The sequence below is a fragment of the Hippichthys cyanospilos genome, chromosome 21 (genome assembly GCF_059441005.1).
Source record: "Hippichthys cyanospilos isolate Australia breed blue-spotted pipefish chromosome 21, RoL_Hcya_1.0, whole genome shotgun sequence".
In the NCBI taxonomy this organism is placed as follows: Eukaryota; Metazoa; Chordata; class Actinopteri; order Syngnathiformes; family Syngnathidae; genus Hippichthys; species Hippichthys cyanospilos.
In genome coordinates this window covers 3160493-3379939 of record NC_142389.1, presented here as the reverse complement: position 1 = coordinate 3379939, position 219447 = coordinate 3160493, and the positions used below count along the sequence as shown (strand labels likewise).

At 40.7% G+C, this 219447-nt stretch overlaps 21 protein-coding genes across 34 annotated transcripts; 10 read left to right on the top strand and 11 right to left on the bottom strand.

The window, feature by feature from the left end:
* Positions 1-22368: 22368 nt before the first annotated feature.
* tmem200b (transmembrane protein 200B) lies at positions 22369-27365 on the bottom strand. Its single transcript, XM_088405629.1, has 2 exons — positions 27000-27365; positions 22369-25875 (listed from the first exon to the last, which is right to left on the bottom strand). The coding sequence occupies exon 2, from the start codon at positions 25824-25826 to the stop codon at positions 24612-24614; it is 1215 nt and encodes a 404-aa protein (XP_088261755.1). The 5' UTR covers positions 25827-25875; positions 27000-27365; the 3' UTR covers positions 22369-24611.
* A 388-nt stretch (positions 27366-27753) lies between these two features.
* lrrc71 (leucine rich repeat containing 71) lies at positions 27754-34302 on the bottom strand. 3 transcript variants are annotated; one of them, XM_088405626.1, is made up of 17 exons: positions 34207-34302; positions 33947-33985; positions 33724-33846; positions 33295-33402; positions 32984-33059; positions 32827-32901; positions 32663-32728; positions 32401-32560; positions 32252-32335; positions 32096-32170; positions 31808-31933; positions 31643-31703; positions 30841-30923; positions 30508-30619; positions 30277-30368; positions 29561-29666; positions 27754-29168 (listed from the first exon to the last, which is right to left on the bottom strand). In XM_088405626.1, exons 1-17 carry the CDS (start codon positions 34274-34276, stop codon positions 29131-29133), a joined length of 1494 nt encoding a protein of 497 aa, XP_088261752.1. In that variant the 5' UTR covers positions 34277-34302; the 3' UTR covers positions 27754-29130. The 3 variants fall into 3 exon arrangements, with proteins under 3 accessions (XP_088261752.1, XP_088261753.1, XP_088261754.1); XM_088405627.1 differs by lacking the exon at positions 30841-30923 and adding an exon at positions 30736-30782; XM_088405628.1 differs by lacking the exons at positions 27754-29168; positions 30841-30923 and adding an exon at positions 30736-30782 and having other exon boundaries at positions 29532-29666.
* A 562-nt stretch (positions 34303-34864) lies between these two features.
* On the bottom strand, positions 34865-55005 carry ash1l (ASH1 like histone lysine methyltransferase). 2 transcript variants are annotated; one of them, XM_088404915.1, is made up of 25 exons: positions 54347-55005; positions 49456-53797; positions 46191-46836; positions 45646-45819; positions 45469-45563; positions 44837-44910; positions 44703-44748; positions 44438-44546; positions 44107-44313; positions 43854-44000; positions 42531-42639; positions 42115-42264; positions 41834-41901; positions 41560-41726; positions 41311-41463; positions 41068-41122; positions 40805-40937; positions 40150-40416; positions 39930-40016; positions 39730-39820; positions 39449-39587; positions 39000-39172; positions 38760-38926; positions 37714-38158; positions 34865-37432 (listed from the first exon to the last, which is right to left on the bottom strand). In XM_088404915.1, the coding sequence occupies exons 1-25, from the start codon at positions 54932-54934 to the stop codon at positions 37383-37385; spliced, it is 8682 nt and encodes a 2893-aa protein (XP_088261041.1). In that variant the 5' UTR covers positions 54935-55005; the 3' UTR covers positions 34865-37382. The 2 variants fall into 2 exon arrangements, with proteins under 2 accessions (XP_088261041.1, XP_088261040.1); XM_088404914.1 differs by having other exon boundaries at positions 34865-37114; positions 54347-55002.
* A 4558-nt stretch (positions 55006-59563) lies between these two features.
* rnf115b (ring finger protein 115b) lies at positions 59564-65532 on the bottom strand. The gene is made up of 9 exons (XM_088405128.1): positions 65296-65532; positions 62913-62971; positions 62787-62844; positions 62490-62701; positions 61565-61633; positions 61410-61488; positions 60891-60984; positions 60620-60735; positions 59564-59933 (listed from the first exon to the last, which is right to left on the bottom strand). The coding sequence occupies exons 1-9, from the start codon at positions 65374-65376 to the stop codon at positions 59808-59810; spliced, it is 894 nt and encodes a 297-aa protein (XP_088261254.1). The 5' UTR covers positions 65377-65532; the 3' UTR covers positions 59564-59807.
* A 576-nt stretch (positions 65533-66108) lies between these two features.
* scamp3 (secretory carrier membrane protein 3) lies at positions 66109-70774 on the bottom strand. 2 transcript variants are annotated; one of them, XM_088405598.1, is made up of 10 exons: positions 70643-70774; positions 70422-70458; positions 70065-70145; positions 68890-69012; positions 68689-68809; positions 68416-68544; positions 67857-68016; positions 67386-67487; positions 67149-67266; positions 66109-66852 (listed from the first exon to the last, which is right to left on the bottom strand). In XM_088405598.1, the coding sequence occupies exons 2-10, from the start codon at positions 70443-70445 to the stop codon at positions 66703-66705; spliced, it is 1008 nt and encodes a 335-aa protein (XP_088261724.1). In that variant the 5' UTR covers positions 70446-70458; positions 70643-70774; the 3' UTR covers positions 66109-66702. The 2 variants fall into 2 exon arrangements, with proteins under 2 accessions (XP_088261724.1, XP_088261723.1); XM_088405597.1 differs by having other exon boundaries at positions 70422-70753.
* Positions 70775-73579: 2805 nt separating this feature from the next.
* crabp2b (cellular retinoic acid binding protein 2, b) lies at positions 73580-75957 on the bottom strand. Its single transcript, XM_088404802.1, has 4 exons — positions 75764-75957; positions 74399-74577; positions 73853-73969; positions 73580-73766 (listed from the first exon to the last, which is right to left on the bottom strand). Exons 1-4 carry the CDS (start codon positions 75864-75866, stop codon positions 73716-73718), a joined length of 450 nt encoding a protein of 149 aa, XP_088260928.1. The 5' UTR covers positions 75867-75957; the 3' UTR covers positions 73580-73715.
* Positions 75958-76992: 1035 nt separating this feature from the next.
* Positions 76993-78099, top strand: mrps21 (mitochondrial ribosomal protein S21). The gene is made up of 2 exons (XM_088405075.1): positions 76993-77099; positions 77595-78099. The coding sequence occupies exons 1-2, from the start codon at positions 77017-77019 to the stop codon at positions 77773-77775; spliced, it is 264 nt and encodes an 87-aa protein (XP_088261201.1). The 5' UTR covers positions 76993-77016; the 3' UTR covers positions 77776-78099.
* Positions 78100-78759: 660 nt separating this feature from the next.
* ciarta (circadian associated repressor of transcription a) lies at positions 78760-83550 on the top strand. Its single transcript, XM_088404300.1, has 6 exons — positions 78760-78909; positions 80053-80375; positions 80452-80527; positions 81063-81141; positions 81228-81381; positions 81828-83550. Exons 2-6 carry the CDS (start codon positions 80055-80057, stop codon positions 82209-82211), a joined length of 1014 nt encoding a protein of 337 aa, XP_088260426.1. The 5' UTR covers positions 78760-78909; positions 80053-80054; the 3' UTR covers positions 82212-83550.
* Positions 83551-84039: 489 nt separating this feature from the next.
* Positions 84040-93016, top strand: rprd2a (regulation of nuclear pre-mRNA domain containing 2a). Its single transcript, XM_088404598.1, has 10 exons — positions 84040-84509; positions 86989-87118; positions 87382-87533; positions 87691-87743; positions 87862-87988; positions 88083-88258; positions 88475-88820; positions 89754-89957; positions 90371-90538; positions 90622-93016. The coding sequence occupies exons 1-10, from the start codon at positions 84335-84337 to the stop codon at positions 92253-92255; spliced, it is 3165 nt and encodes a 1054-aa protein (XP_088260724.1). The 5' UTR covers positions 84040-84334; the 3' UTR covers positions 92256-93016.
* Positions 92406-123515, top strand: celf3a (cugbp, Elav-like family member 3a). Of its 4 annotated transcripts, none has more exons than XM_088404601.1 (15): positions 92406-92483; positions 94788-94857; positions 98560-98711; positions 101465-101547; positions 113814-113862; positions 115152-115280; positions 115812-115891; positions 116288-116431; positions 117627-117771; positions 118113-118262; positions 118460-118519; positions 119214-119318; positions 119627-119770; positions 120037-120169; positions 122596-123515. In XM_088404601.1, exons 3-14 carry the CDS (start codon positions 98567-98569, stop codon positions 120162-120164), a joined length of 1362 nt encoding a protein of 453 aa, XP_088260727.1. In that variant the 5' UTR covers positions 92406-92483; positions 94788-94857; positions 98560-98566; the 3' UTR covers positions 120165-120169; positions 122596-123515. The 4 variants fall into 4 exon arrangements, 3 of the variants coding, with proteins under 3 accessions (XP_088260727.1, XP_088260728.1, XP_088260725.1); XR_015863951.1 differs by lacking the exons at positions 92406-92483; positions 94788-94857 and adding exons at positions 97302-97804; positions 120552-120649; XM_088404602.1 differs by lacking the exons at positions 92406-92483; positions 94788-94857 and adding an exon at positions 97346-97804 and having other exon boundaries at positions 115155-115280.
* Positions 123516-124641: 1126 nt separating this feature from the next.
* LOC148406175 (ceramide synthase 2-like) lies at positions 124642-135164 on the top strand. 3 transcript variants are annotated; one of them, XM_088405468.1, is made up of 11 exons: positions 124642-125059; positions 128209-128379; positions 128441-128558; positions 128662-128780; positions 129457-129514; positions 129670-129720; positions 130067-130159; positions 132124-132252; positions 132823-132929; positions 133453-133606; positions 133829-135164. In XM_088405468.1, exons 2-11 carry the CDS (start codon positions 128210-128212, stop codon positions 133979-133981), a joined length of 1152 nt encoding a protein of 383 aa, XP_088261594.1. In that variant the 5' UTR covers positions 124642-125059; position 128209; the 3' UTR covers positions 133982-135164. The 3 variants fall into 3 exon arrangements, with proteins under 3 accessions (XP_088261594.1, XP_088261593.1, XP_088261595.1); XM_088405467.1 differs by having other exon boundaries at positions 124645-125059; positions 128206-128379; XM_088405469.1 differs by lacking the exon at positions 124642-125059 and adding an exon at positions 126881-126901.
* Positions 135165-137266: 2102 nt separating this feature from the next.
* Positions 137267-137681, top strand: ctxnd1 (cortexin domain containing 1). The gene has a single exon (XM_088405562.1). It carries the CDS (start codon positions 137320-137322, stop codon positions 137500-137502), a length of 183 nt encoding a protein of 60 aa, XP_088261688.1. The 5' UTR covers positions 137267-137319; the 3' UTR covers positions 137503-137681.
* Positions 137682-138735: 1054 nt separating this feature from the next.
* Positions 138736-143599, top strand: LOC148406173 (histone-lysine N-methyltransferase SETDB1-B-like). The gene is made up of 8 exons (XM_088404905.1): positions 138736-138927; positions 139636-139722; positions 139875-140165; positions 140324-140491; positions 140792-140993; positions 141538-141611; positions 142337-142527; positions 142621-143599. Exons 1-8 carry the CDS (start codon positions 138864-138866, stop codon positions 142723-142725), a joined length of 1182 nt encoding a protein of 393 aa, XP_088261031.1. The 5' UTR covers positions 138736-138863; the 3' UTR covers positions 142726-143599.
* Positions 143600-143724: 125 nt separating this feature from the next.
* LOC148406172 (uncharacterized) lies at positions 143725-148224 on the top strand. The gene is made up of 9 exons (XM_088404904.1): positions 143725-143897; positions 144424-144598; positions 145427-145533; positions 145627-146229; positions 146315-146482; positions 146895-147093; positions 147166-147239; positions 147666-147856; positions 147935-148224. The coding sequence occupies exons 2-9, from the start codon at positions 144426-144428 to the stop codon at positions 148025-148027; spliced, it is 1608 nt and encodes a 535-aa protein (XP_088261030.1). The 5' UTR covers positions 143725-143897; positions 144424-144425; the 3' UTR covers positions 148028-148224.
* Positions 148225-148625: 401 nt separating this feature from the next.
* On the bottom strand, positions 148626-160640 carry mcm3ap (minichromosome maintenance complex component 3 associated protein). The gene is made up of 29 exons (XM_088404903.1): positions 160572-160640; positions 158868-160419; positions 158359-158606; positions 158120-158201; positions 157796-157925; positions 157179-157357; positions 156960-157099; positions 156313-156510; positions 155928-156196; positions 155687-155849; positions 155438-155595; positions 154997-155217; positions 154627-154877; positions 154431-154531; positions 154212-154343; positions 153623-153736; positions 153376-153528; positions 153112-153309; positions 152973-153041; positions 152744-152878; positions 152473-152626; positions 152083-152338; positions 151907-152004; positions 150764-151154; positions 149862-150152; positions 149662-149791; positions 149396-149572; positions 149169-149322; positions 148626-148951 (listed from the first exon to the last, which is right to left on the bottom strand). The coding sequence occupies exons 2-29, from the start codon at positions 160354-160356 to the stop codon at positions 148784-148786; spliced, it is 6249 nt and encodes a 2082-aa protein (XP_088261029.1). The 5' UTR covers positions 160357-160419; positions 160572-160640; the 3' UTR covers positions 148626-148783.
* Positions 160641-161884: 1244 nt separating this feature from the next.
* Positions 161885-169371, top strand: clk2a (CDC-like kinase 2a). Its single transcript, XM_088404569.1, has 13 exons — positions 161885-162053; positions 162790-162995; positions 163365-163674; positions 164668-164758; positions 165481-165547; positions 165724-165840; positions 166108-166274; positions 166467-166561; positions 166782-166911; positions 167089-167171; positions 167671-167750; positions 167847-167937; positions 168026-169371. The coding sequence occupies exons 2-13, from the start codon at positions 162790-162792 to the stop codon at positions 168212-168214; spliced, it is 1626 nt and encodes a 541-aa protein (XP_088260695.1). The 5' UTR covers positions 161885-162053; the 3' UTR covers positions 168215-169371.
* A 153-nt stretch (positions 169372-169524) lies between these two features.
* Positions 169525-173319, top strand: LOC148406169 (uncharacterized). 2 transcript variants are annotated; one of them, XM_088404572.1, is made up of 5 exons: positions 169525-169713; positions 170087-170179; positions 170955-171208; positions 172061-172148; positions 172607-173319. In XM_088404572.1, the coding sequence occupies exons 3-5, from the start codon at positions 170994-170996 to the stop codon at positions 172754-172756; spliced, it is 453 nt and encodes a 150-aa protein (XP_088260698.1). In that variant the 5' UTR covers positions 169525-169713; positions 170087-170179; positions 170955-170993; the 3' UTR covers positions 172757-173319. The 2 variants fall into 2 exon arrangements, with proteins under 2 accessions (XP_088260698.1, XP_088260697.1); XM_088404571.1 differs by lacking the exons at positions 169525-169713; positions 170087-170179 and adding an exon at positions 170700-170858.
* dnajc8 (DnaJ (Hsp40) homolog, subfamily C, member 8) lies at positions 172801-175604 on the bottom strand. Its single transcript, XM_088404570.1, has 9 exons — positions 175512-175604; positions 175006-175107; positions 174878-174934; positions 174700-174766; positions 174468-174562; positions 174247-174318; positions 174071-174162; positions 173616-173691; positions 172801-173265 (listed from the first exon to the last, which is right to left on the bottom strand). Exons 1-9 carry the CDS (start codon positions 175578-175580, stop codon positions 173146-173148), a joined length of 750 nt encoding a protein of 249 aa, XP_088260696.1. The 5' UTR covers positions 175581-175604; the 3' UTR covers positions 172801-173145.
* Positions 175605-176189: 585 nt separating this feature from the next.
* On the bottom strand, positions 176190-183647 carry hnrnpr (heterogeneous nuclear ribonucleoprotein R). 3 transcript variants are annotated; one of them, XR_015863994.1, is made up of 16 exons: positions 183500-183647; positions 182679-182901; positions 182495-182613; positions 182324-182431; positions 182118-182231; positions 181867-182043; positions 181515-181650; positions 181223-181428; positions 180954-181103; positions 180766-180887; positions 180150-180691; positions 177992-178054; positions 176955-177068; positions 176749-176804; positions 176514-176570; positions 176190-176432 (listed from the first exon to the last, which is right to left on the bottom strand). XR_015863994.1 is itself a non-coding variant. In XM_088405014.1 (12 exons), the coding sequence occupies exons 2-12, from the start codon at positions 182833-182835 to the stop codon at positions 178408-178410; spliced, it is 2094 nt and encodes a 697-aa protein (XP_088261140.1). In that variant the 5' UTR covers positions 182836-182901; positions 183500-183647; the 3' UTR covers positions 178074-178407. The 3 variants fall into 3 exon arrangements, 2 of the variants coding, with proteins under 2 accessions (XP_088261140.1, XP_088261141.1); XM_088405014.1 differs by lacking the exons at positions 176190-176432; positions 176514-176570; positions 176749-176804; positions 176955-177068; positions 177992-178054 and adding an exon at positions 178074-178670; XM_088405015.1 differs by lacking the exons at positions 176190-176432; positions 176514-176570; positions 176749-176804; positions 176955-177068; positions 177992-178054 and having other exon boundaries at positions 179113-180691.
* A 591-nt stretch (positions 183648-184238) lies between these two features.
* On the bottom strand, positions 184239-186536 carry atp5if1a (ATP synthase inhibitory factor subunit 1a). Its single transcript, XM_088404965.1, has 3 exons — positions 186339-186536; positions 184560-184672; positions 184239-184483 (listed from the first exon to the last, which is right to left on the bottom strand). The coding sequence occupies exons 1-3, from the start codon at positions 186408-186410 to the stop codon at positions 184342-184344; spliced, it is 327 nt and encodes a 108-aa protein (XP_088261091.1). The 5' UTR covers positions 186411-186536; the 3' UTR covers positions 184239-184341.
* A 3581-nt stretch (positions 186537-190117) lies between these two features.
* Positions 190118-206495, bottom strand: adgrb1b (adhesion G protein-coupled receptor B1b). 2 transcript variants are annotated; one of them, XM_088404975.1, is made up of 31 exons: positions 205699-206494; positions 204835-204984; positions 204633-204731; positions 204399-204563; positions 204132-204296; positions 203523-203687; positions 203273-203437; positions 203087-203188; positions 202902-203008; positions 202627-202821; positions 202452-202520; positions 201227-201335; positions 200711-200854; positions 200569-200638; positions 200253-200355; positions 199875-199918; positions 198406-198532; positions 195945-196048; positions 195748-195850; positions 195513-195663; positions 195317-195386; positions 194819-194885; positions 194635-194720; positions 194152-194323; positions 193964-194059; positions 193835-193874; positions 193110-193726; positions 192719-192754; positions 192529-192633; positions 192246-192296; positions 190118-192017 (listed from the first exon to the last, which is right to left on the bottom strand). In XM_088404975.1, exons 1-31 carry the CDS (start codon positions 206438-206440, stop codon positions 191817-191819), a joined length of 4620 nt encoding a protein of 1539 aa, XP_088261101.1. In that variant the 5' UTR covers positions 206441-206494; the 3' UTR covers positions 190118-191816. The 2 variants fall into 2 exon arrangements, with proteins under 2 accessions (XP_088261101.1, XP_088261102.1); XM_088404976.1 differs by lacking the exon at positions 192246-192296 and having other exon boundaries at positions 205699-206495.
* Positions 206496-219447: the final 12952 nt, after the last annotated feature.

Genomic DNA, 219447 nt, shown 5'->3' with positions numbered 1-219447 from the left:
AATTCTATTCTCATTTGTTACGCTACAATATTACTTTTGTGTATGTGTGTACTATGTTACACAACCTCGTTACGACCATATTTGAGGCACAACCAGGGTGACAAATCATCTCAGTCAATACAACCAAAGCCAGGAAAGCCATATTACTCAGTAGATTGATTTGGAGATAAAACCCACAAATCAGACATATTTACTCCTTCAGACGGTCCATAAAAAAATACATTCAGTATTGGAGTGTGAGTATAGGCCCTGCAGTTATTTCCCTCTGTGGCATTTTTGTGGTTGAGTAGGGAAAAACCTGGTCTCATTCAAATTCAGGGTGTTTTCTTCAATAAACTAGATCATCTCACATCAACAATAAATCAATTTATTGAGTAAAATATCTACTCTCTATTAACAGTAAACCAGTAACTTGTCAGATAATGTTCATGATTAATCAGTCATATTTTGTAATTGTATATTAATTGTATTTGTTTTTAATTGCAATAACACAGATTAATACACAGGTAGAATTAATTGCACACCTCATATATATGAGCATATATATGTCTATGAAAATCATATCATTTAATAACGCCATTTAAAATGGTCCTCAGACGTCGAACTAGAGCGGAGCCTGTAGCTGATCAAACATTATAACAAGCAGAGTTTACGATTGAAATTCCAATTGAGTCAACAGTCTTAAGGCCACCTGATAGGGAGTGAGAGGAAAGATTGTTGTTAGATTTGTTAAGGTCTCTAAAAATATAATGCTGTCATTTTGGATTGCCCACTGGTTTGACGATGATTTAGCTTCATGATTTTTACCATAAAAGAAGAAAAGGCTTCATATAAAACTGTTTGTCTTTTGTATAAACAAGAGCCGATTTCATGACGTTTAAATTGACATAAAAAAAACTACCCTGAACATAATGCAGGATGGCATCAAGTCAGTTCCAGATTATGGAAATTTGCAGCGTATATGTTGGCGTGTAGGTGTTTCAGATTCCAGGGTGAAGATGATGCATCATGTTGACAAAATACGTACACGAATGATCACTAAGAAAAAAAATGTCATGGCTCTTTTTCTACCCACCCTTGGGCTATAGTACATTTTCTGTTTCTTTGAGACTTTTCCAAAGAATTTATTGACTGAATCGGCCTGGTACTTTAAAAAGCAGAGGGAAAGCGTGAGCAACTTGATATATTTTTACCAAACAAGACAGCCAGGTGATTCATCTTTTCAACGAGTGGAGGCGTAATTCAAGCGAAGTCATTTGAGTAACAAAACACGCCGTCCAGATGGTTTTCCTGCAAGGCGTAAGACACAGTGTTCCGTGCCAGCCTTTGTCCGATCAAGCTGATCACAGTATTCTGAAAATATGTTCTTCATTATGAAGCACGTGGTTTACTTATGGGGCTGAAGAAAAGGCTTTACAGGCCAATTAAGTGGAACCAAATTGAGGAGATGCATGAATCAGCATATCGTAGATTTAGTTATGCAACCATGCCAGCTGACAAGAGGGAAGACGTATATTGCTCTAACTAGAAATTCATAGTTGTCAAAAAGGCTAACATAACTGAACAATGACACTGACCCGAAGACAGTCCTCGCCTGTGGAAGCCCAATAACGATCCTGATTATTTCAACCAGGTGTGTCAAAAGTGACACACATCCAAAACAAAAGGGCTTAGCATACATCCCTGGGGCACTCCGGTATATATGTTACGGGGATGCGGTCGAGCCCGCATATGCGATGGGTATTGAGCTCAATTCTGGATCATGACCTAGGTGTTTCTGTAGCTCTTTGGTGTATGAAAATACAGGTCAATGCATTTTTTTGTTTCATGTCAACAAAGTATTTGCATTGCAACATACAATTGTTGGTAATTAATTTGTTTCAATGCACAATTTTTTTTTCCCGCAGTGTAGTCTGTGTGCCCTCCAGCACAGGCAAGTGTATAATTGTGAGCATGCTGTTCATACTTCCTTTACTGGTGCCCTGTCAGCTCTGCTTACATCATAAGCAAAGGCAATCTGCTGCAACTGATAAAGATATTTCCAACAAATGCTGTGTTATCAAAGTGGGGGTGCAAAGCCGACAATCTGTTCCACTGCACTGCCAATGACGTGAGAGGAAATAAAACTGCAGTGCAGAGTAGACATTCATGCATGCCTGCGCACACACATTTTCCTCAGACACTCCACCCACTCAGGGTTTAAAAAGACACGCAATAATGAAATTAAATTACCGGTAGCTAGTTTTGGATGAATATATAACCATATATATCCATTGTTTCACCTGTGTTGTCCCTGTTTTTCCATACAGATCTCCGCTGTACCAACTCTGCCAATTAGCCACTAATAGTTAGCCAATATTTACAGTGACACTATGTGCAAGGTAAATGAAGTGTGGACGCACTCATATTTGGTGCTGCGTCGGTCACAAGACGCTTTACTTGGTTATGACCCAGTCGTCATTCGTGCCCTTTTTGACCTGGGCCAGATTGTCTAACCCTAACCCTAACCCTAACCCAGACCAGCATCTCCGTCATGTGACAGCAACAGAGAATAAGTGCAATTACCTAAAAACGCCAGTAGATGGAGAGAAAACAACACAAATACAGCCAACCCCCTAGGGTCATGACAGTTTGTTGCAAAGCAGGGAGAATACCGTAAAGAGGCAACGAAAAAATTCAGTATTCCAGATCGCAACATGAAAAAAACGTAAGACAGCGACGCTGTAACCCGGGGGTCCACTGTACTTCCATTTTCGCTGTACAACATTGACATCCTTCAGAGTAGTACCAGCTCAAAGATATGATAATCTAATGTGCGCATGGTCACGCCTACTCCCTATCTCCCACTGCTTGCCGTTACCCAAAATGAGCTTCTGCCAATTGGAAACGTTTGACTGTAGTTGAAGTGGTGATTAGCATTGATGTCATTATAGATGTCTGCAAACATGGCGCTATCTCAGATTGGATTCCATCTCTCTTATCCTCTGTTCCCTGAAATGCAACCTACTTCCTGTATTGCTGGCAAAGCAATTCCAGTCTGCACCTGTCTGCTCAGTGGGTGATTCCAAATTTTTCCAAAGGTTAGAAAATGACCAATGGAGTTGAGTGGCACACTAATTTATGTTTTTCTACTGCTTGTCATTATTTAGAAATAGCGTGATATTACCCCATAGATGACCTGGTAGACTGACAAGTAGGTAGTGTCATGGTTGAATTGACAATTAAACTGCAAAGAATTAAAAAATAGAAGTTATGATTAAGCTTCAAAAAGCTTTGAACGATGGACAAACAAGTTGAATGGAAAACTTCAGAGCTTTATTAAAACCCGGAGGAAATTTTGACCCAACTCGGGCTATTAGAGTTTTTTTGCGTGATATCAAAGAAAAATCATGAAAAAAAAATACTAGGAGGCAAAAATATTGCATAGATTGTCAAAACATTTCAACTTTCAAAATGTCCTCCTGCCGTCCTTTCTAAATGATTGCAAATGGGAAGTCGAGAGGTACACACTGTAGATGTCAAAATTAGCCCATGTCGGGCTCATTGAAATTGGAAATATTGTCATTCCCGGACACTGATGTTTTATCGTGCATTTCTCCCGATATTTGCATTAGGAATTTTTGTGTTGAGAGCTCAAAACCACCGGGGGGCGCTAGCAGAAAACTTTTGCAAGCCTTTCAATGACTTCACTGAGTGGCTTAGCCTGACAAAAGGATTTGATCCAAGAACTAAATGTTGCAGGAAAGCTTTTATTTTGCTGCAGGGAAGCATTTTATTTCATGCAAACCATTTGCATACTCCCATCTACACTTTGTTTTTACTCACAAAATGAAAATTCTTCGAAACCAAACAGCTTTGGAATATATAAGTATGTGATTTGTCACTATCAGTGTCAATTAATGCATTAATAAGGGAACAAAGCAATTGTGGACATCGTGCGACAATGCATGCATATTGTTGGCATTTGTACACTCTAAAACATGTCACATAATGTACCCAGTCATGTGCTGCGGTTGCTATTTTCGGCACTACCCCGCAGTGCAGTTCTTAAAGCAGAGGGAACAGCTCCATCCTTCAATGAGGATTAGGCCAGAGCGAAATAAAGTTTATTGTGCACGTGACAACAAGACTTGGAGGCCATATCAAACTCCAAACTCACTTTCATGAGTTTGTGGCAAAGTGTGATATCATGACGGGGTGTAATGCGGCACCAGAGAGATGAAGTCGTGACAATGAAAGCTTTCATTTGTTTGAGGCCGGTGTTGTGACAGTCATTGCAGGCTGCACAAAATACATTCCGTGATCCCTATAACTCTTAAAGGAATATATCAAAGGGAATGCGGAATTAAGTAGCTTGATTTACAGTATTTCCCAATGTGACAATGTAGAAGATAACAAGACAAAGCAACAAGAGAAAATGTATTTGGCATGAACTGCTAACCTGCAATCTGTCTGGATAATCAACAGCCGGAAGCAGAACATCTTATGAGTGCTTCTGATCCATCGCTGTAAGCAAATACAACATTTGCATAATAGTCTTAAGTAGCAGTAATCCACAAACACAATGTCACACGATTACGCTCTATCATCTATTATTATTACTGGGTTGACCCATGACCAGTGGTTACCATTTTTGTCACACAGACCAAGACTGGGTTCATTATTTTTGATTCAGTGAAGATTGGTTTGATTGTTTTAATGAAATGGTGTATTTTTGCCCAAACTTCCGCCACCACTAGAGGGCGAAATTTGACTTTTCGGGTCAGTCTTTCTGCAGATCTACTTCTATCTGCGGTCCAGCTATTTCTTTTTTCTGTTTTTGTACTTACACTTAAAGTTAACACCTTGTCTGTGGTTCTACAGTTACTCTGCAATTGAAACATATCACAGTAAGTGTAACACGGAAAACAAAGCTAGCGAAGGGGTTGACACTCAATTGGTGGATGCCGGTTCTCATTTATAACTGCCTGCCCTACAACCATAGAAGACGGTTTCATTAACATTTGTCTAAATTTCATGTCACATACACGACAAGTAAAACAAAGTATTGCTTGTGTCGAATTTACGAGAAAAATGAATTACAAAACTTCTATCTAAAAAAAATTCTACTTTGGGTTGAATCCTCAACAAAATGCTGTGATGAGGATGATGAGGGTCATAATGATAACAATATCATGTTGTGCACAATATTTTTCTTGCCCTCTGTCCACCCTTTAGCACTCTATTGCTACCCAACCAGTCAGGTCTTATCAAGGTTTAATTTCTGAAAGGCATTTTCCTCCCTTGCCTCTGTCACGCTTGCTCATGAGGCCTTCATTCCATTTATTAATGCGCTAGGAGCATGAGTCAAGGCCTTCATTAAAAATGGATAACTTCTGCTGTGACTTTGCGCTACATCGATAAAATTGTCGTGATTTCACAATGCAGATGACTGACTCATTAAGAGGTGTTACATAATGCCTACCGTAATAAATAGAAACACGTTTGAATGGAACGGTCCATCAGGGCTGCAGCGTGCAGGCCAAAGCCTATGCACTTTAAGACCTCTTTAATATTTATGAACAAGCGCAGATGTTAGAGCCTCAGTAAATCGTGGGTAGAAAAATCACCTGGGAACTACTGTATGTAGTCTCAATAAATTCCGTTCAGCCAATACCTTTGTTAGTCATTAAATAATTTCAAAGAAAGCTGGCGACACTCATTAACTTGTTTGTACCCTGATGAAGGTGACAGTAAAATGCAGGAACGTGTTTAAGATTGTTGCACCTTCTTATATTGGACCGATGACTACAATTTTCAGCGTGAAAATAATGTTGATGAAGAATGTTGGACCTGCACGAAAGGTCATAAATAATGAAATTAATTTATGTGTAGTAACGTCCGTTGATTTTGTAACTGCTGAAGATGTGACATGGAGTTATGATTTAATTCAATCCTTATTTTAGTAGTAACTTTATCAATGCTTGGAACAAATTTGGGTGGGGAAACTGTTTTGATTTATATCCTAAATGTTATGACGAGTCATTCTACCTGCTAAATCTTAAAAGGGGGTCTTGCCATGGTGTGTAAAGTCTGAAATTTGCTTGTTTGATGGCTTGCTCCTCCAGTGCCCTTGATGCTAAACCTGTAATCTCTGCTGATGCTGCGTCATCACTGTGTGTGTGAAATGTGCTGTATCCAGACCACTTTTTCTCTCACTCTTATTGTTTTTTTTTAGGTTTGTTTTGTTTTTACAGATGATTTTTTAAATTATGTTAAAGGGTCCAGTTGACTTGAGGCATCCGGTGAGTCATCGGAGGATCTATTGCAGAAAAGTTAACAGCTATGATACATCTACACATCAGTTCGGGATACGCTTGATGAGTCAGCAGCGATCGCATTTAAAATCGGATCATGGAGAGGAGTGACGCGTCGTTTGCGGAAGATACATTCGTTGAATCGGTGAAGCCTGCAGAGTTGGAGCAAACGCAATTTTGTGGCTCCGGTTTATGAGGGAAACGTAAGCCTAACTGGGTGACCTTCGACAAAAAATGTCAATCGTCACAGCAAATGTTTGATTATTACAACTTCGTCAGTTCCAAGTTATTTAGTAGGGAAGAAAATTATATAGAGTGCTGTGGTAAAAATGGCCAATCACTCCGGGGAGAACGTCAGTCCTAATCACAAAGCGCAGGACAACAGTAGCCACTGGGAAGGAGGAGGACAAAACAGGCTGCTTTGTAGCGAGACTGCAAGCTTGCTCCATGTACCTTTCCCCTCACTGTCGCTCATAATCTATGCATCTGACTGCAGCACCTCACTGCAGAAGGATCCTCTGCGAATTTAATGAAATTGCTGAATGTTAAATGTTGGAGCACAAATGAACCAATCCATCCCGAAATAGACATTCATTCTCATCCCTGCTTATTTACATTCCTTATAATTTCGTGGTTTTGAAAATGTGGTGGTTCATTCGTGGAATAAGATCTACTTTCTTACAACCAACTGCAGAATATATTGCATATTTTCCGGACTATAAGGCGCACAGGTATAGAAGCCGCAGCAGCAAAATGTCAGCAAAAATTTTGTCACGGATAAGCCGCAGGTAATAACATCAGATCTTTATGCAAAAAGATGGTATATGAAGTTTATAATTTTTTTTTGTAATCAACATCCTCTCTTTTAACAGCCCTTGTGATACCCACCGATTGTTATTATGTTTGTTAGTATTATGTTGTGTTGTTTAATTGGACATTTAACATCAAAGTCCATACCTGTCTCATCTTTCATTGACGTTTCTGTTGCAGCAATTATATTAGAAGGCTGTGTGATCTGGCTTAGATAATATTTTATGTTATGAAAGTTAGCAAACGCGTAGGCTTCTGCTATTAAAATGAATAATTAACAATTCTTGCGCCAAGTTGATGATATTATTCCACTGCTTTTCTGTGTAATCTTGCACCCATCATTAAAGTTATGGAAAAAGTGATTCATCTGAACAATGACATTTTCCCGGTCCTGTGGCCGTTGTTCTTTGTATGAAGGGTATTTAGTTCCGGTTCATTATTTTCGGCAATTCTTTGAGCTGATTGGCTATCACTGGTCCGAGAATGTAGTTCATTTGTTGCCATTATATAAAGATCCCTGTCATTAGATGTTTAACTTGTAGAATATTTTTGTCCAGTATTTTAATCTCTGTAGCTTTACAACCGACCTTAGTTTGTCCCCTACTGAAAGCCACTATAGTTAGTACATTAAATCGACTTAAACTTCACTGAAGACGGTGACCCACCTCAGCTTTTCACTCCTGAATCCAATTCTCAACCCAATACCCTTGGTGAAAATATTTATCTCAGCCTTGGGATAAAGTGGATTGGAAAAACACCCTGCATTTTTTTTCTACTATGCACACTTAGAAAAGGATTAACGAGCGCCAACTGGACAGCAGCACTCTGCTGCCCGACACAATCCAATTCATGACATTCTTTGGGAAAAGTTTGCTTGCCCGCCTGATTGCGCCATTGTCACAGCTCACTGGTGGTCTGCTGCCACGGAAAACTGAGTGCCCTGCAACGCAAGATTACTGGGCAAGTTGCCGAGGACGTTTATGAATAGAATAGAAAAAGCCTTGCACTTCCACGGTTGTCCTTATAGATGTATCACTTGTCATCATCTGTTGGGTGGTGTTTATGTGCACTATATATTTATTAGCTCGAGCATATTATGGATGTTGCTGCAAGATTCCAAAACAGCGAATGCATAAAATGCATGGATTGTGTTCAAAAGCCCATGGGAAAAAGCACAATCAGCCATGTGCAGTATATGTTCTTGGGAATTAATAAATCACAAGAGGAGCATGCGCTACAGAAGATTTCACCAATAGCATGTTTTGCCTTCAACTTCAAAGCTTTATTGATTGAATTCCCAATGGAAAATCTGAGGGTAGACGAAGCTAACCGCTGTAAAAAGCATTACTGTGGATCGTCACATGACATTTGGTGAATGTTTTTCATTTCTTCTTGCCTCTTAGAGGTTGTTTCATCTGGATATCAACAGGAAAACAAACACCATGTACGGAATTAATTTCATAGCGCTTTGAGCTGAGATCTGTTGGAGGTTTGCCGACATATCATTTTGAGTTTGATTTTAAGTTGAAGGCAAATTTTGGTTTGGTTCCAGAAGCAGCAGGGGTACAATTGTCATTGAAAGGACAAGGTGCTTGAGACTTGACTTTTACTACTTGGGAACATACTTGGGACTTACTGACCACGGAGAAGGTGATACAGTACAAATTCAATAATATTGTAATGGAACAAATTTATTTGAAATGACGGTAATAAGTCATAAAAAATGCATTCCAGCTTTGAAGTTAATTACCCAACACGGCGAACGAATAGGAAATGTAACTGCATGCCTGTAATGTTTATTCATTATTATTAACTATGCCAAGGTGGCAGAGATGAGGTTTCACCTTTTTAGTAATGACTGCTATAATTTGAAGTACAAATTGTTTTGCGCTAACGACACAGCAGTCAATTGCCGTGTTACGCAATTGTGTGAAACCAACAGAAGTGTCATATTTTCATGGACTGAGTTTCAAGGCCACACATTAACCTCCTGTGAATTTCCCATCATTGATTTGCATTTCAAAAGCAAAGAGTGTTTCCATCTCCTGTGTCCACTCGCTGATTCCGAATGTCAATTGCATATGTCAAAGGACGAGTCTTAATCTCAGCCCTTATAGCTTCCAATGCAACTTCTACCCCTGGAGTTCCTTCAGGTACCCCCATTTGAGAACCACAGGTCTACACAGATTTGGTGTCATATCCATCAATTCTTCGTTGACGTATACTGATTGATAATTTAACGCCGACTGTGCAGAGTGTAGCAAAGTTGTGCAATAAACCCCGACTCCGGTCCTACAAATCAAAAGTGTCCATGAATCACCTCCCTCGGTGAAAGCACTTAGTCGTAAAGATTAATGCACAGCTACTCCACCTGACACACTTATCCAATGGAATGCAATGAATCAGTGATGGGAGCTTGTCAGACGTGTGCCGTGGATTTGGTTACAGTTTATAGATTTGCCTTAAGATGCAAGAGTTGGATTCTTTAGTATGGGATCGGCGGAAGAGCTTTCCGGCTTCCTCTGCGGACGCCTGACCTTCACTTTTTGGACAGTCAGATTGCCTGTGAAACTTTGTCACGCATACTGAGCCACCGAGCAAGTAAAACACAAGAACAAAGCTCGCTGACACTGAACTGATTTATTTGACTTTGTTGGTTGCCTGCAGGGCAGCGCAGTCAAGGTCTGATGCAATTGTACTATTCTTTAGTGCCGCAGACAAAGTTAATTAAATGGATGATTCACTCAATTTGTCAAGTGCAATTCCATCTCATCGTACACGGTGTTTTATGGTCTATATTTAGCTCTACCTTTGATTCCCAGCTGGTGTATTTTAATGTTTGTGATGTTTGGTGTATATAAACCGTTCCGTTTAATTTTTTTGTGAACCACTGCACACGGAATCTGTGATGATGTCACTCAGCCTTAAGAGCTGCGCGAAACCTGCACATGTCAACAGTGCGTGCAAGAGTAAAAATTGAGAGTAGATGGATGCCCTGCGTGATTAAAACATGAAACTCACCTTTTTTTCTCTCTGGGGGTTTGGTAACTGAGGCTTGTCAGTTGTCAGTGGGGCTCAAACTGACGGATGAATCAGTGGGCTCGGAAACCTCAAGGATGACAAGTGACCTGCTCTGTCAAGACCAAGGTCATTATAGGTAACAAAAATCAACAAAATAACTACAACTAAATTGCAAAAGTCGTCATTTACCCTTACCCTTTTTTTTAATTAACTTCTATTATTATAACTATTGTTATTTGACTTTCTCCTCCTGCGTCATCTACCTTAACGGGTAGCCACAAATGTAGCTCTCATTGTGTGTCATACATAAGTCCTCCTCTGCAGCAACAGTTCATTTTCTTTTTTTCTCGGCGACGGCGAACTACCGCAGGTAAAGTGCATCCATTTTCTTAAGCAGTTGAAGAACATTTTAGGTGACGATTTGAACAAAATTGACATTTGAACACATCTTCTGTGTCACATACTCAACTCAAAGACTCGGGGAAGATGGTGGCAGCAAAGCAGCATGACATTAGACGATAACTTGACAACTAAAAGAACTCAACTAGAAATGAAATACACACACTGAATTAGGAGAACGCGAAACAGCTGGACGACACAAGAGGCAGGGAATCTGACTAGAGGACACGCGGCCGGCAGGTGGACGAAATCAAACTAACGAGAACACAGACAATAAAAGCAGATGCGAGTGGAATACAAACAAGAACTAGGAACATGAACAAACTCCCACAAAACCAAAACATTAACAAACATGACAATAGTTAGGATGTGTTGCGCAAAACTCTTCATTTATCCAGGAGTGGCTCTCATTGCACTCCAAAAAAATACCTTTGTGCTTCCAAGGTCATTTGCACTTGGTTAATTGAAGCAAAAAGAAAATCTTCTGTTGAATCAACTGGTCATGACATGCATGCCTACACTGAAAAAGAAAACCCTAAAAATTATGAATGTAATCCATCACAGCCCATTAAATTTTCTTCCTCAAATTCTTCCAATCTCTAATATCGGCTGGAACTGACTATGTTTTTCAATATTTTGAAGTTTAGCTCATGCTTTCTTTATTCATTTTGCCGACTCAGATTTTAGTCTTGCAGAGTAAGGATTACCGCGAAAGGTTACTATGATGACACACGAGAGCAGGGGGCTTCTTTAGCCCCAAGGTAGCAATTCTGGGTATCATTGTCTCGGTCAAGGGCACCACCGCCGACACCCCCGGGGGATGTTGTAGTTGGACGGTCCGTTGCCCATTCTGCCATTGCTGCTGGAAGGCGGGGACCCAGCCAAAACCCCCACAATGGCAGGCGCCCATCTGTCTTTTTGCCCCAATCACATCCATTAAAGTCGGTCAGCTTCATTTGTACAAATCGGAACTGTGGTTGTTATGCATAGCGCGGCATTTTTATGACCTCGATGAATAATCAAGTTGTTTTGTAAGAAGCTTAGGAGTGGATTCATGCGCCGCTCCTTGCGGTGGGCTGAGGCTTTCAGCTGTGCTCCACTACGTGCACTGACTGCTGATCCCGCCCAGAGTCAGACACTTGCAGGCGACATCCCAGCGGGTGAGCACATAAGCTCCCACTCACTTTTCAAAACATTGCGTTTACCTGATAAATCACTTGTAATAGCTTTTTGGCATTCTGCATGTGGGTGAGGGGAAAACTGATGACAACATAAGCAGATTTGGAATTTGCTGTTGATTTTCAGTCTTAAGGCCCATTGGTTTATTCGAATTAGCTAGCTCATTTTTTTTGGGAGCATAAATTGCAGGCATATTTGAAATCAGACTTTGGAATTTAAATGTTCTGCTTTTAAGTTAGCTAGCACAAGAAAGTTAGCCATAATACCCTCGCATATCAAAGCTTGTGATTTGATTTTAAGCAAGATTTGAGACCCAATTACACTTTGTATCCCGATCATCACCTGGTGTGGGACAGTGAGAGGAACGTCTGAAATTTAGGAAGTTAAAAAAATGAAAAGAAATCATCGGCGGTGTTTTTAATATGCTAGGCAGCGCAGCATGAATGCGTGGTTCAAAGTGAACATGACGCAGGAGAGAAGATTAAACTTCACAAAGAATGCAAGAGTGCAGAGATCTAAGATGAGAGAAACGTTGGAACGTACATTTCACTCTGCTCTGTAATCTGGTAACACGGGAGAAATGGTCAGGTCATTAGAGGTTTAGCTAATGCCGGTCAATAGGACTTGCTTGATTATTGTGGAATCAGGTTTCGTCTGTCGAGTCAGCAATTCCGTCTGTCAACAGTCTTTGTCGGTTCTATGAAGAAAGGGGACTGACGCAGCAAAACAGGAATCTTAAGGTGTCGATCAATAGACGGTGTTTAGAAAAGAACACTCGACAAACAGTTGGGTCAGCTTGTGTTGGCTGAGGTTGTCACGGTTACGCCGTTGTTTTCAATAAAAGAACTGAGCAGACTGAACCAACGTCCGAGTCCTTCCTTGTGCATACGCAGACATATTACGGTAGCTTTCAAGAAGAATGTGATTCTTGTAGCAGATTGCAAAGGCTGCTGAATAGTTTGAGCTAATAACCCTCGCAGGTCCACCTAGAGTGGAGCCTCGAGTACACCAAACAGGATCCACAAGCGTCCACAATTATTTCATTAGTTATTTATTCCCTGAAACTTTCTGGAATGTTTACTTTTGCATTATGGGAGTCCAGGCTAAGCCAATCATCAAAGTCATTGAAAGGCTTGCAAATGTCATAAATTGGCCACTAGTGCCACTGTGATTTTGGAGTGTCAGCACAAAAAATTCTATTGCACCCTGTTTGCAATTTGCCATTAAAAGGATTCATGCAAAAATCGTGGGAAATGCATAATAAAACATTGAGTTTTCAATGTGTCCAAAATTGTCAATATTTCCAATTTTCAATGGCAGTAAATGAGCTCGACATGGGTTAAATTCGATACCTATAATGCGCAATAATCTATGCAATAATATGTGGAAAATAGAGTCTTTCTGGAAGATGTTCTTTATGTCCACAAGTAACAAAATGCATATCACTGTTGCAAACTAAGGGCCCCCTCTGAATGCGGAAAAGGACAATCGTTAAATGCAAAACCACAGTATTTGCATAGTTCTCCTTTGCAACGGAAAATAGCATATTTCATCCTTATCGTACATTGCGTATTTTATAGTACTTGGACTACAGTAAAAGTTATAAGAAACTTGAGATTGTTTAGCACGCATAGTCGTCTGCGTAGACATTGTATCGGTCACTAGCAAGGGAGCTGTTCATTTCTATAATAGGGTACAAAAAGAATAAACACTTTTACGACTATTACTCTTTGGTTTCCACAGTAAACAGAAAACGGAGGAGATGACAATAACAAAATCATCCCACATAATTGATTTGATGTTCTCTCATCGTGTAGAACATTCCACGAGTGCCTCTGCCAGGCTCGCATTGCACTCTGGCAATGACCAGCACGATGAAAAGAACGTTGCAGATACAGTGACACAACCAGACGCCAGAATCTGACATGGTATCTGCTTTGACTTTAACCACTTACTTTTATTAGGTGCAATAAAGTAGCAGAGCACAGAAACTCTGATGTTAAATTTCAATGTTTGTCTTTGATGTTTTTTTGAAGTTTTCTTATTACGACAATTACCAAGAAGATGAGCGCTCTCGCGATAAGGGAACTGAAATGTGACATCCTCCCGAGAGTCAGGATTCGTATGTTGATCCTCCGTTTTACTCAACCGTTGAAAGGATTAGAAAAGTGAAAAATTCACTTCATCTCCCCAGCTGCCTGTCGTATCACTTTCTCTTCGCGGAAACAGGCAGAACAAAGAAGACGACATACCTGCGACAGCCTGACTTTGTATGCCCTTAGGCTGGACTGCTTCGTTCACCGAGAATCAACCCAGAGCATAACTGTGTTTTATAAATAGCCGTTGGGTATTGCAAAATTTTAGCATTCGGTTTACCATCAACTCTACACTGCTGAGGAGCACTTTTTGCAAGCTTTAAAAAGAGCAATCCATCTCCTATTGGGGGGGGGTCTTATGAAGGAAAATCTATTCCCAAGTGGGCCGGACCAATACAATCATGGTGTATATATTAAATTTTCATATCAAATTTATGAGCATTTTTTATTACTGTCCAAAACAGGTTTTTTTGTGCTCATTTTTTATATTGAACATAAACATCTCATGGGCCGAATTAAGCCCATTTGCGGGCCAGAACCGGCCCGCGGCCCTTATGTTGGACACCACTGGTTTAGACAAATCTTTAAACTGTATAATCCTTTAAAAAAGTTGTTAAGTTGTTTTATGTTGCTTTTTCTTTCTTTCAATGTTAAAAAGGATACAGTTTTATGTATACGTATACATACATGAAATGTTTTCTCTTTCCTGGGGGGGGTCTAGCTGGATAAATATTTAACAGAGAAGTTCAAATTGTGCTCCATTTGTCTACTTGTCATTACACAAAATTGGTGTTAATGGATAAATATTTTAAGGGAAAATATGTGTCAGGATATAATCTCATTTTCTCCCTTGTTTAGAAGTGTTATTCTTACACTAGGTCTATAGTCTGTAGTTTGTGTTTAGTCTAGACAATTCAACTAACCACTCGTCCATTATACATTTGTAAGAAAAGGCATTTTAAGTGTTTTAAACAGGACTTGTGTTTAAAAATCAATTTCCTGTAGTCCAAACAACTCGACGCGTCATAGGCCGTTGCTTAAAAGTAGGCCAAATTCATACACACATCAGTAGAAAGAACATTTGCAACATTATTTTGTTATTAAATAAAAATAAATGTTTTTCTAATGTAATTTCCATGTAAGTTTTTTTTACGTCAACAAGCTACAAATTTCAAAAGAAAAATGTACATTTGCATATTTTATTGCCTGTATGGCCAACAACCATGAATGCAACTTTAGCAATCTGTGGGGAATATTTCACAGGGCAACCTTAATAATGCCCTGCGTATATTTGGGCTCTCAGAAAAATATTGACTTTTATGGAACGCAACCAATATGTTATTAACCAATTTGTGAAGTGCATTATAATTGTCAGGGCCATGTAAAAGTACATTTTCATGGAAAAATCTCTCTAATGTGTGATCCTACATCATATACATAATTTATTGTTCTCTATGCAACATAAATGAGCCCGGTCAGACTGAAATCCTGCAGTGATTTATTTATTTTTTTACATCTCTGCATGTGCTCATCAGCATGTCAATGTGTTTTTCAAAGGACATTCAATCATATAGAAAAGACTCAGAGTGAAATTCGCCAGTTAGTGGTCCAACTTGACAAAAATCCCCCTTAGTCACGGGTAGGCAACTCCGCTATTCTGCATGTATGCATGGTTTTTTATGGAAGTGTGAATCTGGATTTTCACATTGATGGCAATAAACTAGTGTGAGACAGAAGCGTCTGTCATCTCGACTGACTCATCTCAGCCAGAAAGGAGATGAGCTTCACGGCATCGCATGCTGCTTAGCACAGACGCAAGCCACCTTGGAACAAATACTGTGCGCTCCAAATTGCTTGACACCGGGATTATGGCGCCGTTACACTTTTTGACAGAGGAAATACCAACATGTCACATCAAAGCCACGCTGTCAGCTCTGCAAGTGTTGCTTTATTATGAATGGCTTACTGTCACTTAGCCTAAAGTCTATAGGTGGCCACTGGACCCCAGAAGCTGAATAATAAAATGACAATTTCATTTGAATATAATACGGATGCCCGTTTTGAAAATCCTAATAAATATATATATATATATATATATATATATATATATATATATATGCTTGCATATCCACAAAGGGTATAATCTCTCTCAAAGCGTTCCGAGTGAGGCCGGGATATTCTTACCAGGCATTGCAACACAACTGACAACGCAATGTGACACGAGTGGATGTATTATCATCTCCACGCACCGGGTTCAGCCCCATCCTTCCGCAGTCATCTCTGTGCGACTGCATTCGCTTAGAGTTCAGTGCCAGATCAGCTTGCTATCACTAGTCTGCAGTCATGCAATGGTAAATGATGTAAAGCCACAAAACTAGGTCCCCTAATCCACTTAGTGTTGAGCTGTAGTCTCAGTAGTGGATGCTGGGGAGGAAAATGCTACTAAAAGGTCAAAAGGCCAACGGCTAGCATGTAAAATAAAGCACGGCAGTTCGTATGATCTCATTTGAAACTGAGCAGACTCCCAGGTTGTATTTTTAGCAGCTACGAGTGTGGATGGCGACGTAACAACGAGGTTTCAAGACTATCTCGCATCCTTGTCTGTGTCTCCTCCACTTTACGCTAAGCCGCCTATATATAGTCTTAGATAAGGGGGAAAAAATACTGTCTCTGATTGCACGCTCAAAATGTAAAAGAATTGCATGATTTGGGGAAACAAAGCTCAGTTTTATAGAATAAACCCAGAAATTGTTTAGAAATCAACAAATCAATATATTTTGAAGTTTAACATTTAATTAAATCATAATTATATTCTTTTAAACCTTTGATTCGTCTTAGCAATGATCTAAATAGTCTTTTAATGTAATCAAGCGATCCCACTCTTCAGATCGCACAAAAATAAAACAGCTGTTTATTCATTTTGGAGGTGAAAACAGTTGTGAGAACTTAACATCTAGTACTAAAGTTTGACTAATTTAGCAGATTGTTTTGCTGACTTTTCCTTAAGTGCAGCTCCATCTAGTGGATGCACAGTGCAACCCCAGCCACTACTGTAGCTTCTATTCTATGCGCCTTATAATGCAATGTGCCCTATATGTGAAGCAGTTTAAAATAGGCTATTCATTGAATGTGTACCTTATATTGTGGAAAATATGGTGTTTTGCCAAAACATGCATGTTGTTTGAAAGTTGAAGAAAGTATTTGCAGAAGCTTTGGGGGACATTCAAACTACCCAAACATACCAACCGAGAGTACCACCATGCTACACAATATGTTATTCCATTTAATTACAGGTACACGTACTACCAGTACTTTTAGAGGTTCTAATATTTAAAAATGTTCAGAATTTTGGTCCTAAGGTGGCACTTGAAGCCGCAAACCTTCTTCCCATATCTATACCCATTGAGTTCCTTCCAATTAAAAAGAAAGTTTCTTTACCAGGAGTTTTGTGTGGGAAGAAAACCAGAACAAAAAAACAAAAAAAAATGTAGACTTCGGACTAGTTTTCCCAGCGTGAAGCATATCAGAATCAATCCAAGGAGCATTGTTTCACATGTAATTGAGCCGGGCATTGCTGTGGCAGGCCTTAGACCTGATGAAAGTAATTGAATGACTTTGCAATGCTGCGAGCAGTTTCCCTGTGGGGCATGGATCAGAAGAAGACTGCTGTGGTTATTGTTCTCGCTCCCCTCCCTATCAGTCCAATGTTTCTGTGCACGGCTGCGGTGAGACAGTGCTGCCCTTGCATTATTCATGCCGCAACTTAAAGCATAGTCAAATGTAAATCTGCGCCCTTCAGTTTGGAGTATTTTCTCTCTACTATGCACATACTGCAAATACATAATTCTTCATGAGCTTTCCAGGGCTACTCAAATACAAATCATAAAAAGGCCACAAAGATGTTTTTCTTCGCAGTCAAAGCGTTATTTATTGGTCAGTTTGATCACATGTGATAAAACCTTAATGGCCAAAACAACAAAAATAGGACCTAAATAAAATATACGGCGTTCCCTCGTTTTTTGCGGTTAATGGGGACCAAAAGTAGGGAAAGTATTTATACTTTACACGAGAGAAATATTACTCTACTACCTAAATTTTTCATTATTAAACCTTATACAGTAACTGTACTGTTATCTCTTCCCTTTTCCCCACATCTCCTTCTTGAAAGCGTTTAAGTGTCCTGCAAGACACCGGATAGGCTCCCAGTGTGACCATCGACCAATGGGACAGCAAGAAAGTGGCTTCACAGGGGTGTTCAATCTCTCACCTTGTTTTCTTTTGCAATAAATTAGAATATCAAGTGTAAACCATGATTGTTATTACGTTTGGTCATCTACAGGCTTCACTTCATTAGATTTGCAGGCGTCGTTAATATAACCGTGGCTCTCCGTGAGACTACAGTCAAATGGATAGTGATAACAGTACAGCTACTGTATAAGGTATACTGTATAATCATTTAAGATTTAAGTGAATACATGAATTGCAGTGCATTAACTCTAGGTTATATTGACATGAAGACTCAATTCTCCAACCAGGCCAATCAATCCCATGACTGACTGCTGCTTATTGAAGTAACAAGCTAATTGATTTTCATAATCTAAGAAGGGTTCCCCAGGCGCGGTGCATGAGGAAGATGAGACTTGCTCGTTGAAGGGAAACAAACACAGGGCTGCCACAAATCCATTCCATTTGAATTTGTTTCTTTTTTTTGTACATTTGTCCATCAAAATGACGAAATGAAACTCGTACGTGTCACAAAACGTTTGCAACATCACATATGCTTTACTCACCTCTTGTTATTCATGGACCTCCAAAAATGCATTCAGTGAAAAGCACAGACACAGATTAAATTATTGCTAATGTTTGTTTTTGTTTTTGTTTTTTACCAAAAAAAAAAGACATACTCTGTCAAAAAGGACAATTACACAAAATCCCGTACGGTTTTTACATTTCAGGAGTCTTTTATCTTTTACACAAACCTGCCAACAGATCAAGACCTGGAAAATAAGATAATAAGCTTGAAATGTATCTAAATTTTATTCATCCATTTTAACCCATTCTTCAAGTACAGCTGCAAAATGATAAAGGCCAACTTGGCTGTTTCAAAAGTTTTTGTGTGCGTTCAGGGACACGAGGGCCCCCGAGCTGTAGTCCACTTCTCTGTCTGGCAGGTTTCGTATTTAAGACGACAGGGCTCAGCACCTCTCACGCATCTTCACTGCTGAACTGGGAAAAAAGTTTAAAGTGACAGCAGGTCCAAAATAACATTCGAAATAGCAGCAACTTTGTCCGTTGTCATGCGTAACTCTCTTTACAGATGGCTTCTCTTCAAAATGTCACAAATTAGCATGTGCTAATGGAGAAGATGATGTAAAGAAAAAAGGCTTCCTGGGTACCTCCATTTTGTCTTTTTTTCCATCCAAAATTAATAGCCATATGCAAGAAATTTAAATTCATGACTTGGAGGCTAAACTGAAGAGAGATCCAACTTCATTATTCTGTTTGAATAAAAGGAAAAGTGACCGCCATCCCCACCCTCTTCTTACTCCCCGCGATCCCTTTTTCTGTCTTGGCAGCTTCTGCGCTTATACGTGACTGCAACCCTGAGATGAGAGCGTAAAAGTCAGGGAATCTGTGAAGCTCCTCACAGAATTTTCACGCCATGCTGAACACTCACACACACACACAAGCTGCGCCCGACAAATGGAGAGATCCATTTGGTATGCATAAATTCGGCTCGGAATTCTATTCTTTCCTTTCTATGATGATTTCAGCGTTAAATGAGTGCGAAAAGTCAATAAGAGGCAAGTTTTTATTCGATAATTTGTGTACGGAATATCTCTTCCTCTCTCGCAGACAGTTAACCAATCACAAGATGTTTGGATCTTCGATATTTTACAGTAAATTATAAATATCTTAATGGTATCAACATGAATATTTAGAAGCTAAGATTTCTCAGCCTTGCCTTTTTCCTTTTTTAGCTATATTTTTAATTATGTACAAAAATGGCAAAAAAATTGAAATCGTATTCAGTTATCTATAACTCCCATATATATTCGCCAAAACAGTGGTTCTCAAAGTGGGGAAGTTCAAAGGAAGGAGCAAAGTGTCAAAATCTGATAAGTCGTAGTATTTAAACCTCTTGACCTAAACCTTTAGCTTTAGCGTCATATCATCACTATGTCAAGTAGATTTCGGTAGTTTGCTCTCACGCTGTACAATCTCTGAAGAATGTTCAATGTCATCAAGGTAAACAGAAATTAATTTGGATCGCTGCCAAAGTGTTGGTGAGCTCCGGAGGTGTTACTGCTACCATACCTATTTGTTCGCACCCCTATGGATTGAACCAGATGGCAAAAAGCTTAATTGTGTGTTATCTTGCCTCTTGGGCTGCCCCTTCTGATAGCAAGTTTAATTTTATATTTGATACTATTGTAAACACAAAGCAATATTGGTAAACATGCCTATCTCTCTCTCTCTCTCATATATAGCAACCTGTACTTTAGTTAACAATCAACAGCTTGGACAAGACTGTCAAGGCAATCAGTCAATCCGCTCACGGGCACTCCTACAAGACACGTGTTTGGCTCCTGATGCGACTTCGAACAATGAGGTGCTGGAGTTGTAATCCGCTAGTCGACATCCGAGGAGTGCCTTTAGCTTGTACGTCTACAGTCGACTCATTTCTTTGGCATACAGGAATTCTTCAAAGCGCATCTCTCGGCAATACAGGTTTTCTTTTTTTCCTATAACTGGATTTGTTTTGACTGATGGTGTGACAGGGGCTGGTTGGACAAAAGATTCCAGTACAGTATCAGCTAACTGAAATCATTTTTGATTGTCAACATATGGGGCTGCCTTTTGTTTGTAGCATCACTCAAGCAAGTATCTAATGATAAAAACAGTTAGTCAGTAAAACAGTTCAAACAAGAATCCATTTATTTACATTTGATTCTATGTGTTTTAGAGCGGGCCACTTTTTTTCAATTGGTAAACAGCAAGAGTCCGTTCGGCTTGTCAAACTAAATTGAGTTTTGTTACGTTGGTGTGAAACATAATGCGTGTCGTGTAAGGTTACGAGTTCCATCCGTCCACCTTCTGCTGCTTATTGGATTGTGGCCCGCAAGCTCACTCAGATTCCCTCGGCTTGATTACGGAATTCCTCAAGCGTTTTCGCCCTAACTCTTAAGGTGTCCGTCCTACCTACCTGTTGCAGAAAACTCCAACAAACGGGTTCTTATCTTAAAAGCTGATTATGTAGGCCCAAAACAGATGATTCATTACAAACACAAAGTCATATGGTTTAAACGGCATACTTTTGATTTCAAATGAATTGACACCGTATTCTTTGTTCTTATTAGTCACTCGATTACATTCGTTTTTACTGTTATATCTATTGATATTTTATTGCTGTGATATTTGCCGGAAGCCTACGAAGCCGGAAATGCACTTTATTATTACCATCCTAATTGTATTATGATTATTCGTGAAATATAGTAATTTTTTCAGTATTTTTAATGTGATTAAAAACTTGCTATTATTCACCAGAAAATGTAGAACCCTTTGTAGAACCAAAGCCGACAGACTTAGCAAGACAATTAGCGCTAAATCGCTTAATTTACCGTGGCAGAACAATCTGCTTCTGTGTTCTCAAGAGCTTCCAAAATTATCTGCAAAATTTCCACATTTCCATTTAGTCTGATCCACGGGAAAGGAGCCAAAGCGTTCAAGCCAGATAATGTGGAAACAAGGACAGGCATCCTGCCGTTCATGCGCGTGACTCTTTAAGATCTCATTGAGTCTTGATCTTATTGAGTAACCTTTTGCCGGCGTCGCTTTTGTATCAAATGCAATAAAATCCTTCACAATGGAAACAGCTTTACACACCATGAGTATAAATCAAGGGAAAAAGATGCTAAATGTAAGCCTGTATAGTGAAAGAATTCAGAGCTCATACTGCTGACTTTTGTACATTTTTAGTTTCTACAAACCGGGTGCCCTACCAGCACCTCGGTAATCGTAAAGCGTACTAGGCTTTGGTTCCGCGGTGCAGTCTGTTCTGCCTGCTGGCTTTATGAGCTGCTAGAAACCCAGGAGCCATTTTCTAAACGACCAATTAAATTAAACGAGATCACCGGGGAATTCATTCCTGCCCGGATAGAAACATAAAACACCATAAGAAGGCAAAAAATTTGGAGGCTCTGCTGAGGATAATTGCAGCCAGGGAATTCCCCCTCTGCTTTACTACGGCGCTTTTCTACGAACACCTTTGGAGGAAGCTGAAAAACAAATAACAAGAACTTCTGCCATTGTAATTCGCCAAATGATGAAGTGCGCTTGTGGCTTACTCATCCCCATCCCTGATGGATATTTGCTGCCTGAGAAAATAGAAGCAAACCCGAGGGCTCCTTTAGAGTGAAGAATGGGCTTGTCAATAGGCGGCCTCAAGAGTTGATTACCTGCTGCATACATCAACAACCGGGTGCCGCCGAATTTACTGCTCGAATGAAAGAGATAACAGCGCTGGTTTTTTGTTTTTTGCTCAGCCTCGTATTTACGAGAGGCGTGGCAACGGTTTTTAATGCAGTGTTTTGACAAAGGGCAAGACATAGCAATTGATTGTTTCTGTCAGACCGCTAATATTGCTCGGTATACATTTAGAACACACAACAGGCATCACACACAGGAAGAACTACAGAGACATGGAGAGGTCACCTCTACACATGGATTTAAGGTTGAGAGGGAGTCTGAGGCTACGCCGACAGTGATTCATACTCTCCTCCCTCCTTCGCAATCATGACCTCACTAGTAAATCTGGCCCGGGCTGTTTTGCCTCGTCCGCACAATCCAATCTATTGGATCAGAAAGGGGTACGCATATTTGCGCGCGCGTGTGTACGTTTAGGAGTGGGAGCACCCCCCCCTCATAAATACTAACAGACAATCGGCATGAAACGGGCGGGATGCAATTTCCTTGCTTTCGCGACAAGCTAATTTTGCTTTAGCAACCGACAGACAAACATCGGAGGGGGGATTTTACTTTATTACAACTTTGGTCTCTTATCTACAAATCTTACCGTCGAGCAGATCAATCCGGTTCTTAATCGTCCCAAAACATGCATCCTGGACTTATGTGAGGGCGCGGTACTCGAGTGCAGACTGGATATCGGTTCAATGTAAAGTATGAAGAGAAACGGAAGGTCTGTGAATATGATTGCGAGTGTATACGCGTCACCTCTTTGTACTGTATTTTTTGGACAATAAGTCAAAGTCTTTTAGATTTCTCACAAATCGAAATCTGGTTCAACTTATGAATGGATTTCGAATGTAAGCGTGTCCCTAAAGTGCAGTAATGAGCTTTATAATCTGCTGCATTTTATCATCCAAAAATTTACGATAAATCTACGGTAATTATATATACGGTAATTACGGTAAATCTACTGTTATAAATATAGCACATATAGTTTTTTTTTTATAACGAATTCCCTTTTCAAACATTAGTCGACAGCACAATATTGTTTAACTGCGGTTACATTTGAAAAATAAATAAAACAAGGATTTCAAGGTCCTTCATCTTGCATTATAGTCGACAGGAAACAACAGCTGTCGTTTTATAAATCTTTGGACTTGATTATTGATCAATATTGCAGGATTATAACATTAGTTAGTTTGGGGGGAAAAGGGTATAGGTCACCCTGTTTATGGAGTATTTTTTAGCTTTTTTTAACACTATCAACACAGCTCACGATGGAAACGTAGGCATTATTATTAGTAGTAGTATTTACCCTTGGAAATCTTTCTGTAGTGAAGAAAACTGAAGTGGACTGCTTGGTGGTAAGCTAAAATGTTTTACATTGTAGTGAATAAAAAAAAACATTTTAGTCGATTGAAATTCACAAATGAAATTTAAATTACTGGAAGCAAAAAGATTCAGTGAAACTTTCAAGACTGGGATTGTCCTTCAAAATAATGATTCGGGAACAGACGTCCTTAGCAGTGTCTTTGGGAGTTCTATGAATCACTTCTGGTTCAAAGACCATTGACACGATTAAGCTAACGAAGAGATTGTGTTCTTGTGGAAGTTATGTGTGCCCCATTTGCAAAAAAGTGTCCAAATCTTTGACCAATATCTAAATTCTTATTCTTTGGTTTATTTCTTTACAAATCTCTTTATTTATCTAAAATCAATGGACGAAAACCAGTTTTAATCTTGTTGACTTCGCAATGGACTATATTTGGTTAGGTAAACAATGAGTGTGTAAAATAGTAATAGTGTAATTTTTTCCGTTTTGGTGTAATATTTTTTAGGCGCATTCATGCCCATTAAAGACCAAAGTTGTATTCAATCGGGATCGCTCCTTAACTAGCGTGAACCTGTTATACATAAAACCAACATGGACGCTTCTCTTCATACGTTTTAAGATGTAACTTGCTCTACAGTACAAAATGGACATGCATTTGTAGAATGGGATCTCCACTGACAACTTTGTCCCATTTCTAGACATACATAGTTGTGACAATTTATGGGTCCAGGAAAACAGGTAGTTTGGTTCAGAATAGCACTGCACAGTGAAACAACCTTCAGTCCTCAATCTCCTGTGAACCTGATCTTTTTCAAAAAATGTTCTTAGCTCCCGGATGACCGAAAGTAAAGGGTCTGTTCCACGCATCAGGTGTGCACTGATTTTTCGCTAAAAATTGCGAACGGGCTCAAGTTTCAGACACCCCGGAGGGAAACCCCGGAGCTCCAAACGGTGCAAAATCATTACTCCCTGGTTGGTTTGGTATCTGTAAGTATCCCAAGGTATTCATCACTGGAAAGGTCCCGAACCAAAACTCTTATCCCACTGAGAACACTGCTGCTGTAACTGGTCCAGTAGTTTGTCCACAGAGTCCTCTTTGTTCTCCAGCTTCAGGTACCGTCTACCAATACCCAGGTCAAGCCGGGGCCAGCTTTGGCGGGTGTGCTCTTCCGTGGCCTCTACAACTTGCCCGGGAATGTTAATGCAAACTTGTGAAACAGGGTCTCTTCTCGTTCCTCGTTGATTGGCGCCACCTTCCTCTCGGTGAAGTTTTTGCTGCTTGGACAAAGGGCCTTGAGCTATGTAAGGTTTAGTCCTGTAGCTCATACTGTGGCAGCGTCGAGGCTGGGTTGCAGGAACCTCCACGTCGTCCACCCCCAGGGTGGACATGGAGCTGGCAGACATTAGGCAGTTATTGAGCTTCACAAGCGGGGAGTTGGGTTGAGTATTAAAGCTCAGGTCAGTTTCAAACTGTGTGTTGAAATCCTCCTGGCTGGAGTTACAGGAGGAGGAACTGGTTGAAGGTGGAGGCACGGATTCCTGATGGTGAAGAGCCTGTGTCTGCAGGACAACTTGCTGGTAGGCGCCTTCCACGCCGTCCCCCTGGTTGTTGCCAGGTCTGGTCCGCAACAAGGGTTCGGATCTTGCCAGCTGCTGCCGACAGAAGCTGTTGAGTTGCGCGGCCGGCAAACTGCTCACCCAGTGATGTTTAGACATGGAGTTGGCTACCGCCATTTCTTTCAGGTCCGCCGAGGGCACGGCGGCAGACACGGAGCAGATCACGCTGCGCATCTGAGCCAGCAGCATCTGAGTCTCCCTGTCACGGTTCTCGTACAAGACCGTGTTGGCGCAGATGAGGATGAAGAGTCCCACCCCCATGATGACTGGACCCAGGAGCTTCATCCGTTCGCAGTGGGTCATGCTGACTGACGACAGGAAGCCCTTAGCTCCCAGACTCCAATTCCCCCGCGGTTCCGAAACATGATTGCCCTCCGCCGCTCCCAGAATGGACAAACGTGACATTCGGTACCCCGCCACGGCCAAAGCGGTGCCCACCATGACGACGACGACCCCGAGCACCAAGAAGGCCCCAGCTATGGAGCGCAGGCGAAGCTTGCCTCGAATCACGCCGTCCTTCTTCTTCCTGCCCCGTAAGGTAAAGCGAGGCTTTCGTCGACGGGAGGGAGATGATGATGTAACACCTCTGGTGTTTTGAGTCTTCATGGTGTGGGTCACTCCAGAGCTTTGCTCCAGGTGATACCCAGTCAAATCCCTTTGGAAGCACAAAGCAAATCAACGCTTAGAATAACACAAATAACAAAACACAACCATGGACATGCTAAGTTGTCCTTAGGTGTGATTGGCTGTGTGAATGTTTCTTCGTCTCTGTGTGCTTTTTAAAGAGTGTCTATAAGATGGGTGGAAGTGGCAATTCTGCCGTCGCTCGCTGTAAATTCGTTTTTCCAAGGAATTTACTTTGTTTTGAATTTGTCACGTAGTCTGCAAGGGGACAGCGCTCATCTGTTTGCAGTGAGAATCACAAATGAGACATTCAAATCTTGACTCATGGAGGCAGCAATCTGGAATATTATTCAAATTAAATTATTCTGATACTTTGCTCTATGACAGACCTTTCAAAGAACTTTGCGTGCCTTGAATAAAATCTGAGTTCGGACTAACTAAAACAATAAGGGTCAAACACCCCTACTCAGCAAAACCAGAATTGGCTGGAAAAACATGAACGTACCAAATAAACATACACACCACGGGTACGTCATAATTTCATATGTCGCGTGGGAAATTTGTCAATTTTCACAATATTCAATTATGGTTTATGTTTTAAATACGCTGATACAGATGCGGCAAACATGGCCTGGTTATTCTGGTGGTGGGTTGGGCTTACTATATATATATATATATATATATATATATATATATATATATACACAGTGTGTTGTTTTAATGCCTTCAAAATTTAAATGGCCTTTTTTAACGCCTTACCGTCTTTTAACATTTTAACATCTTTAAATACTATGCATGCCCCCCACCCCCCATGCACGCCACCCGTTTGATATACAAACGTCTCATTGGTCGGATCTTTCCTGCGGAACCACCAGTTGAAGATTGGTGTTGGGGAAAAACGCAAAGCATACCCGGGGGAGGTTTGGAGAATGCAAGTTGCGTGCTAAAATGCGCCAAATCACGGCCGCCTTTTCAAACTAAACGACATGCAGTATGTTTACTGGCGCGGCGGCGTGCGCTGCTGTAGTCCTCAACACATACTGACATCAATTAAACATTGTCGTAAAGAAAAGGCGGCTGCAGCAGCAGCATGGAGCCCGATTCACGCAACGTCTCCCGAGTGTCACATTCAACAGTCGACTTGAGCAAACTTGCCTGTATTCCCGGGTTCCCGCTGCAGCCCGCTCATACTTTGAACACGCAAAAGAGCGAAGGTGCAAAATCCAATTCCCGAAGATCCGCCACCCAGAAGATCCCGGCCATCAAGAACGAAGGTGTAAAATCCGATTGGCGCCTTCAGACGGGGAAGGACGCGGAGTTCGCTCCTGCATCTCCTCCGCAATGCGCGACACTGAATTCTTCTCATCCCGACCAATCTGACGTTTAGGGGAGGGAGCCACTCTCAAGTCTGTCTGCTTTGCAGCCCTGCTTCCATCAAGCGAGCTGAAACTAATGGGGCCCTTCACAATAAAAACTAGCCTTTCATAATATGGATGCAAACAGAACGATGGGAATCAATCCACCAAAGGAGTTTCAAAAGGACTTGTTGATGGACTTAAGATGTTATGCATTGCAGCCTCTGATTGGGTGGAGAATTCGATACGGTCGGCATTCTCCACTTGGTCAGTGCTTCTCAAATGGTAACGGTTTGCGATAGTAGATACGGTCACACTGGGGGAACTCCAGGGGGTACTCCAGATTTTAAATCAAACAAACATGCAAAAATCCTTTCAAAATAAATATTGAGTCAATAAAAATGTCTTTTTTCAAAACAGGTCTGACACTTGTTTTTTAATAATGGAGTTATTTGTTTTTGATAACAGATCCCTTCTTGATCCAAAAGACATTTTATGTTATTTTTTTGTGGACCAATATCGATGAAGTTTTAAGGGTTGTAGAGTTTAATAAATTAAACACTGATCTGGGCTCGGTTTACATTCCACTCGTCTGCTACTTTTACTTTGGTATTATGCCCATCTTAAGTGGTTCTGCGTTTTTAGATGAGGCTGTTTCACAATGTCTTAAAGCAGGGGTGTCAACCCCACAACAATAAATAAAAAAAAAAAGACAGCTCATATTTACTTTACAAAATCATCTTGCGGCCGGGACTAAACCCCGTTTGTGGGTCAGAACTGACCCGCGGGCCATATGTTTAACACCCTTGGTTTATGAGCTAGTATGTACCCTTGGTTTTTGCTACAAGGTGGCGACCAAGACCCGAGTTTTACTTTCTTTGCGGGAACCTCTTCCTCGTTGTGGGGACAATTTTAGTGGCCCCTAAAAACTCACACTTTGGTATTTTCATCAGAATCCTAGTGACAATTAGCATTTTGCAAGCCACAATAAACGATGTAGGGGGCCAGATTTGGCCCCTGGGCCTTGAGTTTGACACATGTGTCTTAAGGACATCTCAAGAACGACCTTGAAGACATCTGGAACATCTCTCCCGTGACGCTAAAGAAGATAAGTGCTATGATATGATCAGCAAAAGATCCAGCGCTCTGAGACCTTGAACATGATAAACGGTAAAGAAAGTGGACGGATGGACTTTTGTCCATCATGTATGAGGTGTAAACCCCAAGAGGTCAGGAAAGTGGAAAAAACGTTTGGTCAGAGCTTATTTTCAAATAATAGTCCATTTGAGTCCATCTCATATTCATGAAATTAAAACTAAATGTATTCACTGCACTGAACCAGAATGCAGTTGTAAATTACAGTCGTGTATTCTAAAGGTTTATGATGGGATGGCGTGATTTAGTCATTGCAAATGTTGTACTGATTGACGTAACCTTGAAACGTTGGAAGTCGAGTGTGCAGTACCGTAACCTGTTTCCGGCTCCGTTTTTAAAGAGAATAATCTGTCGCCCTCTAGTGGCTGTAAAAGATAAATTACACTGGTCCGACAAAGTGTCAATGTTCGCCTTCATAATTCACATTTGAATAACACAAGTTAACACAAAATATTGGAATTACGGTTGTTTTATAATTATTATCATTATTATTATTATTAAGAGAGAAATGTAAAAAAATAAAATAAAAAAAGATTGCCCTTAAAACTAATAACTGTTAAGGCCACTCTTAGCAGCAGTAACCAAAGTCAAGTGTTTTCTTAAATTGGCAATGAATCTTCCACATCTCTGAGGAGATATTCGGGCTCACTCTTCCTTGCAGATTTGCCTTAATTCGGCATTTAAACAATTTTTTTCAAAGCAATCCAGAGGTGAATTTGCTGATATGTTTTCCATTGTTGTCGTGATGCAGGAATCAATAGCTCTTATGCGTGAGGTCACACAGTGGCGGCTGAACTTTCTGCCTCAGGATTTTCTGGTAAAGAGCAGAATCCTTGGTTAGATTAGCAGTAAATTATCCGGGTCATGAGTACTAAGCAACTGTGATGTCGTTTTCAATAAACGGACTAAAATATGATGGCCTTAAGTATCAGAATATACCAATACTTGACACATTTAAAAATCCTTATAATGAGTGCAAGAAGCCTTTCTTAATACATAAAAGTGGAAGAAAAGCAGCATCAAGCTTTGTTTGTAACTCAGATGAAAATAAACGATAGAAAACACCCATTTCAATAGAATAATTGATTGAAATTCAAAATCAGAGAGCATTGAGATTCATTTTACTGCATTATTTACAAAAGCTAAAAGCTAGCATGCTTATCTTTTGTCTTTAAGTTTAGCTTTCAAAACATTGCAAACCCTCACCCTCTTCTTCAGGCTGCTCCTCAGTTTTTTTGTTCAGAGGGTCTCTGAGTGCCATCACTTCTTTTATCTTCATGTAGGCCTCACAATCTGTAGCAAAATTGTTTCTCTAAGTGTGATAGAGAGCAGAAATTCTTATTTATCCACCCAGAAAGATTTAGACATTACTGCTTAACTGGAATTCAACACATATGATGACTTGATCATCTGTAAGGTTCACTAAAAGTCAACTTTCATCATAGACTAAAAATGATGCAAAGCAGAAAAAACAGCTGAATGGAACTGCAACCAAACGCCAAACAGAAGCTTTCAATAGCTGATCAGACTTCAATCTTAAAAAATAATGTATGCATATTTTTAGTCATGCTTAAATGACACTTTTGTGGGTCATTTGTGGCCATTTAGGGCAATTTATTGGAAAATGGCGTCATTTTGGGATGCTTCTGTAATACCTCTAGTGACCTCTGCTGGTAGAAACAAACACTGCAGTTGATTTAGAAAAACTAGATCTCAGGTGAAGCTGAAAAACGAGCCTGGCTCTTCGTTCAGATTTACATTTGCACACAACTAAAAAAGAAATAATTTTAAAAATGATTAGATATGACAAATTTTGCAAAAATCACGTCTCATCTCTTGGGGGCTCAATTTTATGAGACAACTCGTCTCGTGGGCTTTGCCTCGTCCCATATCTAATAACAAATAATACATTGAAATCCCACCTGCAAACAGAGACGCAGAAGACCTTTGCCTCCATCTTGCATCTGCAAGGATGTCAGGAATTGAGGTAGTGACAGCTCTGTTATCCTGTTTCCTACGTGAAAATGCACAACACTCACTTGGATAAAGAACATCCCAAGTAAGATGATCAGCAAATCATCTCTGAGGACCAAACTTGAGTTGGGTTGTTCTTTCATTAAGAGGGGTGCCAACAACTGCGTCCATCTACTAACCTGCCAGGCTGAGGGAGGTGAGAGTTGTGTTTCCGGGCAGAACGAGTTCTCCGTCCCTCTGCTGCACGCATTCGCTCAGGAGGGGGCTCACCATCTCCACAGTTTTTTTATGCTAGAGCGTAAGGAAGGTACAGAAATGTGTATTTAATATCATTATTTCAAACAACCTCAGTTTGGATGACTACTCATGGAATGTACTAAATTGTCAAACTACTGTATGATGTTCACCTCCTGATCATAAACATGGATTTTTTCCTCCATGTCTTGACCTTCAGCTGCAACACATTAAAGGAAACATTGTTGGGAATCAATGAAGAAATAATTCAAACGTGCCCTGCAATCAGCTGCCGACCACTTCGTGGCGTACCCCGCCTCTCGCGAAGTCAGCTGGGATAGGCTCCAGCGTACCCGCGAGCCTAGTGAGGATAAGAAGTACAGTACATTCTTTTTGCATGTATGTGCGTTGCTCGTCAACAGACGCAACAGTTGCTTGTTTACTTTCAAGCTTGGCTCGTTGTGACCGTGACGTCACGCACGCTATAATCTTGACATCTCTGAGGCGCTGATGAAAACAGTTGCTCACAGTGGTGTCAAACATACGGCCCGTGGGCCGATTTTGGCCCAAAATGAGGTTGAATCTGACCCGAATAATAATATTGTGTAGCATTAAAAACAATGAATGGGGATCGAACCTTTTAGTCCGCTGTATGTAATAAACAGGCAAAAATTCTATGCAATGCAGAGATAAACATGGAAATTGAGAACCTTGCCACACTTATACGTACAAAATAGAAGAGGTGGCCAACTTATTTTTTACTGATCCGACATTGGTCAGAGCACCGCCCACTTCCTGTCATACTGGCCGTCTAAAGGTTTCCTTTTCCAATAGCGTTTGGCACTGAAAGAGTTAATTGGGAAATTCAAAAACTTCTATCTTGCATTTCCTGGCCAAGAGCCATTTTCCACCTTGATTCATGTCCGTTATGCTTTTTTTTAATGTTAAACACTCTGTAAAGTGCTTTGTTACAGCTGTAGCTTTTGTGACAACGCTAAATATATAAAGTGTATCGTATTGTACAAATACAATTGGATGGATAAATAAAACGGAAGTAGGTGAGTAAATAGAAGTTATTACATTTCTTTAAAGACTTTTGTTCTTTGGTTGGAGGTCGTTTCCCATCTGGTTTCGATGATTCCTGTAATAAATGATGTCATCGTTGTTGTCAAACATACAAACATGACAAACGATAGCAGTGCATTCATACAGTTTGTAATTTTTCTTCTTTTTTTTTAATCCTACCCGTTTTTTGGTAGTATTCTTGTTCTCCCCTTTATTGGAGTTAATCGAAGCGCTACTGGATAAAGATGGATGTTGGTCACTGGACATCTTGGCAACGCAGGACTGGTCATCAACTGCAGCTAACGACTGGAAAGTAATGTCAATAATCGTTTAGAATGCGCCAAAGTAGCAATATTATCCCCAAATTACCCCTTCATCGCTAACCTTCAATCTTTAGGGATAAACTTATGGGGGCACAAAGAATATATGACCCCTGAGGTTCTACTGTATTCAAAATAAAAGACTTACAGGATGTCTTTTTTCCAAAAGTAGTTTTCTCCTCAGCACAACTTCTTCATGAGTAAGGACAACCTCACCAAAAATCTGTTAAGTTCAGACAGTCGTTTGAGTACAAACAACTTGCGTAAATACTGTTTGAACACGTGATGTCATGTCCGTCACTACCGTGGCCAATTGTGTAGCTCCAGAGTCTCCAATGTAATTGTTGGACAGTGAGAGGAACAGCAAAGTACGATTGAAACGAAGGCCCTGAGATGACAAAATGGGATGAGAAAACACCTTCGGTTTTATCGAGGAGGATTCTGGCTCATTACTTTTGCGATATGCCCAGCACCGACATCACCGATATGGTTGAAGGAGAGGTTGAGTGAGATAAGGTTCCAATTTGCAGATGTGCTGGTTGAGAGACACGCCCCAAAAAGACGTGCGCCCTCATCATCGATTCTGTTGTTTCGCAGGTTCAAATGAGTGAGCCTTAAAACAAAGGAATACACCAAAACGTATGCTTAATCTATTATAGTATTTTTGGCATCTGTGTGTTAAATGTAGGGCTATTTTTAACGAGTATGTACTCACGAACTTCCTTCGACAAAAAGGTGGTGGTTGCTATCTACCAGAGGATTGCCCTCGAATGTAATAACTCTAAAAAAGAAAAGGTTGAATCAATGATGTCAGAGTATTAATTACTAACTTGCAAAGCAGGGAAGGGTAAAAACTGAAAATGAGTAATCTTCACGCACCTGAGGCTAATGCACATACATACTGCATTTACAAGGGTGATAACCATTGCATCCGTCAACCCGGCCTGCCAAAAACTGCATAACCATAGACCATTTAGCACAGATGTTGGCTGGAAGTATGACACTATGATTCTGTGACTAGACTCGAATGACTTACTAAATGCTCTGAAGTGTAGACGAGCAAGAAATCATCTTGCTCAGTACTCGGAGGAGTGGTTCTTCTACTGTCCATCCTGTGAACAACCATGCCGAGAAAAAAGAGTTTTTTTAGCTTCTCTTCTCTCACGCCTATCTCACTTTTTCTTCTTTTACATTGTGTCATTACAAACTTGGGAAATGGGTACATCCCAAGTAAGATGATAAGCAAATTATCTTCGAAGACGTCCATTTCAAACAAATTGGACGGGTCCCTAGATGGTTACCGAAGGAGGAAGTTGTTGAGTGTGCGTGATGAGCATCATTCCTTACCAAAGATCTTTATGCTTGATGTAGAGAAAGGGTCTCCATTCTCCAGCTCCACTTGAAGTTGTGGCTTGAAGGCATCGTGCACAGGTTTTTTGTGGGATTGCCTGCCACCTGTGAATCAGATACAGTTTTTGAACCGCGTACAGGCAGTAACAGACTGGCTGAAACATTTGACGAAGCTGTAGTACTGAGGTACGGTACGAGGGCACTTTACCTTCTTTTTGCAATTTCACATTGGGATACGTTTCTTCAATTGTTTGCAGATAAATTAATCGTTAATATTTTTGCTAAAGTGTTAATGGTGTTAATTGTTCATTTTGGGTGCCTAGGCATAGATGTGCCATTTGAAATGTACAGTACATGTAAATAAAATACATAGTGGCTCTTCTGTATTTACCACGCTCATCTTTATAATGTGATACTTGTGCTTACCTGTGGTGTGTTCTTGGGTGGCCGTGCTGGATTTGGTCTTGAGAATTGGGATATTCTTCATATCCAAAAGGGCACAGAGGCCAGAAAAGTCAGTCATCACATTGCCAGAACACTCATAGTCATCTGAGAGACATGGTAGTATTATTATTATTAAAGCATACTTTCAGACCCTTTGACACAAAAGTACTCATGGAGAGAATGAGTTTCTCTGAATCGTACTTACCAAAGGTTCGAGTGGCTGGTGTTTCAACTGAAGTTGCTCCTGTGACACAACAGACCAGAGATTTCGTTTGGAATAAAATTGATAACATTGTATTCAAATAATAATTAATAGTATTTAAATAATTATCTATCTATCTATCTATCTATCTATCTATCTATCTATCTATCTATCTATCTATCTATCTATCTATCTATCTATCTATCTATCCTATTCTATTCTATTCTATTCTATTCTATTCTATTCTATTCTAAATGCTCGACCTGCTTGTATTGGCGCAGACTCTTCAGCTTCCTTTTCAGATTTGTCTTTAGCCGGTTTCTTTCTCGCCATGTTTGTCCCCTGTTGTTATGGAAACCTTAGCAACGTAACAATGACAACAGTCAAGTCGAAGCATCGCGAGACTTTCTTGTCATACTGTAGTGCGAAGGAACAGGGGAGCGGAGAGTTTGGTTCTCAATTTGCGCATATAAAAAAGTATTTACGACAATTTCGTCAAAACAATTACTATTGCGAGATTTATTTATTATACTGTGTAATTTTCCACTGCTGCAAACCACATTCCCCAAAATAAATTTTTCTCTGCTCAATGTGTTTTGTTTGTTCTTGAATGTTTCCTTCAAAAAGAATGCATGCAATATTTTTTCATCATTAATTTAGACTGCAATATAACACTGCACCACAGAATATTTAACGGAAGAATTTAATATTTAGTATTAGAAAATGCGACTGAATTTTGTTTGTCTAGTCATTGATGACTATTGATTCCATCTTACGGAATGATTATGAATGAAGAAATATTGGGGCTATTTACCTCTGAATATCCTCAGTAAACGCAACTTTAACTACATAAGCAACTTGTACGAATGCTCACAACTTCTTTCAGCAAAATACACAAAAAATACTACAGCATACAGAGTATTCACAATAATGTAGTGCTTTTTTATTAAAAAAAAAACAAAAACAAAATAAACAAATATAAAACAAAAAGTAAAAACCAACAGCATATTTTTCATGACTTAAGAATCATAATTACAAACTTTTAACGAGTGGGAGAGGTTTTTGACAAACTGTACACGTCACAAAATGTCAGCCAATCAGCCATTTACAATGCTTGCATCTTATATTGTGATTGTCTAAAAACAACTAAAGAAATCACAGAAAACACACAAATACAAGTACAAGCATCATACAATGACCGCTATCACAAAACGGAACCGTTTCCTATTTGGAAAGAAAAAACAAAGTCTAAAATAGCAGGAACATGATAATGGTTTTACACGATCATTTTTTTGTTTTTAATCACTGCTCAAAAATATTATAACATTTTTATGTTGGCTAGCTTTTTTAGTGTTCAACACTTTGCAACAAAAAAAACACAAATAAGGTGTACACCCCTCATTTATAAAAGCAATATTATTAACAATATTCAGTGGCAAGGGTGTTGCTATGTCACTGCTGCGCCCCAATGCCTTCTTATGCTCGATTTGACATTCTTCTCGCCCATGCACAAAATTTACATGAACTTGATTCCGAGGCAACAAAAAGTAACGTATGCTTCTGTTGTCAGGGAGGTTATGGTAAGATAAAGGACAATAAAAAAAAAAAAAGTTTTTTTGAAGTTTAAGTGTCTTTAGAACAGCAATACAAAGAAATTAAAATATTAGCATTATCATAATAACCGCGATACATTTAGGGCTGAGTCCTGTACATTACAATAAACAAAACAAATTTTCAAGATATTGCTTTAGGAGAAACCTTAATGTAAAGCATGTATATTTACATAATTTGGCACTGTACAGCAAAACCGTTAGCATTCTCCATCCTCAGTATCATTTTAATGGATTCTTTGTCAGTTTACAACATTGGGACACCTTAGCTTGTCCCTTTTTCGCAGATAGGCATTTGAGGGGGGAAATATCATCAAATATCACTAATTCTTTTCAAACATTCTCCATGGCAACAAGGAACAAAAAGACGAAAGTTCATTCCTCTCCCAATGTACAGTATACACTTGTCTCACAGAATATAAGAAAATATGACCATCACGATACATTTCATGTTAAGCATTGTTTTCCATAGTTTTCTTAAAACTGTTAATTGCCATTAAGCCCTTGTTTTTTTTCTAGTTTTTTTTTTCTTAAAAAAAAAAAGAGGAAATTGTGAGGAAATTGTGTTGACTATAGGTACACAAAAGTATGTGCGAGCACACACTCAAAAACAGGCAGTCAGAGAGAACAGCTGAGTAAGGCGTTACAGTTCCAGCCAGTGTCCCTCCCACCTGATTTAGGTAAGCTGGTGAATCCATCATGTGAAAAGCTGACTGTCAGGAAGGGGGGAAAACTGAAAAATCAAAACCTCAACAATACACTGTGACCAAAAAAAAAAAAAGCGCTCACGCAGTCTTCTCTCCCTCCCTTTAAAAACAAGCAGGCCTAGTCTGTGTCTACTGTACATGAGTAGGCTGACTACAGTATAACAGTTAAAAGATAATAGACTCGCTTTTTTTTCCCCCACACTGCATCATCAAGTACTCTTTTAGTGTGTTTTCAATACGGATACATTACACAGAGAAGGAACTATATCCATGGTACCAAAAGTGCAATCTACCCACCCTTTTTTTTTCTTCTTACGAGCAGCATCTTGCACCTCTACTAGTTAACTACCACTCCAAAAATTCTAGCACATACCCGCCCTCATTTGAAGCACTGACGACGGACGCAGCGTGGTCCCACAAGGGAGAGCGGTGGTCCAGCATTCTCATCTGCACTGAGTGAGGAACAGTCTTCTTTTAGTCAGTGTGCTACTCAGTACCCAAGCGTGTCATCTCAGTTGACGTGTGGCCTTTTCGTCCATCTTAAAACCACTCCTTGAAAAGATACTGACATCAAGTCGGTGCTTCCAAACCCCCTCCACCATCTCGAGAGTTGAGATGCTAAAGTCCCGGAAGAGGTAACGTAGAAGATCCATTACGGTCTGGAAGGGTTTTGGATAGCTAACTAGACTGGTTTTCTTTCTGATCGTCTCCCGTGGTTTTAGAAGGTGAAAGGCAAGTCGGTTTTCCCGGCATGCTGAAACGTTACTTTCTGCCAACAAAATCACCGAATCCAAGTGTCCGTCGCCGTAGGCGCCGCCCTGCACCCTCGTCCAGGAGATAAGTGACATCTACGGCTGTTGGAAGAACACAAAAAGGGGACGCTTAGGAACGTTGAAAGAAATAGCTGAAAGGTGAGGTCAAATTGCTCTAGAACGTTAGTCCGCAAAGTGCTCACTGCCGCACGTTTGCCGAGGGGAATGTTCCGGAAAATATTATGACTTTTGGAGACGGGTGGGATTCGGGTATCATTTTGGGAAGGGTGGTTAGTCTTTGCAAAATGAAGGCTCCCTGCTAAACTGTGTTGTTCCTTATAACTGAATGCAAATTAAACACGTTAGCTCCTCAATCCGATTTGGGCCATGCTTTGTCAGCAAAGTCTTCTTCAGTGGTTCCTGCAGACAAATCACATTGAACAAAGTGTTGTGTTTTGGGAATCAATGCAAAAGTTTCATTAATGTAGGTATTAAAAAAGCACACACACAAACAAATGATTACATTGCTTTCTGATGTTATCAATTATTAAAAATCACAATGGAAAGCACGTGGTTGTGTGTCACTCTAAACATAATTCTGTTTGTTGAAAATGAAAATGTTTAGTAGTTTCCGGAGATCAGACCCATAATCCAATTTCTGCTACTTAGGGTTAGTTAATACCATGCTTCTGGTCCCTCACCATTCTTGCTGGGTGTTCTATGCAGCAGATCCAAAAGAATCTTGTTGAGCCGCTCTCTTTGGGCCTCCCTCCTGCCCACTGCGGCGTGGTGAAGCGGCGAGCAGGCCGACGAGGACGGCTGCTCAAGCAACTCGCCGATCCTCTCCGTGGATCCCTCCTCCTGCTCCTTTTGCTCCTCTGCCTCAGGCGCTTCCGCTTCACACCCCGCTTCCTCTACATCATCTGTCGTTTCTACTCTTGGAGGCTTGCCTGGTAAAAGTTCAGGACCGCCTATAGTCGCATCCAGGTCCTCCTCCGATCTCCTGTCTTCAACCTCAGGTGGGAAGTCGTCGGCTCGTTCGCACGATGAGCCGTCGTCCTCGCAGCCTTCGGATCCTTTAGAACGCTCACTTTTCCATGCTGAGCGGCCCCCGTTCCTCTTGTAGTTGTCAGGTACGTAGTGAGGCTACAAACATACAAACACTTTACATGAGATTTGACGTTGTTTTTCCCGTCCTTAGAAAAACTTCGGTTGTGTGTAAAAGCCATTCATCCGAACATCATTTTGTATACTGCACTGCATGGTTTAGACATTTGTAATTAACATTTAATGCATTGATGGAATTTGTTTTTTTTTGCTTCCATGCATGTGACCTTTATGCTTCGGGAGGGTTCTCACCACCTCCCTTTGACATGCAGCCCTCACATTTCTTGTGCAAAATGATCCATTGCACCACTTATTTCTATGCATGTACTTTTAGGAATTGCATCTTAATAGGTATCTCTTAGCAAAAAACTGTGACTAGACGGTATTGACCATTGTCGGGACTATTGATACCTTGAAACGACGCCTGAGACAATACCTTGTATTGGTACGCGGCCAATTAGTAAATAGTACTACATCAATAATGCAAACATAATCGTACTTGTCCTCATTAGGGCTACGGTTACAAACAAAACTGTGAAGGAACCAATGCTAACCTCACAAGCCTGCCAACAAATTTTGCTCCTGATTTTTTTTCTATATATAGTTTATCTGTATCAGCATTGAAGGCCATCCTTCTTACCGAGAAGTCTCTCTTAGGTGTCAGCCGCTTGGGGAAATGGTTGAAGGCGTATGGCTTGGTACACACTGGATAGCGGTTACGATGGATCTTGTAGAAAAGATGAGCTGACTTGTCCAAGCGGTAGTCGCAGATGTACACATCTGGCTCTTTTACCCCTTTCGGTCGTCCTTTTGGAAGACAATCAAGTGTATCAGTCAAGACATGTTCACTACTTTCAGAAACAACAAAGCATTTTCTCACCTTTGCAGTAGGTGTAGAGATCGAGAACACAGCAGGGTCCCACCACTGCTTCAAGAGGGATGATCTCATAGAGTGGCATGCGAAATAACTCGTTCTGGTAGAACCGGCGTGATGGTGAATGGTGCGTCTCGTGAGGACGGAAGTAGTGGTGGCCAAAAGCAAACCGCTCACCCCTTCAAGGTTGCGAGAGAGTCACAATGTTACACAAATGCGACATGAATGGTTAAGAACTTTCATAATAATAACGATGACCCTCATGGTAGACAAATTACACATTTCCGTGTCCTCTAACTGAAGCACTCGGCTGCATACCTTCCCACACTTAATTCAATCAGCCGAAAATAATGCTGTAACAACCTCAGCTAACACAAGCAGCTGTTAGTAGCAACAGACCCAAATTCTGCATTTCCCCCACTGCAAGCATAAGGAAGGTGATTTAACGGATTTACTTTTCATTCTTCCAGAGTTTCTCGATCCGAAAGATGTCAAGTTTGTCTCGGTTGATGTGAGTCAGGAGGCGGTAAGACTGTCTGATGGGCTGGCCCTCAGATGTGCGTCTGCTGTCTCTCATCAGGTACACACAGTCTCCTGTAAACACATGTTCAACAACGTTGCAGTAAACTGTATAATTTCCGAAAAAGTATTACGTCTGTAAAGTATTTCAGAGCATTAAGGAAAGCAGCTTCTGACCACAGATACTTCCTGACTATAAGGTTGCTGTTATCAATACCTTGGTGTAGAAGCAGCTCATCTCTTAGGAGGCAGATGTAGTAGACAGAGCCAGTCTGGGCGTAGCTAGGTTGAGGTATCATGGGAACTTCCTTTTAACATAAAACAACAAATACAACATACGTTTTAAAGTCCAAGTCAAGAAATGTGACGCAGACTCTGGATGATGCTTTGAAATCCATTCAAACGAAGCAGACATACCGTGTCTATTGGCCTCGGCTCACACTGCTCACACAGGTAGTGTTCCACTTCAGCCTCCAGTCGCATGCAGTCAAAGTGCTGCCACACCTTGAACAAAAACAAATGTGTTCCCATGACACGAAGGAGAAACACGGTGGAACATCGGTTCACAAAAAAGGCGCGGTAACAAAGAAAATCAACTTAAGTAATAAGGATTTTTCTTGTATTCCCAGCTCCTTACCATGCACTTCTCACACTGGATCATCAAGCCTTCATCCTTGTACATCCCACAGATGCAACGGATAACATCATCATCCTTGTCATGGGATCCGGCCGCTCCATGAAGGTGGCCCCGGTCACGCTCCAGGGAGTCAGAGCTGTCAGCCTCGCTAGCGGTCTCGCCCATTATCTCATCGATCTGCACGGCAGCCTCGTTTCGCGCACTGTAGTAAGCTTTCCGCAGCCGGCACACATCCCTGCCGATTGATGACTTCCTACCGTAATATTTCTGTAAACAAGGCATTCATGGGGAAAATATGTTGTGATAAGCCACAAAATCTCACAATTCTAGTACAGCGTAACAAGTAAAGCAACAGGCACCCAAAACCTTTAGTGAAGCAAACAGAATTGCACAAAACATCTATGTATCCGTTTTTTTTCTCTAATTTATTGTTGCCTAGTTGGAAATGTCTTCTCTAAGCTCTACCTGCAGTTGTAGAGTTCTGACAGTCCCCAAACTAGTTTGAGGTTACGGAAAGGTCATACCTAACAGCAACATATTTCCTTCTAATGTTCATCCACAACTTTATAGCACGAGGCCACTGTCACGTACTCTGTTCATATTTTTCATTGCTAAGGATACATTCATTGGGGCACATAATGGGACACCTGCTTACCTCAGCATTGCGGAACACTTTGAGCATGTCAGTGTCGAATGCTTCAACGGTCTTGTAATGGCCCGTGAGGATTTGTTTCTCAATAGTGCTCAAATCCAGAGGGTCCGCCACCTTCTCATAATAATGGCTGTTTCTAATCATGCAATAACAGACCAAAAATAAGAAATTAGCACGTCTTTTCAAAGTTGTTGACAAAAATAAAAATTCACACTGTAATGGATTTATTTCTTTTATTTTTAACAAATGGGTTCACATTTTCTTACCTTTTCCGTGACGGGAGGTTCAACAGCGGAGCAGCAAGTGTCTGGCTGGACGAATCTGAGGTAGTAGAAGCAGATAAGAAATCTTTATAAAATGCTGAATTTGTGACGGACAAATTCTGATGCAAACTGTTGTCTACATGCTCAAAAAGCTTTGTGGAACCTTTCTTTGCTTCACAATACATACGCAAGTTAGGCTATTAACAACAAAAAAAGATATTAAAAAAAAGTCAAATTGTTACCAACCTTTGTAGCTGGTAATCATGTCACAAATCTCCTTGAAAATATGTGCAAGGCGAGCTGTGCGTGTAACTTCTGTATTTTCTTCAGCAGCAGCAAGCCTCCGCGTACGCACTGAGCGCGACGTCTGCAGGGCTGAAAACTGTGTGAGGAAAACATCTAAAGGGGAGAAAAAGGCTCACGTATTAGCTTTACATTCTACCTAATACGACTGTACAAAACATTGTCAAAGTATTTAAAATTAAACACACTCGCCTGACTTGATGTTGCCATCATCACGGATGACTCCTCCCCAGCGGGTATACATGGAGAGGTTAGCGGGGTCTCTCTCTCGTTCACCTTCTCGTTTGAGCAACTCCTGTTTCTCCCTCATTTTTTCCCAGTTCCTCAGGAGGAACACTCGATGCTTGAGCACAAAATTCCTAATGGTTGAGGAGAGGGCAGAAGACAGAAACCTGTAGTGAGATCCACTGCAAGTTGCCCTCACTTGATCGGCGGTAGTTTTACAAGGACAAAGTGTGTGTTGTACCTTTCTCTGTTTGACATGGGTTTCATGAGGTGAGGGTAAAACTTGTTGCTGTCACTTGATTCTTCCTCCTGAAAATAAAGACAATTGTCATTTCTCAATGATCATGTCATTGTTGTTCCTCTGATCATTTCCATAAATGACTGTGTATATAAAAAATTAACAAGCTAATTAATTTTGCCTGACTTTTTCATCAAAAAAAAAAAAAAATCAGGCAACTAAGAAATTTTACTGAATGTATATTTTCTGAAATCAGATAACAGATAATACAAACGATCACTCACTCGTTTTTTGAGCTGGTGTTTGGATTTCCGTTTCTCCTTGAGTCGACCCAGTCGACGGCTACCAGCTGCCTTGCCAGGCAATCCATTGATACGCTGGCTTTTCCCGCCAATGATACCTCGGCAACTCTCTGAGCCACACTTACACACTTGCTGTGAGAAGGAAAAAAAAACAATAGAAATATGAAATAAACTGCACAGATATGAGGCATGTCAAAGATTTTTGTCATATCCATAGTAATACAACACAGTGAAATTCTTATTTTGTTCACTTCCCCGAGCAGACTACATTCCATAATTGAGCAAAAAATAAGGTGGGCAATAAAAAAACGTTTTGTTTTATCTGTGTCAGTGTCACATTAAACAATTGAACATGAACATGTGTTTATTAGAGTTTCTTATGGTGAGTTATCAGTCACCTGCTCCTCCGTGTTAAAGGAATGGAAGTTGTAGTCATAGGTGAGTTCAGTGCCGCTGCTGATGTCCTTGAGAGCAAAGAGACCAATTCTGTACACCCCATTGACTGACCTGCAAGTCATAAGGACTGAGTGAGCGCGCCCTCCTCATAAATAGCCACATAATTACACACTGTAACATACCATAAAGCTCAAGGACATTTTAGAAATTAGCTACAGCAAATATGGTATGAAGTTAAACCAAGCGGTCCATGACCATTTACTGAACCATCTGAAAAAATATTCAATTGAGAGATATGTTGACACTGGGTTTAGTGGAAAGCTCCATTTTGTTGACGCAAAGGCTTCTTTTTGAGTTTCAAACGTGTCTACATTGAATGACAATTCAAACTGGGCAATAGTGTAGGAAAAGAGAACTCTCTGGACAACACAGTAGTAACTTAGGCACAGCTGCGAGCAAACTCCCCTCTATGATAATATTGATGGTTCTTGAGAACTTAAAAGTCCTGCGTCATCCAGATTTTTAGTCAAGTGACACTTTATTACACACACATGCACACCACATGCAACCACTCGCTCCCCAGACACTAAGATAGTCCAAGTGGGAGGAGGAGATTCAAACTTCAGTCAACTTTTCAATGTTGTAAAATGCACACTACTTAACAAAAAAATCTCTACTTGAATGTATTAAAGATATAAACATTATTTTTTGAGTTGATCAGGGAAAAATCACTTCAATATATGTATATGTCTTGACTTAAGGCTTGCTTGAAAATGGTGTTCCCTGTTTTCAAGGTTAATGGGGATTGGAATGTCCACAATAAGTGAAGTCGGAAAAGTAGGATTTGCCCCCAATGGACATTGTGAATATATAAGTGTTTTGCATCTTTAGCACTACTGCATAGCTGAATACTGTATTCTTTTTCCTATTCATCTACATTCTTGCAAATTTAGTCGACTGTTGGTCCCCTGCAGTTAAACGGTTCCCATGATGACAATTGAAGTTTATTACTTCAGCACTCATTTTCTCATTTGCAACTTTACATTTAAGCCAGCTTTAATGGTTATCAAGGCTTCTTTGTCCTCTCGTACTCTCCCTTGCTCAGTGTCTAGTTACTCCTAAACCTCCTTAAGCGATAATGATACTTGTGGCAAGTGAAGACTGGCCCAGCACAGTGACAGAAAAGGCTTAAGCTTCAGTAACTGGCCAGTAATACCTATTAAAAATAAATAAATGATAGTTGATGATAAAATGATAGTTAAAACTTTACATCGTAACAGCAGCCATTTTCTCTGTAAATTATTTCATTCCTCAACGACACTTACCATTTCTGCATCTCACAGTTGGGCTCACAGCTGTGGTTGATAAAGCGTGCCTCATTGCCCATTCTGTAGCTGTCAATTACCATGCCACTATCTAGGTTCAGACAGTAGTGGCCACTGTGAGCAAAGTACTGCTGCATCATTCGACTCCTGCAACATAATGATGTAGAAGCAAAAGAGATCAACATGTAGGAGTTCTTTTACACTTGACCACCAGCAAAAATGTATTTGCCAGAAGACGGCCATGGCAGTTCACCTGAACTCGTGTTCGCTGACCACTTCTCCCAGGTACTCAATAATGAACTGCCCTGAGCGGAGACTCTCCTTGGTGCGGATGCCCCAGCCCTTGCCCTCCGCGCGGAATCGCTCCAGACACTGAACCCATTCATGCCTCTGGATATGCTGGTTGTCACAATACTCGTGGCATGGACAAGTGCTAGGAGAGCACTCCGCAAAGCTCATCCTGAGAAATGAGCCGTTGTGCAAACACAGGTCAATGCCTAATTGTTTTACTAAATGCAGCATTATCATGATAGATCCTTGACATGAAAAATGACTTTGGCATCATTGTCAAAATTTCACTTTACCTGTTGAGGCAATCATCCAGGCAACCTTTTTCGGTGCGATTCTCAGGAATTTTACAGTTGCATGTAGTTGTTTCATACCCAGAGAAAGGCTTTACATCAACATACACATCTGTAACATAAGAAAGATTGCTTTTTACATTGGCAGGTAAAGACGTTATATAAGGCCAGTCAACATCGGAGACAGTATCAATTGAATCAATACAACAGTAAATGTTAAAATGAAATTCTAGTCAGAACAGTAGAACAAGCAATGTTGGACACCTACTTGATCTGATCTTTTTGTAAAGAGGGACATCAGGCCTTTTGTACAGCTGAAACAAAAAACACACGATAGAGCAAATGAAACGCTACAAGTCAAACTGAAATGAAATACTTAGTGTGATGCTCATGATTAATCACCTGATCGTGTTTCCACAGCCATAGTATGTCGTAAGGCAATTGGAAATCAATGCGCTTCTGTCTCAGGTATTTTCCTGAAATATCACATAAGTAAAATACGGCTTTAAGAAATATTAAAAGGTAGTTTGTCATTTGTTGTCTTAAGGGCTTACAAATGTACAAGAGAGCAGGTAATGGAAACCATACATTCACCAAAATGGAAACCATACATTCACCAAACAAGGCAGCAATGTGTGATTTAATTACAAAAACTGCGATGTTGAACACTAACATGCGCTTTATATTCACAGTCAACCAACTAACCTCGTGTGTTGACAAGAACTATACATCACTCAAGTTCGAGTTAGCTTTGTTAGCTGGCTTAGTTAAAAGTAAAGGGGTTCACCAATATGAGCTCCACTTCAAAAACAAACATGCATTTCTTATCAATGCAATAAATATTTTTGCCTGTGCTATCATGTGTGATCTATGCCGTTCATAGGAAAGTTGATATACAACTTCCTTGCTTATTACAGCAGAAAAAGGGACAATGGCTCCAGAAAAAGACATACAAAAGTGACGTTGCTAAAATTGGATACACTTATCAAGCCTATTACATGACATGAGAAAATATAAATAGCATAGTGACTCACCAACATGAATTGGAGCTGGAAACAATCCATAATCATGTTCTCCAGGTATATACTCAAGCTTCTCTTTCTTGAGTTGCAGAAGCTGACTGCGGGGGCTACAAGCAATAGCATAAAAATTGTCTCTGTTTATGATGTTCAATTAAAAGATTTTCACGAGCAACAGACAAAATATCTTACTCCTCAGTCTTGAAGACATCAGAGTAAAGGCCAGCCTTCTGGAACTTTTTCTTTGGAGGTCTGGCTGGTCTCTTTTCCCGTGGGCTGGTTATGGGAATGGCTGATGTTTGCTCCCTTAGGACAGTGTCTTGGCGTTGTGGAGACTGGTGGCCATCGGGCGTACTTTCCACCGAGCTAAAAAAGAACCATAATTTGGTTGATTATGAAAAAAAAATTACACGTTCCAACATACAGAAGCAATACATTCCATGACACTTGGATTTTCACCATAAGTGGATATAAAAACTATTAACTGCTCTTCAAATTTCAGTTTTTTTTCTGTGATCCAAAAATGAGACTAATATTTGTCATTTCAAAACTTTTTCCACCTTTAATGTGACTGATAACCTGTGCAACTGAAGAGAAAATACATGAACGTAATCGTCAAGATCAGCAATTTCGTTGTTCTGAAATGATTTATTGGTCTTTTTTTTTTTTTTTTTAAAGCCCCACATTTGACCATGGGTGTAGAGACCTTTCATATTCTGTGTTTATAATATACTCACCCAGGAAATAGACTGATCTCATCCTGAGCAAGCCAGCACCTTCCAGATCCTGGTCTGGACCTTGCCACCAGGTTGCCCACATTTTCTCTCTCCGGCAATTCCTCTACAGTGTCCTCTACCTCCCCTTCCTCTTCGTCCTCCCCTTCCTCTCTCTCCCAGTGTTTCCTTTTCTGTCCTCTACTACGCTGGTCTTTCACAACCGCCTCAATGGTATCTTTGACTGTATCACCATCCCAAATTCTGCCTCCTGTTGCCCGGTCTCCCATTCTGTGCCTGGTTTGATTTAATTCAACAGCAGGGGGTGGGGAGGGCGACGGTGAAGGTAATGGGTGCTTGCGAGGACGCCCAGGGCCCCTCTTTTTCACCATATTGTTTCCTGTACGGGCTTGCCTCTGCAGCTTCTTAGCACGCAAGATTTTGTTGACATGGTGAAGGCTGTGCTTGGATTGCTGTGATCGATGGGACTGATGGGGCAGGGAGACATCAAGGAAACAGTCCTGGGAGGGCGACAGGCAGGAAGAAGATGCTGAGCCATGGGAGTAAAACATGGGAGACTGGTGATGGAGCTGTTTTCGGTGGTGCAGGGATATTTCAGGCCCATTTGAAGTTGAGAGGAGGCCACCTCTTGTCTGGATACTTGCAGGCCCTTGTTAAGAAACATACAAAAATAAATGGTCTGAATATACTGTACATGTAATGTAATGTACATGTAATGTGTTTGCTGTGATTCTGTGTTTCTCATGCGAAGCTTTTAAAGAGTGTATTTATTCAAAACCCATAGTGGGTTCAACTACAGTTTTTTTTAACGCTCTGACGCCTGACCTTGATTTTTTTTTTTTTAGCTTCTTTCAATTAATGTGTTATTCAGGCTTGTCTTGGATCCCATTCTTGCCTGGGACACCTGACCTAAATTGAGGTACATTTCTATCTACCATATTCCTGGGGGGTCTAATGAAGAAACGAATATGGGCGCAATTTTTTGAGACCTTGGAACGCCATTTATTACTATAACTAGTCTTGTTTTTTTCATTAAAAAAAACAAACAAAAAACAAAAACAATCAGACACCACTTGTGTTAAATGGACAATGTACACATTATTTGCCTTGTTAGTTCCCACCCTTTGAGCCCTCATTTACCAAGAGTCCATTCCCTGACCACCAAATGACCCCAAATCCTGATTCTAATCCAGGATTACCCTGTCTTGGTTTGAAGTTAGAACAGGGTCATTTTCACTTCGAGGCCCCTTATTTCCACATCTCAATTGCAATTGCATTCAAGGACACGTAAACACATACAAGGCATACATACAACTCCCAAATAAAAATAAAGTTCTTTACTTTTTACTGCCAGTATGATCAAGTTAACCCATTACTGAGGCCCTGTTTTTATCACTACAACAATAGCTAAACTCTGGTGATGATAGGTATGCAAAACAAATGGACGAGGTCTCATATTATGGTCCTTCAACATAAATGTAAGATAAAAATAGCTTGTAAAGAAAATACTCCACCCCTTCAGTCAGATGGGTCTTGGCAGAAATGCTACATCAACAGCGGTCATCCACATTTTCGGTGCAGTCATTATGCGCAGCATTTTCGCCAAGCCCATAACCACTACTAAGCACTACCAAATGTCAGAGAGTGTGTGCAAAGATTATGTTACAGTCTTTCAAAAACACGTCTCTCCAGGAACAACGTTTTGAGGCCAGAAATGCTTCTGGGGCCGCCGCACATACGGCAACGAGGCTGAAGGGGGCCATTGTGAAAAAAATTACAGTTGGGGACTCTAAGCCACACACCAAGCAAGAGCTCAGGCATCTATCAAATAGTGGCAATGGAAAGACTGCAATTTTATTAGCTTTTGAGGCGGGCTACACATAGGCACAATATACTGAACTGTCTATCTTTCATTGAACCACAAAACCATGGTGCGATTGTCAAGGGAGATGTGTATGGTCACAAAGAAAAGGAAGTGGGCAAGAATTAGAAGAGTGTGGCTGTTTTAAGAGGCTGTTGGCAATGGTCGATTGCCCTTCACTTAAGCGTTTCGCTAGCAGAGAGTGTCTGCTTTTCTGCCTTGCCACTGGTACATATTTTTGACATTGAATTTTGTTATAAAGTTTCTTTTCACTGAGCGAGTTTACCACTGATAATCTCATTAGACTGAAAACATAGATTTTGTAAGTTTTCCTACCGCGATTTGTGTTACTGCTGTTAAAGCAAAATCTTTCATTCAACGGCTTTTACGATCATTGAAGTTATTCATTTAAGTGACTGAAAAAAGATGTTAAGACAAAACACCGATCTTTATTTTGTCCGTATTCAGGTCTTGAAAACCGAATTCAGATTTTATAAGTAAGCTGTTGCTGATTGTTTGAATCAGATGTCTTGCAGCCAGGAGACAAACAAAACATGCAGGAGACCTGCCGTGGAGTACCAGGATTGAAGACCTCTGGTGTAAATACACCAAGCAGATATGATTTGACCTTGTTTTGCAGTCAAACAAGGTCTAAAACAAATCCCCATGTATCATTGCTATTTAAACCAATTGCAATGCAAGATATACTCCAAGTGTGATAACCTATAAAGCTCACCAGCTGCAATATTCTCATGCTGGCATCAAAGCTATTTTGGGCTAATTAACATTTAACAATGTCAAATAGAATTTGGGTCACAGAATTCGCTGGTGCGATTACATCAAAATTAGGAATGTAAAGCATCTTCACTTTTACACTAGACATCAAGGACTTGTATAGGTTGATGGTCACCCAAGAGTTTGCCAGCATTATAGATAATATTCAAAAAAGAAATATTTCCAGACATCATTGGTGTTTACATATGTAAACATGCAACCTGCATTTGCCAACAAATATTGTTTGAACACAGCATGTTAAACTAGGACAGGTTTTCTTAAAGTCTCAGTTGAACAAATTTCCAATTTGACACCTCCATTTAACAAGAATATTGCGTGCGTGAGCAGATGTGAGTAAATAAACAACGCTCTTTTCAAAAGACTGATTTTAAAAATGATCACGCTTGCCATATCCTATATTATATGCAGACAATTGTGTTGAACACATTCAGACTCAAAAATTAATTGTTTAAATTGCCAAATTTGCATGTCTGGATGATTATAATCTAAATGGATTAATTTTGTCTTGGAAAACAGCTTTTCAGTTGGTGATTTGTGTTCACATATTAGCTAAGGAAGGTTTAATTCAATAAGTCATTGATTCATTCGTCAAACTATCACAATTTGACTTACCTAAATCTCTTCTCTCGGCTGATATTGAGCGTTCTTTCCTTATTGTCCGGTCCATACGGGTGAAGCCTGTATTCTCTGGCTTTGTCTCATTCTTTCTGTTTCTGCACCCTCTCAAGTTAGTACGAGTGAGGGCAGAGGCAAAGAGATTTGTAAGGTTTGGAGTATCATGTCCTCTTGTCTCCAAATCTTCGGTGGGTGTAAGAGGTCCCTCTTCCTCACTGTCAGAACAGCCAGGTGGTTCTACTGACCGTCCATCTAAGAAGGGCCCCCGACCAGGTAACACATGACGACGAGAAAGCTTAGAGTAGTCAGCGTCAGGGGTGCTCATCCTGAACCAGGACTCCGTTGGGTGCTGGCTTTTGGAGCTGCTCCCCAGAGCTAGCCTGGAGGGTCCGAGACAGGATAAGGAGTTTTCTTTACGCTTGTACCTGTCCGCAGAAGAGGATGACGAAGAAGAAGGTGAATTGGCTATAGAGACGCCTTGCTTGCCAGCACTGTTGCTGGGCGTACTCCGGCCAAAGCGGCATCGCTGCAAAGACTCTGCCATTCTCAAGCCACCAACTCCACTGTCAGGCAGCCCTGGCCCACAACGATTCACAGATGCATCCACTGCTTCTTCTTCTTCTCGGCCCTCGTCAGCACATCGCTCTCTGTGTTTGTGTCTATGTTTGTGTTTGTGGTGCCAGTTGAAAGACAGCTCAGAGGACATGGGTGGGTAAAGAACAGGAGACCGTCCCCCTAGGTACTCCTGCCTGAGCAGCTTGTGTTTTTTTTTGTGGAATTTCGAAGGGTTCAACAGGAGATGCGAGGGGTGGTGATGATGCATGTACGATGTGGGGGGAGGAGGGGGAAAACTTGGTGAATGATGAGAGTGGTGAGACGAGGCAGTGTGGGGAGACTGGTGGTGGGGATGAGGATACAGAGCACTAGCTGGAGGATAGCCCCTATAGTATCCCAAGCCCAGCGGTCCTGAGGAATAAGGAACACTGTAGGATGGATGGTAGAAGCCTCCGCCGGAGAGAGGGAATCCAAGCCCTGGCACAAAAGGAACTTCTGACATGGACTCCCTGAGTTTTGGTGGTCGTCCCCGTTTCTTTTTCATGTCTGGTTTACGAACATAGTGCAATGGATCACAAGAATAAGCAGGGTGGGAATAGAAGCTGCCAAAATTAACCCTGAAAATTGTGGGTAAGAGATCTCTGTGAATGTAATGATGAGGAGGAGGCCCGCTGCTACCACCTATGCCGCTGGCACGGTTGGCCACTCCTGGCATTCTATTTGCCCCTGCTCCTATGCTTACACCACCACCAAGACGGTGTCCAGTGGTACGATGCGCAATGCGAATTTCACTCATCCTTATGACAATCTCATCCAGTTCAGCAAGAAAGTTGGGATCGATCCGCCGAGAGCGGAGCTGCAGGTATTTCTTCTTGCGTTTTCTTTTCTGTCTCTTCAGCTTTTCATAGCCTGGGCACCCATGGCTGCGGCGTTTACACTTATGTTTATGTTTTTCCTTGTGACCCATTATGGAGGTAGAAGGAGCTTCTGGGTGAGTTCTCCGTGGATCAGGCGATAACCTTGCCATATGTGGTGAGGGAGAAGGTGAGGGATGGTCCACAAGTACAGCCGGATGGCGTCGCTTGCCTCTAGAGTTAAGTCCCATTCCTGGACTCATAGATGAACCAATGACGCCAGGCATTAATAATCCACTACTTAGTCCGGCTGACATGCCCATTCCAACCAAAGCCCCAGCTCCTGCAGCTTTCTCACCACGGTCAGAGGTGCTGTTGTTGTCTGTGCCTATACCACTGTCGCTGGGTACCGTCTCCTCACTGTGGGACTCACTTACTGGAGATGGAGTGGCTTCTTTCAGCTCACTGAGTGGGGCGGGAGAGGTGGGATGGAGTGGCCGAGGAGGGGAAAGTTTGTGATAGTGGTAGTGCTGCCTATAGTGAGGGTGGTGGTACCCACGGAACGACGACTTTTTCTGAGAGGTTGATGTGGCCATAGTTAAAGAAGAGCCAAGGACTGGACTGCGAAGATTTGGAGCTGAAAATGTCGGGGGAGGGAACGCAAATGTGTTATGACTATGGTTTGAATAGTGAGGGTGACCAGAAAAGTGCACTGAGCCTGGCTCAACGAAGCTGGCATCACTGATGGGACTATGCCCCCCACTAGAGTGCGAAAGAGAGGGTGAAGGAAACACTTCTGCGGAAGAATGCTGGTGCTGTTGCTGAGAGTGGTGGTGATGCGGAGAAGTAGTGCTGGGGGACAAGAAAGGTTCTGGTGGTGCTGTTGAAGCAGTGACTATTGTTTTTGGTTTACGCCCTCTCCGCTTTCCCATATATATTGTGCCTTTTTTGCTAACATTAATTTGTGGTCCAAGTTTACCCCCAAGAGAAGCAGCAAGGGAGGACAAAGAATGAGTTGCAGGTTCCCCAGGTCCAACCACAGAACTTGGAGGAACTTTGGGGGGGTCTTCTTTTCTTGGTCCTAAAAGAATTTGACTGAGAATACGCTTACGTTTCACACTTTTCATCTTATTGATCTTGCCAATGATTGTTTTCATAATGAGCTGACCATTTCCTTTGCTGTGATATCGTTTTTCGCCAACGTCTCCTGCCTCAGGAGCCAAGGTGGGAGGCTGACTATCTTCAGGTAAGTGAGGTGGGAGACGCTTGGGGCGTCCACGTTTTCGAGGTGTAGGTTTAGGAGGGTTTAAGTCAACCTCTGGATGAAGCACTGGAGGGTCTTGCTCTTCTTTGGATTTCAAAAAAGTCGAATAAACCTTAGATGTAACCAATTTGCTATGGGTGCGCCCGCGGGATGGGACATCAAGCCTTGGCATCTTGGACTTTGGCCTTCCCCTCTTTTTTGTCTGGGTTGATGAGCTGAAGAGACGTGACACCGAACTTTGTGGCAAAGTATTTGGTTTCATTTTATCTGGATTGGGAGGTCTCCCCACAGGTCTCTTAACCGGATTTGCCGTTTCCAAAATGGAAGATAAAGGCAAGGCCATTTTGCTCTGGTCAAAGGGACTGTCGAGGCCAGCTGTTTGATGATGTAAACTGTTCATAGCACGGCCCCAGCGGGGCTTCCTTCCTCTACGTTTTTTAAGAGGTTTACTGTCCTGCTCTGTCGCAGAATCAATGGATGAATCCTGAGAATCATCCCTGAGGGGTGTCTGAGGACTGTCGTCACCGTCTGGCTCAGGGGAAGAAGATGGCCTCGGCCTTACAGGTTCTACAGGACTGCTGATCCGACCAACACGACTACTATCGCTATTGGGACTGAGCTTAGATGGACTTGAGCTTTTGTCACTCTCAACTCGCAATGATTGACAGCTAGCTCCCTTGTCTTTTCCTTCGGGTTTTGCTGTTCCTGTTGGAGGACCGCAATTGTTCAAATCTCTGGGGCCACTTTGTCTCGGACTTGCAGTGCCTTCCTCCGCAGAAACCTGGGTGTCTCCTATATGCTCTGCTTGTGAGGCAGCAGGTGAGCCCATGTGGCTCAAAGTTCTCTGCTCAGCTAAGCTGGTAGGAGAGGATGAAACAGGACAAGATGACAATCCTGGGCTGTGGGATGAGTAGTGAACCGGACGAGACTGAAGTTTAGGAACGCTACCGTTAATGTTTTCATTGTTACTGTCCTTTGAAAGGGACGGCAGTCTGTTATTGCCATATGTGAGTGCTGGACTGCTGCTGCGACTACTGCTGTTAGTGCTATTCATGGTAATACTGCTGCTACTAGGTTTTATAGACCCATCTGTGTCTTCTTTCCTTGTTGGTGTTGAGGTGGGTGAGTTTTCCACAGCAATGTCTTTATTCCTAGACCCGTAGGGCCGACCAGGTGGCCGCGACACTGGTAGTGGGGGAGAAAGGTGAACCATTCGTGAATAGGTATTTCTATTGGCCATAGCCCTGTCTCGCTGCTTAGCAGTAGGTGTCATAAAACCTGAGCTTGAGTGGGAAAGAGCAGGGTCAGTCTTAGCAGGTTTAACAGGCTTTGTGGTCTTTGATGGTGGGCAGGTGGCTATGAGTTGAGCAAGTTTTTCAGTGACTGTTGGTGCTCCCCAGCTTTGAACAGCCTTGTCTTTATCTTTCTGGCTTTCATTGCTGTATGTGTATTGTGGCGGTTTAACAACTTCAGAGCTAGGTTCTTTAGAAGCAGGCAATGGTGAAGATGGTGCTGATGTCCGAGGGTTTTGTTGTGTTGGTGTTTTCTTCCCAGAAGAATGAAGTTTGCTGTCCGGAAGAGAACGATGTAGATTCAGGGGCCGTTCAGAAGTGGCAGCAGCTGCTTTTGTGTCTGCGTCAGACAGACATTCCATCTTTGGTGGGCCCTTCAAAAGAATTAACATAAAAATTACTACATTTTGTTTGACAGTTTGATTTTAAATGAAGAAATAGAAATTTGCCACTGTTTTTGTGTAGTATAATAAAATCATTTTCATTGTTTTCTAAAAATGACAGACTAAAAAAAAACCTGTCAAACAACTTCAACTGACAGGCTAAGGGGACATGGAAAAGGTGCATCTAGTCACTAACACTTATTAGGGTCAGATTGGGGACAAAAAGGGTGTGCTGTGGAAAGAGGTCATCCTGTGAGAGAGGTCATTCCGCGGTGGGGGATGGGGGAACAAGAGTTGATGGCAACAAAGGCAAATTAGGTGACGTACCCATTAAATTACTTGCACCAAAGAAAGCCAAACTACTGAATAAACTCAATCGAAACCAGACTTTAAAAATGCATGCAAACTCTACAATTTCACATGTGCAACTTTTCCAAATTTGTAATAAAACTCTGTATACACAAACACTGTATATAAACATAGGACATATAAATGCACAGGCAGTATAGCAATCCAGCAGCCATTCCATATAACACTTACCCGTTTTACTGGCGGACTCCCATTTACTTGAGAAGGAGCCAAAGCAGATGTGCTGGTTGGTGGAAGTCCAGTCGGAGGAGGTGTAGGAACTTTAGAAGATGGGTTTGATGAGGATAATGACACTGGTCTGTTGACACTCGGACTCTGCTCCTTCTCCTTTTCCCTGACACGAGAAGGACTCTGGCTCTGGCTACCTGGCCCATCATTGGTATTCCCTGCTCGATTTCCCCGGGCGCCACCTCCTCCCCGTCCTGTATTCCTTATAGTAGCCCTGAAGGCTGGTCTGCATACATAATTCTCCAAGATCTTAGGAGGTTTTTTCATGCGCTTTGCTTGAAGACCAATCTTTAGCTTGACATTGCCCTCGGATAGGCTGCTCTCCTTGATGGAAAACTGTGACTGGTCCCCACCACCACCTTGAGTACCTGTTCCTGTGCCGTCAGACAGAGTAGAAGCTTCTTTCTCTTTGTCCCTCTTCTTTTCCTCCTCATCTTCTTTCTTTCCAACCCCTCCCTCTTTCTCCTGCTCCCCAGAGGGTAAACCTGAGGGAAGTGGAGATGGTGTTGTCCCGTGAGTCTTCTGATCCATTTTAACTTCAGGGCAGTCCAAGTTCAAACAGTAACAAATGTGCAACCTAAGAAGAATATAGGAAAGGGAGTGGGATAGGGAAGGAGGAGGGAAAGGGGAAGGGGGTAACAATGAGGTAGAAGCTGTCCTTTTTTCAGATGTTTTTTTTTTTTAATCCTTCCCCGTCAGTGTAGGCTTCTTCCTCTGTCCTTCAACTGCCGTTGCAGGAGTAGTGGGAAATTGTTTGGGAAAAAGAGAAAAGACAAAAACACATGTTCATTAATGTTAAAATAATAACGGCCATACAGACAGACAAACATATTTGAGTCGCTTTATGTTAAATTGTCCTTCATATTGCTCAAACTTTTTGAAGTAGGGAGTGGTGCTACCAAAGTTGCACAAAACATTAGCAGACATAGCCATTATGTAAAACAACCTCAGTTCAGCGAAGGTCAAGGGCTCATGTGTTTTGCCATTTGATTGGCATTTTTGTGAATACAAAAAAAAATGAAAGGTCAACATGGCCATAATGCATACCAATTAACATCCTGCATTGTTATTTTGCATGCTAAAAGGCTAGCTTTTATCGGTAATAATGTTATTTGTAGTCAGTAGTCAGCACTGGCTTAATCTAATCTTTTGGGGATAACTGCTTGCTGAACTGCCCAGAAATAACAGCACTGAAAACACCTTATGTTGTATCATTTCTAACAGCGACGTAGGCACCACTTTTCAACTACTGAATATACCATCCCCTCCTAGGAAGTTGTCCACAACTCTTTTAAATCCTCTAAATGATTTAGTGCAGAGCCACGCAAGGCAGGTGCTTTCTCTGGGTGAAGCCATTTGGAGGCAATTGAGAACTATGACCTCAGCACTTTGGGTCCCCAGGGACTGCAGAGGATCTCTATGTTTTCCTCTGCCTTCACGAGCAGTAAATGAAAGTGAATGATAGAGCGTCAACATGACGGCGGTTTCACTGGCCCCTGCAATAAAGGAGAACACTAGACGCATAAGCGAGCCTGCAGCAAAGCCACAAAAGTCATCACAATGCAGAAAGAAAGAAGAACGAAACAATAGCAATCTGCAACATTATTCTCTTGGTTCAAGTTTGTGTTGGATTGTGGTTAGTAGTAGAAAATTTTCAACCACACCATTAAGAGCCGTTTTTGGAGCATGGCCTACAGCTCACCCACACCCACTCAAGAGTTTACATCAATTACTCATTCCATTTAAGGTCATAACTACACACCCAGTATGCTATATACCGAACGCAAATAAGACCTTCATATATTTTTTGTTCTCCATCAATCCGTAAGTTCTTATGACAATTTTTAAGCTTCCTACTTTCACCAACTTGAAAAGCAGCAGTCAGAGCCCACAACTGAAGTACTTGTGGTCTCAATAATCAAAAACACATTTCACACATTACTCAGGCCAGCTTTGTTCCCTACTTCCTGCTCTCACAAACTGACAAATGTTCTACTACTCTATTACTACTAGATTTATGGTGATATTGGCTGCTTTAGCTCCCTCACAGAAGCGATGTGTAATACAAATGCAACACACAATACACAGTAATAGCTACAAATATTTAAAGATGGAACAATTTGTTGCCTTTTTTTTAGTTTGCTGTTTTTACCTGAGATTCTATACCCATTGGCTAACTCGCATAGGTTTGGATTGCTCGCCATAAGACAATTTCACTTTACGATCCCAACTCTGGAACGGATTAATTTCATTTGGCGGGGGTCCACTGTACAAGGCAACGATATTCAATTAAACAAGCTCAAACCATCCAAAAGACACACAAAAACAATGACCAACAGGGGAATACTGAACCGAAAAGCCTGTTGGTATGCAGTCATTGCGCAGCACTCCGAGATTATAGATAAGATAGAAGAAACACAAGGGATGAGGAGGGAAAAAAAACGAGTGCTATAGGAAAAGCCTGGGGAAAAAACTTGCATGAGCATAAACAAATACACATCACAAAATCTCAAGACATACATTTAAATAGGGAGGGAAGGTGTGTGTGTATATGTGTGTGTGTGTGCGTGTGGGGGCCACGCAAACCACGCTAAGTAGCAGCCAGATCCAGGACGCATCTGCAGCAGGTCATATATTTTTTGTTTGTTTTAACGCTCAAAATACTCCATGAAGATGCCTAAAAGGTATGCACGGCTATTTGATAAAATTAGTAAAAAAACAAAAAAAAAAAACAAAAAAAAAAACTTGGAAGCTCACGAGAGATTCGGCAAGGCAGGCCAAACTAGTAAACAGCTTCTCACATTCTCACATCCCCTCCCCTTTCTTTCTACCCAATTCCCGCCCATCTTAGTTTTGCACACATTGTTCATAACTGCGTTTTTCGTTCTGACTACATCAATGTGCAATGTAGCCCACCCCCCACATCATGCCCTCATAAGAGGGCTGAATAGTCTCTTTCCTGATTTTTCCTCCATGTGAATAGTAATAGTCTTCTTAAAAAAACAAGCATCATAGTACTTTTATAGAACTTTGAAAAGCAGCTTTGAATTGGATTGTTGGTGTAGATGCGTTTGCTGTAACCTTTCCCTGAACTCTACCTTTCCCCACAACCCCAGTCTTATCTCTCCTTGGCCTTACCACAATCCAACTTGATCCCTAACCCCGACAGAGTGAAGGGATAGGGGCTTTTCAGAAGGGAAAGCAACATGGATGACAGGTGTCACTTGAGCCAGCACATTTTAAACATCCTCTGAAAGTGGGAGCGACGTGAAGCTCATTCCACCGTGGTGACAGTGCATGCATGTGTGATAAAAACGGCTATACAACACAAACAATAACCTGGCTCTGTCTGCATGATCAACTCCGCAAATATTATTTTTTTAGTCATACTAATACCGGTCTCAACAGGATTTAAGTACTCACCTCTTCTAATTGTCCAGAAATGGTGTTCACATTATTTGGCTCCGTGTCCTTCCTCGTTGGTGGCAACGTGGTGACCACACATTACTCCCAAGTGCTGAATTGGCAAAATATGACACGAAATGTAAGCTGCAGGAAGGAGCTTGCAAAAATATGATCTCAATCAAAAGCATGGATCGTGAGCCACACTGCTAACGGTACTCATGTGTCGCGCCTTTGTTATTATGATTATAATATCTATTTATGTCGGGTGCAAGGGTGCTTATTATTCATCTAGCGAAGGCGCACAAAACAACGCTGATATAAAAATCTCAACAATATATCTGATATCCCCTCCAAATTAATAACAACAGGACCAGTTATAGAGAATGGCGTCGTCGCCGTATTGCTGAATATAGCGAAAAGCAACGCATTGTAAAATAATTGTAATAAACTAAGATCCGCAATATTCCAAAAAAATAAACATCACGTGGATGACCCTCAGCGAGCATCTCGTTATCTCCCAGATTTGACTGCTACTGTTTCAAAAACGACTCCGACTATTTTCATCCTGCCAATGTTCAATTTATAACGTTCGCGGGCTTGCGATGAGTCGCAAATTCCAACAGTTTAAGCGTCCCCCGTCGTAAAATACACACATAAACAGTCGTTCTGAATTAAGTATTTAACAACGGGATAATGACTATGACAGTGCGGGGCAAGTGATGTACAGAATCCGTCAACATTCTCACATGCACTCGTGTTACTACATCTCAGCTACGACGGCTAACGATGCACTAGCGAGCCCGCTAAACCACACGAAAAAAGAACTACGTAGCCGCGAATACAACCGTAGGATGAAAATCTCTTCGAATATATCGTAAAGTGTGTAGAGTAATATTCCCGTGGTGTAAGATAACAAATGCACTACCGTGTAGGTTAAAAAAAAAAACACTGTCAACAAAATGGCGGCTACGTTGAATCAACATAGACCCCCGAAATGGATCTCCCTCTTAATTCCTTCTTCTTTGGAGGTAAAATCCTTTTTCCTTACAGCGAGTGGTAGCCAATATTTCTTGCGAGGCGTCCGAAAAATCCACTCCGACGCTGTGTTAGCTGGGCCTGGATGTGTCAGCACGGGCCTCTCTCGTTGCTCGGGCCTCCATGTCTGCTCAGCCCGTGTCGCTACAGTGTCAGCCCAGCACGGGCATTCTCTGCCGCGGGGAGGGAGCGAAGGAGGGAGGGGACGACGGGCGGGGGCGAGTGGAGAGGAAAGAAGGGAGCAAATGTCACTTGCTCGCTTGCACACAGAACAAAGTCTACGTTTAATAATTCCTCGATTTTTTTTTTTTTTTGTAGTGCAATTCATGGCCTTGTCCACGCCAGTTTTATACACTCGATCCGTGTCAGCTGTCAAATGAAGTACCTGTCAACACAACGTCAAGTATCTCTTAGCCTAATCCATTAATAATTGTGCTGGAGATGGTCCATTCAAAGTAGAGCCCAGACCAGTCGATTAATGAAGTAGGCGTCTTTTTGAATAATTCATCAATCCAACTACAGTCTGAGAAAAACAATATCTTGTTTCAGGTTCTCCATTGCATCAGACTCCGTTCCATATTTTATACTACTTTGGTGGCACGTATTATTCAACTCAAAAATTGACCAAAAACCCCCTCAAAATGGCACATGTGTTCAACCATTAAAGGGGAAGTCAAGTCAATAATATTGTTTGAAGAATATTGCATGAAAAGATGAGCATCACAGTAATACGTTTTAATAATAAACACTGGAGTGTGATACTGATTCAGATCAAGTGGAGAAGTTGCCTTCATAACAGTCTGCACGTAAAAGTGTTGCTTCCTGGGAATTCTCTCAGCTGGCAACTCGGCGGTGACAAGTTCCGGACATTTAGTGGCCAAAACAATAATGAAGGCTAAAATGTGCAAATGAAGTGACAGTTCAAGCCGCAAGACGGTCGCCATAATGGAGAAGCTGCCATAACTCAGATGGCCTGCCTCCCTTCTCGGTCTGTCTTAATGGCGCGACCCTCTGGCGATTGAGACGGGCGCAGGAGGAGGCTGTTGTCAACGCCGTCGAGGCTTTTTCGGCACACTGGACACGTATCGTGCTGGACAAAGAAAAACAATCAGCATTGTGTGCTTGAACGACAATATTTTAAACCACGGTGCAAATATGAAGTAAAAAATGACATGTGGATGTAGAAAACACCCCAGAAAGCTAGTGTAAGTTTTCAGCTAGCTTTAATTGTGTATTTCCTAATGAAACTCAGCATCAAAGTAAACAGTCATTTTACATCTATCATGCAAGCCTACTTTTGTATGGAGGACTTGAGGGCTGCTAATTTATTTAGATGCAGTTGTAATATTTAATACTTAGGTATCTGGGATTATATTACATGGGGGGGTGGCACTTCTCCGGAGGCTGCCATGTTTGTTATGGCTAGGGATAATTGTAAATGCAGCACCTGCAGCACCTCCTGCTGTCTGTAATGAGAATCTGTCAAATCTTACGCAGTGTCCCTTTAAAAGTTTACAATTGGCTTGAGACAACTTTCCACTGAATGTATAAGCGTGATGAGTTACATTTAGAGCGGTAAATCATATTTCCAGTTATGTTGGTGAAAGTAATAAAAAAGTAATGCAATTGTAGTGAAATGCCTTACATTTCAAATACAGTAATATTGTAATGTAACTACTTTGAAATGACAGAAATAAGTCGTAAATAATGCATAACAGTTTTGAAGTAATTTGCCTAACACTGGTAAGGACTTCACACCTTCAAGACGATCCTTACCAGCTCCAGCCAAGGCACTATACATTCACTGTGGAAGTAATGGAGGCAGGGTAGCTTCCGGACAGATTCGCCCGATGAATACTCCTCCCGACAAATTGTACACTCAAGCCTGCAGTCTGTAAGAGAACAATAGAAAGTATGAGCCTACTGCGTAAATTGGTAAAAGAGGAGATGAGAAAGACAGGATTAAGCCGAATCAGTTCTTGTTGATCGTCATTAAGTAGATAAATTGAACCGAATAAAAATACAAGTTCCTTAATGCAATTCCCACCTGTTTGCTCTTGAGAAATGCAAACTGTTGGCAAGGATGAGATCATGTTCTTTTCGGCAGGAGGCGGACCCGTGTTCTCCAACTGTCCTAACAACTGCGATGACAACAGTAAATAGGGTTGTAATGACCAGATGATGTCGGGCAGCAAGATTTGGATCTTAACTTCATTTGCACGAACTCAGGGTTGCCATTTTGGTGGACATTGTCATTTCCTTAAAATATTGGCGAAGCAATCATTTAAAATGGTTTTAAGATTTATGGAATGCTATTTATTGGTTTAGTATCTTATTAAATCATTGATTGGATTTTCTGCACAAAATACTCCTAAAATGCTTTTACAAATGGAATTCCAAAGTTAAATAAATCAGACACAGGTTGTGCACCGCTGTCCAATATCCCATGACCTAATTAAAAGTGTTAAAAGCTTTAAAATATATTTCATCCATATTACAGAAGCTTGCTCTCAATGGTAATTAAGAGCTGCATTGCAAGTCCAAAGAAAAATTCATATAATCTGACCTCTGTGATGACCGTATCAAGGCCTCCTTGACCCCATGCATAATCTGCTGGGTTTGAGTGCAGTTGCAGCATGCTTGATCTGAGAAACAGAAAGTCAAAAGAACATTTGGTCAATTCTTGCAGGATGAAATCAGAGGATAAAAAAGGGGGATTACAATGCAGCTGGTGCAGCGCTGGGGTTTCCATTTGTTGTAAACAGGTCAGCCAAGAAGTGCTGTACAATCCTTGAGTAGGCAAAAACAGACAGTAAAAATGATTCCACCCATGTTTTTATGGATTTTTTTTTTTTTTTTGCGAGTGAACCAATTAAACGGCATGCAGCTGTTCAATACAGTGGCCCTGAAGTGCAAATCATAAAAGCAAATATTCAAAAAAGTAATTGCAACATAAAACACTCACAAAAACAGGCAAAAGAAAATTATAGCATCATCACATAAAATATCACCAAAAAAATAAAAACACAAAAGAAAATGACCTGCTAACAAAAAAGCTAAAGCAACAGACAACAAATGCAAATCAGGAATCACAAGTAAACACGAGTTTTTCATTTGCCATTACCTTTTTTGTTTGCTTAATTATTGGTTGTATTTGTTGTTGTGATTTACACTTCAGGGCTAGCATTATTCAAGCAAATAAATTCAACCAGAAAATGTACATATAGCAAAAACTTGTGAGCGATCATTGCAAATAATTCAATTAGCCCTTGTGCAGTATTTTGATTATTTTTGGGTCGTTTTCTTCCACATCAATCTCACAGTATTTTCGACAAGGGACTGCGTGCTCCTTGTTGTGCGATGATTGACATGCTGTCACCCTCAAGGTGAAATTTCAGCTCCTAAATGTCTTCCTTAAATATTTTCCCTTTGATATAAAAGTCAAAGCATTGGACAGAATACCGCACAAGGATGAAACTAATGTTGCCAAATTGCCCCACTTGTTATTCCCCTATTGCTGTTTTTATTGCCTAGTATTGTCTACTTTATTATTTACTCGATTGTGTGGAAGTCAGAATTTCAGGGTGTTTAGTAGCACCCGAATTAAGATGAGGTGGATTTTGTTATTTTGTAGCATCACACATACCCTTCCACTTGAGGCCTTTGTTCAGGTCGGGGTGACCTCTCCTCTCCAGGTTGGGGCAGAAATTGTAGCTCTCTGACTTCAGCATTGCCCGGTGTCAATAAAGGAAAATGACTTTGAGCGCTTAGCACCGTCTCGCTGTCATCCTGGTCTGACCCAGACAATGGCGGATGTGACAGCAGAGCGGAGCGCTCCATAAACAACAACTGCCATAACTTGAAGAGATACAGGAGAAAGAGTGTCAACGACATGGAATAATAGATCAATATTTGTATTGAAAGGCAATTAGCAAAGAATTACTTCTGAGAACAATGAGTTAGGGTCTTCACTGGTTTCTGATGTACTGTTCTCCAGAAGTCTGGATATAATAACAAAACAACTTCAGTAGAGAAGACTTCCAAAACCCAATCCCCAAAACTGCGATACCTGGAGTCATGTTCCACCTCCTCAATAAAGTCAGACTTGCACCTGGGGCAGACAAAATCCTTGAAAAGAAAAGAACATACAAAATTCCCCACAGGGATGTCAACATATCACCAAAATAGAAAAAAAAAACAAGTGGAGAACGACGCCACAGGCGCATACGTCACATTTTTTTAACAGTAGGAGAACAATATGACTGATTGTAGTTGGCAGTTGTGTAGAACAGTACTGCATCATGCATCAGACGTACTAGATGTATATACTTAATATTTTTGTCCACAATAGTTGTTCTTACGAGGTAAGAAAAAGGCAGAGATTTTGTGGCGATATTGAAACATAAACGGGGTAGCAACATACAAAATCATTGTGCCACACAAAGCTTGCTTACGATGATAAAGTGGAGGGTCAGGGAGGAGTTATACTGCCCTCTAACGGCCAAGTAACGCACATTCGAATCAAGTGAAATAGATTTCTTTACATTTAATTGTTATTGTTACACTAAATGGTTTTGTAAGTCCGAATACGATGGAGGGCTATTTTGGTTGATACTGTAAAAAGCACACTTTCTTCTGTTCATTCGGAGAGGAAGGGGCTGAACAGATATATGTATTTCAATTTTTAGAAGCGAAAGAACAAAATAATGTGCATTGTGTTTGACATGAGCGAGGTAGTACTTTTCTCCAGCCGCTTATCTTAACGTCACAAACATCATTTTCTGCAGGGACATTAATGCCCAGTACATTGAGCAAGCGATGATGCAGCAATGATGTCATGGCAATACCGGGAGATCATAACACTTTACTAAGTATCTAATCAAAGCGCGTTGATGTCATCTATCCGCCGTTAACAGCCCCCATGGGAGATATTCCATTTGCATGGCGTCTGGGGATTGCTGTGAATGCTAATAACTATAATTATAGTCCTCATTTCTCATATTAATGCAGCAGTTGGATTTGGCAGTAGCGTCAGTGTTCACTGGGTGAATTAGAAATTGTCTCAACACAAAACTAGACACTAAATGGGAACATTTCTTTTTCAATGACTTCTCCCTGACTACCTGCCCATGCAGCAAAAGATTTACGTTCGCAATAAAGTGCGCCAAACAGGGATTCTTGGGAGAAGATATACGGTCCAGCATGCAGTTTAGATGTAATGACCTTGTTTGTGTAGTTGTACTTGTAAGACTATGCTGTCCCATTGCGCAAGAAAGCAGGCTCAGTTAATGCTGCACTAATTCAAAACATTAGTGTAATGAGTGCAATGATTGATGAAATGTGATCAATTGTTGTGAAAATCTTTTATGTACGCCCAATAATGTATTTTTGTTCACATTGATGCCAGCAGCATTGTGTTAGTAGTAGTAGTTTCATCAATGAATTGGTTAAAAAAAAACGCTATTTAAAATTAAACATCTGCCCCTTTATTCAAATAACAGACTTTGTTTTGAATCGGCAGATCAGAATTTGCACAGAAAGGACTTCATTATGATGTTGTTATTGTATATAATAGTAAAGAACGATATTTATCATTTTTTGTCAATTAGCTGTCAATCTATTAATTGTTAGACCTACATTCTGCGTGTCTCTGCTCTGTGGGACTGAAATGAATAAATTCCAAAATTAGTCGATAATTACTGTATACTAATCGATTAATCAACAGTAGATCATTAGTTGCAGCCTTTTATCTGTCTATTTCCATCACCAAGCTACCCCGCAACAAATCAACACGACAATGTTACATATATTGCAGGACGACATAGTAATACTTTGATCATGGCCATTAAAAGAGCTAAAAGTTTCATAATAGTTTTTATTTCGGCTTTATATGTAATACATGTGACCATAATGTTAATGCAAGAGCGTCATGGTCTGTAAATATGCTATGAAGCGAGCGTCTATTGCGCAACAAATGCACCCCAACATACAAGTCTCCCCACTCCTTTTGCAGAAACCAAATCTTCAAACTTCTCAATCCGGCTTCAATCCAAATCCAGTTGTCGATTATTTTTTTTTACTTTATTTTCTTTTTGTCGGTTGCGACGTGTTTCAAATAGCATGTTGGTACCACACAAACAAGAACATTACTAGCCCCCTCCTCTGCAAACATGCAAGTAGAGACAACTGGACACCAGAGTCGCCCTCTAAATATGGACACACGTGTGAATCACCCGAGCAAGATTTTGATCTATTTACTCTTGTGCATGTGGGAAAAACAAGGCAAGCACGAAGTATAATCCTCAAATTGTAATACAGAGTGCTACATTCAAAGGTTAACTTTCCAAAGGAATAGTAACAGTACACTCCGATAAACATTAAGAGAAAGTGTGATGCATACCTTAAGTGTATTTGAATAAATGTTATTAGATCACCAATTCCGAATGACTTACCGGGAACCGTGGCTGCGTTTCACGCTTGCAGCAGTGACAGAAGAACCGTTGCTTGATTGTAGCTGCTGTCGCCTCGGCCATGTTCCCGTAGAGGCGCGCACACCCCCTGACGTGCAGATGTCCTTAAAAGTCACAAGTGCAAACAACGCAACGTACAACCATAACGTCACTTTATGTGTGACGTTGTCGTTTCCACATCAGACGTCTGCCCAGTGTCATTTCGGTTGACGCGTACAAATGATTTAAAATAAAAATGATCTTGTTTTGTCTTTATAGTTGACTGTGTGATGTTACATTTCAAAAGACAGAGAAAGAAACGGACAAAAATAAAAAAGTAAAAAGTTGGCAGAGGTCGTGGATGCAGTGCATCTAAAGTGCGACAGGTGGCGCCAAAGACATTTATACTACAGGAGCGTTGTTATTGTACCCGTCCATTTTCCCATGTACGTAGGTATAAACCTTGTTACGATCCAATTTCTCAAATAAAATAATGAGTGAATAAAACAGGTTTAATATCCATCCATATTATAGAACTTTTAGCAACTGTCTTGCATGACAACTGCTATTTCAGTGACTTCTACTTACACTTGATTTTGATGTATGTAAATACAGTATAGACCTGTACATTTGAGTGTTTGCTATATCTTATATTCTTTTATAGTTTTACTGGTAATTCTATTAAAAACAGTAAGTCAGAAATCCAGTGTCACACATTTCACCAACAAACTCCAAAATCGACCATGCGATTATAATATTTGATTAATTATATGTCCCATAACATCATTCAAAAACTGCAGTGGACTCAGATTTTTTTTGCATGTCACTAGATTTAATTTGGTATTAAAACAGACAAGTCATAACAAGATGCACCAACAGAACATACAACACAATTTCTTACAGTGTATGAGAATTTTTGGCAAAAATATAAATAGGCATTCTCTTATGGAATTGTTAGTTTTGTACAACAACTAGCATTTGTTTGAAATTTTTTAGCAGGAGTCATAAGCCACTTGACCTAAAATGATGGTTCCCGTGTTGTTAAAATGGGAAGCCATCCAGGATAGCGTCGCTAGATGGCAAATTTGGCACTCTTCGTCTTTAAAAGTTTCTTCCCTGTATTTTAACCTCCATATTAACATAGCGCCAACGGTGTGTACTAATCAACAATAATACTGTAGATGTCGACTTATCGAGCACTTCAAATCACCACTGATACGTACATTACATAACCCCGTAGTCTCATGCACTTGTTCGGCTTGCTCTGGGTAATTACAAAGACTCAGGTTCCCCATCCATTGAAATGTAATCACCAATGGGGAAAACGAACATCCGACTGAGCCTATATCAGACCCAAGGCGCCCTTCTTCTCTCAAACTTACCCACCCTCAACTATTGTGTCCCTCCTAATCATTGGGGTGCAGTGAAGGCCCCTTGAGCAGCGTTGGCAGCAGCGTTGGCAGCAGCTTGGCGAACAGCCTGATTGGACATGACTCCGGTGGCAAACTCAGCCTGGGCCTTCTGAAAACTGGCATCAGTCTGTCTGTAAAGACCATGGACCTGAACAAGGAAAGACTATGTTATCGCCTACATTTTCTTGGACATTAACAACCATTTCTTCATTTATTGCTCATTTTAAATTAGGTACCGTGCATAGTAGTCATGTACTTAACATTAGTCTTAACAGTAGTCTTAACATTGTGTGAAAAAGAATAGTAATGTAGAAAATAAAGCCAAAACGAAGTAAATTTGCAGTGGTGCCTTGATTTGGCAAAAAGGTGCATATAGCAAGTCATCAAAAAGTCGATCAAAATTGACATGTATATGTATACGTGTGTATATTCTTCAATGTTTACCTTCTTTAGCATGAACACCCCAATAGCAGCCTGGGCAGTGAAGAAGATGGCGTTGATCATCATGATCACACCAACGGCAACATTTTTTTTAAGAGCGGTCAAGCTCACGATCCATCCACTGAACGGTAACAAAAAAGATTTAGAGAAACGGTAAAAAAATGTCAGGAATAAACACTGAATATTTCACACGTTTTTTTAACTAAGAATATTCACCAACCATACTGCTTCAATCATTACCTGAAACCCCATCCAGGGATGCCAATGGTCATAATGACATACACAGCCACTTGGGCAAAGAAAACAAAGAAGAAAACAAAAAAGTTGAAGGAACTGTCACTCCTAGAGTAAACACAGAAAAAAAAAGTTTAATTTAGTTTTCTAATGTAAAGAGTGGAAAGACAACATTTGAACAATTCAGTAGCCGATGGATGGGTTGGTTGATGGATGGATAGATGGATGGATGGATAGATGGATGGATGGATGGATGGATGGATGGATGGATGTCTATTACTTGGGATGGGATAAGGCGCAAATTCTACGAGACAAGATGCCTCACGAGAATGTCCACGATTTGTTGCAAAAGTTGTGAAAAAACAAAACAAAACATGCCTTCAGAACAACGTAGTGTAGATTCACGACTCCTGGAGTTAAAGAGCCTATGAGTCAAGTACCCAAATGCAACGTTTCCCTTAAGATGGATGTAAGCACCTGAAGGCTTTGTATGCAGGCCGATACCAGCAGACAAAGGAGCATGGTGTGAAGAGAAGCGCCCACAAGATGGCAAGACCAAGACCCACACCGACTGAAGTGTCGATGCAGAACATGGCTAGTGAGGAGATCAAGTTGAAGAGCAACGTTCCGGTCCCAACTTTAGTTGACAACCACCAAAAAAAAAAAAAAGAAAGGCCAGACACAGAACAATATTGGTCAGTCAGTATATCGCACATTTTGCAACATTTTCGCTGCCATGTAAATTATCAAAAGGTAATGTGTTTAATGCTTTTCAATTCACCAGAGATTAGCAACAGTACGTGTCACTCTGCCGTCAAAAACAACCAAGTTGATTTTGAATTTGATGAAACTTAGTGTACTAAGATTAACCCGATAGTTCAAGAGATATAGAGAAAATGCTTCAAACATTTTTTGAACCGAGGTACTCAAATTACTTGCAGAACTCCTTTCAGCTCAATTTGAATTTTACATGACACATTACTGATTGCTACAAGAAACATGTAAACGAGTGGTATTAAAAAATATCATAACTCACACAACCAAAAGTAGTACATGGTCGTGACGATTCGCTGGAAGCGCTGGCTAATCTCCACATTGATGTCCTGGTAGAAGCAGGGACCAACGGGGCAAAACGAGGGTAAAGGAGGCCAATTATTCTGGCGGGCTGGAGGAGAGCACAAAGACGGACTGAACTTAGCTCCCAAATTCGAATTATTACTGCATTCTAGCCATAAAACATATATAAAAATTAAACAAATTAAGAATCAATAGGTGTATGAAACCTTCCTTGAACCCCTCCCTATCTTACTGGCTCCAGACCCCAAGCTGTGAGACTGCAGCTCACGCTCTCTCCTCTCCAGTTCCCGGGCTTTCCTTTCAAGCTCCTCTTGCTTTTTCATCAGCTCTGTAGTGGTGGCATTTACCGCAGTCTGGCAGAGAAAGGCCAACGGAAAAATATCGTCAAAGTATTTAAAGAGGTGCTTTAGGAAGAGGTGAGTGTCAATTCTACCTGGGAGCTGTGGGTGTTATAGGAGCCGTAGTTGCGGGGCTCAGTGGGTGTTGTCCGGCTGGGTGGGGTCTGTGCTGGCACAGATGGAGCAGAGGGAGAGCTGGCTTCATATGGAGGTGGAGGCTAAACATAGAAAAAAAATCCAAAAGGGTCATACTTTTGCTTATTTGAATTCAATCTCATAAGAAAGTTCACGTGGGGGATGCCTTGAAAAAAAATCAAAAGGTAAACTACAACAACTACAAACTCAGTATGCTGCTATAATAAGCTCTGCTTTTATTATGAATATTTTTGAACGCATACAGTTTAGTTATTTAACCTCTGCAAAACATGTCTGCCCATTTCCTGTCCGTTCCAGTGTTTGCTTATTCCAGCAGCTGACAGGAAGTAGGCACAGACCTACATGGTTTCTTAGCAACAACTGAATGCAAAAGTATCATATTATACATAATATTCTGAGAGACTAATGAACAGGTCTAATGACTTATGTTTGTACAGCTTTTCAGCAATGTGAAAGGACTGAACGATTATGAGGGCTGGATGTAAATCTTAATCACGCTAATGACACAATAACTACAGCTTCCAGTTACAGAAAAACAGATACCTAACTGTAGCCAATCCGCATTGCTTATCCAACAGATAAGACGGCTTCGTGGAGACTATGCCACAGATTTGGCGGTACAGTACTGTTCAATTGTTATATTTTACAGGAAAGTATTTGTATTAAAGCATCAAAGAAAACAGTTACATCAGTAAAATCAAGTATTTTTATTTTGTTCATTTACATTCATTCCAAGATTTTACTCAAGTGAATAACTGTTACAAGCTTCAGAGCAAATAGCTGTTGAAAAATGTGATTAATGCGATTGATTATGGAAAAAGTTGTGATCAATTTGATGTTAAATTTGAGGTGTGATTTTAGTTTGTTGTTAGGTGCTCTATCGTCATATTGAGCATTTATACATGTATGCAGCCTACATTGCTAAGTTTTATTTATACATTTGTATTTATAATATTTATTTTTATTCATCAATAAAGAAATCACTTGCAAACACTTAAAGAAAGCATCACTTTTTGAAATGAACAACCGAGATTAAAATTTCCATTTGTCAATATTAAACATCCATTTTTAGTCAGTTTGTAATCAAATAATTCATTAATCCTAATTGTCCTACCTCAACCGTGCCCTCAAATGGGTTGTAGAGATCCAAGGTGGCATAGCCGGTGTTGCTGCTGTGTTGGGTCACTGCTGGGTCCTGTCAAGCAAAAAAAAAAAAAAACAACAACAACAACAACATGCTTGATTTGTTTAGCAATAAACCAATCTGGCTAGCGTGCAGTCCTTGTGTGTTTATTGCTAATAGAAGCTACAAGTGGGCCTAAGCTTGAAGAGGAGTCACGAAAAGAAAGCACATGGTGTCACATGATGAGCATCAACACGCCAGTTATTACTTGCCACCCACTTTGGTGCCAAGTTTTTAAATCACAGAGTATAATGAATTAATTCGAGCTTTTTAATCAGCATCACTCACCTGGAATGGGTTGTGGTCGTCCATTGGCTCGGGAAAGCTGGTGTATTTCGACATTATGGCATAAAACAGAGAATAAACCTTACGTCAAGTGTCAACAACACTTGATGCTAATATGTCGGTACAGAAATGGAGTTAGCTTATTTCAAAGAAAATTATGCGGGCCATGCAGCTAGCTAGACTTTCATTAGCATCGCATTTTGAACGAAACGCCACACACGTACATAAACGGAGGATTTTCTTTCAGCCAGCCGAATGTATCCGCGAGTTTTTCCTACTGGAGTGCAGAATCGAGATAGAGCAGGAAGTGTGAGCCAAAGTCACGGTCATGTGATCACTGCGGCGCAAAAAAAAAAAAAAACTTGCAGGGGCGTGACCACGCTTCAAATTGAGAAGGTTCATTGGTGGATTTTATTGAGATTTAATTATTTGATGTGTGTTTGAATACGGTGTTGTTCATGCGTTTGTTATATGATATGGCTTTGTTTTTTTTCCTCTGTGGTTCTTAAAATGTTTCTTTTATATTTCAAATAGTAGCAAATATGCTTAAAGCATCCGCTATTCAAACAGTTTCAGCCAGTAAAAAATGTTGCTTTTTTTTTTATTCAAGTTAGTTTTTGTAATACACGTTCAAAATATAATAAAGGAAAATAATGAAAGAGAAAACAAAATAATACATAGCCAAAACAAAATAGAGTAAATAACAACAACAACAACAACAACAACAACAATAATAATAATAATAATAATAATAATAATAATAATAATAATAATAATAATAATAATAATAATAATAATAATAACAACAGGCCCGGGGTAACTAATTTGAGAACGTTCTCGTTTGGGCAAATATTGAAAACAAATACAGATCCAAGTACTGTACTGTACACGATTCGTCTCGAAGCGCTGTATTTGAAAATACATTCACCTTGACTATTTTTTTACAGTAGATGTCACTGTTGCGCCTTTTTGTGGATTAGAGAGCGCGAGAGGGGAGAGACAAAGAAATAACTAGACAAAAACAGACAAGAGCGACAGACAGAAACAGAGAAAACCGAAAACAGTGACAAACCAAGAAGCAGACAGACAGAAACAGAGAAAGACAAGAGCAAGACACAAACAGACAGACCGAGAGAGATAGACTGAAAGACAATGTGACCCTATATCAATCTCAAAAGGTGTCCAATTAAAAAAAATCAATAAATCAATAAATAAATCTCATTTTTAGTGAGCAACCATAACATTGGCCTTCATTAATGGGAAAAAGGTGTGTCTAATATTTGGAGAATTACGGTATTCCATCTTTAATTCCGTCTTTCATTTTAAAATGGCATAAAGGTGATTTATTTAGTTATTTCTATTATTTAGTTACATGGGATGGGTGAGGAACAAAAGCGCTCTTTGACAACTATACAGTTAAACGCTGAATTTCTGCAACAGCCTATTGATCTCATCAAATTAGATGTACCTGAAGGTAACTCGAATCCTTAACTTAACCAGTGGTTATTGCATAGTCATTGAAATCCATGCACTATTCCCCTACAAGTCACATGGTGTCACATGGGTAAGGGAAGTCATATGATTAGGGCATGTAGCTCATCCTGCAGTTACATCTCAAGCACAGATAATTGTAAATAATTATACTGTGTTTCAGTTTGCAACATTTTTGATTCCTCCGTATTTTTTTTATTTCTAATAGCTGTGCTTTCCATGGAAATACCAAACTGAAAGAAAAGATAGCTGGCGCCATGGACACACGATGAACGCTGACATTTTAAAAACACTTTTTCTCATTTAAATCTGTAATTAAGTATTGGTTTTCCAAGCAATCTGCAAATAATTTGGAGAAAAGACCCACCCTCGCATATTTAGGACGTGAAATCTAAGCAATCCAATACACTGGACTGCTTTACTTTTCGAAGGTTGCAAAACGTGAGCCAAGTAATCATTTTCCATGCCAGATTGTGCCAAATATGGTAACATGTACTGTAGCTCTTCGCTTTTGTGCTCTTGTTAAAACATGAAAAATATGAAAGCTCTGTGACATTTTCATCATTGCCACCAATGACACATTAGCTTTACATAGCTCTTCAAAAAGCAAATGACTTGTGTTTGAAAACATAAGTCTCAAAAGGGTTAGGGGTCAACTTAAATATGTTGTCACCCCTCACTAGCTTGTGACTTCAAAATTTTAAGTTTTGGCCCAGGATTAAGTTGGGTTTAGCACCTCTGCCGTATGGCTATACATGTGAGGACCGTTTTGTGTTTTCTACCGACCTTCAGCGTATAACTTGCCCATCCCCGATAGAGTGAATAAGCTCAAGCATGCACCTCTCTTTCAACATCAGTGACCTCACGAATGTTCTTCCGGATGAATGGACAAAAAAAAGACACAGTGAATGGCAGTCGCTGCTCACAGGGGCCAACCCCATCGTCTGACATTCATTTCCTGTATGAATAATGGCCTGGTGTTGAACTACCTTCGTCCAATTAGTGATCAATGTAGCCATTGAGTTTTTGAACGAGACCTTTTTTTGTCCGCTTTGGCCTACGTATCAGCTATATTTCAAGTACTTGTAGAGTCTTTTGTACTGGTATGGTTAGCCATTTGACTTGTGCAACTTTCATTTAATAGCCACGATTGTTTTAGCCCCAAATCGAAAGTCGGCCTCCGGTGTCTCGAGGCTTTAAAACCACAGCATTCCAAAGCTGATCGTGCTCCATGCAAGGCCCCATTACATCACTGTTAGAAGAATGAACTGGCACCGCAGTTTGTATGCGGAAAATGACTCGGTTAATAAGGAGGAACCGAATGGTTTCAAATTCTCCTCTGTGGAGCATAGCCAAGTCAAGGGGCGTTTTTTTTTTTTTTTTACACACATTCAATATGTGCCGTTCCAATTTTTTTTATTGAGCAAACTTTCCATACGCCCCGGAGCGCAATAAAAAAATATCCGTGTTTTTTCCTCACACAATGTGTGTGCTTCAGCAAGGCCGGTGAAAACCATTCTTTACACATACAAGTGATGAGAGAACTTGCATACATAGTCAGGATAAGGACTCACAAGTTCACAGGTTCTTTTTGAGGTCATTGAGTGTAAAGCATTTTAGCAGTGTGTATTAACTGGCGTAAAAAACAAAAACACACACACACACACACATTTGGTTAAAAAAAAAAGGCATTTTCTGCAAATGAAGCTTTATCTGACCAAAATTGGTCTCTCAGTGGACAAAGATAAGTATGAAGCATGTAGGAGGCACAAAAGGAACGTGTTGTATGACAGCCTTGCTATTTCCTTATTCCCTTTCATAAACTCTCGTGCAGACAACATCCCCTGCGGTCATTGTCTGGAAAAAGAAAAGAAAAGTTGTTTAACCGAGGAGCAAGCATATCTCTGGCTGAACAACCAGCATTTATTGCTGAAATGATTTACCAGTATTAGTTCTCCGTCATTAGTCAACTCTCGAGTCCAGGATGTTTTGGGTCCTTCGCCTTTCTGTAGAGTCTGCTCGCAGCTGATCTTACTCTCGGATTCCCATGTAGGGAAACTCTTCATCAAAGACAAAAATATAAAAGTGGTTTAGGTTTCCTTAAAATAAAAACTAGGGCTGAAGAATTTTTTGAAATGGGTCTAAAGTTTTATAAGCATGTTGTATTTATTTTTTCAATGCCAAACATGTTTTGCTCCGGTAAAGGGGTGCTTGGCTGAAAAAATATTTCACAGGGGGTGCATCATTGAAAAAAGGTTGGCATAGAACATTAGTGAAACTAAGCTTTTTGACTTTATGTTTCCTTTAATGTTTACCTAATAGCCTGTCAGAGGCTGGGTTGCTCACCACCCAGAATTAAATGAAGACCAGAGCCCTGCAAAGTCACACGTCCGCTAAAATGACTTCCATATGTTATTTTCTTCTTTGTGCAAGTGTTGGCCATTTCCCGCATTTCTCGCTACGATAAGAATTCATGCAACGTTAAATACCGTGCAAGGGCGTCCATCGACTGTGGTCTCATTGAACGATTGACCCACAGTGAAGGAGACATGGGTAGTGCGGACGCAAGTGGATGTGTTGATGGCCAAACTCTCGCCCTGCTGGGTGATTTCCACAGCAGGATTGGAGGCGGCCGCCACAGCAATTTTCCTCGTGAACACATTTACACCTGTGTGCAAAGCAATAGGCATCAGGTCAAATAGGCAGCTGTGTTTTGCATCACTCCAAATAATGTAGCTCGTCTGTTTTTTTTCTTCTTTGCATGGTTTTGGCTAACAAAGTGTTATATGACTATCAATGTTCACTGGAAGGCTGATCCAAAACTATTTAACTAGAGCAGGATAGTTGTTGTGATATAACCCTCCAAAGCAATGCATATTTGCACAGAAATGGTGCATCAACACATGTAGACATACAATATTACTAAGAGGCATATATTAGTTTATCCTCTATGAAAAACAACATTTTTTATTGTAATCTCTGAGATGCCTTTTGTTTGATAGCTTTTATGCCCAAATTTTAGGATGTGTCATATTGAGAAGCATCTGATAATAAAGCAGGATGACAAATTCATGAGCTGGAGCTGTGACGGGGATGTAAAACACAAGGGAGCTATACACACACACACAGAATGAGGCAAATACATTTTGTGATTTGAGGTTAAAACTTCAGTTATCAAAAAAAGGGTAATTAACAACATACTTTCAGTGATCCTTCCTGCTTGGAGCATTAGGGGAGGCATAGAAGCCACATGCCGCATTAGATTTGGGCCGGGGAGGCCCCGGGCCGTGCAGGGAAGTCTGTCTCATGGCTGCTGACTGGCTGCAGGGGCCCATGTTGAGGCTCAGTTCCGTTTACGCTGACTCTAATTACATCCGCATGAGGAGTACCCTGCTTCAGATGAATTTAACATTCCTCCACAGTTTGTTTGCCTTTTGATTTTTAATGGATGCCACTAGTTGGCCCCTTCCTGACCTCACTTGTGCAGCTCTACCAAACAAGCAATCTTGCCCTTCATTTGACAAAAAGTGCATTAACTTTGACATGGTCATGCAGGTAAATGTATACGTTTAATGCAGTGAATACTGCATCAATTTATACAAAAAGCAATCCAAAACTAATTTTATCTTGCTGTCTCAAGAAATTTCTTGAGCAAGAATTCTCATTGTCCAAAAGTGATAATGAAAGTTAAAAGTGGAGCGATTTTAGATAGATCGATGGCTGAATAGATCAACTGAACAAAGTAATACATCGCATGCATTTAATATAGTCAAATATGTACGATGGTCTGGTGTACGTTGTTTTCAGTGAGAGTCACTGAATTTTAAAGTGTGTCTAAAATGTCTGTAACTTACCAAGCGCTTTCAAAAGCTGCTCAAAATTTGCCGAAGACTTCATTTTCCATTTTCCGGAAAAGTCCGGGATTTTCCTCTCCTCATTAACGACCTGCGTGGACATCGTTTCTTTCTGCTCAAACTCTGCCTGTGCGTAGTTGTGTACGTGTTTGTCGCCTAACCAGGTCTGAAAAGAAAAGTCCACTCCTCTCTTTGCATCTGCGTCTCTTTTCTATTGGCTAATAGCCGGACTGGATGGGAAGAACCGCTAACCAATACGAAGAGCAACGCTGCCTCAGTGAGGTGAGACATTTGGATATGAGATGGAGAAAAAATACATGTTTCTGACGGCTGAGAAGAACGCAACCTGTTCTAATACCTTACAGAAAATTGACGACGTCTGATGTCGCTTAGTTGCCGTGTTACGTGCTAAAAAGTGAAATATGAGAATTCTAATTTTCTTATGAAGAATGCATTGTTGCGTTGTTTTTACTGCTTGTGTTTTTTTAAGAGACGCGATTAATGCCCACCGAGCCTTGATATAATATTAAACATATCCAATTAATTAATTAATTATCTTTCCACCAATGATGTTTGTTATTATGTCCTGTCACCTGTAAAACGAGGGGATATTCTAAATAATTGTTTTTAAAAGTAGTGCTTTGAACATTTTTTACCTTTCTTATTTATCCAAAGCTCCAAGACTGTTCAATAAATTAATCTCTTCAGGTGGAGAGCAAGACGTTGCTAAGTACTCAATTGGCTTTCCCTTGTGCCGATGGGGAAATCTGTTAACAGAGAGCAACAGTTTCTGACCCTTTTTGCAGGAGAAGGGTCACCCTGACGTTTACAAGGGCCTGAAGTGGAAAGGTTTCTTACGTGTATCCAACGAGCAGTACACAACATCATCAGCTTAACACAGCAAAATGAGTCTTAAATGTTTCATAAAGTCAAGAACAGTCCATCTGATTTATATATTCCCAGTTGTCAAAAGACGTTATTTGAAGAGACTATCCACATTGGGCGGTTTATGAACCAGCAAGAAATCCAAACAAAACGCCTGAATTGTTCGGTTAAGATAATGAAAATGCAAAAAAGATTTTAAAAAATCCCCAAAAGAAATATAACAATATTTAAGTCAACGATTCCTTAACATTTTTAAACAAAATGTCTTATAGCGCCACCTTGATGAAGGAAATATTTTGGCCGCGGAACCTTTTAAAAAATACTTCTGTTTCTACACGGCTGTCATTTTCGCTATCACCCACATTATCATGGCGAGACATCTTCGCTTCGTTGCTCGCACGGTAATGGTTCAAGATGGCAACGTGGATGCAGCGTACAAACATCTCAACAGGTAACAATATATCATATTAAAATATGTTTATACCCCAAAACTTCCTATCGAGCAAGAACACGCGTTTTACTTGGTGCTTTCGCGTTTACGTGAGCTATGATAACCCTTCCGCTCAATGTCACGACACTGCGCCTGCGCAAAATAGGACGCAACCACGCTTGAGCACCGAACACGTAAGCACATCCGACATATTGAATGTGTCAGATATGCCCTGTGAACGAATGCTCGTCAACTGGTTGATTTTTTTAACCGGATTTCTACACATTTCAATTCTCAAATTTACCCATTAACACATACATTGACACAACGGTGGAATAGCACAGATAGCCAAGAGCATTTGCATGAAATACTGAGTCAAGTTTAAAACAATTTTCCAAATAGTTGATAGTTTTTCTATCTTTGCAAATGCCTGTAGTTTTCTATTCGCAAATTATTTTGAGTTTCGTTTTCTACTATTTACGTATTTTTGTGACACTCATTGTGTATATGTTGCAGAGTCCTGACGAAGGATGGGATCATTGATGCAGCAAAGCGCAGGCGCTATTACGAGAAGCCCTGTAGAGAGCGTCAGCGGAAGAACTATGAGAATTGTAAGCGTATCTACGACATTGAAATGGCACGCAAAATTGCCTTCGTCTCCAGGGTGAACAGAACGGATCCCTGGCTTGGTTCTTAGGAAATGGCAACTGATAAGAGGACGTCTACAGTTGAAAGATTGAAATGGACTCTGCAAGGTGGAATAAGAAAACCCAGCCCAATATTTGTCACCAGTATGAAAAATGGAAAGAACGGGCTTCATTTTCTCACAAGGAAATATGTAGTCCCACCTGCTTTATCATGGCAAAAACCCATGGGGGAAAAAATTCTGTGCTTGTCCTTGGAAAACAGGTTATTGCAGATTTTGTGAATGTTGTCCAATCTATTGCATGAAATATTTGTTGCAGGAAAAAAATATATGTATGGATGTACATATTTTTCATTAAAAAAAAAAACTCAGAAAGCTTGTTCTTTTTTTATTGGCTCTCAAAAATATTGTCTGAAACAAAAGTATCAAACTCATTTTTGTTGCAAGCCACCTTGTAGTTGCCTTTACTCATGGGCTAAGCGGATGTTTAATCTGTCACAAATTACACACCAATTTGATGACTTGTTTTGTTTTGTAATCCGTTTTGAAACTGGTTTTGAAATTGGAAGTGAAGGGTACGATTGTATAACTTTTTCAAGTTACTGAAAGATGCAAAGATACAATTACACAATTCTAAAGTTTGAGTGATTTTATCAAGAGTCAGGGTTGTTGACATAAAATTATGTTTGAATACTGCTGTATACCAAAGTTTAAACTCAGTTTAAATAGGTTGATATTTTCAAATGAAATTCTAAGAAAGCACAATAACAAAGTATAAGTACTTCGTTACTTTTCAACGTGTGCAAACGGCATTTGGAGTCCACAGACTCAGGTTGCAGCCTCGTGATGGACGCTTCGTTACGAGGCCATACTCACAACACGTGCAGTTGAGGGGGTTACAGCCAATCAACTGTTAGAAGCCTGCTGGTTGGTCACACCTCCTAACCAATGACATAGGAGCCAAGATTTTTACAGCCAATCAGAGTTGTGTACCCGTACCGCACGTGTATTCCCTGTCGCTCGAGTTGTACTTGAGCATGTTGGCTTGTTCATGCAGTGGGTGCAATTGCTATTAACGAGACCACATAGTACCAAGCTTAATTTTTCCAGAAGAAGCTGTGCGTCTTTTTCTTTTCTTTTTTTTTCATATCCACCTTTTCAGAAAACCGGTTGTGCGGTTACAAGGTAAGACTCTAAAGTTAAAATATAGATCTTAAGTTGTAAATGGTAAATGCATGTAAATGCGTTATTCTTCTTGCGTGTTGTCCTTCTGTGAAATAAGTGCATGTGTCATCATCTGTCACGCCTTTTGCGCCGAAGCCACGGTGTATGCCAATTTGCGTTACGTGCATTGCAAGAACTTAAACAAAACCCTTTTTGTTGTTAAGCTTTCTTGACAATCGATGTTTACTCACAAAACTCGTTTGCTTGGTAAAAGAAAAAGCTACCAAAATATGTTACGCACGTACATGAGCGTGACTCGTGGAACGTGACGCAGAACCTTGCGGCACGGGTATATAAGCGTCATAATATTTCAGATTCAATTCATTAAATGATCACCGTTAAATATAAGCAGCAACTGCATTTCACTGTCATTTTTTTGTGTTTATTTTTCTTTGATGTCTTTTAAATAAGATGTAGCGACTCAGCGTTACATCATTTCATAGTCTTAACGTCTTTTGGATTACATAAGGGAAAAAATGTCATAACTTGATCAAATTTTAAAATATTGTAGCTCTGAAGTAGTTGTAGATTGATTAAAATAAAGCCATGACCTCGGATGCTCAAACGACAAATTTGTGACTCCCATTTTGAGCTATAAGTGTCAAATGATGCTGAAGATAAAGCATTTGGAGACAATACCATAAAAAATCATCAATTGCAGTGAGTACAGTGATCAAATAAATTTAAAGTTGCGACTGAGGAATCACGAAGAATAAAGGAAAATAGGATATTGTGTTTAAAAACAATATTTGGCAAGATGCGACCAGCAACAATTGAATATGCTGATAATAACCCTTCATGAAAAAAATATTTTCAGTCTTTTTTTTTTTAAACATGACAAAATAAAAATGGCTTTCAAACATCAAAACCCTCCCCCAAAAATGGTTAAAGAAATATTTTATTTCTCTTTTAGGATAAAGGATTGTAAAAATGTAAAGTATTAAGCCTGTATTTCTTACTTTTCTTGTTATAATTGTTAAGGAAACAATAAAAAAAAAAAAAAAAATTCTGTTGTATTTTGAATTAATTAGTTCATTCGTTTATCGGTTCTGCCAAATTGAGCCCTAATTTTTTACGTGACCTTTCTTCACCAATTCTCTCCAGATATGAATCCATTGGATGCTTCTTCTCAATGGACAACTTATGACCTTCATCCTTCCACCCTCAACTACATTCTTAGCGAGAGTGAGCTGACAGAAGATGAAGCCGGCATTTTGTCAGAAGGAGAGGAGGACTTGGGGACTACAAAAGTCTTATCGGGCTACGAGGAATGTTTCAGAGGCCGTTTGGATAAGATGTACTCGCGGTCAAAGAGAGCCCACCGCACTGTACATGTTGGTGAGAGAACCAAGTATCACCTTACTCCTGGTGCCCCCGCTAGCGGTACATCATCACCTTCGGCGGGAGACCTCGCATTCACACGGAAAGTTAGTACTTTGAAAATTCACCTTTTTGATTACTGTTTGCTGCTGAGTGGTTGAGCATCTCTCTGTCTTATTTTAGTGTATAGATTTGCACAACTTCATCTGTCCTCTGATGGAGCTTCTTCATGGACTTAAATCTGGCAGGTTCAATAAAGGTATGTAATTGAGATATAGAAAACATCTATTAGCATCCTATACAATCATGTTTATTTGACTCTTAACACTTTTATTTTTATTTGACGCTAACAATTTATGTTACTAATATGATACTGCCCTTTAGTGGCAAAGGTGTGCACACACATCAGAAGGATAAGCACGCCGTCTATTGAGTTAAAGCATGAAATCATGATGCAAAAATGAATTCTTACGAACATTCTGTTTTAGTTATTGCTGCATTTTTAGGAACTATAAATCTGTAGAGTACTATTTTTCTTCTTGAAAAACTTTTTTGTGATGGGGGGCTGATGTTTTTGCAAAAATCTCTACATGTCCATCTTTTGACTTTTTTTTTTTGCAAATGGCTGCAATGACACAAAGAGTGAATAATTTAAAGGGGTCTGGATACTTTCCATACATATGCACAGTATTGATAACATCTCTATTATTTAAAATTCTCATTATCGTTGCTCATTTTAGTCAAGGAATTCCAAAAGCAATTTCCTAGTTTTGACCTGCATTTTCCTGTGGCAGGTTTAACCAGTTTCCAGCAGAGCATAGCCATGGACAGACTGCAGAGGATTCTGGGAATCCTGCAGAGGCCCGAAATGGGGTAAGCTCAATAAACTTGTGATTATGTTATCAGGTGGAGAACTGCAATGAATGTGCTTTCACTTAACCCTTTTTTTTCCATTGCAGGGAGCGCTATCTCCACAACTTGTTGCAGATAGAGGGGATGCTCAAACTATGGTTCCCTCGGGTGGTACCTCACCCTACAGTCACGCTAGCCCAAACCTTCACCCCAAAACCTATGACTCATTGGCGCCAAAATCAGCTCAGCATGCCAGTTAAAGTGAGTACCACACCGCTTTATGTACTAATGTCACAATTGCCGATTGTGGAAGAAATCATCTTCACAATTATTTGGTTGATATTGAAATCATATTAGGCTATCATTAACAGTTATCGATGTAAAAAAAAAAAAAACTTTTCCACTTCGTAATGTGAAAAAAAAAGGTAAGCCAGGGATGTCGTAACCCGGGGGTCCACTGTAATATTGTTAGAATAAATAATCAAAGTCATCATTAAACTTTGCTAAATTGCAAAGCTCAAGTCTCATAAACTTATAGTAAAGCAGTTCCCAAATGTTTTTCCACTTTTGTGAATAATTCAGCCTTGGCAGAGATCACCGTGTTCTACTAAAAACATTCCAGTAGTTCATAGTCAATACAGGAGTACTAAAACAAAACATCCACTGTGATGTAAGACTTTTGCAACATTTTCTTTTTTCAATTCTAGAAGCGGAAGTTCAGCTGGTCAGACTCAGAGTCCACCACAATAGATCCACCCAAGAAAAAGATTCACATACCTGCAAGCCGCCTGTCTGTGATGCCGTGTTCGTTTTCCCTGAGTACATCGGGAACAACCGGAAAGCAAGAAGCTTCTGAAGATGGAAGAAATGGATCAATTGAAGGCAACTGGAGAAACAGATTTGAGCTGACTAACAGCACATTAAACAGCCAATCACATGTTTATGTCAAAGAAGAAACACAAGAACATGAAATCTCCCCCCCCTCTTCCAACAGCTGCACAGTTACACAGGACAAGTCAATATCTTCAAGTGCTAATGTTATTTCTGCTGTTGCGTACAATAAGATCACCACAATGTGCCAGTCTAAGTAAATGTTCAAGGCCTCAATTCCGTGTACTTGAATTGGTCTTTATCATGTTTGGAAAAAAGGGTTAGGAGTCAGTTTGCACTCAAAGTACATCAATGTAACATGTAAAGCATGATTACAGTCAAAACAATGCAGTATAGTTTTCAAGCTTTTGTTATGAGCACTTAGCAAATTAAAGGGGGAGTATTTGAAGTAGTGCACATTGACCAGGAAGAGACATGAACAATTAGAAACACTTTCTATGCAGTAAGATAGCTGCATTTTTGGTGTGCTGTTTAAATTCGTCTAGAAACCTAGTTTCATCGTTCCCATCCCCATGTTTTTTACTCTGCAGGATTGAATCCCGTTTTAAACTATCTCTGTACAGTTGAGCCCTTACCAAAATCTGCCTGCAATGATAAACCAATGCCTATTGCACTATATTTGACCATGCACAGTGTATTGAATGCTATGTGAATTTTATATTTTGTGTTATTTATGTTAAGGACTGCAGAGGAGAAGCATTTAATGTGAAGACATTGTCTTTTAAAAACTAACTAATATTTTATAAAAGGCCAAAGGAGGGAGAAAAAAAAATGAAGATTTGATGTTGCTGCTGAAAAAATTCCCTTTTACACGAACGCATTTTCTATGCACTCCCTTAAAAAATCGGAATAAATACATGAATGTGATGATTTAAAATCTTGGATGCCTTACAATATTTAGACAAATAGGGAATAGTTGAACTTCAATTCCAATATAGATGAAAGAAATGCTATTGCACCTTAAGAGACAGCTAGCTATATTAGGACCATGTTTGAAATTGAGTGGCTTAAGAGGATCAGCACTTAATGTATGAGCTGTAATTCGAACAGCAGTTTTTTTTTATTATTATCTTGTGTGAATTGGTATTTTGTATTTTTCACTTGTGTTTTGAATCACTATGGCGCCATTCATGCAGAACTTTACCAAGCATTGATATATATATATATATATATATATATATATATATATATATATATATATATATATATATATATATATATATATGTGCCATTTACAAATATATTAGTAGTTAAGTATTTTATTTGTAATATTTAACATGGCAGAGTATCTTGTAAAAATTTTAACCCAAGTCCTTCCTTTGATCAATTTTGTACTGCTGTGAAATAAATTAAAAGCAATTCATGTTGATTTGTCCACATATTTTGTAAGCCTTACTTTAGACCAGTGCTTCTCAAAGTCGGGCAGGTGCCCCTGGGGGAGTGCGAGGTGATGCTGTGGGGGTCGTGGATGACCCCAGGGAAAAGGCTTTGTTTTACCAAGTGAAATTTAATTGCAATAAAATAAGAATTTTTATCGGGGTTTTTTGTGTGTTTCGGGCACTTTTATGTATTTGGTTATTTTTTTCCGTTTTAGACTAAGCTGTAACCTATATAAACGCTGTAAAAAATTAACAGTTGTTGAAATGTTTTAAAGTTAATTTTAAAGTTCTATTTAATGTCCAAGAGAAAAAAAACGTAGAAAATCAATTGTCCACAAAAAGGTATAAGTGATAAAGCAATACCAAATGCTTTATTTGGAAAAAAAAAAGTTCAAATGAGCATGACGCCACGAAAAACATTACGTGGTCCCGATAACGTCACTGACACAAAAGGATAAGAGCTGATCTTAAGGTCGGATCAAGACGTCCAGACAGCTGGTATAGTTTATAAAACTTATTACTATTCTGACGGGACTTTACTCCTCAGCTACAGTTCAAAACATAAACATAACTTTAAGGAAGTAGAGATGGTAGAGACGGATATCCGCCTAGGGTGTTCTGCTTGCTTCTTTCCGGCTAGGAACGCGGAATCTGTGACTTCACAGTACAAAGTACTGCAACGCACCAACTCTCAATAGTTATCAGAGCAATGCTGCATTTTTTATAGAACTGATTCTAAACTCACTGGCTTTGCTTTCATTCTCGCTTCAATGGTGTTAATAACTAAAAGCATAAAGTAAAATACAAAATATTTAGGCTTTCATAACATGGCAATGGCCGTCCACAGAAACCGAGGCGCTACGGTAAGCTAGCCGGCTAAGCTAGTGCTAGCCTGGGCTAACGTGTGTTTTCGTGAGGACAACGTAAAGCAAGGAACTCTCAACATGGATGTGGGAAGAGGGCACGATTCTAGTGCCTCCTTTGAGGCAGCACTGGACAGAAAGTTATTAAATGTGACGAACACAATGGATTCCATTCAAGGACTGTCAACGTGGTGTATCGAATACAAGAAGTACCACAGTGTGATAGTGCGACAGTGGATCAAGTGTTTGAGGAAATGTAAGTAGCAATATATACATACGTTTTAATTCCAGGACGTTGACGATCAATTGGTGTGTTAAATTGTTTGCAATTTGAAAACCTTATGATATTGTGTTAACTTATTCTAACGACGGGTTGACGTTGCTATTAGCTTAGCCGTTTCCAAAGTAACGCCCGAGTTGACAGTGAAGCATCAACTTAAGCACTTGGCTACTGCTTTTGTTACATTGTCTCAGTTTTATAGTCTGTAGCAAAAAAAAAAGAACAACAACAAAAAGACCGACGGAAATTACTATGTAACAACAGGTTTCATCAGACTGATAACAGTTATTCCATTCTATTACATCCTTTAGTGTCAAGTAAATAAATACATCTCAACTATGACATGCTAATTTTACAACAATATCGAGAATGACACCAGAACAATATTTTGACTGTACAAACTCAAGCAAGAAATTACTTAAGAAAAACTTAACTCTGGTCAACAACTGGATGTAAAGATTCAATCAGTTTAAATATAAGAAATATAAGAAATACTGTAGAGTTTTTTTTTTTTAGTGGGTGAAGACTTGGTGACCCAAAACGCTGCTAATTTTTTTTCCGTATTCATAGATTGAGTTTGAATTGATTGGATTGAGTGAAATGATTTCCCCATGTTAGCTGGTAAAACAAAGCAAGCAAAATATGTGGGAACAAATGCCGCACTGCATTATAATTGGAGTTAGGTGATTGTTTAACCTCCTAAAAATGCAGTCAAATCTTGATGTGCAAGCACAATCGGTTCTCTCAAAGGGTACCTGTAGTTTGTCGGGATTTCAGAAAAAAAAATTCCCTTAGTAAATATGTTGAACATAAAGTGCGTGTTCCAGGATTAAACTGACATCATCATGTAACTAATTATTGTGCTGGCCATAGCTAAATAAAATCAAATTCAAGTTGTCATTGCAATATCACAGTAGAATGCAATGTTCAAGTCACAGATGCTGCTTTGTGAAGATGGAAATCTGCTTCCTTTGGTCATTCTATAGGCTTTTTTTATATATATATATATATATATATATATATATATATATATATATATATATATATATATATATATATATATATATATATATATATATATATTCTAGTGGGAGACCATCCATCCAGTCCATCCATAATTTTCTAGAGTTGCTTATTCTCACAAGGGTTGCAGGCTTGCTGGAGCCTATCCCAGCTGACTTCGAGCAGTGTTTATAAGTCTTTATCAGCCCTTCAGTTTGTCTGCATTTCAGGGTTTCTGTTCCCTCATCTTTCTCCTGAAAATGTTTGAGGTATTGCGTATTATGTATTACATGTACTCCATGGTGATTTAAGCATTTTTTGGTAGTTTTGGCTTTGTGGGTAGGTTCCAAATCCTACTGTAAAATAAATTTGCCTCCAAAAACCTCATCATCAGTGTGAGTCATGAAGTGCTGTAAAATGTATTTGTAGACAGTTATGTTGACGGTGGACTTGATAAACAAGACAACAGAAAATGGTGTAGCTCCCCAAACTAATGCTGACTGTGGGAATGTCATATTTGGCTTGAGGCAGTTTGTCATGTGTGCTTCCAGTTGTCTTCCTGACTTTGGGACCTTGGGTTCCAAAGGTTATGCATAATTATTGTAATTTGACAAGAGAACTTGGAATAGACCAGTGCTTTTTCTCTGCTTGACAATCCCCTCAAGGCTGCTATCACGCATTTCATTTGTGCACCTTTTCCGTCCGATTTTTCTCTCTTTAACTTACTTTTGATACGGTGGTCTGTGTGCATCCGACTTCTTGACTTGAGACTCAAATGAACAGTTGCATGAATCTCTTCTTTGGATTGATGAATTTGATCCTTTGCAATTGTGCATCTGGATATGCAAAATAAGATGACATCACACCCAGCTATCAGGAAAATTGAGGCGATCTGTGGGTCATCCTCGCCACCAGTAGTCAAGCAGAGAATGGCGCTTATACGAGCTTTCAATATCAATATATGTTATGGCGAATGTATGCGTATTTGTAGTAATGTACGAATAAAGCTTTTTTGGGACATTTGGGGCTACTTTCTTGGAAAATGGTGTCATTTGGGCAAGCCTCTAGTGTGACCTCTGCTGGCAGAAACAAGCACTGCAGTTGGTTTGGAAAAAATTCTTGGTCTTGGTACACACATGTTGCATATGTTACATAACATGTTAAGTGCAAAATGTTTTTTCCTTGTTTGTGGCAAGAATATGTTTGACAATTAGCTGTTCTTTGAGCAATCACAATAATGATTGACTGGTCAACCGGTGAATGCACCAATTTACTAAGTTATCACTCAGCACTGGCATCTGCTTGTCCCAAAAACTATACTGGTTCTGCTATGATCTGTATGAACTTTTATTCCACACACTTCGTATATAATGAGCAGGCATTGACAGGAACGTTATTATGAAGTTGTGTCTGCTTTTGCTTTTTGTTCTGACTAATGTCTCTCCTCCGACAGCTAATACAGCACACAAGCTCAACCTGTTTTACCTCGCCAATGATGTCATTCAAATCTGCAAAAGGAAAAACGCTCTAGTTTACCGTACTGCATTTGCTGATGTGCTCCCTGAGGCTTTTGTGCTGATTAAGTAAGTATGTATTTGTGTTGAATGTTTGAATTACAAAATGGAAAGTAACATTAAAATCATTAAATCTTGTTTTTTTAAGCTACTCTTGACCTCTTCAATGTCTATTTTACCAAAAAGTCTACTTTCCAATCTCTTCTTTTATTGAATCAATGTAGTATATTACAGTGATTGCTCTAAAGTTTGTATGAATCAAAATATTTGACAAAACAACAGGATTACTGTCTTATGAATCTCAAATAATTGACTTTTTTGTGGTCACGTAGACAAGAAGGTGATGCAAAGGTGGTGAAATCCGCAGAGAGGATACTGACCATCTGGCAGGAGAGAAGTGTATATACAGACGCTCTGATTTCTGAGCTCAGGGGAATCTTAGTCAAAGAGGAGTCTCCACCTGTGACACCCGTGGACCAAAAAAGTAAGCATATCAGCATTATGCCCACTCTCATGATTGGATTTTTATTCCAAGATTTGGTTTAGATAAATTACAGGGCTTGCTTTTGTATTATTAGTTTTTAAAAATGCATTCTAGGTTCAGATATGACCTCCTAATTGTTATTTCGATTAATTTAAAGCTCCACTTGAGTTCAAGACAGATCTCCGTTCCAAGATTGTTGCTGAATTTGTGGTAAGAACGATTGTCCAATGCTCTAACTAAAATTGCCACTTAATAACTGGGTGCAAACTTGCATTATTTAAATCAATATTTTATGTATATTAAAGTATTTTTCTTTTGATTGTTCAAGCCCCAGGCCTTTATTGACCACCTTTGTAAATATAAGAGGTCTCTGGAGGATGTTGACCTGAGAGAAAAACAGTTGGCAGCTATGAGGGTTGACATCTGCAGTAATGAAGCCCTCAAGAAGCTAAAAGGTCCCCACATTTTTCCAATGTCATTAAATTGAAAGCAATTCACAATAGTTTCGTTTCAGACGTATGAGTTCTTGTTTTCCCCATTTACCTTTAGATAAAGCAGGAGGAAAGAAGTTCTCCAGGGACTTTGAAGAAGGCAATACACAGCTCCAAGAGTTTGTCAAGTTCTTTGATAAGCAAAACAAAACAGGACCTTCTCTACTGGAAGCCCTGAATAATGCTAATATCTTCTATGAGATGCAGTACAAAGAAGTCAAGATTGTTGCCAATGTAAGTGGACACTTGTTTTAATGTTGCCAACCTTTTTACTTTAAACATATCTTACCATTGACTCATGTTTTTCAAAAAATGAACTGTATATGAAGCCATGGCCATATTAGACCATTTAGAGCAAATCACTGATTTTACTTATATTATGAACTCTTTGTCAAAGCTGATGCTGATTTTTAAGATGATTTCTTCAAAACTTTGAATCCTTCCTTCAAGGCCTACCAGACATTTGCTAACCGTGTATCCCACCTGAAGCGCAAGCTGGACAACTTAAAGGCCACTCTACCGGATCTGGATGACTCGCCTATACCTTCACCTTCTGCCGATGCGCCGTCTCCAACAGGCTCCGAATCTCCCTTCCACGACTTTGAACTGGCTAAGCCTAATACAGATATAGGAGCTTCCGCTATCGATGATGAAACAGAACCTCCAGCCCCAAGTCCTCTGTCATCAATTGGAGACTCTCCAAAACGTGGGTCAAATCTCGGGCATGATAATGTTAACCGTGAAGTGGAAGACATGGAGCTATCTGATGATGAAATAGTCAGCGGAAGTATCATAGGTGAGTCAACCTGGGGTTAATTTATCTCCATCCATTTTCTATTGCCACTTATCCTCACAAGTGTCGCAGGCTTGCTGGTGCCTATTCCATTTGGCTTAGGCGGGGGACACCCTGAACTGGTTGCCAGCCAATTGCTGGGCACACTGAGGCAAACAAGCATTCACGCACCCAGTCACACCTAAGGATAATTTAGCATGTTCAATTCACCTGCCATGCATGTTTTTTGGGCTGTGGGAGGAAGCAGGAGTGCCCGGAGAGAACCCACGTGGGCTCAGGGAGAACATGCAAACTCCACACAGGAAGGCCGAAGCCACCTGGATTCAAACTCTGGTCGCTTTAACTGTGAGGTGGACGTGCTATTCACTGCGCCACGGAGCCGCCCTAATTACTCTCTTTTCTTGACACATAAGCATTGGAAATAAATCCGATTTTTGTTACACCTATATTCATGTTTTGATAGTTTAATGTTTAGAGACCAGCATTTTCCTTTTTCATTTCCTTGATAAACCAATATCTTTTCATGTTAAATAATGTTAAATAAATATTGACACAGTAGGTTAGTTTTCCCTGCACTGTAAATGGCATTTTTTTTCGTCTCTTAACTGGTTTCTGCTTAGTGTTTTATCCAGAACTAAAATGAAAGAAAACATTAAACATTTTCACTTTTGCTACTATTTGTCAGAAGCTTTAATTTAAGGATACTACATTATTAGGACATTACATTGTGCAACAATTTAACTATACCAGCTGTTGTTTTCACCTGATCTATTCAAACTTGGATTTTTCCCTTTTTAAGATTAAAAGTTATATTTATCTGACCCATCTTTATCCATGTAGCCAAACAATGGAGTAGTCTGCATTTAAAGTATCGTCATTTTTTAGCTGTCATTGCAGCATTGGTTCAGGTTCACATTGTCTTTCTTTTTTCCACAGTTGAGGAGCAAATGAAGTGTCCAGACCCAAAATTGGAGGTGTCCAATTCCATTACCAAAAAAACAGAGCCATCGGTAGTATCAGTGCAACATCCCACATCCGATGCGGCATCTTTAGCAACCAATGCAGGAGGTTTGGAAAGCGTTGACCTGGGGAAAATTGGCTCCATCATCAGTAGTTTAAATGCGGCCATGAAAAACACAGGTGAGAAGACTGGTAATGGTACGAGCCCTATTGCAGTTGTAAATTTGTTTACAATAGGATTTGGTGCCATTGTCGCACTATATATAATACTTTTGTTTTTTGTCAAAAAGAGCCTCCAAGCAGTAGGCACACTGGTTAACAATTAGAAATCAAAATAGCAATCTTTTAACGAAGGGTGTACCCAAATCTATATTAAAAAAAAAAAGACAAAATTGATCTTCATGGCGCCATACGAACTACGCCGCAGGCACGCCATGACGTCACCACGCAGCCCGTTCTGAAAGTCAAGCCTGCAGGACGCGTATAAACAAACAATGCAGGAAATTCAACCGCCTAAGCCATACTCGCTGCCGTGAATGTGAGTGCAAAAGATTTTTATCAGTCATTATAGTGTTTCCCACATTGCAACACAGGAGCACCAATGGAGAGTCACTCTGCAAAAAACCCCTCATCAGTTGAGACGTTATGTCCTGCCTTTGAAGATCCCGCTTCTTTGGTTGACATCCTGGCAAAGGTGGACATGAGTCCTGGCGATCTCCTTAGTGCTTTGTCTAAAGTCCAGGCCCAAGGTGGCCTTGATGGTGAGGTTATTATTAGTATTACAACAGCCTTATTTTGCACATTTACACCACTGATTGTGTGCCCTTCACTTTTCTATAATCAGGCATCACTTCTCTTCTGAGCAGCCCTCCTGTAAATGTCCCAGCAGAATCCTCCAATACAGGCAAGGTTCCACCCTTACCCTCATTCACATCAGCTCCAGCAGCTCCCATTCAGAGTTCCACTCCCTCCTCTGCTGTTCTGGTGCCTTCACCATCCAATGCCACTGTACAGCAGAGCACATCTTCACAACTGCTCACTGAAAATAGGCCAGACACCGCCCCGGTTCAAGATGTGCCCAGGGAACTGGGTTTGACAGCAGTAACTGCAGAAGTACCAAAACCAGACAGCTTAGAATCCAAAATTCACAACTTCCTGCATGGCAATCCTGCCTTTAGTAACTTTGATCTTAGTTTTGCACTAAACCTTCCCAATAGGGCGGATAACTTGAGTCCAGTCACAGGAACCGACACGCAGGATGGGACACCAGTGCGTGATGAAGGAGGGGGCACACCGACCCAAGATGAGGTTATGGACAAAACAGTTGGGCTCCCAAAGCCTTTAAGTACAAGCCCAGAATCTGGGTTACCGGCTCCCTTTGACTTTCAAAAAAATATTCTGCAGAACCAAGAAACCACTTCCTTGCAAGGCCTCTTGCAACCAGTTCCAGCTCAGAATGGGCAGCTGTACCCTCCAAACCCATACAGTGAAAACAAAATGGCTGATCCCGCCGCACTGTTTCAGCCAATTTCTACTCAAGATGGAGGTGCAGGGTTCCCATGCAGCGCAGGTAGCACACAGGCCACTGAAGGGTTTCAGGGGATGGGTGATAGGCCTTGGTATGGTCAGTCATACCCAGAGGGGGGCTTCCAACAACCAGCTGGCTACAATATGCCGATGTCTGCTAATAACCAGACATTTGAGTACCAAGCACAACAAACGGCAGAACCTAAAGTCTTTCAGCCGCTGCCAAATTTCTTTGCAAGCCTCCTTCCACCTGTTCCCAAGTTACCGCCCCCTCCAAAAATCCCCCCGCCAGTTTCGTTGACCAGCCTTTCAATGACTCCCTCGGAACAGCAGTTGGCGCCCAACACAGACGCAGGCGATTCTGGTCAGAAAAGAGGTTTGCCCGCCATGGTGGTCCACGACCATGGACACAAGTCGGTCTTTCATCCGGAGGAATCATCGTTTGAGCACCCCAATGAGCAGCACTCGACACCAGACGCCATGCATTACCCAGAAGAGCAAGAGCAGTACCGCGATGATATCCACCCTCACCCCGACCCCCGTTTTCAGAACAACCCGTACAACCGCCCCGAGGCTCCTTTCTTCCTACGGGGCAGTCCTCGACATAACCTTCCCAGTGGCAGGGGGCGCTTTCCTACCCCTCCCTCATCGTCGCATGATGCTTTTAACAACCAGGATTACCAGAGACGCAGCCCCCCTCGTCCTCACTTTGCGCCCAGGCGTCCGCCGCCGCCACCCCATTTACAGATGCGTCCCCCCGGCTTGCGACCTCCCTATCGGGTTCCCCGTCCTGGCCCGCCCCCGTTTCCCAGGGGTCCCCCACGTGCGCCGTTCCCTAATTTTCATGGGCCTGATCCAAGACTGATGGGCAAACGACCAGGTCCCAGGGGAGGTCTAAATCCCGGTCCCATGTTTGCTCCCAAAAGACCCTTCCTACCCCCACGCTACTGACTGTACCATTGCATCAAAGGTCCTTTCTCTGCAGTGGGAGGTCAAAAATCAAATAACTAAAGGGAGCCTTCACTTTGCAGTAGCGCAGACAAAGCAAAACTCATCTTGTCCAAATCTGGGAGGAAAAAAAAAAAAGCCTGGAAGTGAGAGATGCGGAGTCCACCACGGGAAGGAAAGCAGAAGCTCCCAGACGAACGCTGAAGACAAGAAGATTCAAGAAAATAAGAGGTGGTTATATACATTATTCTTTTCACAGTTTGGAGCTTTTCAGTCTATAGAGTATGTAATAAATCGTCAGTGTTTGATACATGGTATGAAAGTGTACATACACGGCCACAGAGTGATCCTTTTCTTGAGCGTGTCAAAAATCATTTTGACACTTATCATTTTTTCTGTTGCCATTTGCTTTCTAGTTAGCAGTTCTCACTGCTTTGTTACATACAAGCCAGTCTCCCAGTTTAAATTTCCCATCATCGTTCCCTTTTGGAGTATAAACAATGTATATTTTTTACAGGTTGTGTTCCTACTACAATACATGTCAGCAATTTCAGTCCAAACTCTGATGTTTATAGTTGTGAGGCAACGGTCTCTTGGTTATAGTTTCGCCGCTTTGCGAGCGACGTCTTTCTACTCTGAAGGAGTGGAAGGGTAAGAGATTTCTTTTGGCCTCTCATCCAATGCAGAATCATGTTTTGGAAGGAGGGGGAAGATGTTTCGGTTTCATTTTATTTGTACTGTCTAATAAAAGTTTGATTTTGAAATATGGTGCCGTTTCTGCTTGACCGCCATTTTTGGCTCTCACGCCGCCATCGAAAACAAAGGCCATCGTTTCCAGAATTCACAGCTTTGAGCCACTCGTAACAAAAATTAACAACATCAAGTAGGGCATCGTTAGCGTGACTATTACGTTAATACAGAACCAGTCAAAAGTTTGGAAACACCTTCAAGTTTATTTTCAGGTCAGAAAATTCAAGTGATTAACTCTTAATAGATGGCTTGAACTGAATTCTCATTCAAAGTCATAAATCATCCTCATAAAGCTGACTAAGAAAATTACAAAATGTGCACAGCCGTTACTTAGGCAAAGGTGCCAACGTTTTAAGATATAATTTATGTTTGAATGCTAAATAACGTGTAAACATTTCAGGATAGTTCAGCAATTCAGGCAAACCAGTATTCTATTTATTAAACTTTATTAAGGCTCCTAAAAATAAAAGTATGTGTGCAGAACCCCAATTTATGATGTCATGAGTCAAACCATTGCAATATTTTCCTGCAGTCATAATCTCATAGAAAAAAAATGTCAGGTTTTTGAAATATCATAAAATGCAAATCCCCATTTCAGTCTTTCTAAGTTTAATATTATCTTTAACCTAAAATGTATTTTCCTCTCTGTAAGCAAATCACTAATTTGCGGACAGAACAAACCACACACCAAATTACAATAATAGTATGCGCTGATTCCATCATTTAAATTGCACATTTGTGCATCATAGTTGGAAAAATAAACAGAACCCTGGCAAGAAGGTACACCGCTTTTCATTGCATCATTCGGTACAGTACACATAAAGCCTAAAAAATATATATAAAAATCTAGTGAAGTTTGTCCCAGATAATAATGTGTATTATATGCACTAGTCAGTGGTTCTCAAATGGGAGTACATGGATGCAATTTCGGGGGTATGTGAGAGGTTAACATTTAATTCAAAGCCCTGATAGAAGCAGTACGTTTATGCTTTTTTTCAAACTAAAAATAAATTAATTGGAGCATAAAGCAACTTTTGTTCAGTGATCCTCTCCAAAATGGCTTTTTTTAGTGATCATTTTCTGACTGGCAGGACAGAATTAAGTAGAAGATGTCACTGGAGCAGGGGTGTCAAACTCATTTTTACCATGGGCCGAATTGTTGTTGAATTTTTGTCTTAAGGCCGTTATGACTATTGGAAGTCCAATAAATTTGAAGTCAGACTGCTCAAAATGAGTACTGTTAACAAAAAATATTGTAAAAGTTGAAGACAACTGGAAAATTTTGCACTTGTGCCAGAAACCTGTAGTCAGAATTTTGCGGGCCATGTGAAATTATGTGACGGGCTGAATCTGGCGCCCGGGCCTTGAGTTTGACACATCCGCACTAGAGTATCTTCTAGGATTTATTGTTTTCATTCACAAGATGCTTTACGTTGGTTAGGAGATACTGTGCTCAAAAAAAAAAAAAAAAAGGTGAATTGATATCACGTATACGATGTCGCCACACCCAGGAAAGGATCTATCAAAGGTCATCATTACAAATCTAGTGAGTTTTGGTTCTTAGGAAAATTATTTTATGGTGCAACAGGGTAATACAGCTAACAGGGTGACAATTCACATCCTTTATTGTCTTTTGCAATGATGATGTGATCAAGCGCTCTTTTTTTCTATGCTGTGTGAGGAATAATATAAGCTTGATTCTGTGTTGCATTACTCCATTTGATCCTGCTTGAATGCCTATTTCCTGTTTCATCAGCCTTCCTCCCCTCCTGTTTTCATCCTCAGGCCCCCACAGCCACACTTTGAAGTGTCACATGTGATGGGAGATTTTTGCCGAACGTCTTCCCTGATGCAGGTGTGTGTCAGTGGCGCTATAGTGGTTCCTCTTTGAATCTTCAGTTGTGAGCTTCCATTTTATTGCATCACTTGTCTTGTCAGCAATATTATCACAGTTGACTGTTTGTGTGTGCTGGAAATAGGAGTGAGGATTTTGGCCACGCATTTGTTAGTATAAGTAAACGGTCATTGTCCGTTTTTTTTGCCACTTCTGTTTCTCAACAATAAGAAAAAATTGCAATCTAAAAGTAGAAACATAATGAGCATCCTACAAAATACTTCTTTTAAAAGCATGTCATTTTACCCCAGCCAAAGTCAGTGATACAAATGTTGTCAAGAAACAAACATGCAACTATAAAATACATAACAAAATATGTAAATATAGAATACATAATACAATATGTAAATATTCAAATGTAAGTACCGATATCACCAGTACAAAAAACAATTGCGGGTCATTTTAAAGAAAGACCTACGGATTCCAATATTGCATTTCTATTTTTTGTTATTTCTTTTATTTCTATTTTCATTAGTAATTTTGAGTTAATGATCATAAAACCGCTCCAAGAAATTGCTTTATACAATTTTCTCTCGCTCTCTCTTCTCTCTCTCTCTCACACACACACATACACACACACAGTTTGTGTCAAAACAAGATCTCTGCAGAATTAAAATGTTTGACTTTCAGTAGTCCACATTAGGTACATTAACTTCATGGGTAACAATATATATATACTGTATATTTACACTATATCTGTATTCATGTGTGTGATTACGTAATCATTTGAAACTGTATTACGAGTTAATTTTGTATTTTGTCTGTTAATTTCCTCCAGTCATATTACTATATGTGGTGAGGTGTCAAGTAGCTTTTCGTCACCAGCATTTACCCTTTTGTGTCAATAATGAGCAATACGTAATAATTTGTAACTGTTTCTGAGATTGTTTTTTGTCTGTTTATGTCCTCCAGTCATAATACTATATGTGGCGAGGTGACAAGTAGCTTTTCGTCACCAGAGGTCGTTGTAGGTCGTTATAAAAAATAGAAAGCTTGTGTCAACGACGCAAATCACGTTCAGTACTTTATGTTCCTTTCCTCAAAGTGGACCGCGATCGCACCGCGATGGGTGGATTCAAGTGTTAGCCTCGCCTATAACAGCACAGCGTGCTGGCTTATGAGGATTTAGGGAGCAATGGCAGATGGCGGTCTTAACGTTAAAAAAAAAAAACCTGACGAGTTCCCCCGTGACAAATAAAGGATACCCCGCGGATCCACGAGAGAGTTGTAACTTAACGAGTCCAGATCGTGACCGTGCGAGGTGTCGTTGTGCGCATGTCGGCCGTGCACAGCCTGCAGTCATGTGGCCCCTTTGTTTACATGGAGCCACATTGCATTTAGGGCGTACGTGTGACACGTGAAATCACAACTCGGACGTTTTCACGATCACACGAACCGATATAAAGCGCACTCTGCTGTCACAATCAATTGGGGGTTGATGGCGACTAGAGGTTGCTGTAGCGTTTCAGGACCACGGCCAGATCCATGATCAGAACAAAAGAAGGATTTGCGAGGCTGGATGTCAGGGAGCGTCCACAAATGCACAGTCAACGTGAACTCGAGCTAGCGAAATCTCAGCTGCTCTTCACGACCGTGTGTTTCCTCCATGTATGGAAATGTTTTTTGATATATCGTCACGTTAATTTTTTTTATTGCATAGCACAGCTTATATATGCATGAGTCTGTCCTCAATTGGAGGAATATTTAGCCACAGACCTTTTTGAAGACTATTCATTTGCACTTGAAAATGTAGCTGAATAAATCATATGCAATTTCTGTTCAATTTGATTTTAAGAATAATATTAGTATCACTCTAGTTAAAGGCACAATGCATTTTTTTTATCTTTACATAGTAGCTTTATCAGCAGCGGTGCTAACAATTCAGAACAATCTTAATTGTATAATAAGTCAATAAAAACTCAAGCTTTTTTCTGATATTGTGAGGGAATTGCATTGGTATAAGTATGGCAGTCTCCATTATGGCTGTAACATTAAAAATAGAAGAGAAGACTTTAGCTCAACTCAGAACAATGAGCTTAATGATGTCATCAGCTGAGTCATGTAGCTCACCTTTTTTTTCCCCACTCTTCTCTAGTTCAGTATCAGGATTGTGTGTTTGCTGCGACACAACAGAGCACTACTAATACTATTTAATATATGGATAACAAACAAAACATATTTTAGCAGGAAGACAATAAATTAATTCCGAAAAAGCTGGTTTCAAACCACTTAATAAATTCCTGATCTGAAGCTTACCACAATAACATTTTTAAAAAAAAATAGTCCAAATTCCCTTTATACTCTCGTATTGGAGCTCATTAAGATCTAAATAGGTGAGTGTGGCCGTCAGGTTTTTGTTTTGTTTTGTTTGTTTTTATTTTTTTTAGTACTCACTCAAAAACTGATGCACGTAGTTTCGAGACGGTCCCTGACGATTGACTGGCCCCGCCCACTGGAAGGATAGAGGGACAGGGAGGGAGACACCGGCTTACGACGTCAAAGGAGTACACACACGCACACGCTCACGCGCTCACGCACAAACACTACACACACACTCGGAGGAGAGGACAGGAGAACCAACAGACTGCCAATTCCCCGCGGAAGCCGAAATATCCATCTGTCCCTACACATTCACGTTAACCAGCGAGACATTTAGCTTATTATTATTTTTGTCTTATTCCGCTAAAAAAAAAAAAAAAGAAGCCAAACCTCCGGAGCCTCACGTGAAAGGAAGGAAATTTCGCTCCTTTCCGAATGAAGGGTTGTCTGTAGCCTTATAAAAAATTGGATTTCAAGAGGTAACAACAGTCAAATGAACTGAATCGCTGAGACTGAACAAGTCCGAGGCGGAAGACAAGAAAAGACGTCCAGTGTTTGCGTCGATTCTTTGCCAAGAGCAGCACCACAGGTAGGATTTCCAACTCTGTCTTTGTTGTTGTCAGATCTCAATTGAGTCCAAACGCTTGAAATGAAGTCGTCGTTGTTGTCAGCTTTCTCTTGACAAAGACTCTCCAGCTGTGGTGACACGTACGCTGTCATGTTTGTGCGAGGGATTAAATGTTGTCATGATTATTACACGGACATGACCATCTGTGAGTGTCGATTTACATTTTCTGTATTTTTTCTGGGATCGTCAAAACAACATGAGTGCACGGTGTATGTACATGTCAAATTTATATGCAAATATGTTTCTACTATCCCTACAATAGGATGGCATCCTATTTCTACAAATCTGACAGTAAAGCATCATAAAATGTGTGCCAACAGGTTTTGATAGTATCCAACAGTGTATCAATTAACAGGGTTGCCAATATGAGCCCCACACAGAGAATATCACAAACATTAGCGGGATTGTAATTCCTAAGTGACAAGTGCTATGTTTTTTTTTAAAACCTCGTATCTTAAAATCTCCCCTTCATCACATGTTGATTCTTCTAGGTCAAATCAATTATATTTAAATTGCATCGCCGCAAACTCTCATTTTCCGGATACTAAAGAGAGCTAACGTCGTGAGGATTTGCAGTTTTATTCAATTCTCCCATCTGCACCTCCATCCGCAACCTCCTGTTTGCACCTCCTGTGCAGTGTGAAGTCAAACCCACAGGCACCTCCTCACAGCCTCAGTGTGTTCAGTGTGTTTGTGTGTTTCTTGCTCCTCCACAGACTCTCAATGAAGGAGCCTGACGCAATCAAGCTCTTCATTGGGCAAATACCCCGAAACCTGGAGGAAAAGGACTTGAAGCCCATCTTTGAGCAATTCGGCAAGATTTATGAACTGACGGTGATAAAGGACAAATACACGGGCATGCACAAAGGTGAGGGAGGTTTTCAAGTTGAATGTAAGGCGTTTTGTTTATGAAGACTTACTTTCTGCCGGATTAGCTGTCATGTCAGTTTATATTTGGACCAAAATAAAAGGTACACCAAAACGTTCTAATAGTATGCCATTGAAGATGGTGCCAAAAGCTCTTGTAACACAGATAATGTTGCAGAGACTTGATATCAGGAATACATCACCAAAATAGTGAAAGCAGCTCTCTGCATTGTAATTCATTAATAGGTGTATTCATTAGGTTGACGTTTGCAGGGCCATTAAATGTGTTTCAAATCATGTTTTTAAAAATGTTTTTTAAAGATTCATTTCAAGAGTATAAAATACAGTATTCAGAATCATCCAATAGAAAGTGTTACATCACTGTAAGCAAAAACCATAATTGTTCATTAAAAATATTACTACTAGGTTTATGATCGCCATGGATATACTGTTTTTTAACTTGTATGCGTAAAAAAAATAAAAAAAAATAAATTTATATGTATATATATATATATATATATATATATATATATATATATATATATATATATATATATATATATATATATATATATATATATATATATATATATATATATTGTATTGGATGAAATCAATGAACTGCTACAAAAAAGTAGTTTATTTATATAACAATTACAGGCCAAACTTAAATAATTCACCTGAACCAAAAATTCTTCCTTTTTTTGCCTGTGGTCAGCTGTCAGATTGAATGAAAAAAGACTTTTTCAAATTTAAAATAACCAATCAGAATATTCTCTTACCGGGTTAATGTGATTTTTGGTGTTAAAATGAGAACTCATACAAGTAAACTTTCATATGTGACTGATGAGCATTTTTTTTTAACTATTTTAATGTAGTGGTTGTAAAGGTTCTTATTCAATGATTTTGTTCTTATTTTTTTTCTTATTATCAAACACTTCAAATCAACAGGTTCCCGGGATCGAAATCGATTACTCGACAGACACTCCACCACTCGAGTATAAACCCGTTAAGCGCGTTATACACCTGCGATGATGTACAAAGTTGTTAGGTTAATAATTATCCTGGCTGTCATTTCACATGCAAATCTCTGTGTGGAAAACAGAGGCTTCATAAAAATTCACATAAGCCATCAGTCACTTGGGAGACTTGTAGGCCAGGTGGTATCGCTGCTCCAACACCTATGACACTGCCTCTGCATACATTTACATATTGATGATTACTAGGAGCCCTAAAAGGTTAATGAAGGCCGTTTTCTATTATGAGGGCCTACATACATTTAGATCCAATGGCTTTATATTCAATATCCAAATGCAGGTGTACCAAAGCATTTGGATGTAATCAAACCACTGGTTGTTTTATTGTGTGAACTGAACTGTTATTTTGGCCTTTGATTCAGCTGGTTGACTTCTTTTATACGGACATAAATATTCAACGCCCTTCTCGGTGTATTTATCAATCAGTCAGGGGTTAGCTCCCTTGAATCCTAATTTTTTTTTTATCTTACCTAGACATATTGTGGACAGTTCTATTTTAAGGTTGAGCATGTTTTACGCAATTTGCTTTTCTCGAGGTATACGATGTGGTCTTTCACTGTGATGGTGGTCTGACAAGTGAAATTATCAGGGAGTCAATAAATGACTTTTTGGAGCTACTAAATGTAAATTGTGGAACATTTTGCAATCACAGATGCAATGGAATTATAGGTCCCAACTGGCCCGACATTTGGTCACCATACTCCAATGCTATTGTGAGCTGTGTCCCCTTGTACGCCTTATGCATAATAAGCAAAAAAAAAAAAAAAACAGACATGCCATATTTTTTAGAAAACGTTTAGTAGATCGGAAGCTGTTGCGGTTGCAAAACGGGTCTTCCAAATTTTCTTAAATTTTCACTTCCTCGTGATGCTACTGCTGGCTTTCCCAACACTATTTTTTGTACATTTAGTCTATCAGTAAGGATTGCTTGATGAAATCATTTTTTTATTGTTTCAACAATTCAAACTGATGCTAGTTCAGTTTTTTTTTTAGCCATTTTTAACAAGATAATTTTTTGCCTATAGTTGATTTCATAAGTAACTTATATATAATGCACAACTAGTGCCTTAAAATACCACATTTTCCCACTTGCTGTCAACTGAAAATGATATCGCGTGCAAGGCTCAGATAATCACTGCGCACAGTTTTCTTGGTTTGGTCATGTGACTTTCAAAAGCAGCGCCGTGATTGGTTGTTTCCTGAGCCTGGACTACATATGATCTAATTTTCTGACAGCAGCAAGTGCATAACGTGTTTTTAAAGTTTTCAATTTACATAAAAATAATTGCTTTAAAAAATTAACTGTTGAAAAAATATGAACAATTTACTGCTGAAAATAGTTAAATGAGTTTAGTACCCCTCATATTATTATTGCGCAATAGTACACAATAGCCGAAGCTTTGTGTATTTTTTATTCTCATCCACTGTGCATTTTTCATACTGTATGAGGCAAATAGAACTGTTGCGTGAGGGGCTTTTTTGTTATAATAACAAAATCGCTAAACCAAAAACTCATCTGATGATGATGACCTAAGCTACAGTAAGCCCGTATAGGCTAAAGTTCTGAAGAGTGTTTGGGCCTGTCAGCATGCTTGCTAAATCCATATCACATGACACGTCCAATACCGACATTACACACTGAGTTGCACACAAATTTGACATTCAAATGACATGAGTTTAACATTTGCTATCTTCCTCTACTCGTCCCCGTTTCCAGGATGCGCCTTCCTGACATACTGCGCACGTGAGTCGGCCCTCAAAGCCCAGAATGCACTGCATGAGCAGAAGACACTACCAGGGGTGAGTGGTGCCTTTGTCTTTTTCAGGCCGTGCCAGCTCACATGCATGTTAAAAAAAAAAACAAACAAAAGAAAAAAAAGATTCAGTCTCAGAGTGACGCAAGGGGAAAACTAACCAAGTTTGACTCGCACGCCCCGACTTCCCCTTCAGCAGATACGCTCCAATCAAAGGTCAAAGGAAACTGCTCCTCCTCTTATATTTTGCACGGAACGTAGGCAAAACGCATCCATCCACTTCTTCGCGACGTGCCGGCGCCACGAGGCTTATGTTTCTCTCTCATTCGCACCCTTTTCATGTGCATCTCTTCTAACATGGCACCTCCTTCCGAATTTGAATCAAAGAAGCTGTATTAGCATAGCCAGGCAGCAGGTGTGCCAACATCTCCAGAGCTAAATATGACATGACAGCCACGTCTCTATAATAAGCCACTATATGAGAGATGAGGCGACATGGCGAGGGATGACTGAGACGGAGTGCACACCCAACTTGCAGTTGCTTCCTCTTTTACTAACAAGACTTTAGGCCCCCCCCAACAACCATTTCCTTTTTTGTTATTTTGGTGGGAATTGACATCCTCCAGTTCGTTTTTTTTCCACCCGTTTTTGAAAACATAATCTGATGATTTACCGTAATACCCAAATGTAAGACGCACTTTTGTTTTCCCGAAAATGTAGGCCAAATGTTTGGCTAGATTTGGACCGTTTTTCATTAAAAATGAATAAATTAAATGACTTTAAATTTCAAAAACTTGCAAAGAAATGTGTTCTTAACAACCAACAGTATGTTTCAAATATAATCGTAGTTCTAGTTATCGTTAAATTATATTACATGGGGGTGGCACTCCTCCGGAAGTCACCATGTCTATTATAGCTACGGACGGCAGGAGGAGTAGTGTGTGTTGCTGCATTTACCGTAATGCCCCTAAAGCTCTCACGGGCGCATATGAAAAATTACACAGTAGCCTTTTAAAGGGAGTATGTATAATTTTTGGATGCCATTTTCAATACTTGAAATCAATAATTTGTAACATGTGGACTGTCAAAAGTGCAATTAAAACAACAACAGCATAGAATTAATCAAAATGTGACTAATGAAAACTGCACTCTTTTTCTTTGGTTGTGTCTGCATCACAGTTATACTGTCTCTTGTCAGCCAATTTGGGAACATTAGAAGGAGCAGCAAAATGAATCGCAGCATTAAATTAAAGTGCACAAGCTGTTGGATTCTTTACATTCCAATTATTTATATTGTTACTTATTTTTCTTTCTTTTTTTTATGTTATCAAAAACATAAGAGGGCCTGGAATGTATTCATGCCATTTCCATTCATTTCAATAGGGAAAGATGATTTGAAATACGAGTGTTTTGAGTTATTAGCAGTCTTAGGAAACAAATGTAACTTGTATGTACGAATGTACACCCCCCAAAAATTATTTTTAACTACACCAAGAGTCAGTCTTAATCACAATTTGCTTAATTCTTGATAGGATTACCTTCCCACCAAAACACCAAACAGATTTCTATTAAACCTTTAAAATGGTGTCACATTCCACATTGTCCCCTCATAAATAAGCAAAACATGTCATAAAACACAAAAGCCTTCTTAGTCACTTGACCTCATTTAAGAGTCTCGTATGCTACATCCATATTAAGTTCCTGAATAGAGTGGACCACGTCAGTGGCTCGCATTGTGAACGTCACGTGTCCAAACCCATAAAGCAGGTGAGACGTGACATTCGCAATGCGACCCCAAGGGTACTTTGACGTCAATTTCAGTCGATAGCCGGGGACGGTGCTGCATAAAATGCTAGATAATAAAGTTCAGGCACATGCAAGTAGCGGATGTCTTTGAGGGTTTACAATAAATGGCTGAACCAAATTAGGATTATTTATCCTTGGCAAAGGTCTGCCGTTGTATTATTTATTTGTGTGAGCATTTGGCACTGTGTACATGTTATTTCAAAGGCAGGCCATTGCCTATTGTGGTATTTTAGGGGCAAGTTTGACAGCGAGGCTGTTGGTGTGGTTGTGACAAAACTAATCCCATTGTTAGCGTGACAGTAGCGTGACCTTGCTGACCTCTCGTAGGGGATCAGCAGGTCTCATGGATAAAGTCCCCCCTCCTATCCTACCTCGTCTCTGTTTATTCTACCAACCCGAAACCTCTTACCTCTAAAGCAGGCGTGTCAAACATGCGGCTCGTGGGTGGGCTGGATCCGACCATAATGGGACACTACAGCACCATTTCATTCAGTTTAAGTTTCTTTGAACTTCACTGTAGTCCTTGAAAAGAAGTTCTACAACCACGAATTTCGATTGGGGCATTTCCTTTCACTGGAAATTTGTGTTACGTTGTATTTATTGGTTTGTTTGTGTATACCATATATTCATTTATTATTTATTATCGTTTAAACACAGAAATTTTCCATTCATTTCCTACAATAAGGAAACAGTTATATTGGAATATATAGGGGACCAAAAAGGAAGCTATACTTTACTTTATTTATATTGTCCAGCATGCCCATAACCCTAATATATGTTTGTTTGTTTTTTTTTGTCCTTTGGGAATTGGGATCAGGCACGCATAGGAAAAAATCTACATATAAGTGACACTAATTGTTTTTAAGTTATATAGCATTATTTTACCAGTCCGACCCACTTGAGAATAGATTTTCCCCCATGCAGACCCTGAGCTAAAATGAGTTTGACACCCCTGCTCTAAACTGTCCCAAACAAGCTTCTCTGTTCACTAAACCCCAACCCCCCCTTTGTCTCTGCTTCAAAAAAGACAAAACCATCTTATTAGCTCCACACAGGCCAGACCTCCCCTCTCCTGCTCCCAGCTGTGGCATAATTGTCATCTAATTGCACCTACACTGCCTAATAATAATGGACTCCTGCATCTCATGGCCAGGCCTGTGAAATTAAAAAAACATTAATGCAATTACAGAACTGAGGAGAAATGCACACCTGAATATAGAAAAAGCTGTTGATACTGTGAACTGGGTTTTCTTTTGTCTTTGCAAGGATATAAGAGAACACATTTCGTAGTGTTTAATTTATTAACGAGAAGAAATGAATTAGTTACAATTGCACATTAAAACAGTATCCGTCCGTCAATCCATCCATTTTCTATAGCCCCTTATCCTCACTTGGGTCACTGGCCTGTTGGTGCCTATCCCAGCTGTCAGGCGAATCTCCAAAGAAGATTGCGCTTGCAACAAAATAAATCATGCTCCTTATTATTATTATTACTCTGCCTTTTTAATTGCCCCACTACTGGTATCTTAGGGTATCTTTCATATGGGGCGGTTTAAGCATCTCGCTTCCAATCCGTTAGTGAGACCACATGAGCGCAAAAAGAAAGCAGAGGCTGTGACAGATGGCAAACAACAGCACCTGGCCTCCTGTTTAATTTCAGGTGTGAGTGTGTGATTCTACAAGTGAGCTGAGAGTGGGGAGGCCTCGTCCCATTCTGGTGTTGCTTGTGTACTTGGACTCTCACGTCGTGGCCCGTCAGCGTGCAAACATAGGTTTATCCTACGTTAAGCGAAGCCATTATCGAACAGTAAAGCCGTTTGTCACCGTTGAGCGAGCCGCACGGCTACGCATATTGTCTCATCTCTGCTCCATTAGAAACGCCATATATTGCCCTTCATCAAAAGTCACTTAGCAGAATTAATATTTGCTACGTTGCCCCATTCTTAATTTGAAACGCAATCGCTATTTAATCATGTGACCGGCGAGAGCTTGCGTGTTTGTATGTGCAAGGGGGAAGGGAAGGTGGGCAGGTGTTCACACTAACACAGTTTAATGAGGGATGCATTGCTTTTGTGTCTGTGTCTCTTTGCTTTTGTGTACTGCGCATGCATCCCAAGTGAAGACCCCGCTCATTCATAGATAAGGGCTGATGGAGGCTGTATAATGGGATGGCTTTCTTCATGGTGCACTGTGAGTGTGTTTGAGCTCTCCACATGAGAGCTAAGAGCTGCATCGGAGTGGAACGTGTGACTAATTGTGACATGTAGTCAGCCATAAGCATCCAGACAGAAGCAGAGGGGGGTTTATCAATAGTCTAAAATTAGTGCCTAATTATAGCACAGAATTTTTATGCCGTGGCATGATCATTTTTAGGACATGATGAAAAAAGAAGTGGTTGGAGGCCCTAATTTGTAACCCTATTGTTTGAAGCCTCCTGCTTTGCATGCAATGCGTTCATGGAATTAGTGTTTCAGTTGAGCCAGAAAAAAAAAATCCATAGAATGTGTGACAAAATATTGCTCGAAAATAACTGGTGCATAATTTAGATGGGGCTGTTGGGACTTTTATTATTGTTTTATTTCATTTATTTATGACTGAATAAGTGTTTGCTGCAACTGATGTTTTAATTTCAACTCCTTATCGAAAGTGCAATAACATAAATGAACTAATGTTCAGTTGTAAAAAAAAAAAGGCAAAAAATAGTTTTTCCATGGTGAAAGCAAATGTTTTGCTTGGTGCTATATAAAATAATAGATTAATTAATTACATTTTAATCTGTAACTCTGCTTTCCGTATCATGATGTGTTAGATGTGTTTCCATTGAGCTGGCAAACAAATGCTCTCACCTTAAAGTGGACATTGATTGGATGTCATTGTGTTTGGCATAACGTGTCAGGCTTCTGTTGGACACTGATTGGCTGCGACTGTGTTTGGCATAACCTGTTAGACTCCTGGTTTACTTGAGAGGGCTGGGAAGAAAGGAAAATGGAATAGCATGCAAAATTATGCATTCTTTATAAGGAGCTTTTTTACCACAGAAGCAACTCAAGTTTAGCCTACCACATAAATGCAAAGCATCCATATGCGAATGCCACCATTGCTCATGCTTGCCACAAAAATGGAAGCCATAGCAAAGCTCTTTGCCAGACTGAACACGAGAACAGGAACAAAAGTCTGCAATGGGCAGGATGTATTAAGTTTCATTTTAATGTTATATTATAATTTTTGGCAATTGACTAAAGAAAAGAGTGCCATTCCTCCTTCTGGTCAAAACTAAAGCTTTCAGTCTGTGCTTGGAACTAGTCTCAAACGCAATAGAAAGTAAATGGTTACAAATGCATCTACTGTAGTCTGTTTAAGACGAAAAATGACCTGCAGGTACAAAGACAAATCATACGTGTAGCAGTAACAACAAAAAAGGTCACTTGTCACTGCAGAACCTTTAAAAATGAATGCTGATTGGATTTATAAAGGCTGTACTCATGTGTGAATTCAAATGAAATCGGGCGCACGAAGGGGAGTGTGCTACGTACTGGAAATGATGAAATATTTGACAAAATGAACAGCGGGTTGCAATATGGGTGACGGGGGTGTACGTGCATTGAGGCAGTGTGTTTATCAGCTTAAATACAGACATCTGTTACCGAGAAATAGTGTGTTTTGGGCGTCGGGGGATGTTTGATTGTGTGTGCATGCAAGGGATTCACACAAAAGTAGAAGGGGGTTATGGTGGGCTCCCGGAACTTTGGCATTAGGCCGGTAATTTAAAGTAGGTTTGTCTACGCGTTGCATGCCAGAGTTATCATGGCATAGACAAGGTCCAATTGAGAATGAGCAAAGTTATCTGCACTCACATACTGTACTTCTGTGAGGGAAATCTGTCCAACACTTTGTTCTGTTCCCTCTCTGCTTCACTGAGTCGAGTCAAACAGCAGCTGACATGAATATTTAACAAGCAGAAGAGATGATAGCTTTTTTTTTGTAACTAAGGATTTTTTTTTTCATTTTAGTTTGTTTAGAGTTATACTTAAGGACTTACTACTGCTACAAATGATACAGAGAAGCCTCTCAGGTCGAACACAGTTTGTTTCTAGCTGCGGAGGATGTAAAACACGTCTTTTTACGGAAATAATAATGCTGAGTTTTGATTAAAGCAATTTCAGTATTTAACACCTTGTTTATTATTGACGGTCAGCAGCAGGGCTGAACAATTGCCGTTTTCAAAAATGCCATTTTGACTGCTAAGTCCACACTCACCTCAAGTGATTTTGCTACTTTTGAACTGTTTTTCTTGCAAAAAAAACCAAAACTTGTTGTTTCAGGCTTGTTGTAGTATGTGCTTGGTTCTAAGTAGGCTTCAATTTTTTCACTGGGTTGCACTCAGCAAGTAAGTAAGCTGTGTTGCCCTGTGCGCCAAGTTTTTGCCACGTCTTTCGTGAATTGCTTTTAATTCTTATTTACTTTCCTTTTTTTAGTTTATTATAATTATTTTTTAAGTATTAAGCCTTTTTTCTGTTTTAGACTAACCTGTTACCTGTATAAAGGTTGTAAAAAAATAATTAACAATTGAAAGATAACACATAGTTTGTTTTTTTTGTTAAGGTTGAAAATGATACAATTTTAGGTATAATTGGACCATTTTTATTGATAATAATTATTATTTATATTCAGCACGAATAGTCGGTGGCGCGAAAGGTTTTCTCTTTCGTAGGGGGGGCTTTGCAAATAATTGAGAAGCACTGCTCTACACCAAAATACAACCAGACTAATGAGCATATTGTTAAATGTAAACCCAGACCTCTCAAGTTGTATAGTGTGGTGCTGTGTGCGCCGTAGTGGGTGTCAATCATCAAAACCCCATGAGATTCATTATAATTCATCTGCCCTCAATGAAAGTTGATCTTTGCCAGGGGTACAACTTTAAAAGCGCTGGGCTTTGATTCTGATCTGATTTTTGCCGGCGAGTGACTGTTGATGTGCAATACATTGAAGACAGTGGTGCAGCAGTTTGGATGCCCCGACTCAATCAAGTGATTGAATATTATCGAACTTTGCACTGACGAGCTGTCAGTCTGGTTGATATCTGGAGTTTGTCACAGATGCCGGATTTATGTTACTGCTCTTGCTTCTGTGCGAGTGGGTGTGTGCAAGTGTGCGTGTAGAACAATAACAGAGCACTTACGCATCTCTTGCTTTCCTGTTTTCCATGCTTTATTCCAACTCCTGACGAAATCTTACATTAGTAATTGTTTATCATCTTTTGATTTTCATGTGTGAATATATCAAATTCCACCTGTGCCTTCTCTTTCTCCCTGGAGTGTCGACAAGGATGGAGACGCAAAAGCAGCAGAGACAGGAGAGGAAGCGAGCAGGGAGGAAGGGGGAGGTGGCAGGTTGATTATGGTCGCAGGTCTCGTTGCCTGGAGACAGCTGGGACAAGGGATGCCAGGTTGCTAAGCGACCCGGCACGATGCAATGGCCAGCGCCTCTATGTGACGGAGCCGAGTGGAGGGAGGGAGGGCGGGCGGAGAAGGAAAATTGTCTTTGTGCCCCACAGCCCCACCCCTCTAAACCCCCCACCCTCCCACCAACCAACCTCCAAGTCTGCCTCCGCGCTGTAAATGTTCTTGAAAAAGCAAAGGAGATCCACTGATATATTAGCCATTCAGAAGTCAAATTGAAGAGAACGGAGGCGAGAAGCAACACAGGCGCAAATAAGTGAGATTTTCATTCGTTCTCCCCATAATAGAAAGGGAAGAAAAATGTCACCGTTAATATAACCGCAAACACATTTCGTCTGCCCCAGAGGATGAAAACGTATTTTATTTGGGAGCCACTCCCTAGCCAGCGCGTACGGACAGCATTTGGTGGCGGCTTTTATTTTCAGAAACTATGATTGGATAATCTATGGCTTTAATATGTAGTAATCCCTGCAAAATCCCCTATAGCATCGCAGCGCATAAATATGATGTCGCTTGTGTCACGTGCGGACAGCGTGCTTATGAGAGGATGCCAAGAGAAGATGGAGTGTGTTTTCGGCCCGTGATCGATGAATATAGAACATCATTGTGTGTGCAGTGCGCTGTGTGATGTTGATGAGGTGTTGTCGCCGCACAATATTTTTGTAAACAAGCCGTACAGCGGAGGGGTGGGGGAGCTAGCAACAGGAGGAGGAGGTTGTAAAATGTGTTAGTGATGAAGGCTCAGAGGGAGATCTGCTCTCAAGGCTAACATTCAACAGGCTCCAATCTCTATACCTCTCCCCCAGCGCCGTTCTTTTTCTTCCCCACCCTCCCTTTCCACACCAATCTAATCCCTCCATCTCCCGACCCATAAACACCCTTTGTCCTTTTTCATTTGTTTGTCTCTCATCTCTGCTGCGTGCTGTTTACCTGATCGGCTGGTGGTCCTCATCGCAGGTGTTGTCATGGCGATGGCCAATGCGAGTGAGGTAGTCATCCGAGCCCGGGGGCCGGTTGCCGTGCCGATCTGGAGTGGCTCAGCCTTGATGGCCTCCACTTCTCACTGTTGTCCCTCTTGTATATCTACCAGGGCCATCTGCTGTGCCGCCCTTATCTCTGTCATCATGGCCCTCACTGTTTGTTGGCCGCCACCAGCATTCAAACGCGACACTGGAGACTATGATGTTGTTGCAATAATCCGAATCCCAGTTTTCCAAGTGTTTTCATTTTTATCCTCGTTTGCGTGTATGATGGGGCCCCCACTTTCCAAAAAACAGCCGTTTGTTTTCTAGAGCCGCTTATCCTCACAAGGGTCACAAGCTTGCTGATGCCTATCCCAGCTGACTTCAGGCAATAGGCAGGGGATACCTTGAAAAGGTTGCCAGCCAATTGCAGGGAACACAGAAACCAACAACCATTCACAAGTCCCATTCACACAATTCAGTACGTCCAGATTATAGTACTTCTTTTTTATTCTGAGTGGATATACATGACTACTTATGATTTATTTTCTTGAATACATATTGTGCTATTTTTTTTCTAAATTACACATTAATTAATAATGTGATTTAGAAAACAAATATTGACTCCGAATGAAAAAATTTAACTAGCACATGCGTTGACAATGAGAGCGCCACTGCACCACCTGGTGTTTCTTATGTGGAATTACACTACACAATGTAGAAATATTGTCTGTTTCCCTACGACAATGTCGTGGCATCACCCCACTATTTGAGAAGTAATCTGCTCAAAATCCAAAACTACCCACTCAGTCGTTTTTTTGTTTTTTTTTTGTGAGTGGTAGCCCATTTTAAAGTGTTATCACACGTACCACATAATACATTGCTTCATTTAGGTTTCAATTTTAATGTTGTGATATACATAATAGATAAATATCTGTATTCACTGAATATCCGTGCGTATATGAACATAGTCCATATAGACAGTGATTATAAAATAAGTGCTTTGTCATGACTGAAAGTCTCTTATTGGAAACAGAGTTCTTTCTCCCTGTGCCAATCTCATTTGCGCAAAGCAAACATCAGCTAATTAAATCCGACAAACAAAAAAAATTCAATCGCCTTAAATTGCCCTACGCATATTTAACTATGAATTATAGTGACGTCGGCCTATGTATCATGGAATATTGCGCCTTCAAATCCCTTATTTGAAAATCCCGACTGTACAAAATACAGTGATTGAAATGTAGGATAATGTACGTTTGCTTAGAAATTGAGTCTGATGTAAAACAGTACAGTGGACAGTAAAGACGTTATCTCTGTATGGACAGTGGACTTGACAGACAGTAACTATGGCAGCCACCAGTATTTCCACATATTACTATAATGTCCTGTGACACAGCTTTAAGTGGTGCAGCACAAACAGAATCGGAGGTAATTGATGTGGAAGCAAACAGTGGGCAAGGAGACAATTGGTGGAGGCTTTTAAGAACTCACCAACAACAACACTGCATGTAGCTTAATTGAAATTCACCGCATCGGTCTGTGACGATTCAGATAGACATGGAATAAACACAAAGGGAACAATGGCAAGTGTACTCACAAATACCTCTTATTATGGTCTGGTGCTGCTGAATCTTTTTTCATTTCCAATTCCCCAAACGCTCCGAATTTCAGCTTCTCAAATATTCCTGCCATCTTTTCAGGAAAGTGACTTGATTTTCTTGTGTTGAGTCAATATGGAATGGGCTTTTTACCATGGAAAACAATGAACGATATTTTTGTCATGTTTTTCAGTGCCATATTTTTTAATAGAGGCGAGGAAATTAAAACGATTTGAAAAATTCAATTCAGGTGACATTACAAATAAACAACAGATTAGTCGATGATTAAAATCCTTATTGCAGCCTTATTTAAAAGTTTGCCTGAACTTATTTGAATATGTTTAGACATATTTGCAAATACGATTGAAAACTTCAAATCTACATTTGTTAGCATCATGCTAAAAATGCAAAAAATCATGCTAAAAATACTACATTTTTAGCATTTTGCCTATAGCGTATTCAAACGTGTTTTCAAAGACATTTAGACATAGTTTCAGACGTTCAAATGCGCATGCAAATACCTTCAAATATGCTAGCAAATGCGTTCGAACATATTCACAAATACTTCTAAATATATTTATATACATTCCAACGTTCTTGCAAATATGCATAAGTGTATTTGCAGTCAAAAGTTCTGCTCTTTGGGTAATGCGGATTTTAAAAGCTTCCAGTAAAAAGCTAAAATACAGTGTTTATGTCAAATGATGTTAATTTTGTGACATGTCAGCATGACTTTAGCAACTCTTGTGAGACTTTGGCTCACTGAATATAGGAGGGATTTTGTACGCACATTGGAGGCAGACCAACAAACAATATCTATAGACAGCTCTATAGGTCCTGCAGGTGTTCCTAATAAAGGGTCAAGTTTATAATAACAAAGTTGAACATTGACCACCAAAATTAAATACTCCAATGTCACTAGTGTTTGCTTGATTGATTGCTATATAATTTTGAGAGCTGCAGCAACTTTCCCCTTCCCCACTAATTGGTGCTGTCAATGGGGACCCCCCTGAGTGAGGAGAGATAGGGGCCCCCTGACAGCAGGTGTTGGTGCTATTTCAGCACGGAATCAAGAGCAGTTGCGCATGCAGGTCCTGGAGACCAAGAGCGATCAATAGTGTCTCCTGGTGACCGATCACATCGGATTAATCAGTGACACAAGATCAGTGAGTGGCTGAAATGTCACCAGCTCCATAATTAAGACCTCCATTAAGCCACAGTTAACAGAGTGGCACTCTGCTACATGCGACCAATCCCCCACCCCCCACCCCCGCCCTCCCAACACAAACACACTTTACACATACACACATCCCCATCCTCCTGCCCTGTCTCCATATGCTCCATTCTATCCCTCAATCTGCATTTCTCCCTTTAACCCCCCCTACTGTTTTTTGCCTTCTTTTTTCTTTTGCGTTTTCACCCCCATCCCGTTTTCGGGCTCTCTATATTTGAAAGACACTCATGCGTGCAATTTCGTACGGGGCTCGGCTAAATAAACTCGGAGGCAATTGTGGAGGGAAAAAAACATCGGCAGCTTGTCACTTGATGAAAAAGGACTTTAATCCTGTGTTTTTTGTGCTAGCCCCCTTTTCGCTCAATCTTTCATTTCTATTTACTCCCCCCACCCTATAACCTCGTACGCCTCATCTCTGCCTCTCTGTCAGGCTCAGAATATCTTGGCTATAGTCTGATGGTGCATGCTCCTCTAATCCAGATTAGCCAGCGAGTGTTCTTAATCTCATCACTTGCCCAATCCTGTGTGGGTGGGTGTGCTTTTCCTGGTTTTGGCGCGATACGAGGCGGAAGGAACGTTAGACTTGGGATTAGTGTGGATTCTGAGAGAGCGTCATTGAAGGGAAGGTAAAGGTAAAGATGAAGAGTCTTCAATAATGCTCTCATGGGAACTCTTCATTAGGTGCGCCTAATAGCATCTAATACGTGAGCTGTACCGTTCGATTTTGATTGACTCCTTCAAAAAACTAGTCGACAAATGAGGTTTTGGAGCTTTTTTCTCATAGTATTTACCCTATTCCTATATAGTAGTTTCCATGACTGCAAAATAAAGCCACAATATCAAATACATAAAATAAATATCACTCTTTTTATAAATGCTACTAATACGATACATTCATGTTTGTGCATTTTCTGCACTTTATTTATAAAATGTTGTCTGGTTTTTCAATAAAATAAAGGAATTTAAACTTTTATTTTGTACCTGATTCATGAATTAATCAACAAACAAAAAAATATTATCAAACCAGACATAGGCGCAGCTGAAGTTGTTGGGTTTAGTTAAAAAATAAAATGCATCATTATTTAACACACTGGGGAGACAAAATCAGTGCAATTTACAGAATAAATGGTTTTAGGATTTTTTTTTTTAGGGGGGAAATTATGTGTATGTGCATATTTGGGTTTTTTTTTTAACTCTCATAATGTTTGAGCATTGAAACTGACCGCATCACTTTTTTTCCCCCCCAGATGAACCGTCCAATCCAGGTGAAGCCAGCAGACAGCGAGAGTAGAGGGGGTAAGTGACACCTGTGCTAATCCACAAAACACACACGTACTTGACAGTTATCAGACCGACAGCAATTTTTTGATAAAATCGGACTCGGGTAACTAGAATTGACAATTGTGTGACTATAAATAAATCTCCAAAATAGTAACCTTTTAGAAAGCTTTTGGGTTTACATTTTTACAGAAGACATTATTGATCGTGAGCAACAGCTCGCTTCCATTAATCAGCCCCAGTTTCATCTTCCCTGATGCTGACTCACTGTCACCTTACTGCGATGCAAACATAGAGCGACTTTATGCGTTTCCCTGCAGTGGCAAAACGTCAACAGCTCGTCATACTGTACTAGTGTATTTTCTTTTAGCCGTCTCATAACTATTTTCACGATATTATATCCAATTTCATCCACTGTACGTGAACAATGGCGATTGAGGTGTTCATACAAGCCTTACGGGGAATGAGCCAAAACATGCAGGCACGTGACGTCAGGGACTGAGCCCTCAATGAAAGAAAATGTTCTGTGAAATCTCAAGAGCCGCTGCCAGATGCTTTTAGTATGTTTTAGTGTGCATTTGCATTACCGCTCTCTGGTGGTACTTTCATGTATCGCAGGTGCACTTAGGTGCACGATACAGTAGAATACAAACGTCTGCCTTTATTGTGATCCTCCATTTTGGCTGTAAAAATACAACCATGATCTAATTAAATCTAATAATATCTACCAAATGATTTGAAAAAAATGCAGTTTATGTTCTTGGAACTTAGGAATCGAGACCAGTCCTCAAATCAATTTTCTGTACCTCTATTGAGGCGTTTCTGGTAGTGCTGTAAATATTAGTTTATTTTAAAATACAGTATTTCCAAAAATCTATTTAAAATGTATTTTCAGTTTATAAACTATGACAGCAAAAACAAAAGAGCAACATGAATTTGAAATAAATGAAACAAAGAGCATGGAGTTAAAATACTGGAATAACATTTTACAATCAATAAAGGAACAAAAAAAAGACGTGTCTTTGGTACCCGTCCCTAGTCACACCTGCACTTTCTTCTGAAGTCTGTTTTAAAGGCTAAATCAAATATTTAACACCCACATTAATACATTCAAAAAATGCAATGAAAAAATGTTTGGTACCTTGATTAAATATGCAAACGAATCTAACAAAATGTCCCTTGACTACAAACCGTTCATACTGTAGCGTCCATCTTTTGACATTTACCATGTCCAGCTCCCACTCATATTAACTTATTCTATTGCTGTGTTTTATGTCTCTCCTCTTGATAACCTCCTTCCTTCTTAGAAGACAGGAAGCTGTTTGTAGGCATGCTGGGAAAGCAGCAGACGGACCCTGACGTGAGAAAGATGTTTGAACCTTTTGGCAGCATTGAGGAGTGCACTGTGCTCCGCGGACCCGACGGCACCAGCAAAGGTAACCGCTCCCAAATCTGAGAAGGGCACTTGCTGAGCAAGCTGAAATCGAATAAGAGAAATTAAAATCAACCCTTTGCTATTTCAAAACATACGAAAGTGAAATGTGATATGCCTTCAGTTTCAAATGTAAGATAAAACGACGACAGGTTTACAGTGACCTCCGAGTATTAACCCACCAGCGCTTTTGCCCTCACATGAGTGAGAGCGACTATTGTGCGTAACAACGCTAATGATATTTGCCATGTAAATCAAACCGTGACGACAGTTCAAACATAGATGCAAGGTTTTCCTGCGTCTGTTGCCTGAGGCATGACTAATGGTGCAATAGGTTTTATGGGTCATTGCTAATGACGGCAGTGGCGGTTTACAGGCTGTGATTGATGAAGCAATGAATGTTTCCTGGACCATGTTTAATGATACCAAGGTTACTGATGAAGCGCTCGAATTAAAGGCGGCGCCAAATGTATTTTTAAATGGACGTATCCAATGTGTGTGAGGCCACAGTTTGATGGCGTGCCGTCCCGTCTAGGGTGCGCATTTGTAAAGTTCCAGAACAACGTCGAGGCCCAGGCTGCTATCAACGCTCTGCATGGGAGTCGTACTCTGCCAGTGAGTACTATACGCACACGCTTGCATTTATTGACATTTCAGACTTGGTGCATCAATTAAAACTCTAAAACAGGAGTTAATAGAGCAGGTACGTTCGCTTCCTCTGACATTTTTAAACAATGTGATCTGAATCAACTAAACAAATCCAAACTAATGTTAAATGGGGGTCAGCAATGCGCATGCATCCCATCATTTAAAGTTCCTTCCTCTGATTAACCCTGATTTTTTTTTTCTCTCTGATTAACCCTAAAGTTCTGTTCTGGCAGGCTTTTCCTGATTTATTTTTTATTTTTTTTGCTTTCTAGCAGAAACCTAGAGTTTATGTATGTGTGCGTGTTTTATTATTTTTTCGGCGGCACCAGTTTCAGTGTAATTTTTTTCGTCTTTTGCTTTTAGGGTGCTTCATCCAGTCTGGTCGTTAAGTTTGCCGATTCGGAGAAGGAGCGGGGGCTTCGGCGAATGCAGCAGGTGGCCTCTCAGCTGGGAGTCATCAGTCCCATGACCCTGCACCTCGGGGCCTACAACGCCTACACGCAAGCTGTGAGAAACACACTCAAACGCTCAAGAGTTTCTTTTCACACTTTAAAAAGAATTCAAGTTTTCAAGTGTGAGCTACTGAACTAATATGCGGCGATACAAGACAAGTCTGCCATTTTTAAAGACAATAATGCTCTGTTTAAAATTGGTATTCATTTCATGCATAGTGTTACGTGTGACGCTTTTAGTTGGGTAATGTAGAACCCTTTGAAATATGAATCTCATTTTATTGTGGAAGTGGTCCGGAAGATACGTTACAATGCATTTTTTTTCAACTTGATTTAATGTTATTATAAGGAAAGACAATTTTTGAATTTTGTTCAGATTGGCAATAAATTCACTCAATACAAATTATTGTTTAGTAAATTCTAATGATCCAAATTAACTGCTTGGACCTGACCCATAAATCGTCTAAGATTAGGTTTTAAAACTGTGTAAAATTCAGCAAACTTTTTGCGATTAAAAAAAATACTAAAGGACAAAGTATTGCGAAATAAACAAATATAATTCACATCTTGATTATTGAAAGCCTTGAGGGGCCCAAAAAGAAGTCATTGTATTCATGATATGTGTTTTAATTGGTCGATTAATCGATTATCAGAATTGCATTGTCACGTTTCGGTTTTAGGCTCAATCTTAGAAAATCCCTATCAGTCATTCAATATAATTAGTGAGGGGCAAAATAATAGTTTCATTCATTATATGTATTTTAATTACTCCATCAATCGGTTATCAGGATTCTATTGTCAAATATCAATTAGTCGGGCCCTATTAATGCAAATTACGTGTGGTGACGTTCAAAAAGTACAGCGATCGTCTACCCAGGTCGTTTATGTAATATTTTTTATAGGGGATTGACCTGTCACAAAAGCAAAAAAATATCATTCAAAATTATGCTCGAAATTCATGCTTTTACGAAAAGCTCGTTCAAGCTGACAAAACAACTAGTCTAAAGAACAGAAAAAGAAAAAATCTTTCTTTTCGTAGGTTTCGTGTTTACATAGCAATAAAACACAATATTTTGCGGTCTTTGCAAAATCAGTCACAACCCAGGAAAACAGCTGGTTCTGAAATTGCCGTCCAATGAAAAGGCCTTGGAGTAAATGTGCTAAATAATACAGTCGCTTCTCCTTTCTAACCAAACATACAAATTGCCTCATTTTTACCTTCTATCAATGCCAACCTCTTCAACCCCTAGTTGATGCAGCAGCAGGCACTGGTAGCCCAGTCAGCCTACCTCTCTCCTGTTGCCACGGTGGCCGCCGTCCAGATGCAACAGCTGGCTGCCCTCAACCCCAGCAGCATCATCGCCACACCCATCGCATCCATCACCCCCTCCTCAGGTAACCAGACGCCCGGCACGGCCATTCCTGCAATATTAGATTAGAGTATACCAAGAGTTGGACCTATGATTCATCTCATTTACCATATATGTTTTTGCACAATTAAACCAACACAATTTATTTCATGTAACTGTTATGTATTCCCCAAATATAGGACACACTTGTAGAATGTATATCACTCTACCTCCACCGAATTTGCTGTGGGGCATTTATTAACGTTAACTTTACGATATATCATACACACAAGCCAGATACATTAAAATAGATCTAATTCACAAACTGACTGCATTTATCTTATGCAAATATGCATAGCATTTTGATCATTTAAATGCTGTCTACAGGTACCAGCACTCCACCCTCCATTGCGGCTACACCTGTTCCTGCTCTGCCTCCACCAATTGCAGTCAGCAGCTACCCCTCTGTGGCAGCACCACCCAATGGCCAATCAGCAACTGAAGCCCTGTATACCAACGGGGTCCACGCATACCAAGGTACCGCATGATCACAGCATCCTAGTCCCCCAGTTTTTGGAACTGAAATGTCTCTCCACTGACTCCCAGACTCCTGCTATCATATGCCGCAGCAAAAGTGTAATTAAGAGCAAATGAAACGAAGCGACAGCGCCGCACATTATTTGGAGCGTACTGATGTGCATAAAGCGATTGGTGATGATGTTTTTGTGTCACAGCTCAGAGTCCTGTGCTGGACCCCCTGCAGCAAGCTTACACAGGCATGCAGCACTATACAGGTGAGGCTCAGTCAACATTCATTCAACAGGTGCATAATGTGGAACTCAAAAGCGTTTGATTCACTGTATCTCGTGTTATGCTTATTCATGCGGGTGTACTTCCTGTCTATAACGCAGCAATACCAAATAGTACTTATCAACAACCTAAAGGGTGAATACTAACTTTAGTCTTAAATTGGAATGTATTTCTAATTTCAAAATGTTCTTTGCGTCTTTCAAATATACAGTGATTTTTTTTTTTCACACCCAAATCGAAATCTTTCTGGCTCTCCCTTCTATTTCACACAGGATGTGTGACCTGAATACAAAAACCTCTTATGTAACGATACCGCCAAACAACCTGTGCATTGCCCCATTTCCAGCAAATTCTGTTTTAACGTAGACATCCAATTTTTATGTTCTTATAGTTGTTGTTTTGGATTCATAATTTGGTGAGTGTTCTGTAAAAAATATAGTATTATATACCGCATAACTTTTAAAATCCCGGATTTTTTTCTACGCAATAGAATATTTTGAAAAACCTGGTTAGCCCAGTGTATGTGTAACTTGTTTTCCTTGCTGCACTTGTTGCTAGTCTAAAATGTCCGGTCATTTTGTAATATTATCTGCATCATGCTGAATTTCTTCACAAAAAGAGGTCGCAGTAATTTTTGCTAGTATTCTTATGTAACGATCTTTTCTGTCTTTTACCTAGCCACCTATCCCGCTGCCTACAGCCTAGTGGGTCAGCCGTTCCCCCACCAGCCCACCCTAGTAGCTCAGCAGCCGCAGCAGCCGCAGCAGCTTCAACAACGTGAAGGTTAGTTCTAAAAAATGTGGGTATGTGTGTGAAACAACCACAGGAACGTTGGACAACATGACATTTGGCACATTTCAGATTACATATTATCATCGTGCAAACAGTGATACAGTGTTGCCGCTTTATCGGTTCTTCGTTTTATCACCTTTTTTATTTACTTTGGTTTACATAATGAGTTCTTATACTGATGTATCAGTAATGTAGTTGACTGAGGTATAATGTAATTGTTGCACATCATAATACTGTTTCGACCTACATTACATGGAGCCGGCAAGATTTTACCATCTCCTTCCTCTCTTTATGTAAAGGTCCTGAAGGCTGCAACATCTTTATCTACCACCTGCCTCAGGAGTTCACCGATTCTGAGATCCTGCAAATGTTCTTGCCCTTTGGAAATGTCATCTCGGCCAAGGTCTTTGTTGACCGTGCCACCAACCAAAGCAAATGCTTTGGTGAGCCGCAGTAACGCTGATAACTGCTATTACGATAATTGTTGTCAACCGTGTGGTATTTAGAAACAAAGAGACATGCCTTTAGACACAAGTCACGCAATACACTCGGTTTTCCACAACCATTATTGAACCAAAGAGCATATTTTGCAAAAAGAAAACTCTTGAATTGAAAATGTCACAAAGCCCAACTGTACGTAATTCCTACTTCATCAATCATCGCGATTCGTAGTTCATGGATCGTTTGTTACCTTTGCATTTTTCCTCAGGTTTTGTGAGTTTTGACAACCCATCCAGCGCTCAGACTGCCATTCAAGCCATGAACGGCTTCCAGATAGGCATGAAGAGACTGAAGGTACAACTGAAGAGGCCCAAGGATGCCAACAGACCTTACTGAAGGAGGTGAGCTTCACGCGAGGATATGTGACAGACCGCAGCTAACGCGTATGAAGATTAGAGATTCAGCGACTGTAAATTAAAGCTCATTTCTTCTTAGGTGGCTGATTTCATGTGGAACATGTCAGTAATCTACCGTAGATTAACTTTAATGAGGTGCAGCACTCACCATCTTTAATGGATACATTACAGGCATCGGTTTGAATGTTTTAAAAGTGTTCTTTGACTAAGGAGTCGCAACGTTAACATTTTTGAGATCAAATGTTCTGTCGCAGCTTTGAATGCAACTGCTGTCAGTCATGAATTTTTCTTTGACCTTTCATTTATTGTTTTTGTGCTGTGCCATATGCCATTTTTCCTGAAACAAAATCATCACACCACTCTCAAGACCGTCCCGTCTACATACATAAATTGTGGAGATGTGCGTCGCTATGGCTACGGGTGCCTAGCAACCACTAAAACCTCCCCCTTCCTTCTCACTGCGTTGTAAGTTTAATTGGCCTGTGTTGGTTGCCGTGGCGATATTGCCTGTGATGGTTGCCATTAGCAATTTTTCTTTTGGGGCCGTTGCCTTGATTCACCATGCTCAACTGCATGGCGGGTTACTGTGGCCACCGTGAACTGTGTTTGGTGCGTTGTGAGTTTCCTCTTTATTATTTTGTCGTGGTTTCAATCCTTGCAAACACTGATGGATTAAAAAAAAAAAAAAAAGTCATTTGACTTCAATATCTGTAAGTAACTGATTATCATGACATGCTTTTTCATGTTCCAACCCTCCAAATTTGAAGACAAATTTTAACGTCAATTATTCATGGACATAATATAGCTTTGCTCTTTCTTTATTAGTTTTTTTTGTTGTTGTTTTTTTTTTAATTGTCATGATTATCATTCTTACACTTTCCCTTTGTTTACTGTAGTTGGATGGTGTGGTAGTTTTCCGTGAAGCTGTGAGGGGTTTTGTCTGGTTGTTACTCAATTCCATGTGATTTTGTGCTTGATCTTTGGTTGGTGTTTGTGACACTGGAAACGCAAATTTAAACACAGAAATAGTGGACAGGATAATGTCTGTGTACGTATCATGGTAGGTGTGTGTTTTTGTAGGTGTGAGACTAAAGTGAAATTTTAATGTAAATGTCTATGTGAGATATGATAATTCTGTGTCTATTTATGAGACAGTAGCCTTACTTTAGAAAGTTTGGGATTAATCTGTTTGGTTCCTGTGACATGTTCTGTTGGCAGAGGAACTGCATTCCTCTGTAGGAATTCTGGGGACCAAAAACATACACGCAAATTTCCATAAATGTGTTCATCTGAAATTTGGAATCCACATCATGCTCATAAAAACAGTGAGTCGGCAAAGCATTGGCAAGACACAAGCAAACATAGATTGAGCTTTTTTTTTTATTTTTACATGATTAGGTGCGGGCAAACAGACAAACTTAATATTTCAGGCTCATTACAAAATGAAAATGAATCCTCTTTCTAAATAATGCAGCTACTTCAGCCTACATACACCCACATATAAATAAAATGAATCCGATAATCTTACATTGAAATAAACACATTCAGTTTTAATTGTAATAAGTAATACTAAATCAAAATCAAGTCAAGTCCTAATATTTCTTAATCATTTTGATGCGCCCCCACTTATATAAACACAGCATTCTCATTTTTGCATTTTGCATTACTGAACTACAAATTGGCTTGCTTTTTTAATTCTTTACATGATTACCTTAAATTCCATGATTGTTGTGCGCTAAAGTAATTCTAATATGTATTTCTTACATTTATTGCATATTTATATTTCATTTATAGTCATAATTTAAATGTTTTTGGAGCATATTTTAGGCTTGGAACGGATTAGGATATCTATATGTAAAAAGCCGCTCTACGTATGAAAAATTCACATTGCAAAAGAACTTTCAGAACAAATGAATTTCGTAAGTAATGTTAGCATTCAAAACGTTGCGTTTAGATGAGTAAGGAGCACAGAATTTATATATATATATATATATATATATATATATATATATACAGTATATATCTGCAGATGCTTTGTTATGAGCAACTCACTCAAAATTAGACTTTGGTTGATTTGACTTTTAAAAATGTGAACATCCATAATATACAGACAAACATTGGAGTCAGTGCCCACCAGAATTCCTACTGTGCATGTTCTGAATTAATTTGCCTGCCAAAAGAGATGAAAAGCCTCCCGTACTTTTTGTCAAAACGTGCATACACTTGCAGCACAATGACTGCTAAGGTTTGCGTTGCATGGACACTATAATTGAATACTGAGATAGATCACCCTGCTGTGTCCCTGCAAGCAGCTTGTATTGACTGCAGCTTAAAAAAAAAAAAAAAACAAATAAGAATTTTTACTTATTTCGTTTGACTTGATTTTTCCTTTCTCTCTCTTTTATCTCCAGGTCTGATTAGGAGTTCAATCAAGAAAACCACCTCGGGATGCCCCAGCCTTGTTTGGTTGTTTGACCAACCATAATAGCACACAGGAGCAACAACTCACAAACACACACACACACACACACACACAAAAAAAAGACAGTAAGACACGATTTAAATACTACTACTAAAACAAGCAACTGCAGTAATATCATCAACAAATACTACGGAAGCAACAATATCAGAAGTGCTCCAAGAATTCCTATCATTCCATAGCTGGATTCATTTATATGATGTACATACTTTGTCAGCAACAAGTTCTAATCTACATGTTAAAAAATAATAATAATAAAAAAAAAAAGCATATCACTGATGTGATTCTACTGAACAGGGTCCTGCTGTATAGTGTGATTTGTGATCTAGAAGGTCTGCTCTACACAGTCGGAGGGAAAAGGAAATATATTCTGTATGATTACCACTGGTAATTTTGTTATGTAGAAGTAGTTTGATTATTTATACGTAAATTAAGATAATGGTTCTTAAACAGAAGGAGAATTGAATGGCTTTCCTCACACTGTACATACCTTTGTTGGGGGGCGGGGTTAAGGGGATGAGTAAAAGCATCAAAAATATCTGCTGCCACTACTTTTCAACTTTACAAAGTGGATCAAGGGGTCGGGATTTTTTCTATCTTTTTTCTTTTTTTAATGCTTAATTTATTTAGTAATGAATTTGATGGGAAGGATGTGATTTGTTTTTATTTATTTTAAGAATAAAGATGACTCCCTATTCCTTCGAGACGACAAATACACTTATAATAGAGTTTTTAAACGACATAAATGTAAGGAAGTAAAAAAAAAAGGATAATGTTTCTTTATTTATTCTCTACAATTGCTGTTTTAAAACACATGTCTTTAAAAGAAAATAAAGTACAATTTAGAAAAACGATTGTGTCGTGTTTTTTTTAACTACCTTATTAACAAACTTATTGAATCAATGAAGAACATTTTATTGTGAGTTAATGACTACGTTATATGAATATGGAGTAGCTGGGAAAAGGTGGAGAGACAGCTGGTGTTTGCAGATCTCGTCTGCCAAAGGATTCTGGGTTTGGCCTGACGTGTCGAAACACGCTCGCTTCTTTGGCATGTCTCAAATTTGAGTTGGTGATGAGGCTCTCATTTTTTCAGACGCAAGCTGCTGTGGAAGACAAATCAGGCGAATAATATTTGTTATTGCTGCTGCTTTTAGATGAGGGAGATATATTGTAGAAGTACATAAACGACGCTATAGAAGCCAATTCACAGTATCAGAATAATTCACCGTTTGCATCGGAGCCCAGTGGAAGTTTATTTTACAGGCAAGGACGGGAAAAGGCCAAGGCAGACAGTTGGAGTCTCAACTCACACACACTAGCAGTAGACTTAAAATTTTGTTGGAATATGAGACTGCATGTAACATTAGTACAGCAATGAAATGTTGTTTCTTGTTTGCATGGTCAATACGCTTTTTGACTGCTTTTGTGCAGGTAGGTAGGCACGGATGGATGGATGGATGGATGGATGGATGGATGGATGGATGGATGGATGGATGGATGGATAGATAGATAGATAGATAGATAGATAGATAGATAGATAGATAGATAGATAGATAGATAGATAGATAGATAGATAGATAGATAGATAGATAGATATAACAATGTAGCTGTAATGCATTTCCAAATTTCAAAATTAATATAATATTAATTGACATATGTTTACATATTCAGCAGATTAAGAGGAATTTACAGATCAACCATATGTTTTATGTATAAATGTGCGTTTAGTACACGTTGATGTCTGCATGAAATATTGTGTGAAAATACGGCACAACGTCCAGGTGCTATTCGTCTTAAAAACTGTGGAAATGTGTAGATTGTAACTATACTTATGTTTGTATTCTAGTGATATTCGACAAACGATTACTAATTGATTATAGAAGCCGTTTGAGCCTTATTTAGTGGTATCATTATTACACTAACAAAATTACTAATCGCTTCTTACGCCCTCTAGAGGCGAAAATGAGAAGTACTCAGGCGAATTACGTCCGAATTCACGTCATTTTTACTAGCCTGACACCCGCCCCACTTTAAATATACAAATTCCAACCGTACAATTCTACACCGTCGTTTTATAATTTGCGACCAACTGGAAACTTATTCCCACTGTGATATTACAGAAAAAATCCACACATCGTCCCCTTTTCCTCTCGGCTTGTAAAAAGAAAGATCGTTGTGGAGTAAAAAGTGCGACAGACTTTCCCCTGAGAATGAGGCGAACCAATCTGTGCTGAAGAGGGAAACGGGCTGTTGGCAAATCATTGAAAGTTCACCGGTGTCTTGAATGGGGAAGCGTACATGAAAATTCACTTCTCTCTAGCAGGAAAAGCCGCAGACGAGCCCGTATATCGGTAGACAACGCGACCTGGCCGTGCAAAGTCAATTCTGGAGAGGTAAGTTGACGGCAAGCACCGTTACACGATGGACACTTATCAAATTCAACCTAGCAATTGATACCTCGTATCAAGTTAAAATATTAGTTCGGCCGGGTCCTATTTGCGATTTTAGAAACACATCGTTGGATAATTTTATTCAAAATATGTTTAACAACACACGCGAAAGCCTGCAAATTTGAGTAGAGGCGGAAAAGAGCGAAACAATAAAGTTGAGCTAGCTAACAGGCCCACGCTTGTGGTTTTTTTTTCCAGTTGTTTGTTTTCGGAAAATATCGATAAGAAAAAGACCACCACAAACATATTTTCGTCGTTTTTAAGTGCCCAGCCGGCGAAGACGTTAATAAAACCCTCCGTTGTTGAGTTCAGAAATCCAGTCAATTCGCTTCACGAAAAAGTTTTATTGTACGTAAACTGCTTTGTACATTTTATAGTTGCCCTTTTTTCATGTGACCGTTGTTTTATTGCCCTCTCGTTTCTCAACGTCTCTTTCCGCTATGTCCTGGTAGACTCACCGCTTGCGCCACTTTCGTGTTTTAGTGTGTGTTATCAGTGTGTTGGTTGGGGTGTTTGGACAGAACCACTCCCTGGTTTACGCAAAGTGCGGAGAATGCAGTGGCTGGCACAGCAACAATAGTTTCGGTTTATAAAGGCAGCAGTTCTTGTACCAACCCGATGGATTTCCAAAAGAAAATCAGATCAAATCAGTCAGGTTGAAATTGAGCAAATATCTTTCTCGAGCTTTCTTTGGTCACTTTTGAGTGTGCTGTGTCATTTCTTGTTCTGCACAGCAAGCGTAGTTTGCCTCATTTGCGTAAGGTGTAATGTTTTGCATCACCTCCTGTGAAATTGTGATCCAAATTACAGAAGATGTATCCAGATGCATCTGTGACAGATTTGGTTTTTTTTAAGTTCTTAACCTTGCTGCACATTGAAAACACATTAAGACACATTTAAAGTATTTTTGCAGTGAATAGCATGTCCGTCTCACAGTTACGAGACCCAAGTTCAAATCCACCTCACTCCGGCCTTCCTGTGTGTAGTTTGCATGTTGTCCCCATGCCCACGTGGGTTATTTCCGGGTACTCCCACACTCCAAAAACATGCATGGCAGGTATATTGAACATACTAAGTTCTCCTTAGATATAATTGGGTGTGTGAATTGTTGTTCGTCTCTGTGTGCCCTGCAATTGGGTGTCAACCGGTTCAGGTTGTCATCCACCTACTGCCCAAAGTCAGCTGGAATAGGTACCTGCAAGCCTGCGACCCTTGTGAGGATAAGTGACTCTAGAAAATGGATGGATGTTTCTTGTACTCTGTTGCTTTCCCAAAATGAACACTTTCTGAGTTCTGAGCATGCTTTCATCAAGCTATTTAACATTGAATCCCATTTTAAATATGGAATTTGCGGGCCACATAAAATGATGTGGCGGGCCGAATCTGGCCCCCGGGCCTTGAGTTTGACACCGGTGGTGTAGATCCTGTACTTTTTTCAGGTTAACTTCATGACATGAACTAGAAATCACCCGCAAAAGTCATCATGACTTTATAACTGGCATTTAATTGGTTTGAAAGTCCAGACTTGTGATGTGTGATACCGGAAATTCCTAGGACTTTAAAAAAATCAAATAAAATTGTTGGAGGCGGTCCTTAAGAGTTCACGTGGTGCTCTTGTTGAGATCATAGGGATTTTTCATCTAGGGCAATTATACGAATACACCGTGCTTCCTTGTTGGTGCAGTCTGTCGAGCGCGAGTAGCTGTCCAACTGGTTCGCAATTAGAGCTCCAGATACTTCATCAAATGAATGCACAAAGATTTTTGGATTATCTCTGTCAAGGAGGTAATGTTTTCTCCTTAATTTGTAATTCTGTCTGAATGATGACGTTTAGATGGTTGACCTAGTTTTCTTTTTTCTTAAATACGATGCCCGAACGTTTTTTTTTTTTTTTTTTAAATCAGCTCCAGTACTGCATTACTGTTTACAGCCGTGAAACATTATAATATAGACACACTCCCGTTTTGATATACTTGAATTGATCCAGCTGTTTACATTTGTAAGTAGGCTTTATCTGTCTTTTTCAAGGGATAAGTTAATCATATTGAATTCTTCACATTTACTGCTATTAAACGTTTGGGATGGAATTATCATGATTAAATGTATTGCCTGTACTATTGCGGGATATTAAAATCCCTAATAAATGCTAAGCCTGTATTGAAAACGTAAATCACAACAGTCTATTCTTTAACCGAGAAACGCCCCTTTTAACCCGAGACAGCCAAATTAACTCAGAACAAGGAACAGTGTTACCAAATGTAATGATTATATGGATGAAACGATCATTATTTTAAGTCAAACAGAAACCTAGTTCAAACTCCCTTCAAATGTAACACACGACGACCGGTACATTTTCCTGTACCTGTCATCTTACTGGAGTGAGCTAATGGCAGTTAAATTACACTAAGTGGGGGAAACTTAGCTAATACCACAAATAACTCTGAAATTGTAGCACCCCAAAGCTCATTTAGAGGTATTTTGGATACCCAGTTGAAACCAAGGATAGAAATCAAGGAGTTGAAAAGACCCTGATTACATTTATAATATTATTAACATTAAGGCTGCAATTATTAATGATTTTATTTATTGATTAAACCCATATCCCAATCGGGGGCTAACGCTTGTGATTGTCCACAAAGTTAGCGGCTCTTTCTTTCAAGGTTGCCAGAGGAACCTCAAAAGGTCATCAGAGGTCAGCAAAATGTTGACCTCCTTCGATATTCCCCTGCAACGGGAGCAATGTCTGGCAACCTCTTTTGACCTTTTGGCAACCTCTGGCGACCTTGAACGAACCCAGAGGAGATTAACAGACGCTAAATTCACAAACGATTTTAGATACATTTTAGATATTAAGATGGAACTGGATGCAATCCATTCACGTTTGTCTCATTCATGGGAATTTTTTAAAGGTGTTTCTTCGTATAATCTTTTTGCACATTCATAATCTGTTTTCGGCCTGCATGAGGAAGAAGAAAAATAATACCTCTTCATACCAATGCCAGATGTGTTATGTAATCATTAGTCTCCAGTTTGTAATTGTGATTGCATTAAAGACAACAATAGCATAACATGTTGTGCCCTTCAATCAGCAGGATGTTGTCTTGGCTAAACGAGTGTCTATGGGCAGACTGGATTTGGTTTCCTGAAGGCTTCGGCTGGGCCGACCTCAAGGACCCCGATGTCATCCTGCCTCAGCTACCGGACCTTTGGGCTTTCATCCCCATCGCAATCTCCTTCCTGGTTGTCCGACCGATATTCGAAAGGTAAATCTTCATCGCCGGTGGTCGCCCGATAATCATTTTGACAGGTTTGCCTTCATTTTAGGTGGGTAGCAATTCCTCTGGCGTCTCTGCTGGGAGTGAGGGACAAAAGGCGTGTAAGTCCCCCTTTGAATCCCTTACTGGAGGCCCACTTCTGCAGCACATCCAAGCATCCCACACAGGTAAACAAAGGAACAAAGCAGCGTGCTATTGTTTTTTTTTTTTGACATATCCAAACAGTCACAGTAGCACTACCTTGTTTTCTTCTCTTGCGTTTGTTTTCAGAGCTCCCTAGAGAAGTTAAGTAAACAGACAGACTATTCAGTGCGACAGGTCCAGCGATGGTTCAAGCAGCGCCGGAACCAGGACCGTCCCAGCAAGATCAAAAAGTTTCAGGAAGCCAGGTACCTTGAACTCTGGCGCTGTGTAGTACGTATAATCAAAACCAGCAAATTTTCCAAGGACCTTCATTGCAATTGTTTGCCTAAACAAAACATACAAAAAAATCATTACTTTTCAGCTATATTTAAGTATAGGAAATAATAATTGCAAGTTACAGTCATAACGAATCGGGTCAATTTCTGCCTAAAAGTTTCCTGCCAATTATTTAGTTAAAAATCACATTATAAAATAAAATGCCAGTGTAGCTAAAATTCGTAAAAATGATGACATTTTTAAAAATATATTCAACTGGTTGAATTGATAGTTTTTTTTGAAGAGTCGTGAATTCTTTCATGATTTAATATAACATGAAATTGGACGCAAACGAGCATGATTATCAATGCAAAAAAAATAACATTAGCATTAGTTTAAAGTAGAAAGAATATTGAATAAGAACATATTAATATCTCGCTTTTCATTTTTGGCCCATGAGGACACATTTGACAGGTCACATTTTGGTTTTATATTACAGTGGTTTGTTTCTCGTTATAGTTACGTGAGACTTTTTCATGATATAAAGTTGAAGGAAGTTAGAGATAAATGGTGGTGAGAAGTGAGATCATGTTTCATTTAATTGCTAAGAATGAACGTGTACCTCAGAGTAAAACTATTTCGTCTGACAAATACTTTCTTTTCCAGTTGGAGATTTACCTTTTACTTTTTTGCTTTCTTTGCTGGCCTGGCGACCCTTATTGACGTGAGTCAAAATTCATCCTTTTGGGAATACTGTTGTCATGGCAGCATGTATATCCATCTTCACTCAAGTCAACCCTAATTGATCCACTTTGTGACATTATACTGTTGCCCACAAATGTCCTGGCTGGATCCTAACCGTTGTCTCTCCCCTCTTAGAAACCATGGTTCTATAATATGAAGAGGATGTGGGATAACTTCCCAAAAATGGTATGCTAATTTCAATGTGTGCTGACTGTACTCTTTTCCTTTATTTGCTACAGTTTTTTTTAACCTGTGCAGTATTTTGTCCAATCCTTTGATCTTTACATCAAATAAATTTCACACCAAAGGGAAAGGATTGAAAGAAGGCACTAGGGGAGCTGAAATTTCACCCAAAAGTCAAAATGGTTCAACGCTTGGTTATCACGCGGCCAGATGTGTGCATCCATTGGCTAAACTACTGCAAAAATGATGTGGAAGAAAATGACCAAAATACTGCATAATGCTTACATGCCTTTAAAATACTCTATTTCTGTCGTATATCTAAAACATCCGTGTTTTTCTTTTGTCCTAGCCACTTCTACCATGTCAGTACTGGTACTACATGATCGAACTGGGCTTCTATGTGTCCCTGCTTGTAAGCGTAGCGTCTGATGTCAAGCGTAAGGTAGGCAAGTGGACTTTCACCTCAATATTTAAGTGTCCAGGCATTCAAATCATTTTCATTTGTAAGAAAAAAAAACATTAACAGCTATTCAACGCAGCAGATTTCACAGACGGGAATATGCAGATAAAATGTAATGGTCTAAAACGCCTCAAAATAAAAGCTGTCCTGCAAGATGTAGTTCTTGAATTGAAGCCTTTCGTCAACTACAAGTCCCACGATGCACAGCAAGAACTTTGCATTATGGAAGTCAGGATAAGTCATTGAGGGGCTTGCAAATGTCATAAGCAGTCGTGGAATCTTGAGTCGGGTCGAAATTTCCCCCTGGGGTTAAAGGATAAAACAACTAGAGGGTTTTGACTTGCTTTTGTCTAATGTTTTGACTGTGAGTGTGTAGTCCTTGTTTTACGAAGGCCTTCTACGTCATATAAGTCGGGTAGAGTCATGAGAGAACACACTTGGCTGGTGATGTCTTTTTTTCACGAGGTGCCTTGTGAGTTAATGTGTGACTGGAGCGAGCAGGGCTGGAAAACTTCCTGTGGTGCAGACAGCTTTGCCGCTTTCACACACATGGCTCAAAGCAAATAGGCGGACCATCAGTGACAACGATTGTTGCGTTACCCCAGTGCACTCAGAACGCCTTGTTGCGTACTACATTAATAACCGCAATGAGCGGACATGGGTTTTAAAAACATGATTGCATATAGTACCGAACCGCAATTCATTTTTAAATGAAGTAATTTTGTTGCAGTTCAAGTGCGGACTTTCAGATTTATTTCAGTGGAAGGAGTGAAAGGATTGCAGGAAAAAAGGAGGAACAAAAGCATTCTTTATACAAATCTGTAGGGGATCAAAAGTGATTGGACAACTAAAATTTCTGAAAACAAAACATTCCTTTATAAAACAAAAAACTGTTTGACTACCTGAGGTCCTGGGGACATCACCGGGGACATCACCCTGGGCTTCCTTTTCTATCATCCTCATTTTAGTTGAAACCATATGACTTGATTGGACTTTCAAGAATATTCCACATTTTGTGGATCATCAGTCCCGTTTTTATTGTGTACTGAATCAGGGACATTGATTACGTTAATCATATAACTGAATTACAAATGCTAATCATTTCAATACAAAACTTTCTCATATGCTGACATATACCAAAGGGAAATCACCGTCACCAACTGACAGCTCTCAATTAAAGCCACACCATCCTTCTCACTACAAAATGTAATATCAACAGCGGCCAGAGGCGGCGCCAAAATAACAAAGCCAAACAATGCACAAATGAATTAACTGTTAAACTAAATCAGTTCCAAAACATCATTATTTTGAGTGCGGTCCAAGCGACCCGGTACCAGTTGATCCACGGACCGACCGGTGGTTGGGGCCCACCGCCTTCTATATTTGCAATGAGCATAAACGGATTTCAAATCGACTGACCGACAGACGTGGTCTTTACCTCGTTTTACTGATCTTTTCGTTAGCGGTTGACGTTAATCTGAAAGTAAACTTTTGCGGGCTTTCAAATTATGAAAAGCCTCCGGCGGTTCGAGTAAAATAATCAGACATTGTGCTTGGATATTTATAGGCCTGACATGTTGAGAAGCTGTCTTTGTGAGTATGTCACTGAGCACGCTCAAAAGTGACATCATTGGCATGATGCAATTAATCACATGATTTAAAAGAAATTGCCTCTGCTTTTCTGGTATGCCCCTGTGTCGAAACAGGATGAACAACTTTCGGGTCAATTTACCTTTTCCCCATTTGATTTCCATTTGGTAGTGTTCTGCTCTGCTGTCTCAATCACAATCATGTCAGAAAGCGAGAGTTAATCATTAGTAAATTAGTCAGTCAGTCAGGGAGTGCTGCCCATCAGTGACTGATCTTTACTGCTTGATCAATAAGTCAGCAAGCACAGTACAATTGGCTTTTTTTTTTTTTTTTTACTTTCTGTTTCTTCTCTACAGGATTTTAAAGAACAGATAGTTCACCATTTTGCCACCATTGTGCTTTTGGGTTTCTCCTGGCTGGTCAACTACATCAGGGGAGGGACTTTGATCATGTTAGCGCATGACGCTTCTGACTACCTAATGGAGGTTTGGCACTTATTCTCACTCATGAGTAGACCTCAGATTTTGGTTTTCACTTATATAAATGCCTCCAAAAGTCAATCCCGGAAAAAAAAAGAACATGTTTCATTCAGATCATCAATTGCAATTGTTGCCGCTTTGGTTTCCAGCACCTGCTGGAGGCTTAGAGGTGTTGGTTGCTAGGTAACTAAACACTCATTTATCTGTTAAATGTTCTGCACGTCAAAGACAAGTCAAAGTCTTTGTGAACTATTTTGTTGACTTTTTCATATTTCTTCAAATTGATAGGTTAACGTTCAGGGCTGGTGAATTCGTTACATGCCACTTCACATATTTTGTTAAAAGCCAGTCAAAGCCAATTCTGACTGGGATCCTAACCCAATTTTAGGACCATTACATCACTTAGACATGGCGTCTATTTCCCATCCTCGCGCGCATCACCTTGCTTATGCCACTTTCCCCTGACGCTCTAGTATTACCCAAAGAAAAAAATGCCAATTTGTGTCTATGTACAGTAGTATGCCCTCTAGAGGTGAAACATGTTTGCTAACTGTGATGTGTGTCTTGTCTTTTCAGTCAGCCAAGATGTTCAACTATGCAGGTTGGAAGAGAACGTGCAACTTCATATTCATTGTCTTTGCCATTGTTTTCATCATCACCCGCCTTGTAATTTTCCCCTTCTGGTAAATCTCTTCTTGCACAATACTTTCTTCTTGCTTTCTAATTACTCATTGAGTTCATAAGGTTATGATTTAAAAAAAAAAAAAAAAGACGAGTGCACAAGTGGTTTGTCCATCTTTCAAAACCTCAGTAGATTTTTGGGCAATTTTCGATATTCATCCAGCCATTTCCTTTTACCGCTTGTGCTCACAACGGTCGCGGGCTTGCTGAGTGAAGTGAATAATAATAAATATCAAATGGAAAATACAGCTTCCTTTTTGGCGCCTAAACATTCCAAGTAACAAAAATATAAAGCACCTCATCCCGAAATTGAAAAAAAAACAGGATTTTTCCATGATGCCATTTAACGTCAAATCACATTAATTTCTTAGCTGTATGAGTACAATACGAGTCATTTTTTGTTGCGTATTCAGAACAATTTCCATCATAACAACAGGCGCATTATTCACCACACTGGCGCAGTTCAATAGGCTTTTGATGGCGAGTGTAAGTGGTTGGGACTGTGCGCTCTGTTTGTGTGTGCAGCATTATACATGCAACGTTGGTGTACCCCTTGACCATCTACAAGCCTTTCTTCGGCTTCTTCTTCTTCAACGGCCTGCTGTTGTTGCTGCTGTGTCTGCACATCTTCTGGGCGGCGCTCATAGTGCGCATGGTCATCAAGTTCCTCCCCGGCAACGTAAGACATTAATTTTCCAAGGACCCATATTGCAAATGTTTATGGAAACAAAACAAAACAAAGAAAAATCATTTAAGCCAAACATAAGTGCCGTTTTTATTCACCAACAGATTCAATTTGCAGTTAGTGCTCCATAACAACCGACTGCGACTTATAGTCTGCCGAGACGGTAACTGTAAAGAATAACCCGAAAATATTCAATAACGAGCAAAATCTCAACAGGACATAGTTGAGGACGAACGGAGCGACATAGAAGAGACCGAGTCCGAGGACGAAGACCAAGACTGCGGCGAGGAGCGGAAGAGAACGTTGAAAAACGGCCACGTTCACAACGGCCACGCCCCGCTCAACAACAACCCCCAACAGATGGACTGAGCGCACGCCGAAAGAAGCGCAAGGTTTGGAAACCGGACCCTCGCATGCGTGACTCACTTGAAATCCAAAGAATAGGGGCGTGGCATGCAGACAGGCAGCAAAACTTAGACAATATCCGCATCACAAATAGTCCCCGTTCAGATCACTGGAAATTGACCAACGATCAATAGAGAGCACCATTATGTGCTTTCAGTGCTGAGGACTGTTCTCTGCTTTTCACGCCAACTCATTTAGTTGTTGCTACACGGTTTGTAGCTTCACGGCGAGTTACTGTTAAGTGATTTGTTCTTTTTGTTGCTGAGGTTCAGACGGGGCATTTACAACATGGGTTAACACTCCTCGAAGTAGTATTGCCTTTAAACACAACTAATTTCACTTAGGCCAATGGAACAAAGAAGGCAGTAGGACCATTCCTGATTTCATTCAATTTACTGACACAATAAGTTCGTTGCGCCATTCTGGTAAAGCAAAATACTGAATGGCAAATGAGAATTTTAATAGTTTGCGAAATTGAGCCACCTTTAAGTTGTTTTTGCTTTGATTTTTGGCAACAAAATGCACCCGCGCCGTCCAAAATCATTTTAGCGTGTTTATTTTTGTTATTGCTTCATTATGGTTTTTTTTTGTGATTTCATTTACTTTGTTTTATTTGTTTCCAGTCCTGTTTATGTGAGAAAAGATGTAACCTAAACAAAACGTTCCTTTTCCTGGGCTGGAACAAAGTCAGTAACATTTATTTTCAGTGATTTCTATACCCAAAGATGCACTTTACGGATCGCGGTCACACCATTGTGTCGGGATTCGTTTTTCAACGGAGGTTCTGGTCCTGGTGTGCGTTTTGACTTTTGTCAGTGTGTTTGTTCAATGTTGACAAAAAAAGAGATTCATTTGTTGAATTTCATGAAAAGGTGGTCAAAGAAACCCATCACCGAAGTGTGGTTTACAAGTGCCTTTTTCAGTTGAATTGTGAGTTCTTACTAAATGCCATATTTTGTGCCTACACAATAAGCACAGTTGTGCTTTGTGCCGCTGCTCACCTCAATTGTTTCCCGCTTCTTCCCACCCACTCTTTCAAAACAGCTTTGCCTCTAAAAAAAAATGTTTTTTTTTTAATTTGTGTTATCTGTTGCTGATGTGTAATATCATAATGATGATAAAAAGAACATATTTGTGTAAAATTATTCTTTTGTTTTATTGAATGTGAGTCTTGAAATGTCAAAAGTGTTTTTTAGTTTTGGACTTTGATTCCTCCAAGTCAACAATGCAATCCACATGTGGGAAATTCTGTTTCGGGAAAAAAAACGATAGTCACAGCTACTGAGAAACAAGTCATGCAAGTTTAAATAAATCCAACTCGATTGGTCGGTCTAAAACAAAGCCACTTTTTTTTTTTTTAGGGTAAATTAGGATTAAATTAGAATATTAGAATATTAGATAGATTATTAAATTAGAATATACTTTACCTGAAAATAAGTACTGGTGAATTGCATTAAATGAGTTGGTCCAAAAACCAACAAGCAGCTTTAGTTCCCTCCCGTCTCCCATGTTTTGGCACGTAACCTAAAAGGCTTTCTAGACTGATTACACACAATGTCGGCTCACTTTACACACATTCTCATCAAGACTGTTCATTTTAATGTCGCGGGCTCAGTTTCCACGTCAATCGCGATTGAATCTCTTGTTTCTCCTGTCCATGTGATCCTTGCGCCGCCCAAATGTGTTTACGTTTTCCGTCCCTTTGGTACCTAGCTACCCTTATGTAATACATAAGCTCAGCATCTTCTACATTGGAACAGTCTAATCGGTGACACGTTTGAGCTTCTTCGTGACAGGAGGACAAAAGCGCGAGGGCTGTTTGATTCACTTGTACGCTGTCGACTTATCAAATTCCCACTCAAGTATTAATAAGGGTTTACAGATCCAGAGAAGGCCGCGAGATGCGGATGCACGCCATGAATGTTGCAGGAGTGCGACTACCCAATAGCCCTCAACTTGTAGGGACATAAATCTGTTCACACATACATATTGTTAGCGCGCTACAGTGTACTGTTCCGCAAGGTTTGTGTGGCTAAGCTTCCAGCCTGCTCATTTTTCCGTGTCTTGATCATGAGAGGAAGAAGGTAAGCGTAAAAGCTAACCAATGACCGTCTTACGTAAGTGGCATTATAAGGAAGCGGCCATGAGACCAACGCAGGCGAGCGCGTGAAGCTGTTCAGAAGTTTGCATGCATGCCGAAACGCTAGCGCCTTTGCAGTTCAAGGATGGTCACGTGGTAAGTTATCTGTTATTGCATATTTATTTTTTTTGTTTTAAAAAAATAATTCAACTGACTTGGGTGTTTATCTGCTGTATCGCTGCTTATTTATAGTACAATCTGCAATCAGCCTACAGTGAATGCGACATTAGTCATTTTAATGTACCAACACCAATGTTACTCCCTGTCTTAGTCCTGTTTTCAGGGTTCCTGCTGATAAGAGCATTCTGAGATGCATTTAAAGTAACCAATGAATGCAGACCAAATTCACATTCTTTCTCTGATTGGCTCTTGGCCAGGAAATGCAAGATAGAAGTTTTTTTAATTCCCTAATTAAAGATTTTTTTTTCAAATGCAACAGCAGCAATACTTTGTTTCACTTGCAGTGTATGTGACATGAAATTTAGACAAATGTTAATGAAACCGTCTTTGATGGTTGTAGGGCAGGCAGTTACAAATGAGAACCGACATCCATCATTTGAGAGTCACGTAAAGCATAATAATGCAATCCAGTGGACATTGTCACTGTGAAGCATGATCGTCACATTTACACATTGTGAAAGCAGACGCCACTAAAAACTGTCCAAAGGGGGTATTGGTAACAAAAAAATGTGTAAAAGTTGAAGATATCTAGCAAATATTGTATACTAGCCAAAAACTTGAAGTCATAATTCACTGCCACATAAAATGATGTGGCTGGCCGGATCTGACATCTGTGGATTAGAATGACTATTTTTCCGAGTACAAATTGAGTTTGTTTTTCCTCACTTTCAATAGGCTACTACAATTCTATTGGCTACAGAGTTTCAAATGTTCTCATTTTCCGCTGGTGGTGTGCCATAGACAAATGTTGGTAGTACTATATCACAGATATTGTTAAATAAAATATCCAACAAAATACGTAGTGTACTAATTGAAACAACACAAAACAAGGACTGTTAATCAACAGGTAAGAATTTTGTGACATTTATCAGAAGCATAAACACTCGTGAATACTCTTGTCTCTGTTGTAGCAAGGAGGTCATCGGTGTCTCCTCAGTATGCATTTGAGCTGACGCTGGGGGCAATAGCTTTCATCAGCCACATGGACCAGGGGACGCAATCTGCGCCCCCGTTTGAGGTGGATGTGGATCTGGGTTTTGCTCTCTTCTTCCTCTTCCTCCTGTGTTTCTTCCTGCTGGTGACGGTGGTACGCTGCGCCCAGACGGTGGTGGACCCCTATGGCTCCATCTCTACCTCCACCTATCAGGAGGAGCAGATTACCTGAAGACCTTGTTGTGTTGGACTGGATATTAACTGCAAAAACAAAATGTCTAATATTTAATAGAGTATCTTTACATTACATTTTTTAATAGTGACACATGTCTTGTCCCTAACCCTAATGCGGGGCTCATTTTTGTCATGGGCCACTTTGTAAATAAAGATCCCTCAGAGGGCCAGTATGATGATGAATCATCATATTTAATTGTCTCATTATATTATTACGCAATTTACACGCAACAAAATCATGTTAATAGTCCTGAGAACTAGGAATACTAGTTCGGTCAATTATGATTCAAGCTCCTGTAAAAAGGTAAGCGCAGATTAATTTCAAAGCTCCACATTATTTATTACACATGACAATTTTAGAAGAGATTGTAATTAAGGATCAAGTTGACACACAGGATTTGCTTGGGTGGGCAAAGTAAGGTGATGTGTTTGACACCTGTATTTTATTGTGCACATATGCGCGAACACAAACTACAAAAATTAAAATTGTTCAATGAGTACATTTCTAACAGTGTTAAAACTCAACAGAATGATTTGATATAGCTCTCATATTGTTAAGCATTGTATTTATATTATATATATTGTATTTATATATGTGTCATTATTAGATATAACAGTACTTGTGCGCAGTGTTGGGCAAGTAACTTCCAAAATTTCATGTTTTATATTCCTGATAAATTATACGTATTTTTTCTTTTAGGTTTAAGTTTTTTTTGGTTACCTTTTAGTTCTGTGATGGGTATATTTAATACATTTATATTACTAAAATATCTTCCTTCAAACAAAAAACAATGTATTTTTCGTCTTTTTTTTTTTTACGTATTTAAGTATTCTTAACCTTTTTCAACGATGTATTTGCCCCCTGTTTGTTCTTGCTTGTATGTTAAATTTTGCATTTTTTTTTTTTTTTACATTTAATAAAACCATGACTGTAAAGTGCTGTCAAAAGTGTTTAAAAGTATCCCAGCGAATACTGTGAACAAGAAATAAAATTTAAAAGCATATGTGCACCGTAGGAGAGACAACAAAGTATAAAAGTAATGTGAGACCTCGATGGTGAAAACGTGAATCAAAATATCATAAATAATATGTAAAACACATTCGGGCAATAAGTGCTATACTGTGCGGTATTACAACACTCCTCGCCAATAGGAGGTGAGAATGTACCAATTGGCTGTTTGAAATGGATGACGAAGAAGAAAAAAACGAAGAAGAAAAAAACGAAGAAAAAGAAGAAGGTAGCGAAAGCTAAGGGGGGGGGTTATAGCGAGCAAGTTTTTTGACGGTTCATTGCCATTTACTTTTAGCTAGCGAAAGTCAAGGCGGGAACGCTTTGGTCTTGTCATAAACAAGCCCTTCATGCTTTTAGTGCTACATAATCGCAGTCCCAAAGACTCTGAAGGCGAGGGTTTCGTTAAATCTGGTAAGCTAGTCCAAATCTACCGCATTGCTCCGTGATAACGTTTTCCATTCGAGATGTTGGATCATCTCAGCGTTGGTTCCGGCGGCGGCTACATTAAATGAGAATGTACACCAAAACAACTGAAAGTCAATTTAAATCCTTCTTATCCTTATGTTTTGTCAAAAAGCTAAATGATGATGCTAGCATCTTAACGGCGCCGCTCAATGAGACAAAACAATAAGATTGTACCTTCGAGAATTTCTGTGAGCATCGGTAGCAGCATTGACTTGGAGAGAAACTTCAGGGGTGAATCGAATTGATATGCAGTTGCAGTTTACCAATATTTAAAATAGCATCTCTTAATTTTTCCATTTTTGATTTGTGTGTGTGACGTTTTTACAGAGTCCTTCGTTCCCGCCTTTGCATTTTTTTGCATAGTTGTGTAGTGGGTTCTGTTGACTGAAATAGTTGTAATAATGATCAAAAAAGAGATATATATCACATAATTAAAACAATATAATAATTTTAATAGAACTATTTTCGTCTATTATATTGGATAATGAAAAAAGACGAGCTGCTGGAATACTAATTAGTTGCAGATACGTTCATTGTATTTTTTTTTTTCCTAAAATGGTCAGTCAGGAAATGGAACCTATTATGTTTGTCTTTGTGTTTCATGTTCTTGTAGTGATTTTCTTTTTACTAACTGATTGATTCTATGTGTATTAGTGGCAATGATGGAGATGGATGATCAGTTGGAGGTGACGATGTCACAGTCTGAAGAAACCAGTGCAAAGAGGGGAAGGTTTGAGTTTGGTAAGTAGAGGGTGGGTTTAATGTGCTGTGAAAAAGAAAAAAAAATGATGTCAATATTTAACTCTGCGTTTGAAACTGTGGTTGCATTTACTTGTCAAAAGATATTCTGGTATTTTGTTCGTACATCAAAGTTGTTTTTATATTTCTTCTAGAAAACCTCCCAGAATCCTTGTCTGAGTCCGTTCCTTCCACAAGTGGGTCTCCGTGCAAAAAGATGTGCTTGGAATACGGATTATCGAAAAGAGTAGAGGTGTCTCTGGTCAGGCTTCCCGATCACAAAATCAGCGCTCTTCGGCCGCCGACGCCTCCGCAGTTTTATAGTGAAGACGAATCTCAAAGCAGTTCCGATTCCAATGTAGAGCAATACAATGAGTCCAGTGATTCCGATAATACAGCAGTAAAGAAATCAAACGCCAAGAAAAAAAAAAAGATTAACAATATTGGTAAGTTGGACCCGGAGAGCATAATCGCATGTTAAAAGTGCAGTCGTAATATTGAGAACGTTTTTTGCAATTCAAGCCCTTTGATTGTTCTCTAATGTTCATAGCCATGGGGTGATGAAGTTAATACTGACCTTTTGTCCATCTCCCTATTTTCACAGATCATACCCCCATCATTGATTCATCAGCTTTTGCCTATGTGCCTCAAGAAACTACTAAGACCCGCCCCGATCTGCCTGAGGAAGAAATCTCAGTGGGATTGACTGTACTGGCCAGGAAGAAGAACTTGAGGTGGCAGCGGGGGCAGGTTGTGGAGGTTGTTACTAAAGGTGGGATTTTTTTTAGTGCTTACTTTTGAAGAGTAACGATATGGGCAGGAGTTGGGGCGAGAGTAAATTACAAACCCTCCCCTTATTGGGCGATGTCATTCACGTGTCTTGTAGGAGTACCGTCTGTAATTTGTGGATTAATGGCTGTGAATGTAATTTGCTGGTGGTCCAAAACTTTAGAATTTCTAACGTTTTGCAGATTGTACAATTTCAAATGCAACTTTGTCCGACTGAGGTTATTTCTTGACTGATGAAGGTATTCCATTTATGTATGTATGGATTGATTGATTGTCGTTGCAGAAGACGGGCGGCTGAAATATAAGATTATGTTTGAAGAAAAAGGAAGGAGCCTGGTGTCAGGACACCACATTGCTTTCGAGGTGACACCCAGGCTGGAGCAGGTGTACGTGGGCGCTCGTGTGGTCGTCAACTGTCAGGACGACGCCATTCAGTTCCGATCTGGTATCTTGGCAGAGCTTCCCAGTCGAAAGAACCGACTACGGTATGTAAAAAGTGCATTTAGAGAAGAGTTATCAAATAAGTTTTGCTTATTTTGGAAATTATTTGATTGTAGCGCGTTCTTAACTCATTCACTGCCATTGGCGTGTTTTGACGTGTGTTTGGCGTCATTGATGATGTGACTTTTTTTAACAAGGCTGACAGTGAATGAGTTAATTATGAAGTCAATCAATCAATCACATTTTATTTGTTCACAAATTGAATGGGTATTTTCTATATTTCTATTTCATTTCATTAATCAGAATAATGTTTGTCAAATAGTGGGGCTGCATGGAACATATATAAAAAGAGTTTTCACATAAAAATCCAATTATTGTGGGAAAGTGGGCTTAATAGGTTTTTCTTAAAATTATCGCAATATTTTCATCAAAATTTGACAGTACCGTAAGGATATTAACTCCCCATTAAAAAGTGTCATTTCTCATTCATAAACGTCTGTTCTCGTCAATGGCACTACATGAGTTAAGAAATATCCAAATTGATGTTATTATATTTTCAAGTCATTAAAGCTTTGCATCCATTTATAGGTTTTTGGTGTTCCTGGATAACCACAAACCCGTCTATGTTGGCCTAACGTTATTTTACCTGGTTTGCAGACCATGTAAGTTTGACACTTTTCACTCTTTTTAAAAAAAATTTTCTTTTGTGTAGGCTGAATTCAGTCATATTAATGTTTGGAAAACTAACAAAAAAATAACAGTAAGTACCTATTCACTTCGCGGCGGCACATATTAAACAACCCAAAAGTATGCAATACAGATGCTGCACAATCCATGTTTGTTATTGAACGTTTGAACTACGTTTGTAGCTCTAAGAGGATTTTATTCCATGTAGAAAAAAAATCTGTCGGGAAATAGTCACTTGTGTCAATGGAAGTCCCCACAAAACTTAACAAAATGAAAGCAGCCAATGTTTTCCAACACATTTTACAATGGGTTGCTTTATGTTCCAGTTAATTGGTTCTTAAAGTGAAAAGAATTATGGACTGTTCCTGTAAAAACTATAAAGCTTAAAATTAGATTTGCAGATAACTGTTAATTTTTTTTCCTGTTTTAGACTAACCTATAACCTGTGTAAACACTGTCAAAAAGATTTATATTTTTATTGATTTATTGATTTATACAGATTTATATTGCTTTTTTTCTTTTGTTGATGTTTAAAAGGGTTGGGGGTCGCAAAGCAAAAAGTTTTCTCTTTCCGGGGGGGCTTTACAAAAAATATAATTGAGAAGCACCGCGTCAAATGTGCTTCCCGTCACGATTATCAGGCTTCATTGGGTTTAACTGGAATGAGTTCATCGTAATACTGCGTTTGTCGCCCATCCAGTACCCGACCCCACAGACGACATTCAAGACGAGGCTCACAAGAGTTTCATGAAGCAGTATATAAAGGACTGGCCGTACCCTCATTTAACTCAGTACAAACCTGGTCAGCACGCCTCCGTGGAGTTCAATGGAGTCCAACAGAGGTGCAAGGTGGAGATGGTTGATAGCAGCTTGATAATGGTGGTTTCCGAGGTTCGTCGCGCCTTTCACGCTTCGGTTTGTCTCGCTCGTCTCCTTCGCACGATTGCTTTTAATGACTCTGCTATTGTATCGCCGTGTCCTCAGTGTAATCAGCACAAAGAGTGGATTCACCGCGGCTCCCTACGGCTGGCGCACATGCCCAGGTTTTTGGAACTGAGGAGAAGAGAAGCTGAGGCGGGCGAACAGTAATCTGGCTCCAAGTCTGTCGCCGTGACAAGACTTGACATTTCTCTGGAAAATAGATTTTTTGGCCATAATTGGCTCATGTACTTTTTATATATGATTCAGTTAGATTTCTCTCCAATGAACTGTACAAATGTGCTCGGTGGTTTATTGGGTGGATTGCTTTCCTTTCGATTTCGACGACTACAAAAACAACATTTTTCAGTGTTCGGTGTTTGACTTTTCCTGACGTGTACATTTATGTATATAGTCATTCACGAGCAGCTGTGTTTCAGGCACATTAGTTTTAATGCAAATAAGAAAACCCAGTGATAGGTTAGTATGTCTTTATTTTTTTTTTTACATACAGGAGTCGAAAACTAACATTCTCTATTGATACAGTGGAACCTTGGTTTAGAAATGAACTTTTTCAAAGAAAAATGGCCATTTTATGTTCTGTTTTTGTTTCACAAAAAGTCTCGCTCTGGATTCAGAGGCAGAATCGAGCTTGTAAAAACAGCCTTGATTCACCAATTGCAGATTATTTTAGTTCTAAAGTATACAAATATATACATAACATACACAAACAGTAGTCTACTGGAAGCAAGACAGCACAGTGATACGCTAATGAACACACTTTTTCATGATTTTGTTTTCACTTATTTCTTCATTGTGTAGTTACTACACAAAAAAGGTTAAGTTTGCATTGAGGGTAGAACCCTTTGCATTTGTAAACCAAGGTTATACTGTATATTACGTCAAAGATGTTGCTACATTTTGGGAAATTGTACAAAAGCTTGTTTAAATCTGATTTGTACGCAGTTGTTTTATTCATCAATGCTATGAATATTTTCACCTCTTCTTCAGTGTCTTCAATACTATAATAAAGAACTAAAGTTCATTGTAGTGTAGAAATGTTTTTTTTTCCTTCCGGAAGTAAACGCTGTATAACTGTAATGTTGCTATTTGTTCTTGTGAACACACGGGGGCAGCATTGTTTTCAATGACAAACGAAGAAGAACAACTCGTCAAGCAAAACGTGTGTACAGTAGTTGAGTAAAAATCCAGCCAATAGAAGTTTCGAGGTTTATATCGACAGTGTTAATGTTTGTCTACCCGGAATAAATTATTGCTGGAAAAATCACACCTGGCGCACAATACATGAACCTTACCGATTTTTAGTCGGTCGCCATTTTAAGGTAAACTTTCCATGTGATAGTCTTGGTTTCTTAACCCAGCCTTTTTAGACGTCGTATTTTTGACTTGTAAATATAGTGTAATTTTAAGAGCATTTGTCCCATGATGAAATTATTATAAAACGAACGAGTGTTTTTCCAAGCTCTTTGGTGACGCTCTTCAGTGTATTTTGCAGCGCTCTTTGGAAATGTTGTTGTAGATCAAGGACCCAAACTTTTGCATACAGAAAAACAGGAAGACCTAAGGGTCACATATTTTATTTAACTTTAAAGATGCAGTGGAAATTAATACGTTTTCATTTCACAAGCCTGTATAAACCAAGAGAACCATCTAGAAAACCGAAAAAAAAATCTCAAGTGGTTCATGGGCTTCGGTTTCCCATGACTACTTTCACTTATTAAAATTGACCAAGCAAGCAATTAAATATTCTGATCATGAAAAACCGGTGTATCGAAGAGGCTATTTTCTCTCCACATATAAAAGTTGTAAAATTGAGTGATGTAATAACCATACCGTTGCATGTTTTAGCGATGATGGAAGAAGACGAGAAGGAAATGACCAAAGAAGAGCTCAAGATTTGGATTTCACAGACTCTGCAAAAAATGGATTTGACTCATCCTGATGTAAAGGAGCAATGCAATCTTTTGAAGTCTCTACTGGAAAAGTGGGGAAAAAAAGCTGACCTACTCCTGAAACTTGGCAAGTGAGTGGCCTGAAATGATGCACGTGCATATACATATATTTTGACTCATAAATTGGAGCAGCAGTCACTTCCAGAACCAAAAAGTTTTTGAATCATCTTCAGGTGCATCAATTAATCGGCGAATACTTCACAGCTGTAAATACTATGTATATTGTTCTTCACAAACGTGTTAACCAAGGTTGTACCACATTCTTTTCATTAAAAGAAGCAAGCAGACCAAACCCACGTCCGAATCCATCCGCGTTCACAAACAGGAGCATTAAGATGAGATTAATTCTGTATTAAGATTTCCTCAAGTGCTTCATTTGCTATTGTTTACTCACCTTTGTTATCTTATTTTGAAATGTCTGCTTTTAATGTGGAAAGCCGCTCTGTGTTTCCCGTTTACGTTCTCCGCTCGTCGTTTAGATTTTAGTGGCGTTAGAGGCCATCTTGGTTTCACGAAAACAATTAGCATACTGATCCAACGTTTGAGTCCATCCTTGTTCACACGTAAGGCCATTAAGATGCTTTGATTGTCTGTTAAGAATTCTTCAAGCGCTTTATTTTTTAATGTTCAGTTATAGCTTACTTTGAACAATTTTATTTTTAATCTGGAATGTCGCACTGTGTTTCCGTTTCCTGTTTTTACCTTCTCAAAATTGATTGGCTGTCTCACTTCACGTTTGATGTCCCGTCACACCAAACACGTCCTCTAGATGTCGCCCAATCACGCTAACTTCATTGACTGCCAATCAAATTAATCAAATTTCATGTTTTTTTTTTTTTAATGCTTCAAATTTTTTGACTTGATCTGTTTTCCTTCTTTGGTACGTGGATGTCTTGCAGCTCAGCGGCAGCATATGAAGCCATTGTGAAGGAACACTATGCTCATCTGGGTTGGGAATACGAAGACACAGATTCGGATGATGATGTCATAGAAATCAAAAGTGACGGTACGTGAATTTATGAATTCAAATCATTCCCATCAAGCGAAATTGTTCAGTCGGCCGCACTTTTTAATCGATTTATGTTCTTTGGCATCGCAGGAAGCGACCCTTCATCGCCATGTGATTCCAAGTTGGATGATTGTTGTATTTTGCCAGATAATTGCATCACTGTACCAAACAACGGTGACGGTCAAGTTTTTTTACCTAAAGAACCAAAGGTGGTCTTAACCAGACTTAACAAAAGCGAAATTGAGCATTTATCTCAAAAATATCCCGAGCACGGTCACGATATTTCAGACGACGCCGAAAACTACATCTCCGATCAAAACGAGTGGGATGACAGCGCGAACGATTCCGATTTCGTCGCGGGGCCGTCACCCAACAAAAAACGGCGCATCAAGATCAAGTGGCCGGTGAATTGCGCAAGGAATACGCCAAAGCGACGAGCGGACACCAATACGAAGAACGCAGAAGAATCGTCGCGCAGTAGAAGCCCCGTGGCAAAAGAGTCGGCGAGCGACGCCAAGACGGCGGTTCCACAAAAAGCCTCGCGTCAAAGCAACTCCGCGGGAAATAATAGCAACCCAGTCGAGAACGTTCCCGCCAACAAATCCGAGCAGGTGGCAAATAACCCGACGGGCAAGGCCAAAGAAACCGGGCCAGATGTTGGAAAAGCCGCAACCGGAATCCGGCCATCTTCTTGTGATACACCCACATTCGCCGAGTTTTTTTTTTTGTTGGTGAAATTCATTGCGCTCACCGTTTGAAATGTCGCTTTGGTTTCCAGTGGAAAATTCCGTGTGCGTGATATCCACATGCTGCCAGGCCCCCGAGGGTTCCTTCAAGGCACCCGCTAAAAAGCCAGACGCTAAGATTGAAGTTGGGATGAAGGTCTTGGCCAAGAAGATGACGATGTGTTGGCAGCATGGGAAAATCAACAAAATGGTCAAAGTTGGTAAGGGGGATGTACTTTCCCGTTTTGGATTATTAGGATTCAACTGCTTCAGCTCTCAATTTTTTTTCATTTGCTTCTTTTTGTTGAACTGTCAAGTAAGATGTGAATATACAGTATTATGAAGTTTGGAATCGCCCTCTAATTCAGTGTTCATCATTTAAAGGGACAGTGTGTGAGTGACAGTTTTCACTACGGGCAGCAGGAGGCGCTGCAGGTGCTGCATTGGTCGTTGTCAGTAGCTCTAACAAACATGGCCGCCTCCGGAGACGTGCCACCCCTCATGTAATATATTTTCATAACTAAAATATTACGCACTGTCCCTTTAAACGTTTCCTGAATTGTTATAATTCTCAGCATTATGGAGAAGTATTGACGGGATTATTTGGCAACCCATTTTTTTTTTTTTTCCCAGCCAGCGATAAGGTGAAATATTCTGTGCGGTTTCACGACAAGGCCAAGCGTCTGGTCTCGGCTCACCACCTGGCCTTCAGCACCACAGCCAAGTTGGACTACCTGTACATCGGCGCCCGAGTGGTGGTGGGACACACGGACGAAGACGTTTTCCGCTCCGGCGTTGTGGCAGAGCTGCCGAGTAGAAAGAACCAGCAGAGGTCATTTATACGCGGAAAATTTGATCAGTGGCTTGAAATGACTCTTGAATGAACGTGATTGATCGTTTTCAGGTTCCTGGTTTTTATCGACGATCGGACGGCGTTGTATGTCGGCTTACCTCATCTTCACCTGGTCTGCGCACCTTGTAAGTTTTGGGCCATTTTTGATACGAGGGACACAATTATTTTTTGTTTTCTAAGACGTAAGATGGAGTTTGCGAAGGCAATTTTCTATCGCTCATTTAATTACGCGCAAATAACACCAAATTACATTCTGCTTGGTGTCTCCGTTAGCGACAGTAATGGCTTAAAATAATTCATCATACTGTTAGCTACCTGTAATGATTTTATATTATTACTTCAACTCTTTGTGAATTTTCATCTTTTAAAATAATAAATTCTCATCAAATATGTTTTTTAATGGATAGTAGCTGACACCCTTGACTAGTGCTTATCTAATATTGATGTCATTTCCAGTCGACAAAGTGGCAAAATGGCCGCCCCCTGAGACGGTTACAGTCGTGTATGACAGAGCTGTTTTATCTGACGTTTTTTTTTTGTTTTTGCGGCAGTGGAGAATCCCGAGGATGATATCAACAACACTTGCCACAGGGAATTTGTAAAGAGTTATGTAAAGGCGTGGCCTTGCCCTCCCCATGCCCAGTGTAAAGCTGGACAAAGACTTAATGTGGAGCACAATGGCGTTCAAAAGAACTGCGTGGTTCAGTTGGTGGACTGCAGTCTGATGCAGGTCTTATTTCTGGTCAGTATTGTTCAAAGTTTTTCCGTCCGTGCAGTTTTTTGTTTTTTAGTCCCCGTAATCTTTTCGCGTCATCTTTAGGAAAGTCAACACGAGGAATGGCTCTACATGGGCTCGTGGCGCTTGGAGTACATGGCCAAAATGAAGGAGTTGCAAATGAGCTCTTCAAGTTGAAGCGATGGAAGCCAATGAACTTTCGCTGGGCCAACAGCACGTTTAACAAATTAAGTATTAAACATGCATATGAATGCACTGTACTGTCGACCCTTAAATAGCTGCGGTTCGGCACCTGCACATTCAAATACACCCCCCCCCCCCTTTTTTTGTTTCTTAAAAATATATGCCGATTTAGATTAAATGAATGAAATGTGTTTTGGGAAGATTTATTTGAAAGTTGCCGCTTGATCGCGTGCTTCGATTGTTTTGCTGGACAAGATGGTCACCGTTTTTAGATTTCAAAAAAAGTCTAGTTTCCTCATTTTCTTCATGAGTCATTTGAGAGCCGAGTTTCGTTTCCGAAGACTCGCTGCAGTATCGGCAATGGCAAAAACGTAATTTCCCTCATTTGTTCAAACGGACTCTTTTACTTTTAATACCACTTACTTACATGTGCCATAAACGCAACAGTATATCATTCAATATAAGATGCATGAATGCATCTAAAAGTACTGTTATTTCATCTTTTTAACTAAGACTTAAGTCGGGGGAAGAACTTATAATCGCGTCTGAACGTTTCAACTGTTGGTTGGGCTTCATTTCACCATCACGACTGTATTGTGCTTTTCGTTTAATATTTGCTCAAAATTGACAACGGTATAAGACAAAGGTAAAATAAGTCACAACCTTCAATGCGCAAACATGACCAAATAATGATAAATCACACACACTAGTCTGTAGAAAACTGTCAGATTAAAAAAAAAAAAAAAAATCTCAGTCTTCAACAATGCTCATCATTGCGCTGAGTTTGAGTTTGCAGGCCAATTCTTCCTCTTTGCTTGCTTGAAGCTGCTGCCGAATGTCCCTCAGTCGCTCAGTCAGTGACAAACGACTCCCGTGGCTCCGTTTGTCTTTCTTGAGCGGCTCCGGGTGCTGCGCTTCCTGGAAACACAATCAGAAATTCTTTAGCATAAAGGACGTTGCACCGAGTCGGCCGAGTAGGCGGCAACATTTCAATTAGTTACAACGTTGACACCTTTTACTTCTCGGTACCATAAATGCTATTTTTATAAAGAAATAAAACTACCAATGCGCCAAATGTAATTTATCTGCATATACTGAGCTGTAAATTGTAAAAAATATGATCTAGATGTCCCACCTTTGTGGAAGGGGCATTCAAAGGCTTGGCTGATGGTCCGAGATTGAGGACCGTTGGCACGGAGAGCAGAATGGACGATGGGATTAGAAGCGGTGTGGACCAGTTGTCCATACGGTCGCCCCCTTCTAGCCAGTGCTGGAGCTGCTGCGTGGTTCTGCAAGCATACACGGCTAGTTAGCTAGGGTCATCTGTATACCTGAAAATCGTGATTTGCGCAGGAGCCCGACCTTCTGCTTTCGGCCTTCTCCTCCTCCAAAGTCTGGAACACCTTATGGGTGAGAACCTCTACTGCTGTGGGGTTGTGGGAGATATCCACAGGTGCGTCCCGGGCCTCCAGCATGCTGGGGAACAACTTCTGTGCAATGCTCAGGTTTTGGGGTGTAGTGCAGGTAGCTGAACTTGTCCTTTAGGAAAACAAAAAGGTCCATAAGAAAGTCAGGTAGACTGCTTTTTCATTATAATAACGTGACATATTGCGCTCATAATTTTTTACCCTTGGCCGTCTCTCTGTTTCTCCCTATGGGTCATCCCGACGGCTTCTATCCATTCCTCAGGTGGGTGGAAGCCCTCTAATGACTCGCTGAGATAGTACACCAGGATTTCCCCATCCGCAGTCACCGCATCTTCTCAAAATAAATAAGCGCATGAGCCGATGACATCACCACGAAGGGACAACAAATGGAGCGCTCCCACCTTGAGAGACGGGCGGTCCAGGCAACTGCCAGTCTTTCAGTTTGTGGTCAATGCAGATGAGCAGCACGTCGACCCAAGGGATGTCACTAAAAGCCGGACAGGCGGCGTCGGGCGTATCGTCCCAAAAGTTCAAGCTTTGCTTGGAAGCCAAAGTTCTCCTTTGGTGGCATTTGATTCGGACCCGCTCCAGAAGGTTTTGCAGGCGGGACATGATGAGGGGCTGACTGCCATGCGTCGCTTGGATCTGATCGGCGTAGCCATAGATGGCTGCGCAAAGCTCGGACCAGGTGTCTAGAGGAAAAAAATGAACACCCCCCCTCACAATTTTACTTCAATTTGTGTGAATTTCACAAAAACACTATTACAAGTCATCATCACTATCTGACACGCCAAATAGCCCCTCCCATTTAACTCCCGGACGCCCTCTCCTTCCTGCTCGTCATTTGCGCAAACATCGTCGTTACTCTTCCACGAGCAGTCATCTTGGGACTCGTCCCAATTTGTTTGAAATGGTGGTCTTCGGAGACGATTCGCTGATCATCTTACTTGGGATTTTCTTAACCCCTCACCTGCCGACATTCATGCCAGCTTGTTCAAGCAAACGTCCAAGTCAATACGTCTTTCCTTTCGATAAAATGACCTACGCAGCCTCACTGTTGACAACAAAGAGACAATTAGGCGGCGCTGGACGAAAGCGGAGTTGTTCTGTGCAAACGCTCCAAAACAGATGCATACTACATCGAATTTGAGGTATATATAATCAAAAGCCTTATGAATGACATGATGGTACTTATTTCGTATTTGGATTGATGTTATTCGTGTTATTAATGTTTGTGTGTACTTGCACTCAGAGAATAACGGTTTAACTTTCCAACCGCGGCGTTGTTGACTTGCACATTTACCTGAGCATCCAAGTTGCCTCCATTGCGGTAGCCGCAAGCTCAGGATGGCTTTACGCAACCATGCCAGGTGTGGGCCGGTGTTCCAGGCCAGATGCGGAACAAACTCGCCGTTATCCGGCATGCAGAACTCTCCGGGCGGCCATGAGATTTTGGAGAGTTCCTCCGACGTCACTTTATCGGCAACGTGGCCGATGACGGCGTTGTACAGCTGGACGATGGCGGCGGGATGCTGCGGCGGGAGGGCGGCGGCGGCTCGCTCCTGGCAGTGAGCGAAAACCCTGCGGCTAAACTCGCGGCTCAGGCTGGCCTCGATAAGCTGCACCAGAGTGTGGCAGGTGAGTGAGGTGTGCGGGGGTGCGCGAGGCAGCAGCCAACGCATGGCACAGCTGAGCTAAAAACACAGCAGAAGAAGAGCGATTCATGACAATGGACGCAGAAAAAAATAAACACTTGCTACTCCTCTAGTTATGAAAGAAAAACTTCAACTGAAATCATTTTTACAAAATGGAATGAAACTCCATCAATCACAGACATATTCCTATGTTTTCCTATTATTTTTCAAGTCTTATTCGAAAAGAGGCTGGAAGAAATTAAGACATGTTTTTCAATTGTGCCTCAACAGAATTATATTGAAGGAATGAAGTCATGAATATGGATGGAAAAAAATGATGGAACCCCAAGAAAGGCCCGACAATAATTTGACCCCGGGGGCATGGCGAACCGAGGTATGTCCTTTAGTAGTCACCATGACACAGAGTGGGTTTGTTTGTTTTTTAGTTATAGAATTGATTGTTGAACATTTTATTGCTTCTGAATCAGTAATTGAGAATCTTGTATCTAATGTGAATTTGTCTTGCACACCTCTAATATACATGTATATTTACGAGTTTACTTTCATGTATACTTATGAGATTGTGTCTTGGCTTTAAGAAAAACAATAGAGAGGTAGGGGGAAGTGCCCAGATAAAATCATCATTGACAACCATGATAATAGACATATATACTGTTAAATACCTGTCGATATAATTTTTGTATCAACCTAAAGCAATACTGCAAATGGCGCCAGAGAATAACTGACAATAAGAGCTATGAAAATAAGAAGGCAATGTCCTGAGTGGTGACGAGCCAACAGATGTGAATTACCTGTTTGGATCCCTGCATATCATTTGTGGTTTCTGGTATGAACAACAAGGTGTATTCCGATATGAGGCCGTCTTTGACTAGCGTAGGCAGCATCAGTTCTGGAAGGTCACCAAAACAAAAAAAGCTTCGTCAGCAACTTTTCCCTCACACACCACCCAAAAACGTCAATCCGTTACCTTCTTCGAGTTTCTGAGTGTTGCAAATGCCGCAGTCGGGGCCTGGCACCAGAATGACTAGGGGCAGCGGGCAGTTCCAGGTGTTGGCTTGCTGCAACTGTTTGAGCTGAAGCAGGGCCGAGAGAAGCGGGACGTCCTGCTCCGCCTCACAGAAGGGCAGCGCGGGAAGCAACATAATCAGTGCTCCCGCCCCCTGCAGCTCACAGCACTCCTCCATCTTACACAAGCCATCTTCTGTCAGCGGTCCCCTGGACACCTGCAAAATGGCCCAAAAAGGTCACAGTGTGCAATCATATTGGAACGAAGCAACGGAAAAGATCCCGCCCCATCAGGTAGAATATATTCAGAATCAGTGGTGTATAAATCCAACAAAATCACCGATGTACAGACCTTGATGCTGACATGGACTTTATGGGTACGATGTCCATGCTCTCTGATCGTGTTGGACAGGTGGAGGCTCTGCAGCGTGCCATCCCGCTGTTCCTCTATGAACTTTGAATCCTGGCTGCCAGCAAGCTTCGCTTCCAGCCAATCGGACAGGATCCTGGACAGGATAAAAAGCCACTAGGCATCGGTTCAACCATTTCACTTTAAAGGTATAATTCAGCTCCTTAAACACCTAGAAGGGACCCCCCCCCCCAAAAAAAAACAACCTGCACACCTGTCTGCCAGGCTGGCTACACTCTCATGGTCGCTGGGTAATAAAACAATAGCTTTCCAGAAGATCCTATCGGGCGGATTGTGGAGATTCTCCACCACCAGTGCAGGCAAGTCGAGTGGGGCCCACACCAACTCACTGGGAGACAAAAAAGTATTGAGTGATCAAAGCAACATTTGTTTCATCGAAGCAAAGAACCATGAGATAGCAGGCAAATGAGTTTAGGACTTACTCAAGAAGCTGCTGATAGTAGTATTGGACTCTCATTTGGTGGATAGCCAAATGTCTCATTTTCAACACCCTGAAGACAGCAACAGACCAATGGAGCAATGGAGTGGGTTACTTATGATCCGAGCCGAAAAAGGAATTACCTTGTGCTGGACAACGATAGCCTTCCCGCATTTCCCAGGTTTACAATTCCGCGGGTAAGATCCTCAATGGACTGCTGTGCCGGAGCACTCGGAGCCAGCGCCTTCAATTTGAAGCGGGGGTCCACGAAACAAGGAGCTGCTGGGAAGCCCCTCATTTGTCTCTTCAACTGCCGCCGCACCGCCACCACGTCGCGCCACCTGGTTGGACGGACGAGAAAACGATATATATCCTCACCCTTATCACATACATTTTTTTTTCTTTACCTTTTGATGTATTTGCGAGCGCGATGCAGCTCAGCCGCAAGAATTTCCTCGACCAGCGCGGCGATGTCTGTTGCCAAAGTCTCCTCAATTAGACTAGCGCAGACTTCTTGAGAACATTTAGCAACGCATCGGGCTTTCTCGTCCACTGCTTGCCTGAAAAACATTGAATAGGGTTAAGATCAAATAAATGCACCGTGAATCCTAAATAACATAAGTTCAAAAATATCTGATAAACACTGAGCCTTACTGGAACACCGCGGCGGCCGTCTCCTTGACGGTCTCGTCTAACACTTCTCGCATGATATCGGTGAATAGAGACAGTCGGAACTTGGCCAAAAAGTCCTCGTGCTCCTGTATCCGCCTAGAATAGAGAGCACCATCAGTTGGATTTCTATATGGTCACTGCACATAGGGCGATATCAGACTCTGACAGTGTGATAATCTTGAGCAAAAATAGCACTGGATTGGAATTACAGCTCCAAAATATAGCCTTTAAAAATCTTTGTTGCTAAATAGCCATTTTTTAACATTATAATTTTGATGTTGTAATTTTAAACCAAAAATATGAGCACTTATTGTAAAATAACTACCTGTATAAATCTACTTCATAACAATATCTTAAAAAAATGATTGGATTGAAAGTAGTAGTTTCAAATCAATCATTCTACGCGCATCAATTAATAGTCCAATGTGGATTCTGTCGTTTAATGTTGACGAGACAAACACGCTGGCTGTCTCGCTCTCGTAACGTCATCCGCTCCTTTTCGAAAACCCAACATTTCCCAGACGGCAGACTTCATTTGGTTGGGATTGAAATGAGGCAATACTAAACAAACCTTGCTTCCTCAATCTTGCGTTTCTCCTCCGCGGCACGCTCTTGCTCCAGATGGATCTCCGTAGAAGACATTTCTTGTAGAATTTCTTCTAAAACCTCATTAAGTATGCACTCAGTCTGCAAACTGCTTTCACTGAAAATATAACATTGACAAAACATCAATTCACCAGCACAATAATAATAAAAAAAAAAGTAGGCATGACAAAACATTCAGACTTACACAAGAGCTGCAGTGGCATAACTGGCTCCATCGGCAGCTATCTCTCTTGCAGATGTCCCAACCATTTCAGCAATCAAAGAGTCCACTTCAGCCATAATATCCTGGAGGTATTAAAATTGCACCACACGGCATGTTAAACTAAAAAAGTCAATCTTGCAGTAAAACAAAGTACCGGTACGCGAAAGGTATTTCCCACCTCATCTCTGAAAACCGGCTGAGGATTCGGTGCAGGTGATGGTGCTTTGACGGGCTGTGAAATAGGCTGGAGAAGCTGCGGGGCTTCGGCTCGGTGGGCGGGAATTTGAAAGGGATCGCTGGACTCCGCCTTCTCCGGAGGTGTCGCTCGCAGCCCAAAAACAGCGGGGACGTCAGGGTGCCTTAGTGGGGAAACCTGTGTTTGCAACTGGACCGCAGGCAGAGCCTTAACCTCCATTTTCGCAGCAGCAGCTTAAAAAAGAAAAAAACAAGGTTGATGAGATGTTCCGAGAGGAAAAAAGTTCATCTAAAGGACAAAGAGGGTGCTTTCCAGACCTTGAAATCAATGGTTGCAATGAGCGTGACAATACCTTTGAACTGATTGGGTGCAAGCTCAGCCAGAGGGCCTTCTCCTCTATACTTGTTCTGGGAGTCAAAGGCGCAAACAGGTATATGCTGAGGAGCATTGGGGAGAGGACCACCGTTCACAACTTCCCCAGTCAACGTTGTTTTTTTAGCCAGAATGACCGCCGACTTCTTTTGGAATAGAAACTCCGGCTCCTGATAGGCTATCCGATTCAGATCAACAAATCTGTGGACGAAAAGCCGAACGTCGGTAAAGTACAGCACTTGAATTAAATCTCTGGTCATCATCAATTACCAACATCGCTGCAAAATATTTATGGATTAGAATAGATGGTGAACAAAAAACCAAGACCAAGGGTTCTAGTGTGGCCAGGCATGGAAAATTCCGTGGTCAAAATTCAAATGTTCTTTACAGCCGTTGTAAATTTACAAAGGCTAAAACTCACCCTTCATTGACGTTGAGGCTGTACTGTTGGATAAAATCAGTTGCTTCTTTTGCACTGCAGAACATCAACATCCGAGCGATGTCCTCCACTGGAAAAGCAGTTGACCGTGTACCCACAGAGTGAGCAATGTTTAAGGTCTTCAACGCTTTTGCTCTGACCTGCACAGACAATATGTATTACGTGCGGATGTTGCAAAAATGAACGGTTACCAAAGTCAATAAATGAAAGATGTTTTTTTTCCCCCCTTACCTGATTAAAATATCTGTGAAGGAGGCAACTAGCCAAGTAAGATGCTTTTTTCACCAGCTTGAAAAAACGCACAAAGTTGTTGCTGTTGAGAGCGGCAAAGGCCTGCACTGCAAAGTGCACTTGGGGAGAGTTGCGCACTTCATCACGAAACTGTTGGACTTCACTGTAGAGACGAGATGAAAAATATTATTCAATATATGGTACAGTATGCATACTCCCAAGTGTGATTTTGCATGCTGACCGTAGGATGTCTCCGTCATTGAGCTTGAGGAGGACACTGTACTGGCGAAACTCGGCCTCGCGAGGGCAGTAGATTTGACGGTCCTTCAGGTCTTCATACATTTCTTTCAGGCTTTGCAGGCACTTGGTCAAGTTCTCGTTGTTGATCTTGACGTCAAAAACGGACATTGGCTCTTCGCAGAGGTGGTGGGCGCAATGTAAGTGGAAGCGAGTGCACTTCTCTATCAGGGAGACAGTGTGTGGGCAGCACAGATGCTGCTGGATGATGTCCTATGGTAATAAAGAAGAATAGGCCCGTTTTATTTAAGGGGAAAATTTGAGGCTTCAGATATTATAGAACCATTTCAGTATTTGTCAAGAGTCAACCGATCCGACTCAATTCCTACCTTTCGGATGCCGCGAGTTCTGTTCCAGACAAAATCGTACCAATCCCGCAAACTGTCATGACCCTGGTCCATGATGCATGTGACCAGATAGTCCATGGTCATGCTGAGTACCTGCAAGGGGCGTAACTCATGGGGAAGGGGCTCCTCCTGGTCAGCTGACGAACGGCTGTACTCTTTTATGGCTGCTGCGTGATCCACCTGAACGTGGCAATTGGAATACATCATTCACAAGCCATTTTCTAACATGACGATGCATTCATTAAATACCGATAGCACGAATATCGCAATCTCATAAACGTCAAACAGATTCAAGGTTATACAAAAGAATTTAACAAGAAGGATTTCTTTAACTATTATGTAACACTTCAGCTTACCTAAGGAGATGTTTTAAATTTCACGCTTAACACAGGGCAACTTAATTTCACGCTCGATCGATAGTTAAAAAAACATAATAGTTTGCCCAAAACTGAAAATGAGAAACATTTGGTGGAAAACCAAAACACCAGATTTGTTCTTATTTTGATTCTCTTTTTTCTCATATGTCTCAGATTTTCCAACAAATCAGTTTGAGCGTACACTATGATGAGCATTGTACGCACTAACGTTTTACTACAAATCCACTCGTAATATAAAAATGCAAAGATTACCATTTCTGTGTTGGGGAGGACTTCATATATGCTGAGTTGATTTCTTGTTTCCCTCATATATCTCTCCTTCTCTGGACACATGTCAGGACACGTTCCCACAAAAACCTTAGAGAGGTCCATGTCTGTACTTTTGGCTCGACCTGGTGAGCATAAACAAGGGCTTGAGGAAAGAGGCAAACAAGCTAACAACAATAGATTGGTGAAGAACGAAAGCCATACCCTGCCGCAGAATTTTGTCCCTCTGCTCGAGAAGGCGGTACTTGTCCTCTGATGTCTCAGCCACAATGCCAATGAGGGGGGCAAGGCATTCAGAGCTCTGAGTTTTTGTGACGTTGTCCTTTTGAAGTTCCGAGTCAAACTGGAGAGATTTGCTTATAGGTGATTTCTTCACTGGGGAGCTATCAGACACACAAAATATCTGATAAATTATGGTTATAGTTTAAGAACTTACGACCCTGAGACTTCCATCTACGGGGAGGAGAACCAGCCAAGGGTAACCTTTGACTGAACTCACACCAGTCGTACCTTGGGTAAACCAAGCATAGGATAATATCCTAAGTAAGATGATCAGCAAATCATCTCCAAAGACTTCCATTTCAAACAAATTGGACGGGTCTGAAGATGACTACTTGTGGAAGCGCAACAAGGATGTTTGCGCAAATGACAAGCGGGAAGGTGCGGACGGCCGGGAGTTAAATGGGAGCAGCTATTTAGCGTGTCAGATAGTGATGATGACTTTAAGGGCTTGTTGACAAATTCATATACAATTGTATAACTTGTGGAGGTCAACTGAAGAAGTCCTACTGTACAATAATAACATTTATAGTGGCTGTTACCTGTGGCTGAAGGCGCCGCCGAGTACGGGTCGTTTGAGAGGAGATGAAGCCTTAAAATTAGCATTGTCCTGATTCCTGGCCTCATCTATCTCTTTTTCTGCCATGGATCTTCTGCTTTTATCCCCTGGACCTGATACATCGTAGTAATTGATAAAATCATTTCAGGATAAAAAGAGAAGAATAAAAAAACATAAGTGACATGCAGCAAAATATTCACTTAAAATTGCGAGTTTAGTGACCCCTGCTCTAAAAATTGTAAAGCATATATTTCAACTGCCTCTTAAATAAAGGCGCAAACACATTATAATGCGGTTTGACTCTCACTTTGCTTCTTTCGCTGCCACAAAATAAGAAGCTCGTGCTCATGCAGGACTTTCCCTTTCTTCTTTGCCTTGGCTGCAGATGCCTGTAAGAAATACGTACATATTAGGGAAATAATTACGATTATTAATTAAATAAATTATGAATTTTCACTGAACGTTGCGCACATATACAGGAAAATCATCTGCGGTAAGCCACCCATTGTCAATTGCAATAATTTGCACAAAATATTTTTTACTCACATGGCTGTCGAAATGCACGAAAGCTGATTTCTTAGCAGGCCGGCAGAAGATCTTGCAGACTTTTCCGAAGCGCGAAAAATGCTTCTCAATGATTTCCCTTTTGTTGAGGGCCGGGGGGACATTCCTGCACTGAATGACAGTGCAGTCAGTAGGAGATGTCCCGCTAAGGCTGTCTAAGCTCTCGCTTCGTTCGACAGTTCTCAGTGGCGTCTTGGGTTCATCCGACAGTTCTTGGAGTTGTGGTAATTCTAGGATAAGATAAGCAGGGAGTAATTGACAGAGGGCATTTGAAAAACAAAAATATTCACATAATTAAAGACAACCAAAACATGAATTGCAGTCAGATAATTGCACTAATGTGAAATGACTCACAAGTTGTAGTTATCACCCTATGATAATTTGCTTTGAACTACAAATATTAATAGCAAGTGAAAGAGAAGAAAAAAAAATGTCTTAACAATAATATATATCCCTAAGGCCCCACGTGCGTAATGTATGTAAAGTCTCACCTGACTGTTCAGCTTTTTCCAGTACCTCAGGACTCAGGGATTGAACCGCAGTTGCAGTTATGTGTTCATGCAGCACTAGCGAACTGTCGCCCGTCAACTCCTCGAGCTGCGCTTTTGTCTGCAGAGGTTCCTGTGCTTCTTGTCGAACTGGATTGGCCGAAGCTTTTCGCAGTCCACTTAGCGCTCTGCTAAATAATCCTGCTGGGGCACGAGTCCTCGTCAGCGGCCTTTTTGGGGGCTGTCTTGGTGAAGCGGTATCTGTTGTTTGGTCCTCCTCTGTACTAGCTTCTGGCGCAGTGTTGAAAAGAGCCGTTTCAGGTTCTTCTTTACGTTTCATACCTTTTCTGAATTGTGCAAAAACATTTGTGTCGAACTCCTGGGTTGTTGTATTGTCCAGAGTAGGTTCTGTTTTGAATTTGCTATCACCAAAAGCGGAAGGTTGAACAATATTGGTTCCTCCGAAAAGTTGTGCCGTTTGTGGTTGAAGAGTTTTGGTTGAAAAACTAAAAGTGGATGGTGTTTTCGGCTGAGTGATTGGTGCAGTTGTGTTGGAACTAGAAGGTGCAGCAGGCTGGGAAAAGGTGAACTGCAGAGCGCTGGGGCCACTGTTAGTGACAGTTGTTAGCGGGTTGTTTTGAACCGGAAGGGATGGAGCAGCAGCAGGTTGAGAGAAACTAAAGCCTAGAGAGCCAGACTTTGCCCCGGAGAAGCCGATGGCAGTGCTGCTAGTACCAGCTGTAGACGTCGTCTTTTCTGTGGCGTTGCCAAAATGTAAGATGGACAGCGATTTGGTTTGGGGGTTAGTGAGTTCAGGACCGCCACTGTAGATGGGTTTAAAAAGAACTTCACTGGATGGTTTAAAACTGAATTCAGATCCAAATCCTCTGCTCTGGGTCTGAGTGGCACCAAACACACTACTGGAAGCAGTGGTGCCTGGTGGTTGTCCAAATACGGATTGTCCAAACCCCATCTGCTTAGGTGGCCCTAATGAAGCCGTAGAAGTCGGTTGGGTGTTTCCAAATCCTGTAGCCTGCTGCCCAAAGCCTGAGAGCTTTTGTCCAAAACCTGATGAAATTTGTCCAAAATTCGATTCCTGGCCAAATGCAGAATGCTGTCCAAATGCTGGCGTTTGTCCAAAAACTGAACCCTGACTTGGTCCACTAACAGAACCAAAAGATGGTCGAGTATTGCTACCAAAGCCAGAGTTGCTTGCACCCACCGCAGGCTGACTAAAAGCCGGAGTGTGGCTGGGGAGTGATGAGGTTTGTGGTGATTGCTGTCCAAATGAATGCCCCTGTCCAAACATGGTATTCCCGGGCAGTTTCGAGGCTGACGGTAGACCAAACGCCGATGGTTGAAAAATGCCCACATTCTGAGGAGGACTGCTGTGGTTTGGCTGTCCAAATGATTGGAACAAACTAGCGTTACTGTTGCCAGTCGTGCGGAAAGATCCACTTTGTGGACTTCCAAATGGATTAGACGGATTCATGCCGCGAGGAATAGTGGCCCTTCAAAAGTCCAGTCTTCTAAAGGACAAGAACCCACTTCGCTCCTAACAAAAACAAACAGAACACAAAGTTCCGAATTAAGCTAAGCTAGCATGAGTCATTCGACAAATAAATTATTTAGCAAATGCCGCGCGGCGCATCACTGATTTCCATTTCTAATACTGTGGAACTATATGAAATAAAAAAAACTACTCACCACGCCGCATAAGTATTTTGAACATATTCCCAAGTGAAGACGTTACAAGTTCTCGAAGCACAAAAACAAGCTGCACATCCGGTTCCGGTCTTAAGGTGCATTCATGACTACCTGGAAATCGGATACATTCACATCCAGGCGTGAGATAGGCAAAACATAAACGTTTCTGACGACGTTAAAGTGACGCTGTGTAAGATTTAGACCGTTGCAAATAAACGTGTTCTTATGAGCAATGTTTAAGATAAAATGTACTCGTAGGTCTAGTTATGTTTAAATCTTATTACATGGAGGATGGCACGCCTCTGGCGGTCGCAATGTCTGTTATAGCTACGGACAGGAGGTGGAGCGTTTATTGCTGCATTTACCGTAATGCCTCTAAAGCGCCCCCAGGCACATGCGAATATTTTCTCGTACTGTACTCCACTTGAAGTTGGCATCAAAGCTTCAGCTTTGATTTGTTGTTTCAATCCACCTTAAAAAAAACGCAATTGCGCTTTCTTACATTTAGAAGGCAATGTGCCATGTTTGCACGACCGAGGCCTCTTCTTTTTTCACTTTTCGATAGTTAGGAGATTTATACTTCTAGCCATAACAACAAAATGGCGTTGGGTTTCTCACGTTACACTCTGCCAGCTGTCAATGGAGACACATTTTGAAAAATCTCATCCATCCACTGCACTCACTTCACTTCATTCTTAATAAATATTAACAATGTCAGACATGTTCTAAAAAATAAAATAATTATAAATACATTTATGACCACGGAAAAATATTCAACATAAAGCATCCTCTTTGGAGATCATAGTAGAGATCTATTCACAAAAATAAATCATTAACTGAATATTTGTCTACATAAAATTAGCAACGGAAAATGTCAGGCCTGTACTAAAAACAAATAATTATAAATACATATTTATTCACAAAAATATTCAACTTAATGTGTCCTCTTTTGGGATTGTAGTAGAGATCTGTTGAGAAAAATAAATCATAAACTTGACAGGTAACGAGAGGTGGCATGTGACAAGTTGGATCGAACCATTTTAGCGGGAGAATCTGGGTTTTTAAACAATTGAAATTGAACAATCTACTGAACATTCATTTTATGAACTTATGTTTTCCCGAAATATTTAATTAATTCATTAATTATTTTGAAAGTATTTTTATGTTTGTTTCATTTAAAATCTCGAGTGGTCACTGGACTTCTTTCATGTACCCCCCTAGGGTACTCGTACCCCCATTTGAGAACCGCTGATCTACAGTATTCCTTTTTAGTATGCATCAAAACCAGATTTCCCAGTTTCATGGAACGCAGCATTTGTCCTACTAGTGGTCGTTCAAACTACCTGGGCACAGCGAACATAAAGCTATATGCTAGCTACGGAGCTTGGGATACCGAGCTATTGAATATTTTATAAATGTAACAATAACGCCAGCACCACGGACTTCTTGTGGGACAAGCGTACCGGGCTCGCTGCTAAAACGGTAGGGATTCAACTAGAAGTGAAATATGTGGTTAGATAACCACATTCAGCCCAAGTGGCTAACACGAGTGCTAGCCGCTTAAGCATAGCAGCTAAGATGGCGGTCAAATTATTTACATTAGCGTCTAATAGTTCATACGTGATTATATTTTTTCCTGCCAAAACGTTACGATTGTGACTGTCTGGTAATAATGTATAACTCCGAAAACGTTTGAACATATAAATGGATGGATTGTTTGAAAGTTTCCAACAGAAGACCATACGATTTCTTCGCTTGGCAGGAAAAAAAAAGAAACAACAGTGTACACGCCAAATATTAGTTCGAACATTTAAGATTGAACAGATGTGTTTTTGACTCTTAGGTTGTTGAGATTTCAGCACCAAATCACTTTCTGTGTATGAGTCGTTCGTAGCTGATAAGATTGTGCGTTTTATTTTAGCTATTTATATGCTTTCCACGGCGTACATGGTGTCGTTTCATATCCACCCACTTTTGGCTTGCTGAACATTTTGTCTTTATGTTGCATCCCAGACAAACTAAACTACTAAAGCTTATGTGAGCTATTCCTTTTCATGAAAATCGTACTTGTCCATATTTGGGTAGAAATTGCAAATGTATTCCTTTCTCAACTTGAATGCACTTGTAGTTTCAAAGTGTCTTGCTTCAGATACAATCAAGACACAATGGGCCCTTCCCTAGACTAACTTCATGCTTGTCATTCCAAAAAACCTTCCAGATGCCTTACACCAGACGGCACACGTCCTCTGAGAGAGACAGTCGCAGCACCCACAGTGATCGTTACAGAGAAAAAGAAAAGGAAAGATGGCGCAGACACCGACACAGAAGATCACCCACATACTCTTCCAGCAGTGACAGAGACAGGGATCGGGACCGAAGGGGACGGGGACAGAGACACGATGCAAGTTACATACGTTCGAGGAGGTATGTGTCTCGTGTGTATAATCATGTTGCGTTCAATGGCCTACTTGGAATATATTTACAAGAGTATCAGTGTTCCAGACAAGACATAGTAACTATCGATGATTTGCTTTGTGAAAGGGATTACAAATGCATTAGTAGATAGCAGTTTGGAATACATCTTTTAGCAGTTGTTTATTTCATACAAAGTGATGCTTTGCAAAATGTAATAGATCCTTAGGGATCCCTCCAAGCTTCGAGAATTAATTTACTTCCTCATCAAATGTGGGACTTTTCTGACTTTCTGTTTCCACCTTGAAAAAAATCAGCATACCGTAATTATGTCCCAAACTGTCACAGACATTCCAAATGTGTTTTTGTGCTCCGGTGCAGTCGGAGCTACGACAATCGCTCAACAGAGCACCGGCCGTTTGACAGAAGATACTGCGAGGGATACAGACGATTGGATCAGAGCCGAGATCACGATCACGACCATGACAGAGAAAGGGAGGCGCACGGAATGGTCGAAAGTTACTATCCTCGCGACTTCTCGCCAAGCATGTACGACTACCGACGGGGCCGAGAAAAGGAACGGGAGCGAGACGATTCGTATCGACGGGATGAGTCGTACCGACGAAAGGGCAGCAGGCGTAAGCACAAACGAAGGCGGCGTAGAACCAGGTCCTATAGCCCATCATCCTCGGTGAGTACAGCCAGACCTGGGCGGGTCTTTAACTCTCTTAACCCTGTTTTTATTTTCTATCTATCTCTTGCGCTTAAGCTCTCTCTGCTACTTTCCCTCTCTAACCATTTGTTCTTCACAGCCCCTGGACTTGGTAAGTAGTGTATTCTTTCTGATTTGTTTTTCTTTTGCCAAAAGCATATCATTTTGCCTTCTTTTTATGTAGGTATGTCAGTTTGGGAGAACGTTTTCATTTTTATTGCCCAGAGTATTTATACATGTTCAATAGTGAACTCCTGGGTTAGTTTTTGGTATTTTTCAATTTAAAAAATAGATTTATAGAATATTTTCTCTGGTTTGTCTTTGTGTCAAGTTCAATTTTATGACTAGTCTATGAAATTGCATGGGTTACTTGTTGGGCAAAAAAGTGAAAATGTTTCACCAAAAATATAAATGCTTCATTTAGATTCCATAAGATTTGATGTTTGGACATTTTGGTATTGAAGATAGTTTTTTTATAATGCATCTTTGTATCACCACACGTCTATCCAGCGATATAGATTTGAAATGAGCAGGTCGTAACTTTCCTGCTTGCTTACATTTGGCCCCTTTTTTACTATTTACCATGTTTTGAAAGCTGACAAGACAAGTTAATTAGCTCTGATTTGAATGTTTTCTTATTTGGTTTTTGCGTTGAATGAATGGATAGATGCGCCAGCTGCGTACTTGTTTTTAAGCAGCTGTGCTTTAAAGGTGGGTGGGGGGGGAGCGGAGGACATCATGTGATCTTTGACTTGTTCCCTTGCACTATATCCCTATCGTTATATATTTTCTTCACGTGGTGTCATGCGCGAATCGCCCTATGACCACCAAACCCACCAACAACTACATCAACGCCCTCCTTCGCCCTCCTCGTCTGCCTGTGCCGCCTGACGCCACGGCTGCCCCCGAATCCCCCCATGTTCCCCTTGGTTGTGTCGTGACCTGCTGCTGGCCGTTTGGGTGTGAAAACAGCGGAGCAACAGCCGGATGCGGGCACTGAGTGTGAGGGACGACGAGGAAGGGCACCTGATCTGTCGGAGTGGGGACGTCCTGCAAGAGAGATGTACTCACTGCCACTACTCTATCGTAACCCTTCTCCATATGAGTATTAAAGCATAGAGCGTTTAATGGGAGTGCCTGATGATGATGATGCCTTGCTAGAAAGCCCTTTGCTCTAGCTGAATTAGGGTGGATTGCAAGAATGAAGATTCCGTGAGGGACTTTAGCTACGTTCTTCTTTTTTTTTTTTCCTCCTCTTCCTTTTTTTTATTGGAATTAAGCCGTGAAGCATTTTTTTGCTTCACAAGTTTCTTAAAAAAATAGAATACCACTTGCAATTGTTCCTCTGGCGCATTGCAAAAGCTAGCTAGTTTACAGATTAAAAAAAAAAAAAAATCTAATAGATGTTTTCATTTTGACATTTACAACCAACTCACATACACATACATGTACATAATTGATTTAAAAACATGCTATTGAATTTGTTTACTATGTTTACTATTTGGGCATGGGTTTGGATATGCCCACTTTTTTAAGGCTGCAAATGAGTCATGAAAGAAAAGGGGCATGTCACATACCCCCTTTTTTACCTATCATGTATCATAGTTATTATCTTAGCTTATTGTACAGTATTTCAAGCCTGCCCGATTTGAATAGGCAGCCCTGTGTAAACAGGCTAGGTTCTAGGATGCATTCGCCCCCGCAGATCCATTTGTCTAATTCTCCTGTTCTCTCTTCCCCCGCTGTCATTCCCTCTTCCCCTCCTCTCTTTGTGCTATGTTGCAGATGAGATTGTCAGTACTTTGGGTGAAGGAACCTTTGGGAGGGTGATGCAGTGCATTGATCATCGCAGGTCTTTGTCTTTTTAATGTTAAACAGTCGCCATTTAATGGAATCTGAAATATGGCATATGTCAAAATCAGCGATGCTGCTACTTTCACTTCAATTTTTTGCTTGTGTAAATGTTTAAATACTTCAAAATGCAGGTTTTACATATCGTTTGACAGATTTTTATTTTATTTTTTTAAGGGGCGCATCTAGCGTTGCTTTGAAAATTATCAAGAATGTGGAAAAGTACAAAGAAGCTGCTCGCCTGGAGATCAATGTTCTCGAGCGGATCAACGAGAAGGATCCTGAAAACAAATTGTAAGTTGTGGCTCGGCAACGTGATGCAGCAATGGAAGGCATATCATGTTTACAAGTTATACATTTGTCATGGATTATGCACGTCTTATGGTAATATTCATTGGACCTAGGATCCTTCTTTTGAAAAGCTATTTTGTGTTTGTCAGGCAATGCTTACAATTTAGTCATATTCACATCTCGGGCAGAAAAAAAACGGTCGAGCAAGTCGGTAAGCCTACAGATGTCATCAAGTCCACTTGAATTCTTGCTATGCTGTTTTTCTTGCAGCCTATGCGTGCAGATGTACGACTGGTTTGACTACCACGGTCATATGTGTATCTCCTTTGAGCTGCTTGCTCTCAGCACGTTCGATTTCCTCAAAGAAAACAACTACCTGCCCTATTCCATCGGTCAAGTCAGACACATGGCTTACCAAGTCTGTCTAGCTGTGAAGTGTAAGTTGAACTATTTTGTCATTTTCACAGAATTTGCAACAAGCCTTCATTTTCTCTATTGCTTATCCTCAATTGGGGACATGGGTGAGCTGGAGCATACCGCAGTTATAATAGTTCTGCTGATTTACCACCTAATACACGTTTTTTTTGTCTAACCAATGGCACTAAAAAAGCTATTTTTCCTCGTCACAGTTCTCCACGACAATAAGTTGACACACACAGATCTTAAGCCTGAAAACATCCTTTTTGTCAACTCGGATTTTACCATGTCCTACAATGTGGAGAAGGTGAGACTGACGTGTTTTTAATATTACTTCAGTCAACTGGTTAAGATTACACATAAATGCTAATTTTGGCAATCGTGACTTTTTTTCCCGAAGAAATGGGAAGTGTTACTGGCGCAGTCTCTATATTCGGGCCCTCACTAACTTAAGTGAATAAAGATGTGATTTTTCACATATCCCTTTTATGAGCGATATACTTAGGACCATGTTTGTTGCGCGGCAGAAACGAGAAGAACGGACGGTTAAGAGCACAGCTGTACGCGTGGTGGACTTTGGCAGCGCCACGTTCGACCATGAGCATCACAGTACCATTGTGTCCACCAGGCACTACCGAGCACCTGAGGTCATCTTAGGTGAGGATCACTCAGGATAATTCAATTGTTCTTCAGATATCCAAAAGGGAATTTTGCTTGTTGTTTTTGAATAAAGGCTTTTATTTCATGTGTGACTTTCAATTGTTTGCGATGGTATGCAGTGCACTGCGAAACATCGTTTAATATCGGTCTTTACCTCTTGTTTTTGCTGGTTAGAAATGGGTTGGAGCCATCCTTGTGATGTGTGGAGCATTGGCTGTATCCTGTTTGAGTACTACCTGGGCTTCACCTTGTTTCAGGTATTCTACAGTCTGTCAGTTACCCATACAAAATGTGTAGTAGGATATTAAGTAGGTGTCTTTTTTTTTAATAGCATATTTAATGTAAATGAAAGTAATTCAAAAGGTAGCTTTGAGTAATTTTTGACAAGAATAAAGTATGGTCTGTCTCATATTTCCAGCTTTGTTAGGTAACAACATTCTTATAAACTAGCCTGCATTGTTTTCATTCGAATCATAACGGCCATACAAGTGTAAAAAGACCTCACCGCTGTCCAATAAAATCTCAAACAAGGAATTTTTTACTCATCACGGAATGATGCTAAACATTCAGATAGAGGGAAAAAATAATGCAGCATTAGACACAGAAATCCTGGATGGAACCCTTTTCCAGAGAGCTCTTGACCCAAGACTGGAGTGAAGGGTTATTTTTCAGCAGGGCAACGACCCACTGGTCTTATATTTGGGAATTACGGTAATATATGAATATTTTGAGACAATTTAAATGTGTTTTCTTCAGACTCATGACAACAGGGAGCATTTGGCCATGATGGAGAGAATCCTTGGACCTGTGCCATCCAGAATGATTCGCAAGACGAGGTGAGTGTAACACAAGCTGGCACATCTCATACGGCGGCTTAAAAGGTCAGTCGGAATGCTTTAATACACACTCGTAATTCGGACGACCTTTCTCAGGAAGCAGAAGTATTTCTATCGCGGCCGTCTTGACTGGGATGAGAGCTCCTCAGCAGGGAAATACGTCCGGGAAAACTGCAAACCTCTGAGGGTGAGAGCAGCCGATTGGAGGAGAGAAAAACAGAGCACAGACTCCCCAAGTGACATAAGAGTAAGTTTTTTTTTTTTTCTTCTTCCAGCGATACTTGCTGTCGGAGGCGGAGGAGCACCACCAGTTGTTTGACCTCATCGAAAGCATGCTAGAGTACGAGCCCTCCAAAAGGCTGCTTCTCGCCGACTCTCTCAAGCACCCTTTCTTTGACTTTGGGGCGAGTAGCGAGGCAACGGGCAGTAAGAGCTGGGAAGCCAACCGCGACATCAGCCGGTGATCCGAAGCTGCTCCTCCAAAGTCTGGTACTGCAGGAATTTTCGGACGGGGCAGGTGAACTTTCACGGTTTCTCTTCTTCGTTATTTAAGCATGGACACCTTCCCGCGACTTCACGTTCCACCTCCGAAGCCGAACGAGGTGTGAGGAGATCTCCATTAGACTGAGTCGGTCTGTCAGTCAGGAATCTTGTGTGGTCAAAGCTTCATAAGGACAACTAGGACCAACAGACTCGTGTCCCTCAAAGTAGCCCTCTATGCAGCCCACGTCTTCCTCCTGACATCAGCTTCCTTCCGTCCAACCATGGTTCTTTATTTTGGAATATCCCAGACATCCTCAAGGGAGTTGGCACCATCTGACATCATATTGGAGAAGAAATGGAAGGTTACAAGGAAAGAAAAAAAAAAGTTTATAGTCCAGCGTCGTCACCCCTCTCAATGAGTAAGAGGCATCCATCACTTTAGGAAACATTTTGGATCCAGTTAACCATGTTCAACGGTGGCAACCTAAATGGGATTAGGAAAATGGAGCAAGTGTTTGTAAGAGTTTTTGGTCTTCCCTCATCATGAACACTCGTACCAAATTGGCAATAGATAATCTCGGCCGTGAAAACAGTACAACAATAAGATACCCTCCGCACTTGCTGTAGTCTTATTGGTTGTTAACCCCACCAAGCACGAGGAAAAGGTAACGTTTTCATGATCGTCAGCTTTATCTTTTTGTGTGACTTACTCTTTTCTTTGTACATGATACATGCATTATTTTCTACATGTGGCGGTGGCGTGTGTGAGTGTGCGTGCAACCGGGTATGACACACTGAGGTCAATGTCCTACTCTGTGATTTGTAGCTTACCCGAGCTGTAGAATTGTCTCATACTTTTAAGAACAAAAAGTATAAATTGCCTTTGCCCGGGTGCGATATCACACCTGCGGTTTTCCCCCACTGAAGCGAAGCACATGTCCTGTGGGGTGGCCAAATGAGCTGCACACAACTGTTTGATATTTATTTTTGTGTGTTTTGGGAGATAGCGTTAAAATAGGTCATTCTTCTTGCCGCCCATATATACATTGATTGTTTTGTATGAAATTAAAGCCTATAAAATTGTATATATGTATGATGATGTAGAATTAAAGTGGAAGTCCTCCTTTCCAAAGGTAAACTGTTTTTTTTTTTTATATTTGAGCACGTTCTCTCATTGTTTGATTATTGAACCAGACGTAACACATAGCAGCTGTTGGCTCTTTAGGTGATAAAATTGTCATTTCTTTTTCACCTCAGTTTTTTGGTTTGTTCTTAGAAGAGGCCTGCCTCACATCAAAACCTCCTGCAGTCTCGGCCAATCACGTTCAAGCTTATGTTAAACAAAAGAACCCGAGCGATCGCTTGATGCCCATACCTACTCAGCATTTCCTCAGTCGATGTGGACTTAAGTCCTGTCTCTTTTGGCTGATTGCAGAATCCTCCACGGCGAAATCTTCACGCATTCCCACGGGCACTGAAGGTACATCATTTTGAGTTGCACATAATTAAGATGGTCAAAAATCAATTATATATATGATAGTTTAATCATTTTTGTTAGGACCAAGTAAATGGGTTGTTTTTTGCCGCGTTGGGGGGGGTGTAGGAGAAGAAATGGCAGTAAAACATCAAAATCAGAAGTGAGTTTTCAAGTCTTTTTGGTGTGTGCAATCTCTAAAATGTTTGTTTTACAACACACGCTTCAAACAATAGAAATGACACATTAGATGTCCAAAGTAAATGAAATCTGAAGTGTGTTTTGCTATTTTTTTTCGTGCTGTCAATCCTACAATAACCTTTTTTTGACAACTGTGCAGTTAATTCAATGAATTTGACATTGTATATTCTTGCCCCAGTTCCAAATACAGGGTAGTGCTGTCACCTGGTCAGCACAGGAAGTTCCAATTTGCAACCCACGGGAGATCTACTTGGACATGTGGCCCTTTCAAGTAAGCTTCCCCATCTGTTGACGCATACCGTGCCACTTCTCAGTTGCACTGATGTCACCCACTGCCCCCATTCTTTGTCCAGTCACGAGATATAATAAGTGTATAGTTATGACATATAATGTATTGTTTTTATCAATGTGGCAGAACAAAAGATTGATACAAAAAAGCGGCTTCATTAATTTTGGTTTAAGAAATGCAGTATTTGACATGAATCCCGAATTCAAGCTGCAGTCTTTAGTTTCAAACATCAGGAGGATTTTTTTTTTTCTTTTGTCAATCTCCAAATAATTAGAAAATAATATTCAAATAAAACCTCGTTCATCATGTCGTATCGTAAACGTTGTCGAGTTTAGTGTTTTGCCAAAGAGCTTTGCTACAGCTTGCGCTTTGCCTTTATGTGGTAGGCTAAACTTGAGCTGCTTCTGTGATAAGCAAGCTCCTTATTATAACTTCTATCAGTATCAAAGGTGCTGTTGGGATGTTTTTGCTGGGCTATTCCTGCTTCCATTGTCTTGCCGTTTAATGGGATGAGCAGGATTGCGTCTTCAGATAATCCACTTTAAGAAGCGCCGAGGCCACTGGTAAAATCCTTAAAAGGAGACACACATACACACTTGAACACTGGAAGTGACTCAATCGATGGACCGCGTTCAATGAGGCGAATGAGTTCTGTGAGAAGGTAGCCGTAACTACTGATAGCTGCGTTACTGTATTTGCAATTTTTCTGCAGGATTAATTGCATTCTAATCCCGATTTTCATCCTTTCCATTTGCAGGGGAAATAGAGGTCAAAAAACTTCTGAAGACTCCTGAAAATGGATTCCATCTTGTCACTGGGGGCCCCGCTCAAACAATTCACCAGCAGTTTTCCGGTGAAGAGCAGCTCCCCACCAAACGGGGCCAAGGGCCGCAGAAGCAGTTTCGCGCGCCGCAGGAGCATCAGCAGGCGGAGAAGTCTACCCTGCGGAGCCCCCAAAGTCTCAGACTCGCACTGGCTCAGAGTATACCAGGCTGAACTGAAGAGAGAAAGGTAAAGTCATTCAATTCTTGACGCTTTTTATTAGTCGTTTTTTGGGGGGCCTGTTGTATTCTCTGTGTTTTTGTGCTTTATGTGCTTTATGTAGCATGTGAATAAGGATAATGCTGTAGTCAGTTTTTTATATATATATATATATATATATATATATATATATATATATATATATATATATATATAGGTAGAAGCCTGCTGATTAGTAGATGTAAACATAAGTGACGAGGTGAAAACAAAGTAGTTTATCCTGCATCATACGTGCTGATGTTCCTACATTGTATGCTGTAATGTGCACCAACCGAAATCAGATTCCTTTCTAAGTTTCTCTCACAGACAAAATGTTTCTTTAGGCTGCAATATTTTTATTTTTCCCAGCCCAATTATTTGACTTAACACCCCCAACTGATCTTGGGGATTCTTGCTTCTTTTGTCTCCCATTCACCCGTTTTTATTTCCTTGAAAATGTTTTATTGTTGGTGTTTTTGAAAAAGTAATCATCCAGAATTTGATTGATATAAAGGGCAAATTTCAAAAAAAAAAAAAGCCTATAGAAAAATAAACTGTGAAGTGACAAACTGAACAAAAACGGCATGGCCTGCTCTTATAGTTCCAACCCCTAGGGGGCAGCATACTTGGCTCGTTTTATGGGATTACCAGGATGTTGCAATGATACGTTAACCAAGCAAAGGGACTCAAGCCTTCTGAGTTGGAAGTTTCTACTGGCTTTGGGTTATTTATACGCGTGAGTCTGCTGAAACATTTGGCCAGACAGTCTTGGCTTAACGAGGCTCACATGAATAATCCGCTCTGCCGCGTGCTCTTCTTCTAATGATGTTGTTTGACCCAAAGGAAACGACAACAGGCCGTGCTGGCCAAGAAAAATGCTGAGCGTTGCGTCAGGAAAACGCACTTCAGAAGCCATCACTGCCTGCCAAGGGTGCGTGGCTTTTTTTTTTTGGAATAAAATATACACTATTAACACTATTTTAATTCCTTGCAAATTTCCCTAGAGTTCGTGTTGTGTTTGTAGTATAGACTGATTATTGTCTGCGCCAATCATCTGCACCGATAATAAATTTAAAACCGTATTAACTTCAGGGATCTGTTTATTCAAAATGTCATCTTAATTATAACCTAGTGGGGATATTTGAGATTTTTTTTCTTTCAAATTAAAGCAAAAATAAATCAAATATTGATGTCATTTTATATTTTTGCACTGATTTATTTACAAAAGTATATATACACACACAAATATACTTTGTAGCACATTTGCAGTAACTAGTTATTTCCTTGTGTGAATAATGCTTTAAAACGTTAAACTAGCGTGTTATGATTTCACTTATGTTTTAATTCAAGTTGCAATCCTTTTGTTGCAACTTTTTTTCCTCCTTGCAGCAAACAACAACAAGTCGAAAGGCAGCTGCAAAAAAAGAGGATTCTCTTTTCGGAGCTTTCCAGGGCCTCAGTCTGGATAGTGCCATGGGAGGCGTGAACGGATCTGCCGCCGCCGCCGCCGCGGCTGGAGACCAATGCAGCGTCATGTGACTCCTTGAGCACTTGTTAAATAAGAGGACTAAATGTTTCGCTAATCTGGCTTCATGTGGTTTATTTCAACACAAATAGTCCAATCCCAGCAGCAAGATGACATTAAGTGCAGCAATGTCAAGCAGCTGCCAAAGTGGACACAAAAGGTCATTATGGACGCCACAAAATGGAGATTGGCTACTTACGTTTTATTTTATCTACATATTTAAAAAAAAAAAAAAAAGTCACCGACCATTGTATTTCCTAGGATATAGATGATGATTTACATAAATGAGGCATTACAATCCAAGAAAATGAATGAGAAAACAAATGAACTTCAGGGGTGTATAAAGAAGGGACAGAGTTTTGCAAAAGACAGCTTGTTAAGTTAATGAAGTCCAATTTTGCCGTCATTCCCTCTGCTCCATCTTTACTTTGGGAGGCTTGAGGAAGGACCTGTTCTTCTTCTCCTTGCTCTTGCCTTTAGCCTGGAATGTCCGCCAACTGTCCACACGGCCATCTCTTGTTTCCTGTGGAGTGTTTTCATTAAAGATGGCGTTGTGCTCACGCCCTGATTCAGAACACATTCGTTCCCCCTTTCTTTTAAATAATCACCAAAAATGTTTTGAAAATAGGCTACTTGCCCCAAAAATTGAACGGAACTTATTCATGTTATGTTGGAATGTAAATCAAATGATGTGACTTATTTTGAGGACAATAGCTGCTATGATGCTAGATGACCATTAGGTGTCACTAGTGCGACTTTTTTTTTTTTTTTTGGCTAAGGCAGCGGTTGGCCGTATTGTAGCTAGTTTGTCTTATTCTGTTCAGTTTCTAGTTTTGATGACACAAAAACGCTAAAAAAAACCCATCAAATTACCTCAAAGTTTTTCTGCCATTCCCTGTCTCGCTTTGCTTTCTCTGCTGCTTCAATTTCTTCCTCTCGTGCCCTTTTCCTGCAGAAGAGAACGGAATGGGAATAGCAAAATGTTATTCTCCGATCAAATCCTTTTCGCCTTTTGATTATTCCGCTGCTAATTACAAAATCCGTTTGTGTTTTGAAGCGCCAAAACACGCGATGGAGCCCTGCGTCAAGAGTGTCTTTGCACATTTTATTTTCCCTGTAGTTCTGCAGTGGTATGATTTGCCACATCATACACAATAATTGAACATTATTTTTAGCTTTTTGTTTTATTTTTTAATCTGACATCATACCAAACAGTCACGCAAAAACGGCCCTGGTGCAGCTTCGAGCCGGATATTTAAAATCGGTCTGTTTTAAATTTGACTTACCCGACTTGGTTTATATTTCCCTCCCCCAGGCCTTGTGCTTACCTTTCATGCATGTCCTTTGCTTCTCTTTCCTTCCTCTTGATGGCCAGCTCTGCAAACAGCTTCATGGTCTGCTTATACACTGCTTGTTTGAACTGATGGAAGAGAGAATAAATGACTTATGCACACGGAAACAGAGGACAGATTTAAACATGCGCAGTTTGACAGTTGGCACTTACAACTTCAGGGTCGTCTTCTTCTACTATCTGAGATTTCCCTTCCTTCTTTAACTGTTTCTTTTTCTCTTTTACCTGTTGTGAATAATGTTGGAATGATAAACACATCTTGAATCACAATGTTCAACTCATTTAGACACTCAGAAAAAACAACAACACTTATGAGGCAAAAATGAATATGACATTCATACACACAGAGTTGTCATTTTGTCGCGTGCACTCACCATGTGCTCTATATATTCCCTTCCTGCCTGAATGACATCTAAAGCCCTCTTCTTCTGCTCTGGGTCCTGAAGGAGTTTGTATGCCTTGTCCACAGCTAGAATAAACACAAAAAAAAGATTTGATCCTGAGCAGTTATTGTAAGTGATATCAAGTTGTGCACGAAATAAAATTAATGTGTGCAATGAGATGAAATGGTTTGGCGGAGGAAAAAATGTTTAAAAGCACGCATACCTTCAAACGCTTGTTGAGCTCTGTCTGCGTCATCCTGATTTTTGTCTGGATGAACAAGGATGGATAACTGGAGTAATACAAGTAAGTCTTGGTTAGGAAGACGAAAATAGATGCACCGCATTGCACCTTAAAAGACTACAATCGCATCGAACGAATCATTTGAGCGCGTTTTGCTTACTGCTCTGAATCGTTTCTTCAAGTCGATATCTGTCGCGTCTGGATCAATTTGCAGAACCTAGGCATGCGAATTGGCATTTAAACAAAAAACAATTCATGCAAAACATAAACATTTGAAGCATGTTCTACCTCGAAGGGGTTAAGATTAAAATAGGACGAGCCAGGCCTGAGCAGTCGATCTATCTGCTGCTTCGACGTTAACACCGAGTCTCTTTTCTCAATCTGTTTCACCTGTAAAATACAATTTAAAATGTCCTTGCATTAAAAATGATCCAAAGTCTGACAAAGTCTGACAAAGACCAAAAATCACTCCAAAATATCCAAGACTTTTGTCAACACTGAGCGAGGAGTCATCGATCGAACGTGACCAAACACAGTTACTCTGCACCATTTCGTTACACTGAACACACACGTAAATAAGAATGCGCACAAAACCGTGCACAATTATTTACTATCTGTGATATAATAATACGAAAGACAACATACTCCGTTAGCAATGTTCAGCTCATCGCTAGCTATGACTCACGCATGCGCGAGTCCCCGCGGGTTTATATCCATAAGCAGCGTAGTTGCACATGCTTTATGTGATTACAATAACAACATATCAAACGATAAGCGCTTGATTTTCACCATACCTCCGAGTAAAAGCTTTGAAATAAATCATCGGAAGTAGCCTGTGAAGACTCTCCGTCGGTAGCCGCCATCTTCGCCCTGATTTACGGTGGACGTAAAAACGTCACGTGATCAAGTCGTTTACGCCCCATGCGCGCCATATTTAGTATTCTTTGACGGGTATCGTTGATATAGTTATCTTTTTAGCTTGTTTGAGAGAAAAACTGCAATGTATGGAAACATTTACGGCAAGGAGTTTAAAAACACACGTATAGTCTGGGTTTTTCAAACGAACGCATTTAGTTTTAGTTTTTAAGCCTTTTGATACTTTTTAGTATATGCTGTATTGATAAACCTATTTTTGTGTGATTTTTTTTTAAAGTTTTTGCCGAACACTAGCAGTAGAGCTTTATTCCTAGCAAGGCCCCTGGACTAAGATTTAACCATCACCAACATATCATATGTGAATTAGCATACAGCATGCTAGATCAAGCTAAATTTAAATTTAATCAATCTTGAGAGTCAATTACACTTGATGCACTATAGCACCCCCTGCTGGCCAGGAAACAAAACTTGCATTTGTCAAATATATCGCCTCATGGAGGCTTGTGTGCACTTGTCAGTGCTTCTCAATTATATTTTGCCAAGCCCCCACCATATTGTTTGAGAAGCACTTAAGTGAACAGACTTTTACACACCAATCCTGGCACAGTTCATTTTTATTTTTGCAGTTTTATCAGTAAGTTACATCATCCAAAAAAATGCTGACAGCTTAAGATCACTTGCACCAACAAAATAAATAGGAACATGGGTAAACATTTATCATTTGATTCAATAAAATTTCACTGCATTATATTACAAAGATGAATGCACTTTGCAGAAGCTGGCAGTGACGTTTGCCTGATGCTCAAAGTTGGTTGGGATGGGCACCATCTTGCCAGTGACTATCAAGAAAAGCAGAATAAAAACACAGATTTTATTCCTGTGTAACAGAAAGACATTTCCCTTATTTGGACTTTCCTTACCGATTCAGTCCATCTATTGTGAAGTAGGACACTTTCATGCACCATCTGGAACGTTTTCTACACGAAAAAAAAAGGCATGTTAACAATTGTCAGATGATGTACATCTTTCTACATGTCCCCCAATATTTCCATGTGAAATGTACTGTAAACAGCCACATTATATGCTTCATTTCACATTTAAATAAATTGGAATTGTGCAGTCGGAACTGCATCTTAACTCCAAAGTACATCTTACCAATTAGACTCATCTGCTTGCAAACATCCTTCATATGAATCCAAGCGCTTTTTCGCCTGGTGACAAAAGGCACACAAAAACAAGACATTATGAGGTTACGCTTTAAAAAAACAAAACAAAAACAAAAAACACTGAATGTCATATGAATCAGTGTTAACGGAATGTACCAAGATTTAACATAACTCGGGCTCAATCTACAAATTTACCTGCGCAGCCCACTTCCGCCACCTTGTGGCGTCACGGAGTAAATGTGCGCCAGAGCCATTGTTTCAACGGCAGTCCATTTTAGCCACAACGTCATCGTGAATCCCAAGTGAAAACTGAGCAAATACAAAACAGCTCATTTAGTTCCCATTTACCTAATAAAATAATGATTTCCTCGCAAGTGAAGAGAAACATTAAATGCAGCAATTCATAAAGGATAAACGGCGACAGCTGAGGTAATGGCGTTCCCTAGCGGCTAAACAGGAAAATGCACCTCATCCCCAATTGAAATCTTTCTCTGTGCAGGTGCTTGCCACACAATGGAGATGCACTTTAACCCTTTCGCTCCCGTTGGGACAATGCATCCCGCAGCTTTCGAAAAAATGGCAGTGGGTTTTGGAGTTGGGGACCCATTTTTGGAAAGCAAGTTTTCCAAGGACCCCCACTGCAAATGTCTGACAGTTTCAAAATTATATTTTCACGTTTTGTTTTTTTAAGAGTTCAGACGTTCAATCCCAGATACTTAAGTATTGATTTTAGTTCTTAAGCAATTAGGATTTAATCTAACTCTTAAAAATGTGAAAATACATCCCTGACATTGAGTGAGTTTTAATATAAAATAAAATGAAATTAACACAAATATACCTTCTTTTATTATTAAAACCCAAATTATTTCACGGAGCCCACTTTGAGAACGACTGGTCTGTGGGATATACAGTCCCCTGTGGCATTTCTTGTTGGAAAGTGGGAATCTAAAAAATAAAAATTTCCAAGTATCCTACACTTATAAACAATATACGCCATAATTAAAAAAAAAAAAAAAAACGAGTGGCGAAAGGGTTAAACAATCCAATTAGGTCTCAATGATTTGAAAGGTTCAACTTTTCGGCTCACCCAATTGCAGTCGTCTTAAAAAACAAACAAAAACCAGAAATGAAAAGACAGCGATAAGGAAAAGCGGGAGGAGGAAAAAAAAAAAAAAGCATAATGACGGCGAGATCACAAAAAAGGTACAGGAGGGGAGACTAGGCAAGCTCACCCTGGAGTACCGTTCAGGTGAGTTCTTCACTCTAGCGCTGCGGCTCTCTCAGTGTTCCTCCACCTGGGCGGGTTGGAATAAGAGGACAGTCACGTCAAACTAAAGACAGCGCAAAGCGCACGAATCAAAAGGCAATCGCGAGCGTATTGATTCTGAAGAAGGTGTGAATTTTGCAGAATTGAACCCTTTTGAGAGGTCAGATCCGTGGAAGTCTTCAAAGGGAGCGCAGGAGCACATTCGAAGATTGCGTCACGAATCGAGAGACGTTTAATGCGTGGGCTAGTCTGCAATCATCAAAACTCACATTTGCCTAGCGCCGTTATGTGGACGGATGTACAGTGTTTTTAAAAAAAGAAGAATGACCTCGCCATGAAAACGAATTAAAGTATACAAACCCATTTGGAAAGAAAAAGTCATCAGAAATGCATCAACTTAATTCCCTGCCAGCCCCAGTTAAAATGGATTTGACGTCTATAATCGTCAATGGCAGTGAATGAGTTAAACACCCGCTTCCCCGCAAAAATAAAAATCAACATTTTGCCAAAAAACAAACCCGTTAAAACACTTTTCGTGAGGGGGAATCTGCAAGTTTCTATTTTCCCAACCCAACAGTTGAAGCAAATTAAAATGAAGATGTAGCGTCTTGTTTTGCCATCTCTCCATTTGATGCAGTTGCAACCTACAAGAAAGAGTGGAAATTAAACTCATCAATAAAGGCACACGTTGCGTCGTTAGATTACTGACGTCCCGATAAATGGGCTGCGGGGGTGTTTCCAAAAGTTATTGTGGATTCGGTCTTGTGTTACGTGGAATTGCACTGACCGCTTAGTTAAAAAAAAAAAAGTACCGAAGAAGTTGAGGTCTATAATACACCCACTGTACATCCATACACACAAAGGACTTGGATTGTTTGGTACTGCTGTGATGACAAAAAAAAATCTTAGCACAAAGGTTAAATTCAGTATTGTATTCAAACAATCGTCCCGGTTGCGCGTAGCGATCGCAGCCTTCATATTGTCCTTGCGGCAAAAGAATTACAAGGTCTTCATCCCAATGTGACAACTGAGCTGGATCTTTAATTGTGTGGGCTGGATGAAAAAGATTGAATTTGAGAATTTGACTGATTTGATTCTCAGCTGAGTTTTATTGAAACGGAACAAACGTAGAAGTTATAAATACAAGTAACATCAGAGAACAAACCGCTATTGGCTCTTAAGGTGAAGCCAGACCAAATTCTATTGGGCAATTTGAAAGAAAACAGGAAATGATGCTATCAATTCAAATCAACCAAAAGTCACAATTTGATGCTCTCTAGAAACGCTAAGCATACACTTACAAAATGTCTATTTCTTCCTTTGTGGATTCTTTTCTCCACCTTTGCAAAAGATAAAAAAAAGAAAAACTTCTGAAGCTCTACCCATAAGCATTTATATACAAGCAAGTCCCTAAGCAACCTATGATTCTTAAAATACATCAGGCATGTATGCGGCAGACACAGGTGGTGCAATCACTGTTGTTGGTTTTTTTATTTGTTTTTTTTTTTGCACACGCCACTTTTAAAGTCGAGGACTGTGTATGGCTACAATTCACATATGGCGTCTTGTCAATTTTATAGTATCCAATTACAGCTGTGTCACACCACTGACTCGCCTAGTGTATTTTTGCTTTGAGAAGCACAAAGGGAGTACAAGAGGGGGGAGGAGAAGGGGCATGGGCACAAAAGTCCATTTTTGGTTGTTTTTTTTTGTGGGGGGGGGGGTCAACTACTTACAATGAATGTTCACTTTGGGTCATGATCATTTAGCCTTTAGGTGGTCAGAATGCCAAAGTACATATGACTAATTGGGTTGGGGGGGGGGGGGGGGGTCTTAGTTGTTCACAATTTATGTTTAATTTATTCTTAAACCTTTCCAAGTACATGGAATCATGTCAAGCCAATTCCGGGGGCCTTTTTTCTTTTCATTCAACAAGAAACAGATTTGTAATTAATGAGGGGTAGTGGGGGAAAAAAAAAACAAAAGTCAATCAACAAAATATAGCCAATCAAATTGCCGTTGTTGCTGTCTCATAGCCAAAATCTCGTGGTGTCTTTACTTCCACTGTTGCCCATAAGAATCCTGTGAAAACTCCATGGTGTCATTACTGTAACCATAGTTACCGGAATAGTCGGCCCCTTGCTGCAGGGGCTGCTGGGCGATGGGCTGGGACCCCCAGTTCTGCTGGTTGTTGGTCTGGCGGCGCTTGGAGTCGGGCTGGTTAAACACATCGGCCTTCCTCTTGCCTCCGACATTTCCCCCGCGATTGCCCCTGGCGCCGCGCGGGCCGCGGCCCCTCTGCGGCTGGAACGGGGTCCCCCGCCCGCCTCTGCCGCCCCTCGGCGCTCCTCCCAGGGGCGGCCCTCTCTGGGAGTAGCCCCCCCTGGCTCGGGTCGGCGGCGCGCCGCGGGCCCTGGATGCGGGGGGGCCGCCCCGGCCAGGACGGGCGCCGCGCCCCCTGCTGCTGTACACGTCTTCGTAGCTGTAATAAGGGTCTTCGTAGCCACCGCGGTAATCGTGGTAGTCGTAGCCATAGTAGTCATCGTAATAGTCTTCGTAGACGTAGTAATCTGTTGGATAAGAATAGCCCCCGCGGCCACCGCGCCCTCTGCCGCGCCCTAATGGCGGCACGCGTGAAGGTGGGTAGTAATAGTAGTCTTCATACCTATAAAGACAAAGACAAGATTGACTTGTTAGCAGAGATCAAGTCGGGCGGGGTGCCGGATCTTTCAATCTCACCCAGTAGTCCTGGAGGTCTGCCGGGCCGCTTGGCGCTCTTTCCTCTTCTTATCCGGAGGTTTGGCTAAGACTATCTCGATTTCGTCCCCGCCGAGCTCCTTCCCGTTCATCTCATCCATGGCCTGTGCGGAATTTGGAGAGTTCGTCTCAAAAAACAAAACGCGGCGCTCCGAGCGCCGCCCGCTCACCTTCACGGCGGCGTCCCTGTCTTCGAAATGAACGAAAGCGTAGTCTTTCAATTTCTTCACTCGCTCCAGCTTTCCAAACTGAGAGAAGGTTTTTTCCAGGAGCTCTTCGGTCACTGCGGTGGCAAGCTTCCTCACAAAGAGCACTTTCACCTGAACCACAAACAAATGTTTCACCACACTAACTCAACATCGTTCATGAATTTTGTATTACTGTTATTTTTTTTAGGTGCAACTTGGCCTTGGGTTATCTCGAAGAAGAGCTTACGAACCTTGGCCATGACTTCAGGGTCTGGCTCAGCGACTGGGTCCGCCCACTCCACCGTTACCGGATTCCCCCACACTTTGACTTTGCCGCTCATGAGGCGGCGGCGGGCCTGCGCGGCAGCTTTGTGGTCCTCATACTCCAGGAAGCAAAAGCCTCGGTTCTTCTTCTTGTCGTCTGGCTGGTGGTACAAGATCACTTCTTGAAGACCCTCTGAGAAAAGGCAGGCAAAACATTATATTTATTTCATGATTCTTTGCAAGACAAGACATATCCGCATCTGTGACCCTGAAACCAACCTGTAACTTTGCCAAAGTCTTCCAAAATGTTTTCTCGAGTCTTGCTCTTTGGAATGGAGCCAACAAACAGCCGATTGTTGGCAACAGATATGCACACTCCCAAGTACTTGCCAGGGCGGATTTCATAGTTATCACACTGGAATGAATATGAAAAAAGAAAGTCACAGACTACCATTTACAAGCATTCAAAAACGAGTACCTACTCCCATTGAACTAATTGCGATGTCGACTATGTTTGATTGCCACTTACAACTATCAAAGCCTTTCAAGCTGCCTAAGTCTTCGTTAGACATGCGTCAAACCTTATTACAACGTTGATGTATTTTGCCTGAGATGCCGCCTTCATACTTACAAGTTTCACAGCCTTTTGTGCGTCATCCTTATTGCAGAAGGTGATGAAGGCATAACCTCGGTTTTGACCAGAAAGTGGGTCCATCATTAACCTGAGGTCCCAGATGGGTCCGGCAGACTCAAAGAGAGGAACCAGCTCATCTTCATACAAGTCCCTTGGGATCTTTCCCACAAACACCTGCCAATGAAATAAAGAAAATATTTGTACAAAAAACCCTCCCTAAACACTGAAAAAATGTATTTACAATTTACCTCTGTTCCAATTCCTGGTTGTACGCCTGTGAAAACCGTCTCGGGTGGGGGGCCTCCATATTTCCTCTGACCTGTAGTGACATCTAAAGTGTATCCTGTCTGCTCTAAAAGTGCCTGAAGTTGAAAAAAACAAAAAACAAAACATTAAATCAGGTTGCATGATGAGAACTAAATGTTTACAGCAAACCTCTGGGAAAATGCCATACTTTTATTTTTGTCTCATCTGGCCCTTTGGTGGACTCTTGTACTTTGCTACCTTGCTTCTCTCTCTGTCGGTAAGTTTTCATCACTCCACAAAGGAAAGCACTTTTATTCTGGGAGAAATAGAAGACCAACAGTAAAGAAAACATTCAAAGAGTCTCAATTTGTATCCTTACCTGTACATGAGAAAGATCACTCTCTCTGAACTGCTGTAACACAGCGAGCGCTCCCTCCTCACTGAACTCCCGTAGGGCGTCGATGGCCCTCTCGTCCAATTCAGCGTACGACACCAAGCCTTGGATTCCAACAGAACAGTTAGTTTCATCACACTTGGAAAAACAAAAGATGGAGAAAACCCACCTGTCTGGAAGATGTTATCTAAATTCTCAGCAACAACCTGTGAGAGTCCTGCATTGATGAGTGTCTGGTAGTTCTCTGTGAGGGGTCCTGTAACTTCCATGGGTTCTTCTTCCGCCTTCAGAAGGGCAGAACTACCGTTTACTTCAGTGGCAGCCATTTTCCCGATTCAAAATTAATTGAATTGGGATACTTCAGTGAGGGTTGTTCTCCTCACACAAGTTTGCTGTGATGGAAGGGACACAATGGCATTATCATCAAATACACTAATTAAGATACAGTGAGGGAGCTTTGCAACAGTTTTTAACCGAGCCTAAATACACAAATAAGTGCTGTTACGGATTTAAAGTATGTAAACAAAATGTTCTCTGCAGCTCCTCATCCTACAGGGAAGTTACCGTTGAGCATCGTTAAGAAAAACTTAACTTAAACTGACATTTAAAAGGGAAAAACGAAAATCTGCAATGTTGGATATAGTTTTCATAAGTGATGTCAACATTTCATGTAATTTGCATTACTTGCGTTACGATTTCTTCACCAAGGTAAATACCCGCTGTCCCGCCCCTCGCTATCAGCTAGCTAACAGCCGAGGCGAAAAACTCGATTTTGACTACTTCCAGAGACTTGCGTCCACAAGATAATTTCAAACAATATCCAGACCTTTAAGATCATTAAAGTTATGCATGTTTGATCCCGTATGTTAGCTTAATATGTAGCGAGCATAAGATGTAATATGAAGGCCGCGCCGTACAAATACTGTATATTCCCTTTTATAACACACGCCAGCCGTAAAAGCGGCAGAACAAATAGTTAGCAACACTTACCGGCGTGATTCCGAAAATTAAATCTAGTGGGGATTTAAATGTGAAACAACTAAGGTGTCTGGAGAGGGGGAAAAACAACTAGTAATAAAAATGTTTTTGTGTCGAATCGACGAGACCAATTCCCAGACAGCCAGTCTCGTCGGCGGTGAGCGAGAACAACGCAACAAGGAAATATCGCGAGATCTTTTTGAACGCTTAACTTCTCTCGTCGTCAACGGTTCCTATTTGTAAATTACAATCGACAACAACAATAATAATTATAAATAAAAAACAATAAGGTGTAAAGTCTAATTTCCATGAACTGCTAAAGACAAATTTTTGATTCAATAATTGATCATATGACAATTCAGGAAAAAAAATGCTTAAACACAGTAAGTGTGAAATCATCCATTTTCTAGAGCTGCTTATCCTCACAAAGGTTTCAGGCTTGCTGGTGCCTATCCCAGCTAACTTCAGGCAAAAGGTCACCCAAGGGCAATTTAGTATGTCCAATACACCTGCCATTCGCGTTTTTGGAGTGAGGAAGGAATTGGGAGTGGAATGCCTGGAGAGAACCCACGCAGGCTTGGGGAATACATGCAAACTCCACACAGGAAGGCCGGAGTGAAGCGGATTTGCATTCTTGTCCCTTAACTGCGGCAGATTGCAAACCACTGCTCCACTGAGCCGCACTGACTCCAGGTCACATTTTGCAAAATATTTCAGATGAATCAATAAATGAAATAAATAAGCAAACACATCCAATGCTCTTTGATTTTATTGGTAGTTTTTACTACAAAATGTCTCATATATGGTCAATCAATTAGTTTTGTTCAATATTGCTTTGAAACTAATACTACGGCTCAATCGTCATGTTTGAGCCTTCTAATTTTGCCCTTATGACGGTCAATCTCCTTCTGTAGGCGTTCAATCTCCTTTTTGTGGTGTTCAATCTCCTCTCTGTGGTGCTTCCTCAGCGCTTCCATCTGCTCCTTCTCCTTTTGCCTACGAGATTGGTCGTGGCATGAGGTCAAAGGTTGGCGCAAAGGCACACAATGGATTTGAAGAGACGGCTCGTCACCTGAAGTAACGCTCCTCTTCTGCCGCTTCTCGTTTTCCAAAGGCACCTCCTGCTTCCCTCACGGAGCCTCCTCCACCTCCACCTTTCCCCGCTCCTGTTCCTAACTCACCAAGCTGGAATAAGAACAAGTGATTTAAGTAAAAACAAGACATTTAGCTGCCAGATTATTTATGTATCCAACAAAGGGCGCAAAAAACAGTTTGTGTTTTTGCTAAACCCGCAAGCTTCATAATAATTTGATATATTTATCACATTGATGTAACCATAGTAGAGTAAGTTCACCCTTTTGTGGACCCCTGCATATTTGTGGTTCAGGATTTGCAAATTTACAGTATTTCAATAATCTACTGTACTGTATTTTTATTAGTCGACTAAAAATGACAGCAGGTGGCAAAAAGTTATATCATGAGAGATAAAAAATGGTGGATTTTGCTGCCTAATTCCATATTCCACAAATGCAACATTGATCAGAATTTTTTCAGTTGACTGCATTAGGCAAAAAGCCATCTAATAAGAATGATAAAACAGATGTATTTTGCTTTTTAATTCATTTTGTACAAACACAACGTTACTCAGCATTTAGACTTGTGGAGGTGCATAGAATATTTTAAAAATATCATTATCGTAAGGACAACTTTTGACTTTGGAAATGGTTCCTCTTACGTATAGTCGACTGGAAAGGACATTTTAGGACCTTTGTACTCAGGTTCACCTGTTTTTTTTTTTTTTTTGGTCATGTGATGTTCTTAAACCAGATTATTGCTTACTTCATTGACGACTCATGACTTTAGTTATGAAGAAAGAAACCTTGCATTTGCCATATGATTGAACCTCTTCATGCAAAATATGACAGACTAAATATACACAAAAGCAGCAAGGAAAATAAAGCAACCAAAGTTGGTATCAGGAAGACATTGCAAACATTCACCCAGATTGAAAGAGCAAGGTTTAGATCAGATGTTTATTACAGTGTATTTTTAATAGTTCACGATGTTCACAACTGTGTGGATTTAAAATTTTATTACATCATCATAGTTTAAGCTATATTTACGGTTTAAACTGGTAATATCTGTAATTATAATCACTTTAAATAAACCATAACTTATTTGCGGAAATTTGCGATTTCATTGCTGGACCTAAATGGCAAATAACGGCGGCTAATTAATAATAATAAAAAATATATTGTATGGCGATATCATGTTAGAAATAACAAATCATCAGTAACCACTATGTAATTCAGAATATGTTGACCTTCATTGATTGCACTTGTGTAATTGGTTTTTCTTGTTCATTTCAATTGAAATCATCACCATTGCAGTAACCCAACATAAAATTTGTTATTTTTAATTACATATTTGTGTAAGAAACATGCATTCCGTGAATGAACATTACAGTCACTAGATTTGAGGGGTCCTTCAGAACAAAACTGCCACGCCTTTGTGTTATGTAATTTGTTTTTAGCAAACTAGAAAAGGTATATCCCAGCTCTGCTTGGTTTAACACGAGTTAATATTTGCATCAATGAGGTCAGTGACCTTTACCCAAACTTGTTTTCTTTAAAGCATCGTGTAGTATTTGTCGGCACGATGCCAGAACATCCAATAGTGACACGAAGTCATAGTTTTAGATGAACATTTTGACTGGGCATTTTTTTTCAATGCAATAACGACGCACGAATTCCTGTGGTTGGACTTCTGGGCAAAGTTCTTAAGTTGGTGCAAAAACATCTGCAAGCTAATGCTAACACTGTCATTACGTCAGCAGTTCAACACACTTTACCTGATCGGATGCCATTCTAATCTGAGATGAGATGCAGCTCCTCACGTTGGATCGCAACAAGAGACGTGACATATTGCTTGTCTCTGTAGAGACGTTGCCACATGTGAATCAGGCTAAAAATGTCAGTTATCCTTTCTTGGCAAAAATGCGGATATTTGCAAGCGCATTTGAGCGGAAGTTGGCGTACTGCTGCCGCTGCCAGGTCAAGATGAGAACTGCACTTGGATGCGATTCTGCTACTTTACAACTTCAAATTAAGCATGAGTCTTAACCGAAAGAGTAAATTAAATAATTATTTATCAATTATAGGTACAATATCAAACAACTCAACAGCGAAGGAGAAAAATTGAAATGAATGTCTGAATGTCATTGTCATCGTCAATGTCATGAACAGCTGAATGCCGCAAAACAGAAAACAAATAAAATAATTAAAAAAAAAAGCAAGAGTAAAATGACAAACAAAACATGCACAACAGAAATACAAAAAGAACATTTAACAAAACAATCAAACCAAATGCAACGGCTGATAAAAATTTAGGAATAACCAAACAAACGAAATGTGCAACCCACTGACAAAGCTAACAACAAATTAAAAACCAAACGTACAGTAACAGCAACTGAAAAAAAAACTAAATGATGATATAAGCAAATGACAGAACTGAAACAAATAACTGAACACAAAAGCAAAAGGAAAAAAAACCAAAAGAACAAATTAAGCAAACAACTAAATGTGAATTGATTTTTTACATTCGATTAGTCGGTTTTTCAACAAATCAAAAGTTATTTTCACAAAAAAAAGCCCCTCTACTGTTTTTGATAGCCAGTTACCACAGACACCAAATTATTTAATCATCTAACCTGCCATTCATAATCATCATTTTACTTACGCCACTTGTATGATTCATGGCAACACTTCAAAACAAGAACGTCAGTGTCATCAATTTGAGGTAAGCCTTTGACGTGCCTGTACTCACACTGTTTTGTTACAACCATCTTTGACACCATTCCTTTGAGAATGAAGGTCATGAAAATGAATACAAGGAGTAGCTACGAAAATGATTTGATTGCCGCTTGACAAGGGGAAGCAGAGTATTCCTGATCTTCGGCAACAGAAAAAGTTACCCTGATGGGCAGTTATCATCTGTAGTGTTAGGTTTTCAAATGGATTCAAAATCATATTTGTTGATTTGATTCTTTGAAAACTGGCTATGTTGTGTTCAAGTGAGCATGAGGAAGTGCGACCAGGGTAGTAACAGTCCTGCAACGAATGGTGGCAGTATATCAATGAAGATGGGTAAAGATCATTCACGGCGATCCAACGTGAATTAGCCATACATTTATCATTGATGCCAGGATTTGTCCTTTACAACATTAAATGTTTCACTTGAAACTATCATTTCTGCAGAATTCGTACTTTTCAATCACTGTACTTGATATATATATATATATATATATATATATATATATATATATATATATATATATATATATATATATATATATATATATATATATATATATATATATATATATATATATATATATATATATATATATATATATATATATATATATATATTCAATATATATATATATATTGAAAGGGTTGTTTTCTTACTGTATATAATGCATTCATGCATTTTCTTTAAAGGAGAACAGAAGATATCAGCCTCCATGCCATCGCGTGGCTGTGTGCATAATATTCTATGGTCATTCACAGACTTCCGGTCCACAGGGTACTGAGGAACCAGTTATCTGGATCCTTTCACTTCACCTGCTCAAGTGTTGCCATAGGAAATAGTATCCTGGCAACTGCACTAACGTTTGCAAAGACAAAGTAAGGTCACGCACACAAGATGTGGCGCCAAGAATTTTTTTCATGCTTATACATATTTCATTTCATGTTATGCATCACGCTTGCATGGCTCGTGTTAATTGTATTTACAAAACATTACATGGTACACATATGATAGCATGCATAGGGCATATGGGCCACTTCTAACCAGTGCCGTATGAATAATTGTTCCAAATTTGATGCAGCATGTATTCATACCGCTGGGGAAGGACATGTTCTTATCTACGAATTTCAAGGATTACACATACAAACATTTAATAGGTTGCTCACTATTGTCAATGAGTTATATACTCTGCTAGGTATTATATAGGACCTATTCATGTACATGCATTCAGCTTGCATGTTTTCAAGACTGCTAGTGATCCGACTCCCTTATTGTAATAGCCCCCAGAGTTGCCGGGATGTTGCCATGGTGACCATCAGCGCTGCTATCGGGGTCCATGCAGAGTCTTTGTTTTCTGAACACGCAAGGTCATTTTAGACAAGGAACATCTGGCATACATTTTTTAACAGATTCCCGGGCAGGTTGGCTGTAATTAAAGTCACTTATTTTGCACCAAATAAGTCAGCCATGAAGCCTTCCACAGCAGTTCCATCAGCACTCTCCACCCTGAAATCACATGCTCTAAATGCTCCATCAAGGTACATTTCCTCCGTCCAGGCTTTTCTTTTTCACCGTTGCCAAATGATTGCTCGTGGGAGTTTCATTTAGTCTCTTTAAACATTTGCAGAATATGGTCCCAGCTCTGCATGAAAAGTGCCCACTATTTTAATCTATCTATCTATCTATCTATCTATCTATCTATCTATCTATCTATCTATCTATCTATCTATCTATCTATCTATCTATCTATCTATCTATCTATCTATCTATCTATCTATCTATCTATCTATCTATCTATCTATCTATCCATCCATCCATCCATCCATCCATCCATCCATCCATCCATCCATCCATCCATCCATCCATTTATCTAGGTGTAGGCACTCTCCCATCCAGGAGAAGCTCAGAGTCGAGTTTTTGCTTCTCTGCATTGAGAGGAGCCAATTGAGGTGGCTCGGGTATGCCTCCTGAACGCCTCCCTGAGGAGGTGTTCCGGCATGTCCCACAGGGAGAAGGTCCCAGGGGCGACCCAGGACACTCTGGAGAAACTATGTCTCTTGGCTGGCCTGGGAACGCTTTAGGATCCTCCCTGAGAAGCTGGACGAAGCGGTTTGGGAGAGGGAAGTCTGGGCTTCCCCGCTCAAGCTCCTTGCCCCCACAAACTGACAAAGAAAACGTCCTCACTGATTCATTAAGTTTATTTTAAAAACTTGTTCTTTTTAATTACGGATCAACCGGAGCACCAGGAGTCATGACAAGTTGTCATGCCGTGGTGTGGATAGACAAGCTTCGGTGTGAATATCACCACAGCACAAAGAAGCGCGTGTCAATGATGTGTGAAGTTTGTTAAAAATACACAAACGCACTGCATAGCTCTCTCAGTTATGGAAGTGCAGTACATTTTGTACATGTGTGCATGCAGAGCCTATACTGAAAATAAAACACTTATTGCTTCAAACTAAGCTACTTGAAGATGCCTTATCTTCTGTCATAGAAGCAACTGATGTTTTTCTCTGTAATGACTTGCAAAGCATTAAAATAGAAAAGAGGACGCTTGCTCTTTTATCATCTTAAGAGCTTGCTTTTTTTGGTAGCAACAAATCAAGTCTATATTTAGAGAGTTTATGCTGGAGGTTTTAATATGGCTATTCAAAATAGATAACAAATACATCATCTTTTTTTAATGTGCTTCTACAAAATGTCTTCTTTTGGCCGGGTCTTCACACTTTTTTGTTCCGGCAACCTAATCAAACCAAAACCAATGTCGAATTTTATACTTGCGCTTCATAAAATAACGTAATAATTCATGCAACACTCATGTAATATATATATTGTATTTTTTATTAGAAATTAATCACATTCATTGTGCGCTGTGAAAAATATACAATTAGGGGAAGGGAAAATACATTAAAAAAATAAGTCATGATGAGATTACAAATGGTTCAGTCTGTTGAGGTCTGACTTGGACTAACGGTAATACAAAGAAAGTGACACATTTGGAAATAGAATCGGCAGGTAACAATTTCAGACAACTATCGTGACAAGGTTATCAAAAACACTAACAGAGGACATGAGGTTTCATTACTCATCGCGACACAGTGGAGAGTAATAACAAATATCCTGAAGCACATTTGTAGAGATATTCATTCATTCTATACACTGTTTGCTGTTATAGAAGTACAATTATCTACCTGTCACAGACACCTCCAAATATGGAGTCTTATGCTAACAAATCTCTAGTCAATAAATTCTTTGAATTACTAACACAGATTTGTTATACAATATTCTCATAAAGCGTCTATATGCTCTGTAAATATGAGGAAGATGGTATAAAAGATTTGAATCGTCGGTAAGAAAAACTGCTTAAGTCCTAATACAGTATCAGTCCTGCTTGAGCATCAAGCGCCCATCATATTGCACCATTTCACACTGATGGTTAAAAACACAAATGTGTTGAAGGCTTGACGCCCTGAGCCTGCACTGTCACATCAGTGTCAGGGGCCTCAGCTTTGTCCAAAGAGTCCTGCAAGGCTGAGAAACAAATGGGTGATGATGAAAGGTCTTCCCGACCCTCAGAGCCGCATTTTCTCTTCAGACGCACAACCAGCAAATGGCCACGTCGTACTGCTCCGCGTTAAAGAGTCTGTATCGTGGTTGCTGGTGTTTTGGTATCGAGGCAAAAAATGCGGTAGAAACCAGGAACACGCATAACCACCCCCATCACCACTCAGTAGGTTTGTCCCAATGCAGAGCATACTGGATCATAACGCATGTGTTCCACTTTTTCTGCCCAAAGTTGTAGGTCACAGCATTAAAAAAAAATCAAACAACAAAAAAAAACAACAACCCTAATCAATTGACATTTACGAAAGGAATGAAAAAAAGTAGATAGTGACGATGATAATAATAATAATAATTGCCAAATAGCTTAAACTTATCATGGAGATGTTTTAAGATCTAAAGAAACCAACGGGAAGGGTAAAATGGAACGACAAACAAAATCTGTACCTATCAAACTCCAACTCGAAAATGGTTGCTTTTGCTCTCTTTACTATGTTGGAAGGAAATTTGGCTGGAAGAGGAGCAGCCAAGAGCTGTTGTTATTCCTCCCGAACAGCAGGGAAGATATACCGTATTATATTGTTTTGTTTGTCTCTGGAGTTAAGCTGAAGGTCAAAAGAAGCACAGCAGGCGTCATCAGCCGCATCATCTCATCCGCAGGTTTCGGGAACCACGCGGCAAACACGAATGGAACCGCAGCCAACGCTGGTCTGTGTGGACCGCCGAACCCTCCGCCCGCCCTTATGACCTCCCGAGCCAAGTTCGCTCAGAGGTAACAACAACAAACCACCCCGCACAATTTTCCACTTTTACCCCATCTTGCTTTGAGGATTTGAAGACATAGATTCTCTGACCTATTTTCTGACTTCCTAACGTTCTCGCTTGCCCATATTTTTTCCCCATATGGGAGCCCAACCCAAAAGGTAACGGAGGTAAAACAAGACGGCCTCGTTTGCCCTCAGACCTCTGTCTGCAGGTCGATGATGTCCTGACCAACCAGAGGGATAGGGGTGCTGCTCTTCTCCCACTCCACTGAGTGAAGTTCCAACGGTGACGCAGCCAAAGGTTCCAAGTCTTTGCGGACCCACGCGGGGGGAGACTGCTGCGGTAAGCCCCGCACCCCTTCCCAAGGTCTCTCCAAGGGACCCTGCTGTTTGTCCTGAGAGGGAACAAAGGGACGGCACTTCAGTGAAGCAATCGTTTGCGAGAAATGGCCTATCTCATCAAAATGAAATGAGCTTCATTTCATCAGAGGCGAATGTCAAAAAAGGGATATTGTCTACGGAGGAAACCGTTCCTCCTGGAGGCAAGTGCAAGACTATCTGATGGTGTGTCTTGGCTACAGAGAACTCATTTGAAATTGTGAGGTCATATTAAAAACACTCACGCTTTGGTTCGTTTTGTCACTTCCTGCTGATGAGACGCTCCATCTCACAGACTGTAGGAAGCAAGGAAGAAAATTCAAATGACCTCATGTTAACCATAGCTCAATACAAAAATCCTTTACTGTTTTGAGGGTCATTTTTCCACCGCTCAAACTCCTCCGTCATAATGATTTTCACCTTGCCTCTGATTTACAAATTACGTGCCCGTTTTTGGTTATACTATATTAGCTAGTAAATGTTGGTATGATGATGAGTAATGGGGATATAACACGGGACTATTCTTACCTTGCTGTCGGAGGCGGGCGACTCTCTGTCTTTATCAGCATGATGTAACTTCCTGTTCAGGTCTTGGAACATGTTCTGGTGGCGCTTCTTTGTGTGCATTATTTTCTACGGAAGAGATACAAAAAAATAACCCGTTCAGTAAATGGTTGATCATACAGATGCCATTTTACAAAGTGGGATTGATAGTTACCTCAAAGTCAAGCTCAGCATACCGGGACTTTTGTCTCTATAAAATAAAATATGACAAATCTGATTAGTTCAGTGCAATGAGAACGTCAGAAACAGTATGTAGAGTAACAGTCAAAAATTTGGAAACACCTTGAAATCATAGCAGGTCTGTTATATATTAACTTTGTGGGTTGAAAGGCATCCAAAGTCCTAAAGCATCATTCACATCTTAAAGCTGATTGAGAAAATACCAAGATGTGCAAATCTGGAATCTGCAGCTCCTTTATTTTATTAAATTTATTTGTGAACCAAATAATTCTTTCAATATTTCTTCATAATGAACTGAATTAGAGAGCGATTCCAAACTTTAACTGTGACTGTACACGTTTTTTTTTTCATTGTTCCAGTCTTACCTCCAAGGAACTCATGGACAAAGTGGAGATGGTCTCGCTTTTGGACATCATGGAGTTCATGGACTCAAAGGTGTTCTCCAGGCTGCTGTGAGTGATGTGGGACTCGCTGGACATGTTGTGGATGTTTTGGATGGGCGAGTCCCTCTCGGAATAGGACACGCTGACCTGGTCGCAGGGGATCGACTTGATCCCAAAGGCGGCTTGCGGCTCAGCAAAGGGACCGCTCAGATGCATGAGTCTGGCTTGCGGCAGTTGTTCCATGTTGATGTTGTATTTTGTCGGGTCGTCTTTGGGCTTGGTTCTCAAGGTGGAGGTGGTGTTGGGCATGAGCACGTAACCGCTGCCGTCGGAGACTCCGCCCTCCGCCTGAACCCGAGCCAGATCGGCATCCAGCTGCTGGAAGAGCTCCCCCTCACACACGTACACGGGTTTTCCGCAGGAGGGGTCAACTCCCCCCGGCAGGCGGCTCTTCTCTCTCTTCAGGGTGAGAGTGTGGCTGGAATATTCGGGGACCGCTTGCATGTGGGTCTTGTTGGAGGGCAGGGTGTGGAAGTTGGGGCCCATGGGAAGAGGCATTTGAGGGGGGGACGTCTTCTCTTCAGATGAACCACTCATTCCTTTGAAGAAAAATGAGAATAATAAGTAACCAGTGAAAGGCATTCGCGATGAGATGGAAATGGGGAAAATGTTAAGGGCAAAACGTGGATGTAAATATTTATGCTCACCTTGTATGCATGAATCACCATCCTTTTCATTATCGGAGTGCTGAAAAGGGAATAAATATTCAATCAATGCACATGTTCATTTCTGGAAAAAAAAATCACTCAATACAATAATAATACAAATAAACATACCGTCAGCTGGTTGTGGCCGTTGTGATGCGAGCTTCCGGAATCTCCATTGCCGTCATCCTTGCGGTCAACTACCCTGCACTTAACGGCTTCCTGAACCTAAAAGAGAAATTAGTCGGCGGTTAAACCCACAGCTCATGATATGCACATAATCAAAAGTGATTGAAATAACTTCATAACGTTTCCCTTACCTCTCTACGGAGGATGCAGTGGACCATGACAATGATGAAACCTTCCAGGGAGTCGAAAACAGCAAAGAGGATTTGGAAGAGGGCCGAACGGCGGTCCGTGATGGCCAGTACAGCAGACATCCACGTGAGGGCCAAGAGAGGTAAGACCACGCAGGAGCTCCACAGCGATGCCCTATAATGGAAGCATGTATAATGTTAAAATATCAGTTACCATGCTCAATTTGCTTTTTTTTTCTCTTAATTACATAAAGCTGTCCACATATTTCCACATATTTGGATACATAGAAGTGCGAAGGAATATCATGTCGATAGTTAGAACTAAGGGCAACTTCTAATTGATCCTTTTAATTTTGTCCATATAGTTTATGTCCTTCAGTAGCTTGATTGATGGCCTTGACACCGCTACACATTATCAATACGGCTGTAATGGCACTGATGTGGGCGATAAGCACAAAACCTTAATGCCAGATCAATAGAACCTACCCAGCTCTCTCCTTCAGCTTCACATCAGTAATGCCGTCCTTGGATACGAGCTTGTTAAAGACCAGAATACCAATGACCATGTTCACCTGTTTGGGAAAAAGAAAAGGGTCAGTGTTATAATGGAACAAACATGTAGTAATAGAACACATACAGGGATGGATCAGGATTTCAAAATCGCACGTACCAATACGACAGCGGCAGCTGGGCCCACAAAGGAGTACAGGAGACCGCCTTCAAGAGACAGCCAACAGCTGAAGAAAAAGATTTAGAGTATTTTAATACTTGAGCCAGAAAAGCCTCATTTCACATTATAGGGGATTTTTGGTTTCATTAAAGCAGGGGTGTCACATTCATTTTTATTGCGGGCCACATTGTAGAGATTGGAAACAAAAATGCTTGTTTTTTTTTTTCCAAAGAATTCTTTAAAATCTGAAAACTTGAAAATTCTGTATTTTAAACTGAAACTCGAAAGTTGAATCAGCAGTTTGCGGGCCACATAAAATGACGTGCCGGACCAGATCTGGCCCCCGGGCCTTGGGTTTGACACCGGTGCATTAAAGGTTGTCCAATTTTTTTTTTTTTTTTTTTAAAACAGGCATTAAACCTCAAGTGCCTTCAAAAGAGACAGATGTCAGAAGAAAAAAAAACCAAACAACAAAAAAACCCAGAGAATGATACTTACTAATTGACGGTGCCGTACCCCTTGGCTTTTGTGAAACCCACAGACACGGCCACCACCAACGCCGGTAGGCCTGTAACGATAACCAACACCCCAAATTATTTGCATGCAAAACAAAAACAATCAACTGAGAATCATTCAGCGAGAGGAAGCAAAGAAAGCGAGAAAAGATAGAAGGTTGAAATCCGGGAGCGCTTACCCCAACCCAAGCACAAGAAGCGCTTGCGGATGATGCGGTTGCGCAGACGGCCGGTGACAGCCATGTAGGACTGCCAAGCTTCGGTTAGCACCCAGCAGAAAGAAGACAGGAAAAAGAAGTGCAGAAAAGCCGCTACCAGAGTACAAACCATCTGAAGAAGCCCAGAAGAAGGAAAAAGAAACGGTGAGGTCTAGAAAGCCTTAAATTGAGATTGGGAAGAGAGAAAAGCGCAAACCTTATTGCGAGCCTGAGTTTGTCCCACAAGAATGAGAGCGTTGGAGCAGATAATGGACAGGCAGAAGTTGATGAGGATAACAGAGCGCTCGGAGCGGATATACCTGGGGCAGGTTGGAAGAGAAGAAAATCATGAGTTTGTCTGCGGAGAAGAGAGAGCCCGCAGCCATTTTGGAATTTACTCCTCGGGTGACTTACTTCCACACGGAGACGTAGATGATGATAAGGAGGAGCAGGGTGAGAGAAGACACCCCGCAGCCGACTATGAGAGTCACTGACGGAAGAAGCGACTTGTCCATGATCTGGAGAGAGGAGACAAAAAGACATGGCGTTTAGACTTGCAACTACACTGCGCACCGCATATGCGTGCCAGTGAAGCCTCGTGCATTATCTGGAAAAGCAGACGGCTCCCCGAAGGGAAACATCTGAACGGCACGGCTCAAGCAAGGTGACCTCAAGGTGAAACAAACGGCCTTCGCAAAAACAAAGAGGAGATTATGGGACAATTATGGGTCAAAAATAACCCAAATCGGGTGGCATAACCTTTTGGATTATTCATTTATGCCTATAAGGTCGGGTCATTATGAATTTGATCTTGGGTTATTAAATGAAAATAAATACCCCAGAAGGGTGGGTTGGTCCTTTTTTAGGTTCTTTTTGACTCAAGTGGTTTTAAGAGCGAACCTTCTCATCTCTGACAGAGACAACTTTGTCTTTTGTCTCCCTTTCAGCTGTGTGTGCATCCTTTTCCCGGATTGGTTTTGTGCCAAGTTTCAAGCCTGCAGGGGCGAACAGGTGGACCATCACCACCAGTGCATTAATCTGCCGCCACCTGCCCTTTTCGAATCTTGCGCAACTATGGCTATATTATTTTATCATCTTAAAAGTTTGACTTGATCCAACACGCTAATCCCATTAAAAAGAAAAAGACACATTTAAAACAGAGGTATGATTTGCTATGGCCTTTAATGGATTTATGGAGGCAATAAATTGTAAGTGATGTGTATTTTCTCCCACCTTGGCCAGTTGTGTCTAGGAATTTGAATTGATGGTAAAAAAAACTGAAGGATCTTAATTTTAGTTCTGTGATCTAGCAGTGCTTACTAATTTATTCCACTCTACCCAAGAACATCTTGCGCAAACAGATAACAGATCTTTCACATCAGCTCTCAAAAAGGTTTAAAAAAAAAAAAAAAGGCAATTCAGTCTGTCCTGTCCTCTTGCTCCCAAAGCACTCTATCTGGGTTGCACTATATGAGTCTGGCTTTGACCTAAATTTGAAGCACGTCTTATGTCTGCCCTTGCCTGCATCACATGCTCCTTTCTTGAAAGAGAAACAAGCAAGTGACTCCTTGATATACGGTATTGTACTTTTTGAACACAAGATGGACAAATGCAGTCCTGTGGGACCTACATTTTGTATAATTTCCTTTCCGCATCATTTCATATGGTATATAAAAGCTTCTGAAATGAGACCACATCAAAAGTGAGCTAATGCGCTGCAATGTTTTGCTTTATTCCCTCGTCTCGCCCCCCCCCCCCCCCCCCCCCCCTGCCTCCTGCTGATATTTTCAGAGAGCTCGCAGGTTGATGTTGTTGAAAATGTCCACAGCGCACATTAAAGGGTGGACGGTAGCGAGTGTGTGTGGCGTGTGTGTGTCAATGCATGAGCAGACGCCTGTCTCTCATTGGTTGACATCTTGAGCATTATCACACACACTGAGGCTAAAGAGGGAAGAGGGGGATGTGTGTGTGGAGGGTGGGGGTCATAATTGAGACTTTGTAGATAATAGCTGATTAGCTGATGATGGCTGAAGCTGTTTGTTTCAACTGCTTAAGGTCAAGAAGAAGACGTGCTCAAGACAAGCAAAGCCAGACCGAAATCCCAGACGTAAACAACTGAATGAACCTAGCAGCAGAAAAACCACTGCAGTCAACAGCTCTCATAAGCGCTTTTTCTCCTGGGTATTTTTCATTAGAAGGCCATAAATGTATTTATCTGCTCTTTGTTTCCTTTCAGAAGCAGCAATTGGTGCATGGCAGATATGGCCAGATCACATCTGGAGAAAATAATGGAAGGTTGTGTTTTATTTTTTTTTTCAGGCCCCCAGCTTCTCAGTTATGAAAAATCCCCCAGGCCGAGTTAGCGCCGCAGAAGCCGTTACCGTGGCAACTGGCTAGAGCAGCTTCTGGGCAACACAAGGGAACAACCGCACATTCAATATATATTCCTGGAAATATAAGTAATTTGCACACAAAGCATCGCAGCATTCCATGCAAAACAGCAAATCGATGCATTCCTAGTTATTAAACAGCATTTTGGGTTCGAAACGATCATGTCAGCAAAAAAGACTTCCTCGCAAGACCACAATAAATACGTACAGGTGTACGAAAACGCTCAGCACGAAATCCGAACATCAAATGCGATCGAATATGTTTTCAAACCTTTACGCTGATATTTGCATATCAATGCATATCATTTAGCCCCCGCTTACATATTAAAATAAAATCTCATTTTCATTCCAGCGCCCCCCCGCACCGAAACAAAGAGGCGCGATTGCAAATGGCTTGAAAAGCACAAGTACACGGAGCGTCGCATTTGCACGCAGCACCAAACGCCGGAGAAAAGCTTTGGCGCGATCACGTTTCAATGACTTACCGAGTCGAAGTTGACGCGCGCTAAAATGGCGAAGGTGGAGAGGCTGTCACACACGCATTTGGTTCTGAATGAATGAACGGGTACGGCTCTGCAGCTCCGCGCAGACCACGAGCCAAGCAGGGAGGATCTGCACAGGGGAGGAGAGCAAAGGCACCCACCGGCGTGAGGAGGAGAGCAAAAGGAGAGGATGCTTTGAGAGCTCATACAGCTCATTAAAAATGTGGCTTGATTATTTCTTTTCGGAATAACATATTTATATATAACAACGCTTTAAATGTGTTCTATGCGTTTTCGTGATATGACGTTTGAAAATATGCTTAATCATTGGGTTAGTAAAAAATGCATTTACTAGAGATACTTTAGCAGGTATGTGCTAAATACCTATGGTTAAATATTGATGATTGACTTTTAGAGATGGTCATTACATCAATGGCAATTAGAGCTGCAACTAACGGTTATTTTAATCGTCGATTGATCTGTAGATTATGTTTAAATTGCAATTTCTTTGTTTGAAAATAGGACCTTACATTTACATTATGATTGACATGAATTATGATTCACTTATTGGTTTGGTTTTTAATAGGGCATAAAAATGACGAATGTTTTGATATGATGATGACGAATGTTTATCAAAACTGATTATTGATTAATATCATAAATGATTGTCATCTGTTAATCAATTAATCGTTACAGCTCTGTTAGCAATAGGCCACAAAATTTGGGATTACAAATTAACCACTAAGTCAAAACCAACAATACTCGTTCATCCATAAAAGATGAATAAAAAACAATGAAACATAACAAATAATTGTAGCTTATATATAGAAAAATACAACTTGTGTGGAAAATAAAATAGAATACAATATACACATATTATAAGAGATAACGTGAAGTGAAATGAAATGTTAGAAACAACTGCCAGTATGAATTAGATGTGACGATGGGGAATCATAATCATGGGATCAAACCTGATACAAAGTGTTTAGATTAATTTACGAACTAAGGAAGTAAGTAAGTAAAAAGGTGAGTAGGCTCATTTGCATTGTTCTATGTGTATGGAATACTTAAGAAAATGGGCTCTCTGTCATGTACGACGCTTCGATTTTACTAGTAAACACAATTGCTGCCAATCACGCTTTCCCAAACTTAATTTAGGTTAAACGTCCACACTTAAACTATAATTCTGCGAGCATCTGTCATGCAGTAAGCATGCCAGAGATGCTTGAGCTGGAAATGATAGGACAACATGTTGTGGCACTTCTCTGTCCTCTGTGTCATGAAAAAGAGATGAAACAACATTATCACTCCCCCTCTGGTGAGTCTCAAGGTGGATGAATGTTCTATGCAGTGACAGATGCATGACTAAAAGAAGGTTAGAGCTGGTGACATCGCCACCCGCAAGAAAAAATAGATGTGTGAGTAATGCCTTTGATGCGCACTAAAAAGATAGACGAGAAGTCAACACTCACGTTTCACTTTCGTCCCATGAGAGGCAAGTCTCGTTCATAGTGCCCTAAAAAGAGAAGCAGATGGAGATTGTGAGGAATCAGCATTTAAAAAAAAAGAAGTAGTTGGAGATTCCGTGCTAAAAAGCAACACTTTGCATCTATAATTGTCTTAGCAGTTCCAGAATCTCATTACTGGGCCAATTACTGCGATTCCTCATCACCAGCTGATCAACTGGCTAGGCTGTGATCGTGGCAGGTTTCAGCTGGCAAAGCGATTGGCAAATGTCACAGTTTCAACGCAAATGTCAACTAAATGTCAAGCTTCGCGTGTGCCACGGTGAGCAAACACCCGGAGGAGAAGCGGGTACATTGTCCGAGGCTGCATTCGTTTGGGCTTACATTATGAAGATGCGGGAACTCAATCTCGACGGGAGAAGACAAAAGGCCTGGGGTAGGCTTGACGATCACAGTCACCACCTTTGAATTGAGGAGAGTTGTGTTGCTGCGGAAAGACAAACAAACAAAAAAAAGAAATTAATGTGCAATACATTATGGATTATACAGATTCCCCTAACTAATCATTTCTGCAATAAAACGTGTCATGTACTGTATTGAAACGCTAATATAGAGAGAGTGGCGTGGCTGCCATCTTGTGTCGACAATAGGAACTGCATAAAAATAATGCCAAAACATGCTATTAAAATGCATTCATTACCTCTGAAAAGAGAGAAACGTCGAGAGGTTTCTGTAGAGGACAATTCCTGTCACAAACGCATCATTGCCATCTGGAATTAAAAGGTTTGTAAGTTAGATGGATATTTAATAGCATGTGAGTTTTTCTTGTGCGCGCATCTTACCACTCTGCTCAATGGCTAGAGCATCTCGAGAAACTGATATTTTCTCCTCAGCAGTTCTGACCCAGTCCAACATCCCCCTCCAGCCCTTTGCAGGGAAAGTGAAGTTGGAGTTTGTCGTAGTTGGCCGCTTATGGATGCTGAGCACTGAGAGGGGGAAAAAAAACACACAGATGCACAAACACTTAGGACCAATTTAGCATTTGGATGAAGAATTATGAGGAAGAACTGTCAAGAAGGTTTCGGTGCCCGGCGTTGCAAGCGTCTGACCAGAAGTGTCACAGCTCGAAAGTCACACAGAGTGATTCACAGTGTGAAGTTTACGATTATTCAGACAGACAGATTGCTTCATCTAAAAGTCGTATGCGTTATGCCCGATGCAGACAAGCTCGGAGACTGCAAGTAATTTGTTTGACTGATGGATGTGACACACCATCAAAGAGATGCTTTGATGCACCGCAAATCATCTTGACAAAACACGAGCGGAGAAAGCTACCGCCGGTTTAAATGAGGTCTCACCTAAATTTTCGGTGACTTCATAAATGTCCTGGAAGCCGCTCATTTGCATACCGATCATGCTCACAGACTCCTCGACGAGACGGAAGAACTCTTTCACATTGGCGCCCATCTGCATGAGAAAGGGGGTTGGAAAAAAACGGGGGGGGGGGGGGGGGGGTATTATAAATTAACATGCATTTCTGTGGATGACTGCAAATTTCTTTCAAAACAAAACTGGATATTTTTGTTCAACCATCCAATCTTCTACACCAGTGGTTCTGAGATTTCTATTTCAGTAGGTTTATATATTTGTGAATAAGGTTGCAGTTTTGGACCTGTCCCCCAAAGTATCTCTGCACATGCCTGCATAAGATGCATGTTTTCAGAAAGCGTAAAGAAGCCTGAACAAGGCCCTGCTTGTCCATTCATCCTCGCGGCTTTGACTGAAGACAATGAACGCAGGCCTGACAAATGCCAGGAAACACCATGCAGAAAATGTCATGACTTTACCAACAATAAAAGAATAGCAATTTGTAAAATGTGAACGCGGTGAAAAGAAAGATGAAACTTTCGGTCATGACTAACCATCTATTATGTCTTTTCTAAGCTGAAGTCCGCCCACAGCAATGAAAGCCTCGCGCTTGCTACTAGGCAACCACAAAACTTCCTTTTAGCCATAAATGGACTGCCTGTTGATTCATACCGGCATTTCTGCAGAGTTTCCTCGACATGGAGCTTAGCAAAGGGGAGGGCTGTCCCTGACTTGCGTGTTTCTGACGCACGGACCGCAGTGGGCGCAAGGTGTGTGTTTCTATGAAACGCGTGCCGTCTGTGTCCTCTCGCAGCCAGCACGGCTTTGTAGGAAGGCGTGGAGAGTCACAGATTGGCGAGTGGGCGCTGTGTATATCCCTGAGTCAATCGCTCTCTCTATCCTTCTCATGCTCAAGTGTTTGCTTTCACTCGTCGTTACGATTTGTCATGCAGCGCTTGTACAGAAAGTGCAGACATTTGTTGAGAGCTGGTTTAACAGGGACATACGTTTTTTTTAACCTCACTTGGCTCAATCAAAAGTTAAAACGATAAAAGTCTTAAAAGTCAGGAACGCATCGGAGTTTACATTTCGTCAGAAGTTTAATTAGTTCGCGTCTTTTCACACCAAACGATCATTCGCGCTGACTCGTTTTGAATATGTCCATCACACCCCTTCAACCCAAAAAAGAATTTCAGACACCCTCTTCTCACATACCAGCTGTGCCTCTTCCCATTTGTCATGATGTTCCTCTTTCAGCAAGTTACTGATGGTCTGGACATAGTTCTGTAAAAAGAAAAACAAAACATGGAGACAAAGGTGTGAGTAAGTTAACTTTCATTAAATTACACTAATTTGGAAACAAAACTCCAAAGCGATCTTTATAGTTTACCTCCACATCAGCATTGCTAAGCCTCATCTTGGTGTTCTTGTACATCTCAGTGATGTTCTTCAGAATTTCCATAACTGCCATGAGGTCACCGCTGTATGTTGCGCCTTCGTCCGTTGAAAATCTCAGACGTGAAATCACCTCAGCGATGCCGTCGATGCTTTGGGACGTCTGCGCTTTGGTGATGTAGTCCCTTGACTACAAGGATGAGAGCAGAACTTCTTTAGGATTCTGTTTGCAAGATGTCAGTTGCTAGAGGGCCACTTTTGGAAACTTACCAGGCTCTGAATGTTCTCATAGTTCTTAGAGACGCATTTGATGTAAGTTGGGTTCTCCCACGTGGCGAGGCCGACGGCATTGAGACTGCACCGGCGAAGAATTAGACCTGTGAAACATTATACAGTATAATCATACAATTATAGATATAGATATAAATAAACACAGCCATCTGCTGTCAACGTACCTGCAGTGTCAGAGGGACATGAGATGGCAGCCATGTCTCCAGCTGGCGTTTTCTTCCACACGATATCTCCATCATTCTGCTCAGGGCAAATCTCATGGGGCTCTATAGGATTGCAATAACCGCGTTAGATTTGAAAATGATAATCGTCTAGGAGTTATTTGTTTTGGATGCGTTCAAGCGATTTACCTGGGCATCTCTTCTCATTGCAACGCTTCTGCTCTCCTCTTTCGCCAGGGCAAGGCTCCCCACCAAAGAAAGGCCCTTCACAAACTCTTTGTCTCTGCTGGATGCCGCCGCCACAAGTTTTGCTGCAGCTGCCCCATGAGCTCCATGCGTGCCAGCGTCCGTTAACTAGACACATTCCAAGAAATCTGGATTATTATACAGTATGTCTTTTGGATGAGATTTAATTTTTTTCTCATATATTTTTTTTTACCAGGGCATTCTTTCAGGAAGCAATTGACGGACTCTTTCCAACTGCCGTGGCACTCTGAGCCACCGTAGGATGGGCCGTTACATTCCCGTGTTCTCTGCCTGGTACCATTGGAGCAAGAGGCAGAACATGGGCTCCATACCGACCACTCGTTCCAGTGTCCGTCCACTAGAGGGTAGCAGAGAAGCGTTAATGGTGAGCGCAAACGCAACGTGATTTGTCTTGCAGCAACTTTGTGCTGGTTTTTGTATATTGCATTCGTTTCAATCAACTACTGTCAGTTTTTACATTTACTAAATACACAAAAGCTTCTCAGGCTAATCAGATTCAGTCCAAGAGTACTTCAAATTATGCTCCCACTTGACTGAGCGTAATAATCAAACAATGTTTATTATTATGGGTGCAGTAGACAATAGTGCCCTGAGTTTAAAATGTTTCTCTTCTCATGAAATTAAAAGTAAATGTGATTCTTCAAGCACACGATTAAAATACTTAATCTTAAATACAACTGGAGGAATTCTGACACTCATTTTGACTTTTACTGTATGACAACATTTTTACGTATGCATCGATCATCGGATGTTAACAAGATGAATTTGGGAAACAGCTCACCAGGGCATACAGCAATGTTGCACAGCTTGTTCTGTCTTGAAGGGCCCTTGCAAGGCTCTCCTCCATTCTGAGGCAGCCTGCATGTGCGAGTACGGTCGCGGTAACCACGACCGCATGTGGAGGAACACAAGCTCCACGGGGTCCATTCATCCCAGGCACCATCAACTGCAAGTCAAATAAACGAACGTTATGCAAGAGCCGCAAACGATTATAATACTGTATCGGGCTCACTCATTGGTAGTCATAAAGTAGGAATCAGGAAGTCACCTGGGCAGACGGCAGTGTTGTTGCAAGGCCTGTTTTCACGCAGGGGTCCGGTGCACTGGGTGGTGAAGGAGGAAGTGGCACAGACACGGGTGCGGCTTTGCCAACCTTCTCCGCACGTCACTGAACACGCGCTCCAGGGCGACCACTCGTCCGTCTTGGCGTTTGCTGAGCAAAAATCGAGCGGGTTAAACCCTTGCAGTGCAACCGGCTAAAGTAAGTTCAAACTAAACTTACAGTTTTGGGTTGCGGCCCCTCCAAGGATGGAATCATCAGCGTGGTCTCTCCTCATTCCAACAATGGCCCGCAGGCCCTGACTTTTGGTACGTTCTTTGCCTGGAAATAATAAGAAGGCGTGTTATTGCATCGACGGCGATCCAGTTGAAGTCAAATGACCCAGCTGAAAGAGGAAACATAATTGAACGTAATGAGGGTTTACCTATACAGGGCCGTGGGTTGCACGCACGCCCTTCTTCCACCGTGCCCTCGCAGACGGCATCATCGGGCTGACAGGCTCGGCTGCGCACCTGGACGCCACCTCCACATTCCTGACTGCAAACCGACCAACGGCTCCAACCGGCCCAGCCTTCTGCAACACAAAATAGAACGATTGTATACATGCATAAGCGGTGACGGTACAGAAAATAATGTATGTATATGTTCACAGTAGATCTCTGTGATTGTGCGATTCAAATAGAAAATGAAAGTAAAGAATGTCTAGAGTGTATATCCTCAGACAGGAAGTTCAAAGATGGTGTTTAAGGACACATATTGTCTGAGCACTCAAAGCTGATAGTTGTTCGGGCTGAAATTGCTTCAAATCACCGCAGGGGCCGACAGCAGCGTTGCTATGCCAACCGCAAGTGCGCTTCGATTTTCACCACCAGCAGACTGTGAGGTCTTTGTGCTCCGATCCACCTTTTCTACTTGATGACCGCGCCCGAGGCCTCCTCGCCCAAGCGCCCAAGTTAACATGCTTGACTTGCACTACAGGCGAGTTAGCGAGGCGTGTGCTTCAGGTAGTTCATCCAATTAGACTGCGAAGATGCACTTTGGTAACACCTTCGATTTGCTTCTCATTACTCCGTGGCGGCGGAGTGCACATCCCTCGACTGGGCTTGTGCTCTCCAGACGGTTATCATCGGTTTAAAGACACAAATTAAAGGGTCACTGAGCGATGAGGAGGAATGGGAGCTGGCGGGACATAACCTCCTTCAACCTTCAGCGAAGCCCTGCGGGTGTCATTAGTTACAAAACAAGTGGAGAACATGTTGTTTGTTTTCAACATGTGTGGCCTACTTACTGATGATCTCAGCATTTTGTCCGTTATCTCTTGGAACTGGAAGGCATTTCTCAACGTAGACGCCACCTCTGTAGCAGCTCCCGGGCTTCCTTTTCGGGGTCTCCCAACACTGGCAAGGGGTGTTCATGATACCGCAGGGATAGTCGTGGGTACTGCTGGACAGGCATTTCTCCAGCCACTGGCACAACATCTGGCAGGCGGGCATACTCGGGTTCCTCTTGCCGACGACTAGAAACTCAGACTTGAACTCGCTGACGTCATTCCCGCCCTCGGCGTTTTCAATCTCCAGGTCGTTGCTTGAGGCCACCTTGCGGATCTGCAGGAATTGCTTGCTGGATTCGATGTAAGTGACGGTAGTTGAAGCGTCACATAGCCTGACTACCTCGTCGTAGCTCTCCATGCCCAGGTAGGTGCGAGATGTCTCGATGAAGGAGTCGAACTGGAAGGTCCTGATCTGCCTTGGCTTGCAGGAATCCGTGGGCTTGGTTATCTTCATGTAGACTGTGTAGCGGCGAGGGTCTGGGTTTTGGAGGGTCCAGGAGCACGGTGCAGAGGGAAGGTTGGTGGTGGATGAGAACACGCCAAAGAAGCGACTTTGTTCGAGGGTCGCGCAGGTGTCAGAGGCCGGACCGGAGGGAGTGCAGGAGGTCAAAGTGAAGAAGAGCAGAATTAAAGCCACACAGGGCCTGGGAAGAGCTGACGACGCCATTGGGTCAGCTATGGCTGAGAATCTCAATCTCATTTGCTTCTTCTTTTGCAGGTTGTAGAACTTCAGCGCTTTTAAAGAGGGAGCTGCAGAGGGACGGTACAGCATAAAATACAGTTGATTTATGATACATGAGCAACGGTAAACTTTGCATGTCACGTATGCATTCTCTCGGTTTGGGATCATAGCATGTAGTTAAGTGCGGCGAATGTACCAAATGAACCAAACCGGCTAGTTCTCTGCAGGATAATTGTGATGAAACAGCAATTACAGCCCCTTCACAGAAAGCTGGTATCACCGAGCTCTTAGTCTTCCTCCCACACACTGAACTGAACTGTGAAGCATCTGCGTCAGTCTGACGTCCGTGGAAGCATTACCACTCGCGATGCTGGCCACTTAGATAGGCTTTTTTTTTTTTTTTCCCCACAATGCACACCTCTTATTACACGGTAAACAAGAGGAATGATTAGCCAGTACTGGGAACTGATTGCGTGCCCTGCTCGGATATCGCTGATGAGTTTAATACCAAAGCACACCTGAGATGATATATATGCAAGGGTATGACTCATCATGCAAATGCACGGAGATATGAAAACTTTTGCGACTGTCAACTACGAGCTGGTGTTTGCAATGCTGCACAACACATCTTGCAACCTTGCTTCATGCAGATTGCATTGTTTCCGCAAGAGCATGCATTTTATATATATATATATATATATATATATATATATATATATATATATATATATATATATATATATATATATATATATATATATATATATATATTCATATATATGTGCGTGTGTATTGTTAAGCAACTATTAAGTGTTTGAATTGTGCAGAGTCAATTTCAACTACTTGACCCACCCTCACTAAATAGACAGACAGGAGACGCGCTAACGGGTTGCTAGGCAACCTCCCTTGCTCGTGTTAGTGCTACTTGTTTCTCCTATTCCTCTGCTTAGTCATTCCTTTGCGGATTTCAGCGACTATTAAAACAACATCAGGCAGCTTCACAATGAGGAACTAATGATAAATATATCTGATTATACAGCATAAAGGCAACAGCGCTATATGATTGAGTAATTGCAGTGTCATTCAGTCAGACACACACCTGCACTTTTCAGCCTTCGTTTCCTCACATCTGTTTCTCCCTCCCCGTGTCTACGCTCTGTGAGCAGCATAGCAAAGACATCTGCTTTGTACGGAGAGGGTTGTCTCTCTCTTTCTCAGCCCACCCCCCTCTCCCTTCCCCTCGCCACCCGCCTCCAACCGGAAGCTCCATGAATGTGCATCGGATGAAGCACGCGGCGAAAAGAAAGGAGGTCCAGCTGTCGTCTACGCACATTGCCCACTTTCCCTTCTGACCTTTCACTCCCTTTTCTCTTCTGCCTGACCATTTGTTGCCGCCGGCAACATTTCGGCGAAAACAATAAAGACAGGGGAGTAAGCAGGAGACTGTTGTCATGGAGATGCGCTTCTAGATTTTTTTTTAAATCAAAATTGGACTGCCGCAACCTGTTTGCTCTTTTTGCTGCTGCTCACAGTTTTGAAGCGCAGGAGGAAACAAAACGGTGCTGCAAAACACTGGTCAATGTTGCGAAAATGCCGAACTGTAAAGTATCAGTCAAAAGTTTGTAAACACCCTCTATATAAATATTTTTCTCAATTCTAGATTCATACTTAAGTCGTCAACTCAATGACAAAATGTCGAATTAATTAATTTGTAAACAGAATGTGTGTAATAATTTATATTTTTCAAATAAGGCACATTTTGTCCAGATAACAAAGCAGTGCAATTGCAGTGTAATTGTTTGAGACCCACTGAAGCTGTTTCCAAACTTTTAACTGGCGCTGCATATTCAGCTTTGGGCAATGCTGTGTTCGAAGCACGTGTATTTGGGGGGGGTGCACAAACAGATCTGAGTCCGAGTCAAGAAGCGATGTCATTTGAAGCTATTAAAGACATTAACAATCACAAAAAGTAACGACATCAAACCCATAGGGAGCAGGGAGGTTCTAGCAACTAGTCAGAAAAGTTAAATTACTGTTGCAGCAACAAAACCGAGCGCCAAATTCTGCACGTTTGCGAACTTGCGCACGCACAAAAGTTGACGAGAGGCATGACGCTTCAGCACCATGGAGAGCAAAGGGAAACTTTCACCCGCAGCGGCAGTGCAACATTTGATCTCTCAGCATACAAACGCATACAAACACAAGGCAATTTAGATGAAATGTATTTTCTTACCGTGTCTGTCAAATTGAAGTCTTCGGAACTGCGGCGCGGAGCTCGCTCTGGCCAAAACTTTTTGTTGTAGTCTTCGACGTTAAAAAAAGTTGCGCCAGGTCTGCCCCCGACCCGAATGGGTCAGCCCCAAGTGTCCGTGATGCCCACAAGCAATTATTATTTTTTTTGTCAAAAAAAAGGCGACTCTTACAAACTCCAAAGAGTTTACTACCAACTTTGTTGAGCTGCTATATCCAGAGAAACTGGCGTATAGCGCGCGATGTGATGAATCTGGCTTGCAGAGTTCCAGTTGAAAGTCCGGAGAACCAAACGGCGTATGCTCTCGCTTGTCTGAGCTCCAGAATCAATGTTGGTACTTCTACTCCCGGCTTCTGAGTCTTCTTGCTTGTGGCACTGAAAGCGGGTTCAGTCTCAGTGTAGCGTGTGGCCTTCTCCTGGTAGTTTATATCCAACCCCGCCCCCCCGCCCCTTGCAGTCCGAATCAGTGCGTGGATGAAGTGAATGAGACAGCACCAAGACACGAGGGGAGGGGAGGAGTGTGCGTGGGAGAAGTGTTTGTGTGCGCGCGCGCCTAGAAGTGTGAGAGTGACCGTGTTTGCGCACGGAGCCGCGAGGAGAGCAGGGAGGAGGGAGGGAATGCGTTGATGCACAAGGAGGGAGGGAGGCGTGTGCGCATAGATACAGGCGATTATGAACACCAAACTACGCAGATCAACGTAGAGCCAAAGGTACCGGAAGGAGGATGAACACAATCAGCTAGAGAGAGGATGGAGCTCTTGGACTGAGGCCAAGATGCGTTTTTCTCGCATAAAAAGTACACTTCTGGCCAACGTGTATCATCTTTTATGGTGGTGTTTCCCGACCTTTATTCAACCAGTTGCAAATGTTTGGAAGTAGCGCAAAAAAACCCCCCAAAAAATCCACCAAACAACATCTCAAAAAAGACTGTATGCTCACTGAAACTGGTTATCATCTCTTTTGACTACTTAAAGGGGATGTAAAGCCAAAATTTGTCTTTATAATAATGTTCTATGTAACCCCAAGAGACTAAACAGATTATTCTTATTGATATTGATATCGAAATCCATTCGTTTTTACAGCCATTTTGTCATTTGCTGTCTACTAAAAATGCCATTAAAGTTGCCAAGGCTCAAGGAAAGACCAATCATGGTTTTCGAAGTTTAGTCATGTGATGTTCACAATCTGAGCTGTGATGTCCGTGATGCCATATTTAGTCGACAGCAAAGGGCAAATGAATAAAACCAGGCGGATTTTGCTACTTCTTTAATATTGCACAGACACAATCTTATTCATGTCATGTTTAGACTAGTGAGGGCACTTAGAACATATTGTAAATATAATATTTGACTTGACTTCCCCTTATGTGTGAATCCTGGCTCTGTTTAGTCCGGTAAATGTTTTGATTGCGCGGAAACTATAATAAGCTAATTATCTATACAAAATTATGTAAGCATACCTAAAACTATATCCTTTTTCACACTATTAAAAGAAAGAAGCAAGATAAATCGAACTGTTGACTACTTTTTTACAGTGTTTCTACATGTTACAGGTTAGTCTAAAACTGAAAAAAAAAACAAGTGTATCAAAGAGCCAAAATAAAAAAAGATACCAAAGGTTTATAAATCTATCAGCTTATGAGAGTATGTAAAATCACATATGTAGTGCTTAGTCGTGCACGCGGTATAAAAACAGGCTACCACAATTTCCTGCTTGTGCCCCACCCACACACACACACGCACATGCACGCACACACGCACACTCACACACAGTCACGTACACCTGCCTCTTCTTTAGCAGACGTAGGCAAGCCTGGGTTGTTCTCCGACTGTGAAAAGGAATAACCTAATGTGGGTGTCTGCCTGTTCCAGTACCGTTGGCTCCATTTCAAAAGTGAGAGAGGGACCGCTTTCTGATCATGAATCAGGAAGTCTAAAAGAGAAGCGTTAGTCATTGTTCCTGCTCAATATTTTCCCACAGATTCCCCAAGAAGAAAACGGGGGTGGCGTGTCATTCTGTCATAGCGTCGTGGTGATCCACGGAGTACTGTACTCTATGATGTAATTTAAAGTATGACGTAAGAGAGGTTGACACAAATTGATACAAAACTACCAAATCTGACTCATTGTTACAGGCCTTTTTTTTCAGTCTTCACATAGAAACAATTCTCAAAACTTCCGATTTATAGTGGGGGTAACTTGGGCGGGAATTTTTGGTCTGAGATGGTAGCCAAACATAAAAAATGGATATGGTGTTTGATCTTTGCAAAGTGCGCATTTTTATGGGTTAGGGTTAGGACTGAGGACTTGGAATTATTGGTTAGTTGTACTGTATAATCCATTATTTATCAAATTGATCATTTATCTTTACAGGCCACTGAATATCGTGTAAGTAAATTAACGTAGACTACAATTCCTAAAAGACTATTTCAACTTCCATCTTTTGTACAACCATAGTGTAGTTAAGGTTCATGTATAACATTAATTAGGGTTACTGTACGTAAATTCTAGTTTTTTTCAGTTAGTCATACAAATCTGTTCCAATTTTTATTTTATTTCCACAACAGCAATGTTTTTCCATTCTAATTTTGGTTGTTTTGTTTGCAACCATATAAACCTTTGCAGGTGCCCATGCGTGTAAGCGACACGGGAGTCATAAAAAGTGTCTGCCATTATACAATGCAGCCATAAAGGACAATGTATTGAAAATAATTTAAACATTTATTACCCTTCAGCTGTCCAAGGCTCACTTAAGAGTGAGGCGTGGGCTGATGCAAACACAGTTACATAAACAAATGAGCATAAAAGTAAATGCAAGCATAAAAGTTTTGGCCTCTACAGGAGACTCCTCACACTGCGCTGGTATTATAGCGGAATCAGGCAGCAGGGGCCCCATAAAGTGTCGATATCCTAGTCAAAGTGCAAGCAAACACACACAAAGCCACACATTTGTTTGTGCCAATGCTGAAATAAGCGATAAGAAAGTCTGGCTTTGCAATCCCCAAGTTTCAAAAACATTCTATAAAGTGTGGCTAGTCAGAACCAACTGTGCTGTATTGTGTTTATGGCCACACGCAGCTAGCTTTTGACCTTCTCGCGCCTTATACTTTCGCGCTTTGGGTAAGATTTGATTAGTGGTTTTTTGGCACCTGCCACATGTACAGAGCTGCAGCGCTGCTGTTATGTTCTGGGGTGTTTTTTTGTGTTTTGGTTAGTGTCGAGGTTTTTGCTGATTTGTCTTTTTCACAGTCCGGGTTGTTTGCTCTTTTGTTCAGGTTCTTAGCTCAAGTTTTGTTCTGCTTGTTCCATTAGTGTGATTGCATCTACCTGTCTTTGTTTACCTTCTTCCCATTTGTCTGCCAATCAGATCCCTGCTCCAATTGTGTCAACTCAGGTGTCCCTTGTTTGTCTCGTCTGTTTTGAGTGTATTTAGGTTCCTGTTTCCTTTCAGTTCTTGTCGGGTTGTTGTTGAAGTGTCTGTCGGCGTTAGTGTCCTTGTGGATGTTGTTATGCGTCTTTTTGATTCCTGTCTTCTTTCGAGTCATCCAAGTGTTTTGGTCGTTTATTTCGGACTTTTTTTGCCCCTGTTATCTTTTGGTCATCTTCATATTAAATTACTTTTTTTGAGCGCATCTTACCTTTAGCGTCCTTGTGTAATTCAAGTTAAAACAAATACTCGGCATTTTTTTTTTTTTTAGCGTACACATGAGAAAAAAATGTCAACCCAAATGCAGCAGCAATTGTCAATGCGATTAAAATACCACCAAAAAATATCTTGTCATATATTTAAAGGTTTACAATACAATAAAGATGAAATGATTTGTACTATTTTTAGGCTTGAGCCAACTTTCCACGAGCGTAATAAACTACATTTAAAATGGCAACTTCATATGTCCATTTATGTTAGTGAGAGCAATATAAAAGTAATGCAATAGTAGTGTAATGCCTCAAATTTCAAATAGTCATATTTTAAAGTAACTAATTGCTTTGAAATGACAGTAATAAGTACTAAATAAAGCATTGGTTTTAAAATAACTTCCCCAACACTGTTGACAACTTTCAAATGAAACTAGAGTAAGTTATGTTATCAACTTTGTGATAATTGCTAGAGTTGCAGACTGTGAATATTGTCTGTATTTCTATCTTGTCCATCATCTATCAGAATATGTGCTAATATTTCCAATATTAATAGTGTCCTTCCTCAAAACACTGTCTAACACCCATAAATAAGGTAAACCTCATTGAAAGGCATTGTTGATTTTTGAGAAAATTAAAGGACTTTAAATGCGCAGCGTAGTCTAAAAAATATGGTATTTAACTTTGCAAAAACTATATTTTGGGTATCTGAGAACAGTTTCTCAAAAGAGAGGCTGCTGCGTCGACTTTCAAGTCTACAAAAAGGTGAATAATGATGAACAATTGCCCTTTCATAAATACAAAAACTTTTGTTCAGACTCACCGGGGAGTAGTACAAGAATGAGACTAGCACTCATAATCAATGGCTCTCAGGTCTCATAAAATTATTGTAAACGCTTTTGATTTCTCTGACACCCATCGCTGCGTCTACTCAACACCCCGGGGAGTCTGCGCAGTTATTTTGGTAATCAATAAAGAAGCAGGGAAGTCGACGTTTTTTTTTTTTTTTTTTCCTGGCCATTAAGTGAGGAAGTGTGCAAAGATTCAGGGCAGATAATTTCCTCGTTATTCTTGCACATCCATCCATTTTCTAGAGCCGTTTATCCTCACAAGGGTGGCAGGCTTGCTGGTGCCTACCCCCAGTTGGCTTGGGGCCCCCTGAACTGGTTGTAAGTTCTTACACAAGTGTGTGTGTGTGTCATGAGAATTTAGCCAAGAAAGGTGTGTCAATTACAAATGCAGGTGGTTCATCAAGAATAACAGCATGCTGTTCTAAACTGTCTCACTTGTTTTGGAAATAAGAACACAACCCTTCATTAAGAATTAATGGAGCAGGTGGTGTGAATTCAGTCAACAGTAAGTGATGTGTGTGTACGCAGTGACTCACACTGCCTTTTCTCTTCACGCTGTGTCTGCGAAGGCCTCCCTGACAACAAGGTGATCGGGGTGCAAAGTGATGCTGGAGCAGGAAAGACTTACATGGTGCTAACTGGTGATGACTAGTGCAGCGAATCCCAAAAAACTGCAGCGGGAGCCGTATCAACACAATAGAGGTTCACCGGGCTAGCCTTGCTGCTGTGAGTCATATGTTCCTATCTGAGAGGACTTCTTATTCTGCTGTGAGAGAACAATACCGTCAGGAACAAAACCAGCGAGTACAGGAGCAACAAATACTGTAATTTTTCAAGCAAAATAAATCTTGACCACAGCTGTACATGTACACACACACACAAGGAGTTTTTTCTTCTATCATAGTGGGGACATCCCATTGACATGCTTTTCCTAGCGCCTAATCTTAACCTTCACCATTACATCAGATTGCCTAACCTTTCGTTGACCCTTCAAAGCTATTCTCTAAAAGCAAGTATTGACCTTGAAAAAGAGCCCTCACAAAGACAGTAAAACTTGGGTTTTGGTCCCCACCATGCGGCAAAAACAAGGATGCACTCACACACATACCACACACGCACAATAATAATGTGTTAATCATTGCTACATAGCATAATTCATGTTTAATAATGTTTTATCAAAACAAAAACAACTCCAGTACTTTTTGGTGGGGATCTCAAACCTTTTGCTTAGTCATTCATACATCTAATTGAAATTTTTGTCACAATATCATTAAGTACTACCAATGTATATAAAAAAAATGCATTTTTTTTGTTTCCCAAAAGCGTTGAAATATGGCAGTCAATTATGCTATTTGGAAATAGCAAACAACAAAATAAAATCAATTAGGATTGTTACCCATAAATACATCTACGTAAAAAATACAAATAAAATTAAAAAGCTTACTAGCTCACTATTTGCTACCTTTGGAAAATTTTGGATTTTTTTTTTTTTTTTACCCAGACGGAAATTGAATAAAAAGAACAACCAAAAATTTTGAAATAAAAACAGTTACACGTACAATATCCGCGTATCTTCACTAGGGTCGCAGGCTTGCTGGTGCCTATCCCAGCTTTCGTAGTTGTGTGAATATATATGTGTGCCTATGTATATACAGTATAGGATATTTATACAGAAATACGGTATGCCTGAATATATAAAAATTACATTAATTTATATTAACGTTGACATCTAATATGAGTGTGACTTCTGTCTTTTTGATGTGAGACAGTATCTATATTAACATCTGCGTAAATAGAATACAATGAGTAGGACCGGATACATTTTATACTTCTCACTCACTTACATATTTCTAGTTGATTTGGTGTCTTTTGGTAGGGAGGAAAATCCTTGAAATGAATTTTACTGGGCTCGTCCTCTGTGTGAAGATGTCATTGAGGGAGGGCCATTACTTGTGTTTTCTGCACTGCTTTCGCACAGCCTTTCACTTTACTCGTTCGCCGCTGCACTCGGTTTCCCCCTCTTCCTTTGTCTTGCACACATGCAAGGCCGGAGAGTGTGGGAGTCTCAGGGATGACTCATCTGTTGCACACCTCATCGCTGTCCGACCATATATGGGCTGCCCGGAAATCCATTTTACCGCGCTTGTGCTGCGCAGCCGAGCGGGCGATTCAGAGACAGCATCAGATGTTTTCCTCGTTGACCGTCGATTTCGTAGGTTGACACCTAATCACGCTGACATTTTGATGAGATGACACCTGATTTGCGACAAGGGCAATTGCAACGTGAACGTCTGCGCTCCGCAAGGAGATTCTGCTTAAACGTCAGTGATGGAACGCATGAAATACTGTATCTCAAAAGTAAATCTTGCCGAATAACATGTTATATAAATATAATGCGTAAGTGGCAAACGATGGGAAAATGGAAGCAGTCAAAGACAAATCCTCTCATGTCAACGATTACCGATGATTGTTTCATTCTCTTTACATGAAAACATTACCCACTCGAATAGCGCGCAGTTAATAGCCCACTGCAATTTTACATGCACTTTGATTTGCCTTTGTACTGCGCCCTTTGTGGAGAAGGTTGAGTCACAGTAGCGCTTTGAGGAGATGCCCATCAACTGCCTGGGGTCTCCATAGGCTTGCCTAACTTCCTGAAGGCAACCAGCTGCTTTTGTGTTAAAATATCCGCAATTTAGGGCCAATCAATTGGACACGCATTTCATCCGATAGCAGCTGAGTCAGTCTGGCACACTCGATCATTACACTAAAAAAAAAAAAAACACACACACACACATTATATAGCATACTTAGACTAGGCAATATAATACATGTAAACATACATTTAATTCCTACATTGTAAACATAAATAAGTAACAGGAGTGACCAACAGAGCTGCTTTTGACTGTTTTTTGTACCATATTTTTCGACTATGAACCTCAGCTTTTTTCTCATGATTTGAGACCCGCGGCTTATAGACCAGTGCCGCTTATCTAAAGCGTCATCAATACATTATAACAGAGACAACAATAATCAAAGTGTCTTAGAAAGACATGAAATACACGCCCTTGGAGGTAAATGAAAATCGTTTTGAATTTTAGAGAGCAGCAAGTACTGAAAAAAAACAACGTGATGTTCATTCAAGGTTAAATATTTCAAATTGCATGAAAATTAAAGTTATAGTGCACTCCAAAGCTGAATATTACCAACTTTTTCAAGCCTGCAGCAAGATAACAGAAAAGATTCAAGACGTGCAAAACCAGAAGCTTTAATCAATAGGAAGATCTTACCACAAACTTTATAGAGATAGGCAGCAAAGTCCAATTATGTGACAAAGGGAACATTTTAAAATATTTTTTAAAAGTGGAATGTGAGATTTTGCATACTGTGTTTATGGTAATAAACGTTGATGGTTAAGTAATATTTTAGATTGCTGCAATCAGTGAGGTGAGGTTGCCATGGCAATGTCAGAGTCAGTCTGACTGCTGACAAAATGAGCCGCACCTGGACGAGACGCGGGTGGAGTGAGAGAGCTGATTGGCCGACACTGCCATTCACAGAAATGAGAGAAAGACAGAAAAAGAGAAACAGGTTCGTAACATACCGTATTATATGGCGCACCAATTATAGGGTGCGGTCTCAATGTCAAAGTCAAATGTTTGGAATTTCCATATTTAAGGTGCGCAAAGGGAAACAAACTGGTACAGCGAATTAACCAAACTTGATTGCGTTTCAGATTGCACGTTAGCTTAACGTACCGCTGATTTTCACACACTTAAGTGGGTGAAATTTCTTCACCGCGTTTCACCCATCCCCTGAGGGAGAAGTGAGCAGCAGCGGTGCTCTGCTCGAGAATCATTCGGTGATATAACCGCCCCAATTCCAACATGGTGTCAAGCAGGAAGGCACGAGTCCCATTTTTCGAGTCTTTGGAATGACCTGGCACAGTTTGACCCTCAACGTCCTAATCTCGGGGGGGATGCTTTACCGCCAGTTCTATCACTATTTGTGAAGGACTGGGTTACGGGTACTAGTTGTAAGGCCACCAGACCAAAGACAAAAAACAAGCATGTTTTGAGGAGAAATACACGGCCACTTCCATAGTTATGCTATTTACGCAATAAAGACTCATTTTTGGAGCGGCTTGGGACAAAAACATCTCAGTGGACAGGCTATTCTCTCTAGTGAGAACAGAGCAAAAATTTTGGTCCCGACCAGCATTTGTAGATGACTTTTCTGAGAGCAAGGCTCGCAAGATTCAAAATTCAAGAGTTTTGCTGTCATATACATAGTAACGCTCAACAATAAAATTCTCATTCTGTTTGCTTACCTGAGCAGACTTACATTCCAAACAATAGAGCAAATAATAAAGTAGGCAATAAGGGCAGTGATAATGAAGCACTAATAAAGGAATAGACTCACATTTTGAACATATTATTGAGCAGATGGAGTGGAAGAAATTACATACATATGAGGATGATAGTGCAAATTATTAAGATGAGTTTCTAAACAGTGAGTCCATCCTTCTTTTCTTTATGAAATGGAATTAATGGCATTTAAATCTATATGTCAAAGCATTTTCTTTTATTTTAGAGCCGCAATGAGCTTTCACATATATTCAAATTGATTTAAAGTTTGCCAAACGTTTTTTTTGCAGTATTTTTAATCTTCAATATAAATAAAAATCACAGTATTAAAATTGGAGAGAAATAAGGCCATTCTACTTTAAAACATTTTTGGAACCACAGGTAAAATATGAGTTCTGAGCTTGATAAAGGGGAAAAAAGAGGATTCTTAATTTAATTCAAATGATTACAAGATGGCAGTGCATGTTATTTCAAGAGAATAGGATTACATTTTGCTTCTCTTTCTGCTTGGAACTTGAAGTAGCATTTTGGACCAGTAGGAAGCTCTTTAAAGACTCGCTCGAACAACTTGTCGGCAATGAATTGCAATACTCTAACCCCGAGGTCACAAAAGCGTGAACTGCTTTTTCAGAATCAGGAAGTGACAGAAAATTACTTCTTCTGATACTTCAATAGTGAAAGAAAAACGTGCAGCCTTAAAGATTTTCCAGCAAATGGCCGGAAGACCATTTTCAATCAGAATTTTGTGATTTTTGTAGAAGTTCCCATGTTTACCAATTAATTTGAATTATCAATGCCTGTTGCGTAAAATATTGAATATAGGATGGAGGGGGTTAGCCATCTGAAATGTAGTCACATTATCTGAGCGGGGGTCGACATAATGGTGACCATGTGACTCTGTCAGACCCCCTCCAAGTTGAGTGTATGTGGCCTGACACTTTTTACGTACGTGAAAGTGTGATTGAGGCCCGTTTAGGGAGTGTGCGCGAGACCATAATTGCACCTTCTTAAAACAAACAACTGGTCATCTGAGGGCAAACGGAATGCTGCAGTGACTCAGAATTAAAAATTGCTTTGACATGCTTGAGAGTGTTGACGGGAGCGAGAGCATGGATAATGATTGAAGATGTGTGAAATTCAATGTAATCATAACTCCCTAATGTATGGAGTCGAATAATTGTCGCGGCATGCCCTGCATTTTGCATGAACCTAAGCTGGCAGATGACAAAACATTATAAAATACACAGAAAATATTTGCTTTGTCTTACGTAGCCCAGCCAAAGCTGCATCCTTTTAAAATAAAGAATAATGTCTTCTGTATTTTAACTCACAAAAACCACGAGCAAGTTATTTCCTCTTCATTTTTCCGTGATTGGTTGAGTGTTTTTAATCAGTGAACGCTGCAAAGGGCTCACGGGGAAATGCAGAGAAAACACTCCTGCCACATTTAGGCGTTAGAATATATTTGGATTTGTTGTGGCTCATGATTAACTTCAAAAGTCACCCTATTGTGGGCACTTTTCTTTTGTAGCTTGTAAAAATAAAACTTCTGCTAAATATGTTGAAATATAAAACAGGTGAGAACATACTTATATATATATATCAGTGGCGGTCTGTGCATTTCACACCTAGGCCTTCAATGATGCCCACCTGGTCCCACTCAAATAAATACCCCACATAATACCATAATTTTTGACACCGTTAAGAGAATAATCATACACAGAAGCACACGTATGCATTACTGGGCTTTGCATCGCCTTGATCGTGTACAACACAGGCTATTTTCCGAAGCCCGTGCCTCATAAATAGTCTATAGGTCAAAAGTGAGGACTCAGCCTAGCCCGAGCGCATGGCCCTATGCTACAATTGGGTCGACGTCACATCCGATTGGACTCGGGAGCAGAGCCTCCAGGTCACCTGT

Bases quoted from the DNA above. Each gene is read 5' to 3' on its own strand.
- clk2a (XM_088404569.1), top strand. From the start codon at position 162,790: ATGCCTTACACCAGACGGCACACGTCCTCTGAGAGAGACAGTCGCAGC. The intron at 162,996-163,364 runs GTATGTGTCTCG...GCTCCGGTGCAG, and splicing joins AGTTACATACGTTCGAGGAG to TCGGAGCTACGACAATCGCT. The intron at 166,275-166,466 runs GTAAGTTGAACT...TCCTCGTCACAG, and splicing joins AGTCTGTCTAGCTGTGAAGT to TTCTCCACGACAATAAGTTG.
- ash1l (XM_088404914.1), bottom strand. From the start codon at position 54,934: ATGGATCAGAAGACTCACGGGACAACACCATCTCCACTTCCCTCAGGT. The intron at 53,798-54,346 runs GTAAGTGTTATA...ATTCTTTTGAAG, and splicing joins GGAGTCCGCCAGTAAAACGG to GGCCCACCAAAGATGGAATG. The intron at 38,927-38,999 runs GTGAGAAAATGC...GTCTTCCAAAAG, and splicing joins TCTCTACACCTACTGCAAAG to GACGACCGAAAGGGGTAAAA.
- adgrb1b (XM_088404975.1), bottom strand. From the start codon at position 206,440: ATGAGATTGAGATTCTCAGCCATAGCTGACCCAATGGCGTCGTCAGCT. The intron at 200,356-200,568 runs GTAATGAATGCA...GTCTTTCCGCAG, and splicing joins ACGTTTCTCTCTTTTCAGAG to CAACACAACTCTCCTCAATT. The intron at 192,755-193,109 runs GTAAGACTGGAA...TTTATTTTATAG, and splicing joins TGTCCATGAGTTCCTTGGAG to AGACAAAAGTCCCGGTATGC.
- hnrnpr (XM_088405014.1), bottom strand. From the start codon at position 182,835: ATGGCTGCCACTGAAGTAAACGGTAGTTCTGCCCTTCTGAAGGCGGAA. The intron at 182,432-182,494 runs GTAAGGATACAA...TATTTCTCCCAG, and splicing joins GTGATCTTTCTCATGTACAG to AATAAAAGTGCTTTCCTTTG. The intron at 181,429-181,514 runs GTTGGTTTCAGG...GCCTTTTCTCAG, and splicing joins AGACTTTGGCAAAGTTACAG to AGGGTCTTCAAGAAGTGATC.
- celf3a (XM_088404601.1), top strand. From the start codon at position 98,567: ATGAAGGAGCCTGACGCAATCAAGCTCTTCATTGGGCAAATACCCCGA. The intron at 115,892-116,287 runs GTGAGTACTATA...TTTTGCTTTTAG, and splicing joins ATGGGAGTCGTACTCTGCCA to GGTGCTTCATCCAGTCTGGT. The intron at 119,771-120,036 runs GTGAGCCGCAGT...ATTTTTCCTCAG, and splicing joins CAACCAAAGCAAATGCTTTG to GTTTTGTGAGTTTTGACAAC.
- LOC148406175 (XM_088405468.1), top strand. From the start codon at position 128,210: ATGTTGTCTTGGCTAAACGAGTGTCTATGGGCAGACTGGATTTGGTTT. The intron at 132,930-133,452 runs GTAAATCTCTTC...TTGTGTGTGCAG, and splicing joins CTTGTAATTTTCCCCTTCTG to CATTATACATGCAACGTTGG. The intron at 133,607-133,828 runs GTAAGACATTAA...AAATCTCAACAG, and splicing joins TCAAGTTCCTCCCCGGCAAC to GACATAGTTGAGGACGAACG.
- LOC148406169 (XM_088404572.1), top strand. From the start codon at position 170,994: ATGGATTCCATCTTGTCACTGGGGGCCCCGCTCAAACAATTCACCAGC. The intron at 171,209-172,060 runs GTAAAGTCATTC...TTTGACCCAAAG, and splicing joins GCTGAACTGAAGAGAGAAAG to GAAACGACAACAGGCCGTGC. The intron at 172,149-172,606 runs GTGCGTGGCTTT...TCCTCCTTGCAG, and splicing joins GCCATCACTGCCTGCCAAGG to CAAACAACAACAAGTCGAAA.
- atp5if1a (XM_088404965.1), bottom strand. From the start codon at position 186,410: ATGTCACGTCTCTTGTTGCGATCCAACGTGAGGAGCTGCATCTCATCT. The intron at 184,673-186,338 runs GTAAAGTGTGTT...TTCTTATTCCAG, and splicing joins TTAGAATGGCATCCGATCAG to CTTGGTGAGTTAGGAACAGG. The intron at 184,484-184,559 runs GTGACGAGCCGT...CCAATCTCGTAG, and splicing joins GAAGAGGAGCGTTACTTCAG to GCAAAAGGAGAAGGAGCAGA.
- dnajc8 (XM_088404570.1), bottom strand. From the start codon at position 175,580: ATGGCGGCTACCGACGGAGAGTCTTCACAGGCTACTTCCGATGATTTA. The intron at 175,108-175,511 runs GTATGGTGAAAA...TGTATTTTACAG, and splicing joins TTCAAAGCTTTTACTCGGAG to GTGAAACAGATTGAGAAAAG. The intron at 174,163-174,246 runs GTAAGTGCCAAC...CTCTTCCATCAG, and splicing joins AAGAAGACGACCCTGAAGTT to TTCAAACAAGCAGTGTATAA.
- LOC148406173 (XM_088404905.1), top strand. From the start codon at position 138,864: ATGCTTTTAGTGCTACATAATCGCAGTCCCAAAGACTCTGAAGGCGAG. The intron at 138,928-139,635 runs GTAAGCTAGTCC...TATGTGTATTAG, and splicing joins CGAGGGTTTCGTTAAATCTG to TGGCAATGATGGAGATGGAT. The intron at 140,492-140,791 runs GTGGGATTTTTT...TTGTCGTTGCAG, and splicing joins TGTGGAGGTTGTTACTAAAG to AAGACGGGCGGCTGAAATAT.
- ciarta (XM_088404300.1), top strand. From the start codon at position 80,055: ATGAATCCATTGGATGCTTCTTCTCAATGGACAACTTATGACCTTCAT. The intron at 80,376-80,451 runs GTTAGTACTTTG...GTCTTATTTTAG, and splicing joins ACCTCGCATTCACACGGAAA to TGTATAGATTTGCACAACTT. The intron at 81,382-81,827 runs GTGAGTACCACA...TTTCAATTCTAG, and splicing joins AGCTCAGCATGCCAGTTAAA to AAGCGGAAGTTCAGCTGGTC.
- tmem200b (XM_088405629.1), bottom strand. From the start codon at position 25,826: ATGAAGACTCAAAACACCAGAGGTGTTACATCATCATCTCCCTCCCGT.
- rnf115b (XM_088405128.1), bottom strand. From the start codon at position 65,376: ATGGCCGAGGCGACAGCAGCTACAATCAAGCAACGGTTCTTCTGTCAC. The intron at 60,985-61,409 runs GTCAGATTATAT...TTGTCATCGCAG, and splicing joins TTGATACGGTCATCACAGAG to TTGTTAGGACAGTTGGAGAA. The intron at 59,934-60,619 runs GTAAGGATCGTC...TTCTTTGTCCAG, and splicing joins TAGTGCCTTGGCTGGAGCTG to CACGATACGTGTCCAGTGTG.
- scamp3 (XM_088405597.1), bottom strand. From the start codon at position 70,475: ATGTCGAAATACACCAGCTTTCCCGAGCCAATGGACGACCACAACCCA. The intron at 70,146-70,421 runs GTGAGTGATGCT...TTTGCTTGACAG, and splicing joins ACGACCACAACCCATTCCAG to GACCCAGCAGTGACCCAACA. The intron at 66,853-67,148 runs GTAAACATTGAA...TTCCTTGTTCAG, and splicing joins GGGTGTTCATGCTAAAGAAG to GTCCATGGTCTTTACAGACA.
- mcm3ap (XM_088404903.1), bottom strand. From the start codon at position 160,356: ATGAATCCGTCTAATCCATTTGGAAGTCCACAAAGTGGATCTTTCCGC. The intron at 157,358-157,795 runs GTAACAGCCACT...TGTGTCTGATAG, and splicing joins GGCGGCGCCTTCAGCCACAG to CTCCCCAGTGAAGAAATCAC. The intron at 155,850-155,927 runs GTCAGCATGCAA...TCGTCTCTACAG, and splicing joins AATGACGGAGACATCCTACG to TGAAGTCCAACAGTTTCGTG.
- lrrc71 (XM_088405626.1), bottom strand. From the start codon at position 34,276: ATGGCGAGAAAGAAACCGGCTAAAGACAAATCTGAAAAGGAAGCTGAA. The intron at 32,171-32,251 runs GTAGTGACGGAC...TGAACTTAACAG, and splicing joins GAGCTACACAATTGGCCACG to ATTTTTGGTGAGGTTGTCCT. The intron at 29,667-30,276 runs GTGGGATTTCAA...TATCACACTTAG, and splicing joins TTCTGCGTCTCTGTTTGCAG to AGAAACAATTTTGCTACAGA.
- rprd2a (XM_088404598.1), top strand. From the start codon at position 84,335: ATGGATGTGGGAAGAGGGCACGATTCTAGTGCCTCCTTTGAGGCAGCA. The intron at 88,821-89,753 runs GTGAGTCAACCT...TTTTTTCCACAG, and splicing joins AGTCAGCGGAAGTATCATAG to TTGAGGAGCAAATGAAGTGT. The intron at 90,539-90,621 runs GTGAGGTTATTA...TTCTATAATCAG, and splicing joins GGCCCAAGGTGGCCTTGATG to GCATCACTTCTCTTCTGAGC.
- LOC148406172 (XM_088404904.1), top strand. From the start codon at position 144,426: ATGATGGAAGAAGACGAGAAGGAAATGACCAAAGAAGAGCTCAAGATT. The intron at 146,230-146,314 runs GTGATACACCCA...TTTGGTTTCCAG, and splicing joins CGGAATCCGGCCATCTTCTT to TGGAAAATTCCGTGTGCGTG. The intron at 147,240-147,665 runs GTAAGTTTTGGG...TTTTTGCGGCAG, and splicing joins TCACCTGGTCTGCGCACCTT to TGGAGAATCCCGAGGATGAT.
- mrps21 (XM_088405075.1), top strand. From the start codon at position 77,017: ATGGCGAGACATCTTCGCTTCGTTGCTCGCACGGTAATGGTTCAAGAT. The intron at 77,100-77,594 runs GTAACAATATAT...TATATGTTGCAG, and splicing joins GCGTACAAACATCTCAACAG to AGTCCTGACGAAGGATGGGA.
- crabp2b (XM_088404802.1), bottom strand. From the start codon at position 75,866: ATGTCCACGCAGGTCGTTAATGAGGAGAGGAAAATCCCGGACTTTTCC. The intron at 73,970-74,398 runs GTATTTAACGTT...TCTTTGATGAAG, and splicing joins TCGATGGACGCCCTTGCACG to AGTTTCCCTACATGGGAATC. The intron at 73,767-73,852 runs GTAAATCATTTC...TTCTTTTTCCAG, and splicing joins ATGACGGAGAACTAATACTG to ACAATGACCGCAGGGGATGT.
- ctxnd1 (XM_088405562.1), top strand. From the start codon at position 137,320: ATGGACCAGGGGACGCAATCTGCGCCCCCGTTTGAGGTGGATGTGGAT.